This window comes from Saimiri boliviensis, chromosome 4 (assembly GCF_048565385.1).
Source record: "Saimiri boliviensis isolate mSaiBol1 chromosome 4, mSaiBol1.pri, whole genome shotgun sequence".
Lineage (NCBI taxonomy): Eukaryota > Metazoa > Chordata > Mammalia > Primates > Cebidae > Saimiri > Saimiri boliviensis.
The window spans coordinates 117,262,668-117,551,025 of record NC_133452.1 but is presented as its reverse complement, the minus strand read 5'-3'; the positions used below and the strand labels follow the sequence as shown (position 1 = coordinate 117,551,025).

Genomic DNA, 288,358 nt, shown 5'->3' with positions numbered 1-288,358 from the left:
TAGAATTATTCTACAAGTATATAGGTGAGTAATGTGATAAATTTATATCACTCTGATTATAACTAACTTCTCTAAACAGAGGTAAGGAGCTCAATAAAAACCAAATAGGCAAAAAAGCAACCAAAATAGATTTAGATGTCCTCAAATCTATAAACTTTTTGTTGTTATTCTTTTGTTTTTGTTTTTTGAGACAGAGTCTCACTCTGTCGCCCAGGCAGGAGTGCAGTGGTGCGATCTTGGCTCACTGCAACCTCTGCCTCTGGGACTCAAGCAATTCTCTCGCCTCAGCCTCCCAAGTAGCTAGGATTACTGGTGCGTGCCACCACACCTTGCTAATTTTGTATTTTTTTTTTGTAGAGGTGAGGTTTCACTTTGTTGGCCAGGCTGGTCTCCGGGTCCTGTCCTCAAGTGATCTGCCCCCCTTGGCCTCCCAAATTGCCAAGATTACAGGTATGCGCCACTGTGCCCTAAGGAATCTGTGGGTTTAATACAATTAAGTTTAAGAAACGTAAGTTTAAGCATTGACTTAGTCTGACTAGACCAATGAGAAATAAGCAAATGAAGAAAGCTAAGAAAAAAAGTTGTGGTAAGGAACAGCGTAATAGGAATATTGAAAGCAGATAAAGTCAAGAATGCACTCCCTTGTGGTCCTCTTGTGGAGAGGTCAGAACGCAAACTTTTCATAGCTTCTGGCAGGTAGACCTCACATTAATGTAGTACAATAATAAATGTTTATAATGTTAAACCTAAATCATCTAGAAAAGATCAAATTATACTTGGTGTGGTCTGATTAAGATGAAATATTTGTTTCAAAATATTTTATGTAAAATGTTTGATGTTCCATGTAGTTTTATATATAAAATTATATATAATTATACATTTATATAGTATATATACACTTATATTTAGTTATGTATATATATATTTATATTGTTATATACTTAGTTATATAGTTACATAGACTGAAGTCCAGCTGTCTAGGATTCAGTTTCTCAGCCTTTAGGATAAATGAGGTTTAAGTTTCTTATGCCCACGAATTCATTATTTGCCATTCTATTCTTTAAAAAAAATACAATGAACTCTACAGCTAAGAAATTGTACCTATCAAATCATTTAAGTGATTGTTTGAATAAAGAACAGCTGTCACAATGGCATCAATTTACCTGCTCTTTCATTCTTGCATCCATAAAATTATTTTATTTTACACAGAAATGTACTGAGAAATAATTTTTTTAATTTGAAGGTATAAAAGGTTGTTTCAAAATGCTAATTATTATTACTATTATAATAGCCAAGAGGAAATAAAAACAACAGTGATCCTAATTGGTAACTTTAATAATAAAGAACATATCCTTAACTATGAAAGAGATAAAGAAGAAAACACACACCCCCTCTGGGCTCAACAGTAGTAGTAAGAAGCAAATGCAAAATTGATGAAGGCTAAAAACTTTGCATTGGAGAATGCTACTTGAATTCTTTTTACCAGACAGAGCATCATCTTCAAAACCTATTTAGCCTCCTGTCTTCAAATGTACTCTGATATCTCCACAAATCTCTGTTTAACTGAAATTTGACTAAGTACTAATGCCGATTCTAGATAAAAGCTAGAGCTTATATTACCTGAAGCATCAAAGATGGCCAAATTTATGGTAAAATATATTTGATTTTATATCCTGCATATTTCATATCTGCAGAGTAAGTATATGCTGTATTCTGAATGTCTGCATAAATGTTTTCTATACCATCTACATGTCAATAATTTCTACCTATAACTCAGACATTTCCTCTGAACTCACACTTCAAGCAGTTGTTTAACATCTCCAATTGAATATCTTATACGTATTTCAAATTTTGTTTTTCTAAAAAATAGTGCCTATAATTCTCAATCCCCAACTTTTTTCCATTTATTCAGTTGTTCAAATCTGAGAATTGTGTTCAATTCCTCCTTTTTTGCTTATCATTTATATCTAACTCATCTCCAAGTCCTGTCAATTTAACTACAAACATATCTTGATTTCATTCACTTATCTTCATCTTAACTGCCATTGCCATAATGGAATCCATCATTACTTTTTGCCTAAATAATCATATCTATTTTCAATTAGAAAATAATTAAAAATACATATATGGTATAGGAGGCCCAGTGTGATCTGGCCTATTTCACGTCTCACCACTTGTCTCATTAAGCCCCATGTTCCAGACATACTGACTTTCATTAACCTCTGAAACACACTAAGCTTTTTCCTTCCTTAAAACCACAAAAGCTCTTTCTTCTAACTAGAACGTTCTTTTCTCTGAATTCCAACTTTTTTAATTTCACATCTAATCTCAAGTATCACCTCCTCTTAAAAACTTACCGTTCTGTTGAAAGTAGTTTTCTCACCCCCTAACACCCTCATTTCCATGTAGTCTCTTACTGCACACTGCTATTTCCCCTTCATATCATCTAGCACAATTTGTACAGTACTTACCTGTTTACTTACTTTTCTTTTTGTATTCAACCCCAGTTAAACTAGAAGCTCCACATGGACTTTGACCATCACTATTTTGTTCACCATTGTAAACAGAGTACCATGTAGCTGTAGAATGCATGTGTTGAAATGCTGATGAATATGTGGTTTTAAAAAGTACTGGACCCCTTCCTGACACCTTACACTAAAATTAACTCCAAGTGGATTAAAGACTTAAACATAAGACCTGACACCATACCAACCCTAGAAGAAAACCTAGGCAAACCATTCAGAACATAGGCATAGGCAAGGACTTCATGACTAAAACACTACAAGCATTGGCAACAGAAGACAAAATAGACAAATGGGACCTAATTCAACTCCAGAGCTTCTGTACAGCAAAAGAAACAATCATTAGAGTGAACTAGCAACCAATAGAATGGGAAAAAAATTTTGCAGTCTACCCATCTGACAAAGGCCTAATATCCAGAATCTACAAAGAACTAAAACACATTTACAAGAAAAAAACAAACAAACCCATCCAAAAGTGGGAGAAGGATATGAATACTTTTCAAAAGAAGATATATATGAGGCCAAAAAACATATGAAAAAATGCTCATCATCATGATTATTAGAGAAACGGAAATCAAAACCACATTGAGATACCATCTCACGCCAGTTAGAACGGCGATCATTAAGAAATCTGGAGACAACAGATGCTGGAGAAGATGTGGAGAAATAGGAACACCTTTACACTGTTGGTGGGAGTGTAAACTAGTTCAACCATTGTGGAAGACAGTGTGGCACTTCCTCAAGGACCTAGAAATAGAAATTCCATTTGACCCAGCAATCTCATTACTGGGTATATATCCAAAGGATTATAAATCGTTCTATTATAAGGACACATGCATACATACATTCATTGCAGCACTGTTTACAATAGCAAAGATGTGGAACCAACCCAAATGCCCATCAATGATAGACTGGACAAGGAAAATGTGGCACATATACACCATGGAATACTATACAGCCATAAGAAATGATGAGTTCATGTCCTTTGTAGGGACATGGATGAATCTGTAAACCATCATTCTCAGCAAACTGACACAAGAACAGAAAATCAAACACCGCATGTTCTCAATAGGCGGGTGTTGAACAATGAGAACACATGGAACAGGGAAGGGAGCATCACACACTGGTGTCTGTTGGAGGGGGCAAGGGAGGAACAGCGGGGTTGGGTGGGGAGGTCAGGGGGAGAGAGAACATGGGGAGAAATACCAGAAGTGGGTGATGGGGGGGATGGAGGCAGCAAACCACATTGCCATGTGTGTACCTATGCAACAATCCTGCATGTTCTTCACATGTACCCCAGAACCTACAGTACAATTTAAAACAAAAAAAAAAAAAAAAAAAAAAACGAACTATAGACTCTTCAGTTAATTTGCTTTCACTACACTTAAATCAGAGGCCTACCCCAGGTGGGGAAATTAACAATGGGAAGTTAGACAGGGTTGCTGGTATGCTTTCTCATGGTCTGAATGCTCAGTATATGCTAAGTCTCCTTTTTACTTTCTATAGTTCTCTTTTCACTTGGTAAATAATTAGTTCTTCCTCCTTTGTTGCTGCAGAAATTATCTTCCTCCTCAAAAGTTCAGCGGCACTTCATCCTATATTGCCAATCAGTCTGGGTGTCCGGAATGTTACTCTCCCCACCCCGCCTACCAATATCACCTCCATCATTTTTCCCACCTACTTCCAACACATTAATCAAGAAATACCACTTATCTTCCCTCTGCCTCTCTCCTTCTATAGATGTTTTACAGGACAATTTATGCTATTTCAGAAATCCAGAACAAGCTCCCATCTGCCATCTGTTAAACCATCGTTTCTCCTTCATTAAAAATCTCCCTAAATTCAAGCTCATTTCAGAAAAAAACAAAAAAAAAAAAAAAAAAAAAACAAACAAAAAAAAAAAAACAGGAGTTTGTAAAGGAGTGAGATATCTTACATTTAGATTCATGTGTCTGAGACCTACAATGCTCTGTATATCTACCTGGAATTCCTTAATAAGAACACTATGAAAAATAAAGTCCAGAATAGAAAAAGCAAAATCATAGTATTTATATATTTTAAATACGTAAGACTACATAGATGCATGTTCTATTTCTGTCATGCTGCAGTGTGGCAAAGTGATAGATCAAAGGGATATGCTTGCCTTCTACACAATGCCTAACAAACCAAAGATACACAATAAACACACAAATATTTTCCTATCATACAGTAGTGTACAAATTATCTATATATATGTACATAATCTATATATCAAGTTTGAAAAGAATTTCATGCTGGAATTTTTTTTTAACATAGCCACTAGTTTTCTTCTACTTATTGAGAAGGTATCTGTGATGTTTAATTTTAGGTGCCATTTGACTGAATTAAGGTATATGTTCAAAGCTGGTAAAGTGTTATTTCTGGGTACGTCTGTGAGGGTGTTTACAGAGGAGACTGGTGTGTGAGTCGGTGGACTGAGTCACAAAGATCTGCCCTCAACATAGGCAGGCATTATCCAATCAGTTGGGGGTCCAGATAGAAAGAGAAAGTCTCTTTCCTGGGGCTCAGATAACCTTCTTCTCATGCCTTCAGACATCAGAACCCCAAGGCTCTCCAGCCTTTGGACTTGTACCACTGGTCTCTGGGTTCTCAGGCCTTTGGCTTCCGACCTAATGCCATCAGGTTCCCTGGTTCTGAGGCTTTCAGACTTGGACTGAGCATTGCTTCTGGCCTCCCTGGATCTCTAGATTGCAGAGGTCTATTGTGAGACTTAGCCTCTATCACTGTATAAGCCAGTTTCCCTGATAAACTTTATCTTCTCTCTCTCCCCCCACACCCCCACTCCCCATCATAGGTTCTGTCTCTCTGTAGAACTCTGACTAACACAGTATCTCTACACTGTAATATCAAGTGGACTGAAATACACCTTTCCTTTTCCTGAAGTATTTAAACATTTAACATTCTTAATGAGGCCATCTTTACCAAAGTAAAATAAAGAAATTTGACAGTTCTCCAATAGGGGTACAATATATTATTCATGCCAGACTGGAAGAAAAGATTTCTTGCCAGGTACTTCTAATCATTTGTGTCCTAAATCAAACTCAACTCTAATTGTAGAAGACACTAGCTAGACATTGAGACCACATTTATTTAAATTGGGAAATAACAGATCATGAGTTTGTTATGAATTAGTAATAAGTTCTTTTAAAATAAGAGCAGTTGGCTAGATGAGAACCAACAGTAACACCCCTTTACAATCGTGCACCATATAACAATGTTTCAAAGACAATCACATGTACAGTGGTGGTCCCACAGTAATAAAAGACTGTATTTTTACTGTATCTTTTCTATGTTAGATATGTTTAAATATACAAATGCTCTCCATTGTGTTACAATTACCTACAGTATTCAGTACAGTAACATGCTATACAGGTTTCTAGCCTAAGAGCAATAGGCCATATCATATAGCCTACCTGTGTAGTAGGCTGTACTATCTAAATTTGTGTAAATACGCTTATGATGTTTGAACAAAATTGTCAAATGATAAATTTCTGAGAATGTATTTCTGTCATTAAGCAATCCATGACCACATTTGTATGAGTTTAATTTTGATTTCCATATTTCAGGAGCAATTTGGAGAATGTTTTAAAAGACCCTGAAAAATGCAGGCCAAAATGATGAGTGGTAATAAAACATATTAAGAAAGCATAAAAAAATAAAGTTATTTAATCTTATGAAATTAAGGTTATGAAATAACAAAAGGTAGAAAATTTTTATTATAAGGATATTTTCCAGCTTTTCTTGTACTCTGAGAGCTACATGAGGTGGGAAAATAGGTTTAAGTTGTGATTGAAAAGAGATTTACACTACAGATAAAGGATGTTTGTTTGGAGATTCTAATATTTGAAAAGAGGCTTCTGCAGAGATAAACACAATGTTCACCCTCGGAGAGCCTTAGAATAGGAGGCATGGTAATCTGTCTGAAGTTGCCTTGAGAAAACTGACCAAGCTATTTGCACATAAGGGGTCCCTTAAGAATTAAGATTCTCTAATTCTACTTTCAGTGACCCTGGGAAGCTTTTTTCTTTTCTTTTTTTTTCTTTTTCTTTTTTTTTTTTTTTTTTTTTTTTGAGACGGAGTTTCACTCTTGTAACCCAGGCTGGAGTGCAATGGCGCGATCTCGGCTCACCACAACCTCCGCCCCCTGGGTTCAGGCGATTCTCCTGCCTCAGCCTCCTCAGTAGCTGGGATTACAGGCATGTGCCACCATGCCCAGCTAATTTTTTGTATTTTTAGTAGAGACGGGGTTTCACCATGTTGACCAAGATGGTCTCGATCTCTTGACCTTGTGATCCGCCCGCCTCGGCCTCCCAAAGTGCTGGGATTACAGGCTTGAGCCACTGCGCCCGGCCAGCTTTTTTCTTAATAATAACAACTTCATATTTCAACAGTGTATGGAATATTGGCTATTTTAAGAAACAAGTGTTTATTATTTAAAAACTCTATGATGTGAATACAGAGCAAAATGTGAAGCCAAAGTGTTGATAAAAGTAAGTAACTTTTCTATGTGTACAGGTTAATTTCAAAACAGCACATCTCTTTCTCATTCTTTCCTCTGTAATTCTGAAGATGACTTCTGATACAATACTCAATCTCGAGTGACTAGTAAGGACCAGCTATCACTAAATTTAAACTCTGGAAAAACTTAAAGATGGAGACCTTTGTAAATTGAATATGTCACAAATATTGTATGCTGAGAAATTGGCATTCATTATCCACAGAGGTGCCCTCATTACCAATCTGTAGTATCATTTGAGAGTGATGGTGTCACCCCTATATAACGGATATAAATTACACTATTCTTTGTCTGGTTCTGACATTTTTCCTCCACATAAAGTGCGTGATGACTCAGTTTCATTTTGACCTTTGTCTTTCCTATAATGGAAAACACAAAATTATATCTGTAATAGCAACAGAATGTTCCTGAGCTTGACCTTAACCTATCACAGGAAGGAGATTATAAGAGTACTATTTGCAAAAATGTTGATAAACCTCTCATTGTGAGTTCTGAGTTGATAAACCTCTCATACACACACACACACACACACAAACACACACACACACACACACACACACACACACACGCAATGTTTTTTCAGGCTAAATCACTAAGGATAAATTTCATATAAAATCTAACTGAGGCCGGGCGCGGTGGCTCAAGTCTGTAATCCCAGCACTTTGGGAGGCCGAGGCGGGTGGATCACGAGGTCAAGAGATCGAGACCATCCTGGTCAACATGATGAAACCCCGTCTCTACTAAACACAAACAAAAAAAAGTTAGCTAGGCATGGTGGCGCGTGCCTGTAATCCCAGCTACTCAGGAGGCAGACGCAGGAGAATTGCCTGAACCCAGGAGGCAGAGGTTGCAGTGAGCCGAGATCGCGCCATTGCACTCCAGCCTGGGTAACAAGAGCGAAACTCCGCCTCAAAAAAAAAAAAAAAAAATCTAAATAAGGGCTCTGTCATCAGTAAACATATACAATTAGGCTGTTTCCAAAAATTTTACCCTATTTATAATAGGTATTTTATAATTATAATCAGATGGATAAAATAAAAGAAATCCATTTATCTGGTTAAGCTTTTCAACTTTGTTTATCTTCAGTTTTTCCAAGTGGGAATTTATATTAGAGCTGATTTCTGAGACCTTCCAATTAAAAGATTAAAAAGCTCAATTCAGTGATTTCCAGTGAGCCCAAAGACCACAAAATGGCTTCTTTGTTAATGCTTCTTAGTGTTTTTTCTGCTTCCTTTTAGCCAGAAAAGTTCACTAAGGAAACTGACCTGCAGGTCAAACATTGTAACAGTCCAAGAAGCTAATGCCACACGCATCCTCATCATCATACCTTCTCTCAAAATTCGAGTCCTCATTCTGGACAAAAAAGAAGGTAAGAAAGGGAAGGTAAAGCAACAAAAAAATGTATCTCATCTGGCTTAAGATTTGTAGCAATGATAGGAGGGGTTAAAGAATGATTGAGAAGGAGAGTGTTTGAAAAATATACTTATGTACACTATGTGTATATATATCTGAATTTTTAAAAATTAGACTTATTTACAAATTTTTAGTCATATAATATTGTTTCTGAAAAAGTACAAATAACTCACTGAATTAAGTTGTCTTTAATGGAAAAGATGAGGTCAGTAGTTTAAAGATCATCTGTGTTTTTGCTATTTTAATTATTTTGCAATAACTAAACATACTCCTGTCTCTTTTATAAGGAATTTCATAAAGTTGCAATTTAAAAGATAAAGCTTGAATAATGATCACCTAGATTGCTGTTTAAAATATCCTAAAGGAAATAAAACCAAATACAAAAGAACATCCTGTTAATATACCTTCTATTTCATGCCAAATCAACATTCAAATGTTTCCAGATAACATATTAACTCACCTTCAAAACAAAGTTTATGATTTTTTTAACATAGATTTTCATAAAGAACTGCGGGTGCCTGGAGTTAGTGTTGCAAACAAGTCAGAGACAAAGAGAAAGGGGCCTGGGAAATGGAGATAAGGCTCTGCATTACTTAGAACTCTTGGTGCCAGCTAACAGAAACCAACTCAAACTAGCCACATTGCAAAAGTTATATTTTGGCAAAAATAACTAAGAAATCTTGACCAATTTTAGACATGGCTGAATCCATGTGCAGTATCTTCATATATCTGAAGTTGTACCTACTTCTACACTCTGATTTCCTGTGTTTGTTTTATTTCAGGAAGACCTCAATTAGATAAAAGCAAAGATGATCCTCAGCAGCTCCAGAGTTACAGCTAAGAAATTCAGAGAAAAGAATGAGACACACTCTCTCCCCTAGTATTCTTATCAATCTTATCATGATGTGTTCATGATTGAGCCAATCATGATTGAGCCAATTACTTTGTCTAGATCATAAGATACATTGGTTAGCATATGGCATATGCTTCCTCTGTTTCAATGAAGGTGGGAGTGGATGTTGAACTCTCTTACCATAATCACAAGAATTGGGGAATTGGTAGTTCCTAAAAGGAAAAAAATTTCAGAATAGACCACCCCTTCTCTTCTACCCATACACTCTCAACACACACACACAAATAGCTGATACTACAGGTCTAAAGTACGTATCACTGTATTATTTTCTTAGAGCTAGCTTGCTTTTTCCTTTCTTTCTTCCTTCCTTTCCCTTGCCCTTTGCCTTCTCCTTCCTGCCCTCTTTCCCTCATTCTCACTCCTTCCTTTCTTCCTTTCCTTCCTGCCTGCCTTTTCCTTTATTTTTTCTTGTTTATTTTCTTTCTCTTTTTTATCTTCCTTTCTTCCCTTTTCCTTCCGTCTTTACTTTTTGTTTCAAAATAGTAAATGTATATAGTTTAAAGTCCAAATAATAATAAGACTTACAGCAAAACAAAACAAAACAAAACAAACAGTGTTAAAGTTAAGAAGAAAGTATCATCAGACATAATGACCATTATTGGCCATGAAGAGCAAGGCTTAAAGAAATACTTTAAATATCTTTAAATTATCTAGGTAGCTGGCAAGATGGCAGAATAGAAATGGCTCTGATCTGCAGCTCTCAGCAACATCAACACAGAAAGCAAGTGATTTCTGCATTTCCAACTGAGGTACCTGGCTCACCTCATTAGGACCGGTTAGACTACGGGTGCAGCCCATTGAGGATGAGCCAAAGGAGGGTGGGGTGTTGCCTCAACAGGGAAGCACAAGGGGTCAGGAAACTCCCTCCCTAGCCAAGGGAAGCCATGAGGGACTGTGCCATGAGTAACGGTACGTTCCAGCCCAGATACTACACTTTTCCCCCACAGTTTTTTCAGTCCACAGACCAGGAGGTTCCCTCAGGTGACTATACCACTGGGGCCCTGGGTTTTACACACAAAATTGGACATCTGTTTGGGCAGACCCTGAGCTAGCTGCAGGAGTTTTTCTTTTTTCATACCCCAGGGGTGCCTGGAATGCCAGCAAGACAAACGTCCACTCTTCTGGAAAGAAGGCTGAAGCCAGGGAGCCAAGTGGTCTAACTTAGCTGATCCCACCCCCCATGAGCCAAGCAAGCTATGATCCACTGGCTTGAAAGTCTTGCCGCCAGCACAGCAGTCTGAAGTCAACCTAGGATGCTTGTACTTGGGCAGGGAGAGGAGTACACCATTACTGACATTTGAGTAGGTGGTTTTCCCCCTTACAATGTAAACAAAGCCCAAGTAGTTCAAACTGGGCAGAGTCCACCACAGCTACGCAAAGACACTGTAGCAAGACAGCTGCTCTAGATTCCTTCTTTCTGGACAGGGCATCTCTAAAAGAAAGACACCAACCCCAGTCAGGGGCCTAGAGATCAAACTACCATCTCCCTGGGACAGAGCATCTGGGGGAAGGGGCAGCTCTGGGCACAGTTTCAGCAGACTTGCATGTTTCTGCCTGCTGTCTCTGAAGAGATCAGTAGATCTCCATTTCCCAGCACAGTGTTTGAGCTCTGCTAAGGGGCAAACTGCCTCTTCAAGTGGGTCCCTGATCCCCGTGCCTCCTGACTGGGAGACACCTCCCAGCAGGGGACGACAGACAGTTCATAGAGGAGAGATCCAGCTGGCATCTGGCGGGTGCCCCTCTGGGATAAAGCTTCCAGAGGAGGAAACAGCCAGAAATCTTTGCTGTTCTGCAACCTCTGCTGGTGACATCCAGGCAAACAGGGTCTGGAGTGAACCTCCAGAAAACTCCAGCAGACCTGCAGCAGAGGGGCCCAAATGTTAGAAGGAAAACTAACAAACAGAAAGGAATAGCATCAACATCAACAAAAAGTATGTCCACACAAAAACCCCAACCAAAGGTCACCAATACAAAGTCCAAAGGTACACAAATCCACAAAGACGAGGAAAGACCAGTGCAAAAAGTCTGAAAATTCCAAAATTTGAATGCTGTTTCTCCTTGAAAGGATCACAACTCTGTACCAGCAAGAGAACAAAACTGGACAGAGAATGAGTTTGACGAAGTGACAGCAGTAGGCTTCAGAAGGTGGGTAATGACATACTCCTCTGAACTAAAGGAGCATGTTCTAACCCAATGCAAGGAAGCTGAGAACCTTGAAAAAAGGTTAGAGGATTTGCTAACTAGAATAACCAGTTTCAAGAATAACACAAATAACAGAATAGAGCTGAAAAACACAGCACAAGAACTTCGTGAAGCATATAAAAGTATCAATAGCTGAGCTGATCAAGTGAAAGAAAAGATACCAGAAACTGAAGATCAACTTAATGAAATAAAGTGAGAAGACAAGATTAGAGAAAAAAGAATGAAAAGGAACAAACAAAGCCTCCAAGACATATGGGACTAAGAAAAGACCAAACCTATGTTTGATTGGTGTATGAAAAGAGTAGAACCAAGTTGGAAAACACTCTTCAGGATACTATCCAGGAGAACTTCCTCAACCTGGCAAGACAGGCCAACACTCAAATTCAGGAAATAAAGAGAACACCAATGATATACTCCTCAAGAAGAGCAACCCCAAGACACGTAATTGTCAAATTAGCCAAAGTTGAAATGAAGGAAAAATGCTTGAGACAGCAAGAAAGAAAGGTCGAGTTACCCACAAAGGGAAGTCCATCAGACTAACAGTAAATCTCACTGCAGAAATCCTACAAGCCAGAACAGAGCGGGGGCCAATATTCAACATTCTTAAAGAAAATAACTTTCAACCCAGAATTTCATATTCAGCCAAACTAAGCTTCATAAGAGAAAAAGAAATAAAATCCTTTACATGCAAGCAAATGTTGAGAGATTTTGTCACCACCAGGCCTGCCTTAAGAGCTCCTGAAGAAAGCACTAAACATGGAAAGGAAAAACGAGTACCAGCCACTGCAAAAACATTTCAAAATTGTAAAGACCATCAACACTATGAAGAAACTGCATCAACTAATGTGCAAAATAACCAGCTAGCATTATAATAACAGGATCAAATTCACACATAACAATACAACCTTAAATGTAAACAGGCTAAATTTCCCAATTAAAAGACACAAACTGGCAAATTGGATACAGAGTCAAGACCCAACAGTGTAGTGTATTCAGGAGACGCATCTCACATGCAAAGACACACATAGGCTCAACATACAAGGATGGAGGAAGATTTACCAAGCAAATGGAAAGCAAACGAAAGCAGGGGTTGCAATCCTAGTCTCTGATAAAACAGTATTTAAACCACAAAAGATCTGAAAAGACAAAGAAGGACATTACATAATGATAAAGGGATCAATGCAACAAGAAAAGCTAACTATTCTAAATATATATGCACCCAATACAGAAGTACCCAGATTCATAAAGCAAGCTCTTGGAGACCTACAAAGAGACTTCAACACCCACACAATAGTGGCAGTCTTTAACACCCCACTGTAAGCATTAAACAGATCAACAAAACAGAAAATTAACAAGGATATTCAAGACTTGAACTCTGCTCTGGACCAAGTAGACCTAATAGACGTCTACAGAATGTTCCCCCTCAAATAAACAGAATGTATACTCTTCTCAGAACCACAAATCATTTATTCTACAATTGACCAAATAATTGGAAGTAAACACTCCTCAGCAAATGCAAAAGAACAGAAATCATAATAAACCGTCTCTCATACCATAGTGCAATCAAAAGAGAACTCAGGATTAAGAAATTCACTCAAAACCATACGACTACATGGAAACTGAACAATCTGCTCCTGAATGACTGCTGGGTAAATAACAAAATTAAGGCAGAAATAAATAAGTTCTTCGAAACCAATGAAAATGAATGCACATGTACCAGACACAGCTAAAGAAGTATTTAGAAGGAAATTTATATTAATAAATGCCCACAGGAGAAAGTGGGCAATGAATAGAATGAAAACAACTAGGGAAGCAAGAACAAACAAATTCAAAAGCTAGCAGAAGACAAGAAGTAAGATCAGAGCAGAACTGAAGGAGATAGAGATACAAAAAACCTTCAAAAAAAAAATCAATGAATCCAGGAGCTGGATTTTTGAAAAGATCAACAAAATATATAGACTGTTAGCCAGAAGAAAATAATAATAAAAATTATATAGAAGAAAAGAGAGAAGAATCAAATAGACACAATAAAAAATTATAAAGGGGATATCACCACTGATCTCACAGAAATGCAAACTACCATCAGAGAATACTCTAAACACCTCTGTGCAAATAAACTAGAAAATCTAGGAGAACTTGATCAATTCCTGAACACACACGCTCCCAAAACTAAACTGGGAAGAAGTCAAATCCCTGAATAGATCAATATGAAATTGAGGCAGTAATTAATAGCCTACAAATCAAAAAAAAAGTCCAGGACCAAATGGACTCACAGCCAAATTCTACCAGAGATACAAAGAAGAGCTGGTACCATTCCTTCTGAAACTGTTCCAAACAATAGAAAAAGAGGGACTCCTCCCTAAATCATTTTATGAGGCCAGCATCATCCTGATATGAAAACCTTGCAGATATACAACTAAAAAGAAAATTTCAGGCCAATACCCTTGATGAACATCAATGAGAAAATGCTCAATAAAATACTGGCAAACCAACTCCAGCAGCACATCTAAAAGCTTCTCCATCACAATCACAATAGCTTCACCCCTAGGATGCAAGGCTGGATCAACATATGCAAACCAATAAATGTAAGCCACCACATAAACAGAACCAATAACAAAACCACATGATTATCTCAATAGATGCATAAAAGGCCTTTGATAAAATTCAACACCCCTTCATGCTAAAAACTCAATAAACTAGGTATTGATGGAATATCTCAAAATAATAAGAGTTACCTATGACAAGCCCAAAGCCACTATCAAACTAAATGGAAAAAATCTGGAAGCATTCCCTTTGAAAACAAGGATGCCCTATCTCACCACTCCTATTCAACATAGTATCAGAAGTTCTGGCGAGCACAATCAGGCAAGAGTAAGCAATCCCATTACTGGGTATATATCCAGAGAATTATAAATCATTCTGCTACCAAGACACATGCATACATATGTTTATTGCAGCACTGTTCACAATAGCAATAAACAGTATTGAAATAGGAAGAGAAGAAGTTGAATTGTCTGTTTATAGATGACATGAATTTATATTTAGAAAACTCCATCATCTCAGCCAAAAATCTCCATAAGCTGATAAGCAACGTCAGCAAAGTCTCAGGATAGAAACTCAACGTGCAGAAATGACAAGCATTCCTATACACCAATAATAGACAAACAGAGATTCAAATCATGAGTGAATGCCCATTCACAATTTCTACAAAGAGTAAAATACCTAGGAATACAACTTACAGGGGATGTGAAGGAACTTTTCAAGGAGAACTACAAACCACTGCTCAAGGAAATAAGAGAGGACACAAACAAATGGAGAAACATTGCATGCTCATGGATAGGAAGAATTAATATCATGGAAATGGCCATACATACGAAACCCAAAGCAATTTATAGATTCAGTGCTATTCCCCATCAAGCTACCATTGACTTTCTTCACAGAATTGGAAAAATCTACTTAAAAATTTATATGAGGCCAGGCGCAGTGGCTCACATCTGTAATCCCAGCACTTTGGGAGGCCGAGGCGGGTGGATCATGAGGTCAAGAGATCGAGACCATCCTGGTCAACATGGTGAAACCCTGTCTCTACTGAAAATGCAAAAATTACCTAGGCATGGTGGCGCACACCTGTAATCCCAGCTACTCGGGAGGCTGAGGCAGGAGAATTGCTTGAACCCAGAAGGCGGAGGTTGCGGTGAGCCGAGACTGGGCCATTGCACTCCAGCCTGGGTAACAAGAGCGAAACTCCGTCTCAAAAAAAAAAAGTTTATATGGAACCAAAAAGAGCCCTTATAGCCAACACAATTCTAAGCAAAAAGAACAAAGCTGGAGGCATCACTCTACCTGACTTCAAATTACAATATAAGGCTGCAGTAACCAAAGCAGCATGGTGCCGGAACCAAAACAGAGATACAGACCAATAGAACACAACGGAGGCCTCAGAAGCAACGCCACATGTCTACAACCATCTGATCTTTGACAAACCTGACAAGAGCAATGGGGAAAGGATTCCCTATTTAATAAACGGTGCCAGGAAAACCGGCTAGCCATATGCAGAATATTTACTGGACCCCTTCCTTACACATTATACAAAAATTAACTCAGAGTGGATTAAAACCTTAAATGTAAGACCTAAAACCATAAAAACCCTAGAAGAAAACCTAGCCAATATTATTCAGGACACAGGCATGAACAAACACTTCCTGACTAAACACCAAAAGCAATGACAACAAAAGCCAAAACTGACAAATGGGATCTCATTAAACCAAATAACTCGTGCAAAGCAAAAGAAACTATCAGCAGAGTGAAAAGTCAACCTACAGAATGGGAGAACATTTTTGCAATCTATCTATCTGAGAAAGAGCTAATATCTAGAATCTATAAGGAACTTAAATTTACAAGAAAAAAATCCCATCAAAAAGTGGGTGAAGGATATAAACAGACGCTTCTCAAAAGAAGATATTTATGTAGCCAACAAACATGAAAAAAAGCTCATCATCACTGGTCATTAGAGAAATGCAAATTAACACCACAATGAGATACCATCTCACGCCAGTTAGAATGGCAGTCATTAAAAAGTCAGGAAATAACAGATCCTAGAGAGTATGTGGAGAAATAGGAATGCTTTTACACTATTGGTGGGAGTGTCAATTAGTTCAACCATTGTGGAAGACTGTGGCAATTCCTCAAGAATCCAGAAATACCATTTGACCCAAGAATCCTATTACTGGGTATGTACCCAAAGGATTAGAAATAATTCTACTAAAAAGACACATGCACACATGTTTATTGCAGCACTGTTCATAATAGAAAAGACTCGGAACCAACCCAAATGCCCATCAATGATAGACTGGATAGAGAAAATGTGGCACATATGTACTATGGAATACTATGCAGCCATAAAAAAGGATGAGTTTATGTTCTTTGCAGGGACATGGATGAATCTGGAAACCATCATTCTCAGAAAACTAACACAGGAACAGAAAACCAAACACCACATGTTCTCACTCATTAGTGGGAGTTGAACAATAAGAACATATGGACTCAGGAAGGGGGACATCACACACAGGGCCTGTTGGTGGGAGGGGAGCTGGGGAAGGAAAGCATTAGGAGAAACACCCAATGTAGATAACGTGTTGATGGGTACAGCAAACCCTCATGGCACGTGTATACCTATGTAACAAACCCACATGTTCTGTACATATATCCCAAAATTTAAAATATGATTTTTTAAGAATTACCTATTGTGAACTTCACTCTAGTCTTGTGTGAACTTTGTCATTTCAATGGGGGAACCCAGATATAATTAGGTATTTTCTCTGCTGGTCACAGTTACTCGTGCCTGTAATCCCAGCACTTTGGGAGGCTGAGGTGGGTGGATCATGAGATCAAAAGATCGAGACCATCCTTGCCAACATTGTGAAACCCTGTGTCTACTAAAAGTACAAAAATTAGCTGGACATGGTGATGTACACCTATAGTCCCAAATACTCTGGAGGCTGAGGCAGGAGAGTCATGTGAACCTGGGAGGCAGAGACTGCAGTGACCCAAGAGCATACCACCACACTCCAGCCTGGCAACAGAGCAAGACTCCATCGAGAGAGAGAGAGAGAAAAAGAGAGAAAAAGAAAAAGAGAGAAAGAGAGAAAGGAGGGAGGGAGGGAGGGAGGAAGGAAGGAAGGAAGGGAGGGAGGCAGGGAGGGAGGGAAGGGAGGGAAGGAAGGAAAAAAAAAGATATTTTCTTGGAACAAAGAGATTCCAAAGACAGTCTCTTGCTTGGAAGGAGATGGATGGATACAAAAAGCCTGGTATTCTTGTTGCTGAGAAAGGGAAGAATTGTGTTGTGGATTGTGCTGTCTCACCATTCAACAAACATACTTTCACTGACACTGCAAATTTTCCGTTCAGTCTCTCTTCTTTCCTCTCAGTTGTGCTTTCTGTCCCTTAGTCTAGAGCTTCTCTGGGTCAACTGCTCAGAGATCAAGTGGTCTGTCTTTAGCTGGGATAGTTGCACATCTATGTGAGTGGTAGAGGTGGCCTGGTGAGTCTAATAGCTTTTTTTTTTTATTATTGTACTTTAGGTTGTGGGGTACATGTGCAGATCATTGCACGTACATACACAGCAATGTGGTTTGCTGCCTCCATCCCCTGTATCTGGCATTTCTCCTCATGTTATCCCTCCCCTAGCCTCTCCCAACAGTCTCCAGTGTGTGATGCTCCCCTCCCTGTGTCCACGTGTTCTTACTGTTCAACACCCGCCTACAAGTGAGAACGTGCAGTGCTTGGTTTTCTGTTCTTGCATCAGTTTGCTGAGAATGCTGGTTTCCAGATTCATCCACGTCCCTACAAAGGACACGAACTCATTGTTTTTATGTTTGCATGGTATTCTATGGTGTATATGTGCCACATTTTCCTTGTCCAGTCTATCATCGATGGGCATTTGGGTTGGTTCCAGGTCTTTGCTATTGTAAACATGCACACATATGTTCATTGTGGCACTATGTCTTTATAATAGAATGATTTATAATCCTTTGGATATATGCCCAGTAATGAGATTGCTGGGTCAAATGGAATTTCTATTTCTAGGTCCTTGAAGAATTGCCACACTGCTTTTTGTACAGATTTTTCAAACTAAGTGCCTATTTTCTACTCCACCTTTCTCCCCTACCTTCAAATGTACAAAGTATCTTCAATTGTCAAAAACTGAAAGTTCCCGGTTGGTGATGCCTTTGTTACATGTTGTTAATACTTTAGAGAGGAATTGCTTTCCCATGTGTATTGGTTAGCTAGGGCTGACTTAAGAATGTACTGTGAATTGAGTGGTTCAAGCTCTGAAACTAGAAGGCAGAGATGAAGGTGTCACCAGGAATTTTTTTTTTTCTGAGATCTGTAAGGGAGACTTGGTTCCAGGCTTCTTTCCTAGTTTCTAGCGGTTTTCTCGTGGTCTTTGGTGTTCACTGGGTTGCAGAAACATCATCACAACCTCTGCCTTAATCTTTACACCTCATTCTCCCTGTGTCCAAATTTCTCCTCTTTTTAAGGACACAGTCATTGAATTAAAGCCCATCCTGTCAGCCTTATCTTAATTTGATAATCTCCAATGACCTTATTTCCAAAAAAGCTCACATTCTTAGGCATTGGGTTTTATGAGGTCCACATATGAATTAGAGGTTACACAATTCAGCCCATATCGCCCAGTATGTCATCATAATGAGAAAGAAGAAAGCTTGGTTGTTTCATAAAGGAAGCAGAGCAGACTCATTCTAGAAACTTCTTGTAAATGACAATCTGAAGGTAAGCATTCCAATGAGGAATTCTAGCATCTTGGGTCATAGAAGAAGGAACCTTCACTAGAAATAAAGAGAATAACCAAGAAGGGGGAAAAGCTGATGTCTAACTGTAAATATGACGAGATTTTATTTGGGATGAAACGTACCATTATATATATTTTGTCTCTTATTTCAGGCTTGACTGTTTCCTTATTTTCTTTTTCCATAATTGACTAAATAACATCTCCTCCCCACACAGAAGCGATTTCTCTTTCACACAGAGTGGGAAAAAAAAGAACTCAAATGTTACCCATTTCTTTCAACTACCTCCTGACCCCTGGGTTAATAAGTACTGTTCTATAGCAAAGAAGCTGTCACTGTCACTAAATTCCTAGTCCCCAACCTGCATTAGAATAGAAGCGTCAATTTCACCTAAGAATTTGCCATCCTATTCTTCCCTAAAGAAATCATTAGATTTAACAATTACCTTCCTTGGATGGAAGGGTAATAGTTTATTACCATTTTGGTCACAGTACAGAATCGATATTAACAGCAAAAACTTACGTAGTCATTGGAGTCTTTGTCATGTCCAACTCTTGACTTCTTTCCAATATATTAAAGAGGCCACATTATCATCTCTACACTATATTTAAATTTTCCTTTTATCAGAATTCTAGTATTCATCTAGCTGGTTCTACTCTTAATACTTCTGCTAGTGTTGTAAGTTAATAGTTACATAGGTACAAATAACAATAACACAAGTAATAATAATAGCAATAGCTCAAAAGTTAAAATAGTAGTTTTAGCTTTATAGCAGAGTAGCAAATTATTAATTACTGTTACTACTGATAAGGAAGAAACACAATAAAAAGACAGCTATCCATAACAGTGAGAACCAAGAAGGTCTATAATCCACATTATTCAAATGCATTTTATTTATGCCATGCCTTTCATTGCTGTTCCACATATTGCTTCCTTTTTTCTGAGTTTACAAATCTTAACCTGTGAGTCAAACTTCTACTTTCCTGAGAAAAAAAAATGAAGCCAACCAATTTGACTTCTCTTTTCTCATCCCTTTTAATCACTGAACAGGAGTGGCCTAGCATGGTAATGTGGCTAAACAGGAGCACTAAGGGCCAAGTCTTGAATCTGCCTTTGCAAGCAAATACATCGGTTTCAATTACATCGTATTATTTTGGATCTATAATCATAGAACTTTATAAAAGTCTATTTTACATAATACAAAATTTTAGATAATATTAACAAAATTACTCATTTTAAAGATTTGTTATTATTGTTTATGTTGGTTTTGGTGATAATTTTGGGGTTAGGAGATGAGGTTAAAACTCCTCCAACCCACCGTTACCATCATCCTAACATTTTTGTAGACTTCTCTCTTTCTCTTATTTCTCTCCCAATGAGCTATGCTGTGCTTTCCAAAGTTGTGTTCTTAATACCCTATCCTATCTATACAAAGAATTTGACCCATAAATCGTCCCCTCTTTTATACTTTAAATATATAAATTTAAACACGGTCCATTAAACTCCTCTGGTAAATCTACAAATAATTGTCTTCTTGAAGTTTCTGTAGAGGAAAAGGCAATTAAATGTGTCAGAAGGTGACAGAAAGGGTTCCATCTAACCCCTCATCCATCAACACTCCTCACAACAGTAGACAGGATTTACACGTCTTGCGTTTGGAGTTTTTAGTACTTTTTTTCTGAAAAGAAATTTTCACTGTTAGAAAGGATGTTAAACTCCTGGTTTATATAAAACCTGGTTTATACTAACAGGTTCACATCTTCCATCTATTCTTCTCTACTTGAGCTTTTGCCCATTAGGAGCTATCCTTCGCCTTGCATTTGCCTCCAAATCATCAGCAGTCACTGATCACCCTCTACTACCGCTATTGCTTGCTTTCTTCTTTTCTCCTTATTCTCTCTTCCTCTTCTTTTTGTCTGACCATCTTCTTTTTTCCTCCTCCTCCTCCTCCTTTTCTTCCCTACTTTTCTTTTGTTCTGTCTTCCCACAAGCTCCATGAGGACAGGGATTTTGCTCTGTTTTGGTTACGGCATAGTACCCAATGCTTAGAATATAAACTGGCACAAAGTCAATACTTACTTGCTGAACAAATTTTTTAGAAATTAGAAAAAGAATAGAAAATTAGATAAGCAGAAACAAAAAGAATTTTTTAAAGGATCACAAATAACCTCACTATTAAAAGTGATCATTGTGAACATTTTAGTGAGACCCTTTTCTGAGTTACAAATATAAATTATAAAACAACACAGTAAGTGCTATGACTAAACTAAGTGTTATGGTGCAGGAAGGAAAACTAACTTTGCCTGACAGAGTTAGGAAGTATAATAAAAGCTGAAATTAAAATATAAGTAGAATTTACCAAATTGCTATATAAAATTTTAAAGAAAATTTCAAACTTCCTGTCACCCTGTTGAGTTTTTTAGTCTTATTAGAGTAAAAGTAATAAATAGATGACCATCATTCCAAAGCAGGGCATGACAAAGATTACTTCACCCTTTATTTTCTGAGAGGTATTTGCATGCTTGCACGAAAGAAGGAAGACTAATACATGTAAATTTCTCTGCCTAAGGTTTCTGTTTCCAGAAACTTGGTGGTGTCAAGCTCCCCTCTAGCAGTTTAAGGATTCACTTAAATCTTTGCCTCTTCATAGGAATTAATGCGATTAACCCTCAAAGAGGATGCAAATAATTTCAATGGCAGCCATACATCTGCCTTTTTATCCCGTAAAAAAATTTAAAAAAAAAAAAAGGAGAGAGAGAACAGGGACATCACATTCATTTGCTGGAGTTGAGGGCCTGTAACTCCTTATGCGATAGTTAATATTGACTGTTAACTTGACTGGATCGAAGGACACAAAGTATTGTTCCTGAGTATGTCTGAGGTGTTGCCAAGGGCATTAACCTTTGAGTCAGTAAACTGGGAGAGGCAGACCCATGCTCAATCTGATTGGGCACCACCTACTTAGCTGCCAGTGCAGCTAGGATAAAAGAGGCAGAACTCGGAAGGACCGGAAGGACTAGACTTGCTGAGTCTTCCAGACTTCATCATTCTCCCATGCTGGATGTCTCCCGCCCTCGAACATCAGACTCCAAGTTTTTCAGCTTTTGGACTCAGACTTAACACCAGTGGTTTTTCAGGGGCTCTTGGGCCTTTGGCCACAGACTAAAGGCTGCACTGTCAGCTTCCCTACTTTTGAGGTTTTTGGGATTTAGACCGATCCACCACTGGCTTCCTTGCTTCTCAACTTCCAGATGGCCTGTCCCAAGGCTTTACCTTTCAATCATGTGAGTCAATTCTTCTTAATAACTTTCTTTCATATATACATCTATCCTATTAGTTTTTCCCTCTAAAGAACCCTAATATACTCTGCTTCACTATATATACTGAAGCAACAACAGATATAGACCCAGGAGGGTTTCATTTTCTACTAGACAGAAGACCAAGAACATGAGAGTAATGTCTAAGCATGGTGTAGGCATTTAAAGAAAAACAAATGGAAAATAAACATTAGTGAAAAAATAATGGACAATGGGCATTAATGAAAAATAAATGTACAAACGGTCAAAACTCGTTGACCTTAAAGAATTTCTGATCTTGAACATCTAAAATTTTCATAACAGTGAAAATAAATTAATTAAAGTGATATGTAATCTGGGCCATAGAGAGCTGTCAGCTCAAATTTGGAACAGATAAAAATTAGATATTGATAATGGTGAGCAGGCAGTTCCAGGTAGAACAAATGTATAAAAATTAGACAGAGCCAGTTGGGGAAGAGTGTGAGGATTGCTGTGGCAGAAAACGACACAAACAGCAGAGGGTTGAAAAATGGCGTAAGATGGGTAGGTTGGGGCAACATTATGAAAGGCACTGTATGCTAATATAAGGAATATGAAACGTGTATTACACGTCACAATGCTGTTTAGTATTGCTGGACAACAAGTTGGCATTTCAAGTGGCTTTTATCAGATAGTAATGTGACCCAGTAAAAGAGTGAAAGGTACTGATATATACTGAAGAGTACATTTACTGGGACCAGTCTCCTTCCGATTCTTCCTTCATATTTGATTAAAGTCTGAATGTAGCCTCAATGGTTTTTGAAACAAATATAGACAGAAATAGGAATAATGGGCACATCTTGATAAAGTTAAGACAAAACTGAAAAAAACTGCAGAGCAAATATATGCAGATTAATAATTTGGAGGAAAAACTCTAGCTGAACGAGAAGAGAGCAAGTTGACAATCCGTAATTTATTTTTCTAAATTAAGAACATTATAATTTAAACAATTATTACTGTGACTTAAGGGTCAGCAAACTTTACTGTAAATAGCCATATAGGATATGTTTTAGACTTTGAGATACATTCGGTCTCTCTTTCAATTACACAGCTCTGCCACTGTGGCAGAAAAGCAGCCGTAGACCACACGTAAATCCAATATGACTTGATTTATGGGCATTGCGATTTGAATTTCATATAATTTTACATGCCATCAAGTATTGTTCTTCTTTTGTTTTTTAGCCACTTAAAAAGGTAAAAAATTATTAGCTCCTGTGCAATTTTTAATTTGACTGTTGGGGGTGGCCTACGACAGAGAACAAGAGATGAGGAAACTTCAACAATCTTTTTTCTGCTCTGCCCCCAGCCCTTTTTCTTTGTCCTTAAAGATCTTTTTTTCTTCTCAACCTGAGACAAATATAAATAGAAATTTTAAACAATAAGAAAAATACATAATTTGTATTGTATATCTGTTTGCTTAGCATTGTATAAGTCGAAAGGGATCTTTCAGAAAAATTAAAGGGAAGGTTTTTAACTTTTTTTTTTTTTTTTTTTTTTTTGAGACGGAGTTTCGCTCTTGTTACCCAGGCTGGAGTGCAATGGCGCGATCTCGGCTCACCGCAACCTCCGCCTCCTGGGTTCAGGCAATTCTCCTGCCTCAGCCTCCTGAGTAGCTGGGATTACAGGCACGCACCACCACGCCCAGCTAATTTTTTTGTATTTTTGGTAGAGACGGGGTTTCACCATGTTGACCAGGATGGTCTCGATCTCTTGACCTCATGATCCACCCGCCTCGGCCTCCCAAAGTGCTGGGATTATAGGGGTGAGCCACCGCGCCCGGCCCAGTTTTTAACTTCAAAAAAGTAAATCTTCAATCATATCTTTTAAAAAATCGTAACAATCTAATATCTTTTTAAAGGAAATACATCTACATATACTCATATGGACATACATGTGCAATTGTGTATGTATATATATCTGCAATCTTAGCAATTGTTTAGATTTTATTCCTTGTTATTGTGTAGCCCTTATCACAGGAACACTCAAACGCCAGACTGCAAATGGGATTGGCTGAACATACTCTATTTTAGTTCAGCAGAAAGAAGCAGAAATGTCCCAGTTTAGTTAATCCCAGTTTCTACTGTGCAGGTCACACACAAGCCCTGCAGTTCATGAAGTTTCTCTCCGTTTCTGAAATAAAAGCTTCCACTGCCTGTAGAGTGTACTTCAACCATGTCAACTCTGTAAGGAAAGGGCTGATGGGAATGACTTCTCTGCTGACGTTGTGAGTAAGACAGTATAAAACTCCAAGCTTCAGGATTCAAAAGAAATATTCCAGCCAATTAAAGTACAGTGGAAATGCAAAGACCAGTACCACTAGCTACATATATATACCAAGAAAAAAGAAAATGGCCTAAATGGGATTAATGTCACACAAAACAACAATTTCATGAATGAGGAAAAAACTTCAAATGAATTTTCAGGCAAAAATAATAATAATAATAATAAGGACCATATAGACAATGGGATGGTCATAAGAGGTAACATAACCCTGCCATCGACACAATGCACTCCACTAATGAAACAGAGCATTGCAGTATTTAGGGTGAAATAATTTCCAATGAGGGCAAGAGATAAAGAAAAACTTCCTGGCCGGGCGCGGTGGCTCAAGCCTGTAAGCCCAGCACTTTGGGAGGCCGAGGCGGGTGAATCACGAGGTCAAGAGATCGAGACCATCCTGGTCAACATGGTGAAACCCCGTCTCTATTAAAAATACAAAAAAGTAGCTGGGCATGGTGGCACATGCCTGTAATCCGAGCTACTCAGGAGGCTGAGACAGGAGAATTGCCTGAACCCAGGAGGCGGAGGTTGCGGTGAGCCGAGATCGCGCCATTGCACTCCAGCCTGGGTAACATTACCTGATTTTTCTCAAAGCAGTATTTACATTTTCCTAAACTCATCAAGAGCCTTTCCATTTCAGTATTTTGTGCCTCAAATGAACACAGCTTCTCTCTCTTTCTCTCCCCACCCACTGCCCTTGCTCTCTTTCTTCTTTCGATGGGCCTATTTGTCCTTTTTAATTACTTGCAAGAATATGAGAAGACACCAGTAAATAAACCTGATTTAACAATGTAGAGATCAGAGTATGATAAATACCTCATAGAAAGATCCAGAAAAGGCAGCCATGGTGAACAAAGCCAGTAGTACTAGGAAGATGTACAGGAATAAAGGATGCTATAAGTCCAAAGTCACAAAATGGTCAAAATGGGCTGTATTCAGTGTACAAATATTTCATCTTTGGACTGCATTTTGTTGACTCACGCAATATATAAAATGTATTTGAATTAGATGTTAACATTAACAAATCTAGAGATTTTATGTAAAAATATAATTTGCTGATTCACTTGGGGCTCTGAAGGTCTAATTCAGCCTCCTCTACCTGAATGACCTTGGGCAAGTTGTTCTCTCCATGTCTAAATTCCCTTACATACAATATAAAACAAGGTTAACAGTATGTTATTAGATCCTATTAAATATGGTATTAATTATATTATAGTACAGACAATATAAAATAGAAGTATATTATTAGATTGTATTATATGTGAAATTTAATTATAATTGTTAGATATGTAATTATATACATAATTTATATGATTTATATTGTGATTAAATATCATATATAAAACTGTCAATACAACTTCACAAAATTTTTATATTATATATGTGATATACTACAATTTATATATTTCATGTATAATATAAAACTGTTAAAATATAACATTGTACAGAATTTTTATGAGGATTAAATGACAATATACTGGAATGAATTACAACAATACCTGGCACATTGTAACTACATAACACACAGTGGATGTTCAGACTAACAGTATTTGCTGTTGCATTTGACAAACAGACCTTTGGAACCATGAGGCAAGTAACAAAAAGAGCAGAGTATCCAAGATGGCTGAATAGGAACAGCTCTGGATTGCAGTTCCCAGTGAAAACGCAGAAGGACATCCACTCAGAGACCCCATCTCAAAGTCACCAAATACAAAGACCACAGGGAGATAAATCCACAAAGACAGGAACAAACCAGCACAAAAAGGATGAAAACACCCAACAACAGAACGCTTCTCCTCCAAGGAATCACAGCTCTTCACCAACAAGGGAACACAACTAGATGGAGAATGACTGATGAATTGACAGAAACAGGCTTCAGAAGGTGGATAATAAAAATTTCTCTGAGCTAAAAGAAAATGTTCTAACCCAATGCAAAAAAACTAATAAACTTGAAAAAAGGTTTGACGAGATGCTAACGATAATAAACAGCTTAGAGAGGAATATAAATGAATTCATGGAGCTGAAAAACACAAGAACTTTGCAAAGCCTACCCAAGTTTCAATAACAGAATTGACCAAGCAAAAGAAAGGATATCAGAGATTGAAGATCAATTCCATGAAATAAAACAAGAAGGCAAGAATAGAGAAAAAAGAATAAGAAATGAACAAAGCTTCCAAGAAATACTGGATTATATGAAAACACCTAATCTATGTTTGATAGGTGTACCTAAATGTGACAGAAAGAATGAATCCAAGCTGGAAAACAGCTGGAAAAAGAGCATTGACCGAACGAAGAAACTGCATCAACTAACATGCAAAACAGCCAGCTAGCATCAAAACGGCAGGATCAAATTCACACATAACAATATTAATCTAAAATGTAAACGGGTTAAATGCCCCAATCAAAAGACACAGACAGGTAAATTGAATAAAAAGTCAAAACCCATCAGTGTGCTGTATCCAGGAAACCCATCTCACATGCAAGGATACACAAAGGCTCAAAATAAAGGGATGGAGGAAGATTTGCCAAGCAAATGGAGAGCAAGAAAAAGCAGGAGTTGCAATCCTAGTCTCTGATAAAATAGACTTTAAACCAACAAAGATCAAAAGAGGCAAAGAAGGACATTACATAATGGTAAAAGGATCAATGCAACAAGAAGAGCTCAATATATATGCACCCATACAGGAGCACCCAGATACATAAAGCAAGTTCTTAATGACTTACAAAGAGACTTAGACTCCAAAACAATAATAGTGGGAGACTTTAACACTCCTCTTTCAATATTAGACAGATCAACGAGACAGAAAATTAAAAAGGATATCCAAGACTTGAACTCAGACCTGAACCAAGCAAACCTAATAGACATTTACAGAACTCCCACCCCAAATCCACAGAATATACATTCTTCTCAGCACCACACCATACCTACTCTAAAACTGACCACATAATTGGAAGTAAATTACTCCTTAGCAAATGCAAAAGAATGGAAATCATAACAAACAGTCTCTCAGACCACAGTGCAATCAAGTTAGAACTCAGAAATCAGAAACTAATTCAGAACCACACAATTTCATGGAAACTGAACAACTGGCTCTTGAATGCTGACTGGATAAACAATGAAATGAAGGCAGAAATAAAGATGATCTTCAAAACAAACAAGAACAAAGACACAACATGCCAGAATCTCTGGGACACATTTAAAGCAGTGTCTAGAGGGAAATTTATAGCAATAAGTGCCCACATAAGAAGCAAGGAAAGATTTAAAATCGACACCCTATGGTCAAAGTTGAAAGAGCTAGAGGAGCAAGGTAAAAAAAAAAACTCAAAAGCTAGCAGAAGACAAGAAATAACTAAGATCAGAGCAGAACTGAAGGAGACAGACACACAAAAAAAACCATAAAAAAAAAATCAGTAAATCCAGGAGCTTGTTTTTTGAAAAGATCAACAAAATAGACCACTAGCCAGATGAATAAAAAAGAAAAGAGAGAAGAATCAAATAGATAACAATATAAAAACGATAAAGGGGATATTACCACTCATTCCACAGAAATACAAACGACTATCAGAGATTACTGTAAAAACTCTATGCACATAAACAAGTAAACCTGGAAGAAATAGATAAATTCCTGGAAACTTGCACCCTCCCAAGCATAAACCAGAAAGAAGTTGAAACCCTGAACAGACCAAATAAAAAGGGCTGAAGTTGAGGTGGCACTTAATAGCCTACAAACCCAAAAAAGCCCAGGTCCAGATGGGTTCACAGCCGAATTCTACCAGACATACAAAGAGGAGCTGGTACCATTCCTTCTGAAACTATTCCAAACAATACAAAAAGAGGGAATCCTTCGCAAATCATTTTATGAGACCGACATCATCCTGATACCAAAACCTAGCAGAGACTCAACAAGAAAAGAAAACTTCAGGCCAATCTCCATGATGAACATAGATGCAAAAATCTCCAATAAAATACTGGCAAACCGACTGCAACAGCACATCAAAAAGCTTATCCATCACGATCAAATAGGCTTCATCTCGGAGAAGCAAGGGTGGTTCAACATACGCAAGTCTGTAAACGTAATTCACCACATAAACAGAACCAAACACAAAAACTACATGATTATCTCAATAGATGCAGAGAAGGCCTTTAACAAAATTCAACAGCCCTTTAAGCTAAATACTCTAAATAAACTAGGTATTGATGGAACATATCTCAAAATAGTAAAAGCTATTTACGACAAGCCCACAGCCAATATCATATTGAGCAAAAATTCGAAGTATTCTCTTTGAAATCTGGCACTAAACAAGGATGCCCTCTCTTACCACTCCTATTCAATATAGTATTGGAAGTTCTAGCCAGAGTAATCAGGCAAGAAAAAGGAATAAAGGAATTCAATTAGGAAAAGAGGAAATCAAATTGTCTATTTGCAGATGTCATGATTGCATATTTACAAGAATGCATCATCTCAGCCCAAAATCTCCTTAAACTGATATAGGCAACTTCAGCAAAGTCTCAGGATACAAAATCTATATGCAACAATCACAAGCATTCCTATACACCAATAACAGACTTAAAGAGAGCCAAATCAAGAATGAACTGCCATTCACAATTGCTACAAAGAGAATAAAATACCTAGGAATACAACTAACAAAAGATGTAAAGGACCTCTTCAAAAACTACAAAGCACTGCTCAACTAAATAAGAGAGGACACAAACCGATGGAAAAATATTCCATGCTCATTGTTAGGAACAATCAATATCTTGAAAATGGCCATATTGCCCAAGGTAATTTGCAGATTCAACCCTATCCCCATCAAGCTACCAATGACCTTCTTCACAGATCTGGAAAAAACCACCTTAAACTTCATATGGGACCAGAAGAGAGCCGACATAGCCAAGTCAATTCTAAGCAAAAAGAACAAAGCTGGAGGCATCACCCTACCTGACTTTAAACTATACTGCAAGCTTACAGTAATCAAAACAACATGGTACTGGAACCAAAACAGAGATATAGATCAATGGAATAGAACAGAGGCCTCAGAGTCAATGCCACACATCTACAACCATCTGATCTTTGACAAACCTGACAAAAACAAGCAATGGGAAAAGAATTCCCTGTTTATTAAATAGTTGGAAAACTGGCTAGCCATGTGCAGAAAGCAGAATCTGGACCCCTTCCTGACACCTTACACTGAAATTAACTCCAGATGGATTAAAGGCTGAAACATAAGACCTAACACCATAAAAACCCTAGAAGAAAACCTAGGCAAAACCATTCTGGACATAGGCGTAGGCAAGGACTTCATGACCAAAACACCAAAAGCATTGGCAACAAAAGCCAAAATAGACAAATGGGAATTAATCAAACTCCACAGCTTCTGCACAGCAAAAGAAACAGTCATTAGAGTGAATCGGCAACCAACAGAATGGGAAAAAGTTTTTGCAATCTACCTATCTGACAAAGTGTTAATATCCAGAATCTACAAAGAACTAAAACAGATTTTTTTTTTTTGAGACGGAGTTTCACTCTTGTTACCCAGGCTGGAGTGCAATGGCACGATCTCGGCTCACTGCAACCTCTGCCTCCTGAGTTCAGGCAATTCTCCTGCCTCAGCCTCCTGAGTAGCTGGGATTATAGGCACGCACCACCATGCCCAGCTAATTTTTTGTATTTTTAGTAGAGACGGGGTTTCACCATGTTGACCGGGATGGTCTCGATCTCTTGACCTCGTGATCCACCCGCCTTGGCCTCCCAAAGTGCTGGGATTACAGGCTTGAGCCACCGCGCCCAGCCCAGATTTACAAGAAAAAAACAACCAACCCTTTCAGAAGTGGGCAAAGGATATGAACACTTTTCAAAAGAAGACATATATGAAGCCAGCAAACATGAAAAAATGCTCATCATCACTGGTCATTAGGGAAATGCAAATCAAAAACCACATTGAGATATCATCTCATGCCAATTAGAATGGCGATCATTAAAAAATCTGGAGACAACAGATGCTGGAGAGGATGTGGAGAAACAGGAACACTTTTACACTGTTGGTGGGAGTATAAATTAGTTCAACCGTTGTGGAAGACAGTGTGGCAATTCCTCAAGGACCAAGAAATAGAAATTCCATTTGGCCCATCAATCCTAGGTATATATCTGAAGGATTATAAACCATTCTAAGAACACATGCACACGAATGTTCATTGCAGCACTGTACACAAAAGCAAAGACTTGGAACCAACTGAAATGCCTATCAATGATAGACTGGACAGGGAAAATGTGGCACATATATACCACGGAATATTATGCAGCCAGAAAAACGATAAGTTAGTGTCCTTTGCAGGGACATGGATGAACCTGGAAACCATCATTCTCAGCAAACTGACAAGAACAGAAAATCAAACACCAAATGTTCTTATTCATAAGCAGGTGTTGAACAATGAGAACACAGACATAGGGAGGGGCGCATCACACACAGAGGTCTGTGAGGGGGGAACTAGGGGAGGGAGAATTGTGGGGGGAAGTTGGGGAAGGATAACATGGGGAGAAATGCCAGATACAGGTGATGGGAAGGAAGGCAGCAAACACATTGCCATGTATGTACCTATGCAACAATCCTGCATGTTCCTCACATGTACCCCAGAACCTAAAAAGCAGTAAAATATATTTTTTTTAAAAGTACTGAAAAGAGCAAAGGAAAGTGACAAAGTTGATCCACAAAGCATATTTTATGAAATAGATAAATACATTATATTAATAAGCTTCCACATAATTTAAGAGAGCATTGTACAGGTATGATTGCATGAAGAATCATCTTTTGAAGCATTTTTCAGTTTCAAAATTGTATGTAAATAGAAGTAATTGTGCACAAGGCAGCAGAATTTCTAAAGAGGCATACTTCAAAATATAGCAGTCTTATTTAAGTGAGTTCATAAAATCATCTGAAGCAACGTTATGGAGATAAAATCTCCTTAATGCTTAATACAAGTTTAATAGCACATCCAAAGCTTACTTTAAAAATTTAACAAAGAGATTTGCAATTATACTATTTTAAAAACGTATTTCAAAAAGTATGCCACAGCCAGGCATGGTGGCTCATGCCTGTCTCAAAAAAATATATATGTTTGTGTGTGTGTATGTCTGTGTGTGTACACAGTCATTCACTGTCCTTAACTATATTGTTATCTAAAATCTCAAATAAAATATATGAATAAAGCATTGACATGTAAGTAAAATGATGTGTGTACATATATATGTAAACATCAAGTACTATATACGTATGTCAGTATATACATATATATAAACAAAATTCAGAAGAATGTTTGGATTATTGACTTCAGTATTCAATATTCTTTTGTATTCAATATTCAATATACTGAATATTGAATATTCAGTATATACAAATATATATACAAAACTCAAAAGAACATTTGGATTATTTATTGAATATTCAGTGCACTACATGACATTTAAAGAATACCCTTTATACACAATGAGCTCTTATAAATCAATAAAAATAATCAGCACAAAATTTTTAATGATTTAAGTGCATATTTGTAAAAGAATATAATAAGCAAAAAATTTTAGCCTCATTAATAACCAATAAATGCAAATTACACCACCAATGGGATCACATATTTCATCTACAAATTGGTAGAGATCTTTAAATGTGAATGCTCAGTGTTAACAAGGGCTCTAGGAAAGAGGATGTCATCTGTTGTTGGTATCAGTTTCCCTAAGTTATGGAGGGCACTATGTGAATAGGTATCAAATGCCTACTCTTCGATCCAAACTTCTTTTAGTAATTTGCCCGAAGAAAATTAGCCATCAAGTGGGGAAAAATTTTATGTACACACATCTTATATGTAAAAACATCTCCAATATTGATTATAAAGCCAAAATCTTGAAAACAATGTAAATAAATAAAGAGACTGGTTAATTAAGTCATCAAAGACCATATGAAGTTATACTATACAAATGTTTAGATGGTACCAGGGGAAATTAGCTAATAATGTATTTCTTTTATTTTTGGAGCTTTTCCTGATTTTTAATTTCCTAAGATTATTTTAAATGAGTTTAACTTTTATTAAGTTGAATGGGTTTTTTTGTAAAATATTGGAGTAAAGAACAAAGGAGTTGGGGACAGAAATATAAGAGAATTTGGGTAAGGAAATAACTTGTTCATAGCTCAATGAAGCAGTTCCAAGAACAGAGTTTCCATTGATTAAAAAACAAACAAAAACACATAGTTCTCACATCAGGTCTACTGGGGTAGAAAAGAGAAATGAGCCTTTTTTTCCTGTATAAAAAATATAAATCTATCTTCTTTGATATACTTGTTCAGTACTGCAGAAAACCCATCCAAATGCTCTGTATTTTCTTTTCCAATATTCTCTCCAGTAAAGTGAGCAATAAACATCACAAGTAGTTTCATGAACACTAATAGTATCAATGCACTAAAAAGACAGTTTTTTTAATAAGCAAAGTGAGAGACATTATCTATTTTTTACTATATCTACAGTGATAAGAAATACAAATATTTTCAATACACACACTCCAAAAAAGACATTGTCACATTTTACTGAAAGTCCCTGAGATGCCACAGCAAACTTAGAAATAAATTTTAATGAAGACCAAAATGGGAGGTTCTATCTAATGGCCTATGGCTTGGGCAGGCCACCAGCAAGCATCCTTGGTCTAGAGAGAAAAGCTCTAAGTTTACCCCCTTGACAGATGTGACAATGATTGCCTTCCTCTGACTCCATTACTTAATCTCCTGGTTAGTTGCCTTAAAATCTAGTATATTGAGATGGATCACAATCAGAACTTGAACATCTTTCTTCTAACCCTCGATTCCCTTAAGCACATTCCTCAATATCACACAAATGATCCAGAGAACAACAGATGTGACCCACTCTTAAGCCCATGATTCAAAAAAGAAATCAGAAGCCAGTAAAAAAATCCAGAATAAATTAAACACATAGCAACTTTACATGGCTCGATCACACAAAAAAATTTATAAAAGGTATAATAGACAAATGAAGAACTGGAGAACATATATTTACCACACGTCTCAAACACCCAATATTCTTAATATCCAAAAAGCTCTTACAAATCAACATGAAAAATATCAAACCCCAATTAAAAATAGGAAAAAGACATTTGTTGACTCTTCAAATCAAAAAGTACAATTTGTAAATCATATCAAAGAAATTGACCTTACTCATAATTAAGTAAATGCACATTAACATCATGAAACACCATTATTCCCATCTTAGACTTACAAAGACAGAGTTTAACAATCTTTTGTGCTATTAATAGTGTGATGATGCAGAATCTATTTCACATCATTGATGGTTGGACAAGATGCTACAGTATCTAGGGAGGTCAAGTGAAAAATGATTTAGCAATTCTACTTCTAGGAATTGATCAACAGATACACAGGTACATAAAGACAAAATTATTCATCACAACATTGTTTGTGGTAGTAAAATATTGGAAACAACCTAAATATTAATTAGCAAGACTTTTAAAATAAACAATAATATATCCATACATTATAAAGTAATTTGGAAAAATAAGAAAGGTTGATATATACTGATATAGAATGAGCTATATCATTAATGTTTTCAAGTGATACAGAAGAATATACACTTTGCTTCCACTTGTTCACATAAAGCACATGTGCTTTTGACTGCATGGACTATCTCTAGAAATATTTACAAGAAACTTTTTCTAGTTAAAGCAATAGGTAAGTTTTACGGCACACTTATGATAGGCTAGGCATTGTTTTAAGTGGTTTACTTAGTTTATTATTGAAACAATTCATCTGTTAGGTATAATTACCATCCCCATCTTCCAGATGGGGAAACTGAGTCATAGAGACTTTAAGTAATTTGCCTAGGGTTCCACAGGTAGCAAATGCAAGCTGTAATTTGAATCCACTCATTCTGTTTCAAGAGCCAGCATTTTTAACCACCAAGTAGTACACCTTTGGGAAAGGAAAACTGGGGATCAGAATTGGGAGAAATATTTACTTTCCACTCTATTTTTTTTTTTTTTTTGCCTTTTCACCATGTACATGCACCACTTTTTTAAAACATGCAAATAAAAATTATTCAAAATATCCCATAAATTCCAAAGTGTATCTGAAAAAACAAAAGGATAAAATGTTCACAATTTTGATAATGACTGAAGAAAAATGATTGCCCCTACCAAATGGTGAAATTGGCTATAAATATAAACAGTGAAGAACTGACAGAAGAACAGAGCAATCAGTGCAACAGAAAAAAAATCACTTAAGATTTAGTCTGAGTAAAATAATATTTGATATTGAAAACACGCAAAAATAAAGGGATTATTCATTAATGCCATTGAGAAAATTGTAAGCTAATTATTTGGAATAACATTTACTAAAGATGTTGTCTGATATCATATGCTAAATATATGACAAAAAAGAGATGTAAAACAGAAGAATACAAATAAAAATAAATATGTGTCTGCCTGCGTGTGTGTCCATGGTGTGGGGATGTGTATGATTGTGTGTTTATCTGGGAGGACCTGATCCCTGGTTAGGGAAGAACTTTCTTCACATAAGGTACAATGGAGGAAATAATCTAGGGAGGATGGAGCAATTCTGTCAACATTAAAATTCTATGTCCACTTTTAAAATATAAGCAAAATGCAAGACCATGAGTTTTGAATAATCATCCACAACCAATAAAAAAAAAAGGAGTTATTAGCATTGCATACAAAACACAATTACAAATCAGTAAGTAAAACATTAAGATGTTAAATGAAAACCAGCAAAGGAAATGTAGTGACCATGGGAAAAAAGTATAAAGCACACATAACTCAATTATATCTTTGATACATATGTAATTATTTTCCCAATTTAGAGATGTGTATCTCTACATAAATATGTAATACAGCAGTAACAGGATGTCATTACCAAAAGTAAAACTGAAGAAAACTCTGGTTTACTCATGTAATTGATGCATTGGTATAGCATTCTTCTGAGTTTTCCTTTCTAGATAGGTCATTATATCTAATTAGTGCAGAGTGTATTTTTACCACTTTTTGCTAGTGAAATAGTTCAATGTTACACATGAGGGTTCATGTTTTGAGAGTCCAAGTGGAAAAACATATGTAAATATTTCAGTGGGAAAGGACTAAATCCGTTATTGCATTTGAATATTGTTTTATCCTATATAGCACAGTTTATCAGGAAGGTAGAAAGCAAGTAGCAGTAACCACCTAAAGAATTTTGAACTTGAGCAGGGCACAGTGGCTCACTCCTATAATCTCAGCACTTTGGGAGGCTAAGGTGAGTGGATCACCTGAGGTCTAAAGTTCCAGACCTGCCTGACCAACATGGTGAAACACCATCTCTACTAAAAATACAAAATTAGCCAGGCATGGTAACACATGCCTATAATCCCGACTACTCAGGAGGCTGAGACAAGAGAATCGCTTGAACCCAGGAGGCAGAGGTTGTGGCGAGCCAACATCGCACCACTGCACTCCAGATTGGGCAATAAGAGCAAAACGCTGACTCAAAATAAATAAATAACAAAAAAAATTCTGAAATCGCAAAAGTACCGCTAGGCATATCAAGAAGAAATTGAAATTATAACACTAGCAATATCTAATAAGAAATTTTAGTTCTTTGCTTTAAAATAATTGTATAACTACATAAAATTTAAAGATGTTTCTATTTAAAAGTTAATATCTATATTCTTAATTAAATCAGATTCCTCATCAAATTGTAGGCCCAAAGTGCTATTACTGATGAAGTTAACTGGAGTCCATCCACTGCTAGAAAAGAAATGATAATGTCACTTTGGTAGGAGAGGTTAACTCTGAAGCTTGTATAAATTCTTGCCAACTCCAAGATCCATTTCAGTTTTAAGACATCTGTTACTCTACAAATGGCCCCTCTCCTCACTTTTCCACCCTCAGTTTTCTAGAGTCACCAGTTTCCTTCAACTGAGAATTTTCATTAATCCTAGTATTAGTGCTTTATGTCTCCTATTGCTTTGTTTTCGAGTCTCATTCCATAATAATACATCTTCTATTCCGAAATTTATAGGCACTGTTGAGAGGGGTAATCATCTTTACTTCAGAGTCTACGTTATCACTATATACAAGAGAGTGTGTGTGTGTGTGTGTGTGTGTGTGAGAGAGAGAGAGAAAGAGAGAGAGAGAGAAAGAGAGAGAGAGAGAAAGAGAGAGAGAGAGAGAGACAGGAATTGAGAGAGGAGAGATGAGTGGAAGAAGATGGTGGTGGACAAAGGAGAGGGGATGGAAGGGAGAAAAACTGGTTGGTTGAACTGTTTAACCCCATCCACTATAGCTCAGGTCCATTTATTTGCGGATTCACGTATAAATGGAAGAGGTGGAGAAGAGGAGGGTGTTAAGTGCCAAATTTCAGCTTCAACAATAACCACGGCTGCCAATTGGCATGACTTCAAATATCCCCTCATCAAACAGATGGCACACAAGTTCTATCAATGGAAAATATGACACTTCTTTAAAGTGCATACAATGAATTAGATGTTATAAGATTGAAACTGAAAGTTTAAACTGGTTTTATCTTATGCCCCCACTAATACAACTCTGCAGAATATAGATTATTAATGCACTTTTTAGACCACTTTAGCTCAAGCTCTTCAAATACGCTGTGAATATTTCTATAGAACAAATATGCTAGTATCATCTAAGTAAGACCTAAAAAAAATAGACAGCCATGTTGTATTTATTATTACTCTGGGTACTAGAAAAGTTTAAAAAATGGAAACATAGAAATTATGGGAAGGATAGGCATTTTAATTATGCATCTAATACATATATATGCATCTCACTAAAAGTTACGTATTTTCTTTTCTCTTAAATTCTTGAAAAGTTGATAGTTCAAGTGTTGTTTGCCTAGCTGTAGGTTACAGTGCCTTTAAAAACTAAGTATATTGCACCAGAATTTTTCATTTTCATAAATATGAAACAATTTTTTTCAACACATATATTCATAGCAATGTCTGTGACAAGAAGTGGAGAGTAGTAGCAACAATTTTGTATTCCCAAATGATATCCTGGATGTCACAAAATGGTCTGTTTCAGAAACACCAAGAAATGATGTCAACAACTTAGTCCTCATCACTGAGGATTTATTTGTGCACTTTATGTTTTAAATACACACTATTTATACAAACACTTACAAATAGTCATACTCTATGCAAAATAATAAAACAGATGTTGCTGCCACTTCACAATATGCCAAAATATACTTGGTCCAAGTAACAAGGGCCAAATTTCACTCTGGAAAGTAACAAGCTATACAGTCTCTACTATTTCAGTAATCATCAAAGCTAATTATTCCACTTCAATTCCACATTCTTCCAAATGGAGAGTTTTGGAGATTATAATTCTCATGTTAAGGTTCAGATAAAAAAAAAAAAAGACAGAAAAGGAAAAGTAAACAGAGCTAAAAGTAAGTAACACTAGATACTCAGGATTAAAGATCATCATGTTAAAAGTTGCCTTTTATTTTAATTTTTAAATATATAATTTAAAATATTCAAAAGGTAATAGAAAAAGATAGCCTCTCCTGTCCCCTAGCATCTTTTCTTTGACAAAGGCATCAGTTTCTTGTGAATCATTCCAGAGACATTTCCATGCATAAGCAAACAAATGCATGCTTCTCTCCTTTTTCTTAAACCAAATGAGGCTCACTAAATGCATCATTCTACACCTTGCTGTTCTCAATTTATCTCAGAGATTGTTTCATGTCAGTACATAAGAAAAATCTTTTTTGTTGCATAATGGTCAATTATAAAGGTATCCAATTAATTGTTTAAATTCCCTATTGATGAATATTTAGATTGCTTTCCATCTTGTACTCTTACAAACCCATATATATGTATATATGACACTTCTAGCCTAGAACTCTGCCTAGATCTTAAACCCTCTTATTATTTAATATATTGGTTAAAATAGCACAGAAGCACATTGTCATACTAGAAACCATTTCATCTGGTGATTTTACCCCTTACAGTCCTTTCTAACTCTAATTGCCAAGCATAACAGTAGGCTGTTGGTGAACAGTAATTAAGGGTGATGTGGCATATTAAATTTCATTAAAATTCTAAATGACATTACCAATATTCAGAATATTGCTTTCATTTGAGGATCTGCTTGACCCTAATTAATGAACTCAACTTGGCTTTGTCTTCTCTAAAGCAAAGAACTGAAAAGGAGTAAACCACATTCATTATAGATGTGTGGCATCAGTTTATGACCTTTCCTGTTACAGAACTCTTGCAACATCAGTATTAGGCAGATTAACACTTAACTTCTCTATATTAGCACACATTTCAGAGATCTTTGCAACTATAATTGTTCAACTATGGTTCACTTAGGCAGCAAAACAATTACTAGAAGGATATTGGGAGCTGATAAAAATGCCTAGGGACTGCCAGGCACAGTGACTCATGCCTCTAATCCCGCCTTTGGGAGGTTGAGGCAGGTAGACTGCGAGGTCAGATCGAGACCATTCTGGCCAACAGGGTGAAACTCTGCCTCTTCTAAAAATATAAAAATTAGGTGGGTATGGTGGCACATACCAGTAATCCCAGCTACTCGGGAGGCTGAGGCAGAAGAATCACTTGAAGCAAGGAGTCAGAGGTTGCAGTGAGCCAAGATCACGCCACTGTACTCCAGCTGGCAACACAGCAAGATACTATTTCAGAGAAAAAAAAAAAATGTCTAGGGACAGGGCTTGGAAAATGGACCAAAACTAATGCAACTCCAAGAGGGGCAAGAAACAGAAGGTCTGAATTAAGATAGCACCTCAGGTCATCCAGAAAAAATATCTGTGGAGCACTATAGCCACTGACACTGAGGATTCTTGCAGTGGCCACCAAGGAATCTCTACCATTCCTCAGCAGTGTTTTTAAATTTTCTTTTCTTTGTCTCACATTAATGTATTTTGCATATTTAGAATATACATACACAAGTTTTACTAAACCAATTTCATTAAAACAAGACTCATTCCTATGTGCAATGCATTGTAACATATGTTCTACTTTTTTTTTTTTTTAATGCTGGCTGCAACCCACTAAATTGATTGCAAGACCCACTAATAAGTCGGGATCTGCAGTTTGAAAAACACTGCTCTAGAGAGATTGATTTATAGCACAGCGTCACAGTTAAAAAGTAAAGTGAATAAGCCTGCAGAGGAGGTGAAGAGTAAAGAGAGTAGAAGACCATTCTGCATTTGGAAGGGACAGGGTAGGAACAATGGAATATGACGCTCACAGACACATCCTTTATCAGCAGAATGAAACCAGCACGACCTCAATTTAATGTCAAAACAAATGGTCAACCCACACACATCACCACTTAGCAGTGAAGCCGTACAAATCATGGCTTTTCTGACAAGGAAGAAAGAAAGGAAGGAAGCAAAGGAGGGAGGGAAGGGAAGGAAGAAACAATGCAAGAAAGGAAGAGAAGGAAGAAGGAAAGGAGAGAGAAAGGAAAGGAGGGAGGAAGAACATTTTAAATGTTCCTTTACTTTGTCATCCAGCAGCTAGAATTCAGTGTAAGTGCTGTGAAAAACACTCATTTGTTTCAGAAGCAATACTTGCTTTCCTGTGTCCTTTTCAGCTTCATTACACTAGTTCCTTTCCCCCACCATTACTTAGGCTGCAGTCTGGTTGCCCGATATGAGCTGTCAACATAGTGAGACTCATAAAATCAAAAAGAGTAATCTTGTAAGATCCAGCTGCTTCCATACACATTCACCTAGACCGTAGACTAAATTCTGGCCACGTTGCATGCTATGAAATAAATCTAGACTCATTGCTGAAGTTATGTGCTGAGACCCATGACATTCCTAATGTTGTGCTCAAGTTTGTGATGTCTGTGGTTATGTGGCATTCTCCTTAGTATCTCCGTCTTGTTCTCATCAAGTGGCAACTACCTCTTTCTGTGAACATTCCACCTTCCTGCAAGGTTTCAGCCTTGGCATTTATTTCCCCTGCAGTCCTAAAGTTGGTAAAGAAGAAATATTTCATTTCCTTGATTATGCCTGAGCTCTTTCAAATCAGTCCCAGGAAATGTCAAAGCCAGAGGAGGTATCTTGGAGACGGTGACTGAACTGAAATTTTGCAGAAGAGTGGCCTTTCTTACTGAAATTACCCAGGACACCCACATTGGCTGGTGAGACTTTTAGCTGAGGAAAAGCATTTCCTCACTGGCTTTTGTGCTCAGGGGATAATATAACCCTCCGTGGCTGTCTGGAAGGCCTCAATAGTCCAAGAAAGGTCAGCTGGAATCTCCAAGCTGATTAACCATGTACTATGTGGCAGGTACTCCTCACTGTGATTTCTTCAGCTGCCAAGTGAAAACCTGGAATTCTACTTCTATTTTTAGTCACGTTTATAATAATGAAATGAGAAATAAGTGACTTCTTGAACTCCTGTTACATATCAGTCAGGGAGAGCAAATATAGCTCACTCTGACAATTACTGAGTTAGAGCTAAAGAATTTCTCAGCAGTTCAGTGGTGTGAATTTGCACATTCATAAAACTGGTTCTTTCCTGGATGCACTGTCTCTACAGATAAAATGTGAAATGTGGTATGGAAGCATATTTGGCATTCACAGGTGACAGATTCTTCTAAACCTAATTATAGCATGAAAGATGATCATCAAAGAGCTGGATTCCTAAATGTGGTGGGTAATGAGGATGTGTCATTACTTCAAGACTTCCCTGTCACTTTTTCTCAGCCCCAGATTCATAAACCTGAAAACCACAATGATGGCTGAAGGGGCGATATGTTGCAAAACACAAAAGTTACCAGAAACTGGGGTCAGAAAGAAAATATGAGACAGACAAGAAGTGTTTTTTAAAAGGCAGAGGAAATAAATACAAATCATTTCTAAATGTTACTTTTGGTTCTTCTTCTAATTCATAGATGTTACAGTTGCTGTTTCCCGATTTGATTTTGTCTATTCTTTCATGTTGACAACATAATCAGATTTTACTAAGTATCAGTTCCCTAATTTAGCAAATTTTGAAAGAAATAACTCAATAGACAGCATTTTAGAAGAATCATTTACAGTTCATAAAAAAGGTATCCGTTTTATATATCAGGGAATACTTAATTTGTAAAGACTATTTTAAGTTACTTCTATTATCCCGGCTTCATGTTCAATGTTCCAGAGTACCTAAAAGATGGTGCTTATACTATATCTTATATACACATAGCTCTGATGACAAGACTAAAGCAAAAGAATTGGTTGTAAGACTATTTAAGAAACAAACCCCAGTTTCCTTCCCGAATTGCAGCCAACCAACTGCTTTTCTCTTACCCAGCAATAAACTAGAGGTTTCCCCACTGGCGAGGGTAAAGCAGAGGATGGGATTGACAGTGCCAGGGACTGTTGTGAATAGGAAGGTAGTACTGAAAACCAGATTAAGAAAAAAAATAATAATGTGCCTACCAAGTTCTCTTTTCTTCAACGTATGTGCCTAGGACAGTTCATTACATTCTCATTAGGCATACTTTGAAAATCCATTAAAACTAAAAAAAAAAAAAAAAAAAAAAAAACTGCTAGAATCCAATAACCAGAGAAAACTTTAAAACGTCAGAGGTTATCCTAAAAGGAAACTAGATCCTTAGAATTCATTAGTACGTTTTATTACACATTAAGGTGACCTTAATGCTCTATAAATAAACTATTCCAAAATGTTGGATTTTTCTTTTTAAGCATGCAGTTTTTTTAGTTTATCTTACCATGCTGGCATAAACTAAATAACAACACCTCTAACATATAAAATTAAAATGAAGCTACAGTTCATTTTTTACTGCAAATATATTTATAAAATTAATCATAAAATACTATTAAATCTAATTCAGCCCTATTTTGAATGATATTCAATGGCAAGTAAGGTTTGTTTTGGGAAAGCAAAAATGGCTTAAAGTAGAGATTAATAAAATATATACTATTAATAGACCAAAAAAACCACCTCAGATTATCAATAAAGTATCTCCTAATTTTCAACAAATATTCCCAATTTTATTAACAAAATCCCTAATAAAATGACAAAATACTTTTTTTTTTTTTTTTTTTTTTGAGATGGAGTCTGGCTCTGTTGCCCAGGCTGGAGTTCAATGGTGCGATCTCAGCTCACTGCAGCCTCTGCCTCCCAGGTTCAAGTGATTCTCCTGCTTCAGCCTCCCAAGTTGCTGGGACTACAGGTGCATGCCACCATGCCCAGCTAAATTTTTTTGTTTAGTAGAAATGGGGTTTCACTGTGTTGACCAGGATGGTCTCTACCTCCTGACTTGTTGTTCCACCTGCCTAAGCCTCCCAAAGTGCTGGGATTACAGGCATGAATCACCGTGCCAGGACAATACTTTTTTAACATAATATAGAAAACATATTTTAACCAAAATCCAACCTATTACTGAGGAAGATTAAGGGAATTATTCTAAAGTGAGGAACAATACAGACATAAAATGCACATAGGTATTGCTATTGCTTGACACCATCTGGAATTTCTGATTGATGCAATAAAAAACTAAACTAAAATTATAGTAATTTGAAAGACCGTCCATGTGAAAACTCAAATGATTCAACTGAGGAATAATTTTAAAGTATTAACAGAATACATACATATGGCTGTTGCAAAAACAATAGTTCGTTTTAAATACCAAGAATATTCAGTTAGAAAATGTAATGAGATGAGAGTTTATTAAGCACAAGGAAATTTGCTATTTCTAGGAATAAACATTTGAAAATATGTGCAGGATCTATACAGTAAATATTTCTCAGAAACATGAAATGAACCTGACTAAATAGGAAGACCATATGGTAAATATTTCAATTTTTCTCAAGCTGATTACTGTTGTAATGACTTTCAATTTAAATATGATTAAGATTTTTAAGACTGTAAAAATTATTCTAAAGTTCATATAGCTGAAAAAATACATGGAATGAAAGAAGTCAAAAAAATTACATGAAATAATGAAGGAATTGTTTTCATCAGTTAAAACTGAGTAACTTATATTACAAAGCTATGGTAACCAAAATAGCATGGTCCCAAAATAGACAAATATGGCAATGTAACAATATAGAGAGCCCAGAAATAAAGCCACACCTTTACAGTCAACTCATTTTCCACAAAGGTGTGAAGAACACACATTGGGAAAAAGTCTCTGTAATGACTTGTGCTGGGAAAACTGGATATCCTCATGAGAAACAATAAAACTAGATCCCTATCTCTTGCCATACACAAAAGTGAAACACAAATGGATTAAAGACTTAAATGTAACACCTGAAATTATGAAACTACTAGAATAAAACAATGGGGTAACACTTTAGGACATTTGGGCAAAGATTTTTTGAGTAAGCCCTCAAAAGCACAGGTAACCAAAGAAATTTAAAAATGGGATTACATTTAGCTTAAAACTCTCTGCAGAGCAAAGAAAACAGTCAACAAAGGGACAGCCCACCGAATGGAAAAAAATATGTGCAAAGTATTCAGCTGATAAGGGATTAATAACCAGGATATATGAGTAACCCAAACAACAACCAAATAGCAAAAAAGAAAGTCTGATTTAAGAATGGTAAAGGATCTGAATAGATATTTTTCAAAGGTAGTTATACAAATGGCCCTCAGGTATTTAAAAATAAGCTTAATTATTAAGATACAAAAATATTCTAAGAAAGGAAAAATATGATCTAGTGTTCAGTAGCACAATCATATGACTGTAGTTAACAATAATTCATTGTATATTTCAAAATAACGAGAAGAGTAGATTTGGAATGTTCCCAACACAAAGAAGTGATAAATGTTTGAAGCACTATCTCATTTAACCAGATTTGGTCATTACACATTGTATGTTTGTATCAAAATTTCACACTTACCCTACAAATATGTACAACTATCATTTATTATAAAAATAAAATTTAAAATTTTCTAAAATACCCATTATGATATAGTGAATAACATGAAAACAGTTGGAATAAGTGAACTATCACAGAAAAGACACTAAATCAGAATTTAGTATAACAGTAGAACTGTGAATCAGCAACAAAAAGATTGTTCCATTCATTATGCTAGAATAATTGCCTAAGTGTCTAGACATTTTAAACTAGGTCTTCACTTTACAATCTTATCCAAAGTATCCTCCAGATGAATTAGAGTTACAAAGTAAATGAATAAACAAATATATAAACTATACAAGAGCCAGGTGAAAAATGTATGTGAATATGCACAAAGCACAAAAGACAGGACTTTGTCAGTAATTGAAGGAAGGAACCCTAAAAGGAAAGATTTGTAGACATCACTACAACATAAATAACTTTATATCATGAACCATTATAAATAATATAATAGACAACTAAAAGACATGTGTCAAGCAAAGTATAAATCTATTTAATTTATAAACAGTCAGCAAACAAAATAGCAAATAAATACATTTTAAAAAGGGACAATGGACACAAAAGCAGAAATGTAAATGGCTAATAAACAAATTTTTTTCAACATTGAAATATTAATTTAGTCTATCAGATCTGTGACCATCTGTATATCTTCCCATCTATCTACATGTCTATCTACATCCAAGATTTATAGGAAAGGAGAGAAATTTGTACTTGTATAATCTATTTAGAAAGAGTAATGTGAATCCTTCCTGTCAAAAGACTAAACAGTAAATATTTCTAGCATTATGAGTCATATGTGTCTCTGCTCCAACTACTAAATTCTGCTGTTGTAGCATAAAAGCAGCCATAGACAAAGGACATGGCTGTGTTCTAATAAAACTTTATATCCAGAAACAATCTGTGGGCCAGATTTGGCCTGTGGGCAATAGCCACATACCCCTAGTTTAGAGGAAAAGTTGCAACAATTTTGTAGAATGATTTGTCCAACACATATTTAAAGCTTTAAAAAATATGCTTATTTGACCAAGCAATTCCCTTTTAGGAATGTGTTCTGTAGAAAGTTTCATGCTTATGAGTGATATTTATCAAATAATTTAATGTCTAATCATAAGGTTTTATATAAACAAATTATGCCATACAATGGATAACCATGCCATATTCCAAAATTATGTCATAGAAAAAAACTTAATGACATCAAGAAACCTTTATAATCAACTGAAAAAAAGCAGGTATTCATGGAGTATATATGAACCTAAATTTCTAACAGATGCATGTACACACTCCTGCATCTGTTAGAAATTTAGGGTCATGTACACTCTATGAATACTACAATAGGGGTTAACAGAACAGAATTGCCAATCAGACTGCCTGAGTTCAAATTCAGGTTTCACAACTTTCTGTGTGAATTTGGTCAAGTCATTTATCCTTTCTAAATCTCATTCTCTTAATATGTGAAATGGAAAGACTAATTGTACTTAGCTCATAGAAGTGTCATGAGAGTTAAATAATACCTATAATACTATCTTTGCTCATTCAGGCTGCTACAACAAAATACCACATTTGACTGGTTTATACACGACAGAAGTTTATTTCTCACAGTCTGAGAGACTGAGAAGTCCAAGATCAAGTTACCTGCAGATTCACCATTGGGCGAGGTTGTGCTTCCTGGTTCACAGACGCCCATTTCCTCACTGCGTTCTCACAGAGCAGAAGGGGCAGGAAAGCTGTCTGGATCTCTTTTAGAAGGGCATTAAGCCCATTCACAAGTGCTCTGCCCTCATGACCTAATTACTTCCCAAAGGCCCACCTCTAAACATCAAAACCTTGGGTATTAGGTTTCAACACATAAATTTTAGTGGGACACAAATTCAGAGTATAGCAAACACTTAGAATGACTCAGTAAATGCCCTATCTATCCATATTCAGCATATTCATAGGTAATTTTATCTTTTTGTGCTTTCATATGTCTTCTAATGTTCACACAACATTTTTAATTATATGAAAGTGATTAAATTTTGCATTTGAGAATTTCATAAGCCACTTTCAATTTCACTGTAAAGTAAAATTATCTATTGGTAATAGCGTTACTATTATTTTCAGACAAGGTCTCACTCTGTCTCCCAGACTGGAGTGCAGTGGCACTATCTTGGCTTACCGCAACCTCTGCCTCCCAGGCTCAAGCAATTCTCCTGCCACACCTCCCAAGTGGCTGGGATTACAGGCATGTGCCACCATGCCTGGCTAATTTTTGTATTTTTAATACAGACGGGGTTTCACCATGTTGGCCAGGCTGATCTCGAACTCCTGACATCAAATGATCCACCCACCTCGGCCTCCTGAAGTGCTAGGATTACAAGCAAGAGCCACTGTGCCCAGCCTGGTAATAGCATTTTAAATAATTCAGTAAATTCTGAGGAGTACTGAACTGGCCCCTAAAGCAAAACCTATGTTTGATCTTAAAGAAGCAATTTCACAGCTTGCTTATACCCTTTTTTCCCCCTCAGAGAAAGAAATTTAGAGATTTTTTTATCTGAGGTGAGACAGACTTGGATTTTAGGCTGGTTGAAAATTCTCTCATTGGTAACTAACAGTCACAGTGAACTGGCCTAAGGCAGGAACGTGAAATGTTTACTCAGTTTCAAGAGCAGGTGCCCCGGAAAGAAATACCCAAGAGAAAATCCATGTGACCTTACTTATTCAAATAAATCAATAGATGCAAACACGTTTCCTCTATGATTTGAGTCCAGAAATGTTCTCCATATATAGAAGACTCATTTTCTGCTCCTAAATACACTCATTTAAAAATCAAGCAATCTCCCTTCCCTATCCTTTTGGGATATCTGAAGAGTAAGCCATTAAAACTGAAGTAAAATTCAAGGGGGAGCAAAAATTTTCTCCCATTCTGTAGGTTGTCTGCTCGCTCTGTTGATAGTATCTTTTGCTGTGCAGAAACATTTTAGTTTAATTAGATTCCATTTGTCAATTTTTTCTTTTTTGCAATTGCTTTTGGCATGTTCATCATGAAATCTTTGTCTGTATCTATGTCCAGAATGGTATTGCCTAGGTTGTCTTCCATGGTTTTTATAGTTGGGGTTTTATATTTAATACATCTTGAGTTAATTTTTGTATATGGTGTAAGAAAGGGATCCAGTTTTAATCTTCTGCATATGGCTAGCCAGAAGACAATGTGATGATTCCTCAAAGACCCAAAGACAAATACTGTTTGACCCAGTAATCCCATTACTGGGCATATATGCCCAAAGGAATATAAATCATTATATTATAAAGACGCATGCACACATATGTTCATTGCAGTACTATTGTCAATAGGAAAAACATTAAATCAAACTTAATGCTCATCAGTGATAGACTGTATAAAGAAAATGTGGTAAATATACACCATGGAATACTATGCAGCCATATTTTTTAAATGAGATCATTTCCTTTTCAGGGACATAGATGGAGCTGAAACACATAGATGTGTTAACTAGTGAGGTGGTGCTTTTATCGTGATGGTTGTTACTTCAGTTGGGTTTTTAATTTTTATTTTTTGTTTTGGTTGGATAGGGAGAAAGGCTTTCATAGCATCTGAAATTGTTTTAAATAGCTGCCTACACCTTTCCTTACTCCCCCTACTTCCACACACAAAAAAAAGCAATTCATGGGAGCTATCTGGTTCCAGAAAAGAGTTCTCAAATCTACTTCTCAGTGTAGCCTTTCCTCCCTCTTACCTCTTCCTCTACACCTCTCTGTCTATTCTTTTTTCTTCTTTCTCTTCCTTCCTTCCTCTCTTTCACTTCTTTTCTTTCCTTCCTTTTGTTTCTTTCTCTTTCTCCTCCTCTCTCTCCTTTCCTCCCTCCCTTCCTTCATTCCTTGGTTCATTTAGACTACTATAACAAACTGCCACTATCTGTGTGGCTTTCAAAAAACCAGAAATTTATTTCTCCCTGTTCTCAATCCTGGAAAGAACAAGATCAAGACTTCAACGTATTAGCTGTCTAGTGAAGACCCACCTCCTGGTTCATAGATGGTGCCTTCTAGTTGTGTCCTCACATATGGTAGAAGGGACAAGCTAGCTCTCTAGGGACTGGGTTATAATGGTTGTCATCATGAGGGCTCCCCCTCATAACCTAATCACTTCCCAAAGTCTGCACCTCCCAACACCAACACCTTGGAGGTTATATTTCTGCATATGAATTGAGAGGTACGTAAATAATCAGTTTATTATTTTCCTAGAGTTTTCTTTGAAGGATAATACTCATCCTAATGTTTCACACAGAACAGCAAAATCCCTGCATATAAACCATTTCTCCTGCATATCATGGCCACCCCACTCCCCTACTCCAGCAAACTGACTTTCTTCCAGCTCTAAAACACTCCAAACTTCCTTCCCAACATGGAATCCAAAAACATAAATTTACTGCAATGGTGCAGGCATGTGACAGATTACACAGTCAGTTCACCTGCATGAGGCTTTGTTTTAGAAGGTAGTTAAATGAGGAGATGAGAAAGCACAGGGCCTCCTTTTTGCTGGTGCGGGTGGAAGGAGAAGCAGTGTGGCTTGAGCCAGTGGCAGCAATGGTAATATGGTGCTCTGGGTGATACCAATGATGGCTTCTTGATCTAGCAATAGCAACTGCTCCCTTTCCAGGTCAGTTCTGTGGTGTGATTTTGGAGATGTTTCCTGAATCCTCAGCATACAGTCTGTTTCTCCAGCCCTTCCAATGATTCAGTTATCTAAGCCTTCCAATTTAAAATAATTAGAATGCATGGTATATGGTCTGCAACAAACATTCTTTTGACTCTCATTAAAAGGGTTTGTTTGTATTTCTTGGACATTATTCCCGAGATTTAGAATACTGAGAAGTTTCCAAAGGTTAAGAGAAGCATAGCAGGAAGAATATGAATAGGCAGGAAGGACCATTAGAAAAGTCCAGTTACTCGCTATGATCTTGTCATTTATCCAACACTAAGCTGCTTTCTTCCAAACCAAGGTGCACTGAGCTAGGTTCTGAAGGTAAATGTGAATAGAAGTGGTCCTTGTAATTATCAGTCATAAAATAAAAGGAAATACTGACACCATAGAAATACTATACATCACATATATTATCTCATTTTGTCTTCAAACAACCATATAAGTGGATCCTATTATCTCCACATTGCAGATAAGGATTAAAGAGATTGAGGAATTTGCCTGTAATCACAAAGCTAGTAAGAGGTCAGAGTAGGGTTTCAATACAAATATGTCTACAGAGCTGGTATGATCTGACTCTGTGTCCACACCCAAATCTCATGCCAAATTGTAGTCCCCACATGTCAGGGGAGGGACCTGGTGGGAAGTAACTAGATCATAGGAGTGGATTTGCTCCATGCCCTTCTAGTGATAATGAGCGAGTTCTCACAAGATCTGGTGGTTGAAAAGTGTGGCACTTCCCTGGCTCACTCACTCTCTCCTGCCACCTTGCCAAGAAGATGCTTGCTTCTCCTTTGCCTTCCACTATGATTGTAAGTTTCCAGAGCCCTTCCCAGCCATGTGGAATGAAGAGTCAATTAAATGTCTTTTCTTTATAAATTACCCAAGTCTCAGGTAGTTCTTTACAGTAGTGGAAAACAGACTAATACAAGAGGCTAAGTTCCTAAACATTGCATAGCAGCAGAATCTGGAGATGTCATTCACTGATTCAGTGAATAGTTATTGACACTGACTCTGGTCTGGCCTGTACTAGGGATCCTGATCATTCAACCCATAAATACAAGAAGTCAGGGAGGTAAAGCCATTACAAGTGACTTCAGGCAGAAGTGAGAACTTGACATGGAGACAGGCACAAGTAAACATTCCACACATTCGAAAGGAATTCAGTGGAACCAAATATGTTTGTTGAGTGCCTGTAAGCACCAGACACTCTGCTTGGAGTTGAGGACAGATGAAAATCCAGTTCTTGCCAGTGTCTGTTATGTTTACTCACTGCTGTGGCCTCAGCACCAAACCTCAAAAGTATTTGTGTGAGAAATAAAGCAAGCAAAATGACGAGTTTTATTTTAGTGTAATGAATAAATTTTGTGCAGGGGCCATCAAAAGGGGAAGGTCAGAAACACTTCAAAGAAAAAGTAACTGAGTCTGGAAAAATAAATAAGATTTTATAATGAGTTTTCTGGCAATGTACCCCAGTTATCCTACTTGAATTTCATGTCACAATCCTGTATTTTAGGGTTTTCCTAAGGCTCTGAATCTATGAATACAATTTTAGAAATGTAAAAGGTGAATGTTGCTAGATTAATCTTTCACAACTGGAATTTTTTTTTTTTCGAGACAGATTGTTGCTCTGTCGCCCAGGCTGGAGTGCACTAGCACCATCTCAGCCCACTACAACCTCCGCCTCCCAGGTTCAAGCGATTCTCCTGCCTCAGCCTCCTGTGTGGCTAGGACTACAGGCACATGTCACTACACCCAGCTAATTTTTGTATGTTTAGTAGAAACGGGGTTTCACCAGGTTGGCCAACCTGGTCTTGACCTCATGATCCACCCACCTAGGCCTCCCAAAGTGCTAAGATTACAGGCGTAAACCACCACACCCAGCCCAAAACTGGAAATTCTAATGTATATCTTCCCCATATTGCTCCAGTCTTTACATCAAGTACTTGTTTATACATGATCTCATTCTATAAAGCTTCAGTGTATTTTTGTGTGTACAAATATGTGCACAGAAATCTATGTATGTGTATATATGTATAAGTATATATAGTGTGCATGCACATATATACACATACATAAAATCATCCTACATGTACAAATCACACATTAAGAATATATGTATATACACATATGTAACTATCATATGCTGTTAACAAAATCTGTCTTCGTACTAAATATACTCTCATAATAGCCAAATTCTCCTCCTATCTGCTTCTAGTCTTGGTGCCTTGATGCAGACCCTACCCATTGCTATTCTAAACCTCCCTAGCTGACATGCCCTTTTCAATTTCCTCCATCTTCAACCAAATCCTAGTAGAAAAGGATGCCAATAAGCTGGTGACTCAGAAACCACAGTGAAAGATGAGCTTTCACACACACATACACAAAAATAGTTTTCATATTTTCTTTGGGAAAAAATGTATATTGAACATATTTTTCAAAGCACTTAAAGAACGTTCACAGACATTGTATCATAATATTCTAGGGAACAATCTATTGGCAACTCATCCACTCCCATTTCCCAGCTAAAGAAGTCAGGCAGAGGAGGGTTATGACAATGGCTGATATGCATCTATAATGTCAAGCAAACAGACATGAAATCCACATTCTCCAAATCTTACATTTTTACTTTTCTCACTGTGGTTAAACACTGACTCTTAAGGTTGCTAAATGCATAGATGAGAAAAGTAACATTTTGTTTTGTAAAATGATGTCCTATTTGAAAGATGCATACTGTTAAACATACCCAACTTTTTTTTACTTTTAATAGATGGAGCTATAAGAACTAATAAGAACTTAGTCCTCAGTATTTTTCCTAATCTATACATTTTTATTGCTGTAAAGGAGTAGTGAATTGATTTTTTTTTAACTCTAGAAAACCCGTTGGCATGCTTTTTTATGAAACTCATGATTCTTTGAGAATATTTCTTTCAGTCTTCCATTTTTTGAACAGCAATAAAACATTACTCAGACATTCGGCCCATCTCATGTTAATGACTCATACTTTTGTACTAGAACCTGTCACTTGATATTTCTCTAAGTGGAGTATCTGGGGCTTTGATAAGTGCATGGTTCTGTAGATAAACTTGACCTGGAAAAGACACAAAGATGACACCAAATTTATAGAACACCTTAATAGTGTCAAAAAATTTTGCAACAAATGCAACATTGTAAGATTGACATGAGGATGCGAGACAGCTTATCCCTATCATTCTTCAGCCGCAATGAGGGCCAGTCTGGGAAAAGTTCCCAACTTGCCTAGTTTGTTATTTTGCTAGGATTGCCGTAACAAAATTCTATGAACTGAGTGGCTCAAACAACAGAAATGCATTATCTCACAGTTCTAGAGGATAGGATAGAAGCCCGAGATCAAGGCTCCTTCTGAAGGCAGTGAGAAAGGGGTCTTTCCAGGCCTTTCTCTCAGCTTCTTGTGCTTTGCAGTCAATCTCTGGTTTTCCTTGACTTCTTTTCTATCACCCCAATCTCTGTCCTCATCTCCACACAACTTTATTCCTGTGTCCAGACTTTATTTTTCTATAAGGACACCAGTCAAACTGGGTTAGAGGCCCACCCTACTCCAGTATGACCCTATTTTAGTTAATTACATCTGCAATAACCCAATTCAAAATATGATCACATTCTGTAATATGGGGGTGGGGTGTGGGTTCAGACTTCAACATATAAATGTTTGTCATTGCTGTTTAAGTATTTAAATTGAATTTTATTAAATACAAACATCACATACTACCACCATCCCAGAAATGACTGCTTCATCTTTATTAAGAAAGTAATTTTATTAAGAAACTAATGATGACTTAAGACTTCATTCTGAGGAATATGTTTAGACAAGTTTAGGCAAACAGCAAAGACTGAGAAGTCCTACCACCAAACCTTCAACATTTTGAAAATGCTTGAAACTTTAAACTTCATTCTCCATCTAGCAGTTCAATGTGAGCTGCCAAAATTTAGACCAATTAGTCAATTCCAAATAATGTATGCTCATTGGGGTCTACAACCTTGGGGCTGTGACAGCTCTGTCTTGACAGTGGACCAGGAAACAAGAGCTTCTCCTTCAGATTCCTTCACGATTCAACCCATAACACCTAGGAATAGAATTCCTGGTCCAGACAAAATGTCTAACAGATAAAGCTGTCAGGGTAGGGGGAGGCGGAGCTGGGGCTACCACCGGGAGAAATGCCTGACATAGGCAACAGGGCGGGGTGGGTGGGGGGTGGTGTGGACGGAGACAGCAAACCACTATGGCATGTATGTACCTATGCAACAATCCTGCAGGATACAGGATATGCACATGTACCCCACAGCCCAAATACAATAAAAATAAAAAAAAAACATGGATACTGACTGTACATTGTTATTATATGAAGGAATCTTTGGCCCACTGTCAGGAAGCCAGCTATAGTCACACAAAGGGAAAAAGAAAATCTGGATTCTAAGGCCACAGAGTTCCTATCATTAGAAATACATGGCTGTGGTCAAAGTGCAGGCAGATGAAACAGTATGTAGACAGTCTGGTAGATACCATTATCATTATTAGAAGTGCCCAAATGCGTGACCTCCCGACGTGGTTCAGACTCCTTTTATTTACAAACAGAGAAATGCTATTGTTGCTCAGAGAATGGTAAAAGTCTCCTGATAAGATGTGAAGAAGCCACTTGGGATGCCCTAGAGCCTTGTGTGTATTTGACAATGATAAATGGAGACTGCTGCCAGTCTCTCATCTCAGAATCCAGGAAAAGGATCTCATGAGTAAGGCCAAGAATGCAATATAAAAGACGACCAAATATTTGTTTGAATTTCATAGACTTCAAATGTACAGACCTGTATTGGTTTTCTGTTGCTGCATAACAAATTATCACAGCCATAGAGACTTAAAACAGGACTAATTTACTGTCTCACAGTTCTGTAGGCCAAAAGTCCAGCACAGCATGCCTGGATTCACTGCTTAGGATCTCACCACACTGTCTTGATCCATTTTGTGTTGCTATAAAGGAATATTTGAGGCTGAGTGATTTATAAAGAAAAGAGGCTTATTTGGCTCCTGGTTCTGCAGGCTCTACAGGAAGCATGGCACCTGCTGGTATCTGCTCAACTTCTGACAATGGCTTTTGTGCTGCATCAAATGACAGCAGAGAAGATCAAAGGGCAAGTAGGCATGTGTGAAGAGGGACCAAACCTGACAGTTGTCCTGAATTTGTAACAACTCACTGATCCATTCCTCCAGAACCAATTCAGTCTCACAAGAGGGAGAACTCACTCAGAACCTTGTGCACAAAACCTTTCAGGAGGGATCCACCCCCATAACCTAAACATTTCTCCCTAGTCTCCACCTCCCTACACCACCACACTGGGGATGAAACGTCAGCATGAGACGTAGTGGGAACAAACAAAGCATATTCAAACTGTACCATGCACCCAATCCAAGGTGTATCATCCAGGGCTACAATTCCCACCTGGGGCTCAGACCCACTGGTTGTGGCAGAATTCCTTCTGACACTTTCCACAGGACCCCCTCCACTTGCAAGCCAGTAACACTGCACTGGAGCCTCACACTTTGAATTCCTCTGGCTTCCTTCTCTACTTCCTTTTTGGCTTTTAAAGAACTCTTGTGATTACACCAGGCCCACCCAGAAAATACAGGATAATTTTCTTATTTTAAAGTCAGCTTATTAGTAACTTTAATTACATTTGCAAAGTCCCTTCACAGCGGTAATTAGTGTTTAATAGAATAACCAAAGAATAGGAATCTGGGGATCATCTTTAGAATTCTGCCTACCGTAAGAACTAAAACTTCAGACTAAAGGCATTAATATGTAGGTGAGTTAGATTCAAACATTATTTTAAGCAACTGGGGAGAAAGCATAAAATATTATCTGAAAAAAACTAAAAATACACTAAACATCTTAAATGGTTTTGCCATGATTCCGGTTTTAAAATTAAAATCTTAATTGATGGAATAAAGATGAGATGAGAAAAGCTTAGGTCTGGGACTCTTAGCTCCAGTTAGTGGGGATGTTGGGGTAGGTAATTCACTCTAAGACTCCATTTTCTCTCCTACCTGTGTCATCACCAGATAAAAAGTGAGTAATATTAATGCTTTATAAGGTTGTTATGAGAATCAAATGAGATAATTTCTAGAAAGTGCTTTGTAAGCTGTAAAGTCAAAAGCAAATATGAAATGTTAAAACTGTCACAAAGTTTAAACCTACTGCAGAAAGAACCAGATAACCCAATCGCTCCTTCCTTCAACAAAATAATTACCCTAGGAGAAAAACGTATTCTGACAAGCAAAAAACCCAAACTTCAGTAGAAGCTTATCCAGCATTCTTGCTAGGGGAAATTTCTGTATATGCGTGTGTTTGAGGAGGATGCACCATGTAAAAAATGTGTCATAACTAATTCAATGGGCTACATCGTAAGGTAAGGTCCCGTTCTGATCTAACACCAAAACCTTAAAGAAAAATCTAAAAAACTCTCCTAGAATCAAGCAACTAATTCAATGGGCTACATCATAAGGTAAGGTCCCGTTCCAATCTAACACCAAAACCTTAAAGAAAAATCTAAAAAACTCTCCTAGAATCAAGCAACAAGAAGTGAGGCACTAACAAAGGAAAGAAAAAGTATTTTCATCACTTAAGACAATAAGCCACCTGTTGTCACACTGCCTGGAAGTTCTTTGCAGAACTGTCCGAGTGGTTTAGGTCAGTAAATGTAAGTAATCTCACTAGCAGGTGTCCCCAAACTTTTTACACAGGGGGCCAGTTCATTGTCCCTCAGACCGTTGGAGGACCGCCACATACTGTGCTCCTCTCACTGACCACCAATGAAAAGAGGTGCCCCTTCCTGAAGTGAGGTGGGGGGCCGGATAAATGGCCTCAGGGGGCCGCATGCGGCCCACAAGCCTTAGTTTGGGGACGCCTTCAGGCACCTACTATATTCCTATTACACCGCTGACCACTATCTCTCTCAGCACATTATCACTAACATTCATTTCTGTAAAATTTATGCACTTAACAAGCACTTATACAACATAAAATATGTGCAAAGTACTGCTCTAAATTCCTTATTAAAATTAACATGAAATGATAACTTACCAAGTACCAGCTCGGCTGGGAGACCCCCGCCCCGGCGGCGCTGAAGGAAATGAGAAACAAACACTCAGATAGAACAGCAAAGTGGGTCTATCCAGGGGCCGGCAGCCTACGGAGCTGAGAGCTCAGAGGTTGATTGCATTCCACGCTGAAAGCCCCAAGCAGCTGCTAATCCACGTGTCTATTCTCTCTGAACAGGTGACTATTATTAACAAACAGGTGTTTTGTACTTTCCCATAACTCAAAAAATACCAAGTAGGCAGCTGTTACCTGCTCACCACTGATTACAGACAAATTAAAAGGTATTCTCCACGAGGGAGCAATGGGGGCAGGGTAAACTTAATATTCCTCAATAACAACTCATCTTTATAACACCCTATAAAGTTGAAACTGTTATTATTCCTAGCTATAGAAAAACCTACTATAGTAATTTGTTTCAAAATATTTTTCTTCTAAAACAAAATAGGGTTTTTTCCTCCCAAAATAGCTTCCTCTTTTTATTTCATCATTCTACAGTTTATATCAAGAAATAACTTGAAATGCAATGTCTAAAGCAGGCGTCCCCAAACTTTTTACACAGGGGGCCAGTTTGCTGTCCCTCAGACCGTTGGAGAGCCACCACATACTGTGCTCCTCTCACTGACCACCAATGAAAGAGGTGCCCCTTCCTGAAGTGCAGCGGGGGGCCGGATAAACGGCCTCAGGGGGCCGCATGCGGCCTGCAGGCCCATAGTTTGGGGACACCTGGTCTAAAGGCTTTATCCTAGTAAAAATGACAAAAGACTGATTTCAGCCAAGTCTTTGAAGCAAATGAATTAGCTCTACACAAAATACTCTGTGATTAGAGATGATCTTGTGATTTTCTAAATAGTGTAAGTTTAAATGAAGGAAAGTTCTCTCACCCCAAACCAAAAGGGGCCGAGATTTTTGTTTTTGATTCACTGCCTCTTGAACAGTGTAGCTCTTTTCTGTGTTTCAAAGTGCAAACAGTTAAAAATACCTTGATTTTATTCATATTGCTTTCTAATAAACATAATGAAAATTTGCCATTCCCTACTCTTAACAGGAAAGACATGCTCTTGATATATTTTCTCACACTTTATTTCTCCAAGGAAATTTTCTAAAATTTCTCATTTATTTTTCTGTTTCAAGGTTAGGCAAAAAAAAAGTCTTGGAAAAAATATTCCCAAGTGGCAAACTGTTCTGCCTTATTCATACCTTGTAAGATACACAATTAGCCCAAGTGTGGAACTGTCTAATAAACTATGCCAGTTTGTTCTGAAAGTTCAACAGAAAGTAAGGACTGAAACCCTGGAAGTCTCCTTCAAGGATTCATATCTTAACCACACAATTGTGATCAAAATCTTATTTCTAACACAGGTAATGAGACCTCCCATCCTTAAAATGGACACCCAAACCTCATCCATGCTGTTTGCAGTTCTTAATAAGCACTTCACCCCTATATATTTATGTCTTAGTCGTGTATTACCAGGTGGCCGTGGCTCAAGTTCTTCTGAAGGCTTGACTGGGGCCGAGGATCTGCTCCTAAGCTGGCTCATTCACACGACCATGGTTCCTTGCCACACATACCTCTTCCTAAGGCTACGAAATCATCTGGCAGCTGATTTCCCCCAGGGCAATTGATCCAAAAAACAGAGCAAGGCAGAGCCCTCTGTCTTTTATGACCTAACTTCAGGAATCACAGACAATTGGTTTTGTTTTATTCTGCTCATTATAAATAAGTCACTAAGTCCAACACAACCTCTGGAAAGAAAATTAGTCTCTATCCTTGAAAAAACTGTCAAAGAATTTTGGACATATTTTAAGACTGCCACAACATTTAATCTAATTCAGCTGGAGGAATTTCTGTTTTTCATTGTCCAATTGTCTATTACCAAATTTTGATTTTATCTTAGAATTGTCAAAACCATCTACTTCCTGACCTCTTATCTTACCCTAAGTATTCTAAATGATTCTAGCTTTGTGTCATCTTTTCTTTCTGTTGTTCTGACTCCATTAAAATGTATCCAAACATGCTGAGTTAATCAGGGCTGGCAACCGATTAGCTTTATTAGGTCTAAATGTCAGAGTCCGAATCCAGCCCATGTTGAAGTCCGAGGGGAGTGAATGGATGGGTAGAAAGAGCACTCGGCAGTGGGGGCCGGGGGGAGCATAGGCAGGTGAAATGTAGTTTTCTCATTAGTAGTTTACTCCCATTAGTTCTTTCACACTGTCCACCTGTATCTCGGCTGTTTGCTCTGACTCTGCGGCGCCTGCGGCCCCCACACCTGTAGCTGCACAGCGGCTCGCTCTCATCTTCAGCGTCAATAGTTTAACTCTTCCTCTTTCTGGGCACCAATGTGATTTGTGTTGTGGCTCACCTCTGTCCATCAGTTTTGGCTTTTCTTCCCCTCTGGGCATTAGTGTCTGTACAAGAGTCATGTTGAGCCCTGTGCACAATGTGAGTAGGGCAGTTATTCCTTTTACAGACAAAAGTGGTTCAGTCAAGTATGAACTTCTACAAACAGGTTCTGTAACAAGTAGAGATGTATGTCTGCGTCTCAAACTTGTTGAGTCATATAGGCCTGGATATAGGTCTCCGCCTATTTTTTGACCAAAGTACATCTGTGTACCTTACAACTATGTTAGTGAATCAAACTTGGATCTGCCTCCCTTGCATAGCAAAACCAAATACTGACATTGGGATTGCAGGCCTCCCTGCAAGGAGAATCAGGCAGCTAATGCTTAAACCCAAACACCCCAATGGCTCACAGTAAAAGCTTTTAGAAGCAGGCAAGCAGAGGTTATAGGCAATGTCATAAATCAATACATGGAGGTTACACATCGGTTTGACTTAACAGGGAGACATCTCAAAGAAAAGGCCCACAAGTCACAGGTAGATGCAAAGATTTCCTGATTTGTGATTGGTTAAAAAGGCAAAGCTGTGTCTAAAAATTTGGGATCAGCAGAAAAGATTGTTAGCTCCAGCCGGTGGGTGTGATTTCCTTCAGGTCTCACAGGAAGAAGTTAGAAGAAAAAACCATGGTCTTCTGTTCCCTCTTATCTGAGGTCTACATGCCAGTGAATCCATTTGGTGGGGGTCCAGGTTTCTGAAGAACAACTCAGGGACTTATGTTAAGATGTTATACATAGTTTCTGCAGGAAACCAGACATCTTGTGACCTTGGCTGCGGTTATTTTAAGCTACTTACCTTATTGCTTATTAAGTTGCTCATTTACTTCTCAGGGCTAGGTGCCTGGAATTTGTCTTGAAGGAACTCAAGATTTTCCTTTATTTTCATGTTTGCACTAGGGGGTCAGCAGGCCCTTAAGACGGGAGCCTGCACTGTCTCAGATTTTCCAAGTAATCATTCATCTCTATGGTGAGGCTCCCCACAAAAATAAACACAAAAATAGTCTCTTGCCTGAGCCCTGCGCTGTTGCCAAGTGATTTCCCAAATATCCCGTTGCTGTTACTTTGACCAAATTGACAAGTAAAGAAAGTTTATTTCAGACTCTGATAGCCAGCACTTCTCCTTAGATCACATGATCTTCCTTCTACCTCTCCTGGCCCACAATTCCCTACTTAGGTGTGCCCAGTCGTCAGCTGGCATCTCGTCTTCTAAGGCTATCTCTTCAAAACATCCCTATCACCTGCAACTAATGGAATACACTGAGTCAATCTAAGCCAGAGTTTGTCTACCTCAGCACTATTGACACTTGCTGTTGGATAATTCCTTGTTAGAGAGGGCCATCCAGTGAGTTGTAGGATGTTTAGCAACTTCTCTGTCCTCTGCACATGAGATACCACTGGAACTTCCCAGCTGTGACAAACGTGTCTCCAGACATTGCCAAATATTCCCTGGGGTGCTAAATTACCCTAAGTTGAGGTCCACTGATCTGAGATATGACTAAAATTGGCTGAGTAAAATACGTGAGCCTTATCAGATAAAACATATGCAGAGATGTTCAATGCTTCATCTAAAAGAGGTAATCAATGATACTTGGAGATGAGCAAGAAAGATTTTTGTAGGATGCAATTCTTTAATTTAGGTGTTCTTCTCTTCTGCTGCCATTTGTCCCTTTTTTGTCCACCAGCTGATATCTGGGAGAGCAGAGGGGCTCTGCACAACAGGTTAAAGTATATTTTCTCAAGGTTACAAATACCTGAAGGATCTGGAACCAAGAGGAGGAAAAAGGAAACAAAGGGAACTAGAATGGGACAGCATAAATAGTAAACATTTGTTATGTTTAAGTTATTTTAGAGTATCTAAGAGATGTCAGTCTTTTTTTTTTTTTTTTTTTTTTTCTTTTTGAGACAGTCTCACTCTGCCACCTAGTCTGGGTGGGGTACAGTGGCCTGATCACTGACTACAACCTCCACCTCCCGAGTTCAAGTGATTCTCCTGCCTCAGCCTCCTACGTAGCTAGGATTACAGGCATATGCCACCATAGCCGGCTAATTTTTTGTCTATTTTTAGTAGAGACGGAGTTTCACCGTGTTGGCCAGGCTGGTCTCAAACTCCTGGCCTCAAGTGATCTGCCTGCCTTGGAATCCCAAAGTCCTGGGATGACAGGTGTGAGCCACCGCGCCCAGCCTAGTCTTTATTTTTTGAGTTAACCTTTACTGAGTGGTAACCGTGCACCAATCACTTTGCTAACATTTTGTCAAATATTAACTTATTTAATCTTGGTTAACAATCCCATGCCACAGATACTACTATACTCCTTTGACACATGAAAAAGCTGAGGCAGAGTGATATCATCTTGCTTAATAACTAGTTTGGGAAAACATGCTTTCAAAGATCTCTCTCCTACTCTGTGTTCCCTCAGGGCTTTGCTTTGTTCCTCAAGTACTTCTCACTTTACACTGATTCATGCTCAGCATTGAAGATTTGAAAAGAATCACAGATTCTCACAGATTCATCTAGCTCTCCATTTTCTGAAGGGAAATAATAGAAGCGAGAATCAGCATGAAAAGTGACCGAAGTGGAGATGCCAGCACTTCAGTGACTGGGAAAGTGGCCCAATCTTCAAGGGGGTTGGGAGGAGACAGAGCCAAGAGAAGCTAGCAGGAGATCAAAACTAGAAGGGATCAAAATTGGAGGATATCATAAGATAAAAAGAGCTATTTCTCCAAGAAAGAGATAGAGATATTTAACACAAAATTTGAATTTGAATAGAAACTTTGCCAAAAGCCTTGAAGAAAAATAGGAATTATCTTAAAAAAAAAAAAAAAAAAAAACTATTGTCAGCATTAAAATGTACCTAAGAATATGTAATTCATTGATTACTCCATGAATAATTAAGTACCTACTTTTTATGTCCAGTCAAACTCTGTGTATCACCCTGCTACCAGCTCACCTCAAAAGCCTTCAGCAGTTCTCTGCTGCCTCCTTAGCCTGGTAACAAAAACCTTCTCTTATCTAACCCCCTCCTGCCTTCTTAGCTTAACCTTTGCTTTTGGTGCACAAAATCAAGCTACTTATGTTTTCCCTGCTTTTCAACTCACAGTTTCCTCTGCTTAAAATGCACTTTTCCCAGTATCCTGCTCTATTAAAATTTTACTGTCCCCCAAAGCTCAGATCAAATATTCTCTTCTCCATGACCCAATCTCTAATTCCAGTTGGAAATAGCCTCTAACCCTGATATTCCACAGTACCCAGTTTTGCCTCTCTGAGGAACTTACCCTAAATTATAATAAGCTGTATATCTGTTTATCCAGCTGTTAAACAAATAAACTCCTTAAGGAGAAAGAAGAAGTTTTACTGATCTTTGTCCTACAAACTTTGAAAATCATATGTGTTCAATAAACATTGGTTAACTCCCATTGAGATTTGAGTGCTTGATATCTTCATTTTTAAAGATGAAGCAAAATCTAAGCCAGCACAAAAATTTCCACTTTTTGATATATTCTGCCAAAATCTTAATAACACTGGCATTCGTAGAACACTTTTTAATTTCTGAAGTGCTTTATAAATATGCTCTAATTAATCCTTCAATAGCCCTGACCTTATGGTATCAGGTAGCAGAGTGATGATTTCATACCTTTTGGAATAATACTATAGAGACTTTCCATGAAGGGGCAAAGGTGGATGCTTTCCAGAGCACAGGGAAAAGTGGGAAACCAGCAGGTTCCAAACCAAATGGCCTGCCAGTCACTACAGGAGGGGCCGAGTTGGAGGAGGTAAACATGATGAAAAGCAAAGACTTTCTTTTCTGTTGTGGGGTTTTGTTTTTTTTTTATTACTATTGATGACATTTTATCCCTGCTTCTAAGTGCTAATTTTTATAAATTCTAGAATATAATTCATGTCTTCTGTAGTGTAGCATCATCGTCTACAAAGTAAATATCCCAAATTCAAAAATATAAATTAGTGTACATCTTCGTATTCAAGAGAGAGAGAAAGAAATAAAAAACAAAACAAAACACCAACCTAGTTAAATGCATTGAAGAACATACTATTGCAGAGGTAGCCAACTTTAAGCCAAACGGTTATGTAAACATTTAGATTTTTGTACAGACATATTAAAAATCTAATTCCTAATTTTAACACAAGGAGTCACTAAGGTTTTTCTCCATATATTACATGTAGTATATAATTTACACAAAAAAATCAGTTTCACATGATTTTTTAGGAACATTACTTACTAAATTTTAGATACATCTGTACATAGGCTGTAAGAAGTGTCCGTGCCTGGACAGAATCCTTCATACATCCACAGCGAGTCTCAAGGCTTGTGTTTGACATAATCCACAGCTCCAGCAGATTCTCTTCCTTGGGAGCCTCTGCTCCTGACTTCAGTTATGCTGTTGCCCTTGTGGAGTTCTTGCAACAGAAGAGCTTCAGGGTCAGATGCTGCATAAAAAGTTCTCTGGTTCTTTCCCCATCAAAACTATTCATTCACTCCTCTAGGATATCATAGAATTGTGTTTAATATAATTTATTTCCATATTAGTTGAACACCTACAGTTTGCTAAACACCATATCTCCATTAAACATCTATGACATTGCCTTGTTTTATAGTTAAACGTGTAAAAAGTTGTTTCTAGAAACTTGTGGGCATTTTGATCCCAGAGATGATATTATTATCAACATATCCCTTAAGGAGTTTCATGCATACTAAACCTTTCGTTTAAATTTGATAACACTTGAACACATTTTCTTAGGGAAGCAACATTGAGCCCAGTGGCTATGCTCTCAGGTCAGAGAATTCGGATGTATTAAGTTGGATAAGAAAGATAATCAAGCTATCCCATCAAAATTGCTTGTGGATTTCTAAATTCCTTTTTGAGAAAGCATCTGAAGGAGAGTAGAATGGTGCTAATCAGAGGCTGAGAAAGTGAGGGAAATGGAGAGACAGTCAAAGGGTAAAAAGCCTCAATTAGACAAAAGGAAAAAAAAGATTTTTATTTCTTTGAGATATATCATGCAACATGGAGAATATAGTAAATAATAATGAATAATGTACTGTGCATTTCAAAATTGCTAAGAGTAAATTTTACATGTTTTCACTACAAAAAATAAATATTTAAGGTAATAGATATGTTAATTTGCTTGATTTAATTATTTCACAACAGCTATAATTTGTCGTTACAATTTTTAAAAATTATAATTAAAAAAAACTAAGCTGGGCATGGTGGTACAATACTGTAGTCCTAGCTACTTGGGAGGCTGAGGTGGGAGGATTGCTTGAACCCCGGAGGCTGAGGCTATAGTGTGCTATTATCACGCCTGTGCATATACACTGTACCTTAGTGTAGGCAACATATCAAGACTCCATCCCTAAAATAAAAACCTATCACCACAACAGCAAACAAACAAAAAGGGTAATTTCATGATATGTACATCATTCCTATAAGATAAATATGCAAATCAGTTTTTGTAATTATATGAGACTAATGTATAATGGTAAAATTAGAAACAATTACATGTCCAATAATAGTGAATTATTTATTAAATGTACCAATAGATTATCTTTTAGTCATCTACTAGGATGCTATTCAACCATTAAAAATTGTGTTGTACATGGACACAGGGCAAGGAACACCACACACCAGGGCTTGTCGGGGGTGTAGAGGGCAAGGCGAGGGAGAGCATTAGGACAAATACCTAATGCATACAGGGCTTAAAACCTAGATGATGGGTTGATGGGTGTAGCAAACCACCATTACACATGCATACCTATGTAACAAATGAACATTCTACACATGTATCCCAGAACTTAAAGTATAATAATTTTTTAAAATTGTGTTGTAAAAACTACTGTATTGTTATGTAAAAATATTGACATATATCATTAAGTGAAAAAAATAAAAAATTTATAAATTTACCTCTCATCCTAAAATACTTGGGTTTCTCTTATGACAATATTTAATAAATAATCACCCCTGTGATCCTAAGACAATTGATCCTAAGTGCTGTGGTCTCGAGACCTGTCTCAGTGTGTATGTGTATGTGTGTGTATGTGTATGTATGTGTATGTGTGTGTATGGCCCAGATTATTCTTTAATGCTTAATTGGGAATTGATTCATTGAGTTTCTGATAATGGGAAATAAGTTATTTGTAGACTTAAATCAAGAAGCTAAACGAACAAACAAAAAGGATGAAGAGAATGACGGAAAAAGCGAAAGACACCCAGAAAGTTAGAAAGGAAAACTTAAAAGAAAAAAGAAGCAGAAATAGGTAAAATATTTTTGTTCTCAGGAGGCTGAGGCAGGAGAATTGCCTGAACCCAGGAGGCGGAGGTTGCGGTGAGCCGAGATTGCGCCATTACACTCCAGCCTGGGTAACAAGAGCGAAATTCCATCTCGAAAAAAAAAAAAAGTATTTTTGTTAATTGAGGATTTAAAAAAATCAAAATTTCTATTTTTGGAAAAGCTAATGAAATTGGTAAACCCCTGGAAAAATTGATCAATACATAAAAAGAGAAAGTGAAGGCATAAATTGCAGATTTTAAAAAATTTTTAAAAAGGATTTCACTAAAGATCCTACAGATATTAAAAGCATAGTAATATTAGATAAACAAATTTCTTCACAAGTCCATTTTACCAAAACTAACACAATAGTGAATAGAAAATCTAAATACTTTTATATTTATTAAAGAACTATAGTCCATAATTTAAAACTTTTTCACAAGGAAAACTCCAGGGCCAGGAGAATTCCTTAGTGAATTCTTCCAAATATTTTAGAAAGAAATAACACCAATGTTAAACAAACTCTTCTAGAGATTTTAAAAAGATTGTATACTTCCTAATTATTTTATGAGGCCATCATAGGCTTGATACCAATACCTGGTTAGAATATGACAAGAAAGGAAAATTGAAGTAAAATTTCCCTTACACGATAGGTGTGAAACATCTAAAAATATTAGTAAATCAAATTCATTAATAAATATGATCAAGTTGGATTATTATAATTACATTTTTAAATATAAAATTAGTATAATTAACCACATCAACAAGATAAGGAGAAAAACTGTGTAGATCATCTAAATAAAAATAGCTAATAAAAATTTTAAATGTTACATACAATTTTATTAAATTAGGAATGGAACAGAAATTACTTAGTTAATACAGTCAATGATTTCTTTCATTAAAAAAGACTAAGTAGCAAACATCTTAAGGTTAAAATATTGTAGCTTTATTCTCTGGTATTAGGAAAAAGATTTATGCTCTTATGACTTTATTCAACAATATAATAGAAGTCCTCTTCTATTATATTGTTGAATGCGTAAGACAAGAAAAACAAAGGGAATGTATAAGGAGTAGAAAGTGAGAATACAAATGCCATTGTTTACAAATGATACAATTGTGTATATAGAAAAATGTAAAGTATATATGAACAATTATTAAAATTAATAGGTAACATTACAATTTAATTAGATATTAGGGTATTATAACAAATTGGTGAGAAATCTGCACCTTCTGCTCAGTTCTGTTGTAAACTTAAAACTACTTTTAAAAATAAAGTCTACTAAAAAATGTTTATGCTTTGTAGTAGCCAAAACCAATTATAAAATTAACTTTTAAAAATGTATGTTAGATCAAAAATATTAACTACCTAGGAACTAATTTATTGAGAGATAAACAAAACAACTACAGAAGAAAACTAAAAAACAAATTAGAGACCAAAATAGGTGAAAGGATATACCATATTCATAGAATATAAGATTTAACATATTTAAGATATTAATTTCCCTAATTTGCTCTATAGATTCAGTACAATTATATTCAAAATTTCACCAGAAATATTTATGAAAATTGACAAACTGAATTTTATATAGAAATTTAAAGGAGCAAGTATAGAGAAGGCAATCTTGATGAAAAATAAAATTAAATAACTTCTATGACTAAATTTGAAGACATTACACTACTAAATATTACGACTTATTATAAAACTTCAGTAATTAAACAATGTGATATTGTTTAAACAAACCATTGGAACAAAATAAAAAGTCTAGAAACAGATTTTAAATAAATCATCACCTAATTTTCAGCAAAGTTGCCATTGCAATGCAATAAGGAAAGGAAGGACTTTTCAATGAATGGTACTAACATCTACATGAAAAATATAATGACTCTTAATGCCACCTGAACCACACACAAAAATCCATCTCAAATAGATCACAGACTAAAACATGAAAGACAAAATAGTAAAGCTGTTAGACAAAAGCACAGAAAAAAAATGGCTTTATATGCTTGGGAAAGTAATGTTTTATTAAGAGAAAAGGAATAACAATAAAGTGAAAAATTGATAATTCAGACTTCATTTAAAAGTACACTAATTCATCAAAAGATATCACTGAGAGAGTAAAAAGTCAAACCAAAGTTCTAACATGTAAAGAACTTGGAAGTCATCATCTTCATCCTTAAACAAGAAAATGGTGAATAAACTGTGTATCACCAAATTTCCTTGAACCCATCAGAGAAATTGAATAGCAGGGCAAATTGCCACTTCAAAATCTGGATAAACTGATCCAGGCAAAGAGATACATCACCTGAGATGAGTTTTTTGAGAGCACACATCACTAGAAAAGTCACTGGAGCCATAAACTTAAACGGTGATTTTGACAAACTGATGGAATGCAGACTGTCACAAAACAATTTAACTGTATTACCCATGTATGAAACAACCTCGCTAAAGGAGTTGCATGCTGAACTAAGTATCTTTGGAAATTAGTGAAGTCTGTAAGAACAAAGGCAAAAGAAATTGTGCTCTATTTGATAAAGTGTATGCCACAAGGGTAACAAGTTAATAACTCTGATACCATTTTACATGTATTGGAATTGAACAATTAAATAAATGGATGGCAGGTGGTGGAGCCTACTTTCTCACTGCTGGAGTAAGAAGTTACTGATAAACCAGTGGAATAGGCTAGAATGAGCAATGTGGTAATGAATTCAAGTGTGAGTATAAAGTTATTTATATGAATGTGAACTCATTGGTATGAAGTCTTTCACCTCACAGATACAAATGTTTACCCATGAAAATATTTATGAATAATTGTGTATACATGGGTGATATGGGTGATATGGTTCCCATCCAAATCTCTTCTTGAATTGTTATCCCCATAATCCCGATGTGTTGAAGGAGGGATCTAGTGGGAAAAGATTGGATCGTGGAGGTGGTATCCCCTATGCTGTTCTCATGAAAGTACAGGGGATATTTCTAAGAAAATGGGAGAGTCTGTCTTGATCTGTGTAGTGATGTGTGTGTGTGTGTGTGTGTGTGTGTGTGTGTGTGTGTGTTTAGAAATATTAGGGGGGTTCTGTACATTAGATTAGATACTTTTCTGTATGCATGTCATACTTCAATAAAATAATTTACAGTAACAACTAGACTGAGATATTGTTTTTCTACTATCGGTTTGTCAAAATTCAAAAGTTTAACAATATACTGTGTTGATGATAAGGCTGTGGAGAAAGAGACCTTCCCAAGCCGTGCTCGTGGGAATGCTATACGTCTCTACCACTTTGGAGGAGAATTTGACACAATCTGTTATGGGCTAAATTGTGCAACACCACCCCCCTCCCCAACCAAATTCATTGGCTAAATCTCTAACCCCTAGTACCCTAGAATGTTTGTATTTAGAGACAGGATCTCTAAAGAAGTGAACAGGGTGGTCCCTAATCCCATCTGGCTGGTGTCCTGCTAAGAGGAGAAAATCTGAAAAACATTAGGGGGATGTGCCCAAAGAGGAAAGTTCTCTATGTGAGAACATAGAAAGAAGGTGGCCATCTGCAAGCCAACAAGAGACCTCAGAAGAAAACAAAGCTGCAGACACCTTGATCCTAGACTTTCACCCTCTAGAACTGTGAGAAGACAAATTTCTATTGTTTAACCCCATCCAATCTATGGTATTTTGTTATGGCATCCCTAGTAAACTGATACACAAACAAAATTACAAAGATGTTCCAGAAGTCTTATGGCATTTAAAGTGTTGTCAATTTCAGTAGTATACATGCAAAAGATTGCAAGATAACTTGAATGTTTATATTTCTTATACAACCACTTAGTCTTGTAAAATTTAAGTAATTTTTATTTTCTTTTTAAGCCCTCTGAATAAGGTGAGCATTGACTTAAAAGGCAAAAATATTTATTTCAAACTCACAAAATTAATTAAACTGGTAAATGGTATGGTTTTATAAATTTTTAACATTTCTATTTCTGACATTAAAGCTTAAAACATACTAAGCTTTGTGGGATGCTTTGTTTATACATTTGCCAATTAACTCAGCAATCCCACTTCAAAATAGTTACCCTAAAGTTGGACTGGCAAAAATCTGAAAAGATAAATCTATAGGCCTTTTTGTGTCAGTGACATTCGTTATAAAGGAAACAGGAATAGAAGCTAGACATCTTTGAATTTAGTTTGTGGGTAAATTTTACTTTGATGCCATGTAAATGTTTCACATATTTAAATGTCCAAATTAAATTTCAAAAAAGCAAACTCTAAAAACTGAAAGTAGCATAAAAACATACTGTGTATCCAGTTGATGTAGTAATCAATGACTTTAGTGCACAGTCGTTTGACTGTATATCCCTTGTATGATATACCTTTTTGAATGAAAAAAAAATTAATCTAACTCTTATGGTAATCATATTTAATTATATTTCCATGGTAATGTTATTGTTTTTACTCTGAGACTATTGTGTTGGATAAAGAAAATGGATAATTATGCTAGTGGCAATGAGAACTGGGAAATGGGGCATGGAAAAAATAAAATGCAGATATAATATCAACAAAGTTAAAATCTTGTCATTCTGAATTTGAATTGGAAATGTCCGTGCCAATTCATTATTTAATTTTAAATGTCCACTGGAAACACTTGTTAGTGTATCTCATGGTTCTGCACATCTTATGAGCAGAGGAACTGACTGCCTTTTTTTCCCAACTATCATTTCAAGGATATTTGTACAGAGAACAGCCTAGGAAGATAGACATGGTCTCCCTTCAGAGCAAAGGGCAGGCAAGCTTATTGCCCCAAAAAAACCATTAAGATTTCCTAAACTCAGACTCCTCTCCTGTCCTGCTCCTACTTCATGTGCAGGTATCACTGGTCCTCTTCATAACACTTTCTGAGAAATGAGGTTTGAGATACTGGTGCAGAAATGCTGACACTCTTGGCTATTTTCAGAGTAATAAACTGTTCATCTTTGACCAGGAGTCTCTTGTCTTCCACTGGTATCTATGAAACTAACTTATTATTATCTATGGAAAGCTAACTTATTATTAATATCTTGCAGATGGGTAAAATCTCAGACCTGTCATAATTTTTAAAAATATCTAGAGACAGTAGCAAAGAATAACTCTAGTGCCCATCTTGTTGTCTATAAATAACACTTCCACTAAAATAAATCAGGGATTCTTGGAGAAATGGTTTGTTTGAAATGTATTAGAATGATATTGGAACATCTTGGTATCCTAGAGGGGAAAAACACAGGTAACCAAAAACAAAAAACTACTAAGATCATCTTAAAAGGACCCCGGAGTCAATTTTGATAGACTCCCACTAGGACACTTAAACATTAATAATGATGCTGACCACAGTGGATTAAAGCACATGACTGATGCTTAAATCTATGGGTACATAATGATAAAGTTGAAAAAACTCATTGATCACCTTTGGAGTATGGCAAAAAATTATTTTGAAAATTGATAAGTATAGTGAAAGAATCTAGCATTTTTATACTTTCCTCTATATGTACTATAGCTCAGTATTAGCAAATGGTTAATGAGAAGCTCCTCTTGATAGAACTATTCTAGCTGTTAAATTAATTTTCATATCACTATTTCACAGCCCTATTTTATACTTACCATGACACAAACATACAGGGTCAGACCTGAGGTTCTTCCTGACAGAAGTACACATCACCTATGAAGTAATTTTGCCGAAATAATTAAGCCTAACTCTGATGAAGCCTCTAGTTCTACCAATTTAGAGAAAATAGGGTACAGAAAAACATGTCAAATGATAATACAGGCATGCAAGCATCAAATGTTATTGGACACATACCCAGTTTAACACAGCAACAACAAAAACTAAGTCTTAAAAGGAAGAAGGAAAGGAAGGATGGGACGGTGACACTGTAACTAACTTCAGCACCCTTGCATATTTGGGACCAGAATTCTAAAGTCACACATTTATGTCCTTACCTTTGCCACAGGCCCCACCCAAACCCCTCAGGGCAACTGGCTATGTCCAATTCACAGGGCTATCCCTGCACCAGAACCCCTGAAGTTTGTATTCCTTTCACTGTGACTTTAGCTTAGGTTAAGGCCTCATACTCTGTTTTGGACCAGTCCCAGTGGGCCCCGCTTCTTGCGTAAGTGGTTTAGGGAACTTGAGCTGGGCAAATGGGGAATGGAAGGATCCCAATATCCTAGGAGGCCTAAAGAAGGTTTGCAATTGCTTTGGAGTGGTAGGACATGGGTACACGTCCATGGGGGCCCGCAACAGCATACAAAATGACTTTATTCTTACCTCACTAGATGACACACAAGTGTTATATTTGACTAATAAGCCTAGACCCTGGGCTTCCTCTGCGTTGACCTCCCAGCCTCTGTTTCCCAAGTAGGAAAGTAAGGAAGGAGCTGCAGTTTATAAGCTGGAAAAAGACTCAGAAGTTAGCATGATATCATCAATGTAGTGGAAAACATTGATTACCCCTCTAGAGCAGTCCATCAACTGAGGTCTGCAGCCTCTAGGCCTTGACAGAGAGTGGGGTTATGTAAACATCCCTAGGAAAAGACAGTAAAGATCCATTGTTCTTTTTCCCAGGTGAATGCAAATTGGTCTTGACTCTCTGTGGCAATGGAGATGTTAAAGAGAGCATTCACTAAATCAGTAACAAAACGGTTTGTGCCAAGCACCTCTCCTACCCTCATCAGAAGGGAGATGATATTGAGAATAGCTACATACATTAAGGAGACCATCTTATTTAATTACTGGTAGTCTACTGTCATTCTCCATGTCCCATCAGGCTTCTGCACGAACCAAACAGGGCTGTTGTAGAGGATATGGTCTTCTACTACCTACCCTGTCTAACTCCTTAACATTGCCATGATTTCATCAGGCACTCCCAGAATTCAGCATTGCTCCAGTGCTGCTATTCACTGTGGGGCTGGCAGCAGTACCAGTGGCCAGGATATTTGGTTTTAAGCCTTAAATTTATTAGGCACTCCCCTGGCAACTCCTATGGATTATATATATATATATATATATATATATATATATATATATATATATATGGGTTAAAAGAACTTGTTAAATATCTCTGGTCTTGATGCCTATGAGTTTCTTTAGGTAATTTATGGAATGCCAGGGTGAATGAAATGGTCAGTTGCACAAAAGCACAAGTCCTGATCCAATTGGACAGTAACAAGTTACAGAGGTTCCCTTTCCAGCAGTACCACCAAACATCTGCTGGGGGTATATGAAGAGCTGAGTAGTTGCCAAAGTTTGGCTTACTGGTGACATTTAGGACACGGGTGCAGATAGAGAGTTCCTCCAAGGGCTAATTCAACCCCATCCCCTGTCTAGAGAGACAAGAAGAGCAATTTATATTCGCAACAGAGAACGAGGACATTGCTCCGGGGATCTGCTTTCCACAAGGCGGGAAAGAGCAGTGACAGACTCTTACAAATTTCATTTCCCCGGGCATTTGTGTTTTGGTATATAGCCAACGGACAGTGCATTCCTTTGGGATTAGTGTTTTATCCAAGGGGAAACGGAACCACCTGTGCCTGAGGCTGATCAGCAGCACGCCCATAACCGTTACTCTTAGTAAGGGTTTGTACTGAAAATTTAGCCCAGGCATTCATATCTCCATATTCTGTTTCAATTTCTACTATTTGTTTTAAATCTTTGACTTTATTTCTATTCTTCTAGGGTTAGCTTTAGGGGCTCCTTGGGTTACTTGTATCCCTCCCATTCACCCCTTTTCCTTCCGTCTGGGAGTTCTTTTACTGGTCTCTTGACCCAAGTATAATGTGTCCACCCTTGTTAAGCTGTTCATACGACTGTTTCAGATCTACAAACCTTCCCAGCTTGGGTGGAGCTTGTCTTCTTTCCAAGTTTTAATTAAGCTGCCAGGCTGGAAGTGGCGAACTGTGAACTCAGTAGGCAGAGTTTGAGTTAGAAGTCCTTTTAACCTAAGGGATGACAGGATGGAGGCTATGGCCAGTATATAATTTATTGGGAATCAATCTTTGATTTCCATAGTAGCAAGGTCAGTAGTCCCGCCTAAATATGAGAATGTTTTGAAATGGCCTTAACCCAGGAGTTTTTCCTCCAGTCGTGTTTTTTTTTTTTTTAAACTACCTTTTTGTTTTTTTCTGGCAGATTACGCAACTCCCACACACTTGTTTAGCAAGGATATAAATAAGTCCCTATACATCCATAATTTGTGAATATTGCATTACATGTAGCCTGGAGACTTCCCTTATGCAGTATGGACATTAGTTCTCTCATTATGGGTTTGCTTGTTATTTCTTTCCCATCAGGAAGCACCCACCTCCCATCCTCAGTTTGAGCGACCCTGATCTCGCCCAGTGTTTCCTCCTCCCCTCTAGAAAATTGGGGTTTTAATACCACTTTAGGAATATCTGGGATTAGGCTAAACAGTTTAACTTCTTCCTCCAGGAAGTCTCGCTTAGCAGCTTTATCCGCAAGCCTGTTCCCTACACCTTCTATAGTGTTTCCTTCCTGATGCCATTTACATAAACTATGGCTATTTTTGCTTGAAGCAGGTTTTTTTAAACTTGTTTGATCAGTTTCCCATGTACCAATTTTTTCCACCTGCTATTTATTAGGCCCCAATTTGTCCAGATTTTTCCAAAGGTGTGTACTACTCCGTAGGCATATTTGGAATTAGTCTATATAGTGCCGTCCTGGCCTTTAGGGGCTTTGGGGCCTGATTAACTGCTATTCTTTAAGCAGCCTGATCCTAAACTCTCCTCCACATCCCTTTCTCACTTGCATCCCCCAGGTCCCGGGCTCTGTCCCTCCCCAGTGGCCACACTGCACCCTTTCCCTGCACCTGCTTGTTGCTTGAGCCTCAGAACCTTCCCCCAGCCCTGCCAGCCTCTCTGCATCCTCCCACTTCTTGTACTCTTTCTTACTTTTTACATTCTCTCTTCCCCAGTTTCACCTTTGTGTTTCTCTTTGATTTTTGTCTTTTCCAGTCAATCTTTTGCTTATTTTTTTCTTCTATTACTCTCTGTCGTCCCCTATGTACCTTCTCCCTTACACCTTACACTCAGTTTCATCCTGTAACAGATGAACCCTCGTCTGTGCTGTGAGTGCAACCTCGGTGACTGCTTGGAGTGCAGCAGGAGTGGCCAGCTAAGTGAGGCTAAAATGGCTCAGGCATCTGACTTTCACTTAGTTAGATCCACCCCCTACAACAACTCTTCCGACCCTTTAGTGTTTTAGGGGCATCCCTGTACTCACATGTTGGCCCCCAGCCATGAAGAATAGCGACTACTGGGCCTCACATAGACATGAATGGCCAGCCCGAGATTTCCTCCCCCTGGATTTCCACTTCCCTAATCCCATCATCTTAGAAGTTTTCTCCAACCTCCTGGCTAGTGTCCCAATTGTTGTACTGGACTTCTGTTGGCTTCCATAGGAATGGCACCATATTTTAGAGGCTAAGGAAGAGATTGGAGCCAGCAAATGAGATACAGGGTTTATTGTGGGAACTTACCCATAGGACAGTCCAGTAGTGGCAGGCTAGACAGGAGGAGTACAACTGCTACAGAAAGCATGCGGTTTATATGGCACTTTCACCCATCATCCTCCTTCTAGCAACATCTACCTGGAAACCCTCATTTAACTCAAAACGAAAGGCTTTATTCCTCTTTTGTATGGACTGACTTTAATGGGATGGGCCAAGGGTTCAAGGGTTCTTATAGATAAGGAATTAATCTCTAGGTTGGCCATCCCCAGATTCCTTAGCCCAGAACCCTGAACATACCTTCTCTTTAGACCATAGGGTCATTTTCAGGGTATGCTTAAGTTATTGCTGTCAGGCACGTCCGTCATACAGAACCTGCACATTAAATGAAACATGTTTTGATACCAATTGAACGAACTCGAAAACAAATTTAATATCTACAGAGTAGAGGAAATATGACCGCTAGATACTTGATATTACAGAGTTTTGTTTTATTTGGCAGAAGGTATAATGAGACCAGTGCCTGTTTTAAAGGGAAACTCTTGTCTTCGGGATTTATTCTGAAATATAAAGAGATGAAATATGATGTTTGGAATTTTTTTCAAAGTAATCCCACATTGGAAGAGGAATAAAAACAGAGAGCCAGCTGTTTTTATTTCTCTTCCAATTACAACTGGTCATGAGTATTTGTGGCTTTATTATGTATTTATCTACTTTTGTGATTGTTTTGTATTTTTCACACTAAAGCATTTTTAAAAACAGGAGTAAATTTTTTCAGTGAAAATAATTATGGTGAAATAAACAGAAAGAAATTCCTAGGGGAAACACACATTGAAGTATGCATTTCTCAATTAAGTATTCAATGCCACCATCTACTACAGATAAAACTTTCCCATTTTTAGATGATGCAAAACATAGTCCACTGAAATGAATCAGTCTCTTTAACAGTTTGCTTGAAGCTTTTAATTTTATATTTTAAGAAAACTGCTGATGCAAAACATTGCTCCGGCATAATTCACTTTACAATTACCCAGGAGCATTTCATAGCCCAACCTAGTCTAAATTCATAGGAATAAGTTACCCAAGGAGTTAATTACCATTCTATTTATTACTCCTCATATCATCTAAACTAGTTACCTGGAAAATTATGTATTTTTTGAATACTTGTCAAATTTAATTTGGTTGAATTGTAAGGCAGAATTAACAAGCATTTCCTATTCTTGTGCATGAAGAGCCACAGGTGTGTCTTCTACAGGACAGTTGATTGTAACATACTGGAGTAATCCTTCCCTCTGCAGCTGTGCAGTCGAGGCTACCAAAATTAAAAATCTCGCAAGACATAGCTGCAAAAATATCTACTGAATTTAGCAGCTGTCAACAGCTAATTGCCTGGTGGCATACCTGGTTTTCTAACATGATAGCAATTGATTTGAGATTTGGGCTGGTGCTTTACTTATTGTATCAAGGGTATATTCATTCTTAAAAGTAAAACCTTTATTAATGCAAAATAGGAATAAATTTGGCTGTCCCAACACACAGAAAGTGATTTCAGAAGTCTCAAAAGTTACCTGTATGTTTTATTTCAAAGGTGATATTTCCATACTATTGAGACACTGTGTTAAGGAACAAAAATACATCTTCCCAAGTCCACAAGGGGCGTGGTTTCAAAGGCAGGAATTTCCCAGTAGGAGGCCTCTATCCACAGCCCCATCCAGGAACCTAGAGTTTTTTGACTTTCCCCTGGGCAGGCTAGGTGGAAAATCCAGGTGTGCTCCTTTGTTTAAAAAGCCTGTCAAAAGCTCTGGGAGTAGGGGGCTCTGTAGCCAATCTCGTATCAAAAGCCAAAGATCAATCACTTTAGAGGAAGTTTAAAAGAACCCCTCTCATTGGGCGAGAACATGAATGGGGCAAGAATAACGTTAGGGTTAAAACCCCACTGCTCCTTACCTATATGGATTCCTCCCCCGGAGCCCCTCCCATAGCAGTGTGGGATCTCTCTCTCTCTCTCTCCCTCTCTGTCTCTCTCTGTCTCTCTCTCTCTCTCTCTCTCTTTCTCTCTCTCTCTTTCTCTGTCTCTCTGTGCCTAATAAATTGCTCTCTTCTAAACTCTTTGGGTCTACAATATTTATTTGAACGGTAAGCTCACTGCACCTCTCCGGCCCTTTTCCCCATTCCTGGGGTAAGAGAAGCCAGGGACCTGGGCACATCTGAGCAGAGGACTGGGAGCATCTTCGGGACCGACGCTCCCCACCACACACTGTCTTCTGATTTCCCATTAATTACGCCTCATCCAAGTTTTGCCCTCCCTATGGCTGCCAGGCTGAGTAAATAAAAATATAGGACACCCAGTAAACTTGAACTTTAGATAAAAAAATGAATGGTTTACCTTTTTTTTGGATTTGGGTGTGTCCTTGGCTATTTAGTTTAAGTAGGTTTCATGCAATAATTTGGAGTGTTCAAGAACCTCCTGACCCACTTATACTTTTAAAATTTTGTTAATTACCTGACATTTGATTTTAATTGGATGTTCTGTATTTTATCTGAACACCCTGGCCCTCCCCAACATCAGCATTAGCCACACTACTTCTGAAGCTTACAAAGGAGCTGAGCCTTTTTACATCAGTTACTTCTATTTTTACCAGATGGAAAATTGCAGTATTCTCGTGCAGTGTCTCAAGGGTATTGTTGTTAAGAGATACTCAGCTACATACATTCTCCAAAATCAAGCTTGAGAACAAATTTTCACCTGAAAAGCAAAATCAACAGAACAGCTTAGTTGATGTTACAAGTAGATATACTTGTGAGGAAAGTCATTGGGAAATTTGACATCCTGTCTCAAAGTGTGTCACTAACTTTTCTCTGTGACTTGGGGCAACCACAATCCTGCTGAAAAAAATCAAAGTAACTTTTACTAGAGAATTGCTTCTCAAACCTTAAACGTATGCCAGTCACTTTAAGATCTTGTTAAAATGCAGATTCTGGTTAAATAGGAATAAATTCTGCATTTCAAACAAGCTCCCAAGTGATTCCAATACTGCTGCTGGTCCATATACCACTCTTTGATAAGGGACTGGAGTAATGCAATCCATAATAGTGAATCTCTGCAAGGTTTGATACCAAGAAAAGTTGTTGAATATCAAGGACTCAAGTCTCAGACGGGCTTTGAGAATCAGGTAAGTGAATTATACTTAAACTGGGAATATAGCCAAAATTTGATTAAATACTGATTAAGAATATACTAAAACCATTTCTAACTGTATATAACCTTTGCCTGAAATAAGTCACACAAATAAGTAATAAAAACCTGGGTCAAAATATTGGTATTTACAGAAAACGGTTTTGAAGCAGCATCATTGTCTGGGGTAAATACCTAAGGTTCATTGTCTCATGCCAAGGAAATTGAGTACATGGACACAAGAAGCGGGTTTAGGAGTGGACGTTTAACAGGCAAAAGAAAGAGAAAAGAGAACATCTCTCTCTTTTGCAAGAGGTAGGGGTGCCCAAATGGGAATTCCATGCCGCAACAGAGTTTACCGGATTTTGTAGACAGGCTTGAGGAGGCAGTGTCTGATTTTTATAGGGCCCAAAGATTGGCTGGACCAGGTATGACATTTACACACTGCACAGGGAAGTTGGCTGCCCCACCCTAATCTTATTATGCAAATTTGGTCTTTGCCTGGCTGGTGCCATGTTGCCTACTCCTTACTGTACATGTGGCTGGCAAAGGGAAGGGAAGAGGGAGCCACCATTTTGAGTATGCCTAGTTCCAGGTAGCCTTTGCCTATTGGCACAACTGCCGGCATTCACCCATGCAAGCTTCGAACTTGCTTGTCTATGTTTGCACCTCAATTTTACAGGCTGCTAGTTGTTAGAAAAGAAAATATTTGGGAGGCTGCTTTTCATTTAAAGGAAAACATTACCAAGGACTCCCAAACCCTCACCATCTGTCCAAATAATTTCTTCTTAATTCCTATATCAGTTTGAAAGTCAAGTCGTCCACACACTTATCTCAGACTATGGATCAGAAGCCCTTGTCTTGAGGCCGATTGTGCCTGAATGGTCCTCAAATAGATTTTTGGTGCAGCTTAAGAATCTCCTGACACTTTACACAAAATTGGGTGATAATAATGAGACAGAATAAGAGTGGAACGTGTCCTTCCTTCACATTTTTTTTCCTTCTCTTCACAAAACTCACACTACTGCCTACCTAACTGACACTATACCTGTTGACCCTGAGGTTTCAGTTATGAAAAGAAAATAGTCACTTTTCTATGCTCTTATAATGTTTAGCTATGCCTTTTACTTAAAGAATTCCAGAAACTGGCCTTAGGAGATCCAAATATTAAAGCAAGTGTCCCACCTCCAGAAGAAATGCTGAATTGATTTTCAGCCTTGTTGCCTCTGGCCAGACCACTAGGTGGCCCATTACTCAAGACAACCATTGCAGCCAAGCTCAGCCGGCCTACCCTACCCTTGGATGACAGTTCCCTCTCGCTGCCTAATGAAAAATTCCTATTGGCTCTTTTGGAGAGCCAGCCAAAAAACATCCTTGTACCTCTGCTGTCTCCCTTGTGCTTCAGCACAAGCCCCACAGTAAAGCCTTGTCTGGGAAATCCACTTAGCTCTGTGTTAATTTCCATTACATGAGGAGCCTAACAGCCTATGGTCTGTAACAATAATGCAAGGTAGATTTTTAAAATATTTAACAACCAGTATGGCTCATATATCATCCAGTCAGAATGTATGCTTGATCAATCTAATCAACTGCCAGCCATTATGCAAACATGATGCATTCCAGCTGAATATCATGAGACTGTTTCCTCCAGAGTTTTTTTAACTTTCATCAGATTCTCAAAGAAGTCAGTGACCCAGAAAATGTCCTGAACCACAGTTATCAATGGATCATAGCAGACAGTGGAAAGCCATGTACTTCAGTAACTAAACATATTTAGTGATTGATAAGTGTTATCATTGTATGGTTATTAGTATGATTTTTTCAAAATTGCTTTCCTTGAGTTAAACTTAAGAGTTAAGATATCAAATGGTACTGAGAATTGACAAGAAAGAGTCTCACAGAATCAGTTATTGGATTTTTCTAAAGACCATAACTATTAAATCTCACTGTTTGGCCTACATGAAACAGCTATAGATCAATTCCCGGAAAGTTAATTCAAGTAATGTCTAATTTGCAAGTTAACTTTTTTAACTGTTTAGCTTTCATCTACCAGGGTTTATTTCATGTTTGTTTACAAAATTATTATAAGAAATGTTTTTATTGTCTTCAGCTTAGCCCCCACTGTTGTAGAAGGTTTGAGGATCAGAGAGCGGAAATGAGGGAGGAAGCCTGAGGAACAAGGAGAGGGGAGAACGTAGGGCGAACAAGTACATCCTTGGAACTGCAAAACTGCTTTAAAAAAACATGGGGGAAAAGCTACATGGCATTGGTCTTAGCGATGACTTTTGGCACAGGTAATAAAAAAATGACCCCAAAAACACAGGTAATAAAAACAAAAATAGACAAATGGGATTATATCAAATTTAAAAGTTTCTGCACAGCAAATGAAACAACCAAGAAAGTGAAGAGACAACATATGGAATGGGAGAAAATATTTGCAAACCATACATCAAATAAGAGGTCATTATGCAAACTATAAAAGAAGCTCAAACACTTTAATAGAAAGAAAACGATGTTATTTAAAAATGAGCAAATTTGAATAGACATTTCTTCAAAGACAAACAAATGGGCAAGAGTTATATGAAAAAATGCTCAACATCAGTAATTATCAGGGAAATGCAAATTAAAACCACAATGAGATATCACCTCACACTTGTTAGAATGACTATCATCAAAAAGACAAAAGATGGCAAATGTTGAGAAAGCAAACTTCCCTTTACTTTACATCTTAGTATAGCCATTATGGAAAACAAACAGTAGGGAGTTTACTAAAAAAAAAAAAAAAGTGAAAATAAAACTGTCATATAATCCAGAACTTCCACTGCTGGATGTATATCCAAAAGAAATGAAACCCATATGCTGAAAAGAAACCTGTATTTTCATGTTTTTTGTATATTTTCATGTTATAACAGCCAAGGCATGGAATCAACCTAAATCTCCAACAATGGATAAATGGATAAAGAAAATGTGGTAGATAGATACAGTGGAATACTATTCAGCCATAAGAAAGAATGAAATCCTGTCATTTGTGACAAGATGGTTAAACCTGGAGGACATGCTAAGTGAAATAAGCCAGGCACAAAAGAGAAATACCATGTAATCTTACTAATACGATGAATCTAAAAAAGTTGAACTCACAAAAGCAAAGAGTAGAATGTTAGTTATCAGGAACTGGAGTTGAGGGGAGGAACTGAGGGGACATTGGGCAAACATACAAAATTTAATTTAGACAAAGAGATATACTGCACAACATGGTGACTATAGTTAGCAGTAATATATTATATACTTGAAAATTGCTGAGAGTACATTTTAAGTATTCTCACCACAAATAAACTATAAAGTATGTAAGGTAAGGCTGTTACTGGGAAGTGTTGGAATCCTCAGTTCTTTGTCTTACTTGGAGAAAGCATTCCACCAAGCAACTGATCTAGCCAAAAAGAGAATTTATTGAAAGCAAAATAAAGAGCAGTGAGTTGCTTAAAGAGACAGTACATTCTGCAAAGATGAAGCAGAGCGGGCAGCTGAAGGGGGTGAGCCAGGAGCAGCTTGAGAATTCTGCCTTGGGTTTTTATTGTGTTGGACTCTCTTGAGTTTCTGCCTCTGTGTCAAGTCTCCACCTCTTTGTCTTGTCTAGTTTTTCTACACCTTCCTTAAGTCCCTGCCTTGTCTCCTCCTAGCTCTTGTCCCAGACTTGTAGGACCCTTTTTTTTTTTTTTATCATTAGTTGGTGTGCATGTGTGTACCTTGTGCCAGAGACAAATCCTGTCCGATGGCAGCCCTGCTCATTACCACCAACTCAGGAAGGCTGTTCGGCAGCCAAGTCTGTATCTATTGTGCCTGCATCTTTCTTTGGAATTTTTTTTCCACCGTAATCTATACTTACGGCACCAGGTTTTTCTTAAGAATGTCCTGTTTGCCTTTCTTATTAGCATTTAGCTAGCAATATTCTAATATTTTAACTACAGAGTGAATGATTATTGGGGCATCTTAGAGGTGTCCCTTTCTGCATAGGTACCTCCTCTCCTTCCTACTCACATTTGACTAAGTGCCCACCCACTTCAGCATTAGAGAAGCTATTAATGTACAAATTTTGAGTGGTCCTCCAGGCATGAGCCTTCCCAGACTTCTCCCTTCTCTGGGGCTCCTTTCCCCTGCTCATGTCTGGATATCTGACTGCTCTAACACACGTGTTAATTAACTTCATTAGCAATTACACAGTGTGCACATATTTCAAAACATCATATTGTATACCATAAATACAATTTTTATTTGTTAATTACAAATAATTTTTTAAAGAATATATTCTTGGAATATATTCTTAAAAATGTTCTCAGAAACATTAACATTTTAAATGTTCTCTAAAAATGTTCTCAGAAAATGTTGCAGAACACTTATTGCTATACCATTTTACTAATTCTTAAGACTACCTCATGGTAAAAAATGCATTTATGACTATATTCGGCTGGGCACGGTGGCTCATGCCTGTAATCCCAGCACTATGGGAAGCCGAGGCTGGTGGATAACCTAAGGTCAGGAGTTCAAAACTAGCCTGGTCAACATGGCAAAACCCCCATTTCTACTAAAAGTACAAAAATTAGCTGGGCGTGGTGGTGGGCACCTATAATCCCAGCTACTCGGGAGGCTGAGGCAGGAGAAACACTTGAACCCAGAAGGCAGAGGTTGCAGTGAGTTGAGATCTTGCCCCTGCACTTCAGCCCAGCTGACAAGAGCAAAAATCCACCCCCGCCCCCAATAAAAAGACTATATACACTAGCCACTTGACAAAGTGACTTCCAATAAATTGGCCTACCTTCCGTGAAAATACATAAGAAATATCCTTCAGAGTTAAATTTTATGGTAACATTTATAGACCAGGTATGTTGTATCCTAATGGGAAATAAGACCTCTATAACAGATTATGTTTACCCTTTTGTTTCTGTCACCCGAAAGTTTAGAGCCAAAGTTGTGAAGCAATTATTGTATTTTATTAGGAGGTATTGGTCTTTATATTCATACTCTATTTCCTTCTTTGGATTACACTTTCGGTGTTACTTCAAAGCACTGTTGTAGTTTAAAACTCTTTGACTGCAAATTATAGAAGACCAATTCAAATTATGAACGTCTCTTCAAGTTGCTTACAATATCAGAAGAGTGAACAGGGACACTCTTACTAGATGAAGATAACGTATTACATAAAATTCAGAAAATGTTACAAAACTTTTCATATTATTTCACTTCCAGACACTTATCCCGAACATACTTCAAAAGAGTGTGTATCACTAATCTTTCTTTTGATTTTTCTCCTACTCCCTTCTTTTCTGTCTCTCTGTCCCCTATCTCCACAATCTGGCGCTACATCTTGGAAGAGATCCACCAAGTCTTCATCATGCTCCAGACCCAGACTGGAAATGCAGCTGATGGAACCTTGATTTTGTCTCTCCTGTCAATCAAAGGGGAACCTTGAATCTCTCCAGGTTTTGAAAAGAAGCATCTACAAGACAAGTCAAATTTATCTTGCTAATGTTGACCTTCTTTTCAATGCATAGCTATTGCATCATTTTGTAAACAAGGTTTTCATCTCTGTTTTCTATCATACTAAAACTATTCTAGAGAGAGATTGGATGAAGAAGGGGGAGAAAGGAAAACCCCATCCTGCCACATGTCAAAAATATAATTTATTAGACATATTCCAAAGTATTCCACATAAACCCAGGCATTGTAGGAACTTGGACCTACAGTCTCTCACTGTGTTTGTACCAGCTTTTCTATACTGGCTCTATATTTGAAATATAGTATATGTTTAATGTGACTACTACTCACCACCTTCTTCATAAGCATCCTAACAGGAGACACCATCATCCGTAGACCAAAAGCCCATGATAGCCTTCTTCCACTGCTCCCTACCCCTCACCCCAGGCCCCCATCCACTTCATGGTCAACTCTCCATAAGAGAAACCAGACTAGTCCTTTTAACATAAATCTGATCACATTTTAAAAGTGCATAAAATTTGTACTTGCACTTCTGGGAAGATGCAGTAAACAATTATTTACCTATTTCCCCACTAAGTACAACTAAAACCCCTGTATGTTATATATATTAAAACTTAAGACTGTGAAAGATGGAGAGAAGAAAGTAGACAGGTTAGGGGCCTTGATTTGAAAAATGACATACTGGTAAGTTCCCTGGATTATCCTTTTGCCTCATATATCCTGGACTTGGTGCCAAAGCTGGTAACTCAGAAATGCCGAAAGTTGCAAACCAGGAAAAAAAAAAAAAAAAAAAAAAAAAAAAAAAAAAAAAAAAAAAAAGCCTACTTCAAAGAGACAGTCTAGGAAGACAGAAAACTTTCAGACAGTAATTGTTCTACTTCAGACAAGCACCACAGGTTAAAAATATGTATATATTTGTACCTCCCTACCTCTATTCATGCATCAAGAACAAAATGGGAGCCTGGACTTTACCCTCAAAAGGCTATTAACAAGTTCTCTCAATACTCCCACTAAGGTTTTGCAGAGAAGGCCTAGTAGGGAGCTAGAACACTTAGCAGCTTGGATTCTACTGCCACCCAGCAGTAATGAGGGTTCATCCCTCCCTTCTGGGAGGTATCCTTGCTGGGGGGTCTCAGAGGAGGCTCATTGGAGAGTCAGGAACTTCAGCACTGCTCACTGATAGCGCAGTCAATGCCAACATGGCATCAGTGGGAACTATGTGGGAGGCTGAAACTCTTACCATTGTCTAGTAGTGATGAGGAGCTCCCGCCTCAGGTGTCAATGGAGACTGAATGGAATACCTGGTCTTGTGATCACATTTGGTGACACCTTTCTCCCCCAGTTACCCACCATCTGCCAAAGCAGTATCAAAGAAAGCCAGCTCAAATGAGATTGAGAGTCTCATAACTTACTATGAAAATGTCCCAGTTTCAATGGAAACTCACTTGTAACGACAAATAGAAAGATCTCTAGAAGACATAAAGAATAACCAAATAGAAATTTTAGAAATGGAAAATATAGTAACCAAGATAAAACTTCAGAGAGTGAGTTCAACAGCAGGATTGGGGAAAGAGAGGAAAGAATCAACAAGCTAGTGGATAGAACAATAGAAATCACTCAATCAGAACAACAAAGGGAAGGCGTAAAAAAATAAGTAAACGCATCTTCAGAGACCTGTGTGACTATTGCACAAATAAAAGATTTAAAGATAAGAGCGCTAACATTTGTGTCATCAGAGTCCTAGAAGAAGTAAAGAAAGAGGGGGCTAAAAAAACCTACTCAAATAAATAATGGCTGAAACCCTCTTAAAGTTGGCAAGGGACATTAACCTACAGATTCAAGCTGAGAAAACTCTCAAAAGAATACGTCCAAAGAAATCCATACTAAGACACATCAAAATTAAACTTCTGAAAACTAAAGATGAAAAAAACATCCTGAAAGAAGCCAGAGAATAATAACACCTTACTTACAGGAGAAAAAAAAAAAGTGAAAAAATGACAGATTTCTCATCAGTAACCATGAAGACCACTCAGAAGTGACACATTTTTCAAGTGCTGAAAAAAAAGACATTTCAACCCAAAATTCTATACTCAGTAAAAATGTCTAGTTAGAAATAGACTCTTGAGTTCTTCCCTGGACTAAGCAGACTTACTGACTGACAGAGAAACATATCTCTGTTAACACAGTTCTTGGCACATAATGAGGCACATCTTTAAATCTGATGATAAATCAATTTTTCTAGGGTATCAGAACTTTTTATCATTTTATCTTTAAAATAACTTTAAAAAGACATATGTTCATTTGTACATTGGTAACGTGTATCTTGCTGGAAGCAGGGTGACATAATACAAATCAAAATTTTGCCAAGATATTTGTTGGTAATTTGTCTTGAAGGGAAAATATTTAAAAGTCCACTGTAGCTCATAATTAAACAGGGTGTTTGGCCCTCTTAGTAAAGAATACAAGCACTATAATAGGTTCAGGTTCTTGATGCAGCAAAATTTTGATGACCAATAGTTGAAGCCAAAATATCTTGGCATAAACACTAAGATAATCAAAAGACATCAGTGTCAACTATAGAATCCAAGGATTCTTTATATTGTATTCAACTTTTGAGAATTCCTTTAATTCCAGGAATATGACAACTCCAACCTATAGATCTGTACTTTGGGACTATCTTCAGGGCTTCCCTTGTGCAAAATTAAATACACAATGTTAAACTAGCTCGTTGCTCACGAACCGGTTTTTTTTTTTTTTCCTTGGGCACTCAGCTAGACTACATTTCCCAGCCTCTCTATCCATTAGGCAGGCCGTGTGACTGGGTTCTAGCCAAAAAAAAAAAATGTGAGAAAATGTGATGTGTGACCCTTCTAGTCTTAAACCATAAAAGTCCTCACACTTGACCCTCCAGGTTCTTGCCCCTCCTCTAGATTCATGGAGCGGTACTTACAGGCCACACATTAAAGGTGGTATAGAGCACACAATTCAAGGAGTCTAGGTTTCTGAATTACAGCTTAGGAAGACAGTTGCTTACCAATTAGAAATACTTGTTCGGACTTCATATGAGCAAGAAATAGGTTTTCTTAGGATTAAGCAACTGAAATGTGTGGATTTATCTGTTGTAGCAACAAGTAGTATGCTAATTAATGCAGTAGGTTTTGTCATCCATACCTGCCTCCCAAAGCCCCACTCCCTACCCACCATCACTTTATTTCCTGTCTTCAATGACTTCCTTCTTCCCTTTATTCACACAAACATTTCACCATATAGTCTCTAGATCCTGGGCCTAGGGCAGGCTTGATGGCAATGCCCCATCAGCCTCTACAGAGAGCTATCCTTTTTCAGCTTTGCACACAAACACTACTTATAAGGAAGAGGACTGATTGAGTCCTTGCTGAGGGAGAATGTAAGCCCAGCCTAAACTCCCGGGAAGCAGAAAGTGGAGCAGAAATGGGAAGGGTGATGACCCAGGTTCTCATTTGCTCACTGAGGGCTGGAGGCTGATCTGCAGACATTTGTGGCTGCAGTACAAGCTCTGCAGGGAGAGGCTTGACAAATTATCCAAGAAAGGAAAAAACCTCACTCCTGTGGCTCAGATCTGCTTCTCAAGGTGAGGTTTTGTAGTTATCTCTGCCCAGGGCTTGTGATTGCTGCAATTTCCTTGTTCTTTTCTTTCCAGGAACCACCTGGCTCACCTCCTTTTTGTAAACCTACAAAAAGAAAAATCACAAAACAAACAAATGAAAAAAACACACCTCTTTGCTACAGGGTAACCTAGTCAACCTTTAAATTAAAAAGCCATGAGTTTCCAATGATCTGCCTCTGACTATTCTGCATGCTGCCTGACTCCCTGCTGATAGCAGTGATTCAGAAACTTTATCTTAAGAAAGAAGGGCCTGGAACAAAAAGCAGCAAGGGATACAGAGAAAATACAGCAGACCATGAAAAGAAGTTGAGATGGAAATAGAGGAAAGATGCAGGCTTGTTTGTGTCGCCCATGCAGACACAGGAAGAGAAACCAGCATTGAAGTGATGTGACTGTTTCTGTTGTTTGTCAGTAAATTGCAGACATCAGCTTGAATGCAGTTATTCAGTCATGTTTTTGATAAAAAGGATGATGTATGCATCTTTAAAGAGTAGCTGTTACATAGGAATTGTTCAACAGATTATCAATGAAGGAACATAAAAAAGAAACCAGGGCAATTTTTTAATAAACAAAAAATGGAATATGGCTACTGATGATATGACTTCAAGATATTCTTTAAATTCTTGGAAGAGGGAGGCCAGTAATATCTTTTTATATAAAGAAATCTCATTAAGCCATATTCAATATAGGCAAATTAATTTTAGTGCCATTTAGTTCATTAATCAGAGGTTGGGCTGGCATAGAACGTGATTCAAAATTCATAATTAAAGCAGGTCTGGCCAGTTACCGTGTAGACTTAATAATCTTCTTTTCCTCATAAAGCTAAAATAGTATCCATTTGGTCTAGTTTGTAACATTTCTCTTTGGTGCTTTGATTTGGACCTAGTATTACTTCTCCCCTTCTGTCTTATAATTTCTTACCTGGTCTCAATCCCTTGGAATATAAACCACTTTCAATCTAAAACAAACAAACAAAAATACAATTTTGCCCAGTCAAGGGACAAGAGCCTTGCTATTGAAGAAACAGCACAAAGTTCTAGTCCATGTTCAATCTACGCCACAGCTGATGCGCTAGTACCAGAATTAGCATTACTAACAAAAGAAAAGACAGGCCTAGGCAAATCCAAAGCAGATGGCTGCTGCCATGTTTGCCAATGGAGAAGGACCACTGAAAGATGAATCATTAGTCCTGGATACCAATGCTGTATCTCATGATAATTAAATAGCTGTGTGGCCTTGGGATAGTTAGGTCTCTGGGCCTCAATTCTTCCCCTGTGAAATTAATAGATTCCTAGGTGTAAAAAGTCCCTTCCAGTGAAAACAGCTGACTCAACCCAATTTGAAGTTTCTGAATCTTCACCTAAAATAGTATTGATTCAAGCACTGACATACGAAGCATTTAATTTGCTTGCTCAGGCTAACCAAAACCAGATTTGGAGATTCTAGAGTATAAGGAGTCATTAAGAGTGATTTTTAAAAAACATACAATGGAGGAGCCAAGCATGCATATTCTCTCTCCATTGTTACTGTTTAAACCAACAACATTGGAAAAGTCATATTAAATATTTTTATGTTAGTTTCTTTAATCAGGTAATATAGCACTCCAGTTTGCTTTCTCCCTTGCCTGTCCATTCTCCCTTATATAATTACTTGTGACTAGATTTTAGGTTACTCACTGTGGAGGAGACCAAAAATGATTTAGATAAGAGCTTGCCTTGGGCTGGGTGCTGCCCCACCTGGGAAGTGCAACTGACCAGAGGATTGGGGATTTTCCCTTCCCCGCACCAGCACTCTCGTTCAGATACTGCGCTTCTCTCATGCCCTCTGCAACCCACAAACCAGGAGATCCCCACTGAAAGTGCCACGAGTTATCAGCACAGATCTGAGAGGCAGCTCTGGCTGGCACCATGAGTTGTCAGCACAGATCTGGATGGGAGATTTGACTAGCAACGAGAGCACCCATGGGACAGAGCTACCCACCCCCAGAAAGAGAAAGAGTTGAAAGCAGGGAGACAGGTGATACAGCTTGGCAGGTCTCATCCCCACAAAGCCCAGCAAACTGAAGCCCTCTCACTTGAGGGTTTTGCAGCCAGCACATCAGTTCAAGCTCAACCCAGGACAATTGAGCTCTGTCAGGGGAAGGAAATCTGTCATTGCAAAGGCAGGTTTAATCACACCTGTGTAAACAAAAGCCAGAGGAAGCCTACATAGCAGCATCCAAGACAGCCTAGCGGCACTTCAGCAGGCAAACAAGACAGACCGTCTCCTCAAGCAGCCCCCTGACCCCTGTATAACCAGAAAAACTCTACATACAGGAAAGCTCAGGCTACAGCAGGTGGGTACCCTTCTGGGATGAAGCTACAAGAGGAAAGATCAGGCAACAATCCTCGCTGCTCCACAGCCCCTGCAGGTGATTCCCAGGCAGCTAAGGCCCAGAGTGGACCTCCAGCAGTCCCACAGCAGAGGGGCTGACTGTTAGAAGGAAACTAAAAAAACAAAATGAAATAGCTTCAACATCAACAGAAAGGATGTCCACTCAGACACCTCATCTGAAATCACCAATGTCAAAGATCAAAGGTGGATAAATCCATGAAAATGGGAAGAAAACAGCACAAAAAGGATGAAATCATCAAAGACCAGAATGCCTGTTCTCCTCCAAGGGATCAAAACTCCTCACCAGCAAGGGAACAAAACAGGATGGAGAATGAGTTTGACGAATTGACAGAAGTAGGCTTCAGAAGGTGGGTAATAACAAACTTCTCTGAGCTGAAGGAACATGTTACAACCCAATACAAAGAAACTAAAAACCTTGAAAAAAGGTTAGACGAATGGTTAAAAGAATAAACAGCTTAGAGAAAAACATAAATGACATGATGGAGCTGAAAAATACAGCATGAGAACTTCATGAAGCATACAAAAGTTTCAATAGCCGATTCAACCAAGCAGAAGAAAGGATATCAGAGATTGAAGATCAACTCAATGAAATAAAATGAGAAGGCAAGATTAGAGAAAAAATGTGAAAAGAAATGAACAAAGCCTCCAAGAAATATGGGATTATGTGAAAAGACCTAATGTATGCTTAAACAGTGTACCTGAATGTGATGGGGAGAATGAATCAAAGCTGGAAAACACTCTTCAGGATATTATTCAGGAGAACTTCCCCAACCTAGCAAGGCAGGCCAACATTCAAAACCAAGAAATCCAAAGAACACTCCAAAGATACACAAGAAGAGCAATGCCAAGGCAGATAATCATCAGATTCACCAGGGTTGAAATGAAGGAATAAATGCTAAAGGCAGCCAGAGAGAAAGGTCAGATTACCAACAAAGGGAAGTCCATCAGACTCACAGTTGATCTCTTGGCAGAAACCCTACATGCTAGAAGAGAATGGGGCCAATATTCAACATCCTTAAAGAAAAGAACCATCAAACCAGAATTTCATATCCAACCAAACTAAGTTTCATCAGCGAAGGAGAAATAAAATCCTTTACAGACAAGCAATTACTGAGAGATTTCATCACTATCAGACCAGCTTTACAAGTTCCTGAAGGAAGCACTAAACATGGAAAGGAACAACCAGTACAAGCCACTGCGAAAACATACCAAATGGTAAAGACCAACTATGCAATGAAGAAACCTCATCAACTAACAGGCAAAACTACCAACCCGTTAGTTGACGCAGGCAGGATCAAATTCACACATAAAAATATTAACATTAAATGTAAACAGCCTAAATGCCCCAATCAAAAGACACAGACTGGCAAACTGGATAAAAAATCAAGACCCAATGGTGTGCTGTATCCAGGAGACCCATCTCACGTGCAAAGACACATATAGACTCAAAATAAAGGGATGGGAGAAGATCTACTAAGCAAACAGCAAAAAAAAAAAAGCAGGGGTTGCAATCCTAGTCTCTGATAAAACAGACTTTAAACCAACAAAGGTCAAAAGAGACAAAGAAGGGCATTACATGATGGTAAAAGGATCAATGCAACAAGAAGAGCTAACTTTCCTACACATATATGCACCCAATATAGGAGCACGCAGATAAATAAAGCAAGCTCTTAATGACCTACAAAGAGACTTAGACTCCTGCACAATAATAGTGGGAGACTAACACTCCACTGTCAATATTAGACAGATCAATTAGACAAAAAATCAACAAGAATATCCAGGACTTGAATGCAGATCTGGACCAAGCAGACCTAATAAACATCTACAGAACCCTCCACCCTGAATCCACAGAATATACATACTTCTCAGCATCACATCACACTTACTGTAAAATTGACCACATAATTGGAAGTAAATCACGCCTCAGCAAATGCAAAAGAATGGAAATCATAACAAACAGTCTCTCAGACCACACTGCAATCAAATTAGAACTCAGGATTAAGAAACTCACTCAAAACCACACAACTACATGGAAACTGAACAACTTGCACCTGAATGATGACTGGATAAACAATGAAATGAAGGCAGAAATAAAGATGTTCTTCAAAACCAATGAGAATAAAGACACAATATACCAGAATCTCTGGGACAAATTTAAAGCAATGTCTAGAGGGAAATTTACAATAATATGCCCACATAAGAAGCAAGGAAATATCTAAAATTGACATCCTATCTTCAAAATTGAAAGAGCTAGAGGAACAAGATAAAAAAACAAAACAAAACAAAACAAAAACCTCAAAAGCTAGCAGAAGACAAGACATAGCTAAGATCAGAGCAGAACTGAAGGAGATAGAGACACAAAAAACCCTTCCTGAAAAATCAATAAATCCAGGAGCTGGTTTTTTGGAAAGATCAACAAAATTGATGAACCACTAGGCAGACTGAAAAAAAAGAAAAGAGAGAAGAATCAAATAGATACAATACAATACAATAAAGGGGATATCACTACCAATTACACAGAAACACAAACTACTATCAGAGATTACTACAATCAACTCTATGCACATAAATCAGTAAATCTGGAAGAAATGGATAAATTCCTAGACACTTGCACCCTCCCAAGCCTAAACCAGGAAGAAGTTGATTCCCTGAATAGATTGATAACAAAGTCTGAAGTCGAGGCAGCAATTAATAGCCTACCAATCAAAAAAAGCACAGGTCCAGATGTGTTTACAGCTGAATTCTACCAGACATACAAAGAGAAGCTGGTACCATTCCTTCTGAAACTATTCCAAACAAAACAAAAAGAGGAAATCCTCCTCCCTAACTCATTTTATGAGACCAACATCATCCTGATACCAAAACCTGGCAGAGACACACCTAAAAGGGAAAACTTCAGGCCAATAGCCATGATTAACATCAATGCAAAAATCTTCAATAAAATACTGGTAAACTGATTGCAACCGCACATCACAAAGCTTATCAATCATGACCAGGTAGGCTTCATCCTGGGGATGCAAGGCTGGTTCAACATACACAAATCCATAAATGTAATCCGTCACATAAACAGAACCAAAGACAAAAACCACAATTATCTCAGTAGATGCAGAGAAGGCCTTTGACAAAATTCAACAGCCCTTTATGCTAAAAAACCTCAATAAATTAGGTATCAATGGAAAATATCTCAAAATAATAAAAGCTATTTACGACAAACCTACAGCCAATATCATATTGAATGTGCAAAAACTGGAAGCATTCCTTTTGAAAACTGGCAGTAGTCAAGGATGCCCTGTCTCACCACTTCTATTCAATATAGTATTGGAAGTTCTAGCCAGAGCAATCAGGCAAGAAAAAGAAATAAAGACTATTCAACTAGGAAAAGAGGAAGTCAAATTGTCTCTTTTTGCTGACAACATGATTGTGTATTTAGAAGACCTCATTGTCTTAACCCAAAATCTCCTTAAGCTGAGTCTCAGGATACAAATCAATATGCAGAAATTACAAGCATTCCTGTACACCAATAACAGACTTAAAGAGAGCCAAATTATGAGCGAACTCCCATTCACAGTTGCTACAAAGAGACCAACTCGCACGATCAATGGAAGCCCAAGTGATGGAGTTTCTCCATGTTGCCCAGGCTGGTCTTGAACTCCTGGCCTCAAGCAATCCACCTACCTCAGCCTCCCAAAGTGCTGGGATTACAGTGCTGGCACAGGGTTGACACTCCAGGTGCCTAGCTGACCTGAAGTTTCCCTTCAGTGGAAGGAAATAGACAACTTCTTCACATCTTCCAACAGCCCGCCCCAGCAGAACACAGAATCCTCTTCCCACCCTCACCCCCACCCCTAATTCAGAGTGGTTTCTCTGTTTATCTGGAACAACAACAACAACAACAAAAGATCAGTGATGACGAGCATTTTAGATACTTGTAGTTAAGCATCTAAAATGTAGATGCCTTTTAGATGCTTGTAGCTAAGAAGATATATATATATATATATATATATACACACACACACATATATCTTCTATATATAAGACCATATGTATTGTGTGAATGTATATACATATCATACATTTATATATGTAAGTTGATGTAGGCATACAACTTACAAAGAATATAAAGGACCTCTTCAAGGAGAATTACAAGTTACTGCTCAAGGAAATAAGAGAGGACACAAACAGATTGAAAAACATTTCATGCTCACGGTTAGGAAGAATAAATATTGTGAAATGGCCATACTGCCCAAAGTAATTTATAGATTCAACACTAACCCCATCAAACTACCATTGACCTTCTTCACAGAACTGGTAAAAAAAACACTTTAACCTTCATACGGAACCAAAAGAAAGCCTGCATAGTCAAGATAATCCTAAGCAAAAGGAACAAAGCTGAAGGCATCACACTACCTGACTTCAAACTATACTACAAGTCTACAGTAAGCAAAAGAGCATGGTACTGGTATCAAAACAGAGATATAGACCAACGGAACAGAACAGAGGCCTCAGAAGCAATGCCACACATCTACAACCATCTGATCATTGACAAACCTGACAAAAATAAGCAATGGGTAAAGGATTCGCTGTTTAATAATTGGTGTTGGGAAAATTGGCTAGCCATGTACAGAAAGCTGAAACTGAACCTCTTCCTTATACCTTATGCTAAGATTAACTCCAGATGGATTAAAGATGTAAACATAAGGCCTAACACCATAAAAACCCTAGAAGAAAACCTAGGCAAAACCATTTAGGACATAGACATAGGCAAGGGCTTCATGACAAAAACACCAAAAGCATTGGCAACAAAAGCCAAAATAGACAAATGGGATCTAATTAAACTTAAGGTTTTCTACACAGCAAAAGAGACAACCAATAGAGTGAACCAGTGACCAAAAGAATGGGAGAAAATGTTCGCAACCTACCTATCTGACAAAGGGCTAATATCTAGAATCTACAAAGAACTAAAGCAGATTTACAAGAAAAAAACAGGCAAACCCACTCAAAAGTAGGCAAAGGATACAAACAGACACTTTACAAAAGAAGACTTACATGAGGCCAACAAACATATGAAAAATGCTCGTCATCACTGGTTATTAGAGAAATGCAAATCAAAACCACACTGAGACACCATTTCATGCCAGTTAGAATGGAATCATTAAAAAAGTTGGAGACAACAGATGCTGGAGAGGATGTGGAGAAATAGGAACACTTTTACACTGTTGGTGGGAGTGTAAATTAGTTCAACCATTGTGGAAGACAGTATGGCGATTCCTCAAAGACCTAGAAATAGAAATACCATTTGACCCTGCAATCCCATTACTGGGTATGCACCCAATGGACTATACATCATTCTGTTATAAAGACACATGCACACATATGATCATTGTGGCACTGTTTACAACAGCAAAGACTTGGAACCAACCCAAATGCCCATCAGTGATAGACTGGACAAAGAAAATGTGGCACATATACACCATGGAATACTATGCAGCCATAAAAAACAATGAGTTTGTATACTTTGTAGGGACATGGATGAATCTGAAAACCATCATTCTCAGCAAACTGACACAAGAACAGAAAACCAAACACTGCATGTTCTCACTCATAGGCAGGTGTTGAACAATGAGAACACATGGACACAGGGAGGGGAACATCACACACTGGAGTATGTTGGGGGGCAGGGGCTAGGGGAGGGACAGCAGGGGGCAAGGAGTTTGGGGAAGGATAACACTGGGAGAAATGGCTAATGTAGGTGACAGGGGGATGGAGACAGCAAACCACCATGGCGTGTCTGCACATGTACCCCTGAATTTAAAGTACAATTTAAAAAAAGCTTGCCTTTTAGATGCTTGTAGTTAAGAAGATACATATATATATATATCTTCTATATATAAGACTGTATTGTGTGAATGTATATACATATCATACATTGATGTAAGTATTTTTCATCTAGTAAATACATATACACACATATGTATATACACATACCAGATACATAATAAAGGTTAGAACAAACCAGCATGTGCCAAGGGTGTGTGTGTGTGTGTGTGTGTGTGTGTGTGTGTGTGTGTATATATGGCATGTATGTGTGTGTGTTTCTAGGTAAAGATAAAGTGCTTGTGGCAGAAGAAAAGAGAGTCAAAGTGGTTTTTATAAAGGAATTGGCTTTTAGTGGGATAATGGGGGATGATTTTTTTAAGCTTGTGGAGATATGGGAGAAACAATATTTATGATGAAGTAATGGGACTTACATTGGCTTTATAAGACCTTGGTTTTGTAGTGAGTGGGGAGCCACAGGTAACTTTTAAACAGGGCAAGTAGCAAGTTTAGGGCCATGTTTTCAGATCTTAATCTAGCAGCACTCCACAGGGTAAGAGTAGGAAGAGATTAGAGACAAGGAAAGCAGGTACGATGTTATTGCCAGGTGAGAGGTGGAAAAGATTGTAGATTAGCCCAGTGACCATAAAATGCAGATGGAAGAGCAGATAGGAGGACAGACTCAACAGCATTAGGCCTCTGTTTAATCCTAGGGGAAAAGTGAATAAACTCAAGAGGATGATGGAGTCACCATTGGCCCTAAGGAGGAAGGTTACATTTAGAAGGCAACATAGTGAGTGAGATCTCATCAGAGCTAGCATGCTTGAGGTGCCTACACAATTGATTGATGGCATAGACAGAGCCACTCAGAGGGAAAGAGAGCTGAGCACTTCCACGCCCCACCTCCCCATTTGCTAGTATATTACAACATGGAAAAACATCAAAACAGAACATACTTTCAGGTTTTGAATTATATATTTGAGTTATACATATCAAAACAGAACATAGTTTAAACTTATATGATAAATTAAAATTTTATGCTTTTCATAAACACAAACACAAAAACACATTGACTATTTGTATACCCTTGGAGATAATGTCAAAAAAGTCTAGATTTGCAGACCTTTTTGAAAAGGAAGCCCTCAGTCGATTCTGTAAGTGGCCAAGAATGAAAGCCAGTATCTGGTAGAGATTAGGGCTACAAGAAGCAAGAAGGAATCAAAGCGAGAGGGAATGTTATCTGATGACTTGGTAAATAAATACTAATATGATACTTTGGTGGTAGTACTTTAAATGTTTCAAATAACTGGGAATAGGCTTAAGATAAATTGATATTATTGTCAAATGTTTTATAACTTATTTTTAAATGTATTTTATCTATAAATTCTTTTATTGCAATATGAATTTTTATACTGTATATAAAACAATTCCTTGAGAAGCATCTTCTAAAGACTTCTCCACAAGATGATAATCCTGCAAATGCATGACATAAAATAAGAAATGCTATTGTCAAATGCAGTAGAGGCATATTACAAATTGTAACATCAGTCTACTGATAAAGTTCATAGTGCACATTGTATATCAAGGTTTCAAGTTGACACTGTGTGGGGCTCATGCTCAGCCTCTTGATGTATCTCATCTGATTCCCAGAACAACCTAAGGCCACAGGCAAAAACTATCTCCATCTTTCAGATTAGGAAATTGAGGCTTAGAGAAGTGAAGCAAATTGCCCAGGTTCCAAGGTCATTAAATTGACATGAAATCCTTTTTCCTCTGAACACCAATTAACTCAAAAGGCAGGCACACTTTGGGAAATGTTGCCTTGAGCAGGTTGATTTTCTTAATCCAAAACCACTCACTCCTACTTCTCCGTGCTGATTCTCATTCCAAATAGGAGGCGGTGGTTTTTCTTCTTCTCTTTTTTCTCCACTTCATCTTCCTCCTCATCCTCTTCCTTCTTCTTTCCTTTCCTTTTCTTTTGGTGGTAGGCATTACAAAGGTCATAATGCAAAGAAGACATTAACTACTGCCTTAAATTTTTAAATGCCCAAATCCTAAAAAGGGGATAGAAATGTTAACTTGAATTTCTTCTCTGATAACACACCCTAGGTTTAGACTATTTCTGACTAATTTTACACAGGCTCACCACTTTTGATGCACCACATTTCAACACTTAGAATAAAAAGACGCATTAAATGGGCCCATGCTTGCATTTTTCTAACAAACTGAACACATAAAAATAATTGCCCCTGCTGGAAATGACCAGATCCTACGTTCAAAGAGGAAAATTAATGAATTCTCACTTTACAGGAAAAGTATAGGAAGTCCAAGCACGACTACCCAAATCCACACTTTAATTTGCAGCCAACTAATTAGATAATAAAATGTGTCCTAAGTCCCAACTCTAAAGCCCAGCTGAAACTACCAGCCAGCAAATGACTCTAATTATTGTCATGTTTGTATGATTGTGTATGCCCTAATAGCAGAATAGAAAATAAGCCCCAAGCAAAAAAGAATTTCTAACAACTCAGAAAAGTGTATAGGATCTCTATGATGAAAAGAAATATAAAGGAAAATGTAGTTTTCTCAAACCCATTGTCAATATCAGAGAGCAGTTGCTTGGCAAATGGTAAGATCTGGGAGGATAAATTATTCGGCTTTTAACATCTATCTTCTTATTTTCTCAGAATCTATCAAAGTAATATATTGTTTCATATTGTAGGAGAGTAGCTTTCTGAAGCCTTAAGAAAAATATTAAAACTTGGGTATCAAACATCTCATTAAAGAGAAACTTTTACTTACTTCCAGACAACAGAATAACTTTTAAAATTAGAACCTGATATTTTTATAAAGTAACTGTCGTCTTACGTTTTAAATCAAAAGTAATAAATCTGTCCTATATAATAAAAATAAATTTTATATTTTGAAAAAGTATTTTACACTAATTATATAGAATTAAATGTACTTAATATTTGTATAATTGTAAATTTTAGGAAGAAAATTGAGTCAAATTGTAGGCTGACATTTTAAAATATGTATTACATACAAATTGCAAGTAGAGTAACATGTACACTTTTGTATTTATTGAACTATGGTCTCTTATTTTGGGGTAGGAAATGTATTCACGTGTCGTTAAAAAAATACCATGTACATTGTCAGTTCTGAAGACATAAATACTGAGCACATTTATACCAAAGTTTCATTTATATTTGACATTTTTGGTTTCCCACGATTTCCTGTTCTCTTCACATTAAATTATGTTTTTCTAATACTTTGGCTAGATAAACATTTGGTTCTATTTTTTCTTTTTTGGAACTCAAGGACTTTCAAATGTTGATGATTAATGATATATGTGGATCATTATCTTGGTTTTGTTCTTACTCTGACTTTAAGAGTTTCCTCTTTGCTCCATCCCACCTTCCATGCCTACCTCAGGTGATCCCACAGCTTGATGAACACATGATTCTTGGCTTCTGTGGCTATTGTCCTTATTGACCCTTTAACCTATAGCCATCAATTATGAAAGACGGCTTCCTGTGCTTATCCAGTGAAAGTACAGTAGTCCCAGTACACAAACAGATTCCTGAAAACCCCTAAATTAGAAGAAAGAGAAGTTTAAGGTATTTATAGGGTTTTCTTGAATTCACTTCCAACATCAGTCTCCTGAACTGATTCTGGAATTGAATTCAATATCTGCAGTCTGACATTTGAAGTGAATGCAAGAAATATTTATTCTAACTTAATATTTATATTAACTAAAAAGGCAAAACAGACCCTTTACACAAATTAAAAATAGGTCTTTACAGCTGACATGCAATTTACCATTCATTGTTAAATTTTAACCTTATTCCAATGTGATGTTAAGTAAAATGGTATTTGGGGCTGGCTGCTGCAGTGTAGATGTATACACACATATCAGATACTGTAGTGTTTTTTAAAAATGAATGCGCTCAAATGCTTTTATTTTATAGTTGAGAAAAATGGATAAAATCTAGGTATGTGTGCATTATTGATCTCTGGAATGGCATTCTACAATGTATGTTACACTGCTGGAAATGTAGTGGATTTAGTGCTGGACCTGATGAGAAGTCATCAGCAAATGTCTAGAATAGAGGCCAAGAAAGGGCAGCTTTCATCTCTCTTAGGGGGAATATGAAAGAATGCTACAACGGATCCTGGAGGACTCTGCTACATTCTAGTTGTTGATGAAAAATGAGATCTTGGACATGAATTCATGGGAATTCTAATTAATTTAGTTGACATCAATGTCCTCATCCGGACCTTGGAAGAGTCTGACCATCCTCTCCTCAAGGCACTGGCCTTCCTGGGATTTGTCCTTTGAAAAATGCCCATCTGTTAAGCCTTGAGGAAAATCCACAGGTCATTAGGGAGTTACAAGAAATGAGTTTCAATTTTGAAAAGATGGAATCCAAGCTATTACTTCAGATAATGAAAGGTATTCCTGGATTCAGGGTTCACAGGAGGTTTGTAAAAAACATTCCAAGAGAGTCAGTTACATTTTTTATTGAATACAATGTTGTACAGTGTAAGATAAGCATTAACAAGGAGGAAATCCCAAATCAGGACCCCAAACTGAAGGATTTGACAAATGTTTAGTTTAAAGTCCTATAGCTAAGCCACCAACCCAGCCCAACAATTTATTACATATCTTGATGCTGGTTCTGAGAGCTTAGGGAATAGACTATGTCAAGACATTGAAGTCAAGAAGCCTCTAACAAAACTGACAGGCATGGTGGTACACACCTATAATCTCAGCTACCCTAGGGGCTGAGCTGGAGGATTGCTTGAGTCCAGGAGTAAGAGGCTGTAGTGAGCTGTGATTGTGCCACTGCACCCAGTCTAGCCTGGGTGTCAGAGCAAGATATTGTCTCTTAAAACAAAAACAAATTAACACTTACTAAAGACTTACTATTTGTCAGGCACTCTTCTAAGCATTTATACATATTAAGTTACTCAAGGTGTTTAATCCTCATAGCAGATCTCCTGATCCCATTTTACCTGTGAGAGAATTAATACATTCAGTTACACAACTAGTTTGTAAAGGAACCAACCTTCAACAGTTGTCCAGCTCCAGTGCCCAGGCTTTTGGTCAGTATATTGTGTTTCTCTAGCTTTTGCCAGGAAAAAAGATGTATCTAATAAGGAAGCCAGATACATTATGAGCACATTAGAGTTCCTGGCATTTACTGACACTTTGAGTGAGGGATGCTGTGCTGGATCTTTTATTAGCTTCTCCAGATCCATTTTATCCTGTTTGATACCTCAGCAGGCTCCCCTGCTGTCCTGAGATCAGGAGGCAAGAAAAGAAGGGTAAGTTATTCTCTCTTCCACCACCTCCACACCCCACTCACCATGTTCCTGAAGGTCAGCTACTTCTCTCCACTGAAGGCCTCAGGTGCTGTGAGGTTTTAATGACCACTTCTTTGTACCTTCATGCCTGAGGTGGTAATAACTGGTGTGGTCCTCAATCTCTGAGATTCTACCACTCCTGCTGTTTCTCTTACATATGGCCCTCTCCTTGGTGAAGAGTTTCCTCTATTTAGCCATTTTCATCAGGTTCCTGCAAGAACCCAGCCAGATGCAGACACCTTTTGATGAATGGAGTGCCAGCAGCCCATTTCTCTTTGTATTCACCACTTGTAAGGCAGCAGTGCAGAGACATAGCATCTAAGTGCTTATCTTTACTAGAGGGTTGTGTTGATGCTCTTTCTTGACTGGATCTCCAGGTTCTCAGGATCATCTGAGTTCTCCAACACATAAGACCTTGCTTTGTATGAGGTGGCACAGCAAGGTGACAACTATCCTCATTTGTTCACTTATTTATTTATTCAGGCAAGAATATTTTCTGAGCGCTTACTATGTGTTGGGCATTGTGGTGTGTGCTGGTGATACAGCCATAAACAAGAGAGATTAGAGCCCTGCTCTCATGAATCTTACAATTTAGTGGGCAGAGACAGAAAATAATCAAAAATCCTAATAATTTTGATAACTGCTATGAAGAATATAAGTCAGGATAGTGGTTACACAAAACAATCCACTGCTGGGTGAGGAAATGCTGCTTTCAATAGGGTGGTAAGGAAAGGCTTCTTTGAAGAGGCGACAACATGGTCAGAAGGATGTAGTCATGTGAAGAGCTGGAAACAGAAAGCAATCCAAGCAAAGGGACAGGAAGTACAAGATCCACAAGGAAAAGTTACGTTTTTGAGGAAAAGAAGACGGCTAATGTGGCCCAAGCAAGATAAGTGATGAGGCGGAGATGCAGGCAGAAGCAAGATCATGTAGGGCTCTTAATTCCATAGCAATGTCAAGTCTTTCACTCTAGGCAAATTTGAGATCCTCTACCATCAGTTTTACATAAGAGGTGTGAAGAAATGCCCCCAGAAAGAACCCAGCTAAAGGGAGTGATCCAAGAGAAAGCCAGGTGACTCTAAGCAGAAAAAATTAGGGTTTTCTTTCCCCAAAGGCAGCAAAGATTTGTTTTTTCTTATGTTATAAACCAGAACTGACCATGGAGATTTGAAAGAATGAGAGCAATGGTTTCCTTCAAGAGTATCATCTCATAGTCTCCAGAGTTCTATATGTGGCTCTGGCCGTCTGGGAGACAGAGAACTATACAACTCATGTCTCCCAAACTTTTTCTTTTTACATTTTCGATCTAAGAAGGTGGAACTTTTAATTTAAAATAAAATGTGTACTGAGAGAGATATTTTTCTGTGTCTGGTTCTACATACAAACTTGCAATTTCTTTCTGATTTGATGTCTCAGTTGTGAACTCACTTTTCCTCTACACAAATTTAGCATCCAAGATAAAGACCAGAAAGAGGAAGAATTTCTGGCTGAAGTTCTGGTGTAAAGGAATAAGGATGTTGCCAAACTGAAAGTAGTTGACCAAAACCTAATGAGCACAGAAACTAGGATGGAAAATTTAAAAGCAAAAGTGGTCATGCGTTGAAAGGGCCTATGGGGATTTTGCTACCTGCATGAATTTTTATTCATTTACTGATATCTTCACGGTTGAGGAGTGCTTGTCCCAATGGTCAAATATAGGTACTACTGGGAAAAATGAACAAACAGTAAGATTATTGGGTTGACATTTTAGATATTCAGGATATTTTAAGAGTTATTTCTTAAGGGTCTTCTATAAATCCCATAGATGTGTAGCTTAGCTGTCTCCATGGAAGTATCCTAGCAGTACTGTTAAATCTTAGTTCTAGGACCTTCAATTTTCTTCATCTTACCAATATTTTGTTACGGGAATATTTTTTCTTCTTGCCATTGCTTTATTTCTAATCCATTTCCTGTTTACAAATTTCCATTCTTTTTTTTCTATTATCGCCAAAGAGTGATGAACAGTAGCCAGTGCTGTTAAGGGGCATGATTTATTAAAGCTGCACAGTGTAATTTTGTATATGGAAACTCACTGCTGTAAGGAAGGTGGTTTATAGCTTCTTATAAATGGTAAACTAAAACATCCTATAAGAAATCTTCTTCCCAATTAATTCTCCATTTAGGAATTCTTCAATTTGTTATACTCTTTCCATCCTATTTAAGCTGTCCCTACCAATATGTGTAAGTACCAAAGGTTTCCCAACTTATTGATATTTGATGTCTTTAATGTGCACATCAATTTCTAGGGGACCCATTTGCTTGGGCCTGGTGTGGTGATTCATAAGGAAAGCTCAGCTGAGGTTGAAATAGGCACAGCCTCTTACAGATATCATTATTAATGAGCACATTATCAATCACTTAACTCCCATTCTGGCCAGGAGCAGTGGCTCCCACCTGTAATCCCAGCACTTTGGGAGGCCAAAGTGGGTGGATCACTTGAGGTCAAGAGTTTGAGATCAGCCTGGCCAACATGGTGAAACCCCATCTCTACTAAAAATACAAAAATAAACTAGGCATAGTAGCTTACACCTGTAGTTCCAGCTACTTGGGAGGCTGAGGCAGGAGAATCGCTTGAACCCAGGAGGCAGAGGTTGCAGCAAGTGGAGATTGCACCACTGCACTCCATACTGGGTGGCAGAGTGAGACTCCATGTCAAAAAACAAACAAACAAACAAACAGAAAACCTCCCATTCTGCGGTTTGTCACTCTCTATTTCTCAGCTCTTCATATCTTTTTTGCTGTTTTGTCTTTATTACTCATCGTATCTGTTCACAATCCCTATAATGCCTGGACAACTAGTTGACATTTTTAGGTGACCTGATTCATGTATTTAGCAGATAATGTAGCTTAATAGATTTAGTGAGCCTGTATTTCATTGTTCCTGGAAGGAAGGAAAGAGTAACCTAAACACCAAAATTTGATCTTGGTTAAAATTTTATTTAAATGAATTATTGAAATGTTTGAAGTCACAAATATAATTAGAAAGGACTTAATAACATTTTAATTACTTTGTTGAAAAGTACTCACCCTAAAATTTCATCCGTTTATTCATCAATGAAGTAAATTCAACAAATTGTAAATGGTAACAGCAAAGATACAGTTTTGAACTATTCTTAACTATTTTTAGCAGAACAGCTTAACAACAGAAGTAAGGTAAGACTAAAGACACCTTCAACACCAAACTGCGTTTGGAAACAATAGACAAATGTTTCCTTTCCTTATAAATCTGGCTAAATTCCTTATATGTGGAATTTATTTTAATAGCAAGAACCACCTGTATAACATAAGATCAGGCCATCAGTTTCATTTCATATAAGTCACTGGACAGGAACATGCAACCCTGATAAATTTAGTTTCTTTGCTCCAAGCTAAATACTTAAAAACAAAGTGGTTTAAATGAACAAATAGAATATCCCTCTGGTTTTATCAGATAAGCTGGAAATTTAATAAAATAAACCCATATACATTTTGAAGAAAAGTCAAGTAAGTGGACATTTTGCAACTACAGAGGAGGTTTTTATTTGTGGTAACTTGAGGACATCGACTGAGAATAATCTAGCTTTCAAAATAAGTCAGACTTCATTATTTAAAGGGTATTTTTTAGAATACAGAATTCAAAAAATGATCATAATAAATGATAATATTAATAGAACTTATTGGAAGTCAAGGATGCTGACTGTCCTGTTGAAAAGTAGCCCTGTCTTAGACGCAGTTGGAAAATTTAAGGGATACACAGCAAAAGAATATTGTTTCTTTAAGGGGAACCATCCTTTTCAAAACATTGAAATGTTAATATAAGGTTGGGGAATTGTCATTTTATGCAGATGTGGATTTCTCAAAAGTAAACGCTCAAAAACTATAGATAGCTATATCTCAGTTCTTGCCTTTAAAAAATGTATATGATTGTGAAATTGTTCAACCAAAGACCATTTTCAACAGAAGCACAAAGCTCCATCAGTTAAATTCAAGGTAGTATGAGTAAACAGAAAAAAAATAATCTGGATCAACAAAAAACTTTTTTTTTTCACTACAGTGTTTTGTTTATACTAAAGCAGAACAAACCTGCAGGAGCTCAGAGATAAGTATAAAAAAAATATATGCTGCAAGAAAATTTTAGAAAAGGTCTAAAATCTATTCTCAAAAAGATAAAAAGGGACAGGACATCTATTAAACAAGAACAGTTCAGGATAAAATAAAAACAAACTAGACCCGATAAAATTGTTGTTTGAAGCATCCAAGGGCTGGTTATTATAGGAATCTTTTAGATGATGGTGCGGGAAGTGTGTGGAAATTGAAGTTTGAAATACTTAGATTAAAACTGATTTGGTTATTTATTCACTATATGATCATGAGAAAATCCATCAACCTCTAGAGTAAAATTTCTTCATATGTAAAATGAAGTTAATGGTACATTCCAGGCTGGTCAGAAATATCCCATTGTACAACCCTGGGAAATATAAAGTAGATGGTGGCCTCGAGTTGAATAACACAAGAGACCAAAGTGCTACCGTGAAAAACAATCTATTATATACCTGTTCCTAGCTACTTCAAGCATGTTAATTTCACTTGAAACCATAAAAATGCAGACTTTATGACAAAACACTGAATCAGCAAATAGAAGATGAAAGTGTCAATCATATTTGGGTCACTGAAGGAATAAATATAAATATTAAAAATTTGCAAAGAATGACAATCAAGGAGGGTAAATCATACAAATGCCTACAAATAACAGCATTCCAAAGAATACAGAATGAACAGATGTTAGGATAATTGACAAAAAGATAAATCAGAAAAAAGTTATAAAATAGCAACTAAGATTAAAAAGAGGCATCACCATGTATCAGGTTTAAAAAAATAATTGGCAACAACTAAAAATGATTTTGCAAACTTACAGTCTGAAATGAGCATTATATTTAAAGGGAGGAAAAATGAACAATCAGAGACATTTTTTTCTCCTATGGATAAATGAAGGGCAGAACAAAGGAGTTTTATCTGAAGCAATCTCTCTTATAAACAGTCAAAAAGAATGAGTCAAAACACTGATTGCATGGAACATCACTTAAATGAAATTCCCAGATCTCCAAAATATCTGAAAATGTATTAACCTTTTCTGAGGAGCCAAGTGAAGAAAGATCTCAGAGTAAAGATTAATTTTTGAATGAAGATGACACCATTGAAAAATTGTAATTGTGATGATATAAATTAAATTTAATGGAGAAAAGTGGGACATATGAAATATAATTATTCAAAAAGATAAAAAAATAATACTGGACCCTGGGGTTCCAGGAAGATAATGTAGCATTTTTCGTCTCCTGTACTAATTCCAATCATTCTGTCCCACTTTAGTCAAATAGCTGCTGGTGCCAACAGGAAACCAAATCCAAGTGAAGCCCTGTGCTCAGCAGACATCCTAGGTAGAAGAAGTGGTATGGAGCTAACCCCTGAAGGCTGAGTTAGATCTGGTAACCAGCATCAGCAAGCCCCAAGGAGACAAGCATAACCAGAGTGGTCTCTGAATGCCCAGTGGAAAGTTCGACGAAACCCTGGATGAGCACGTGATGAATCTCAGGCTACAAAAAGACCAAGGAGGAGCTGCAATGGTGGACTGAGTCCTTCTTGCCCTGAAGCCTGGAAGAGTATTAGGAGACCAGAAAGTAGAGAGGCTTGCTCCAGGTGTCTTGGCTAGAACAACAATTTGCCTGCTTCTGAACAGTTGGATGAGGGAAAGAGACAGCTTGACATGCGCAAATCCCAGTGGGCTGGCAAAGAAAAATAGCACCACATCATATAGGGCTGAGCAATCAGGAAAAGGAATATTAGACAAGATTGGATACTCAGTAAAAAAAAAGGCACAAAACAACATAAATAAAACAATCACGAGCACACTCAGAGACTCAAGAGCACACAGAAGAAAGATGCTGGAGTTTTAAAAAATCACTTTAGTAGGAGACATGAAGAAGAGGCTAACATTTTTGATACTCAAGTTAGAGACATGGGTGATCAGTACATAAAAAAAACTCAAGCCACAATTTAAAAATATAAAAAGATGGTGTATTAATTTCCTATTGCTACTGTAACAAATTACTGCAAACATAGTGGCTTAACAACACACAAATGTGTTTTACAGTTTTAGAAGTCAGAGGTCTAAAATTAGTCTGCAAGACTGTGTTCCTTCTGGAGGCTCTAAGGGGGAATGTGTTTCTTCCCATTTTCGGCTTCTAGAAGCCACCTACACTCCTTGGCTCATGATCCCTTCCTACATCTTCAAAGCAGGTAGCATAGCATCCTCTCTCTCTTCCCTGACAGCCTGCTTCCCTTGTAAAAGGAAATATCCCTATAAAAGAACCTTTGTTATCACCTCAGCCCACCTAGATAATATAAAATAATTCTCCCATCTCAAGATATTTTATTTTATTACATCTGCAAGGTAGCATATTCTCAGATTCCAGGGATTAGGAGATGGACATCTTTGAGAGGAGTGATGGGAAAGATAAGAGAGTTGAATGATAGAGTCAGGAGATACAACATGAAAATAATAAGAGTTTTCAGTAAGAGAATAAAAAGAACACGTGGAGGATAAGAAATTGCTTAAACATGTAATAAGAAAATAATTATCTAAATTGAAGAAATTTTAAACTTGCAAATTCAAATGACTTGATAAGTTCTGGCAGGATGGTGAAAAAAGACACACGTAGGCATATTTTGGTAAGTTTTAGGCTGTTGGGGACAGTAAAAAAAAAAAAACTTTAAACACAATAGTAAGTTACATAGAAGAGAAAAGACTCATGTTAGCATCAGACTTCTCATATATAACCTTGGTAGTTGGAGAAGGCAAAAAAATAAATACTAACTCTGAGAGTCCACATCTTTCCTATCACCAGTGGTGCATATGAGAACTCAACATAAAGTGAGTTTTAAATAGACAATGGGAGATGAATGAGAGAAAAGTATTGCAATCCAAAATTCTATACCCAGCCAAAAAATTATTCATCAGAGAGCCTGAAAGATATTTTAGATGTGCAAAAATTCAGAGAACAGATCACATACCCCAGCTAAAAAAAAAATACCAGAAAATGCTTCACTCAAACTAAAAAATGATGCAAAACAGAGATCTCAAGGTGGGCATCTATGAGAAAGAAGGAAACAGTGGAGAAGACAGGTAAGTCTGAATAGATTTGTCTCTTAGACTTTCTGAGAAAGTGTTGAGAAGTGTTTTCTGAGAAAGTATGTAATGTTATTGTATATTACATTAAATAATGACATTATTGTTAATGTTATTTAAATGTAAAACAAGCACCTAAAACATAGTCATTTCTGGGAATCTCAATGGAAATTCCAATAATGCTCTACAGCTGAAAATCTAAGAATTGATCCAGCAGCTATGGAAAAAGAAAAGTAAAATTTTCCCAACTGTAGTTGAGAGTGAGGTAGACATCTGTCTATAGAATAAGGTAGACAGAAATTAAGTTTCTTAATTTAGAAATTAAAGATATTCTAAAGGTCTCACCTAGCCAAGAATGGGAGCAGGGGAAAACAGAATTACTTGGGGGATAATAGAACATCTAAGTAGACTAAATAATTGCTAATGTAGTCTTAAATAATACCAGAAAAACAGATGACAGATTATGAGTATATAGAAAAGTAAGATAATAATTAATGGAATGGAAAGCTATAGTTGTTTTTCCAAATTAGCAAATGCAAAAAAATGAAGCAAACAGTAAATAATCCAACTATAAAAAAAAAAAAGAAAAAAAAAAACTGAGGGAAAAGCAACAGAAAACATTTCATAAAACAAAACAAATCATCAAATAAAATATATCAATTCTCAGAGAAAAAGTCAACCAAATAAACTGCCTTTAAGAAGAAAGAAATTGTCAGCTTTATTTAAAAAACAAACCCAGACAAAGGATGATTTATAAAAACCACAGTAAAAACAAAATGATAAAGATATACAGCTACATGTCACTTAATGAGAGGGATGCATTCTGAGAAACATGTCATTAGTTGATTTTGTCATTGTGTGAATGTCACAGAATACACACAAACCTAGACGGTGTAGCCTACTACACACCTGGCTGTATAACCTATTGCCCCTAAGCTACAAGCCTATACAGCATGTTACTGTATTGAATCCTGTAGGCCACTGTAACACAATGGTAAGCATTTGTATATCTAAACATACCTATATATAGAAAAAATATGATAAAAATATAGTATTAGAATCTTATGGGATCATCATATGAGATCCATCATTGACCAATGCAGTATATGACTATATTACAAAGAGGCAAGCAAAGAGATCCCCATCATATGCAACAAATTAGCTATGAAATTAATTTCAGACTAGGTATAACTAAAGTTTAAAGGATCAAGCAGAATCAAAGGACACTATAAAAAAGTAAAAGGCACAATTTATAAAGATGATATGATAATCATAAACCTATACATGCCAATTTATATACAGCATTAAAAATCAAGCAGAAGAAAGTCCTTGCATGATGGGGCCCTGCATTCCTTTTCACCCTCATCAGAAACCGCTTCTCCAATTATTCACTGTTCACTTAGTTATTAGAACACTCCCTTTATTAATCATTAGAATACACCAAGTTCCTTTCCATCCCAACCCTTTTTATTTGCTGTACCATCTGTCTGTAATGTGCTTTCACTTACTGTTAAGGGAGGTTAAATGTCATTTTTGAGGTCACTTCTGCTTCTGTTATACTAACAGAAGGGACCAGATTTACCCTTCTATTGAGATGACAAAAAATCAAAATAGACAAAATACTTCCCCTGAAGTTTCTAGGGAAGAATCCCTACTTGTGCTGTCTTAGTTTCGGTGGTTGTCAGCAATTCCAGTGTTGCATAGCTCCTAGCTGCACCATACCAATTTCTGCCTCTATTTTCCTGTGGCTATCTTCCCTCTGTTTGTCTGTCTGTGTGTTTACATGGCCTTTTTATAACGACACCAGTCATCAGATTCAGGACCCACCCTAATGCAGTATGGCCTCATTTTAAATTGATTACAATCAGCAAAGACCTGTTTCCAAATAAGGCTATATTCACAGGTCCTGAAACTTAGGACATCAACAGATCTTTTTGTACCTGCAGAAGTCCTTGGCTTCATACGGCACCTCCTGGACCCCCAGCAGTGGAGGACCCACACTGAGGGCCCTCCTGGCAGCTTGTCATTTATTTCCATAAAAATTTATTGGAACACTGCCATATCTGTTTGTTTATGTAGTGTAGTTGCAAAAAGACCCTATAATCTGGAAAGCCCAAAATATTTACTACCTGGCTATTTACAGAACATTTTTTTTCTAATCCCTGGTTTAAAGAAATATAAATATAATGACTATATCTAGATTTTAAATTTCCAGAGTATGAAGTAAAACAACAGGAACAGACAATGTAACTCCCAATACCAAATAAGAAAATAAAAGACAAAAGGAAAGGGTAGAGGGAGGTAACCCAGTGTTAGTAATTGCAGAAAGCAGTTTCTCTACCACTATCACCACCACTACTACTGCAACTCCATAACCAGGGCTGAAAGAACAGAGAGAAGAGGTTGACATTATCAAAACATAGGAACTTAGGAGTCTTGCAATCCTGAGCCTCAGATCCAGTATGAAGTGAGTTGCGAGGAAGAAAAGTGATTTATAGAGTTTTAGCTATAGCATTTTGAGTGGATTTAGAACTGAAAAAAAAAAAAAATCATTTAATAACCAGCTCAGATAGATTAAATTGACTACATAAAAATGCACTGTATGGCTGAAAAGAACATAAACATAGTCAATAGACAAACAACAGAATTAGAATAAGGATAAAGTCATTATATTCATGGCAATCTATACAACAGAAAAAAAAAAAAACTAAAACAGTGTTTTCTTTAAACAAGGGTATATTTATTGCTGTCTTATTTGTAGTGATGTAACAGTGAAACAGCAAAAGAGCTAACATAACTAACTCCATTTTTGTTTAAGTGGCCTTTACCCATTCCTGCAAATAGGATAAGATAATTTTAAAGCACTGAGATAAAACTCAAAAACAGCAATCATGTCATTTTGAAATGGACTCTGGGATTAAAGGGGAAGGATATAAACAACTGTGTCTTGTTAAAGAGTTACAGGAACATTGTGACCTGACCAGTAACAAAGAAGTTCCCAATCTCCTCAAACCCTCACTGGCACTCAGTTGTCTGTGGTCCTTGGTCACTTTTTGATCCCAACCCCTGAACATAGTTTTCTCATATTTTCTCTCCCATAAAAACTCTCCAGCCAGCCTGAAAAAATTTAGGAAGGTACTTTAGAACACTAGTTCACTATCTTCTTAGTTTTGCTGCCTTTCTGGATAAACCTGCCTTTCCTCCCGCCAACTCTCATCTCTCATGTCTGGCTTTGGAAAGGCAATCAGCCAAATCTAGGTTTGGTTACAGTGGCAGAAGGACAAAGAAAAAAAAAAAAACAAAACAGAATGTCCATCAGTATGGGAATGATTCAGTAAAATATATTTATACAACCATCACATCATGGGCTATCATATGCACTATATAAAAATGAAATTGGTTTAGGTTCTGGTAATAGAGAAGTAACAGATGTACAACTGGCCCTCTGTCAAGGGTTGCAGAGGCTCTGAGCCTTATTCTACCTGTAAGGTAACAAGTTAGCCTGCCATAGTTTCATAAATACTAGCAGAAGAAACAAGACTCTGAGAAAAAAAAACAAAAAAAAACTTTCTTATTCATGGCACAATAGGCCATTTTCTACTCAAACATCCTAGTAAAGGTCTTCTGGGACAAAAGCTATCCTAAGATGTATAGGAACATCATGGAGAATTATGTAATGGCACTCATAAGCTCAAAACATAAGGATGAAGGAAAATCTGCCAAGCAAATAGAAAACAGAAAAAAGCAGGGGGTGCAATCTCAATTTCAGACAAAACAGATTTAAACCCAACAAAGATTAAAAAACAACAACAAAAAAGAAGGGCATTACATAATGGTAAGGGTTCAATTCAATAAGGTCTAACTATCCTAAATATATATGCACCAAACACAGGAGCACCCAGATTCATAAAGCAAGTTCTTAGATACTGTTTTAGTCAGGGTTCTCTAGAGGGACAGAACCAACAGGATAGATATATAAATAAAGGGGAGTTTATTAAGTATTAACTGACACTATAACAAGGTCCCACAATAGGCCATCTGCAAGCTGAGAAGCTAGGAGACTCAGTCCAAGTCTCAAAACTAACCTGGAGTCCAATGTTCAAGGGCAGGAAGACGCTAGCATGGGATAAAGATGTAAGCTGGGAAGGTAGGCCAGTCTCATCTTTTCACATTTTTCTGCCTGTTTTATATTCTAACCAGGCTGGCAGCTAACTAGATGGTGCCCACTCAGATTAAAAGTAGGTCTGCCTTTCCCAGCCCACTGATTGGAATGTTAATCTCCTTTGGTAATACCCTCACAAAGGATCAATACTTTGCATCCTTTAATCCAAGCAAGTTGACACTCAGTATTAAACATCACAGAGACCTACCAAGAGATGTAGACTCCTACACGATAATGGTGGGAGACTTCCACACTGCATTGACACTGTTAGACAGATCATTGAGGCAGAAAATTAACAAAGATATTCAGGACCTAAACTCAACATTGTACCAAATGAATCCGATAGGCCTTTACAGAATTCTCCACCCCCAAAAAACAGAATAAACATTCTTCTAATCACCACAATGCAAATACTCGAAAATCTACCACAAAATTGGACATAAAACAATGCTTAACAAATGTAAAGAACTGAAATCATACCAAACACACTCTTGGACCACAGTACAATAAAAACAGAGGTTAAGACTATGAATGTTGCTCAAAATCATGCAATTACATTGAAATTAAACAACATACTTCTGAATGACTTTTGGGTAAATATTTAAATTAAGACAGAAATCAAGAAGTTCTTTGAAACTAATGAAAACAAAGATACAACATACCAGAATCTCTCATACACAGCTAAGGCAATGTTGAAAATTCATAGCAATAAATGACCACATCAAAAATTTAGAATGATCTCAAATTAACAACCTAACATCACAACTGAAATAATTAGAGAAGCGAGCGAAAATCAGCAGAAGATGGGAAATAACAAAAATTAGAGCTCAGCTGAAGAAAACTGGGACATGAAAAACCATTCAAAATATCAACAAATCCAGGAGTTGGTTTTTTTAAAAAAATTAATAAAATAGGCCATCAGCTAGACTAATAAGAAGAGAAAAAAGCCAAATAAACATGATTAGAAATGACAAAGAGAATGTGACTACTGACCCCACAAAAATAAAAACAACTATAAGAAACTACTATGAACACCTCTATATACACAAACTAGAAAACCTAGTAAAGATGGATTAATTTATGGACACATTCACCCTCCCAAGACTGAGGCAGGAAGAAATTGATTCCCTGAACAAAGTTATTTTTAGCCGCTAAACTGAATCAGTAATAAATAGCCTACTAACCAAAAAAAGCTTGGGACCTGATGGATTCATAGCCAAATTCTACCATATGTACAAAGAAGAGCTAGGACCATTCCTACAGACACTATTCCAAAAATGGACGAGGAGGGATTCCTCCCCAACTTATTCTATGTGGCCAGCATCATCTTGATACCAAAAAACCTGGCAGACACACAACAACATCATCAACAACAACACAACTTCAGGTTAATACCCTTAATGAAGATCAATGCAAAAATCCTCAACAAGACAACTGTAAACCAAAATAAGCAATGGGGAAAAGATTCCCTGACAAAAATAAGCAATAGGGAAAATATTCCCTATTCAATAAATGGTGCTGGGATAAGTGGCTAGCCATAGGCAGAAGATTAAAGCTGGACCCCTTCTTACACCATACACAAAAATAAATTCAAGATGGGTTAAAGACTTAAAACTATAAAAGCCCTGGAAGACAACCTAGACAATACCAGCCTGACATAAAAACAGGCAAAGATTTCATGAGAAAGACATCAAAAGCAAAAATTGACGGGTGGGATCTAATTAAACTTAAGAGCTTCTGCACAGCAAAAGAAACTATTAACAGAGTAAACAACCTACAGAATGAGGGAATATATTTGCAAACTATGCATCTGGCAAAGGTCTAATATCAAGCATCTCTAAGAAACTCAGATTTACAAGAGAAAAACAACCCCATGAAAAAGTGAGCAGAGCACGTGAACAGACACTTAGCAAAAGAAGATATACACATGGCCAACAATCATATGAAGAAAAGCTCAACATCACTGATCATTAGAGAAATGCAAATCAAAACCACAATGATATATCATCTTACACCAGTCAGAATGGCCATTAAGAAGTCAAAAAATTACAGATGCTAGCAAGGTTGTAGAGAAAACGGAACACTAATACTGTACGCTGTTGGTGAGAGGATAAATTAGTTCTAACATTGTAGAAAGCAGTACGCTGATTCTGCAAAGAGCTAAAAGCAGACCTATCATTAGACCAGCAATCCCATTGCTGGGTACATACGCAGAAGAATATAAATCATTCTACCATAAAGACACATGCAGATGAATGTTCATTACAGCACTATTCCCAATAGCAAAGACATATAATCAATCTAAATGCCCATCAGTGACAGACTGGATAAAGAAAATGTGGTACATATACACCATGAAATACTATGCAGCCATAAAAAGAAACTAGATCATGTTTTTTGTGGGAACACGGGTGGAACTGAAGGCAGTAAGTTTAGCAACCTAACACATGAACAGAAAACCAAACACTACATGTTCTCACTTATAAGTCAGAGTTAAAGGATAAGAACTTATGAACACAAAGAAAAAAACAATAGACACTGGCATCTACTTGAAGGAGGAGGGTGGGAGGAGGGAGAGCAGCAGAAAAGATAATTATTGAATATTGGGCTTAATACCTGAGTGAGGAAATAATATATACAAGAAACCCCCATGCCACGTGTTTGCCTATGTAACAAACCTTCACATGTACCCCTAAACCTAAAATAAAAGTTTAAAAAATAAATCATAAGAAGAAATGAGAGCACAAAATAGACATTCTGAAAAAAAGTACTTATAATTTAATTGATTTTAATATATTTACCATATAATCATGTATAACTCATAATTTAATTAAAATTTAAATATATAATATATATGTATAATCAATTAAAATTTCAACAGACAAATTATAAGAGATGATCAAAGCAGAGAACAGTCTTATCAGTCTGGAAAATAGTAAAAAACACAAAACTAAACAAAGAGAGCTGAATAGACTAGAAAGGACAAAGAAAGGGCTGCTCTAAAAACTTGGAAAACATGGAATCACTATACCAACCAACCTTTGCCTTTCTTCCAAAAGTGAGGACACAGTACAAGTCTAACATGAAAGTATTATCTAAGTTCGCAAGATTCCATTACTTTTTAAGTCATCAAAAGCACAAACTGACACTTATATATACCCTAGATGTGTCTGTCTGAACAACTTAAACTTCCCAAAAGTTGTTTACACAGTGCATTTCTAAAAACTAAGGCATATCCCACCCCGGCTTTGTCCCTTTTAACTGTAGATGCTTTCCATTTAAAATTGTTGATTCCAAATCTTAATAAAAATGGAAAAACAAGATTAAACATTCGGGTAAAAAACATGTTTTCAAAAAGTGGATTTGTGTAATAGTTTTAGCATTATTTTTAATAATGTACTAACTACACTATACCCAATTTGTCAAGCCTTACAGCTTGAGGAACATGAGAACAGGGGTGGCAGCTCTGTTAGTAATTTCAGCAGGTAAGCTAATGGAGCAGTGCACTTCTCTCTAGTATGAAGGAATCTATTTACTGCCCATAAATATTTATTTTTAAAATCCTAACATCAGAAGTCAAAGCCCAGTATTAATATTTTCTAATCCTTTACCTTTGACAGTGTTTACCCAGAGTTTTTTGTACTTAGGATTCTTGCTTATTTATATGTAAAAATCCTTACTTCTTTCATGCCTGATTCTCAATGAGGTGGAATAAACAGCCCTACTTGGCATTCTGGTCAGAAAAAATTTAGGAATACTGATTACTTGCTTGTTGGGTACAGCTATGAGTTTAAATAACACTAGATACATATTCCTCACACGGTGGGGTCTAGGATACTTGTGGATGGTTGGGAAACACCATCACAGATCAGATGGCTCACGATGAGATAAAGAGCTTCTTGGAGCGAAGATCACAAATAATTTGCCATGAAGTTGATAAGAGATTATGGAAACAATGTTACCAACCAAAAGTGGACAGGAGGTTTGGCAGTGAGCGTCGTTGGTGTTATTGGCCTCACACTATCATTTAGAGTCATCACATCTGTGCTTTTCTGAGCGCTCTTGAATGAGCCCATTTATGAAATGTGACTTCCTCAAACGTGTGACAGGATTCTGTCTTGTGGTCCTTATTAGTCTATATAATCCCAGCATTGCCCAGAATCTAGCACACAGTAAAAGCTCACCACATGTTTCTGAGCGAAGGAGAGCTCTGTATTTGATAAGTGGCTATAACTCCTTCTAAGAATTGTTCTCAGGCAAATATCATAGGAATGCTGCTGTAAATATAAAGATTTATCCTGAAAGGTTCATATATCATGGCTAGATTACCTCTTCAGTATCTATTAATTGAAGCTCAAACAAGAGACTGCTTAAGGTCTCTACACTCAAAAAATATATGACTCTTGAAACAATTGCCAAAGTTCATTTTCATGGAAAACATCTGCTGTGCCTAAATGCCTAAACATTTCCAAAAGACATAATTTTTATCCAAGGATGTAGGGGAGGGGGAGGCTTATATGAAATAAGTTAGCAAACCATTATTCCAACCACTAAGATAGACAGATGGTTGGGCAGAATTAATTTTGTTTGGAGAAATATTGATGTCTACAATAATAGAACTACCTTTTATTGAATGTCTACTAAAAGCCAAGGCATTACAGGAAGTGCTTTGTATATAGTATTGAGAATTCTCAGAGTGAAGTGCCCCAGATCACAGAGTTAATAGGCAACTTCACTGCATTTAAGCCCAGGGTCATCCAAGCTCCAGTCTCCCAGTTTGGTGGACTTCTCTAAGGGCTGTTCCAGTAAAGCCAAGGTGGAGAGAGGGATCAAGCAAGGTTGCTGAGCAGCAGCAAACAAACGGGGGATGGAGGTAAGGTGCTGAGAATGGGTGGAAATGAGACACAGAGACTGAGATGGAGGAATAAGCAAAAACCAGGCATGGCAAAGGCATATGACAAAGAGAAATGACAAAGGCAAGGTTGCTCATGCTGATTGTTAAAAACTAGTCAAGCTCCTGGGCCAATAGTTCAAATTGCTACTACAGAACTGGAAACCCCTCTTATGGGGCTCCTGAGGTTACAGCCAGGGCATTGCCCCTGGCTTTCTTTTATGGAACCATTAGAAATTTCTATGGCCCCTAATGACTCTCATCTTCTTTGATGGTTCTAAAAGCACTTAATTTTATAAATACATAAATTTTTATATCTCTATTTCAAAAGGACAATCAGAATAGAAAGTGTAACTTTGACTTTGCTGCAATTTTTTTAGGTAGTGAGACTAAATCCCTTTTTTTTTTTTTTTTTTTTTTTTAAGGCAGAGTCTCGCTCTATCACCAGGCTAGAGTGCAATGGCGCAATCCTGGCTCACTGCAACTTCCATTTTCCGGTTTCAAGCAATTCTCCTCTCAGCCTCCCAAGTAGCTGGGACTACAGACACGCACCACCATGCCCAGCTAATATTTTTGTATTTTTTAGTAGAGACGGGGTTTGGCCATTTAGGTCAGGGTGGTCTCGATCTCTTGACCTCATGATCCACCTGCCTTGGCCTCCCAAAGTGCTGGGATTACAGGCGTGAGCCACCACGCCTGGCCTGTTTGGTTGGTTTTTGATTATTTCATTTAAAATTTATGGTAGGGGAACAAATTTTTATACAGATTTAAATATGCTGAGTAGGTAAATATGTTTTTCAATATTGCTTTGATATATATTGAGTAAAAGGTATGGCCCTTTTACACATAAGCAACCTGGATCAAGGCAAAAAAAATTGTGATAGGCGTAAAGAAATCCAATAGAGAGCAAGTTGACTGTGGCTTAGACAAGGTGAGAAACTGCTTTTACTGAGTAAAAAAATAGAGTCATGCTGGAAAATGTGTGACTTCCATAGTTGAAATTTCTTCTTTTTCTGTCAAACCAAAGGGAAGAGAAAGACAGCCTCAAAAGATAGAAGCAAAAAATCCCCCAGGGAAATTACTTTAACAACGAAATTGGGAAAGCTTGAGATAACAGACAGCTACCACGTTGAGAAAGGCTACTCAGGGTTGTTCATCTTTGATTCCTATGAAACCATATTTTTTACACAGAAAATTTACACCTTAAGTAGCATAGATGAAAAAGTAGAGGTTCAGTTTTTACAGCGTTAGGAGAAAAGAAGAAAAATATTAAGACTGAGAAGAATTAAAGATAAGACAGAAAATTAATTCATTACATTTTGTTATTTACATGCCTTTACATTTTACCGTATTTAGTTGCCTTGGCCATAATATAGTATGTAATTTTGCCCTAGCCATAATATACTATGTAAGTTTTAAAATGTATTTTCTTCAGTTTTTTGAAGGTATAATTGGCAGAAATCATATATAAGATGTATGTTTTGATATATGTATCCATTAAGAAATGATTACCACAATCAAGCTAATTAATGTATCTATCACCTCACTGGGTGTTTTTGTATGTTTTATGGCGAGAATACTTAAAAGCTAGAAAATTTTACAGATACATTATTGTTAACTATAGTTACTAGGTCTCCAGAACGTACTCATCTTATAACTGAGTTTTTACCCTTTGATTAATAACTATTTTTCCCACTCCTTCACCCCTGGCAACCACCTTTCTACTTTCTGTTTCTATGAGCTTTATATTACATAATTTTAATTCCAAGTTTCAGAAAAAAAAAAAATTATTGAATGGAAAAAGTTCTTTATTGGGCAGGGCCCATGCTGTATAGGTCTTTGTAGCTGTCCTCTTCTATTCAATCAGCTTGCAGCAAATGCTACATGCGGAAAAATTCTTGGTTTTTATGAGTCTGTGTTTTTGGAATGTTTTTGGTTTAACTACTCCTCTGGGAGGCTTATTCATTTGAATTCGAGGGACAGAACCAAGGGCCCAGGGTTCAATTCAAAAGCCTTCTTGGAGTATGGAGTATGTACTTGCAAATGTGTAACACTACTGGGTGGGGAGAGTGGCCAACTTGAGTTTATATACCCTATCCAAAAGCATTCTAATTCATTTTACCTCCAACTTTGTGCTTTCCATTTTTTTTCCATTTTAGGCCTCCAACTTTGTGTTTGGAATGGTTCTTGGTGATCTTGGTTGAGTGTCTACTAAGTTCTGGGTGCTGTAAATCCTTTTGATAATGCAACAGAGTAGGTAATGTGACTCAGTTTCACAGATGAAGAGATAGACTTACAGAACCAAAATAACTTGCCAAAAATCACCCAGTTATTAAACAACCCACGTTAGATTTTGATATGGTTTGGCTGTGTACCGACACAAAACCTCATCTCGAATTGTAATTCCCAAGTGTTGAAGGAGGGACTTTGTTGGGGGTGACTAGATCATGGGGGCGGCTCCCCCATGCTGTTCTTGTGATAGTTGAGTTCTCAGGAGATCCTATGGCTTTATAAGGGTCTTTTCTCCCCTTCAGTTTGCACTTTTCTCTCCCGCTGCCATGTGAAGGTTAGGTTTGCTTCCCCTTCTACCATAATTTAAGTTTCCTGAGGCCTTCCTAGCTGTGCAGAACTATGAGTCAATTAAACCTCTTTTCTTTATAATTAGCCTGTCTCAGGTATTTCTGCACAGCAGCATGAGGACAGACTAATACAGATTTTGACACAAGTAAGTCTTCTATTTCTACTTTTACCACGCTATTGAGGGCAGTGAGCTTATTGGAGGTGTATGAGGAAACAAATGCTTATGTACTAAATTGCAAATTTTAGCTTGTGAAGTGACAGCAAATGTTTCATTCTATTTTACTTTTTGTACTCTGCAATGATGGTATGTGTACAACTTTTTAATTCATTCCTAAAAAAAAACTATACAAATGTTAGTTGTGAATTCATAATGTTCCCATGAAAAATTGAAGAGAAAGCTTTCATTCTGTATGTTAAACTGAGAAACAAAACTGGTGGATGAAGAATACACTGTAGTCTTTTGAAGGCAGCAATGTGAAAAGGTGGAACACAATAGCTTGTTCTTGGTAATTAAGTGCTCTGACTGCTTCTATGCTGGAAATAACTGTAATGTGTTATTCTTGCATTTCATTATTTGGAGTTTTGAAATGAAGTTTGAAGAAAAGATCATTAATAAAAAAATAGAGATGATTATAACCGTGATTTACATTACAAAACCCTTTTTTTAGTCTCAAAAATATTTACTCTGTAGGGTTTTTAATGCTCTGAGCTCTCATAATACAACTAAGTGCTTGCTTTTTGACTCATAGTTACTTAACCTAGGGGTTAAGGTACAGGAAGACAAGCAATGACAGCAATGTAAAAGGAGGTTAAGATGCATTTCTGAAAGGGTTTGAAGCCCTGATGATTAAAGGGCATAATGAAATAAAGCATCTCAGAAATAGTAACAATAGTAGCTAATAAATATTGAGTTTGCCACTTCACAGGCACTATACTAAGTATTTTTATACTAATTTAGAGTCCTCAATAATCCCACAAACAGGTTAGTGTTATTATTACAATTTTACAGATGAGGAAACTGTGGCAGAGAGAAAAACTCCTTGTACTCAACAATTTTTAACCCTGGAGCCTCACTTATAATTCCCTTTAACCAAAAGAAAGAAATAGGTCACAAATGTCAGAGGTGAAGGTTACTTAGAGATCAGCTTGTCCATCATTTCAACTGGGATCCGTATCAGATGTGAAATGAATGGTCCCCAAATAAATTTGAAAATCAGTACACGGTCTGCTCACTCACTTTCTTGTTTAGCCACAATTTCTGAGTTGTTTGAATTATTTTACAAGTTCCTATCACCTTTAAACTCAGAATAGAAGTTGTTTAGCCTTTAAAAAATTATGGAATGTGCTAAAAGCATTTGAAAAGAGTTCTTTCTTATTAATAATCTCCCTTCTAAGTTTACGTTTGTCTTTAGCCTACTTGTTTTTGTTCCATCAAGCTCCAACTACCTTAAGCAAAGTGATTAATAAAATAATTCAGAATAATTAAGGGGCTGGCATACGACAGCCAGGAGACCAAATCCCAGCATTAAAAAAAAAATTTTTTAAGGGTTATAAAAAGGAAAAAAAAAATGTGACAGGGTTCTTACATGGTCTTGAAAAGCCCATTTACTATCTGGCCCTTCACAGAAAAAGTTTGCCAACCTCTAAAATAATCAAACATTCTGAAATAATAACTTAAGGAGGTTTTACTTTGATAACGTAAATGTGAAAATGTTTTCTCCATTTCACTAGTGATTAATTTACAGAACAATTAAATGACAAGTTAAAATCAGAATATTTACTAGTGATGTAACTAAGAATATTTAGCTTTGGTGTGAACTTTATTTTGCAAATATTAGGCATGCAAGACATAGAATTTATTTCTGTAGTGACTTGTTTCTCATACCACTGAGGGAGCAGAAACTTAGTGTCAGTTGATTTGGGGTTTCCCTCTTTCCCAGGGCTGAGTCTACTTTTGAGGGAGACATCTGGTTCCCGTGTTTCACATGTTTGTACTGCTGACACAGGCCCTACTCTTGTTCCTGGGCTTCCCATCTGTCTTACCTCTTATGCAGCAGCCCTGCTTCCCAGTCACACAGCCCACTAGTTACATAGCCTCTAGCCAAACAGCCCTTTCAGGAGGCTTCCCCACTCACCAAAGCCAGATTCTTTCTGCTTAGACCATTTATTGCCTGTAATTTGGTTAGCATTTGCTTATCTCAAGAATTTTGAGCCTTTCCTGAGCTCAAGAGAGTTATCACTTGTAGCCTCACTGCATTTATAGCATTTGTGAAATTATAATTTTCTATTTATGAGTTTATTTGCCCCCTGGCTTCTAAACACCTTTGAAAATAGGCACCACCACCAGGCGTGGTGGCTCAAGCCTGTAATCCCAGCACTTTGGGAGGCCGAGGCAGGTAGATCACAAGGTCAAGAGATTGAGAACATCCTGGTCAACATGGTGAAACCCCGTCTCTACTAAAAATACAAAAAATTAGCTGGGCATGGTGGCACGTGCCTGTAATCGCAGCTACTCAGGAGGCTGAGGCAGGAGAATTGCCTAAACCCAGGAGGCAGAGATTGCGGTGAGCCGAGATCGTGCCACTGCACTCCAGCCTGGGTAACAAGAGCAAAACTCCATCTAAAAAAAAGAAAATAGGCACCATTTTGTGTTTTCATTTGTTTCTCCATTTTATAGCAGTTTCTGATACATACTAGGCACTCAAGTTTTGGTTCAAGTGAATGAGTCAGTAAATTCATTACAGAAGTCTTTTAAGGCTTGATTATAGTTTTGTCAGCATTTGAGTTATTCTATGCCTCAGGAATAAACTTACATTTTCTTTAAATTACTCTTTTACTGGGAAGACTGGTCTTCCCTTACATCAATGGAGATTTCTGTGTGTGTATAAATATTTACTTATATACATACACTTCAGGTTTTCAAAAAGCTTCAGGTAAATAAGAGTAGAAAGTAGAACTTGAACTGGTAAGGACAGTAGATATCAAGTTTGGTAGTGCTTCTCATCAAATATTAGAATAAGGTTCAGAACAAGGTCCAGAATCTAGTATCTCACAGATGCTCCTGGGGAGCCACTTGATAAACTCTATACAAGTAAAAAAAATAATTTCTTTTAGATACAAATTTTGTTTTGGTCAACAGAAACATCACCTCTTGATGTGGAAATATGGTACTCTGAGTATTGTCCAATTTCCTCAAATGTTGACTTTGTCGTCTGCTTATCTGCTATCAAAAATGTCTTCTAGGGAAACAGAAGACACTGCTTTACATACACACTTGTCAGGGAACTTCACTTAAGCACTATCCAGCAGCTTCAGTGCAGATCTGAAGCAGATAGGAGCCTATGGGAGAACCACACAGAAAACTGTATTACTGACCATAAAAGCTTAGTTCTCCAGAGAAATGCTCTCCTATCCCTAGGTTATAAGTTGATCTTTGTTTATTGGCTTTGTTGTACAAAGAAAATGTTCAAATTCCCTGTGAAATCACAGGTGAAGATTATGAGTGGTATTAGAAGTGTTCTAGTGCTTTTGCCAATGAGAAGAATAAGGTAGTCTCCAATAAAACTTACCATATCAAAATATGCATGGAAAGGGAGAAAGGGCAGAAGAGTGACTTTCCTAAAACCGAGGTATAGCTTAATCTATATGTACAAACCTAATAAAGTACATCAGTTGAGATTTAAACATAGCCAATATATGTGTTTAGGACTGTCCAAGGTAGCACAATTCAATCCAGGCAACTTGGGCCATCTGGTCCCTTAGAGTGGTTTCTGCTGAAGAAGGGTGTATATTTAATCAAGCATCATTACAAAATGCCTGAAATGCCCCTTGCCACCTACCTCACATCACTTCAATCCTACAGTCATCAAGTAACCTTCTGATTATGCTACAAGAAGAGGATGGGTTATGGATTGGAGATATGAAAATTCTGGTAATTGGAATATCTTTGATCATAACTGTAACTTGATAAGGTTTCTTTTATGTATATTTATTCATAATATCAGACACATACAATCTTAGTAGATACTGACCATGTCCAGTTATTGCCAAAGGCCATTCAGCTACACATTCCTAGATCAAGTTCTAAAATGATGGGTCCTGTCTTCTTTAATTGTAGAAACTCAGTAGCCACTAGCCAGTGCCTGAAATAACAAGTTTAGATGTTTGCTGAGTGAATAAATTACATACACACAAAACTAATCCATTTTGAGACTTCTTAATAGCGAACCAGATTTCCCCTGGAGATCTCAAATTCTGTCTCCTTGCGTATGGTCTCTCTATTTAAACTTTAGTAAAGACATTTGTTTGTTAACATTCTTTATATAAGAATTCACAATGTAACTTCCTTCTATATTTTAGTACCAGAAAAAATTATCAGGAGAAAAACTGAGTGCTTTCTTCTATCAGATATAAAATCTTCATTATCCATCAACTTTTCTCTCAGCTGCCAGAAAATTCTAAGACATATTTACATATAATCAAAATGACTATTATCTTCTGATAAAATTTTTCCTTTAAATATTTCTATCTTTAATATATTTAAATATTGTCTACTGACTTCCTATACTAAGAGAATTTCGCTTAAGACATGTTCTTCCTTCCCTTTTATTCCATCTCCTAACATTGTTATACAGATTGAGCAACTCTAATCTGAAAATCTGAAATCTGAAATGCTCCAAAATCTGAAATTTCTTTAGCATCAACATGATGCTTGAAGGAAACATCCATTCAAGCATTACGAATTTCATATTTTTATTAGGAATGCTCAACTGGTATATATTCTGCACATGTTCTAAAATAAAAATCTCAAAATCCAAAACACTTCTGTTTCCAAGCATTTTGGATAAGGGATACTCAACCTGTAATACCATTTTAGATGCTGTATTGATTACCTCCATAACTTTAATCATCTACAGGGGAGGAAAATAATCTTTTATCTGTCCATTTTAGGAGCCCCAGCTGGGGCTCCGTAACAAAAGACAGATAAACAGGAGAAAAGCATACAAATTTATTTAACACAATTTTTCTATGAAACAGAAGATTTCAAAAGGAAATAAAACCTCAAAGGGGCAGTACGAGTTGGATGCTTATATATAAATTGGACAAAGAGTGGTAAATTATGAAAATGTGACAAGACAGAGAGGCTGGGGCTAGGGCAGAAAATGGTGGAACAGTAAGAAGATAAGAGATATATTTTGGATGTTTGTCTCCTCCAAATCTCATGTTAAAATGTGGTCCCCAGTGTTGGAGGAGAGGCCTGGTGGTAGGTGTTTGGGTCATGGGAACAGATCCCTCATGAATGGTTTGGCGCTGTCCTAGTGGTAGTGAGTGAGTTCTGTATCAATTCATGCTAAACGTGGTTCTTTTAAAGAGCCTGGAAACTCCTCCACTCTCCTTTGCTCACTCTCACTATGGCATACATGGACTTCCCCTCCTACTTCTGCCATAATTTTAAGTTTCCTGAGGCCTCACCAGAAGCTGGTACCAGGTTGCTTGTACAGCCTCAAGAACAGTAAGCCAAATAAACCTTTTTCTTTATAAATTATCCAGCCTCAGGTATTACTTTATAGCAAAGCAAATGGACTAATACAATAAGTTAGTTTAACGAGGTTTGTTTGTACAGGTTTTTTTTAGTCCTGGTGACAAAAATGTTACTTTCCCTCTGGTATAGAGAGGACATCTTCCATATGGGAGTTTTATATCCTGGTTTTAGGAAGAAAAAGGAGTAGTCAAAGCATCCTTTTTGCATCTGCTGTTTTAAGCTCAAAATAATTCTTTTGCCAAAATGGCATATTTGGGGTGGCATATTCCACTACCCTTCAACATATATACTCCCTCTACCAGAGACATATTTCTTTGTTTTTGTTTTTGTTTTTCTGAGATGGAGTTTCGCTCTTGTTACCCAGGCTGGAGTGCAATGGCGCGATCTCGGCTCACTGCAACCTCCGCCTCCTGGGTTCAAGCAATTCTCCTGCCTCAGCCTTCTGAGTAGCTGGGATTACAGGCACGTGCCACCATGCCCAGCTAATTTTTTGTATTTTTAGTAGAGACGGGGTTTCACCATGTTCACCAGGATGGTCTTGATCTCTCGACCTCATGATCCACCTGCCTCGGCCTCCCAAAGTGCTGGGATTACAGGCTTGAGCCACCGTGCCCGGCCAGAGATGTATTTCTTAATATCTCTCTTCTCTCCATCATCCCCCTTATAAAATGAGGATATACACATGACTTTTCCTGTTAGGTGTCTTTCTACCCCTCTTCTTCAATCTTCCAGCTTTTAACAACTTTCTTTTTATGTGGTCATAAAAAGATACTTAAATTCTGTGCTATATTCAATGTGTACTGTGGTTTGCTTATGAAATGATTCTAAAACAGTGTATTACTGACCTATGTACATATCTTTCACTAAAGAGCTCAGTAGTGTATTTTTAAAACATCATTTTCTGTATTGCTTTTTGCTTTCCTGAAGCTCCTGTGTTTCCTTTTCTTCTGCAATATGCATTTTTCATTTCCTTTGCTATGGTAGCACTGAGCTAGAAGTCAGTTCCAGGGTCCCCATTCTGCCAGTACCTTGTTACATGGATGAATAATCACTTGTTTGAAGTTCACATGGAACATGACAGCCTTGGCCTTTTAGAAAGTTGTCACTCTAGATAATCTCTGATTTAGGCATTTTTCAGAAGGACTTCAAAGGAAATACGTTCTTCATTAGTGGAATTCGTAACACAAATCAGCTTCATGAAAATACAAAGTTAATAAAGGCATTCCATATGACTAGGAGGAAAAAAATACCTTAGTGTTAGAATAAAAGTAAACTTCTAAATACATAGGAAGTTTATAGAATCTAGGATGAAAACATATACTTAAAAAATACAACCAGCAAAATCAAAAGCTAAGAAGTTGGTCTGACAGAAACCAACCAAACATTCCCAAAAGTAATGAAAAGTATATGTAGTATTCAAGACAAATACAATACTTCTAACCTTTTAGGTTTCAAAAAATTGGTCTCAAAAACAGGCTAAATATGTATTCCTCTTTAATCAAAATAGTTTATTCATGCTTAAATCATGTAGACGAGCTTAAGGCTTCTAACAAATTCACCTGTCAACTGAATGCTTTCCATGTGTAAGAAGCTATTCTAGGCACCAAGAACAAAGTTGAAAAATCAGATATTGTGTTTAAGTACTTGGAGTCTAACGGACATGTCTCTGATTTATTTCAGACATGAAAGCAATAAATCACAATATACTGTACAGGGTGCCATGTGAATAGGGAAGAGTTTATCAGTCTGCTTTGGCTGCCATAACAAAATGCCACAAACTGAGTGGCTTAAACAACAGAAATTTATTTTCTCACAGATATGGAAGCTGGAAGCTCAAGATTAAAAGGTTGGTAAGACTGGATTCTCCTGAGGCCTCTCATGTTGGCCTTCTCATTGAAACCTCACATGGCCTCTTCTTTGTATATATACATTCTAGATGTCTCTTCCCTTTCTTATAAGAACACCAGTCATATTGGATTTGGACTCCACCCAACAGCCTCATTTTACTTTAATTACTTTTAAAAGGTCCTATCTCTATATACAGTCATTCATTCTGTGAAGCACAAGGGGGCAAGACTTCAACATATAAATTGTAAGCAGGCGCAATTCAGCCTATAACATAGAAGGTGGTAGTAAAAATGGAGAAGAAGGGACAAATGGAAAGATAGGAAGTAGAAATTAACATGACTTGATTGTTTGATGAGTTACTTATAAACAAGAGATATGGAGATCTGCCTGACTTTTTGTTTAGGCAATCAAGTCTCTGCTGGTGCATTTGTCAAAAAATAAATGCAGAAGAAGTCTTAGTTTGGCCCCCCAAAAAGTAAGTACTTCAATTTTCAAAATGTTGTGGTTGAAGCAGTAATTTCTAGCTAAAAGATAAGTTAAAGTTCAGAGCTTAGGAAAAAGTAGTATAGACAGAAGCAAGGGTATGTGAGACTGTCCACAAAGAAAATTTAAAATAAGAACAGAAGGGAATGAAATTCTGATGAATAATCCTAAAGGGTAGTTGAAGAAGCAGAAGCCAAATATAAAAGCTGTGAAAGTTTATCAAGAGAGACAAAGAATCAGAACAGAAAAAAATGGCATAAAAATTAAGGAAGGGAAGAATTAACTTGGATATAGTTGTTAATTCCTAAACCTTTTAAAGAAACTTAGCGATATTTTACCTCAAGGATCATAATATATACTTTTTTATGAGTTCTAATGTGCTTATGTTAGTAAACTAGAATACAATATTTGATTATTTCTCGCTATCCAGAATGTGTTCAAAATACCCTACTGATGTCATACAGTTTTCATTATAGCTTTTGCAAATTTCAAATCTTTAGAATGAAAAAGTATCTCTAAAGCCAAAATATGATGCCATATATCTTAAAGTAATATGTAAACTAATTTTTTTCAGTATTAATTATTCTTGACAATACCCCTATTTATATTGCAATACAAATGCTGAGGTCAGATATAAAACAAAAGCTACCTATAACAATATATATGCCTTAAATACTATAGAGGTTGTAAGATATCTAATGGATTAATATTTGAACAATATAACATCTTGGAATGTCCTGCTCTTAGAGCACTAAGTAATTTGAAATCTTTTCATGAAATCTACTTGAGTGGCACTAAAGATTTTATGCAGAAAACTGAAAACAAGTTGCATATGGGAGTAACATTCATCAGCTGTACTGTAAATATTATTTGGAAGCAATCAGATAGAGACATTTTAAAATTCCACATCACTCTGGAGAACCTAAGGCAAAGATACAAATGATTTATTATGTTTTTAAAAAGTGACAAAAGGGAGTATTAATTCTAGAAGATTTTTAATCAATTTAACACTATTATACATTAGAGGAAAAAATTTTGCACAAACATTCCCTCACAAAGCCAGTAGTTTTATATTTACATGGCATTATTATGGTAATTTAAAATGTTAATCTATGATACAATGTTACTTCAGAAAACATATAATAAAATATAGTTGTTTTATAGCCATGCTCCCATTTTTGATGAAAGCTAGTTAGCACATTCTAATGTTAGTTTAAAACTTGAAAAATGCATAACAGATATTCAGTCAGCGTTACACAACCTTTAAGACAGAAGTCTGTCAAACAGAATAGACAGAGGGCTCATCATCACTTATGTCTGAATCTTCATCTACTCCTTCAATAACTGATTTCTTCCCTTTACAACAGGATACAACTAATCCAATCAAGAATACCTGTAAATTCAAATAAGCCATGTGTTATTTTTCAAATTTAAAATCATTTGCAAAGTAATGCTTTAAAATTCAATGACAGTACTATGATACAAATATACTACTAATATACGAAGAGTTTACTTGTTTAACTATAGTTTATAAAGGAAGGTCAAATCATGCCTCAGATATCTGTACTCACCCCAAGAAATGCCCAGTTACCAAAATAGTAAGCAGCACTGAAGAACCAGAACTTGTGAAGGAATAGGTATGTCCGGGTAACAGTACACTGATCTGTAAAAGCAAATAAAAGACTATGGTGAGATAGGTTCTTTCATAAAATTGATGATTAATACTTTCTCTAAAAGCTAATGACCAAGATCATATGGCTATTAAGTGTCAGAGATGGGACTGAAACTTAGGTCTCTCTTCAAAGGCCACTTTTTCAGTCACCTTAGTGTAGTGTTGAAAACTGCAAACTAATATGACATTTTTAAAAAAATGAATGCTGCCAATGCAATCCAGATCTTAGGTATAAAAAACTATTTTGGCTAGTTTGCTTTATTAGAAATAGAAAATCACTTTTACTTGGAGTATCAGACATATCCTAAAACAAAATAAAGTTTTCCTGATGAACATCAAGACAAAAGAACAAAGTAATCAGATGTGGTTAGTATGAAGGTGCACTTGTAGGTGCAGAAAGGTCTAATAACTTTCCTCACCCACTGAAAGTTTCATGGCCAACACTCCTATAACAGAAGACAGGTTAACAAGAGAAAAGCATAACACATTTATTTAATCAGTTTTACATGACACAGGAGGCTTCAGAAATGAAGACTCAAGGACTAAAGGGAAAACTGTATTTTCATGCATAGTCAATGAAAAATGGAGAGCTAAGAGCTAAGAATAGAGAATAATTAGACAAAAGTGTATAACCTAATAGTAACAGACTGAGAGGGGAAAGCCAGCAAGGTCTGTATGTTCAGATTCTTCTTGGTCTTTCTATATAGCATTCCCTTCTTCATGGTATAGGGCAGAACCCTTCTGGAATGAGAGTCTTATGACCTACTATCAGACAAGGTAGGTCACAGAATTTCTTTTTGGCCAGCTCCTACATAAAAAGGTGGGGGAAGTTTAATATTTCTAGGTTTATAGCTGGCTTCAGGGAAGTAGGGTTCTAATTTCTATGACATGGCTGGGGTAAGAGAAATTCTAGTTTCTATGGTCTGCCTTGGGAGAGAAAGGAGAACAAAAGAAAGAAGGGCAAGAGAAGGCTGAAAGGATACTTTGCTTCTGGGGCTCTTTCAATACCCTTCAGTTCAAAGTACTTAGCCTGTCATAGTGTGTGCTATCATTTTCTTATCCCCAACACACTTTTCTAAGAAACAAATTCTCACTGCAGCTCAAACTTGAGAGGTTTCTTTTAGCTTTTTATGACTGCTACTGAATGAATGGTTGCTTCTTCTAAATAAATTAAATTACATAGATGGGTGTTTTTATGTCTTCTACCCCTTTCCTAGAACTGGTACAACTCTTAACTGTGCCAGTCCCCAGTTCACCAACTTTGTATCCAGTTGTCATCTCATTCAAATATGGCTTTACTTGGAGACACTGGCTATAGCTAACTTACTTGGCATTTTTGACTTTTGACAATAATAAAAATGGTTTTGGATTTTATTTCCAAAAAATGTATATAATGTCAGAACTTCACATTTTATATACTAGTATCTGGCTATTAGTATTTTACAGGAACCATAGTTCTTGGTGACTACACACACACACACGCGCGCACGCGTATGTATGACTTTTTTGTAAACTGTCATTTCAATGTTACAATCATTTTAGTTAATGTAATCAATGTGAATACAATATTTTCTTCAAATTTGTTCTAAGCCTATAGTGTTTGCTTTGTGAACATAAGTGTATTGTATATATTCTGTATAGTTATATTGTACTGAAATATTAGCTTGTTTGATATAAGGAAAATACGTATTATCTTTTTGCTAGCCTGATTTTTAAAAAAGGTTTAAACTTGTTTTTTTTTTTTTTTAAATATTTAAACTGGCCTTTATTACATGGTCACAAAGTTGCAGTTAGGAAAGGGATGGGCAGGGGACAACTAGTATTGAGTGTCTTTAAATAGAAATATGAGACTAAAGTTTGGTATTGTTTTCATTTTCTCATTAAAATATCTTATGCTTTATGAAAAAAAGAAAATCATTATTTACTGATATGATTCCTGTTGGAACTTCAGATAGCATTATAGCTGCAATTAAAAATAAATATATTTTTCTCCTTCAAATAAAACTCTTAAAGAGAAAGTAGCAGACTGGTTATTTGATATTTGTGTAAACCCCATACTAGTTTTGTCCAAATACATGATTTCCATTAGGTTACAAAGTCGTTGACCCAACTGACACATATCTAGTAAATGATGTCTCAGGAAATATTTATTCAAGTCATTCAGAAAGGCCTGTGGCAACACAATAGAGTGGACTTCAAACAAAACAGGTTAGAGGTACCCACCACCATGTGCAGACAAAAATCCACATATAACTTTTGACTCCTCCAAAACTTAACTACTAAATAGCCTAGTGTTTTCTGGAAGCCTTACCAATAACACAAATTGTTGATTGACCCATATTTTGTATGTTATGTGTATTACATACTGTGATCTTACAATAAATTAAGCTAGAGAAAAGAAAATGTTATTCAGAAAAATCATAAAAAGTAAAAATATATTTACTATTCATTAAGTGGAAGGAGATTATCATTAAGGTTTTTATCCTCATTGTCTTTACAATTCATTGGCTGAGGGGGAGGGGAAGGAGGGAGAAGAGGAGGGGTTGGTCTTGCTGTTTTGAGGTGGTAGAGGTGGAAGAGGCAAAGGAAGTAGAAGAGGAGGCAGGAGAGGCAACTGCAACTTTCCTAATGTAGATGGCAGGGTGATGGATGCAGCAAACCACTATGGCACATGTATACCTATGTAACAAACCTGTACTTTAAGTTCTGGGGTACATGTGCCAAACATGTTTGGCACATGTACCCCAGAACTTAAAGTACAATTTGAAAAAAAAAAAATCCAGCATAAGTGAACTAATGCAGTTTAAACCCATGTTGTTCAAGGGTCAACTACATTATGTAATTGAGTGAAAAATTATATATGCTGAACCTAATAAAAGATACCAACCTCACAAAGTTCAGAGGGCCCTTATGTCTAACAGAAGAAAATCCGTATCTCACAAAGCAACTTCTTCTCAGTCTGTTAATCACAAAAGAAATTATAACTTCTGCATATTTTTATCCAAATGGATAACGACAAAAAGATGCTACATGCAATTAGGAGACCAATCCCATATCCTATTTCTAATCAAGAAAATACACCTTTTATTTTTCTGAGCTCTCTTCTTAGCTTCAGTAAGTAAGTGCTGTTTTCTCTCAAAAGATAAATGGAGCTGAGAGCTACATATTTCAGCTTATTACATAATGAATCTAATAACACTTTTTCTTGTTCCTATCACATGGTTTTCTGAAAATAGCATTAAGCTATATTTTATCAACATACAAGACTTGCTATATAAAGCTTCAGATATGTTATATAGAGATTTAGATAATCAATTTTATCTACTCTAAACTCTTAAACTGTACTTCAACATTTACTTCTGAATTGCTCAATACCAAACTGAACAAACCTCTTTCTGGTAGAAAAACATGCAATTTAACAGAGAAGCTATCTATTGATCCCAAAGGCACCCTTCATAGTATTTCTTCTCTTTATCAACAGAAAAGTCTACAAGGAATATTCACAGTTTTCTAAGAAAGCCAGAAGGGCTTTAAGCAGCATTAGCTCAACATATTTCTGTCTCCTATAGTTAGCAAAGATGATTAGAGTTTTACACTAGGTGCTGGGAGTTCAGACTCGCAGCAGAGACTCCTAGACAGAAAGTGTCTTTGTCATTTACTTTGTACTCTCACCACACTGTATTGTCACTTTTATTGTAGAACTTACTTCAGAGCGATATAGCTGTTCAATTTGTAATTTTTTTCCAACAGATATACTGAGTATTGTAAAATACCATTGGAGTACTCCAACTGACTAATATTCAATAACTGTTGAAGTAAAATAAATGTAAAAAGGGATATTTCATTTAAAATTCATATTGTTAAATAGCATATTTTCTTTCTTTCTTTCTTTCTTTCTTTCTTTCTTTCTTTCTTTCTTTCTTTTTTTTTGAGACAGAGTCTTGCTCTGTCACCAGGCTGGAGTGCAGTTGCACGATCTGGGCTAACCTCCACCTCCAGGGATCAGGAGATTCCCCTGCCCTCAGCCTCCCAAGTAGCTGGGACTACAGGCATGTGCCACCATGCTGGGCTAATTTTTTGTATTTTAGTAGAGATCGGGTTTCATTGTGTTGGCCAGGATGGTCTTGATCTCCTGACCTTGTAATCCACCCACATCGACTCCAAAGCACTGGGATTACAGGCATGAGCCACTGTAATACAGGCCCATTTTCTAATTTCTAAAGATTAAAATCTGACAAGATTCCAATGGCATAAAAATGAGAAAGTTGAATATATCTTGACATTAAAGCATAACTAAAATGTCCAGCACGGTGAATGAAGAGCCCAGGCTCTGGACTCTGACAGACCTGGAGAGGAATAGCATTTGGTCACTTTTTTGCCGTGTGTACAGGCAGATCTGAACTGTGGAACCTGTGTACTTATCACCATCTTTCCTCACAGTATTGCTATAAAGATCATATGACATATATATCAAAAGCCCCATGCAAAGTGGCACTTAATATTAATTTCCTTCAGTTTTCCTCTGCAAAGTATAGAGAACAATTGTGAAGAGCTGCTCAACTGGTTGCAAGTCTTAAGATTTTAGACATTCATGTCCAATAGTAGGAAAATAATTGGTTAGTCATTAGTATCATGACTACTCTGTGCAAGCCCATTATTTTTCTGCCTCCATAGTTGAAACAAACACAAATGGATTTGGCAAAGTTCAAATTTGTATAATCAGTATCAGGATACACTGCTAAATAGTAATATACCAATTTGAATAACCAATTTGAATGTTTCAAAAATGAAGAGCAGGATGGGCTTGGACCTATGCCAAAAATGCCTATTCATAATTATTTTAAAAACAAGAATGGTATTATTCATGGTTTAAGTATTACTTTAACTTCATTTTACAAGTATAAGCCTGTTTGAAAAACAGAACGTTCTCAATACTGCTAATGCTCTAAACTTAAAAAATAAAAGTTCTATTACTAATTTCCATATTTAAAGGGTTTTTTTGGGAGTAAGAACTTGACTAAATTAGAAATTTCAGGGCCAGAACAGGGCTTACAAAATAGAGGCTGAGCTGGCAGAAGCAAGATAAATCAAATCTTTCTCCTCCAGGCGTCTAATCATTCACTTAGTAACATTTTAAATTGGCTCTCTGACTCTTGCCCACCACCAAAACCGTATCTTAAATATTTTTTGAATCACATTATTTAACATGTTTATCTTTTTTAAAGGTTGTGGACTTTGACACAAGTCTTTTAAAATACAATAAAAAGGTACCATCATTCCGTGGTGTTGAAAAATGATACTAGACTAAAAATCCACATACACAATAAGTAACAGCTCTTTATAGTCATCTTTATACATATATATAATTTTATTTCTATTAACTGGCATATAGCATTAGGAAAATTTTTTGCTAATAAGATTCATGCATATATTTCATCTTCAAATGATGATTCCACACTGAATAAATGGAGGGGAGTGTCATTCTTCACCATCTGCCATCTTCCAGCTGCTCACCTGAATCATACATATCTAGGAGATCTACAGATTTCTTTCTATAGTTATCCAACTAAGAAAATTACAATAAACGTTCTGAATCTGGTTTTAACTTCCAAGTAAATTATAACTGTTGGATATTTCATTTAGGAATTGTGTTCTAAAATCTGAAGTATTCCAGAAACTTCTGTTGTTCCTCAAAAGGACATATAATTGAATTAAAGATTAAACTTCCAATTAGATGTTAATGATGAAAACTAAACATGGGGGAGGCGGATTCAAATAATTATTTTTCTGATAAGAAAGTGGCCATACAGAAATGATTAGAATTAAAAGAGTCAAGAAAGGGCATCTGAAGCATACAAATAAAATCAAAATACTTTTGAATCCTGCTACTACCACCATTCCTTCATCTCGTCTCACATATCATCAAACAGAGAAATAGAAGAAATGCAAGTAAATCACTTTTTTTTTTTAGTAACTTAACAGCAGTGTTTAAGGTTTTGGCTGATAATTTTATATCACATATTTCCTGTTTCCTTTACTTTTTACATCACTTTTTATGTTATCTTGACTGCCACTAAGATAACGTTGGTTAAGTAAAATAAATAATACCTTTTACTTTAAGTACATCTTTTTAAACACACTGAATGTTTAAGCCACGATTGAGTCATCATGTAAGCCTTCATTTGAAATCAATTTATAATTAATTACTATATATTTGCATTTTATAAAACAAAGCCTTATGTTACATATGTATATATAAAGAGAAGGCTTTTGAGAAAACTCAGATGTCATGTAGAATAATTTTAAAACAAGCATTTTATTTGACTACTGACCAATAAAAGTTGGTAGAAGACTGGACTATTTAGAAGTCACTTTATAGCTCATGGTTGCCCATGACTGTGCCAACTGGTTTCTTATGAGGTCTTGCTACTATCGAATATTTATAATGGACATATATATTTTAACTGTATACAGGCTAAGGAGCTTGGACTTTACTGTGATATGATTTGAAATCACTTATCAAATGGTTTTAAGAAAGAATAACATGAATGGAGTACAGATTCGAAGAGGAGATTAAAAGTAGAAAGAGGTTTATCAAGTTAGAAGGCTACACAACTGAAAAAAAAATGGGTTCAGGGATGGGAAAAAAAAAAGTTGGGATCTGAGAGATTTTTAATAGAAACAAAAGTTGTATATTTATATTAAAATATAACAAATGGTATACAGTTAAATCAATGTTTCGTTAAATCTCACTGGGAGATGTAGGTAAAAGGAAAGAGAACTGATAAATGTAAAAAATCATAGAAATTTTGAAGAACATAGTCTTCCTATACTTTAAGAATACACAAACTGTATCAGCCTAATAAAGATGTTTTGTCAGATGTTTTGCACCTAAGAATAAGTTTCAGAGGAACCATTTTTTAAAAACAAGTATAATTTATGTTGAGCTTTGGTTATATTTAAATAAGTTTAAAGCATTTCCAAAGTACTAATATATATATTAATACTAATATATATATATTTATATTTATATTTATATATATTTGCCTTTTAAGAAAAGAATGCTCCTAATTTCATTTTATTACTAATTGGCCACATAACACTCATTAAAACGGAGGACAAGGTCTCAGCATATAAAATGTAATGTAGAAATTGTATAATCACAAGCTGTATGAGAGAACTCTAAATTACTGAGATTTACTATCTGCTGGTTGTAATTGTCCAAGGATAGTAAGATATAAAGCAATTGTTTTCTATTACTTTGTCTTTTGATAAGTTTAAAGAGATATACTAGGAAATATATATTAAAGTTAAAGATAGAAGATTGAGACTTAGTTAAGTCTGACAATAATATGAGACCTTTGAGGTTATTCATTTAACTTCTAAATATTAGTTTCTTTGAAAGTGACATACAGATATGTGTGGTATATGGTGCTATATCAAATTTCTGGGAATTTAGAGAGAAATTTACATTTGAAAGAAAAGATTGATGTTTTCAGAGTTAGCCACTGTAAGCAATAATCTGTGAGTAGCTGAGAAGTTTCACAAAATTATTTAGGTTGGCCTTGATGTAGATTCTGGAGAATTTAGAGAGCATACAGTTGATTAACTTTACTATATCTTAGTTAAACTTCTATCAACACAATTGCAATGTCACCTAGAAAAAGAACCTCAATATCAGGAGACTTTCTAGATCTCCAGCAAAATCAAAGAGAAATGGTGCTCTGATCAATAATCACTTTTCTGGTTTGCATCACAATCTTGCTTGACAATAGATGTCATACATCAGGCCATCTCAGCTAGATACCAGACAATAATATTACTGAGGCTCACTTTCTAACTTCATGTTTACCTAGACATGTGTGACTATAAATTGGATTTTCCATGCAAATTTTTCTCTCTGGTGATAATTCACTAACCTTGAGCAGATATCTAGTTTCTTTAACAGTTAAACTTTCTATGGTAAATTAATAAGCTGCCATTTGGTTGACATTAGACACTTGGGCTATTCTCTGCTCAGTTATATGAAGCTAAATACAGATGCTGGAGACCAAAGTATGGCACTTCTTAGAAATAATTCTATCTCATCACTCTTCTACTGTGCTACACATCTCATGGGTTTACTACAATCAAATCAAATGAGGTTATCAACACAAACTTATTATTTGTCAAAGATTAGAAATGTATAGTATTTAACCATAAAATTTTTTTTTAACCTGTTAAAAACTTAGCTTTCTGGGCAAGAGAACAGACTTAGCATAGTTATTTGTTTCTTATCCTTCTAAGGATCTCATTACCATTCCAGTATAGGAATAAAGCCAGAGCAATCATTTATCAGCAAAGAGAATGGAAGTAGAACCATCAGCTGATGAGGAGTTCCAACAATAATCTGGAAGATGGAAGGCCGCATTTAAAAGGTCTCCAGTAAAACAGATGGTTTCCCTCCCATTTATTTTAAAATATAATATGGGGATCAAGAAGTCCCAGACGCATGTACAGAGTTACCAGCAACGAGACTGGCCAGTTCCTGGTATTTAAATACCAACTGGCATAAATGTGAATGGACCAACAAATATATGTAGAAAACTATCAGCATGAGGGAAAAAGAAAACAACATAAACAGAACTGTACTTGGATAACCAAAATTATAATTTTACTTAAAGGAAACCATTAAGAAAAACGTTTAGTTATATTCAGGTATTAAAGATATTACATCCATAATATAAGGATGCTTGAAAAGAAAATCAGAATAACAAAGTACTAAAGGAAAATAATAATTGATTATATGAAATTAAAATTCATACTATGGTTGACAAACTGAATGCATACCAAAGAACATACAGCAAATGGTAGGCAGAAAATATGAAAATGAGATAATACAAATGATCAAGTGAAGATATTCAGTATATAACAAACAAGAATTCCCAAAGGAGAAAACAGTAAATAGAAAGAAACCATGAAGTAGTTTCAGAAGAAGAAAAGAATTGGCATTAGATTTCTCACCAGTTAAAATGAAAGCAGAAGATAATATAATGCCTCTGAAGTTCTAAGAGGAAATGACTTCTCATGCAGAATTCTAAGCACAACCAAACTATTCATTAATTGTGAGGACAGGAGACTTTTCAGATATATGAGCACTTTTCAGATATGTATTTCATACAAAGAATTTTCTTTTTCACCCAGTAAAACCTTAGTTTTTCCTTGGAGAGAATTCACCAAGAAAGAAGACATGATTTACAATGCATGAGAAGTCTAATGGACAGAAATTGTAGCATTATAATATATAATTATACTTTGTAAAGCTGAGCAGCAGAATCATAAAGGAATTAATCCAAATAAAAACAGGAAGTCAGTAGGTTCCCAGAAGGAAGTCTTCAGGTCAATACAATGGGTTTCATCCAACAGATAAAGTGAGCAAGAAGCTAGTAAATATTAGATGTACTAATATCTTATGTTACTTTAATAATATTATTTAAAAAGAGAAAGGACAAAGAAACAAATTTTAAAATGTGGTTCCATTTTACAAATGTTTAAGAGAGACAAAGATATATTTTCTTATCCTCAAGAAACTTACATTTCTATAAAAAGGTAGAATAAAGATAAGATATACAAATGACTATAAATTGAGAGAGAATAAGGTAATGTTATAAAAACTATAAATGCTATGGAAATTAAAAGGAAAAAAGCACATACATGTTTGGAGATTCAAAAAAGAAGGCTAGTTAGAAATTAACCTTGTAAGAAGATTAGGATTCTGACTGATGAAAATGGGAGGGGTAGGACAAAGACTTACTGTGATATTTCAAAAGCAAATTGTTGAAAAGCAAAGGTAGATAAGAATCTGGCAATGTCCAGAAAATACATTTAAAAAAAGCTAGAGACTTGTAAGGGTTAAATAGTAGTAGTCCTTAAATCCTAGACTGAAACTTATCAGATGACGTAAGGGGAACAATTACAGTTTTTAGTAGAGAAATGGCATTATTAGAGTACTTCAGAAGAGTAGTTTCCACAGTGTGGTTCCCAGACCAGAAGATTCTAGGGTCCCACCTCAGATCTGCTAAATCAGAAACTTTGGGCCAGGCATGGTGGCCCACATCTGTAATCCTAGCACTTTGGGAGGCCGAAGTGAGCAGATCACCTGAGGTCAGGAGTTTGAGACCAGTCTGGCCAACATGGTGAAACCTGTCCCTATTAAAAATACAAAAATTAGCCAGGTGTGGTGGCATGTGCCTGGAATCCCAGCTACCCGGGAGCATGTGGCAGGAGAATCATTGGAACCCGGGAGGCAGAGGCTGCAGTGAGCTGAGACTGTACCACTGCACTCCAGCCTGGTTGACAAAAGAGAGACCACATCTCAAACTAAAAAACAAACAAACAAAAATCCAACTTTGCAATCTGGATTTCACAAATCTTCCAAGTAATTTTGATGCATGCAAAAGTTTGATGACCCTTCCTTTAGAACAATTAAGGTAAAAATCACTCTGTAGTGTGGATTAGATTGAAGCAACAGTTAAAAGGTACAGTAATTTAAGTGAGACATGATGAAAGTGGAATGTGAGGGTCATTATGGCAAACAAAATGAAACAAAAATTCTGCAGCTCTTAGTAACTGATTAGGTGTGGAGAAAAAGTGAGTAACTGCTTTGAAGAATGTGGTAGTATAAGAAATAGTTAAGTCAGTGTGGTCCAAAGTCCTTATCTAGTAGTCTGTACTATTTTCCCCAACAGTTATTCATTATAAACATTTTTATAAATATATCACCAAAATAAAACAAAATTCTTTCTATTAGTTTTACACGATTAATAATCCTCATTCAGAGCTTCCCATATATAGCTAACAGGTTAGCTTCTTGATTTTGTTTTCTTCCTTGACCTTGAGGCAACACCCTAACCTACATACCTAACATCACGGCTACACATATGCTTTCATCCATAAGGGAAACCTAATGAGATAATGTTCAATAACCAGCTGCGGTGCTGAGAACTTAATAGGTCACACTATTAGTTCTCTATGAAGGAATACCCAGAACGAAACAAACAGGCTCAAAGGAATAAAAAGCAATGTATAACCTTAATAGGTACACATAAATTTCAAAGATAATTATTACAGATATTATCAAAATTAGAATGCAAAATATTAAACAAGTACTTTCTAATTAAAACTCTTAAAAACATGGGCATCAACCCTGACTCCCTTCTCTCTATATCTCTGTCAAACTCTCTATCAACCAAATACTATTGGCTCTACCTTCAAAATATATCCAGATTCTGATGACTTTTTGCCACTGCCACTACCACCCATGATAAGCTCTCCCTTGGGTTATTGCAAAAGCCTCCTGTCAACATGCTTTTGCCCTTGGCTTATCATGGTCTGTATCAGGGGTAGGCAAACTATGGCACAGAGGGCAAATCAAGCCTATCATTTGTAATTTTTATTCAGACATAGCTACAGCCAACCCTTAAGTAATGTCTGTGGCAGTTTTCATGCTGCAATGGTAGAGCTGAGTGGACTACTGCATGACCCACAAAGACTGAAATATTCACTATCTGGCTCTTTGCAGAAAAACGTTGCCAAGCCTTGGTCTATATGCAACACAGTAGTCAGAGTGATCCTGTAAGAACCTAAGTCACATCATGCTATTCCTCTGTTCACCATCTTCGAGATAGTTCTCATTTGAAAGTAAAAACTGACATACTTAAAATTACCTGCTTGCGTTCCTCTACCTCAAGCATACTCCTGGCTGTGTACTTGCTGTTAACACTATTTAGAATACTCTTCCCCAGATACTGTGTTTGCTCCTCACTTCTTTAAAGGCTTTTTGTTCAAATGCCACCTTCCCAGTAAGAATTCCCTTTCACCGTACCTAAAAATTCAAACTATTCCTCCTTCTGAACACCACTTTAACTCCTTCGGCACTTTATTGTTCTCCACAATACTTGTCACCTGACATATTTATTTGTCTGTCTCCTTCTATTAAGTAAGCTCTGTGCAGACAAGAATACTAGACTTTTTGTTCATTGCTGTATCCCTAGTAGCCAGAATAGTATCTAGCACACAGCAGACATCAATAAATATTTGTTAAATGAAAGACCACAGAAATAATAGGTAAGTAAAATTAAATGATCTATGTAATACTGGAAATTAAGACATTCATAAATTTATCAGAAATTCACAAGTAAAAGGATTGTGCTTCTCAGTATTACTGAAGAAGGTATGTCAATAGGCTGAATTGCAACATAGTCATTACTTAGTGTTGTATTCTTCAAAGAAAGGGGTAACTTTCTAAATAAAGCTATCAAAATTATCACAGTTCTAGTAGAGTTGAAGACATATTAATCTTATAAAGTAAATTTAACTATCCTTAACTTTCTCATCTTCACTACCAAATTTTCAGACTATAAAACAAAAGGACCACACAGTTTTTTTAAAAGGTCACTGCCCCATGTTCTTCTGTCTAAAGAAGCAGATGACCTACATTCTCCAGAAGAGGGTTATCTTCTTAGTTATATACTATCAGAAAGCTAAAGTGAATTTCCTTCACTTACTATGGGGTAGGAAGTGTGAAACTGATAGTCCATATTCAAACCTGCCTTTTAAATTAAGACAGGAATATTCTAGCACCATTTTCATTTCAAATTCTATTTAGGGACCACCACTAGGCTCAGGGCACCACAGACGATATTAACAAAGATATTAGGAGACTGTCATTACAAAGCATCAGCGTCACTTTTTATTTTCGCTTTTAACACTTAATTTCTAGTGAAATTGTTTGACCAGCTTCATTTTAGCTTGTTAAAATTGGCTGTTCTTAACATGAACATTTTAACTTTAATTGCATAAATCCAACATCAGATATTAACTAGTGTAGTAATTCTTTTAATAACATCAGTTTTAAACAAAAGTAAGCTTCTCTGGCAAAACACATTTTTTATTTATTTGTATTTATTTATTTTGCTCACAGGCCAAAATCTGAAGGGCAGAGAATTTTTTTTAATCACTTGAATCCATTGTTAGTGACAATATAAGTGTTATAAACAGTATTTCTTCAGGAATCTCAGAAGTTCCAGTAGAAAGAAATATTCCATATTCTGGGAGAAGATGGTACCAGGACTTTAAAAATTTAATTTTTTAAAAGTTTCAGTAACTATCTTCCCTACTCATACTTTTCAACAAACTGGAAAAAAAGTCTTGAAAAATCAGCATCTACTTGGCAAATGTATGTCATTATCGTGTCTCTCCTTGTTTTATTCTTAAAAATGTGTAGTACTTTTTAAAAAAATTGTAGAAGTAATAAAATATATTTATTTTAAAAAATGAAGTGATTACTTCTTTCCTGAGGCACAGACTTTTAGATTTTGTTTATGCACAAAAGTATCCAAAAATGAGATAATATATACAGTCTTCCACTTACCATCATAGTGTTTACTTTTCTCTGTCAAAACATACAAAGTTTTATGATTACCTTGTATATATTGCTATTCAAAGTATCTTCATTGGTGGATAAGTACCCAGTTGGTTTCTTTTGTTTTGCTATTTCTTATGTAAACTTTGTGGGATTTGGATACAAGTTACTTAAATGAGATAAATTATGAATCTGGTTTCAAGACTTCTATCAGGGTAAACTACTTTAGGAGACAGAAAAGAAATAGGACAACTCTCCCTACCCCATGACTTGGGGTACGGGTGGATGAGAAAAATAAATGGAGGACAGAAGGACAGAAGTTCAATCTAAGAACAAAGGTTTCAGAACTTGGTCAGACATGTATGTCCATACAGATAAACTAACAGGCAGTTAAAAAATTAGAACAGAAATATAAGATTCTGAATTCTTGATTTCTTCCCCTTAAATTATTCAGCATAACTAGCTTATATACTGTCAACTCTCCAAATACCATTAATAAACCTCATTGATCCAGCAAAGCTAAGTTTAGCAGACCAACTTCAGTGAGGAAGAACAAGAAGAGGGAATACGGAGAAGAATATTTATAAGGTTTGAGGTTTAGGGCGGGCTGGACCTCTTTAATCAATGATTTACAAGGTGAGGACCTGGTTAGAACTGAAAAGATAGTTTTGGATTGGTAAAGATGATGAAATGAGAAGTCCGGAAGCAAGTCTTTTTGGGAAATCAGTCTTGATAAATAAGCTATTTTAGTTGTTTCACCACCATGAGTAAGAATTTCCTAGAGCAAGCATATAATTATGTTTGTCTGTTCTAAGTATTATTTAGCATGGAGGCATGGAAATATTCCTGCCCCAGAATTGTTTACCACAGTAATATTATACTGGTGCCAGCAGACCACATTTTATGGGATTAAAAAAGCTTTTAAAATTTATTGATCAGCTTTAAATGTTTTAGACTTTATTATAAATTGTTAAAATTAAATCTGGTACTCTAGAATAATATGTTGGAGTAGACAGAGTAAATATGAAAAAATAACCAGAGAGAAGTCAGTAAATAGTCCCATAGTGTCCATGGGGGATTGGTTCCAGAAACCACCCTTCCATCGCCACCCTCAGACACCAAAATCCATAGATGCTCAAGCCCCTTATATAGGAGAATAATATTAGCATATAATGTACTGTAAGGGTTTCATTCATTCATTCTTTGAAAAAAAAAAAAAAAAAAAAAAAAAAGCAGTTCTTGCCCTCTGCCAATATTTTGAGCTGATGTTATTCCTTTCATCAGGAATAACATCATTGGTTGGGCCGTAATCTGTGTTGATAATCTCAACACAGATCTTTATACTGTGTTGAAATGAGTCTATTTATACTCATTCTCTTGGTGATCACTCATCCAGTTTCACAACTTTACTTCCCATCTATCCCTGACTAATCCAGTATACATTTTCTTCTCCAGAACTCCAGATACAACTTGTTTGACAATTCAAGATCTCCACTTGATGTTTAATGAATGACTCAAACAAAAATGCTCAAAACTAAAGTCTACGTTCTCCCTCAACACATAAATGTAAACACTAGGTAGATGGAATCAATAATACAATTACTTTGCAAAAAGACTCAGGAGTTAGCCAATGAGAAATCTCCTGAATGCTGTTTAGTAAAATTCCATATGAAATATTAGATTTACAAACAACTTTTGGCAATGAATTTATGCTTTTAGTCCATGTGGCATTCAGCATGTGAGATTTATAAAGGTTATTTTTAAAAATGTGGTACAAATCCCAAATCAATCCTTTTATACTTTTTTAGTTATATAATACAATTAAAGGATTAATGTGTGAGGTGATGGATACCATATTTGCCTTGGTGTGATTATTTATTGCATGCCTGTATCAAAATATCTTGTGTCCCCTATAAATATATTTAACCAATATGTATCTACAAAAATTTAAGAAAGAAATCCCAAACCAAAACCACAGTAAGGGATTCTCCTCAGTTAAAAATTTCCTCACTTAATTCTCTATTTCAGTTCATATAATCCCACTAAAACTACATTTTCTAAAGGTTTAAGATTTGCTAGTTGCTAAATCTCTCTTCAAAGCATCAACACTACTGATCTCTAAACATGATACTTTATTGGATATTATAATGTTACAGTATTCTGTCTATTTCATTTTCCAAACTTCTGTTTCCTCCAATAACCTAGGTTTAGCCTTTTGACTTTTGTTTTTTCTTCATATTGTAATGACTTTCATTCCTTTATGACTTTAAACAACCATTTCCATTATATTTACAAAGCAGTAACATCCTTTTTTTTTTCACAATTTAAAGGACAGATGATGCAATAATGTTTCATTTTCTTGCTCTCAGACAAAACATGAAAATGTTAAGTGTTGAAAAAAAAATGGAATCCAGACACTTGCATTACAAGTCCTAAGTCTTAATATCTGTGCAACTTTTATCTCTTAGTGTCCTAGTTTCTCCATCTGCAAAAAAGAAGATTAAACTAGCTAGATGGTCTTTCTGAAGTTTTTTTTTCCTTTAACATTCTAGTTCATATTTTAAAAACTGTATACAACATATGCAGCTCTTTATGGCCTTTATTCCCATATCTATGATTCTCATACAAAAAATGAGGGGGGTACTTATGAGTTGGTGAAAATAAGTCAATGTGCTCACTTGTTACCTAAAGAAAGCTTGGTAAACAAGTTTTATTTATAGAGACTGTATTTTGAATTATCTCTTGTTTACTCCGGAACCTAAAGTTAAACTACTTTTTACTATATCAATACACATTTTACTTATTCTTTCTTCTTATTATTTGTAATAATTCTCATTTTCCCCCTTTGTACTTCCTATATATATAATTATAAGCCTGTTTTAGCTTTTAATTTTGTCTGCTAATTTGTTTATAATTCATGTAGTTTGGTTTAACACATAGGTTTCCATTTTAGCATTTGCTAAGTTGTCTTTATCATTTGTCCTCGTAATATGGTAGGTATCCTCAAGCTAAAAACTAACCGTATTGGTCATTTGATTATTTCTTAAGGTGATCTCTTTTCTCTCTTTCACACACACACACACACACACACACACACACACACACACACGTGTATGTGTGTCTATGAATAAGAGAATTATATTCAAATATTCCATGGTGTTACCACCATTCATTGTTATTGTAACATACCAAATATATTTATGTCCTTATGCCTTGTTAATGCAGGTTTGTTTCTCTGCTTGAAATATCCTCATGTTATTTTTTCTTTATTCATTTAGATTTAACTTCCTCTTTTGGATCCACAGAAAGGTTATACTGCCCCCCTGGGGCAGAATGAATCATTATCTCCTTTTGCTTTACCACAGCATTTTGCTTATAATTTCATTATAGCTTGCTATTTATTTATTTATTTATTTATTTTTGAGACAGAGTCTCGCTCTGTCACCCAGGCTAGAGTAAGTGGCGCCATCTTGGCTCACTGCAATCTCTGCCTCCCGGGTTCAAGCAATTCTCTTGCCTCCGCCTCCTGAGCAGCTGGGACTACAGATGCACACCACCCATGCCTGGCTAATTTTTGTATTTTTAATAGAGATGGGGTTTCACCATATTGGACAGGCTGGTCTTGAATTCCTGACCTTGTGACCCACCCTTGGCCTCCCAAAGTGCTAGCATTACAGGCGTGAGCCACTGTGTCTGGCCCTGCCATTTATATTTTCTTTTATTATAATTATTTATTTTCCTATCCGAGTCCATTAGGCTACATGCTTTTTGAAGGTAAGTACTGTATATGTGTTTCCTCTAGTATTTTCTCCTTCCCAAAATCAAACCCAGTACTGATAATGTCTTCTATTTTTGTCCATTAAGGTACATTGGTCTTTTGCCTTCATATTTTGACTCAAATATTTATAGTTTCCAAATGTACATGGTCTTTTAAACAATTATTTATTTTAAATATTATATTCACATTTACACATAAATTACCTATGTGTAAATGTCCCTTTAGAGTAATAGCATGTAAAATTTAAAACTTGACTCCTAATTTGCTAAGTTGACTCACTTTGAACATAAGCTATGCATTAACTGTCAGGATGAATTAAGTAACACTGTCATTTTAAGAGAACTTCATAAAAATAATAAGATAGGCATTCCTTATAAGATTACTGCTAAATCATTCTATTCTTTAACAGATTATTTTAAACACAAAGTACTTAAATTATTTTTAGATAAATGACTCTCATTTGAAACCTAACCACTATAAACACAACTAGGATTCCAGCAGAAGTTTCTTTTTCAATTTTTTTTTAAATTAAACTTTTAAGTTCTGGTGTACATGTGTAGAACATGCAGGTTTGTTACACAGGTATACACATGCCTTGGTGGTTTGCTGCACCCTTCAACCCATCAACCCATCATCTATCATTAGGTATTTCTCCTAATGCTATCTCTCCCCTAGACCTTCACTCCCGACGGGCCCCAATGTGTGATGTTCCCCTCCTTGTGTCCATGTGTTCTCACTGTTCAACTCCCAATTATGATTAAGAACATGCAGTGTTTGGTTTTCTGTTCTTGGGTTAGTCTGCTGAGAATGATAGTATCCAACTTCATCCATGTCCCTGCAAAGGACATGAACTCATTCTTTTTATGGCTGTACAGTATTCCATGATGCCACATTTTCTTTGTTGCATCTATTATTGATAGGCATTTGGGTTGATCCCAAGTCTTTGCTATTTTGAACAGTGCTGCAATAAACATATATTTGCATGTGTCTTTACAGTAGAATGATTCATAATCCTTTGGGTATATATCCAGTAATGGGATTCCTGGGTCAAATGGTATTTCTAGTTCTAGATCCTTGAGGAATCACCATACTGTCTTCCACAATGGTTGAATTAATTTACACTACCACCAACACTGTCAGAATATTCCTATTTCTCCACATCCTCTCCAGCATCTGTTGTTTCCTGACTTTTCAAATGGTTGCCTTTCTAACTGTTGTGAGATGGTATCTCCCTGTGGTTTTCATGTGCATTTTTCTAATGACCCGTGATGCTGAGCTTTTGTGTGTGTGTGTGTGTGTTGGCTACATAAATGTTTTCTTTCGAGAAGTGTCTGTTCCTATCCTTGGCCCACTTTTTGATGGAGTTGTTTTTTTCTTGTAAATTTAAGTTCTTTGTAGATTCTAGATATTAGCCCTTTGTCAGATCAGTAGATTGCAAAAATTTCTCCAATTCTATAGGTTGCCTGTTCACTCTGATGATAGTTTCTTCTGCTATGCAGAAGCTCTTTACTTTAATTAGATCCCATTTGTCTATTTTGGCTTTTGTCGCCATTGCTTCTGGTGTTTTAGTCATGAAGTCTTTGCCCGTGCCTATGTCCTGAATGGTATTGCCTAGGTTTTCTTCTACAGTTTTATGGTTTTAGGTCTTATTTTTAAGTCTTTAATCTATCTTGAGTTAATTTTTGTATAAGGCATAAGGAAGGGATCGAGTTTCAGCTTTCTGCATATGGCTAGCCAGTTTTCCCAACAGCATGTATTAAATGGGGAATCCTTTCCCCATTGCTTGTTTTTGTCACGATTGTCAAAGATCAGATGGTTGTAGATGGGTGGTGTTATTTCTGAGTCCTCTGTTCTGTTCCATTGGTCTATATATCTGTTTTGGTTATCAGTACCATGTCCAGCAATATTTTCTATGTTTAATAAATGTCAGATCACCTCAAATATAACCAAAATATTAATTTTAAAAGTCTAAAATGTTTAATATTGATAAGATAGCATTACACGTATTTTTAGAAATTGCTGCTTTAATATCTCTCCAAGGAGATTAACTTTTCTCACAAAGAATTTTAATTATAACATTATAAATTAAAATTTTTGTTTTTAAATCTAAAAATCATTCTCTAAAATGCTGTTACTTGCAATGAACACATGGCAAAGGTGTCATCAAATGTCTTATGGGTTATTTATTATATTATCATGTAGTCTAGCCAAATGTTGCTATCAAATATGTCATAAAAAACAATGTTAATTTTTATTTCTGCATGCTGAGATTTTCTAGTTTCTAGTTAGAAGGGTACTGCTATACAAGTCCCTCACCATCCCTCACCCTAAGGGTAGGGATGCCAACCCATTCCCATACTTACGTGTCTAATCCAGTGTCCTAATCTGCTTATCTTCCTCTATCATTATTTAACATATTCACTTAAAAAACTATCCTGCCGGCCGGACGCGGTGGCTCAAGCCTGTAATCCCAGCACTTTGGGAGGCCGAGGCGGGTGGATCACGAGGTCGAGAGATCGAGACCATCCTGGTCAATATAGTGAAACCCCGTCTCTACTAAAAATACAAAAAACTAGCTGGGCGTGGTGGCGCGTGCCTGTAATCCCAGCTACTTAGGAGGCTGAGGCAGGAGAATTGCCTGAGCCCAGGAGGCAGAGGTTGCGGTGAGCCTAGATAGCGCCATTGCACTCCAGCCTGGGTAACGAGAGCGAAACTCCGTCTCAAAAAAAAAAAAAAAAAAAAACTATCCTGCCATCCCAGATTTAGTTATACAATTTCTACCATCCTCTTCTAAGTACGTACTGGCAAATTCAATGTTTAGAGATGTGCTGTAGAACAACAACAACAACAAAAATTGGGAAAGATAAACCCATAAAACTGAAGGGTATGTTTTTGTACTTCAAAATAACATTTCAAAAAATGAGTCAACTAAAATGTTTAAGAAAAAATATTCAGTGGTTCAAAGGGAGTCCTTTTTAACTACTATAAATTAAACTGAAAAAGAAAAATACTGAATGTTACTCATAAAAAATTTACAGTCAAGTGTATTATTTGACTAAATCTTACTGACCTATAATATAAAAAATTCACTCAGTCCAGCAATATAGGGGCATTCTGAAGCTCTATCAGTCTAACATAATTTTGAAACCATGATTTGTTTTTTTTGTTTTTCTGCTGTTTCAATTCTACTGTAACAATTTGAACAGAATCTATTTCAGACCTTCAAGGTCATTGACTTCTTGGTTAAAAACAAATTACAAATCAATTAAACACGAATTTTTCATTCTATTTTCATCTAGCTAAAAATGGCAACCCAAAGCACTTCAACCATCAACCTTGCTTGTGATGTACGTAAACATTTCAAAGTAAAAAATCTTGAACTAACAACATTAAGAATAACTGGAAAGTTCTGTTGTATTTATTTATACTAACAACATTTTACGATCATTTCTTCAGGCAAAATAAAGTTGTCCCCATCAGATGTTTATCCATATCATCTCTTGATTTTGCCTCTTTCTCTCAGTTTTAGTCTCTTCCCTTATTTCCCTCCGATTTCTGGACTATGTAGTCACCGTTTATTTTCTAATCCTCAACTTGTCCTTTGTTTTTCATCCTTAAATCTGCAATTCTACTTCAGTTCTTCAATCCATACCTTCCCCCAAACAATCTAAGAACTGATGGAGAAAACTTATGCAAGTTGTGTAGATCTGTTCAATAAAAATATAAAACTGATAATCTCACCTCTGTCCCTTGACATATTTACCTATCACTAACTTACCTTCTTCAGTTAGATCCTCTCCTAATCCGATTCATAGGCTATCAAAAGCTTTTCCTATTTCATCAACTGTCTACCCTATAGCCCACTTAATTCTCAGTACATGACCTGAGCTCATACTTTACAGCCAGCTGTGACAATTATACAGAAATGCCATTTCTTGCCTCCGGTCAGATAGTAATAAGTTACTATTGGAGGCCATATCCTTGCTTCCTTCCTTTCAATTTACAGAAAGAAATATCCCTCATTCTATCTAAAGCATTCTGTCCTGGATAATATTGGCCCATCATTCATCCTTTTGCTCAAGTCCCTTATATAAAACGATGTACTTATGCACATCATTCCACATGTTTTAAATTATCCCTAGATTACTTATAACACCTAACACAATGAAAATGCTATGTAAATAGTTGTCATACTGTATTGCTTTTTGTGTTTTTTTAAATTGTTGCTTTGTTATCTTTTATTTTTTTCCAAATTATTTCTGAACCAAAGTTGGCTGAATCCATGTATCTGGAACCCATGAATATGAAGGGCCAACTGTATATCCAACTGCTTAAACTCCACCTGAACATTCTTGAGATATCTCAAGTTAACTAATCATTTTTCACATTTTTCTCTAATCTTATTATTTGTTTCTTTTTTTGTTTTTGAGACGGAGTCTTGCTCTGTTACCTGGGTTGCAGTTCAGTGGCAAGATCTTAGCTCACTGCAACTTCTGCCTCCCAGGTTCAAGCAATTCTCCTGCCTCAGCCTTCCAAGTAGCTGGGATTATAGGGGTGTACCACCACGCTCAGCTAGTTTTTATATTTTTAGTAGAGACAGAGTTTTGCCATGTTGGCCAGGCTGGTCTTGAACTCTTGACCTTAGGTGATCTGCCCACCTTGGCCTCCCAATGCCTTTTTAAGTTCATCAGGCAACACCAAAATTAACCAAAGTACTCAGTAACTAGAGTGTCATTCTAGAATTTTCTGTTTCTCTTACCGTTGCTCTGCATCCAACAATTGGAAATTCTTTGAATTTACTTCTTAATTTTTTTATTTCACACCCTCATGACCACTGTTTAGTTCAGGCTTTTAACTCTCTTGGATTATTTTAGATAGCTCTCACTCCCCTAAATGATTTCCATTCTCTGGTCTCAATTTCTCAAATCCATTATCTATAGAACTGTTATAATTAACTTACTGAAAAGAAATCAGATCATTTCTTTTTACTTGAAACACTTTATTACCTCTTTAGTCACTTTCTAAAACCTTTTATGATATGACTACTAACTCTGCCTTCCTCCCTCCAATCCCTATGCCCCTAATTTAAAAGAGAAAACAAGACCAAACCAATGTTTCAAACTCTCTTGAACACATACCTGTGCAATTTAAGGTAACTGTTTGTACAGTTTATTCTTTTGCCAGAACAGCCTTCCTTTGGTGTGCATACCAGATAACCTTAAAATGGGGCTCTGGTATCTCTTTTCTGAAACCTTTCTTTTATGACGACCATTCCACAGTGATCTCCACAATGTAGAGTTAATTGCTTCTTCCTCTAGCCTATCCCTGTAACCTGTACTTGTTCCTAATACTCTATTATATTACATAGTTGACCTTGCTATAAAAACTCAGAATTTGTGTTTTTATAATGCATGATTCATGCAGAAATACACTACATTTGATACATGACTTTACCATAAAATAAAAGCACATTGAAGGCAAGTATAGAAAACACTTTTACAAATTTTGAAAGAATGAACCAGGAATCCTTAATCAGAAATGAATACTATGCATTCAAAGGAAAAAAAATCACCTAAACAGCTCACATAGAAAAAAAAAAGATACTCTAAAAATGCACAGAGGTTAAGAGGACAGAATTTTTGTCCAAATATACATATGATACTTAACAGAGTGCCTTAAAAACAACTGTATGTTTTTTTAAGTTAACTGCTGTTATAACTAACAATATTATTATTAAATTAAATAACTAGACTTGGATGAATTAAAAATTGTTCTAGGTCATAAGTACTTTTGGTCCTGGTACTAAGAACTGTAGATTCCACCAAACTCTTTCGTGTTTTTAAGGAAAAAAAAAATCACCTAAGAGTGATTTCTTATTACACTAGTAAATGTGATAAATAATAACTACACTTTGTTACTTCCTAAGAAATTTTAATGGTACTTTCGCTAATGCAAATCATTTCATCAACAAGAAATTCTACTGAAGAGATTTACCAACCTCTACTTGCTAGAAGTTTCCTTCTTACCACACAGTAAAACAAATGCATCAGATGATTAACACAGCAAAATGCCAGGAAATTCTTTTCCTACAAATTTATAAGTTCTAAAACAATTGATATAAGCTGCTTTTACCTTCAGGAGCATCTGCATCACATCTCTTTGGCACAAAAAGAGTTGAATTGCCTTTACGGTTATCAGAAGTTACATTAGTCTGAAAGATAAAAATGTAGTTAAAATGTAAAAACCACATTAATAAATACAATTGGAATTAAAAAGTAAGCACACTATGTACTGTATACTGTTTTCTACTAACTACATCTACCTAACATTCTAAAATGTAAATTTTATGCAACATTGCTCTTAGAAGAAAAATGATTATAGTAAATTAAATATTACAGCTTTTTGCAATAATACTTTAGGTACTGTGCTGAACAACAGGACTTCCCAGAACAAACAAATTCCATTTTTAGTACAAGTACAGCATCTGAAAAGAACGCTATTTTCAGACTGTTGAACATGCAAAGAATATCTTTTGTCCAAGCAAAAGCATAATCTTCCTTCAATCCTTCACAGGAGGATGTTTAATAATCATGACCTAGTGAGCTAGGTGAAGGGGATGAGGCAAGAAGAGAAAAAAAAGGTATAAGAAGTGAGAAATATGGTTCATGCGACTTTCCAAACTCAGGTCATTCATGTACCTCCATCATGATCTGTGCTTTACCTGTTTCGCCTACATTATAACTTACTATTTTTCAATGAAATAGCCCTTTAACACTCAACAACATTATGGATGATAGTGATTGAGGGTTGATATGTTTGTTAGATTTTTCTTTCTAACTGCATGTTAAAGTAAAGACAGAATGGAGGACATAGAGGATAAAAAAGAAACGATCTGGGCACACCGATTTTAATAATGAAAGACTCCACTAAAGCAATTCTTGAACAGGCCCTGAAACATAAATATGGTTTGAACAGTTAAGAAGTAGAGCAAGAGGTATTTTAAAAAGGAAACAAACTAAACAAAGCTTGAATCAGATATGGTCAGAATATTTTGAATTGTCAGAAAATCCAAACTTACTGTTCCATTAAAACTAAAAACCACAGTTGGCTTTTGAGAGATCAATAGCATCAGTAAATCAGCAGAACATATATGAGGATATCCATCATGTTAAAATAATGTCTAGTTATCTATAAATAAAATGTTTATAAAGCCTCTTCTAGAGGATTCATAGTGCCAATGAACAGACCTGCTGTGCTCACTAAAACTTTTTTTTGGGAGCCATATTATTAAAATTACTAAAAATGTTATTTTAGAGGAGTATTATGAGTTTTAATAAAGTGCTAAGGTAAAGCTCAGTAGCTTAGCACCACGGGACACATTTAAGGAACTATTATAATGAAATTCTGTGTGTTGTTTCAAAAAAAAAAAAAAAACAGTATGAAACAAATATAAATATGCTAAAAACTATAAATAAAAAACCAGTTTTAGCAATATTAAATTTAATCTGATAAGCTAATACCTTTTGCTAACCACTACAACTAAAATTTGACTTTAAATCTCACTATCTTTAAAATACCAAAATAATCAAGTTTTAAGTATTTCACTTACCTCTATTAAGTAATTTTGGCTTCCATACATAACATATTGGGGAGCAAGACTATAAATCATGTAGCTAGTGTGAAGGACAATAAGCAGAAGTATCATGCAGAGAAACAGGAGTGCTTGGGGCCTGGTTCTACCTCTTCTGATTTTATATAACTGGAAAGAAAAGAATGACAAAATTTCAACAATATATTTCACTGGTAAAGCATTCATTCCTGTTCTTGTATTATGAGAAATCATTTACAAAGTTCAATCAACCATTTTTTTTCTTCCAAAATATATTCTAAAAATTCTTAATCATCCCCCAAAATTTTAAGACTATGCACATGGTCTATTTCCAGAGAAATCTTCTAAACTTATTGTGTAAAAGCATCTGTTACATGTTCATGGAGCTAACTGTGAATTATCTCTAGTACTAGCTGAAGATTAGGAGTATGACTTTAAACTATAAGTATTAGTAATATGCAACAATTTTATATAATTTTTAATATAATGTTGCTTAAGAATAGACAATGTAATGTGTTTGTAAACATCCATTTCTATGAAATACTCATGTCATCCTTATACTTTGCCATAAAAATTAGTTTATGAAACATTCTGATATATTTACTAAAGACATTTTCACATGTATCTATACTCAAGAGAAATGAAAACACATGGTAACTGAAACATACAGAACCAGGCAACTTGCTTCATTTCAAAAGCATAGCATGCTTTTATTTTAGCAACTTAAGTATCACCTCCCTGTTTTATTACTAGATTGTAATACATGACATTGTACACTAATGTAGTACAGACTCCAATTCTAGATGGGAGATGACAATAAGATCACTTATAAATTTACATGTCCCAGGTTCTTTCACAGCAAGTAGTGGCATGTGATATTAAACATGAAAAGGAAAGCAGAAGTCTGCTAAGGATTTCTGTAAAAGTCTTGTTTTATTGATATAGTTGTATACTCCTTTCTCCTAACTACCTTTTTATTTTACAGAATATGAACATGATAAAGGAAACTGCAGCAGTCATACAACAATCATGACAGAGACACTCAAAGAATTACAGAGATATTGGACCTGACTTTTTTGAGCTTCTGAAGCAATACTAGATTCTTTTTTCCCTTAGCAAGAAAACTTTCATTAGTTCAAGCCACTATTCAACTGAGTTCTCTTTTATTCACAGCTGGAAGTAGTGTCTACCTGATATAGCTTCATTTTAAAATTGTTAATTCATCTCAAAATAAGTATAAGAAGAAAATAACCAATGACATGGTAATCTTTAACTATAATAGGCAGGGCTATCTTTTGGGCTTCAGTGTATCTATTGTATTCTAATGTGTTTCTGTTAAGAAATTATATAACTTTTGGACCAGGGTTTCTCAACCATGGAACTACTGACATTTCAGGCTGGGTAAGTCTGTCCTGTGCACTACAGGACTTTTAATAAGAATCTCTGGCCCCTACCCACTACCTGCCAGTAGCACTCCCCAGTTATAACAACTAAAAATATCTCTAGATACTGCCAAATGTTTCCGTGGGGTAAAATCACCCTTGTTTAAGAACCACTGCTCTAGATAAAAAGTACTTTTAGGTCAACATGAAGTGAAAAGGCTAGTATTTCTTTCACTTGTGGTATAAAAATACAGCTTCTATATTCTAAATCTAAGATAATTTGCAATAATGAAGATTACACACAAAATGAAAAAAAAAAACCGTAAAATATACTTACTCTAATCCAAAAGAACCATATGCCAATATTTCGAATTCCTGCCATTGAAGTAAAAATAAAGTACATAATAATAATTGTTATAAGAATATAATCAAGAGGGAAAACCTGAAAAAAAGATGAAATTAAATTTAGCATATAAACTATAAGCACCCTAACAGTCATATAAAATAAACTAAAAACCTCATTATTGTTTACAACATTGACCTTGATTTAGATTAGGCTACTGTGTTTAAAAAAAATCCTCAGAAAACAAACAAGTACCAAACTATTAAAAAAATTTTTAATACCATTATCCTAAGAAAAATCCTAAAGCAAATTAAACTACAACTGCATTTATCTATTAAATAAAAAACAATTAAACATTAATATAAAAAATAATTTAGAGAACGTCACCTTATATTTTATAATATATCTCAAGTCAAATTATGTCTAACATAAAAGTCCAGGGATATATCAATATAATGATATTTAAAGCAACATGTCAATGTATAAATTATAGGCAAATAAAAGTAAAACTATTGAAGAATATAAGCATATGTCAAGCTACTAATAGGTTTTTAGCATAATAATTTTATATGGAACAGAATGTCAGAATGTTTGCTAGACTCTAGCATTTTATATTCTAGCAGCTACAGTATAAAATGATTGGTATTTTACTTACTGTTTGTAACAAAGGCAAAAGCATATTCAGTGGATTACTCAGGTTAGCTCCAAAAATTATGAAACCAGAATCTATTCCAGCTGAATGAAGAGCTTTATCTAAACTAAAAAAAAAAAAATAGAAAGAATGAAATTTCTGTTATACTATCACATTTTTAGCAAATTTAGAAAAAATATCATAATTTAAGCATGAAAATACATCTGAGTCAAATCAAACAATGGATAACAAATTAAACCACATTAAATATCTCATAGATATTGTTCAATTGATGAAGAATAAAGAAATACTCTATTACTGAATGTTTTAGCCATTCTTTAATAGAACACTTCAAGAAAAAAAAGCTACTGAAGATGAATAGCCTACACTAATGGCATTCAGCACCAAAATGTATATTATCACAGAATTTGTATAAGTGCTTTAGAAAATGTGTCTACTGTACTTACTTTGACAAGAAGAGAGAAATTACAAACAGCAATGCAACTAAGATGAAAAATATTCCCCAGATGATCTAAAAGCAAATATATATTCATTAAAATATAGTTATAAAAGTTGATATTAAAAGCACAAACCATTATACTCAATATTAGTTGCTAGAATATGACAATGACATAATAAAAACGATCTAAAATACATTTTAATTTAGTATACAATTCCAGTCACTTATATCTGAATTTTCATTATGAAACTACTTGACTGAGAACATGTACATAAAAGAGACAAACCATTTGGTCTTCATTAATAAGTAAAAAAATGGAACTCTTTGCTAGACCAAATACAAGGATTTATTCTATTACACTGAAATGAGACTTTAATGTTGACTGAAAAGTACATTATGACTAACACACAGACACACAGACACACATACACACACAAATGCACACACACACACATGCACACACACCCCAAAACTGTAAAATGCAGTTTATATTACCCTGTTAAAATAGAAAATTCAGAACATTTTTTCCATTGAAGTAATAATATATATAAATAATATATATAGTGGTTAAATTATAATCCAGAAAAGCCTATACAAATGATATATTCCTGAAACAGTGCTAACAACACTGAAACAACTGGCATGCAAAATAATGTTTCTGTGGAAAAATGTCCTAACCACTGTAAGTAGTAAAACACCTTTCTCCCAATTGTATGAACTTTATTTTAAGATGGTAGAAAAAGAGGAAGAAAAATATTATAACTGAGTCTCTAATGAAAAGTTTCAGAATATAAAAGAGGTGAAATCTTCCCCAAGTTCCAGAGACAACTGTGCTAAAGAGTTGGCAAGGCCAGACCAAAAAAGGGAAGTCTCAGTAAGCACAGTTAAGTGTGTTGGGCTCCTCCTTTAACCGGAATAGATATAAATAGATCAATGAATGTTATGAAATCATGAGTGGTAGGGAGATTTTTTCATCTCATTTCACATGACTATTGAAGTAAATCTTAGAATCCTGATAGAATAGAATAAGTAACACAGGAACCTACCTAGCCTGAAAAGAAGATTTTTTGAAGTAATTTTGGACCTGTGCTCTGGGGAATTCTTCCGTTATGACAAGCTGCCTTTGGGGCTCACTGGGAAGAAGAGAGCTGACAATGAGAGGGGACCAAGAAGGCTACAGTCATCTCTTGAAAACAGAGTTATATTGCATATACTATTTTTCATGCTGGGATTCCACGAAAGAATTCATTATTTAAAAAGGGTTTCATTGCAAAAGATTTTGAAGTGACTCCTTTATAGTAACAAGTGTTCATTGATAGAGGGTATAAAGGAGTTATCCAATTTTTTTTTCTACCAGATTCAGGCATCTATATTTGGTACTGTGGTGAACTAAAAGGCAACAGCCTTATACTTATGATTCTCAAGTGAAACACATTTCTTCCTAACAGTTGTTAACAAAAAACAGTTTGTAACATGAGGCAGTATAACTACCAAGTACCAATTAGTAGTAGAAGAACATGATATAGAAAGCATTTGAAGTTAAGATTCCCTTCCTTTGATGTCCATTTTGGCAAAAAAAAAAAAAAAAAAAAAAAAAGAGGTTAAAAATTAAAAAAAAAAAAACAACTTCTTAGCTATCTTCCCAATTTGTAGAGATGACTGACTCAGAGTTAAACTGCTTATTCAGTGACCTAACAGAACACAGAAAAAATGTAAAATATATAAGCATTTTATAAAGACCAAGAAAACTATACATATTTACTAGAACTTAAATTATTAGTTACAGAATCATATTAGTGATGACTACATTGGATTGACCTAAATGCTATATATTACATTCTAGCTGTAATGCCAATTTGAAAATAAAAACTATAGAGGTAACATCAATAAAAATGGAGTAAGAACTGAACATTTTATCCTCCATAAAAGCAGATTCCAAGAAAAATCAATGGGGAAAGAAGAGCCTTTTTAACAAATAGTTCTGGGGCAAGTAGACACTCACATGCAAAAGCTTATATCCTTACCTCACACCATATAAAAATTAATTCAAAATGGACCAAAGACCCAAATGTAAGAGCTACTAAACTATAAAAACTCTTAATAGAATACAGGTGACCTCTGGATTAGACTAAGATTTTCTAGATAAGATACCTAAAACACAAGCAACAGAAGAAAGATTGGACTTTGTCTAAATTAAAAATTATTTTGCTTCAAAGGATACTATAAGGAAAGTAAAAAGCTAACACAAAGAATAGGAGAAAATATTTGTTTTGTGAATATAAAGAACTCTTACACCTTAATAATAAGAATACAATCCAATTGAAAAAATTGGGCAAAGAATTTGAATATCCATTTCTTATTTTTTTTTTTTGAGACAGAGTTTCGCTCTTGTTACCCAGGCTGGAGTGCAATGGCGCGATCTCGGCTCACCGCAACCTCCGCCTCCTGGGTTCAGGCAATTCTCCCGCCTCAGCCTCCCGAGTAGCTGGGATTACAGGCACGCACCACCATGCCCAGCTAATTTTTTGTATTTTTAGTAGAGACGGGGTTTCACCTTGTTGACCAGGATGGTCTCGATCTCTTGACCTCGTGATCCACCCACCTCAGCCTCCCAAAGTGCTGGGATTACAGGCTTGAGCCACCGTGCCCGGCCGAATATCCATTTCTTTAAAGAAAATATAAAACTGGCCAATAAGCATCTGAAGAGATGCTTAATATCATTCACTAGAGAAATGTAAATTAAATCCACAGTGTGAACTGGAGAAATGTGAACCAAATTGCTTCACGCTCACTAGGATGTCTATAAACAAAAAAAATTAACAAGTGTTTATCAGGCTGTGGAGAAATTGGAACGCTCATATAGTTCTGGTGGGAATGTAAAATGGTGGGAATGTAAAATGGTGCAGATGCTTTAAAAATCAGCCTGACAATTCCTCAAAAAGTTATTACCCAGCAATTCCAGTCTTTGGTATATACCAAACAGAACTGAAAACATCTATCCACACAAAAATTTGTATATAAATGTTCACATTAGCATTTTTTTATAATACTAAAAAATAAAAATCCAAATGTCCATGAGTTAATAAACTGATAAACAAAATGTAGTATATCCATACAATGGAATACTATTCACTACAAAAAGGAATGAAATAATGCCACATGCACATGAACAAATCTTTAAAAACATTTATGCTAAATGAAGATAGAAAATATCACATATTACAGGAAGAGGACGAAAAAAATAACTGTCCGCGACGCCGAGACGAACTGGACCCACAGCCACCATGAGCAGCAAAGGTCAATATCCAACACAGCCAACCTACCCTGTGCAGCCTCCTGGGAATCCAGTATACCCTCAGACCTTGCATCTTCCTCAGGCTCCACCCTATACTGATGCTCCACCTGCCTCCTCAGAGCTCTATCGTCCGAGCTTTGTGCACCCAGGGGCTGCCACAGTCCCCACCATGTCGGCCGCATTTCCTGGAGCCTCTCTGTATCTTCCCATGGCCCAGTCTGTGGCTGTTGGGCCTTTAGGTTCCACAATCCCCATGGCTTATTATCCAGTCGGTCCCATCTATCCACCTGGCTCTACAGTGCTGGTGGAAGGAGGGTACGATGCAGGTGCCAGATTTGGAGCTGGGGCTACTGCTGGCAACATTCCTCCTCCACCTCCTGGATGCCCTCCCAATGCTGCTCAGCTTGCAGTCATGCAGGGAGCCAACGTCCTCGTAACTCAGCGGAAGGGGAACTTCTTCATGGGTGGTTCAGATGGTGGCTACACCATCTGGTGAGGAACCAAGGCCACCTTTGTGCCGGGAAAGACATCATATACCTTCAGCACTTCTCACAATGTAACTGCTTTAGTCATATTAACCTGAAGTTGCAGTTTAGACACATGTTGTTGGGGTGTCTTTCTGGTGCCCAAACTTTCAGGCACTTTTCAAATTTAATAAGGAACCATGTAATGGTAGCAGTACCTCCCTAAAGCATTTTGAGGTAGGGGAGGTATCCATTCATAAAATGAATGTGGGTGAAGCCGCCCTAAGGATCTTCCTTTAATTTCTTTGGAGTAATACTATACCATACTGGTCTTTGCTTTTAGTAATAAAACATCAAATTAGGTTTGGAGGGAACTTTGATCTTCCTAAGAATTGAAGTCGCCAAATTATTCTGACTGGTCTTTAATCTCCTTTAAGTCTTTGATTTATATTACTTGTTATTAAATGGAACGCATTAGTTGTCTGCCATTTCCTTTCCATCCCTTGCCCCACCCATCCCATCTCCAACCTTAGTCTTCCATTTCCTCCCGCCAGTCTCCATTGAATCAATGGTGCAGGACAGAAAGCCAGTCAGACTAATTTCCTTCTTTCCTTGCACTTCTCCCCACTTGTCATCTTTTAACTAGTCTTTTACAAGGATCCTCTGAAACCCCCTCTGTGCCCCAAGCACAGATCCCATTACTTCTGCTTTCATATCTCCTCAGGCGAAAGTGGAGGGTGCCTTTTGGGCCCTCATAGGTTGTCTCTGCATACACGAACCTAACCCAAATTTGTTTTGGTGCCAGAAAAATTGAGCTATATTTGAACAAAGTTACCGTGCAAACTGTACTGTGAACAACAGTTGGTTTAAAACACAAGGGGCAAGGAGGAGGATGCATTTCAAAAGCCTGATTAATGTGTTTAGAGCCAAATTAAGAGGAGTTTTCAGATCAAAAATTGGTTACCATTTTTTGTCAGTGTCTGATGCAGCCACTCATTCGGCCCTAGACTGGGTTAATAGGGTCATATTGTGAATGCCTCACTACAAAATGACTTGAGTCCAGTGAAATCTCATTAGGGTTAAGAATATTTCAGGGATCCTTTAATGTTTTGATTTTTGTTTTCTGAAATTGGATTTTATTTTATTTTATCTTATAATTTCAGTTCATCTAAATTGTGTGTTCTGTACATGTGATGTTTGACTGTACCATTGACTGTTATGGAAGTTCAGCGTTGTATGTCTCTCTCTACACTGGTACACTTAACTTGTGGAATTTTTATACTAAAAATGTAGAATAAAGACTATTTTGAAGATTTGAATAAAGTGATGAAGTTGCATTACAAAAAAAAAAAAAAGAAAAAGAAAATACCACATATTGAAAGATTCCATTTATATGAAATGTCTAGAACAGACAAATTCATAGAGATAGAAAGATTAGTGGTTGCCACAGACAAGGGAGAATGGGGCAGACTGCTCATGGGTATGGGTTTCTTTTTCAAGGGAATAAAATGTTCTGGCATTTGATGGTGATAACTACACAATGGCATTTGATGGTGATAACTGCAGTTACACTTTTAAAAGATGAATTTCATGGTGAGTTATATTTCAAATGGAAAAAAAAAGTTACGTAGGTCTGTAATCACTTATCCATATTTCTGAAATCTAAAATGTTCCAGAAATCAAACTTTTTTTCCTAACTCATTTGTTGATTAAACCTGACTTAAACTAATATGGGTCTTTTAAAAGTAACTCACTGTGAATATTAATTAATATATATTCACTGCAGAACTATTAATGTGCTTGAAAGAAAGTAAGAGGGCTGCTGCTCTGGTTCTTTTAGAGGGTATTATTTAATTAATATATTCATATATTCTAAAAAATGAAAAATTCTAAATTTTACGCTATGTTTGATCCAAGGATTTTGGCTAAGGATTTCTGAACCTATATTATTGTTATGAACTGAATATTTGTACCCACACACACTCTATAAATTTTATATGTTGGAGTCCCAACCCCAATGTGATGGTTTTAGAAGTAGGGTCTTTGGAAGGTAATTCAATTAGATGAGTTTATAAAAATGAGGCCCTGATGATGAAATTAATCTCCTTATAAGAAGAGAAGAGACCAGAACTAGCTTTCTTTCTGCCACAAAAGGACATAGCAAGCATGTGGCCATCTGCAAGCCAGGAAGAGGGAGCTGACCAAGAATCAAATCTGCTAGCAACTTCATCTTGAACTTTCCAGTCTATAGAGAAATAAATGTCTGTTCTTTAAGCCAGGGGTCCCCAGCCCCCAGGCCCTGAAGTACCAGTCCATGGCATAGCCACATAGCAGGAGGTGAGCGGCAGATGAGCAAGCATCACTGCCTGAGCTGTGCCTCCTGTCAGATCAGTGGAAGCATGAGATTCTAATAGGAGCATAAGCCCTTTTGTGAACTGCTCATACGAGGGATCTAGGTTGCAAGCTCCATATGACAATCTAATGATAAATACAATGTGTTTGAATAATATGATCTGTTAAATACATGTGTATACAACAGCAGAGAGGAAAAAAACAACAGTCTACTTGGATCTTAATAATCTAGGTAAGAAAATATATAGCAAGCATACAAATGGAATGGGTAAGGCTAGCTTGAATAAAACAAAGGGAACAAAGGGAATGCAAGGGAGACAGGAAATGTGAGAAGGTGTGATACATGCCTCAATAAAAGAAAGGTCCACTATTAAATGGGGGTAGAAGAGAAAGTTGCCTTTAAAAAAATAACTAGAATTTAAAATCAAGAACAATGCTTCACTGAAAAATTAAAAAGATAAGTCTCACTTGTGCCCACTAGTCTCCAGTTTCACTTTTCAGTGGTAATTACCATTAACAGCTCCGATGAATCACTCCAGAAATGGTATATGCTCACTGACACAACAATAGTAACAAAAAAAGTATCCACCACAATATTAGCAATCTGAACATTAGTTTCAGTAAAAATACAACACATTCTGAACATTTTAAAGGATTGCTAGAGATAGGATTTATTTGTAAAGAAAGACATAGTGTTCTTATTCCTTTCAATGGCTCCACAGTACTTTCTAGTATGGAAATAACAATTAATTAAGCCAGTCTCTTACCGATGAACTATGATTGTTTTCACAATGCAGTTATTAGAAGCAATAGTATAACAAACAAATATGATTTCTAAAAAAATTAATACTTTTATAGATAGATAGATAGATAGATAGATAGATAGATAGATAGATAGATTGCACTTAGGTTTTGGAGTACATGTGCAAAACATGCAGGATTGCTGCATAGGTACATTCAAGGCAATGTGGTTTGCTGCCTCCAAACCCCCGTCACCTGTATCTGGCATTTCTCCCTAAGCTATCCCTCCCCAACCCCCCACAACAGACCCCAGTGTATGATGCTCCCCTCCATGTGTCCATACGTTCTCATTGTTCAACACCCACTTATGAGTGAGAATAAGTGGTGTTTGATTTTTTTGTTCTTCTGTCAGCTTGCTGAGAATGATGGTTTACAGATTCATCAATGTCCCTACAAAGGACAAGAACTCATCATTTTTATGGCTGCATAGTATTCCATTGTGTATATGTGCCACATTTTCCTTGTCCAGTCTAAAGTCGATGGGCATTTGGGTTGGTTCCAGGTGTTTGCTATTGTAAACAGTGCTGCTATGGATATATGTGTGCATGTGTCTTTATAACAGAATGATTTATAATCTTTTGGATATATACCCAGTAATGGGATTGCTGGGTCAAATGGAATTTCTATTTCTGGGTCCTTGAGGAATTGCCACACTGTCTTCCACAATGGTTGAACTAGTTTACACTCCCACCAACAGTATAAAAGTGTTCCTATTACTCCACATCCTTTCCAGCATCTGTTGTCTCCAGATTTTTTAATGATCGCCATTCTAACCGGTATGAGATGGTATCTCCATGTGGTTTTGATTTGCATTTCTGTAATGACCAATGATGATGAGCACTTTTTCATATGTTTGTTGGCCGCATGAATGTCTTCTCTTGAAAAGTTTATATCCTTCACCTACTTTTGAATGGGTTTATTTATATTTTTCTTGTAAATCTGTTTCAGTTCTTTGTAGACTCTGGATATTAGCCCTTTGTTAGATAGGTAGACTGCAAAAATTTTTTCCCATTCTGTTCGTTGCTGCTTCACTATAATGATTGTTTCTTTTGCTGTACAGAAGCTCTGGGGTTTAATTAGAGCCTGCATAGCCCTGGTAATTTGAAGCAAAAAGAACAAAGCTGGAGGCATCACACTACCTGACTTCAAACTATACTATAAGGCTACAAAATCAAAACAGCATGGTACCGGTATCAAAACAGAGGTATAGACAAAGGGAATGGAACAGAGGTGTTGGAGGCAATGCCACACATCTAAAACCATCTGTTCTTTGACAAACCTGACAAAAACAAGCAACAGGGAAAGGAGTCCCTGTCTAACAAATGGTGCTGGGGAAACTGGCTAGCCATGTGCAGAAAGCAGAAACCGGATCCTTTCTGACACCTTACACTAAAATTAACTCCAGATGGATTAAAGACTTAAACATAAGGCTAACACCATGAAAACCCTAGAAGAAAACCTAGACAAAACCATTCAGGACATAGGCATAGGCAAGGACTGCATGAAGTCCTAAAACACCAAAAGCATTGGCAACAAAAGCCAAAATAGACAAATGAGATCCAATGAAACTCCAGAGCTTCTGTACAGCAAAAGAAACAATCATTAGAGTGAACTGGCAACCATATACAGTCTGATGTTCATTAATGTACTTACTGCTATTGAATATACAGCTAACTTATTCAAAATAATAGATTTTGAGACATATATATTTTACCATAATAAAAAAACGAAGATATATATGTCCAAGATAATTACAAACATAAATTTATAATTCTCTGTATAAGCATAAGAAGTATATATGGTAAAATCTCAAGTTACATTTAAAATCTAATGACCTATAAGTAACCCAGGCCAATCAGTGGTATAAGCTCAAAGTATACTCTTCTGTCAGGGAAGAGTTTATTCAAGTATTTAATGAACATCAGACTGTATGCTTAGAAATATGTTCAATATTACATATAAATGCTGTTTTAAAGAGCTATTAACTTATGCTAATTAGGTGCTTATTTTTATAATTGTCTTCAGCAAAAAACTAATCTCCCTTCAGTTCCATGGTAGTATTTAAGAACTTGAAAAATCCTACATATAGAACTGTAACAGCAGCAGCTGCAATTTTCTGAGCTGTTTATATCAAAAGGAACTGCATTGCATACATTATTTCATTTAATTGCTACAACAAAATAAGGTGGGTATATAATTCCACTTTAAGAATGTGAAAAGTGAGATTCAAAAAGCTTAAGTAAGAAGAAGTTACATAGTTGGTGAGGAGCAGTCTGACTTGAATGCTAATGTTTAAGAAACACTAAATGAAAATTTGGCTTTCTATTTCTGAACTACACCAATTGTAGACAAACACAGAGGTGATGAATAAAAACTTTCATGTCTCATTTAAGGAAAAAAAGCAGTGATTATCTCATCACAATACATGTTAAACCCTCAATTACAGAATGATAAGTTTGTACCCCTAGAGATTCTTTTCAGGCATGCCTATTATCCTATTCCTAACGTAGGACCCAACACGGAAAGACAGGTAGAAATTTAGATCAATATTCAGAAATGACACATGTACTAACAAAAAGAATAATTGTTTCAGCCAATGAAATTAGGAAAGTAATAAAAGCAATTACAAATCTTGTAAGGAAGAAGTAAAACTGTCTTTTAGCAGTTGATATGATCATGTACCAAAAAACCTCCTAAGGAATCTACAATCAAGATACTAAAACTAAAACTAATAATTTAACCAGGTTACAGGATATAAAGGTAAGATAAAAAGACAAATTTTTACATACTAACAACAAATATTAAAAACTGAAATTAAACAACATAATTTGAAAGAGTATAAAAAATACTTAGAGGTAAATTTATCAAGATATTTGTAAGACCTCTACATTGAACACTACAAAACATTCCTGAGAGAAATTTAAGATGTAAATAAACAGATTATCATGTTCATAGACTAGAATATATCAATTTTCCCCAAAATTTACCTATAAAATTCAAAGTAATCCCATAGATAGCCAAGTGAATGTTTTGTGGCATCATAAATTGATTCTTAAATTTATATGAAAATGCAAAGGATTTGGCAAAGCCAAACAAATTTGAAAAAGGAAAATAAATCTGAAAAACTTATACTACCTAACTTCATGGCAGATTATAAAGCTCTAGTAATCAAGTATTAGCAAAAGACATGTAGATCAATGGAACAGAAGAGAGATTCCAGAAACAGACCCACAAATATACTACAAACAATCTATTTGACAAAACTTCCAAGGTAAGTCAATGAGCAAAGGATAGTCTTTACAAAAAATTAGGCTGGAACAATTAAAATAAAATAAATCTTAACACTTAAGTCATACCACAGCACAAAAGTAACTTAAGAGGGGCCATGATCCCAAGCATAAGACTTAAATCTACTAAATTTCTAGAAGAAAATGTTTGTTACCTTAGGACAGAAAATATGATACAAAATATGAGGACACAAAAATATGAACCAAAAATAGATATGTAAATTGGAATTCATCAAAATTTAAGAAAAATCTGAATTATAGTGTTAAGAAAATAAAAACAAAGAAAACTTGCCATGAACTAGATGATGTAATATATATATTTGAAAAAGTACTAGATCCAGACTATATAATGAATACTTATATGTTACTTATAATAGAAAACCTAATTTAGAAAAGAGTTAAACACACATTTTACAGAAAACAGCCAATAAGCATACAAAATGATGCTAAATATCATTAGTCACCAACGAAATGCAAAGCAAAACTGTGAGATGTTATTGCACATTCTTAAGAATAACTCTTAGACACTACATAAGAGTTGAAAAGAATGTGAAACAATGGGCAATCTCTTATTGCTGTGGGAATGCAAAATGGTGTAACCCTTTTGGAAAATACTTTGGCAGTTTCTTATAAAGTTAAACATTAGATCCAAAAATTCTACTCTTAAGTATTTACCCAAAAGAAATGAATGAAAGAACATACATACACAAAGATTGGTACAAAAATGTTCATATTAGCATTATTCATTATAGTCTCAAACCAGAAACAATCCAAATTTCCACCAACAGGAGTGAGTAAACGAACAAGTTGTAATATAGACACACATTGTAATACTACTGAACAATAAAACTGAATGAACCACCGGTCAAAAAACATATTAAATATTAACATGGGCAAATCTCAAAAACTGTGCTGTGCTAAAGAAGCCACCAGATAAAAGATTGTATACTCTATGATTCCATTTAAAACTCCAGAACACGTAAAACAACTCTAAAGACAGAAATGACATCAACAGTTACCTAAAGTCTGAGCTCAGGAAAGCAAGAGAGGGCACAAGGTAGATTTTTCAGGTGATGTGGATGTCCTACCTGTCTATACTTGGCAAAACCAATCTTTACACTTAGTAAAGTTGACTTGAAAATCCTTCTAAACATATGTTTGGTGAAATAGAACAAAGCATATTTAAAAGGCGGCAGCTGATTTTAGAAAACAGATTATAAATATTTATAAAAACCTAAAAACAATTTAGAATTAAAACTGGAGAGGGTTTCATCATACTTTCAGTGCTATGAAGACAAATCACCTTGGGGAAAAAAACTAGGGTGAATCTTTAACAAATTTATTCTAACAGAAGATTTTAAAAGTGATTACATAGAAAAACTAACTGATTATAGCATGCTTTTGAAAATCTCTTTCAAGCCAGGGGCTTTTTAGGGCGAGCAGTTAGTGCATTTCTTAGTAATTATAAAAGATGGAGAAAGCAGCAACAGAATTGAACCTGACTGATTCATCTTTGAATGGTTCTTTCAACCATTTCTTAATGTTTAAGTTCACGGGTACAAGTGCAAGTTTGTTACATAGGTAAACTTGTGTCACAGGGGTTTGCTGTACAGATCATTTCATCACCCAGGTACTAAGCAAGATACTCATTAGTTATTTTTCCTGATTCTCTCCATCCATCCACCCTCCACCCTCTGAAAGGCCCCAGTGTGTGTTGTTCCCCTCTATCTGTCCATGTTGAACCACTTCTTTTAAAATTTAGCCCTTTCTAGCTTCATTTTGCCTAACTTCAAGTTAGTGCACTCACTGAATTTTCTGAATTACAACTTGTAGGCTATTGTATACAAAGGTATGGTGTTTGAAATGCTTCCAGATATAGAAAGAGCATATTTGGAAGTCTGTGGCCAGCAGTTTTTGTTACTTTTTAGACAGAGACATATTAAAATTATCTTAATTCAATCAAGGTAGTAAAGTTTAGGTACCCTAGTCCCAAGAATTCAAAGCTGGCAGTAATGGTTTCTAAATAATGAAAATAATAATTTTCCATGTCGAATAATATCTTTTTACAAACTTTCAGAAACATTATCTAACAATGAAGTGAATTCTATTACTGTCAGTCAGGGTTCCTATAGTATTTTTTTTTTTTTAAAGAAAGAAAGAAAGAAAGAAAAGAATAATAAGAAAAAGAATAAAGAAGAGGAAGAAAGAGAAAGAGGAAGAGGGAGAGAGAGTTTTTTTTAATGGATTAAAGAAAGTCATTTTGTTTCTCACAGTTTTCACAACCCAAACAAATAGATAAATTCATAAAGAAAATGTCATACATACATAATTGGAATATTATTCAGCTTTGTTAAAAAAAAGGGGGAGGTGAAATCCTCTCATTTGTGACAATATGAATGCACCGGAAAGATATTATGCTAAGTGAAATAAGTCAGGCACAGAAAGACAAATACTGCACATTTACAGAAAAGTATAAACTTGAAGAATATTCCAGCAGCATATTGCAATACTTATGTACATTTTTATTTTAATTTCGCAACTATTGTAATACATTGCTCAGAAAAATTATGCACCTTGCCCAAACTACCAAAGAGAGCTATGATTTAAAACCATATCAAACCCCCAAATCCATTTTAAGTATCATGCTGTAATACCTCAAAAGGAAAGCTCAATCTCTCCAAGAGGTACTACATAAACTTGAGAAAAGAGTGACAGCATAATTTTTAAAGACTTAATTTACCTTCAGAGGACGCAGAGCGCCACAAAATTTTGTCCACCAGCTGTTTTCAATGAATTCTAAATGCCTCTCTCTCTTCTTAAGTGTTCGTAACCTTTCTTCAAATTGTTTTAAGGCACGTTTATCCCTTGCTGGCAAAGGTCGACCATCTTTGCTCTGCAAATAACAGAACAAAATAAAAGTTTTATCATTAACATCTTATTAAAGTACTTAGCAGATTCAGCAGATCAGGTAACAAAACCTTTTCAGGATGGACATTCCTCAGGCAAATTTACAAACTAAAAAAAACCTGACAACAGCAATATGACAATAAACATAGGATAACCAAGGTCAGCATCAAAATGTGGATGTGTGTACATTTATGCCTACCTTCTTCTTGATCGCAATATATGGTAGAGTTATGCTCCACAAAAGTATTTTTTATAAGAAGAGTTAACTACTATGCACGTTGTTCAATTATTCTCCATCCTCTCTAAACTCACTGTATCACTTATTTTAATATATTTGGCTCTGCCCCTTCCCTCTCTCTAGTCAAGCTGTTGTGTTACCTGAAATGATGCTTCTCAGCCCAATTAAAATACTAACAGAATAAAGCAACACAAGTACAGATAGCATGCAGAGGTTTTTGTAACAATTACTAAGAATTGATGCTTCCTTGTTTTCCAACTATTTTGGCAATTGAGTCAAGTTTTCTTTGGCCAATCTATCTCACAGGTAATTTCCGTCTATTTTTACATGACACTTTCTGTAATCATGAGCAGCACCTTTCTCATCATATCTCACAGACACACTTTCTCAATGAACTCTCCAGCTCCTGTCTTCAATTGGCCACAAAAATAAGACAACTACTAAATATGGAAAAGGTAAACTATAAAATTGTTTTTATTGGAAGGAAAAAGAAAAATATTTGTACAGGATTACATTTTTAAAATGCAAATACATTAGATATTAGAATGTCTTTAATATTTCTGTTAAGGTTGAAATAGGTTCCTAGCAGATACACAACATATTGCTCTCCCGTGTATTCTAATGCAGCCTCAATTTGAAAACATAAATATAATGCAGAGAATACCTATGTAACCTTTAATAAAGAGATTTACAGTTACAACAATCTCTTTACATATCTGCATCATTATGCTCTTCTAAATCCTCTTCCACATCTTATCTTACTGTTTGTCAAACTTCATGCATAAGCAGCACTTAAAAAGTTTGTTAAATACAGACTTCTAGGCTCAATCCCCAGAGGATGTGATTTTGTAGGTCTTGAGTGGGGCCTAGAATTTGAATTTCTACCAAATTTCTAGGAGATGCAGATGCTACTAGTCCAGAGACCACACTTTACATACTCCAGAATATATTTCATTCCTTTAAGTCAAGTACATTGGGTATTATCACTGGATTCCAGAACACAGAAACTAAGAGGAATTTTCTGAAGATCAGAGGAATAAAATGAGCACTCTCTTCTGGAAGACAAATCCAGGTAACAATACTTCAAGTGTGTGGTATGAGAAGGATTTGGCACTTTATATCTTAACCATAACAATATTCCCCAAAATTTCCATCATCTTATCAAAAGAATACTAAAAATGCGGTAATTTTGTCTCACTGCTGGTGTTCAGCATTTCAGAAAAAAAATTAGTAAACTGATTTAAGGATCCACTTGAAACAAACCCGTTATCTGCCTATTTGGTGAATGCTGCAGTGGAATGAGGGATGAATGTCCATTTCGCCTTGCCAATTGACTAAACAAATACATAAGAATAATTTTGGTCAAGGAAACAAATACTAAGATGTACACTCAGCAGTGGACAGCTATCTCATTTGAAAGAAAAAAATGTGGTTATATACGTTAAAATGTAGTTCAAAGGTATGAGAAACTCACTGTTATTTAAAAAAAAAAAAAAAAGGGCAAAACATGAAAGCTTCCCTTCACACTGTCTCACTGTCTCCAGTTACCGTATTACCATTCCTCTTTCCTACAGTTTTCACTGTTAAGCAGTTCAATATCCTTCTGCAAATTTTCTATTTATTTACACACACACACCCACAAATACACACATATTCAGATACATTTAAGATTTCTTGTTATACACAATAGGTAACATTTCTTGAAAACCTTTCTTTTTTAAGTTCAGGGGTACGTGTGCAGGATGTGCAGGTTTGTTACACAGGTAAATGTGTGTCATGGGGTTTGTTATACGGATTATTTCATCCCCCAGGAAGCAAGCCTAGTATCTACTAGTTATTTTTCCTAATCTCCCTCTTTCCACCCTCTGACCTCCAGTAGGCCCTAGTGTGCATTGTTCCCCTCTGTGTGTCCATGTGTTCTCATTATTTAGCTTCTACTTGTGAGAACACGTAGTATTAGATTTTCTGTTCATGTGCTGGTGTGCTAAGGATAATGGCTTCTAGCTCCATCCATGTCCCTACAAAGGACAGGATCTTATTCTTTTTATGACTGCATACTATTCCATAGTGTATATGTATCACATTTTCATTATGCTGTCTACCACTGAAGTGCATTTAGGTTGATTCCATGTCTTTGCTATTGTGAATAGTGCTGCAATGAACATTTGTGTACATATCTTTTTCTCAGAATGCTTTATATTCCTCTGGGTATATATCCAGAAGTGAGATTGCTGGGTTAGATGATAGCTCTGCTTTTAGTTCTTTGAGGAATCACCATACTACTTTCCACAACGGTTGAACTAATTTACACTTCTACCAACAGTGTATAAGAGTTCCCTTTTTTCTGCAACCTCGCTGGCATCTGTTATTTTTTGACTTTTTAATAACAGCCATCTGACTGGTGTGAGATGGCATCTCACCAGTTTTTATTTTTATTTCTCTAATGATCAATGATGTTGAGCTTTTTCATATGATTGTTGGCCACATGTATGTCTTCTTTTGAAAAGTGTCTTGAGCACCTTTCTTGTGCAAAAAACTGGTCTTCTCTTTTTATATTTATTTGCCATAAATCTTCTGAATAACTCTTTGAGGCAGATAATAGTATATTCATTTATTAAATGAGAAAAAAAGGCCTACAGATGTTACGTGCACAATCAGTAGAGCCAGATTTTGAATGGAGATCATCTGATTTTGCAAGACGTACTCTTCAAGCTATATATAGATTTATAAATATATCTCATTCCTTTTCATCACTGCACATTACAACATGGTATCTAGATTTAACAAATAGCTTATTTTGAACATTTGCATTATTTCCTTTTTTCGTTTTTGTTGAGGGCCATTGACAATGTGCCATAAACATCCTTATATACCTGGGTACAAACATGTACGTATAATTCAGTAGGATAATTTCCTAGAGGTAAACTGTTAGATTAAACATTAATTATTAAAAGGTATGTATCTATACGTACAGGCACATGTCAAAATATTCAATTTTTTTAAAAAGTTGTATTTTTTATACACTCAAAGTCTATCCCCAAATTCTGATAAAAAATTGACAGAGATAAAAATTTAAAAGCAGTCCAAATAATTTTTTAAAATATACTGAGTTGTTCTACTTTTCACATCTCTAATCACTAAGGTTACCAACCATCTTGGTTTTAGCTCTGAAAGTCTCATGTTCTGGATATCCCTGGGGTCCCAGATAAACTGAGATGCCTGGTCAACCTACTAATTACTAATTAGCTGAAGCATCATTTCATATTTTTACTGCACAGTATAGTTTCTCCTTTTATGAGCTACCTATTTGGATCCTTTTTTCATTAATTTTGTGTTGCCTGCACTTTTTCTTACTGACTTAAAGATGCTCTTTACATATCACTTGTATTGCAGATTTTCTCCCATGTCATCATTGCCTTTTAGCTTTCTCTTTAATGTCCTTTATCAGTAAATAAAACTTGCAACATAAAAATTTAAAACTCACCAATTGTCTCTTAATTAGCACCAAGGTGTTTAGAAAGATCTTGTCTACAGCAAGAAAAATTTTACCTTCACTTTCTGCTGTTTTATAAATTTTATATTTAAAAATTGATTTTTATTTGATGAGATTTTATGCAAATTTCATTTTTACCTTTTATAGATTATATTATTTTATAGATTATATTTAATTATATTGAACCAAAACTTAAGAAAATTGTTATTGCCACAATATTAAATCTCCCCAACTATGAATTAATGAAATTCTCCATTTGTTCAGGTCTTCTATTACATATTTCAGTAAATTTTATTATTTCTCTTTTTTTTTTAATTTTTTTTTTTGAGATAGAGTTTCGCTCTTGTTACCCAGTCTGGAGTGCAATGGCGCGATCTCGGCTCACTGCAACCTCTGCCTCCTGGGTTCAGGCAATTCTCCTGCCTCAGTCTCCTGAGTAGCTGGGATTACAGGCACATGCCACCATGCCCAGCTAATTTTTTGTATTTTTAGTAGCGATGGGGTTTCACCATGTTGACCAGAATGGTCTCGATCTCTTGAACTCATGAACCACCCGCCTCGGCCTCCCAACATGCTGGGATTACAGGTGTGAGCCACCGCGCTCAGCCAAATTTTATTATTTCTATCAGGAAGATCTTGAATTTATTATTTTATAGTTTGTAGCTATTGTGAATGGGATTATTTTCTATTATATCTTCCAACTAATTAATGATTTTTATCTTTACATCTAGGCACTGTGATAAACTCATTAGGTCTATTAGTGTGTCAACTGATTATTTTAGATTATCTTGGTAGATGATATTTGCCAATAAAAAACATTATTTTCCTTTTTTTCCCCTCCTCTCCCTGCTTATATGTAAATTCTAAATTATTTCTCATCTGACTCAGATTGCCATAAATATGCTAAAAGTAACAATGATACTAACACTACTCTTCTGTATCTGACATTAATGGGAATGTTTCTATTCTTTCACGATTAAGTATGCTCATTAAAGGCTTCCCTTCCGTATTATCCTTATTTTGAAAAGACTCTTTTTTTTTTTGTTTTTTTTGAGACAGAGTTTTGCTCTTGTTACCCAGGCTGTAGTGCAATGGCGCGATCTTGGCTCACCGCAACCTCCGCCTCCCGGGTTCAGGCAATTCTCCTGCCTCAGCCTCCTGAGTAGCTGGGATTACAGGCATGCACCACCATGCTCAGCTAATTTTTGTATTTTTAGTAGAGACGGGGTTTCACCATGTTGACCAGGATGGTCTCGATCTCTTGACCTCATGATCCACCCGCCTCGGCCTCCCAAAGTGCTGGGATTACAGGCTTGAGCCACCGCGCCCGGCCGAAAAGACTCTTTTTGAAAATGTAACTACAAATTGGCTTTTAGCAAATACTCTGACATCTACTAAGATGTTTATATTTCACATTTAATCTCAATATACTAAACTGCTTTAATATATTTTCTAATGTATCATGCTTACATTTCTGAGATAAACCTAATCTGATTATGAAATATTCTCTTATTATAGCATATGTTTTCAATTGCTTTTATTTTTGAAACAGCATCTTGCTCCATCATCCAGGATGGAGTGCAGAGGCACGATCATGGCTCACTGCACCCACAACTTTCTGGACTCAAGTGATCATCCCAACTCAGTCTCCCAAGTAGCTAGGACTATAGGTGCATGCCACAACACCTACCTAAGTTTTTGTATTTTTTTGTAGAGATGGGGTTTCGCCATATTGCCCAGGCTGGTACCAAAACCTGAGCTCAAACAATACACCCACCTATGCCTCCCAAAGTGCTGGGATTACAGGTGTGAGCCACCATACCTGGCCACTTATATTTTATTTATATTAAAATATTTGCTTCTACTTTCATAAGAAAGCTGATATATGGTTTCCTTTTTGTGTGTGCTGTTATTGCCTAGTTTATGATAATCATACCAGCTTAGGAGAAGAATTTTGAGGACTTGTCATTTTTTCCCATCATCTTTGAATAAGATTTATCTGTTACTTGAAGATGATAGAGAAAGAAAAACTTTTGACTGTAATTTTAGAGGTACATTTAATTGGCAGGGGGTTACATGTAATCTTTAGCTCATTCAACTAGTACATAAAACTTGAACATAAATATTATAATAAAATATATTATATATGAAATGATACCTGAGAACTAGTAAGACCCTGATCATACATAAGAAAAACTTTTGCTTTATAAGTGTAGAATAATGATAGAAATTCTCAAGTTGTTAGTGTCCTACATTACACAGAACACAAATTTTTAAAAATACAGACATGGTTCTATAAGGATACTGTATTAGTCCATCCTCAGGCTGCTATAAAGAACTACTGAAGATTGAGTACTTTATAAAGGCAACTGGTTTAATTGACTCACAGTTCCACAAGGCTGGGAAGCCTCAGGAAACTTACAATTATGGCAGATGGGGAAGCAAACATGTCTTTCTTCACATGGTGGCAGGAAGAAGTGCCAAGCAAATTGGGAAATGCTCCTTATAAAGCCATCAGACCTCATGAGAACTCACTCATCATGAGAACAGCATGAGGTTAACTGCCCCCATGACTCAATTACCTCCTACTGGGTCCCTCCCGGGACATAGATTATGGGAACTGAATTCAAGATAAGATTTGGGTGGGGACACAGCCAAATCATACCAGATTATGTCACAAAAAACTCAAACAATGTAAAAAGTTACGTGATTGATAATGTCTAAGTTATATCAGAAAGCAGCTCAAAGACAAAGTAGTTTTATGCTTCCCAATGACACCAAAACACCAACTCACTTTTGATTTAATCGTTTGGATGTGTTGTTCTACTTCTTCAATGTCCTCAGTGTTTTCTAAACGTTCATAAGCAGCGCTTCTAGTGCCTTTTATCAGATTTAAAGGCAACGCAGACATGCCATAGGCCTAAAAGAAACAAAATTGAAATGTTTTAGGAATAATGTTTCAAATATACACAATTTTAGGTTAAAAATGGCTTTTAAAGTCGTAACATAAGAGTCAGCAGTTGTGAAAGATTACAGTTACTGAAAATTGTGGTATATAAGAGTGAACATTATATTGGCTCATAATTCTCCTTATTTCGCATTTACATTTAAACAGAGGCAAACTTATAACACGATTCCTCAGAGGACAAGTTGCAAATTTACTGTGAATTTACTGTACAATACTTTATCAGAGTAATGACTACAACGTCAGACTAATTGAAGGTTAAGATAGTATAAATTAGTAAAAACAATTTTAAAATGATTTTCTGTAAAAAAATTTATTCCAAGTATACTTAGTAAACCTTTAATATATACATGTTATTTGATTAGCATACAAACTTTAACTTATTAATCAATATTAAGAATACACATGTCATTATATATACTACCCAATTCCATATTCCAGTCCCAAATGACAGCTTTTTATTATAACCATTAATAATACTTAATGGCATTTGCCATACAACAATTATTCAGAATCATTACTGATGGTACTTCCTTAGGAGAAATACTGACAACTATAATCTCCTGGTTGCAGCAGCAAACTCAGAAGTGGATACAACATTATGTACTTAAATGTTTTTCATTTTCCTTCTGAGCACACTTTACCCAGTCCCCCATGTAGTTAGGCCATGATATTGAGCTCAGGACAATAAATGCAGGCAGAAGTGAGAAATGTCACTTTTTAGACATAATCCCAAACATCAAAATATCCTGGGTGATCCTGAATGCTTTTTCTCATGCTCTCTGCTACCTAGCTGTCAATTCCAAGAATGACTTAAGATAACTTTAGTGTTAATTTTAATTACTTTAATATTCTAATATTCTTCATTAAGTCTCCTTTATGCAATGATTAAATATTGGTTAAAGTACAATTCAAATAGCAAAGCATAAATTCTAACAAATCAGCTTTTTTTTTAATTAGGGGAGAAGAATAAAAAACACAAATGAAAAATATCCCAGAAATCAACTAGTTCTACATGTAATATCAATTCTACAACATACTGTATTTAGATACTTAGCTAGTTGAAATTATTATCCAATATAGAAATCCTTGTATTTCCAAAGGAGAAACACTTTAAAAAAAAACCTTGCACTTCAAATATTATTAAAACATAAGTTAATATTCTCATTATTTCCCTTTCATCCCAAAAAAGGAAGGGGTGGAGGAAGATTCCGTTACTATTAGATGAAAATGCAATTTGGATACAGTACAGTTTGAGTATCCCTTATCTTAAATGACTGGGACTAGAAGTGTTTTAGATTTCAGAATTTTTTGGTCTTTTAGTATATTTGCATTATTTAGCATCCCTAATCTGAAAATCCAAAATTTGAAATGCTGCAAGGAGAGATGAAACAAGATGGTAGAATAGATGCCTACACCATTCATCTTCCTCACTGGAAAATCACACTGTAACATCTACACACAGAAAAGTACTGCCACAAGAACCAAAAATCAGGTAAGCAATCACAGTACCTGGTTTTAACTTTATATCACTAAAAAAGGCATTGAGGAGGGCAGGAGAGACAGTCTTGAATCACCAATGCCATCCCTCCCTCATCCCTCAGAAGCAGCCATGAGGCAGCATGGAAGGAGAATATTTTCAGTTTCAGAAGGGAGAGAGCACAGTGACTCGGGGGATTTTACATTGAACTCAGTGCTGCCCTGTCACAGTGGACAATAAAGCCATGCTTGGCTCAGCTAGTGCCCATGCATAGAAGGAACATTTGCACCAGCCCTATCCAGAGGGGAATCACCCATCCCATTGGTTGAAACCGGAGTTTCTTGGCAAGGTTTGCCACTGTGAACAAAGTGCTCTGGCGTCCTAGGTGAACTCGAAAGGCAGTCGAGGAAACAAGGACTGCAATTCCTAGACAACTCCTACTGGTAGGCTAGGCTTAGAGTGGACCAGGATGGCATGTGACCTACGAAGACTGCAGCTAAGGGAGTGCTTGCACCATCTCTCTCCCAACCCCAGGCAGTGTAGCTTACCTCAACAAAAGTGGCTCTTTCCTTTGGCTTGAGGAAAGGGGAGGAAAGAGTAAAGAGAACTTTGTTTTGCATCTTGGATACCAGCACGGCCACAGCAGGATACTGTGGCAGAGTCATAAGGCCCCCATTCCAAGGCCTAGCTCACAGATGACATTTCTAAACACACCTTGGGCCAAAAGGGAATCTGCTGCCTTGAAAGGTAGGTAGGATTGATTAGCTGCTGAGTGAAGAGCCCCTGGTCCCTGAATAACCAGCAGTGTTACCTACAGAGTGTGTTATGGACCTTGGGCTCTGAGATACACTGGCTTCAGGGGTGACCCAGCACATTCCCAGCTATGGTGGATATGGTCTGAGAAAAGTAAGGGGGATTTTGTCTTGCACCTTAGGTACCAGCTCAGCCACAGTAAAGCAGAGCCAACAAGTGGGCTCTTGGGGTCCTCAAGTCAAGTTCTAGGCTCTTAGAGGACAGCATCCCTAGACATGCCCTGAACCAGAAGGGAATCCTGCAGGCTGAGTCTCGGGCCTGGCAGCAATCATCACAAGTGATCGGAAAAGCCCTTGGGCTTTAACTGAACTTTGGTGGTGGCCTGGTAGAACCCCATGTAACAGTGCTGGTGGTGGCCACAGGGAGAGACTCCTCTGCCTGTTGAAAGGGTAGGGAAGAACAAGAAGGACTTTGTATTATGGTGATGTGTCAGCTTACCCATAGATCATCAGGTAAACTGCTAAGGTTTTTACTCTAATCCCTGGCTCTCAGACAGCATCTCTGGACACACCCAGGACCTGGTGGAGGAACTTGACACCCTGAAGGGAAAGGCCTTAGGGAAGATCCAGTGCTGTGCTGGCTTCAGGTCTGACTCAGAGCAGTCTCAGTGCTGTTTGCCACAGGAGTGCTTGCATTGTTGTACTGGCCAGAGCATAGAAAGTCAACACCAAGACAAAAGTATGCCAAATCACAGGGTCTTTATTGCTGGTGGCCATGGAGGACTTGCATCTCTTCAACCCATGGCCCCAAAAGGAGGGTGTCAAGACATTTTATACCTGTAAAACCATCTCGGGGGTGAGGGTGAGGGGCTCCAGACATTCTGAGGGCCAGGGGACTTTGGACATTCTGATTGTTACTTAAGTGGTTTACAAAAGTCAAGATAAGCATTTGTTTACACATTGTCTGGGTAGGGTGGAAATCACAGACCTTAATTACTTATTACAAGTTGCAGGGGCCAAGATGGCATGGGTTTGGACTGCTTGCCTGTCACATTAGGGTTACAGAGAGCAGTTTCAATAGAAAGCCGAAGTATGGTTGAGGTATGCAGTTTTATGGGGCTTTTTACCATGTCACAGCTTTACCACACTCTGAAATCCAGGTGGCTCAGTGCAGAGAGACTGTTTGCTTAAGAGAAAATAAGGGAGAAAAAAAACTCAAGAGCTTCTGTGTAGTAATCCAGAGAATTCCTTCAGATCTTATTCTGTGGGTCACGATGGCCAGGGGGAGACCTATGTTAATTCTAGCTAAATAATTATAAGCATGCTTGGCTCAGAGTGTACTGAAGTTTATACACCAAACTAAACTATATTATTGGTGCAGTTAATGAGAAATCAGGCAGCAACAGGAGGCCTAAGGTAAAGACCATGGAGAGCGCAGTAACACCAGGGAACACTGCGGGATGGTTGCGGAGCAGGGAATACTGCTCTGTTCCCACAAATGCCTTCTCAGCATGGAGACTGCAGGAGGGCCTCATAAAGAGGGCTTATGCAAAGATCTCTGAGAAGGGAGGTGACCTCTGTTCACAAGATCCCGGAGGGTCTTTGCAGATGGGAGCTGGCAAGGAGGAGAAAAGCCTTGCAGGGCAGAGATCACCGAACGCCTCAGGCTCTGCCTAGGTTCTGGGAATATGGAGTGATTTTAATTGCTCTATGTCCTCAATGCTCAGGAGATAAAAGCCCCTTGATACATTGGGTGTGGTCAGACCAGGTGGCTCCTCATTTGCTATACTTCTGATGCAGCCGCTAAACTCAGAGTACTAGTTTAGCATGTCTTAGAAAAATCTCAAGTGCTGTTAAATACTCAGATAGCAAGTTTAGTATGACTTAGAAGGATCACAGTGCTCCAACTCCCCAGCTATCTTAACTACCCCTTTACCCTCCCCTTCCATGCCCATAAGATCAATGAGATTACGCATATAATAAAAGGGTTTGGAGCCCAGAACTCCGGCCAATGCAGTTCCCATGCTTGGGTTGGTCCCCTAAAGCCATGCTATAAATTCACTCATGTCTCTGTCTTTATTTTCTTTTCTCAATCCCTCATCACCCCTGGGACTAAGGGCACCCACGTATGGGGTTGGGGCTGGTACCCAATGTTATCCAAGACCACCAAGTTGGTACCTCTATGAGTCTGCAAAAACCACAGTGTTAATGGTCTTGGGGCCCAAGCCCCTTCAAATAGCTGGAAAGCCTTCCTAAGAAGGACAAACACAAACAAGTCCAAAATGTGAAGACTATATTAAATATCTAACTGATCAATGCCCAAACACTGATGGACATCTATAAACATCAACACCTTCCAGGAAAATGTGACCTCACCAAATGAACTAAATAAGATACCAGGAACCAATCCTGGAGAAACAGGGATATATAAACTTTCAGACAGATAATTCAAAACAGCTGTCTTGAAGAAACTCAAAAAAATTCAAGAGAACACAGAGAAGGAATTTGGAATTCTAGCAAATAAATATTTTTTAACAAAGGGATTGAAATAATTAAGAAGAAGCAAACAAGTAGTCTAGAGCTGGAAAAATGCAACTGACATACTGAAGAATGCATCGGTCTCTTAATATTAAAACTGATCAAGCAGAAAAAAAATTAGTGAGTTTGAAGACAAGACTATTTGACAATACATAGAGGAGACAAAAGAAAAATTAAAAAAAAAATGATGTACACCTACAAGATCTAGAAAATAGTCTCAAAAGGAAAAGTCTAAGAGTTACTGGCCTTAAAAAGTGGGAAGAGAAAGAGACAGGGATATAAAGCTTATTCAAAGGGATAATATCAGAAAACTTACCAAACCTAGAGAAAGATATCAACATTCAAGTACAAGAAGGCTGTAAAACATCCAGCAAATTTAACCCAAAGAAGTCCACCTCAAGACATTTAATTATCAAACTCACAAAGGTCAAGGATAAAGAAAGAATTCTAAAAGCAGAAAGAGAAAAGAAACAAGTAATAAACATGGAGTTCCTATATGTCCAGAGCAGACTTCTCAGTGGAAACGTTACAGGCCAGGAGACAACAACATGACATATTTAAAGTGCTGAAGATAGAAAAATTTTACCCTAAAATAGAATATCCAGTGAAAGTATCCTTCAAGTATGAAGGATAAAGATCTTCCCAGAGAAACAAAAGCTAAGAGACTGCATTAACACCACATCTGCCCTAAAAGAAATGGCTAAAGGGAGTTCTTCAATCTGAAACAAAAGGATGTTAAAGAGCAAGAAGCAGTCATGTGAAGGTACAAAATGCACTGGTAATACTACACAGAAAAACACAGAATAGTATAACATTACAATGATGTTGTATAAACTAGTCTTGTCTAAGGTAGAAAACTAAATGATGAGCCAATCAAAAAACTAACAACTTTTCAAGACACAGCACAATGAGACATAAAGAGAAACAACAAAAAGTTTAAAAGCAGGAAGATAAAGTGTAGAGCTTCTATTCATTAACTTTTTGTGTGTTTTTATGGGTTATAAAACAGCAATCACAAGCCTTATGGTAACCTCTGATTGAACAAATAACAAATACTTAAAAACATAAAAGCAAGACATTAAAGTATACCACCAGACAAAATCACCTTCACTAAAAGGAAGACAAGAAAGAAGGAAAGAAAGAGGAGAAGATTATAAAACAACCAGAATATAAATAACAAAATGGCAGAAGTCCTTACTTATCAATAATAACATTAAACATAAGTCAACTGAACTCTCTAATCAAAAGACATAGACTAATTGAATGGATTAAAAAAACCACGACTCACTGATATGTTGCCTACAAGAAATACACTTCACCTATAAAGACCCGCATAGACTGGGAAGGAAAAAGATATTCCATGCCAATAGAAACAAAAAAAAGAGCAGAAGTAATTAGGTTTATATCAGGCAAAATAGATTTCATGACAAAAATTGTAAGAAAAGACAAAGAAGATAATTATATGATGATGAAAGGGTCAATTCAGTGAGAATATATAATAATTATAAATGCACCCAAAACTAGAGCACCCAGATATAAAAAGCAAAAATTATTAAAGAGAGAGAGAGAGAGAGAGAAAATGAGAGAGAGAGAGAGAAAGAAGAGAGAGCATGCGAGCCCAATACATTAACACTGGAGACTTCAACACCCCAGTTTCAGCACTGGACAGATACCCCAGACAGAAAATCAGCAAAGAAACATCAGACTTAACATGTACTATAGAACAAATGGGCCTAATAGATATTTAAAGAATATTTTATCCAATGTCTGTGTAACACAAATTCTTTTCCTCAGCACAAGGATCATTCTCAAGGATAAACCATATGTTAGGTTATAAAACAAGTCTTAACACATGCATAAAAATGGAAATAATATCAAGCATCTCCTCTGACCACAATGGACTAAAACTACAAATCAATAACAAAAGGAATTCAGAGAACTATATAAACATATGGAAATTAAACAATATGCTCCTGAATGACCACTGAGTCAATGATAATGGTAATGAAAACACAACATACCAAAACCTACAGGTTAGAGCAAAAGCAGTACTAAGAGGGAAAATTACAGCTCTAAGTGCCTATATCAAAAAAACAAACAAAAAAACCTCTGAACATATAATGTAATGATGCATTTTAAAGAGATGGAAAAGCAAGATCAAACGAAACCCAAAATTAGGAGAAGGAAAGAAATAAGGATCAGAGCAGAAACAAATGAATAAATAAAATCAAAGATGAAATGGAAACATTACAACTGATACCACAGAAATTCAAAGATCATTGGTCGCTACTATGAACAACTAATTATATGCCAATAAACCGAAAAACATAGAAGAAATCGATAAATTCCTAGACACATACAACCTACCAAACTTGAACCATGAAGAAATCCAAAGCCTGGACAGACTAGTAACAAGTAACGAATAACAAGATCAAAGCTGTAATAAAAAGCCTCCTAATAAAGGGAAGCCCAGGACCTACTGTCAATCCACTGCTGAATTCTATCAAACATTTAATGAATAACTAATACCATTCCTACTCAAACTGTTCCAAAATATGAAGGAGGAGGGAATAATTCTAGTTTCATTCTACAAGACCCTGATACCAAAACCAAAGACTCACTGAAAAAGAAAAAAAAAAAAAAAAAAAAAACCTACAGGGCAGTATCTCTCATGAATATTCATACAAAAACCCTTACCAAATACCAACAAACCAAATTGAACATTAGAAAGATCATTCATTATGACCAAGTGGGATTTATCCCTGGGATGCAAGGAATGGTTCAACAAATACAAATCAATCACTGTAATACATCATATCAACAGAATGAAGGATAAAAGCCATACGATCCTCTAAATTGATGCTGAAAAAGCATGTGATAATGTTCAATATCCTTTCATGATAAATAAAACCCTCAAAAATCTGAAGATACAAGGAATATACCTCAATGTAATAAAAGCCATGTATGTCAGGCCCACAGCTAGTGTCATACTGAATGGTGAAAAATTGAAAGCCTTTCCTCTTAGTTCTGGAGCAAGACAAGGATGCTCACTTTCGACCCTGTTATTTAACACAAAAGTCCTAGCTGCAGCAGGCAGACAAGACAAAGAAAGAAAGGGCATATAAACTGGAAAGGAATAAGTCAAATTATCTTTGTTTGCAGATGATATTATTTTAAATTTGGAAAAACCTAAAGACTCCACCAAAAAACTATTATAACTGACAAGCAAATTCAGTAAAGTTATAACTGTATAAATATTTGTTGAATTATAAAGAATAATTTATTATTCCTTTATTATAGGCAGTCCTTGAGCTAAAGATACCTATTTCTGACATTTAATCTTTACAACACCTCCTTCATATTGATAAAATTCAGGCTCGGATAGGTTAAGTATAAAACATTGTATGTCCCTCAAGGTAGAGTAAAAATAACATCATTATGCATTTTATGACCTTTGATGCAGTATTTAATCTAATTAAGAGCATATTATTGACCTAGAAAAAATATAGCTATTCATAAGCTGTGTTAAATACTATTTTACTGAATTTTCTGTCTGAATACATCATCGAAGTCACTTAAAGGGTGGCTTAGAAAATGTAAAAAAAATCAACATACAAAAATCAGTACATTTCTATATGCCAACAGTTAACAATCTAAAAAATAAATTTAAAAATGTAAGCCCATTTACAATAGCCCCAAATAAAATTAAATAGGAATTAACCTAACTAAAGAAGTGAAAGATCACTACAATGAAAACTATAAAATACTGATGAGTAAAATTGAACAAGATGCCAAAAAAATGAAAAAATACTCCATGTTCATGGATTGGAAGAATCAATATTGTTAAAATGTTCATACTACTAAAAGCAGTCTACAGATTCAATGCTATCCCTATCAAAATAGCAATGACAATGTTCACACACACCAAAAAAAAAAAAAAAAATCCTAAAGTTATATGGAATCATGAAAGACCCAGAATGGCCAAAGCTATACTGAGCAAAAAGAAGAAAACTGGAGGAATCACATTACCTGATTTAAATTCTATTACAGAGCTACAGTAACCAAAACAGCATGGTACTGGCATAAAAACAGACACACAGACCAATGGAACAGAATAGAGAACCCAGAAACAAATCCATACACCTATGGTAAACTAATTTTTGACAAAGGTGCCAAGAACGCGCAAAAAGACTGACTCTTCAATAAATGGTGGCAGGAAAACTGGATATCCATATATAGAACAATGAATCTAGACCCTTATCTCTTGCCACATACAAAAGTCAAATCAAAATCAATTAAAGACCTAAGATCAAAGACCTCATATTATGAAATGACTTCAAGAAAATGTTGGGGAAACTCCAGGACATTGATCTGCACAAAGATTTCTTGAGTAATACCCTACAAGCACAGGCAACCAAAGCAAAAAAAAAAAAAGACAAATGGGATTACATCAAGCTTAAAAGCTTCTGCACAGCAAAGGGAAAAATCAACACAATTGGGAGACAAGGCACAGAATGGAGGAAAATATTTACAAACTACTATGTGACAAGGGATTAATAACCAAAATATATAAGCTCAAAACACTCTAAAGAAAAAAGCCTAATAATTCTATTTAAAAAGTGGGCAAAAGATTTGTATAAACACTTCTCAAAAGAGACATAAGAATGGCAAACAGGCACATGAAAAGGTGCTCAACAGATCATCAGAGAAATGCAAATCAAAACAGATTATCATCTCACCCTGATTAAAAGGGCTGTTATCTGAAGTCAGGTAATAACAAATGCTGGTCAGGATGCGGAGAAAAGGGAACCCTTGTACACTGTTAGTAAGAGTATAAATTAGTACAACCACTATGGAGAACAGTTTGGAGGTTCCTCAAAAAACTAAAAATAGAGCTACTATATGATCTAGCAATCCCACTGTTTGGCATATGCTCAAAAGAAAGGAGATCTGTATATCAGCAAGAAATATCTTCACTCCCATGTTTGTTGCAGCACTATTTACAATAGCCAAGATTTGGAAACAACCTAAGTGTCCATCCACAGATGAATGGATAAAGAAAATATGGTACATATATGCAATGGAGTACTATTCAGCCATAAAAAGAATAAGATTCTCTCATTTGCAACAACATGGATAGATCTGGCAGTCATTATGCTAAGTGAAATAAACTAGGCACAAAGACAAACATCACATGTTCTGACTTATTTGTAGGATCTAAAAATCAAAACAACTGAACTCATGGTCACAGACAGTTGAAGGATGGTTATCAGAGGTTAGGAAGGGTAGTGGGGCAGTGGGAGCTTTCATTGAACATTCACTATTTGGGTGATGGCTACACTAAAAGCCTAGACTTCACCACAATGCAATATATGCGTGTAAGAAATCTCTACTTGTATCCCCTAAATATATTTTTTAAAATTAAAAATATCTAATTTATATCTTTAATATTAAATTATATATCATCAAAACATTGAAAAATATGAAGAATAAAGCCTGTGGGAACCAAAGTACCTGATAATTCCTTTAACATTTCCTTATAGGATTTTCCTATCCTTATTATCATTTTAACCTATTTGATTTGGTTATTCTAGGACTTCCATATTCTTTAAACATTATTGATAAAAAGTAACCTAGTAATTTAAGACTCTGATTAATACACAGCATTATATAATGATTATTTACCAATTCTCATTACCCATTGTATTAGTTTGTTCTCATATTGCTATAAAGAACTACCTGAGACTGTATAATTTATAAAGAAGGGAGGTTTAATTGCCTCACAATTCCACAAACTGTACAGGAAGCATGGTTAAGGAGGCCTCAGGAGACTTATAATCATGGCAGAAGGCAAGGGGGAAGCCAGCACAACATATGTGGATGGAGCAGGAAGAAGAAAGTAAAGTGGGAGGTGCTACAGATGTTTAAATGCCCAGATCTTGTGAGAACTCTATCACCAGACAGCACTAAAAGTATGGTGCTGAACCATTAGACACTACCCCCATGATCCAATCACTTCCCACCAGGCCCCACCTCCAACACTCGGGATCACAATTAAACATGAGATTTGGGTGGGAACAGAGAGCCAAACCATATCACTCATATTATTTTAATAATCCAACAGAACGTTGCGTTTTCCAACAAAATGCCATGGCAACACTTTGCTAAACCCAGTTTATATGCAAATATGTTTCCTTGTCCTCTCAACCACCTTCAATCAGGCCTATTTGACCTCAGTGCTTGTTATTTTGTGTTGGATGGATTAGGTTCCCTGAATGTACGAACTGCGGTACTCAACACTGTTTCCCTAGGAACGTTTTGGTCTACTCAGCATCAACAAGATAACTCTTATTTAGTCTACTGTCAAACACAAGGCCTTCTGAATTATCCTAACTTGTCTGCTGGTCTCGCTTTCTGTAAGTTCATCTTCTATATGTCATTCCTCTAATTAATATCCTTTAAGATTCTACAGGACTAAAAAATGTATTTTTCAAAGCATTCTGACATGAGTTCCTAGGAATCTGGAAAGGTGCCTCTAGGGCCACTACAGAAGATAAAGCAGCTAGCTATGCAGGAATGTGCTGCTATTTTAACCAGAGCAATTCTATTGTTCTCAATCTCTATATGTAGATGAACATACATAATTGTTTTAAAAAGTTGTTGTGCTATTTTTTTATGAAAGGTAGAATTATTGGTTGGTATTGGGGATAGACTCTAATTAATGTAATTCTGCATACAAAGCACTTCATGACCCGATGCCTACCAACTTGTTAACCTTATCTCGTGCTTCTAAATTGTTCATAGTACTTAAAACACTACAATTTTATGCTACTTTAGGCTTTGTCCAACATATACACTTTATTCCACGTAGTATCCTCATCTAGCATGGCCACCTTCCCATCTTACTTCGTTAGCAACTGTTAATGCCCTTCAGGTCTTGGCTTAATTACAGTATGTCTGAGAAACCTTCCCTGACTTGTAAATGTCCCTTGATTATAACTCAATTATAACACATAGGTGTATTAACATAATTCATCTGCACATTTATTTTATCAATAGGTCTGCCAAACTTGGCCCAACAGATTTCTAGGCCAGACTAGTAACAACTACAGTAGACTACTGGTATGTAATCACCAGGTCCTAATTCTATTTCCTCCTACCTTTATTTCAAGAACGAAAATTTATTAAAATAATAAAATAATTTCTCTAAGAAGATAATAATTAAACAAGAAGCTTTTAGGAAGAGACGGCTCTTAATTCACACAAAGTTATTTCCTTAAATGGAATTGATATACTTATTAGAAGAGCTGAACTGAATTTCCAAATAGTTTAATGTAAAATACTTTGGAAAATAAAAACATTCCTGGTAACTTGTGGTAACATAAGACCAGAATACAACACTATTTTTTAATTTTTAGTTGTCCAAAATAACAAGTAGAATAAAGTAGCCAACATTAGTTAACCAAGCTTTTAGCTTGTTTTTGGATTCCATTTTCTATAATTATCAGGAAATTTAACTGTAACATTTAGATTATGATAAGCTTGACACAGATCATATATAAAACATTATAACTCTTAAGGTCTTTAAACAACAATCTTTGAAACTTAACTTCAGACTTTTTTTTAAATGTACAAAAAGACTATCTTTTTTAGAAAAACAAAATTTTTATTGCTTACTACTGCCCTCTAGCGAATTTCCAGAAAAAAAAAATCACAGAACTAAAGAGATACAGTTTTAAAATGCTTCTATTACTAGGTGGGCCATAATTGCCTCCAAATTTACTTATTTTGACTTCCAAGAATAAATCACCAACTCTATTTGAAAACTAAAATGTTTTAAAATAACATATACAAACTACATTCCTAATAACTTCTTTCACTGCTCAGTTTAGAATGGCACCTTTTCTTTACGTATCTCCTTCCTTTATCTAGAATGATGGTTTCCAATTCTGTGAGCCTTAGATTACTGTAAAGGATCAACGCTAAATACTACCTGTAGACTTAATAAATGTCTTCCACATATTTGTAAAACATATTATTCAAAGATGTACCTGCTATTACGATGACTGAAACAATACAGGTACTCAAGACTTTCCTTTTAAATATTCACTGAGTCTAAGACATAAATATTTTCTTACATTTACTATCAGTGAAATTTGGATGCATCCAAAAATTGAAGGCACTTTATAAGTGGAGGCTAGGTAGAAGTCATGACTTAGTTGTCACTACACACACCTTCAGAAATTTGGTCACAGCAAGTTATATATATTACAGTTACTTCAGTTGAGTTACATGCATTCTTGGTACAATTATTGAGTTTAATTGCCACTTATGTCTTATAATATGATTTGACATTAAAACAAAAAATGTGTAAGTAAGGAGAAAGAGAATGAAGAAGCATTAGTAGTAAAGAAAATGTTCATTAGAACAATAGGCATAAATCTGTATTTTCTTACAAAGCAACAGTCAAGTGTTTCATAAGCTTAAGAAAGGGAGATATCCAAAACAGAAGTTATTTTGCATTTTTCTGCTTAAATATATGCAAAAGGATTCCGTTCTATATGGCAAGACAAGAAACAACAACAAAACAACTTAACTATACAGGACAGATATATTAGCAGCTTCAAAGAAAATCCCAGAGATAAGACTAGAACACTCAAGAAAAGTTGCACGTCAATTCTCTTGATAACATAAAAGACAATACACTTTTTTAGCTTCCATGTATGAATGAAAACATGTGAAACTTATCGTTCTGAGCCCAGATCATTTCACCTAATAGAGTAACTAAGACTAATGACTAAGAGAGTAGAGGCCAGTAAGGGTAGGGAGTAGGGAGAGGAGATAAACAGAGGCTTGATTAATGGGTACAAAAGTACAGTTAAACAGACAAAATAAGACCTAGTGTGCAACAGATCAGCAGGGTGACTACAGTCAACGATAATCCATTGCATATTTCCAAATAGCTAGAAGAGAATAATTTGGATGTTCCCAGTATTAAGTTTAAGGTGATGGATATTCCAATTACCCTGATTTGATCATTATACATTATACAAAAGTCTTAGACTATCACATGTACCTAGAAAATGTGTGTATCTATTATACATCTATAAAAATAAAAGACAATACAGTTGGTTCCCATCTTACAATGGTTCAACTTAGGATTTTTAAACTTTGTGTGGTATGAGACCATTCTTTTTCACTTTCGGTACAGTAGTTAATAAATTACATAAGAATATATTTGATATTTTATTATAAAACAGGCTTGCTGTTAGATAATTTTGTGAAACTATAGGCTAATGTAAGTGTTCTGAGCATGTTTAAGAAAGGTTAGGCCGGGCGCAGTGGCTCAAGCCTGTAATCCCAGCACTTTGGGAGGCCGAGACGGGTGGATCACGAGGTCAAGAGATCGAGACCATCCTGGTCAACATGGTGAAACCCCGTCTCTACTAAAAATACAAAAAATCAGCTGGGCATGGTGGTGCGTGCCTGTAATCCCAGCTACTCAGGAGGCTGAGGCACGAGAATTGCCTGAACCCAGGAGGCGGAGGTTGAAGAGAGCCGCGATCACGCCATTGCACTCCAGCCTGGGCAACAAGAGCGAAACTCCGTCTCAAAAAAAAAAAAAAAAAAAAAGAAAGGTTAAACTAAGCTATAGCGTTCAGATAGGCTAAACTAAGCTATGATGTTCAGGAACTTAAGTAAATTAAATGCATTTTCAAATTACAATATATTTCACTTATGATGGATTTAACATAATGTAACTCCACTGTAAGTCAAAAAGCATCTTTGTTGTATGGTAAAACATAAACATAATAATGAATTCAAAAAGTGATTTAGAATTCTCATACTCCAAAGTTTTAGAAATACCTTTCATTTCCCTCATATTTTCCTTTTTATGAATGCAGATAAATCCAAGAAATTTCACTCACTAAATATAAAACAAAGATTACAGATGATTAAGAAAAAATTATCAGATCTTTCCTTATAGTGATACATAAAGTAATGGCGTACCTTACAATCAGTAGCATGTATTCAGAGAAATATGCTTTTACATAGGCTGAAAAAACTGACTTTTGCTGGAATTTCTTTCACAAAATATTATTGAGAACCACTGCTGTGGTTCATAAGGTATTATAATATGAATTAAATTTTTCTCTTTCCCTGAAATTCATATGTTGAAATCTAATCCCCAGTGTGATATTTGTAGGTGGAGCTTTTAAGAGGTAATTAAGTCATCCTTTATGAATAAGATTAATTCCATTTTAAGAAGGGTCACAAGAGAGCTTGCTTCCTTTCTCTTACTGCTCTTTATCTTATGAACATGGAATGAGAAGACAGCCAACTGCAAATCAAGGAAGAGGGCCCTCACCAGACACCAGACGCCTTGATGTTGTACTTCCCAGGCTCTAGAACCATGAGAAATGTGTTTGTTGTTTGAGCCACCCAGTCTATGGTACATCAACCTGAACTAGGACATGGAGGCAAAACAACATTTGATGGGTATGAAAAGAAAATGTTAAATGTTTCATTTCTATATTTAAATCCTTAATTTATCACTTTAATTTTCTTTAACCTTTTTTACATTAAATGTACATAGGTTAGCATAACAATATGTAAATATGTATTTATAAACCATAAATACCCTGGAGAACATATTTAAAGTTTTACTGATAAAGGTATGCAGTAAACAATTTAGCAGTCACTGCTTCTACGGGCACTTCACTGGTACATACAATACATTTTGCATGAAGACATCATTTAACATTTCCCCACTTGGTGGCACCAAAAAATCAGAATATCTACATAGACATCTGTGCTTACAGGTTTTACTTTTTTAAATTTAATAAGTATCAATTTCCTTTCAATGTAAGCTTAAAATAATCAGCAAACTAATATGCTGTTAGACCTTCTTATTCTCCTAAAGCTCACTGACATTTGGCATTTATTAATATATGGTAGAGTACTCAGAATCAGTAAAATTTAAATTATCAACTAGTTTCAAAAATAGTAATATATAAGAAATTCACACTTGATTGACACATTAAAAAAACCTCTCTAGTCTCAATACAAAAAAAATGGAGTTACAAATTCTGTAACAAACATCATTTTTACATTCCATTTTATATTTAGGGCCAAAGTACTCAAGTATTAATTTCCCACTCTGGGTACTTTAAGACTAACTCTCTTCTATACTTCATGAATATTTTCTATACCTTCTTTCAAGCTACCTCAAGAAAAGCCTTTTCAAGATAAGCTAAGAGAAAATTTTGTATCCCAATCACAAGCAAATATAAATATACTATTTAACCACCAATCTATAATAAAAGTACTTATCTATAAATTGTTGATTTTCAACAAATTTTTACTAACATTTCAGTATTACTGGCTCATTCTCCCCCAAGATGGGGAAACTTGGGATCAGGTAATAGATTTTAAACAAACTCACACTCATGAACGGAGCTCAGATATACATACCGTGATGCTCCTCTTGAAGAGGATATAATCTACCTTCCTCTTCCTATACCTCTATGCACCATAGGTATTAAAACGGGCCAAATCATGGCTTGGTAGTAAAACCTGAGCTTTGAGTACTTGTAGTGCTGTTCAAATGATACTGTGTCTCTCTTCACACTCCTCCAACCCCAACTAAACAACATTCAATTATGAATGCCTGTTTTACTTACCTTTGAATAATACACATTCTTGCTCATCATGATACAACTGCTTTTTGCCTTTGGTTTATTTTCACTGAGAGAGGAAGCAGGAGGGAACTATAGTTTGAACCATATAAAACTTTGAATATTCAACTGTTTAAGCTAATAGTGACTATTTATTAAGTGGCCAATAGAGTCTAAGGCTTGGTGGATTATTTAATTAAATCCTCACTACTTTTCATTTAAATGCTATACCACTATAAAGATGAAGAAATTTAGATGGGAAAGTAGGTCAGGAGACCTAAGGATTTGAGATCCACATTTCAGCCTCTCCATACCAATTACGATAATTTTATTGTTTATGCTGCCTAAAGAAAACTAATAATGGCTAGGAAGTTGAATTTTAGTGTGCTGCTACATTGGAATCTCTCCCTTGGTCTTAGGCCTCAAGTGGTCCCTCTTTACCAATTTAGCAACTCTTTTATGTGTTCCTGGTTCCCACCCTCAATCCCATCATAAGGTCCTCTGGTTGTTTTTTTTTTTTTAATAAATATCCTTCAGCCCAGCCCTCTATACCATAAATTCTCACATTATCATCAAAGGATTCTCAGAAACTGTGATTTTAAGTGAAACAATGTGTGACAAAAACCAATTTTTTGTTTGTTTGTTTTCTGAGATGGGAGTCTCACTCTTATTGCCCAAGCTGGAGTGCAATGGTGCAATCTTGGCTCACTGCAACCTCTGCCTCCCAGGTTCAAGCGATTGTTGGATACAATGAGTTCTAAATTTCTCTTCAAAGAATCAGTATGTCAGTATGTTCAGTTCTTTGTCCTCCATTTTAAAGTTTAACTTTCTTGTAGCTTCAGTAAACAACATTTTCCACCAGTTCCAATCAGGAGTTCACATCTGTTCCCCTAGGCACCTGCTCTATACGAACTCATCCTGGTCACCTGCTGTAACCTGAGTCACCCCTGGTCACCTGCTCTGACCAGAGTTACCTGTTCCATAACTGTTTTTCCTGCCAAACCGCTCACCCCACCACTCTGATTCATACCTCTGCTCTCTTTAAAAATAGGCAATTGGAATTAGCCTAGATTGCTCAGTCCAACCCTACCCAATAGGGGAACGACACAGCAGTAGGGGTTACCTGTGTCAGGGATAAGAACCCCTTCCCCTCCCCTGTTCAGGTGTGCATTTGCCATTGTTCCACCCAAGAGATGCACTCTTCTATAGAAGTAAATTGCCTTGCTGAGAAAATTTATATTCAAGTGCTATTTCCTTTGTGGCACCAAAAATTTACATATAACATGATTTTCCTGCCTCAGCCTCCTGAGTGGCAAGGATTACAGGCACCCACCACTATGCCCAGTTAATTTTTGTGTTTTTAGTAGAGACAGGGTTTTACCATGATGGCCAGGCTGGTTTTGAGCTCCTGTCCCCATGTGATCCACCCACCTCAGCCTCCCAAAGTGCTGAAATTACAGGTGTAAACCACCATGCATGGCAACGAAATCAATTTTACCACAGGCTAATTGATAAAAACAAGAGCTAACTTCCTATGGCATATTTCTAGTGACAAGAACATCACCAAACTTCTAAATGAAGACTCAAAACACTTCTAACATTAAATATTGAAATAAATGTAAACTCTACATACATTCAGGAAAGATTAATAAAAAAAAAATCAACTTTTGGTGAATGAGTGAGTGATGATGGTTGTAGTGGTAGTGGGTTAAATTAAGGAATAAACGTTTGCAAAGTGAAAATTGTAAAGAGCACCTCCTACCACCACACAGTTCAAAAACAAACAACAACAATGTTGGACTGAATGTTTTTGTACTGCAATTATTGTTATGTACTTGCATGCAGCACACTTTAAGAATTTTTATTTTACAATAATTTGCATTCATTCATTCATTTTCCAACCCACTTATTCTCAGTTCAGGGTCATGGGTGGCTGGAGCCTATCCTACTAGCTCAGGTTGCAAGGCTGGAACCAACCCTGACCAGGGCACCATTCCAACTGCAGGGTGCACTCACACATACCCAAACTCACTCCTACTGGCAGTTTCAGAGACACCAATTCACCTAATGTGCACACCTTGGGAATGTGAGGGGAATCCCATGCAGACATAAAAACAACATGGAAACTACCAGAGAAAACCCACACAGACATGGAAACAACAAGCAAACTCCACACAGTAGCCCTGGCCAGAAACTGATTTTTTTTCACATCAACATTATAAGAAAACAACATGAAAAAAAAGACATTATTTGAGGAACTGGTATATCCTAGAAAAGTAAAGCTCTTTTAAGGATAGCTTAAGTAATTCAGTATGAATATTACGTTGGTTTAGTTAATGATTTAAATGATAATTTTCAAAGTTTCCATATAAGTTTAAAACATTTATCTTTCCAATAATATAATTCCTACAAAGAAGCTCTCTTTCAAATAGTTGTAATAACAACTTATTTTCTCCACTCCCACTCCCTACTCTCATAGTTTATTTAATTCAGAGCCATCAGAGTAATACTGTTAAAATGTTTGTCAGAGCCCATTACTTTTCCAATTAAATCTTCCAGTGGCTTCTAATCTCAATCAGTATAAAATTCAAAATCCTAACTGTGGACTATAAAGCTCACATGACATGGCCTCTTGCTACCTCTCTGAAACTTTTGCTACTCCCCTTGGTCAACTGAATTCCAGCCACAATGGCTTTGCCTCCTTGCTAGTATCTGAATACGGCATATATATGTCCACCTTAGGATCCTCACCCTTAACTCTTCTGTCATGGCTTACTTTCACTTCATTCAAATCTCTGTTCAGATATTAGAGAAACTATTCCTGATCTTTACAGTGCAGCCTCCACTACTGTCTAGCTTCTTATGTTGCCTTATTTTTCTTCACAGTATTTACCAATTAACCATTGGGAGACAAATCTCCATGCATCTTTCATTTCTGCATATTTTGCAAGCCAGGAGCTGACTGTCCCCCACCCCACCTGCCACTATTTTTTGCTGTACTATCTTTTCAAAGATCTTTGTATAGCAAATAGTCTTGGTAGATACAGAAAATAGCTTTCCCTGGAGCAAAGTACAGGTATGCTTACCATCCATTATAAAAGATTCAACTTCCCTAAGCTCAGAGTTCCTCTTCTACAATGCACTCTGTTATGTGCAGGTCTCATCTAGTTTTCTTCCCATTACCCTAGGGGAACTGGGACACAGGGAACCAACACAAGAAAACGCTGATCCTATGGTTACTGCTATTGCTGTGAGTAGAAGTCTTATATCTTCAGTTGCCATCCATAAAACTGGAAGGCTGTAAGTACATTACATATTGAATTTCTCTCTATTTTTTTCTCCTAACATTCCACTGATTGCTCTATCCTCATTTTCCTATAGTTTTCACAGCACTTTTACAAATAGTATCATTTGACCTTCAAAAATCCTTGTGAAGCATTTTATCTTTCCGTTTAATGGGGAAGACACTGATCCAGAAAGGTTAAAGGATAAACCCAAGATTAGCAATAACAGATCAGTCACAGAATAACAGCAATTAGAATTCAGGTCTAATTCCTCATTTGATACTCATCTGTGACTTCTTAAAAGACAAATAACTAACATGCTGTACATTTTGTGAGATAGAAGGATAATCACCCACTGATATTAAATGGCAAATTCCTTATGTGACATAACATAAAAACACAGAAAATGTCAATGAATAGTAATACTGAGTACCTAAATAAGCACCTGTAAGATATCGCAATGTATGTCTTTTGGGTTTTTTTTAATTATATATTATGGCACATGAATGATCATTTGACCGAACTAGATTCTGCTTGTACAATAACAGCTATTTCCTTTATGTCTAAAGAAAGACATATTAAGAAAATATTCAAAAATGTTTGCTTTAACCAGAATTTTCCATCTTTGCAAGAATTAAGAGTGCTTCAAAATAAACTTCATTAATCTGAAAGGTTCCAGATAATATTAACGCTGCTTATACAACTCTCAGGATAGGTAATAAAGAAGCATTTATTACTAGCTTTTTCTTTAGAATGTGAGCAAAAGACTCAAAGAGAAGTCTGTATACAACTTGGTCAGTCATTTATAATTCACACCTTACCACTTCCAGGAAGACTGAGGGGGAAAAAAAGTCTGAGAGTATAAGAATAGATTCCATATACAAGAGAAGTATCAAGTTATATAAAATACCTGATTTTAAAAGCCCTATATCCTCCAGTAGAGTAAATATGCAAAATCAGTAATAGATCCTAGTCTATGGTTCAGAGTCCTAACAAGCTTATAAATATGCTAATATGTTTATGAACAGATTTATAAGCATACCAGATATTATAAATCTACCACATAGATTTATAAGCATCGATTATTATAACATAGGATATAACCACCTTCAAGGCTCATAAGTTATGAAATTTCTGATTATTAAATTGCACCAATATAGCTAAAATGATGGGTGAGTAGTTAAAATTTTACCCTTAAGAAAACTGAAGAAAAATTGAAAAAGAAAGAACCAAAAAATTATAAAGGTAAACAGAATAAAACGTATTGAGTCACTACAGTAAAAAATTATTTTATAAGACAATTTTAACTCAGTTATCACCAGTTCACTTACTGTGTAAGTTATAGCTGCCAACATTCCGATCAAGGTGAGAGAACTAATAGAAAATGACAATGCAGCTAAACCATCTGCAAAGAAAGAAAAACTGTTTAAAATGTACATATATACTACTCAAATGTTTACATTTAGCAAATTAATGTAAAACGCTGAGCTGCTTATACATTTTGAAGAAATAAAAACCAATATGTACTACCATATTCTTGAAGTCCTAACTTAGAGAAAAGACTCTTTAAAGGGCTCTTTAAAAATTGATTTGTAAAAGATCTTTCAGACTAGCTGAGATTTTCTTTCCCTCACCTCTTAAAATTAACAGGAAAATTACTGGTTAATTATTGGGCCCAAAAAGAGAACAGTAAAATATCAGATGCTCAAAAAGTGAATAAAAAGATCACATGGGCTTTCTCAATGGTAGACCCTAAAAGATAATATTACATAGGAAAGCTACCGACCTTGACTCTTTCTCCCTTCTCAACACAGTCTTAATACTTCTAGTTACTTCGTTCTTGATTTTCAAATCAGTTTTTAATGTACAGTCAAAAACTAAAATCTTAATTAAAGAGTTTATTTCACTTTTTAACTTGAAAGGACAAGCTTGCCCACTTGGTAGAAAAATAAAAGCAAACACAACTAGAAAACAGATTCAAAAACGCACACACACACACACACACACACACACACATATACAACTATGCTAACAAGTTGGATTTAGGAAATTATCTAAAGGAAGGTCAAAGAGTGAGGGACAGGAATGATACTTTCACATAAATATATCAAATTATGTAATAAAATACTGGGCAACCTTGAATACTCTTAGGTAGGAACAATACTTTCTCCAGTTTTAATACAAGTCCTATCAGGCCTGTATTGATCAAGTTTAAATGCAGGTCTTATAGAACCAAATACAACATTTTGATTAATTTAATGTGTTGACATTAATCTTTTATGAGTACTAATAAAATTACAATGATCTATCATCTTAAAACTCATGTCTCAGTTTTGTAAAACACATAAAGAGAGCATATTATTAACAAATTCGTAAATCATATAAAGCAAATTTTTGTCTTAATTTTTTAAAACTGTATTTTATCAAATCAAAGACATTTTGATGCCATAACTTTATTGATTGTACCAGAAGCATCAACAGAAGGTGTTGATACAACTAGAAGAGGTCTGCTATCTGGCTGATAACAATTATAAGGTACTATCACTTGTAAAATATATCTCCAAAACAGAGATAAAAATCTGAAAAAGTATGTGTCTTAGGAATGATAAAACCGAGTATTATGCTAACATATTTGGCCATCAAAATGTTAATATTACTAACAGTCATCATCATCTGAACCAAATAACTCAAGATTGATCATTATTTATTATTCCCATTTGGGTACAGGATGAATAAACATATACTGAAGATACTTGAAGATGCATTCTCTCTATATGTTAGGGGGTCTATGATCTGGACACATACATCTTTATGATGTAATAAATAAATCCTATTGTAAACAAGTGTGGTACAGTCATAAAATGCATTACTCTGCTGAAATAAAAAGAAACTACTTATACAAATGAATTTTGAAGTATTATTTCATGAAAGAAGCCAGACATACACAAAAAAGAATCATTAATAAATGGAATCAGAATTTCACTCACAATATTCAAAAAAAGCAAAACTAACATATAGTGACAGAAATTATAATCATAGTATCTCTCATGGGAGATGATATTAACTGAATGGCATATTGCGAAAAAATTGCTGGAGTGGTAGATGTGTTCTACACCTTGACTGTAATCAGTTACAATGACGGTATACATGTATTGTAAGATCCATGCATTAAGATGCCTAAAAAATGAAAGGAGATGGGATGAGAAATAAAAGGACTAAAAATTAAGAATACTTGGGTAACTGTTTTCGACTTAGACAGCTGATCTAGACTGATAAGCAACATATATTTTAGATGGTGTTAACACTGGAGACAAAAAAAATGGAAGACTAAATTGAATGGAATTACAAAACAAAACAAAACAAAACAAAACAAAACAAAACAAAACAGAATAATGCTACCTATCTAATCACCAGTTCAAGTTATACTAATACTCAAAGTATAACTTATGAAATAATATTTAGGGCAGAAGAGTAGTCACTCAAGAGACCTAAAGGAGTTAACTCCAAGAAAAGAAGCTATTAATTTATCAGCAACAGAATCAAGGTGCACAAATCTGACAATTCAGTATTAGTAGATGCCAGGCCTGCTACCCTTATTCTTGCTGGTATCAGCAAGATATTAATGAATCACAATTTACAACATGAGATCTTAAGTGGAAAGCAAGAAAATTACGAACTCATACAGCAGACTGCAAGACTTAATTTAATCATTATTTAGTATTGTAACTGGGTAAAAAAGAACTGCGGATCAAAGAATGTACAGTACCTATTAGAACAGTCATAAAAGCAATACAGTTTTCCTGCATAATATTTATAGAAATAAGTACACTAGGTATCTTTGAAAATAAATTACTATATTCAAATGCACAAGAAATTTTGAGTAATATAATACACTTATTTTAATATCACTTTCTAATTCCAAAGTTATTTTTTTCAATGATTAAGCAACTTTCTTTAACCTAACCCAAGCCCTTTTTTTTTTTTTCTTTTTTTTTTCTGTAAAAACCTAGGTCACACAGAGTAAGTTAAAAAAACTTCTAGAAGAACAATTCCAAAATATTTTGATGAGGTAAATTTATAATAAAACACTACTTAATTCATATAAAACCTCTGTAATTTATATTTGACATAAAAGATAATTTAGTCCCAAACAAAAAGATAAGGTTCTCTCTTACTAATTAAAAATAAAACCCAATATATCCAGTAGATTTCTTTAACATATTATTCAATATTATCCTAAGTGAATTAAAAATCACATAGAAATTATAAGACCCACAATGCTAAAATAATTTGAAGAAAGGATTAAATTTCCTGTCAACCGGGTAATTTTATGAAGTCAAGAAAACAGTTACATAATAGCTAGATGGCTAAGTGAGCCTTAAGAATGCAATACTTCTAATGTGTCTAGCATTAGGTTCAAGGACAGTTAGAAAAACTGCAGAGTTAACTTTTTTTTTTTTAGACCAAATCTCGCTCTGTCTCCCAGGCTGGAGTGCAATGATTCAATCTCAGCTCACTGCAACCTCCACCTCCCAGATTCAAGTGATTCTCCTGCCTCAGCCTCCTAAGTAGCTGGAATTACAGGCACCTGCCACCATGCTGAGCTAATTTTTGTATTTTTAATAGAGACGGGATTTCACCATGTTGACCAGGCTGGTCTCAAACTCTTGACCTCAGATGACCCACCCACCTGAGCCTCCCAAAGTGCTGGGATTACAATGTAAGCCACCACTTCTGACCAGGGTTAAATTCTTAATGAAATACAAATAGACTATCCCAAGTATCAGGAAATATAAATTACTACATTTTTCTATAAAAAAAACAATACTTACGACTACTTCCAAGTTCTTCAAACAGGAACTTCACTTTTTCCCACTCTGTGGAATTTTTGTTATTAGGAACATTCAATGGAACAAAGGCACTACAAAGAAGAAAATAATTGTTTTAATTGCTTTAAAAATAAAAAGTTAAATGGTTTGAAACTTGCATTATTTTTCTCTGAAACAATAAAAAAAACAAATCTGTACTATGCAGAGAGGGGAGTGAAGAGTTTCTTATCTATGCATTTATTTCTCTGCAAATTTGTTTTAATAGTTATATTAAGGCATTCAGTAAAATTAGTTTCCTTTGTAATCCCATATGTCTTTTGCACTGAAAGTACTGATTTGTCAGTTATACTTTAATAAAGCTGAGGAAAAAAATACAAAAAATAAATATATAATATTTTGACAATGACCGTAGGTTTAAAATGATCAAAACAAACCACAAAAAAGGTTAAGAATATCTGTACTAAATCGATAGAGCAGAATATAAATATATGCAATTATTTTAATATAGTTATATAGATAAGAAGAAACAAAAGAAATGCATTAGAATAAACAGTGAACATCTCATTGTGGAATCGGAAGTGATTATTACTTTATTAGTATTTTCCTATTAATATGTCTTTCAAGATTCTATCCAACAGACAAAATGAAAGTAGTTTCTATTTATTTTTCAGCCCACAGGTGAAGAACTGTAGAAATAAGAGACAGACAGCATCCTAGGAGCTGCTCTAGGACCTTAAACTGGGAAAAAATAGAATAAATAAATGTTCACTTTACTATCTAGCCCATATCAATAAACAAGAAGATAATCAAGAGATTAAGGTAAAGAGCTGGGTATCCCTTAGGCAATATAAGTGTAGGAACAAACAGAAGTAGGAGGTAACTCTATTACCATATCCTTCCCAACTTAATTTTAAGCATAAACAAAGTGGTAAGATTTATTCTCTGTTGTAAAGAGGATAATTTCCCAAGAAAATTAACCCTTCCTCTTGGTGATACATGTTCAACTCCTCAGCAGAATTATCTAGCAGTTTAAATATTCAAAAAAGAGTAACACCAGAGGAAACCTTATATAATCAAAAAAACTAAAAAGACTAAGTGGCCCACACCAGAATGACTTCACAAAAATTCTTTGAAAGCATTTATCAGAGAGTTAACATGTGAGCACTTAGCATTTTAGGTATAAATGAAAGCAAAAATCCAAAGCAGATTCCTAAATTACCACCAGGATTTTACAATCTAAAAAACAGATCTAAAATATTTTCACTTAAACTAAGAAAACATCCATAAGTAGAACTCAAAATATGCCAAAGGAACTAATTAATCAACACAGACCCTGGCCTTATTACTGTAGGACCTTGATAAGCCAGGCTTTCCTCTTTCAATGGAGCTGACGTAGGGTAAGAAGACTCAAAAGGCAGAGCAGCACCTGACTGGTATAAAAGCATGTCAACCTTTTAACCACAAGAAGGAACAAACCACTGCTCATCAGCCAAATATCAGCGCCATAGACAAAGAGCTATAAAGAAAAAGGAATACCTCCCAACAGATGAGAAGACAATTGAAGTCATGAAGTTATAATACAGATATATCAGTTCCAAGGAAAGAGAAAGCGGTTAAGATTATCAGGTATTTAGTATACTAAATGAAATCGTGATGACACTAAAGAAACCAAGAGTTAGAATACAATGGAATTTGTGTGGTAAAAGGGTGCATATACTTTTAAAATCTCAGCCCTTCTAAAAAGAAACTCAATACAGGGCACCTCAGCTTCCTAAAACACGAAGTACTAGATTAACCCATTTCTTCCTGGTGTTCCATTATTGGAATACTAAGTTTGTGGGAATTATTTAATATTTTACTACTCAAGGTCATCACCAAGGTCTGATTTTTCACCCCCCAAAAAATCTGCAAACTTTAGCATAAATGGGTTAAAATATAAACTACAGCCTAGTCTGATTAGACTTTTCCCTCTTGAACTTGAAAATAATAAAACTAAAAAACTGCTTAGCAAAAATATTTTCTACCCAATCTGAGTCACTGAATTCGCTTAACACGCATTATCTCTTCAGAAAGAGACAAAGGAAAAGCTAATGAATTGCAGTAGATATGAAATAGAAATGATGAATTCAGCAGAACTGAAAATAAGATGTTCACTTCCTATACTCCACCACCAAGTCAATTCATATTTATCTTCCAAACAGTTTATGTTTCTTCCTCTCTGTTCTCTTTGTAACCACTGTAGTTCCAATGCTCACCTGAATTTATCTGAACTTATATAATGGCTACTTAACTGATCTTCCTACCTACTATTTACATACCACTTCTCCTACCCAACATCCAAAATCCTCTTTCAATACATCCTTCACAGTGCTGTAAGTAACTCTTAAAGCAAAGTCATATATATTTATTTTCATGCATTCATATACACGAATATACACAAAATCTTCACTGTCTTTTAATTACTTGGTAGGACAAAATTAAAAATTTCTTAAACATAGCATGTAAGACCCAGAGTCTACTTACCTGGCTAATGTCATATCCTGTCACTTGACCACAGGAACCCTTGAAACCTCCCACTACACTTTTTTTTTGAGGGGAGGGGAAGTCTAAATTCACATCATATATTTTATATCATTCTTCACATATTCCATGTTAACCCCAGCTTCCAAGTTAATATATTTTATAGACTGAATTATGTTCCCTAAAAATTCGTATGTTGCTGGCTCTCTGCTCCCCCATTCTACAGATAGTCTCATCTCAGCAGCACCAGCCACATCACTGAGACAACACGATGAAAGTGAAGGCCAGAGTAAATGGATTTAGCCACAGTGGGTGCCCGGTGACCAGTGCTGCTTTTAACTCTGGCAAAGTGAATACTGTTGCCATGAGCGGCCCTTCAGTGACCTTAACTACATGGTCTACATGTTCCAGCATGATTCCACCCATGGCAAGTTCTAGGGTACTGTCAAGGTTAAGAATTGGAAGTTTGTCATCAATGGAAATCCCATCACCCTCTTACAGGTGCAAGATTTTGCCAAAATTAAATGGGTGATTTTTGCACTGATTATGTTATGGACTCTACCAGCATCTTCACTACCATGAAGAAGGCTGAGGTTGACTTAGAACAGGAGAAAAAAGGATCCTCATCTCTGCCCCTTCTGCTGATACCCCCATGTGATGGCATGAACCATGAGAAGTACAAAAATGGCATTGAGATGGTCAGCAATGCCTCTTGCACCATCACTGCTTAGCACTGGCCAAGGTCATCCATGACAACTTTGGCATCATGGTGGGACTCAAGACCACAGTTCATGCCATCACTGGCACTCAGAAGACTACGAATGGTCCCTCTGGGAAACTCTGGTGTGACAGCTGTGGGGCTTTCCAGATCACCATCCCTGCCTCTACTGGTGTTGCCAAGGCTGTGGGCAAGGTCATCCCTGAACTATAGGAAGCTTACTGGCATAACTTTCCATGTCCCCTCTGCCAGTGTTTTGATCATAGACCTGACTTGCCATCTGGAGAAACCTGCCAAATATGATGACATAAAGAAGATGGTGAAGTAGGCTTTGGAGGGTCCCCTCAAGGGCATCCTGGACTACACAGAGCAACAGGTTGTCTCTCCTCCAACTTTACTAGTGATGCTCATTCTTTCACCTTTGATGCTGGGGCTGGCATTCCCTTCAACAACCACTTTTTCAAGCTCATTTTCTGGAATGACAATGAATTTGGGTACAGCAACAGGGTGGTGGAACTCATGTTACGCCTGGCCTCCAAGAAGTAATAGAGCCCCTAGATCACTAGCCCCAGCAAGAGCACAACAGGGAGAGAGAGGTCCTCACCTGCCAGGGAGTTCATGCCACACTCAGTCCCCCACCACAGTGAGAATCTCCCCTGGACATAGTTTCCGTGCTAGATTCCCTGAAGAAGAAGAGACCTAGGGAGTTCCACTATGCTATGTACCATCAATAAAGTCCCCTGTACTCAACTCTCCTAAAAAAAATCCAAGGCTGGGCATGGTGGCTCACGCCTATAATCGCAGCACTTTGGGAGGCTGACATGGGTGGATCACCTGAGGTCAAAAGTTGGAGACCAGCCTGACCAACAAAGAGAAACCCTGTCTCTACTAAATATACAAAAATTCGAGGGGTGTGGTGGTGCATGCCTGTAATCCCAGCTACTCAAGTAGCCAAGGCAGAAGAATTGCTTTAAACCAGGAGATGGAGGTTGTGATGAGCCGAGATCGCGCCATTGCAGTCTGGGCAACAAGAGCAAAACTTTGTCTCCAAAAAAAAAAAAAAGGGAGAAAGGAAAAAGGAAAAAAAGGAAAGAGGAAAAAAGAAAAAAGAAAAGAAAACTAGCAGGGCATGGTGACAGGTGCCTGTAAACCTAGCTACTAGGGAGGCTGTGGAAGGAGAATTGTTTGAACTCGGGAGGTGAAGGTTGCAGTAAGTCAAGATAGCATCATTGCATTCCAGCCAGGGCAACAATGCAAGACTCTATCTCCAAAAAAATCCAAATGTTGAAGCTCTAAACCCCAATGTAATGGTATTTGGACATAGGTCCTTTAGCAAGGGAATTAAGGTTAAATGAAGCCGTAAGGGTGGAGCCCTAATCATCCCATGGCATTGGTGTCCTCAAAAGTAAAGGAAGAAACACGAGAGTGCTCCTTCTCTCTCTCTCTCCTCCCCACCCCATCCTCCTCTTCCCCTCCCCTTCTCCCTCTGCAAGCACAAAGGAAAGGCCATAGGAAGACAGTGCAAGAAGGTGGCCTTCTATAAGCCAGGAAGAAAACTCTCAACAGAAACCAAATTTGCCAGCATCTTTAACATAGACTTCTAGCCTCCAGAACCATGATAAAATAAATGACTGTTATTTAAGCCACCCAGTCTATGACACTTTGTTATGGCAGCCAAAGGAGACTAATACATGTTATTCATCTTTTTTATTTGTCAAGTCAGCTGACCAATTCCCATTCCTTTAAATCTCAACTGAAATATTACATCCTCTTAGATGTCCTGATTCTGCAATGCAGTGTTAGAACCTCCTCCTCCATCATCAACATCTGGTATGTATCTCCTACCAGAGCACTTAAATACTGTAATTCAAGGTCTGTATCTGCATGCCTCCACAATGCAAATCTAAAGGACAGAGACCATGATCCTCCACCATTACCCCTCAAGATCTAGCACAGTATCTAACACATACGTGTTCCAAAAACATATGAGCTACATGAATTAGTTAAATCTAGATCACAGCTTTGCCATAAAATTATCTAGTTCTATTAGCAAAAGCACACACTTAAAAGAAACTCTGAATATGCCACCTTCAAAAATATTTCAAGACCTTTTGTCAATCACTTAACCTAAATGCACACCTCATTCAAATATGTACATATGGTAATGAGAAGAACACTGTCCTGGATGACTGAAACACTAATAGTCTTTAACTCACTATTCTTTTATTTTGGCTGTTAAAAGATTTGTAGTTTTATTGATGATTCTCACTCATGATATAAATTGGGAGTTGGCAAACTACCGGCTGCCTGTGTTTAGAAATAAAGTTTTCCTAGAACATAGTTGTGTTCTTTATTTGTTTACTGTCTATGATTACTTCTGAGCTATAGGAGAGCCACAGAGACCATATAGGCTGTAAATGTAAAATACTTACTATCTATGCTTTAAGAAAAGTTTGCCTATTCCTGCCTTAGATAATTCAGGCTTACAGACAAGGGACCTCATTGTTAACAAGGGAAATTAACATTAAGTAGATCTGGCTTTCTAAAAAAGCCAAAAGAAAAACACTTTAAAAATATACTTGGTAGCTAAAAAAATAGAAAACCCACTAAAGAAAGTGTTTACAAAAAGTACTCCTTTTCATGACACATCAAGGCAGGTGAAAAGAATTGGAAGTATGACTTGACTATAAAACATGCACATTCTAAGAACTCCCAGAACTACAAAAAGTTACTCAACAATTTTATTTCGATTACAAGTTACATGTAATAAGTAATTTTTTTATTTATGGAAAGTTATTTATTAGAAATTGTGGGACTAAATTATAAAAGAAACTTTAAAAAACTTATTAACACTTAATATATTTCCTAACATAAAATATGAGAGACTAATAACCTATTTATAACACAGATAAATGTCTTCCAGTAACAAGCATAAACATTAGCTGTTCTAATAAATATGTAAAATGTTATTGATATTACTTTAAAAAACAAGAAAAATTAAGAAAAGAAATCTGTTGACAAAGATTTGAAGACTGATAGGGTCAAATCTGAAAGACGCACAGACAAGGATTTTTATCCAAGCGTTATTTATAAAAATGGGGAAACATCATAAATGTCTAAGCAGTCATCACTAGAAGATCAGTTAAATATATTTTTGTATCCTTAGAAGGAAATGCAATGTAGTCAAAATTGATGGATCTACACTTACTATCCTGAAGAGATGCCCACAATATGTTAACAAGTAGATTACCAAGGATTATATAAAATATAATCACATTTGTATAAAATTAAAACATGTAGGGTGCATGCAAGAAGGGAGGTGTACTCTGCATGCATTCAAGCACATAAAAATGTATAGATGAAACAACACAGACAAAACTCTTAAATTGTGGCTACTATTCCTTGGAGACACAGAAAGTGAACTGTTCCTTTTTTTACATTTTTTTTCCCTAAATTTTTCTGAATGATCATTTTGTTATTTTTTTTCAAATACTTGTATTTCCATGTCATGGTTTAAAAAAAAAAAAAAAATCAAGACTTACCCAACTAAAAGAAGCAGTGCACAAATCACAGCAAATCCCAAAGTATACTTGAGTGCTGTTTTAATTTGCTAGACACCAGGAAGAAAAAAGTATACCACTTAGCAAGCCTTTTGAAATATAAAATATTCTTGCAATAGTTTAACAGTTCCTTCACATCAGATACACACTTGTAGTCAACAGTGTAAAGTTTCACTTGTTGAAAAACAACCTTAAAATTTAAAGAAAACGGGTATACTACATCTTAAGTATCTTGACAAAATATGAGATTTTGAAAATCTTTTCAATAGTTAGGGCCTTGTAAAAACCAATCCACCTAAAGCATAGTTAATTCTCCAGCAGGCACCTTCAGTAAAATTATCAGAATACGTAATAAAAGATTCCCCCAAACAGCAATCAGAATCTACAACACCCCAACCCAATTCATCAAATGGTTTATAACAATAAACACAATATACACATATGTTTGTGTTTCAGTATATATATATGAGTATATAAAGTATATTTGTATATATGCATACTCACATATACATATATATAAGTATATATGCACACATAAATATATGTGCATATATAATTATATATATTAATATATATTTTACACATATATAATGTTTATCATGCCAGGCACTGATCTAAGAACTTCACATATGTTAACTCATTTAATTCTCATAACAATTCTAAGATAGGTTGTTCTCATATCTACTTTAGATGTAAGGAAGCTGAAGTCCAGAGAAGTTAATAATCTGTCCTAAGGCACATAGGTCATAAGTGATTAAACAAGTGCTTAAAATCAGGAACTTGGGAATTTAAAACCTATGCTTTGCTTGGTGCCTATAATGTACTCACTCTAAAGGCTAAGAAAAGCAAAAAAGGCAAAGTTGGACATTCTGAATACGAATAAAAAAGTTAATAGTAATCTCATTTAAATCAGTCAGAAATAACATTTGTCCTCTCAGACTAACGACGCCTCTAAAAATCATCTTTTAAAATTTGAATAGATGTTTCACATAGTAAGTTCTTGTTCACAAAGGGGGTAAGATATTCTTCAGGAAAAAAAACTAAAGAAAAGGTAAAGAAGATCCTAAGATCAACCAAACGGTAGAAGAATGTGCACTTTGGAAGAAGTGAAAGAGACAACATGAATCTCATGGAGATTTTATTAAATGTGTAACTAGCTACCTTTCTTTATACACCTTGGTTTTTCCAACTATAGAGTATCTGCAAATAACAATTTTGACTCTCTTTATAAATATTTAAATGTCTAACTTTTTCTTCTCTAATACTGCATTGATTATCACTCTAAGAGTCATTTAAAATATTGTGAATTTACTTGCTCCTAATCTTAATGCAAAGGCTCTTAAGGTTTTAAGCATGATTAAGCATGATGCTGGCTTTTGACTGAATACATTTATTTCTGTATTTAAACACAAATGAAAACAAGGTTTAAAACAAAATCCTGTAACTCAAAAAGATAAGACATTAGTCTTATTTTTCAACTGTTCCCCTAAAATAAAACGTGTTCAACTTTGACAAATACCTTTTAATATACATTTTTTTCTTTGACCTATTAATTACTATATATCAATAGATTTCCTGATTTTCAGTCATCCATGCAATTGAGAGGCCCAACTCGGTTATATATTAATATAAATATATTTGTAAGATGCTCCTGAATTATATTTACTATTATTTTAGTTAAGATGTTTATACCAATACTTAAGTGGTATTAGTATGCAGTTTTGAACACGTTTGCTGTATTTGTCAGGTTTTAAAAAAGTCAGTCTTAACCTGGATTAGTAACGACAACCTACAAGTGTTCTTTCTTTATGCCTCTGAACAGGGGCCAGCAAACTACATTCTGTGTAGCACATCTGATTCATCTTCTGTTTTAGCGGATCATATAGTGTTCATTGTCTCTGGATACTTTTAACATTACAATGGTAAACTTGAGTAGCTGAGACAGAGACCATATAGCTCACAAATCCTAAATTATTTACTACCTGGCCTTCTACAGAAAAAATTCTGTATGCCTGATCTAGAATTGCTTTGTCTAAAACAATAGTCACAAGCCACATGCAGCTAGAAAGCAACTGAAATGTGGCTAGCTTGAATAAGTGTAAAATACACCCAAATTTCAAAGACTTAGTTTGAATAGTATGTTTAGCTGTATTTGAAATATTTGGAATATATTATGTAAAATTCAATGTGTAATTAAAATTAATTTCAACTGTTTCTTTTCATTTTAATGTAGCTAACATTATATTTCTATTAAACAACACTGCTCTAGAAAAAATTCAGTCATGTCATTATCTGAAAAAGCAGGAATATTTTTCTTTCCTAAACTGAGACCTCTAAAATAAAGATACTTACAGTACATTTGCTAGTATCATCATCATCCTTTTCTTCATAATAGAAGTAGACAAAAGGAATCCAGAAGAACACACAGAACAATATTACAGAATACAAAGCTGTGGAAATAAATAATAAGCTGAGTTTTACTAAATACATATATACTTAATCACAGTTATCTATCTGTGTGTGTATATGTATATATGTATATATATTCACTTACCAAGTTCACTCCCCTATCTGATTCCTTGTTCTCATAATTCTCTATACATGGTATATGATGCCCAAATAGTCTTCCCTGTCCTATGTCCCAAGAAACTACCAGTACTCCAAAACCATAATTCAAGTTAACTCTGGGGAAATTTCTAACAATAGTAACAACTGGGTAAAGAACAATTGTGGCAGCTAATATATGAGCTCTTACTATGTATTAACTACAATACTAAGAACTTCCTATCAACTATCTCATTTAAATGAACTTTAACTTTTGCCTTCATTCCAATTTGAATTTGAGTACACTTACACAACATTTGCTATTCTGGCAAGTTAAAGAAACAGCTATAAATAATACTGTCTTTTTGATATAAATAATTTTCTCACCTTAAGTTTTAAAAATATGCAATATTATATAACTGATCTTACCCAAATGAAAATAGAGAAAAGTTAAAAAGAATAGTAAAACAGTAAAAGTAGATTCTCTGTTTTCCTGCCAGTGGACACTGGGGTTGCTTACACATTTTGGAATTTGTGAATAATACAGCTATGAACACAGAAGGACAAATAACTCTTCATGACCCTGTTATCGATTCTTAGCTTAGATTCAAAATTAGATTCAACATCAACTGATATGAACTACTATTTATCTGCTTAAAAAAAAAACATTAATTTGAAATACTTTTAACCAGTAGTCAGTCAAAATGTTAATTTAAATTCAACATAGAGCTTAAGTTAAGCCAAAGGTATAGTACCTTTAACTATAAAAACAGAATAAACATTTTGAGACTTAAGCCAAAGAAACCTGTTTTTAAAATTTGTATATTCACATTCATTTGCTTTTACATACATTCATGAAAAACAGTAGTACCAGTATAACTGCATAAAGCAATTACTGAATTATAATCATTGTATTCCTTTACAAAAAAAAGCAACTGTTACCACCCCAGACCCATTAAGATGGCTACTAACAAAAAACAGTAATAATGACAAGTGTTGAAAAGGATGTGGAGAAATTGGAACCCTGTGTGCTGCTAGTAGGAATGTAAAATGGTATAGCAGCTGGAGAAGATGGTATGATGTTTCCTAAAATAATTAAAAATGGCATTACATATGATCCAGCAATTCCACTTCTGGGTACATGCACAAAAGAGTTGAAAACAGGGTCTCCAAGAGTTATTTGTACAACCATGTTCACAACTGCATTGTTCACAATAACTAAAACATGAAAGCCACCCAAATGCCCACTGATGGATGGACAGAGAAGCAAAATGTGGTATGCACAAAACAGAGTATTATTGATTCTTAAAAAGGAAGGAAATGATATATGCTACAACACATGTGAACTTAGCATAATTAGGGGGACACTATGCTAAGTGAAATTAGCCAGTTACAAAAAGACAAATACTGTATGACTCCACTTACAGGAGGTACTCAGAGTAGTCAAAATCATGAAGACAGAAAGTAGGACAGTAGTCGTCAGGAGAGGGGAAGGGCAGAATAGAGAGTTACTGTTTAATAGGTATAGTTTCAATTTTACAAGATGGAAAGTGTTATGAAAATGGGTGGCAGCAATGGCTACATATTTTGAATATATGTAATACCACTGAATAGTGCATTTGAAATGGTTAAGATGTTAAAAAAATGTAAAAAATGCATGTTAGTAATGTATAATAAAAATCTAAATTACTTGTTGTCTTGGAAGAAGTAATTTTAGAGTTAAAGAGTTTTCTTGACATTTAATAGCACTATCTCATTTATCTGGAGGATATTAATGATATAGCCCTACTACATGCAATACAGATAAAAGAAACTCAAATCAAACAGGACCCTAAATAATCGATAAAAGGGCAGAGTTAATTTATATGAAGCAATCACAAAATTACTGTCAACATAATGAATTTGGCACTATAGACACAGGTTTTTAATATTATGAGCAACTAATAGTGACAAATCTTCTAGGGCAATGAAAATTGGTGTTTGTACTACAAACTAAAGAGTAGTAGTAAGTTTTAACATTTCTATTGCAAAACTAAGAGCCAACAGAAATAAACATTTATTTAGAAGGAACTTAAATTTACAAGATATAAACAAACAACCTCATCAAAAAGTGGGTGAAGGATATGAACAGACGCTTCTCAAAAGAAGATGTTCATGCAGCTAACAAACATATGAAAAAAAAGCTCATTATCACTGGTCATTAAAGAAATGCAAATCAAAACCACAATGAGATACCATCTCATGCCAGTTAGAATGATGATTATTAAAAAGTCAGGAAATGATAGATGCTGGCAAGACTGTGGACAAACAGGAACGCTTTTACACTGTTGGTGGGAGTGTAAATTTTACATCAACCATTGTGAAGACAGTGTGGCAATTCCTCAGGGATCTAGAACCAGAAATGCCATTTGACCCAGTAATCCCATTTTCGGGTATATACCCAAAGGATTAGAAATAATTCTACTATAAAGACCCATGCACACATATGTTTATTGCAGCACTATTTACAATAGCAAAGACTTGGAACCAACCCAAATGCTCATCAATGAAAGACTGGAAAAAGAAAATGTGGCACCTATATACCATGGAATACTATCCAGCCATTAAAAAGAGTAAGTTCATGTCCTTTGCAGGGACATGGATGAAGCTGGAAGCCATCATTCTCAGTAAACTAACACAGGAACAGAAAACCAAACATCAAATATTCTCACTCATAAGTAAAGTTGAACAATGAGAACACGTAGACACAGGGAGGAGAACATCACACAGGGGGACCTGTTGGCGGCAAGGGATTGGGGGGAGGGCGGGGGAGGAGGGCAAGAGGAGAGAGAACATTAGGACAAATACCTAATGCATGCAGGGTTTAAAACCTAGATGATAAGTTGATAGATGCAGCAAACCACCATGGTACATGTCTACCTATACAACAAACCTGCACATTCTGCACATGTATCCCAAAACTTAAAGTGAAAACAAAAACAAACAAACAAAAACTGTAACAAGTATTCCAAAGCTTTAAAAGCTTAAATACAAAATGCCATTTGTAAATCTCCCTAAATACCATGCCAATATTACAATTAAAATAATCAAGTAATTTATGTAAAAATGGAAAAAAAAAAACTGAATTAGCACAATAGATTTGAGTAGGCTTACAGCCTTACACCAAAATCTTTGATAAACTGATAGGTGGAGTAAAGTTTAGCTTCAGCCTGAGTATGCCATTTGTGTCTGTTACTAGGTGGGCTTGGCCTTTAGATACCAAAACAGCCTGATGATTATTTGTATACACATTTCTTGTTCTCCTAATCTTGTATGATGAACAATTTTTTGAAAACCTAAGTTACCATTATATTTAATTAGTATAGCAAAGTATAAGACAAATTCCTGTAACTCAATTAAAAAGACAACCCTTTTAAAAAACAAAAAAAAGGGCAAAGACTTTGATACTTCACATTAGAAAATATATACAATGGCCAGGTGCAGTGGCTCACGCCTGTAATCTCAGCACTTTGGGAGGCCAAGGCTGGCATATCACCTGAGTTCAGGAGCCTGAGGCCAACATGGCCAACATGGCGAGACCCCATCTTTACGAAAAATACAAAAAAAAAAAAAAAAATAGCAAGGCATGGTAGCAGGCACCTGTAATCTCAGCTACTCAGGAGGCAGAGGTTGCAGTGAGCCGAGACTGTGCCACTGCACTCCAGCCTAGGCAACAGAGTGAGACTTCATCTCAATAAAAAAAGAAAATATACACAATGGCCAATAAGCACATTTTAAAAGACGCTCATCACCATAAGTAATCAGGAAAATGCAAGGTAAATCTAAATGACTAAAATTAAACTGGCAATACCAAGTATTGACAAGAATGCAGAACAACTAACATTATCATACTACTTATGGGAATCAGATACAACACTGTAAAAAACTGTTCAGTAGCTTCTTAACAAGTTAAAAATATACCTATCATGCGAGCCAACAATTTTCTTACTCTAGCAATAAAGTACAACTTATGCAAAAGGGCTTTTGCCCAGAGAAGCTTGCTTGATTTGCAGAGTCCAGGGGCATTTATTGGAGACTTGCAATACAAGCACATTTGCCTAAGTGACCAGCTTTGATTACCAAAACTACAGACTCCAAAAAGGAAAGCAAGAATTCACCAAAAATCATGTTTTGCACAATCTAAACAAGCTGGTACAGCATGGTTCCACACCCAACTGTACAAAATCACTTTTCAATTAGTAACATAGGGAATACACAAGGGCTAAATTCCTAGGAGTTAGTCAAAGGTAAGCCACACAAGCAGGACCTCCCTGAAAACATTCAGGCATTCAGCAATATTAGGTCTGCTGAATTAACTCTTTCACAAGAATGATGTTCACAGAAACATACAGTGATCAAAAACTGGAAATGATCCAAATGATCATCAGCAAGCGGATGGATAAGCAAACTCAATGATATATTCACAAAAAAGACAATCACATAGCAATAAAAAAAAGAAACATGAGACACAGATGAATCTCATAGACCTTGTGATGAATAAAACAAGCCCAGACACAAGAGGACCTTTCTATGAGTGAACATAAGGAAGTGCTGGAATTGGCAAAACTAATCTGAGAAGTCAAAAAAATGGGGCAGCTATTGACTGTAAAAGATGCATGGCAACCAAAATTCTCATGTTGCTGGTAAGAGTACCTACAAAAACTTTTCAGCAATCAACATCTGGAGAAATGAAGTGGACAACAGATGTAATTCTCAAGAGACTATAATATCCCTCTAGTAGTCTATGATTCAAAATAGGTTTAAAATTGCTCTAAATAGTTCTTTCCCTGATACAACCATCTAAGCTATCTTCTAATAATGACTGTTCTTTCACAGTGTCTTTATAAAGATCTCTTCTTTTAGCCCATAAATGTTGAACTGTAAAGAGAGAATTAAATTAACATTTACCTTGTACGATATTTGCCATATGATCAGTTCTAATGTCAAGTTGAGTTTATATATCTGTAAATGGGGGAAAAAATATTGCTGCCTCCACTATCATGAAACAGAAAAAATTACTTTTTTGAAAGTTCTACATCAAACTCATAGCCATTTTCAAAGGCAAATTTTTCTTGACTCTTAACAGTTATGATACTCTCATATCCTAACATCTCTATAAAACATGCTTTTACTTGTAAACGTTTTTGTTAAAAGACTGCTACTAGCAAATAAAAGATAAACAGATTTTTGGTTTAGCAGACCCACTAACATCAAAGAACACATTAAGAAAATTGTAAGCCTCATGTTCACAGAAATTCAACTGATAAAACAAGTTAGCTTTTTAAAACAACTTATCAAAAACCAGCAAAACCAAGTGAATAGAGAGCCATTCTTAAAAGGTCATGGACAAAAACTGTACCAAAGAATACATAATAATTCCTAAGATTTTTAAACATGTACAAAGCAACAATCCATCTTTTAAAAGCCGTGTATCATTAAAGTGTAACTCACATGAAAATTAACTTGTATAGACTTATAAATTGTTAAATTTTTTTTTTAAAGTATCCTTCCCAACTACAAATGAAAACAGCTAACATTACATCAAAACACGACAAACTTAGTAAATATTGTGAAAGAATAGCCACTACAAAGTTTTTTTGTTTTAGAAGTCAAAGTATAAACATATTCTGGGAACTCTAAAAGCATTCTAAAATTATTTACCCAGCTGAAAAAATTGTAAGTCAAGACTGATAGTTGCATATCTATAACCATTTCCTTTCAGCTGGCATTCCAGCTGACCTTCCCCTTCCTGCTGCAGCCTTGAAACTGATACATGATGGCTGAAACTCTAGCACCATTTAAAAATCTGTAGTGGCCTTAAAATGGAAATCATATCCTAAAGATGGAGAGCAGAGAAGGAAAGAACTTAGTACTCTCATGATGTTATAGCACTGCCATACCAGCCTTGGACAGCCTATCTCCATACTTATTTTAAGTGAGACTGAAATACTATATGGCTATTTAAACCAGGTACTTCTGAACTGCTAATAGCAGCCACATGTAATTCCTAAAATAGAATTTGGTACTAGAAATAGGCAAACTCAAATATTTATTCCTGAGCTATCCCAAGCCCTTGGTCGTCTTGTCTGGGAAGGGTAAGTACAGTAGATCTCAACTAACTTGTACCACTGAACATGGTAATACCATGAGGTGTCACAGCATCCCATGAGTTCAAGATATACTTCTCCTTGCATTAACTGTGTAGCAGCAACCCTACTTCCCTTAATAGGGGGTCAATCACTGCATCTGATATGGTAACTATTCACTGGAATAAGATCAAAGTGGCCCAGAAGAAATCATACCTTCTAAATCAAGGGAACCATTATTTAATTCTACAGAAGTACTCACAGATGGCTAGTAAGAATTATAAACCAGTATGCAAGATAAGAAGCAAACATTCTGTGAGTAACCACTCAAAATCACTAATAAATGAACTAATCATTATTAAATTAGGAAGAGTAGTATAAACTTCCATGCTCACTTCTATTTCTCAGTTACCAGTAACAAGTATATAGATTACGGGAGAAAGAGAAACGTAAGTACTCAATGGTCCCCAGCATTCTCTAAAATAAGGACAGACTTTTCAACTCATTTTACAAAGCTAGCAGTTTTAATACTCACACCTAACAAGAATAATAAGGCAAAGAAAAATTATAGACCAGTCTCACCTGCAAATTGATTTTTTTAAAAGACTCTCAATTGAGAGGGCAGCAAATCAAATCCAACAACACATTTAAAAACAAACAACAACAAAAAAACCCCACCAAGATGGCCAATTTTGGGTTTAAGCTAGGAATGCAAAATTAGTTTCAGTATAATCTAGCCACATAATACATTATATACCACTTGAAAGAATAAACCAAAACAAAAAAAGCTTTATATGATCATCTTATAGATACTTCTGTTTCTTCATAGATACAAAAAAGGTCCCTTATAAAATGCATTCATTTAACAAATACCTACTGAGTATGTTTCAGCCATCATTCTAAGGAGATGTACACAGCTAAATAAAAACACAAAAGCCTCTCGTGAGACTTAATTCTAGTGAGGAAAAGACACAATATTTAAAATCATAGTATGTACTACTCGAATTATCTTCAAAACATTTCTTAAATCAATAAGAACACAAACAACCCAACTGAAAGTTACTTTAAGCAGAAAACTGAAAAAGCCAACACATTTTTTAAAACATACAACTTCATTTCCAAATAAATTAAACACAGACTAGTGAACTTTCATTTCACACTCACCAAACTAGCAAAAACTAAAAATATATGGCAATATCAAAATTTAGAATATAGAGCAACTAGAAGGCTTATATGCATCTAATGAGAATTACATTAGTACAAACAGCAAAATAACTTGTCATTATCTACAATGCTGAAGATGCATATAAATTACGACCTATCAGTTCTATTCCTATGTATGTACTCTGCACATATACAACAGAAAACTTGTACAAGAATGTTCACTGCACAATTTTAACAGCAAAAAACTAAATATTCACACTGATTAGTACGTGGCATAGTCATACACAATGAAATTATACTTTCTTCAATAATATATATAAATGTCTAGAACATGAAGATGAATGAAAGCAAGCAAGCCATTTCATATAAAGTTCAGAAGATATAAAACTAAGTAAGAATACAACATGGTAAAACTGTAAGGCAAAGCAAGGGAGTAACACAAACAAAATTTAGAATAGTAGTTATTTCTAAGGGGGAAACAGAAGAAATGGCATCAAGAAAAACACGGGGGACTTCAAAATGACTACCTCAAACTTCACACTTTCTACGATCAATAGTTAGCTAAGCATAAAAGTGTATCAAGTAAACATCAAAGTTGTTGACATTTGGAAGACTGCTGAGATAGGCAGCTCTAAAGTGGCTCCTTAAAGACCCCACTTCTGCATTCATAACCTGGGCAATATTAGCTTGAGTGTGGGCTGGCACTAGTGACTCACTGCTAAGAAACAGAATATGAACAAAAGTATTGGGATGTCACTTTTCAGATAAGATGACAAAAAGACTGGCTTCCATCTTATCATAATTGTGTCTTTTGAAAGACAAAGATTTAATATTGATAAAGTACAACTTATTAAGGTTTATCCTATGAATCATGCTTTTGATGCCGTATTTAAGAACTCTTTTTCTAACTTAAAGTCACCAAGATTATATCCTTTAATTTCTCTTTTTAAAACTTGAGACAGAGTCTTGCTCTTGTCACCCAGACTGGAGTGCAGTGGTGTGATCTTGGCTTACTGCAACCTCTACTTCCTGGATTCAAGAGATTCTCCTGCCTTGGCCTCCCCAAGGCTGGGATCACAGCAGTCTGCCACCACCCCAGTTAATTACTGTATTTTTAGTACAGACAGGGTTTTATCATGTTGGCCAGGCTGGTCTTACATTCCTGACCTCAAGTGATCTGCCTGCCTCAGCCTCTCAAAGTGCTGTGATTATAAGTGTGAGCCACCACATCCAGCTTCCCTTCATTTCTTCTAAAAGTATTACACTTTTATAGTTTAGATTTATGATTGATTTTTGGATATAGTGTAAAGTAAGACTCAAAAAAATCATTTTTTCCATATAATAATCCAACTTTCCCAGCAAAATTTTTTTTAATTGAATGGAATTAAACTGAATTAGCACAACTGTTGAAAATCAACTGACATAAATATAAAGGTTTCTTTTAGGACTCTGAATTTTATTCCGGTGCTCTATATGCCTGATCAACTGCAATACTACACAGTCGTTTACTGAGTTTTATTGTATGCTTTGAGATCTGAGGATGTAATTCTCTAATGTCATTTTTCTAGTTCAAAATGTTTTTGGCTACTGTAGATCCTGTTGACAGCCACATAAATTTTAGGATTGGCTTATCAGTTTCCCAAAAATATTTTTAATGTCTGTGTGATTTTAATGGAGACTGTGTTCAACTTATAGGTCAGTTTGAGAGAAAAGTGATATAACTGCATCTTTACAGCACTGTGTTTTCAACGTAATAATATGAAATTGTTTATTTAGGATCTTCTTTAATTTTTAACAGTAATTTTCCGTAGTTTTCAGTGTAGAAATCTTACACTTTTTTGTTCAACGTGTTGTGGAGTACTTTTTCCCCCGTTTTTGATGGTTTCTTTCTTTTTTTCTTTTTTTTTTTTTTTTTTTTGAGATGGAGTTTTGCTCTTGTTACCCAGGCTGGAGTGCAATGGCGTGATCTCGGCTCACCGCAACCTCTGCCTCCTGGGTGGTCCAGGCAATTCTCCTGTCTCAGCCTCCTGAGTAGCTGGGATTACAGGCACACGCTACCATGCCCAGCTAATATTTTGTACTTTTAGTAGAGACGGGGTTTCACCATGTTCACCAGGATGGTCTCGATCTCTTGACCTCGTGATCCACCCGCCTCGGCCTCCCAAAGTGCTGGGATTACAGGCTTGAGCCACCGCACCTGGCCTTGATGGTTTCTGATTGGAATTGTTTTCATTTCATTTAAATTGTCTGTTTCTAGTTTTCATATGAATCATACTTGTGATCCTGCTAACCTTACTTACTGTTTGTATTTGTCCATATACAGGTTCTTTGAAATTTTCTACCTATAGAATCTTATGTCAGCTGTGAAAGTAAGACAGTAATAATTCTTATTTTTCAGTTTGGATGTATTTACTTCAGTATATATTTAAATAACTAAAAAATAAAAATAAATATTTCAGTAAATTTATTTATTTAATTATGTATATTTATTTAGACTTATTAAGTAAACTTATTCATTTACTTATGTATATTTATTTATTTATTTAGACTTTTTTTTTAATGGTTTTAAAGTGTTTTATTTTTTACAAATATACTGGAGAATCATGCAATGCTGCCAGCATTGGATGCAATCTGGGGCCACAGGTCTGCACACTCCTTTGCTACTGGTCCTGTAATGGCAGAACCTTTTATTGCACTGGCTAGATTCACCAGTACAATGTTAAATAGCAGTGCTGAGAGCAGACATGCTTGTCTTGCACCTAATCTTACAAGAGAATTATTCAGTCTTTCACCACTAAGTATATAATGTAGCTATAGGTTTTTCACAGATGTCCTTTGTCAGGTTGAGGAAGATCCTCTCTATAACTACTTTGCTGATAATTTTTAATCGATGATAGATACTGGAATTTTTTTGTATCTATTGAGATCATCATTATTTCTGTCCTATGTATATTAACATATATGTTAAGTAAATTAATTTCTGGTTATTAAAGCAACCTTACTTTTCTGAGATGAATTCACTTTTGTCATAGCATATAATTCTTTTTATATGATGTGGGATTCAGTTTCCTAAAATTTTAAGAATTCTATGTCTACATTCATGAGGGATATTCGTTCATAGTTTCCTTTTCTTGTGATGTCTCAACATAATGTTGGTATGAAGGAAATAATGGACTCAATTGAGTTGAGAAGTGTTCCTTCATCCTCTATTTCCTAAAAAGGTTTATGAAGGATTGGTATAATTTCTATTTATAATACATAAATAGAAATTGGTACAATTTCTTACTTTAATACATAATTGGTATAATTTCTTAAATACATAATATGTGAAATTCTTCACATATTTCTTATGTAAAGAAATCTAGGTATGGGGTTCTCTTTGTGGGAATATTTTAAATAACTAATTCAACTTCTATATTTGCTGTAGTGCTATTTCTTCTTAAATCAGTTATAATTTATTCAACTAGAAAATTGTCTAGGAATGTATCTACTTCATCTAATTTGTTGGTATAAAGTTACTCATAATATTCCTTTGTAACCCTTTTAATTTCAACAAAGTTGGTAATGCCACTTCTTTCATTCCTTATTTTGATAATTTATATCCGTTTTCTCTTTCTCTCCCCTTCCCTGATGTCCTAAGTCTAGCTAAAGATTTGCTGATTTTTATTTTTTTCAAATAACTTACTTTAGTTTGAATTTTTGCTATTGTTTTTCTGTTTTCTATTTCACTAGTGTCTCCTCTGACCTTTATTTTTCTTTTGCTTGTTTAAAGTTCAGTTTGCTCTTCTTTCTCTGTTTACCTAAGGTAAAAGTTTAGGCACTTGAGAATTCTTTAACAGAGGAGTTTAAACCTGCAAATTACCCTCTAATCTCTGCTTGAGCTATATCCCATAAATTTTGATATGGTACATTTTTATTTTCATTCTGTTCAAAACCTTCTTCAATCTACCTTGTGATTTCATCTTGATCCATGGGTTATTTAGAAGTATGTAGTTTAAATGCCAATTCCTTGTGGATTGCCAAGATTTCTTTCCATTTCTGGTTTCTAATTTAATTATATTATATTGGAAAATGCATTCTGTATGATTTTAATACTTTTAAATTGACTGATAATTATTTTATAACCGCTGATATAGTCTACACTGAAGAACATTCCATATGTACTTAAAGTGAATTGTGTTCTGCATCCATTGGGATACAATTTTCTATATTTGTAAGTTCATCAATATTGTTGTTTACATCTTCTTAACCCTCACTGATTTTTTTAATTGTCCTATCAACAAACAATTATTTCCTAACCAATAAAGAGTTGGTTACTCAAATTTCCAACTAATGTTGTTGAGTTACCTCTCTGATCAACTCTGTCCATTTTGAATTTGTGTATTTTAAAGCTGTTAATAGGTGCATATACAATTATAATATTTGTCATTTTAATTATTAACCATTGTATGATTATAAAATGTTCCTGTTTGTGTTAAAGTTGATTTTGATTTTTTTTTTTTTTTTGAGACGGAGTCTCGCTCTTGTTACCCAGGCTGGAGTGCAATGGCGCGATCTCGGCTCACCGCAACCTCCGCCTCCTGGGTTCAGGCAATTCTCCCGCCTCAGCCTCCTGAGTAGCTGGGATTACAGGCACGCACCACCATGCCCAGCTATTTTTTTTGTATTTTTAGTAGAGACGGGGTTTCACCATGTTGACCAAGATGGTCTCGATCTCTTGACCTTGTGATCCACCCGCCTCGGCCTCCCAAAGTGCTGGGATTACAGGCTTGAGCCACCGCGCCCGGCCGATTTTGATATTAATATAGTCATTTCAGCTGTCAAAGAGTTACTAATTACATGACATCTTTTTCTAACCTTTTCTTTAGTCTTTTACTATTTGTGTCCCTGAATCTAAGGTGTTTCTCTTATAGATAACACATTGATGAATCTTCATTTTTGATACACTGTGACAACCTCATTTGGTTGTGGGTATTTAGACCATTTACATATAAATTGTTGATATGGCTGTAATTACATTTGCCATTTTAAATTTTATTATGTCTTTTTTGTTGTTCCAAGCTTTTGCTTTATTACTTTATTTTGTATTAAAAGTTATTTTCTAGATTACTCATTTCTGTCTTATTTTATAGATATTTGTTTACAGATATATAAAATAAGTGTATTTGGAGTCATTTTTTTAGTGGTTGTTATAGGGATTATACTACACACCTTAATTTATCAAAGTTACCTTCAATTAATATTCACACAATACAGGCAAAATATATCTTTTTAAAAACTTGCTCCAGCCGGGCGCGGTGGCTCAAGCCTGTAATCCCAGCACTTTGGGAGGCCGAGGCGGGTGGATCACGAGGTCGAGAGATCGAGACCATCCTGGTCAACATGGTGAAACCCCGTCTCTACTAAAGGTGCAAAAAATTAGCTGGGCATGGTGGCGCGCGCCTGTAATCCCAGCTACTCCGGAGGCTGAGGCAGGAGAATTGCCTGAACCCGGGAGGCGGAGGTTGCGGTGAGCCGAGATCGCGCCATTGCACTCCAGCCTGGGTAACAAGAGCGAAACTCCGTCTCAAAAAAAAAATAAAAAATAAAAATAAAAATAAAAAAATAAAAAATAAAAAAATAAAAACTTGCTCCAAAATAGCTCTAATTCCTTCTCTTTTTTTCTTTGTGCCATTCTCATAAATATGCGTTATATCTATATAGTATAAACCCTAAACCCATCATTTACAGTATTATAATTATTGTTTTATACAATCTTTTCCAAAGGTAAGAAAAGGAGAAAAAAATAGTGTCTTTATATTAAACATTAACCATTTATATTAAAATAATTTCTGATTTCTTTCTTCCTATGAATTTCATTTACTGCCTAGTGTCATTTCCTTTCCTCCTTTCACATTCTTGTAAGATAGGTCTTCTTGCAGCGAATTTTCTCAGGTTTTATCTTGGAATAACCTATTCCACCTTCATTTTTAGAGGATTTTAGAAGATACAGAAATCTTTATTTATTTTTTTTCTTTTCATTTTAGTGCTCTCTGGTGTCTACTATTTCACATCAGAAGTTAGTCATTAATCATAAAGATGGTATCATGTAATATTTTGGCTGCTTTTAAAATTTTCTCTTTGTCTTCGGCTTTTAATAACTTGACAATGATTTGTCCAGGTCTGTATCTCTGTTTCTCCTACTTGGGCTTCACTGAGCTTCTTGGATAGGGAGATTTGTGTTTGGTCATAATTTCTTCAAATTTCTTTTCCTGTCCACTTCTTTATCATTTCATTCTGGGATTTCCATCACACATACATAGGTAAACTTGATGGTGATCCACAGATCTCTGTGGCTCTGTTGATTTCTCTTTAATTTTCTTTCCTCTCTGATCTTGAGATTAGATTATTTACTTTGAAATTCACTGATTCTTTCTTCTGTCATGTCAAACCTATGGTAAGACCCTCTAGTAAATTTTTCACATCAGTTACTATATTCTTCAATCTCAGAATTTTCATTGTGTTGTTTTTAAAATGATTTTCATCTCATTTTTTAATATCTCTACTTGTCACACTTCCTTCTCATTCTTAGCTTACTTTGCTGCTTTCAACTGATTTACAATAGTTGTTTTGAAGTCTTAGTCTGCTAAATCTAACATCTAGAAATACTGCTTCTACTATCTGCTGTTTTCCTTACTATTGTTCACATTTTCCTATTTCTTTGCATATTTCATAATTTTATTGAAACTGGACATGTTAGACAATATGTTGTAGCAACTCTGTATTGTGCTTTTTGTCCCTGAACATTGGCTTTTATTTCTTTGTTCACTTATTTGGCAGGGTTAAGTCTGTAAAACATGTTTTCCACACAGTGTGCAACTGTTGATGTCTCTACTCATTTTAAACTATTTTTTTAGGTTTTTTAAAAAAATTTTATCCCAAATCAAAAAAAATATTTATTTAAATTCCTGTTTTTAAGCCTGACTGCCTAGGGATTGCCCCTGTGTCTATATAGTTTAATAATCAGACAATAACCAGGAATAAACTTTGCTCAAACAACTCAAGCCAGTAAGACTTCCAGCCTTTGCAAATGACTCTGTATGTTGGTAGGAGAATTAAAAGTTCAGGCCAATTGGCCCTGGCTTTTCCTTTCTGGTTTCCTACACACATGTAAAGAGCCTCTGGGGCAGCCAGGAGTACATGACTAGATTGGGCCTGCTCCAGTCACCAATACACATTTATGCAGCTTCAGCCAGACATATGCTTGTCCCAATCATGACCACAATCCCATGCTAATAGAATCCTGGGTCCTCTCCACTAACAAGACTCCAAGATTGTCACTTCCATAAACAATGGCGCTAGAAGTGAGCACCACCCAATTGAGTGAGTCCCCTTCTACTAGAGCAGGACAGCTGTAGGTCTTCTCTGGATCCAACCTGTCCTGGCAGATCTTCTGCAATAACCACACTGGAAGTTGGGGGTGGGGAAACACAACATCCCCTAGGCTAAAATACAAGAAACTACCTCTGTCCCTTAGCAGTTTATTTATTTATTTATTTATTTTGAGACGGAGTTTCACTCTTGTTACCCAGGCTGGAGTGCAATGGCGCGATCTCGGCTCACCGCAACCTCTGCCTCCTGGGTTCAGGCAATTCTCCTGCCTCAGCCTCCTGAGTAGCTGGGATTACAGTCATGCGCTACCATGCCCAGCTAATTTTTTGTATTTTTAGTAGAGACGGGGTTTCACCATGTTGACCAGGGTGGTCTCGATCTCTTGACCTCGTGATCCACCCGCCTCGGCCTCCCTAAGTGCTGGGATTACAGGCTTGAGCCACCGCGCCTGGCTCCTTAGCAGTTTTTAAGCATAAACACTTCTCAGACTGTTGCATGTTTTTCATTGATTGTTAAAGAACTGAAGTTGTTGCTTTCTGTTCGGTTTTGTCCAACTTCATATTTGTTTTCTGGTGAAAAAAATCTGCCAGCTTTAATACTTGGCCATGGCTGAAATCCCACCCCACTCTCTCAATCTTAACAACATGGAAGTATACATTATTCTCTCTCATTAACAAAGTAAGAAATTCAAGTGAGTTGCCCTAAGTTACATAGAAATTTAAAAACTCATTAATTTCACAAATATTTGAGCACTTACTCTGCACCAATATCTGTTCTATGTGCTTAAAATACATCAAGGACCAAGAGAGATAAAGATTCTTGCCCTAGCACAGTATAAATTCTATCAGAGGGATATAAACAATAAACATAAATAAATTATATAGTGCATCAGAATGTGACTAAAGGCTGTAAAGAAAAAAAAACAGACTAGGATAAAATGAGTCAGAGATTGTAGGTAGACCTTATTCACAGGTAACATGTGAGCAATGATTTGAAGGCTAAAGGAGTTTAATTAGTCAAGCAAATAACCAAAGGAAAACCATTCTAGCCAAAGGGAACATAAAGCAAAGACTCTGAGGTAGAAGTGAAACTGAAAGGATAAAAGAACATTAATAACAACATTAATACAACAGTGATGGAGAGATGTACTATTTATCTACTATCATGTAATAGACTACTACTCAAAACTAAGTGGTTTAAAAAACACATTTATTATCACAGATTCTGAGTTAAGAATATGAGCACAGTTTAGCTGGATCACCAAGCTAAGAATTTCTCCCAAGGCTGCAATCAAAATGTTAGCCAATACAGCAGTTATCCCTAGGTTTGGTTGGGGAAGAACCTGCTTCCAGGTTCACTCACATACCTTTTGGCAGGATTCAGTTCCTCACTAGCTGTTGGCTGGAGGTCGCTATCAGTTCCTAGCTATGTGGGTCTCTCCATAACGCAGTACAAAAATGACAGCTTGCTTAGTATGAGCAAGAAAGAGAAAAAGAACCAAGGAAAGAGTACAAGCAAGACAAAGTCACTGTCATCTACCTCATCTCAGAAGCGATATTCCTTCAGCGTCATTTTTGCCACATTCTTGTTGGCAGATGCAAATTTCTAGGTCCAGCACATACTTTCAAGAGGAGGGGATTACATAAGGGCATGAGGTGGACAACATTGTGAGCTATCATGAGAGTTTGCCTAGCATAGCAAAATAGTAGATAAGGACAAAGAAGTTTGTGGGGTGGGGAAGAATGTCATATCATATAAGGCCCTGCAGGCCCCAGTAATGACTTCATCTTTTTCTGTGAATTAAATGGGAAGTTACTTCAGGGTTTTGAGCAGATAAGAAACAGAAGTGTCCTGTTTTTACAGAATCTCTCTGACTGCTATATTGTGAATAAAACAAGGGTAGAAAAGACAGGCTCCTGTAATAACCTCAAAAGAGACAACGGTGGCTTAAACAGGATTATAGCAAGAAAAAAAAGTTAGTGAGAAATGGTCAGATTCTAGACAAATTGTGAAAATCAAACACAAGGGAATTTCCTACCATATTTGACACAAAATATGAAAGATTAAGATTCAAGGATGACTCCAAGGTTATCAGCCTGAGCAACTCTATCCTTCCAGTTGCTATCTACTATAGGAAAAAATCTACTGTATGACAGATTAAATGTCGGTTGCTTTAGAAACATTAAATTTGAGATGTCTTTGATTTTTTGGCAGAAAGTTCTGTAACAGTTGGACATAGGATTGTGAAGTTCCAGAAAAGTCTGTACAAAGATTCAAAACTGGGATATGGTGGTATAGGTGATATTTAGAAGGAAGCAATGGTATAAAATCAGCCAAGGATTAACTGAAACAGTTAATCTTAATCAAAGATTAACCCCTGGGGCATACAAGTGTTTTTAAATGTCAGAAAAAAGAGAAAGAACCAGCAAAGGAAACTCAAAAGGTACAACCAAGAATATACAAAGAAAAACCAAGAGCTTATGTCTCAATCTCCGAAATTTGGAGTGTGAAGGAAGGTTTATGATATCAATGTAACAAATCAGCAGTTCATTTAGAGATAAAAAGTACAAACTAGTTTTAAGTCCAAGAGATCACTTGCTTTCTTAATATTTCCATTTGGAAACAAATTTTTAGGCTACTAGGTCTCTAGAGATTATCTAGATAATCTCTTGGGCAAACTTAACAAGAAACCACTTAGAAAACATCCCCTATGATTAACAATATTTTCTTTTATAAAGGAGAAAAAGGAGCAGGAGACAGGATATATCAAACAAGATTTTATAAAAAGGATTTTGAATCAAACAAATCTCAAAATTAGTCTCAGTCCTTCCATGTTGTCTTGAAAAGCATTTTATTAGAGATGTTTTCAAAATAATATCGTTAAGAAAATTGAAATTTGATGAGATGCTAGTCAGTTCTTTCTATATTAACTTTCTTATATCATTACACTAACATAGAAAATTTCTCTTGTTCTCTTATCTGATTTGAACAAACAGCAGTGAATAACACTTATTTAACACTAACCACATGTCTCACACTCCTAACATCATGAATGTTACTACTTTATCACCATTTCACAGGTGGAGAAATCACAGAGAAGTCAAATGACTTCAAAAGTCTCATGTACTCTTCTCAAGTTAGATTCTAGGGATTGTAAACCCTGCTACAATTTGAATGTGTTCCTCAAAGTTCATGATCACTACCAAATATAGTAGGTTTGGGAGGTAGGACCTAACGGGAGGTGTCTGGGTAATGAGAGTGACCACTCATGAGTGGATTAATGTCATTATCATCTGAGTGGGTTCATTATAAAAGGATATGTGTGCCCTCCTCCACTGCCCTTTTGTCATGGGATGACAACAAGAAGGCCCTTACCAGATGCCAGTTTCTTCATCTTGAACTTCCCAGCCTCCAAAACTATGAGCCAATAAATTTCTGTTCCTGACAAATTACCAAATTTCAAGTATTCTATTTTAATAGCACAAAAGACACTAAAATAAACCCAAGTTCAAAATACACAAACAAGGCTTCAGATACAAATTATCAGCACCTAATCAATAGAGAATGAAGAGAAACTTCCCAAAAAACTCTCATAGGTGCTCTAAAAGTCTGGCATAGAAACTAGAACTTACAAGCTTCCCAGTCCATCTTATTCTCCCTTAGTTCCATAACTTAATTCATCTAAATATGTGTACACTTTGGGTCACTCCTATTTTTACTACAAAATTGTTTTAACAGCAAAAAAATAATTTATTAAACACCTAATAAACTGGGATTTTTTACTATGAACGTCCATACAACAACAAAAAAAATGCAGTAAAGATGTTTTAAATGTACGTATGTAATATCTTCTAAAAGCTGCATATGATACACCCAAATACTGTCAACAACCCCACTGATCATCAACACTAGCATAGATAAATAAACTATGGTATATTAATATAGCAATAAGAATCAACAGAGTACTGTTGCCTGCATGAATATAGATGTTTCAAATATAATGTTACGCACTAAAGAAGCCAAACACAAAACATTATGAACAATATGATTCAATTTACATCTATACACAAAAATGATACCCTGAAAACCAGTGTCAAGAGAAGAAAGTCTATGTGGGTGATATGGTATGGCTCTGTGTCCCCACCTAAATCTCATCTTGAATTGTAATAAACCCCATGTGTCATGGGAGGGACCCCGTGGAAGGTAATGAAATCATGGGGATGGGTATTTCCAAAGCAGTTCTCATGATAGTTAGTCTCAAGAGATCTGATGGTTTTATGTAAAGGGGAGGTTCCCCTGCACATGGTCTTGTCTGCCACAACGTTAAGATGTGACTTTGCTCCTCCTCACCTTCCACCATGATTATGAAGCCTCCCCAGCCATGTGGCACTGGAGTCCATTAAACCTCTTTTTCTTTATAAATTACTCAGTCTTGGGTATATCTTTATTAGCAGCAGGAAAACAGGTTAATACCATGGGGAATTAATAGGCCAACTACAGATGAGCTGAACAAAAACAGCCTCAAGTAACTCCTGCTTAGGTTTTGGGATAGTTTTATTTTACCCTCTACCTTCCATTAATTTCTTTTAAATAAATTTCGTTTTACTTAATATTTTTTCTCCCTTCTTATTTTTGTATGCCTGCAGGGGTTGTAGAAATAGAGCCCAAATATAAAGATAAAAATAAATTTGAAATAAAAACAATTTAGTTAGATAAAAGGCTAAAACATAGACAACATCAGGGATAAAAGGACTGCATTGCAGGCTTAAATATGAAATTAAACAGAACTCAGGACTAAAAGTCACACAGGAGCAGTTTTATGAAAGAAAATAGTAGGCTAGGTGTGGTGGCTTATATCTGTAATCCCAACACTTCAAGAGGCTGAGATAGAAAGATTTCTGGAGCCCAGACACCACTGTGCTCTAGCCCAGGAAACAGTGAGACCCTGAGAAAAGAGAAAGAGAGAAAAAAGGAAAGAAAGAAAGAGAGAGAAAGAGAGAGAGAGAGAGAGAGACAGGAAGGAAAGAAGGAAGGAAGGAAGGAAGGAAGGAAGGAAGGAGAAAAGAAAGAAAGGAAAGGAAAGGAAAAGAGAAAAGAAAGAAAGAGGTAAAGAAGATTGAAGATAAAGAATGAGAACTTAAAACATTCAAAAGAAATAAAAGGTACAAATCCTTAAAGATTCTGGGGTGGGCATAACCTCACCAGATGAGAAAGTGTCCTGATCACAGAGTCCTTAGGTATATAGAGAATAGGGCAGAAATGACCAACTTTACCCTCTCATGCTCCAACAAGCTCCAGAAAACTGTATCTACTTTGTAAGTAGCTTCATTTAACTGAGGATTGTTAATAACTAATCAGCAGGTAGGAAGTGTTCATAAGAAGCAGCAGCAGACAGTCTGACTTCTGTCAACTTGTCAGGACAAAACACCCAAAATTCCATAAATAAAACATAATATTCTTAAAAAATGTGGTTTCCTAGGATTTGCAGAGATCCTTTCAGGGTATTCATAACATCAATGCTATTTGCATAATGATACTAAGATATTATTTACCTTTCTACTATGTTTACAGTTAAACTGATGGTGCAAAGACAACAATGGATAAAACTGCTGCCCCTTTACAGGAATCAAGACAGTAGACTCACATTATGCTGGCAGTCATTGTATTCTTCAGGAAGGACAGAGATTTGAGACTTTTATTCACAGAAGTCCCTTTGGAGCTGTAAAAATTCTAGTGTCCATATTTGCATATATATCCTGTCAATATTCTGTGTGACAGGAAATACACATAAACCATGCTGTACTTGAGTATCAAAACATCTCAATTTCGTTAATGCTCTTTCAGTTGTGAGCTACACTAGCTACTTTTTTTCAAAGAACACATTTTAACTTGAAAGAACAACTGACAGATAAGCAATGGTTATCCAGACTTAAGGATTAGACAGGCTTTCTCAAAAATGAACAGTAAGACTATCACTCAAAGGGAAATAAATGACAGTATTTGTTACCAATGATAAAACTGAAGCATTCAAGAGAAAATTAGAATGTTGGAACACTTGAATCTATCTGTGAGCTTAACAGCTTCTTAATACATACTTTTCTGAAAAGAATAATGGTGATATTGGGAGGTCAATCCAAAATGGCCAAATAGGAACAGCTCTGGAGTGGGGTTCCCAGAGGAAACAATGCAAAGGGTGAGTGATCACCACATTTCCAAATGAGTTTTTACCACCCACAGACCAGGAGATTCCCAGGTTGAAAAGCACAAGTTTCCAGCACAGCTGTTCAGTTGGTGCCTCAGGTCTGTGCACAAAACTCACACAAATCTGGGCAGCCTTTTCAACTGGTGCCTGGAATGCCTGGGAGACAGAGCCACCCATTTAAAAGAAAACAAAAAAAGGGAGCTGAAACAGGAAGCCAGGTGATCTGGCTCAGCAGGTCCCACCCCAACAAAGACCAGCAATCTGAAATGCTCCGGATTGACAGTTTCAGAGCAAGCACAGCTGGACCCAGGCAGTCCAGCTCAGCGGGGGGAAGGGCATCCACCGTTATCTAGGCAGTCCACCATCACTGAGGCAGTCTGCCATTACTGAGGCAGACCAGCATTACCGAGGCAGTTCTAACTATACCCCTATAAACAAAACTGCAAGGAAGTTCATACAGCAGCTGGGCAGAGCTCATGGCAGCTCAGCAATGCCTCTGCTGGCAGACTGAGACTAGACTACCTCCTTGCTGGGCAAGGCAGCTCTGAAAAAAGGCAAGAGCATGTCAGGAACTTATAAATAAAATCCCACCTTCCCAGGACAGAACACCTGGGAAAAAGGTGGTTATGAGTTCCACTGCAGCAGACTTAAACGTACCTGCCCAGCAGCTCTAAACAGAAGAATGGAGCTCCCAGCTCAGCACCTGAGCTCCTATAAGGGACAGATTGTCTCCTCAAGAAGCTCCCCGGCCCCCATATATCCAAAGAGACACTTCATTAAGGAGAGCTCAGGCTGACATCTGGCAGGTACCCTTCTGGGACTAAGATAATATAAGAAGAAACTGGCAGCAACCCTTACTGTTCTGCAGCCACCACAGGTGACCCCAGGCAAGCAGGGTCTGGAGTGGACCTCCAGCAGTCCTACAGCAGAAGGGCCTGACTGTTAGAAGGAAAACTAAAAAACAGAAAGAAATAACTTCATCATCAACAAAAAGAATGTCCACTCAGAGACCTCATTGGAAAGTCACCAATTACAAAGACCACAGGTAGATAAATCCAAAAAGATAGGGAAAAAACAGAGCAAAAAGGATGAAAACACCAAAAACCAGAACGCCTTTCTTCCTCCAAGGGATCACAACTCTACACCAGCAAGGGAACAAAGCTGGATGGAGAATGAGTCTGATGAATTGACAGAAACAGGCTTCAGAAGGTGGGTAATAACAAATTTCTCTGAGCTAAAAGAACATGTTCTAACCCAATGCAAAGAAACTAAGAACCTTGAAAAAAGGCTAGGCGACATGCTAATGAGAATAAACAGCTTAGAGAAGAATATACATGACTTGATGGAGCTGAAAAAGAACATGAGAACTTTGAAAAACATATACAAGTTTCAATAGCCAAATTGACTAAGCAAAAGAAAGGATATCAGAGAGTGAAGATCAACTCAATGAAATAAAACGAGAGGGCAAGATTAGAGAAAAAAGAGTGAAAAGAAATGAACAAAGCCTCCAAGAAATACAGGATTATGTGAAAAGACCTAATCTATGTTTGATAGGTGTACCTGAATGTGACAGAGAGAAATAATCCAAGCTGGAAAACACTCTTCAGGATATTAACCAGGAGAGCTTCCCTAACCTAGCAAGGCAGGCCAACATTCAAGTTCAGGAATTACAGAGAACACCACAAAGATATTCCTCAAGAAGAGCAACCCCAAGGCACATAATCATCAGATTCACCAGGGTTTAAATGAAGGAAAAAATGCTAAGGGCAGCCAGAGAGAAAGGTCAGGTTACCTACAAAGGGAAGTCCATCAGACTTACAGCGGATCTCTAGGCAGAAACCCTACAAGCCAGAAGAGAGTGGGGGCCAATATTCAACACCCTTAAAGAAAAGAACTTTCAACCTAGAATTTCATATCCAGCCACACTAAGCTTCATAAGCAAAGGAGAAATAAAATCCTTTATGAACAAGCAACTACTGAGACTTTGTCACCACCAGGCCTGCCTCACAAGAGCTCCTAAAAGAAGCACGAAACATAGACAAAACAACCAGTACCGGCCACTCCAAAAACATACCAAATAGTAAAGACCATTAAAACAATGAAGAAACTGCATCAACTAACGGGCAATACAACCAGCTAGCATCAAAATGGCAGGATCAAATTCACATATAACAACATTAACCTTAAATGCAGATGGGCTGAATGCCCCAGTCAAAGGACACAGACTGGCAAACTGGATAAAAAGTCAAAACCATCGGTGTGCTGTATTCAGGAAACCCATCTCACATGCAAGGAGACACATAGGCTCAAAATAAAGGGATGGAGGAAGATTTACCAAGCAAATGGAGAGTAGAAAAAGGGCAGGAGTTGCAGTACTAGTCTCTGATAAAATAGACTTTAAACCAAAAAAGATCAAAAGAGACAAAGAAGGGCATTACATAATGGTAAAAGGATCACTTCAACAAGAAGAGCAAACTATCCTAAACATATACACACCCAGTACAGGAGCACCCAGATGCCTAAAGCAAGTTCTTAATGACCTACAAGGAGACTTGAACTCCCACACAATAGTAGTGGGAGACTTTAGCACTCCACTGTCAGTTGATCTGTCAGATCAACGAGACAGAAAATTAACAAGGATATTCCAGGATTTGAACTCAGATCTGAACCAAGCAAACCTAATAGACAAAAAAAAAAAAAAAAAGAAGAATGGTGATATTAACAAATGTGTTTTTTTAATGTATAATGGTATGCGTCAACATTTGGAAGACTATATTATTCACTGAACAAATATTTTCCAAATGGATGAGGCATACCGTCAAATGTCTTATTTGGCATGTCTTATTTTGCATTTGACAAATGAATGAAAGATCCATTCAAAGTGCAAATGGGCCAATGGATGTAATGGAGTATGAAAAGGCAGTGAGACTGTAAATTTGAATTAGTAATTTGAAAGTAATTAACACTCCTAAACATTTTTATTGAGGAAGATGACTAAAACTTTTTTAGGAGTTTTACAAGTTTAAACCTTTTGATCAGTTTCTCTTCTATGGAAAACCAACTAGCATCTAAACAAGCACCTACACTGGTACCTAAAAAAACCTGACACATATAGGAAAAACCCTGCCTCAGTAACTCTATTAAGTTATCATGAATTAAGCATCTAAACATTAATCTTAATACTCTAGAAAAGAGATTACCACATGATCTGTTAACAGAAAGCTTGTCTTTTGAAAACACACATGGAACCCTAACATAAATGACAAAGCATAAGTAGGTCTCATGGAATCAATGCTTAGCTTCCTTATCCCCCAAACCTCTCTCTCATTGCACATGCACATGAGACGGCTTATGAAAAGCCAATGACCTAGGCCACTGGTTTCTAAACTTGGCTGTGCTAAAATCAGAAACAATACCATTAGCTTTTTAGTAATAGATTCACAGGCTGCCTATCACACCAAAGTAAATCAGAATCTCTCTGGTTACAATCTAGCATTCCACATTATTTAAAAGGTCCCCAGTGGCCAGGCTCAGTGGCTCATGCCTATAATCCCAGCACTTTGAGGTCAGGAGTTTGAGAGCAGCCTGATCAACATGGCAAAACCTGGTCTCTACTAAAAATGCAAAAATTAGCTGGGTGTGGTGGTGAACACTTATAATCCCAGATACTCAGGAGCCTGAGGCAGGAGAATCACTTGAACCCAGGAAGTGAAGGCAGCAGTGAGCTGTCGCTCAGCCTGGGCAACAGAGGGAGAATCACTTGAGCCCAGGAAGTGAAGGCTGCAGTGAGCTGTCGCTCAGCCTGGGCGACAGAGGGAGAATGCATCTCTAAAAAAATAAAACAGTTTGAGGGCAGACACAGTGGGTGGCTCAAGCTGGTAATCCCAGCACTTTGGGAGGCCAAGGCAGGAAGATTACCTGAGGTCAGGAGTTCGAGACCAGCCTGGCCAACATAGTGAGCCCCATCTCTATTTAAAATACAAAAATTAGCCAGGCGTGATGGCGTGTACCTGTAATTCCAGCTACTACAGAGGCTGAGACAGGAGAATCACTTGAACCTGGGAGCGGAGGTTGCAGTGAGCTGAGACTGCATCACTGCATTCCAGCCTATACAACAGAGCAAGAGACTCTCTCTCTCTCTCTCTCTCTCTCTCTCTCTCTCTCTCTCTCACACACACACACACACACACACACACACACACACACACACACAAAGGGCCTTCAGATTTCTGAAGCTGCCCTTGGGAGTTCACATTCTAACAGGTAATATCCCCAGTATCATTTATCAAAACGCAGCTCACTTAACAGTAAGAAGCTCCAGATGTGGAAATGAGAACCACTTTGAGCTATGTCACTCACTAACAAAGTGATCTTCAACATCTCTCCCATCAGTTTCTTCATCTGTGAATGGTAGAAAATACAAAAGAAAGAGGGAGAGGGCATTCATGAAAACTAAGTAAGATGTTGAATGTAAAAGTCTTACGCAGTGCCTGGCAAGGTTACACAATGAAAATGTGTTCATATATTAGGGGGGACAGGAAGGATTAGATGAACTTAGCATCTGACGTAAGAGATGAATTAAAAACTATGTTTTTGATTTGAACCAGAAGACCTATTAGATGTGCCCTATTAGGGCAGTTAGACAGTATCTAGCATTTCAAAAGAAACAGGTGAACTTCAGGATAGTAACTACCTTTGAAACTGTGCAATCCTGTCAGGCTCTTAAGCTGTGGATCACCACTAGGTCAGAGCCAAAGGTATTAGCCATAGCTAAGATGGAGATCACTAATATTATAACAGTAATCATTCATATTCAATTAAAGTTTCTTGTTTTGATTCCACGCCCATAAAACAAATTTTTCAATTCATAATTTGGCTTTTTAAACAATTTTTTCCCCTAGATCAGTGTCTCAACTATCCTGTTCAAAGCAATATTTCTCACTATAACTTAAGTTCTACAGAAAATCAAGCCAAGTCCCAAGACATCTACTGTTTGTAATGATTAACTTATCTCCCAGGCATTTAAAATGATACTAACGGCACATTATCCTGGAGTAAACTGAGGACACACTATCTTTGGGAGGACTGAGAAAAATACTCCCTAAAATTCTTTTCTGTAGGCTTAATTCTCTCCATGGTGAAAATGGCTGCATGAATTAACATTCCAGTTTACAAGGCTTTTGTGAACTTAGTTACAAATTATTAGTCCAATGGTCTCTAAGTTCAATGATAAGACACAGTTGACTTCACTAACATATCTCATCACATGTTCTACAGAATAACTACACTTTAGTGTCACACAGGTGACAGACCTCTGCCCTAAAACTTCATGTATAAGTAATTTATACTTTATTTATACTAAAAAGGCAACAATCTACTTAATATAGTGCCATTTCAAAAATTTTAACTTAATTCAAAATTGTATTTTATATTTAATATTTTATTTTATTAATATTTATTAATTTATTAATTAATTTAATTTATTAATAGTTTATATTTAATATATTCATCGGAAATATTAAATTCTATTTTGAAATCTCATAAAATCTTTCTAAAATCTATCCCAAAGAAATAAAATTTCAAGGGGCTTACAGATTTTAGATCAGGATAAAGGCAAATTTAGAGCAAAGCAGCTGAATTAAAATCCAATCAAAATCTTGAAAAAATACCCCATTAACAGAAACTTCTGTAGATTTTTTTCAGTTTCCAATTTAATATCTTACTAAAATCTTACTGAGCATCTTACTTTATTACTGAAAAAAATGACATCCCTCTCCTAACTCAGCAATTATACTTTTTTAATAAAAGCACGTTTCATGTTTATTCAAAGAGAAAATTTCAGAAACATTTAGCTTTTCTATTATTATAAAGCTTTCATAATCTAATACTGAGATGGATCATTAAGAAAGGGAGAGAGGTGGAGCCACGCAACCATAAGTCCAAGATTAAAATGGCTCTATAGAGAACAATAAAGTTGGTAGTACAAATTCCCCAGAGACTGCAGTCTACTAATGGCAATACTTAAAACAAAATTTTAGAAAATTGAAATTTAAAATCAAGAGAACAAGAGTGTGAAATTGGTAATGATAAAAGGAGAGATGAGATTTAAAGTAACTTGACTAAACCACCACAAAGAAGTCTTACAAGTGAATCTAAATGAAGCAAAGTAGGTTAAAGAAGTTTCAGGATTTTGAGAATAAATACATATTATTTATTCCTGAGGTATAAAACAGAAATCTCATATGTGGTTTCCAAATTAAAAGTTTATACATAGCTTTATATTGTCATAGGAGTTATTAAGAAATTACTGTAGGCAGATAAGAGAGGAAGAGGGGTCCTTGGGAAGTTTGCATTTTTTAAAGCATCTCCAGAAAATTTTCTTGTAAAGCCCCAGCTGTTACAAGAAATAGAAATGCTTTTACACTATGGTGAGAGTGTAAATTAGTTCAGCCATTGTGGAAGACAGTGTGGTGATTCCTCAAGGATCAAAATACCATTTGACCCAGAAATCCCATTACTCAATATATACCCAAAGGATTATAAATCATTCTATTATAAAGACACAAGTACATGTATGTTTATTGCAGCACTGTTCACAATAGCAAAGACTTGGAACCAATCCAAATTCCCATCAATGATGACTGGATAAAGAAAATGTGGCACATATACACCATTGAATACTATGCAATCACAAAATGGATGAGTTCATATCCTTTGCAGGGACATAGATAAAGCTGGAAACCATCATTCTCAGCAAACTGACACCAAGAACAGAAAACCAAACACCGCATGTTCTCACTCATAAGTGGGTGTTGAACAATGAGAACACATGGACACAGAGAGGGGAACATCACACACATGGGCCTATCAGTGGGTGGAGGGCTGGGGGGATAGCATAGCCCTATCCCCCTGTCAGTGGGAGAGGGCAGGGGTTAGGGGAGGGACAGCATTAGGAGAAATACCTAATGCAGATGGCAGGGAAATGGATGCAGCAAACCACCATGGCATATGTATACTTATGTAACAAACCTGCACGTTCTGCACATGTACCCCAGAACTTAAAGTATAATTTAAAAAAATTTTTTTTAAACAACAACAACAGAAAAGAGCCAGGCTGGCAACCTTTGATATGCAAATGCAAGCCATTAGAAACTGGGTCCACCCAAACATGGCGATTCCTGCCCTCTTCTTCTTGCCCTTGCCCCACATACTCCTGGCAACATGGCTGCCCCTACATATCTTCACCTGTTTAGCACATCATGGCACCCTGTATTTGCATATTAAAAGGCTAGGGTGGGAAGGCCAGTTTTTATTTTGGAGGCTATATGAATGACATACCTGGTCAAGCCAATCCCCCGAGCCCTCTGCAAATCAAACCACCTCCTTCTACCCTCTTCATATACCTGGCTGGTATTCATGGCAAGTGGGGCTCCCTCCCTTGGCTTTGGAGTCCCCTCCCTCTATCTCTGTACAGGGGAGCTTCTTCCTTCTTTCTTCCCACTTCTTTCTTGCCTGTTAAACTCCCTGCTCCTTAAAACAACTCCACGTGTATCCGTGTTGTTTTTCCTAATTCAACTGGAGAGGAAGAACCTGGGATTCTCCACTCATCAAGTAGTATTTTGTTTAGAAGCCCAAATGAAAAAAGAAACTGAAAGATACTTACTATAGTATCCATATAATACAGTGTCCTCAATCTGTCTGCTGACATTAGCATTAGCCCAGTCCTAGAATAAAGGAAACAACAGAAATATTAATGAAACATACATCTGCCTAACAATTAGAGTTAGGTTTTAATATGACTGAATATCACTTCCAAAATCTATCCACTCAAATAAAAACAATCTATGTCTTCAACAACTGAGAGACAGACAATAGACAATTTCAACATGTAAATGCTGAGACAAGACAACACAGTTCTCGGAAAACGCAAAGACAAAAGGCACCTAACTCAGACTGAAAATCAGGAAGGGCTTCTCAAAAATGACTAAACTGAGACCTGAAAGGAAGGAGAATGATCTCAGCGAAACAGAGAAAACAGTAGGAAGGAAAGAAGGGAGAAAAGAACATAGACAGAACATTTGAAAAATACTTCAAGAAGCTAAATACAGATTCGATTGAGCTTTTGGAAAGGTTAAGAGAAAGCAGGTGGAGAGAGGGAGGAGAAGGACATATATGACAGAGACTTGTGAGTCATGCTGAGTATTTTGGTCTTTGTCCTAAGAGCAAGGAAAAATAGTGATAAATTTTATGCAGAGAGTAGCAAACCTGATTTGTACTTCAGAAAGAACATATTTGAGCATATTATACATTTTTTTAAAAATCTACATGAAAAATCAGTGTAATCCTTGCATTCATCCCATACAAGTGTTGTTCAAATTACTAAACGTAGAAAATTAATTCAAATTAATCTTTTCCAACAGAAAAAATATCTATACACTACTGTGTCAGAACTGAGGTATGATGTTAAGTATTTTGGCCTATACCCTAAATTCTATGCATGTGAAAAATTATACCTGGAGAGTCTAAAGGACTTATCACTCTATTAAGTAGAAAGGCACAATTTAGAATCCAGGTCAATTTTTTATCAACATTTTAAGAGGTCAAGTCAGTGTCAACATTCTACAAGTGCTCTTAAAAAAGGATATCTTAGATAATTTAGGATTTTTCTTTTCGTTTCTCCTTTTTTGCCCATAAGCACCTCTAGCAATGAGTAGCTATAAAATTCTTGCTGATAAATGCCTACAAGATAAAAAATGTAGAAAATCCAAACTTACTTCTACAAAGGCAAACCCTTGATACCCAAAGCACAATAAAAACAGTAAGTTTCTAATAGTAATTAGGAATAGTAACAAACCCTTAATATGTCAAATAGAAAAAGAGTTCAATACCAGCCTGACAAACATGGTGAAACCCCCTCTTCACTAAAAATACAAAAAATTAGGCGGGCATGGTGGTGCATGCCTGTAATTCCAGCTACTCGGGAGGCTGAGGCAGGAGAATTATTTAAACCTAGGAGGCGAAGGTTGCAGTGAGCTGAGATCACACCGCTGTGCCCCAGCCTGGATGACACAGCAAGATTCCATCTCAAAAAAATAAAAAATAAAATAAAAATAAATCACATAATATTAAAAAAATTTAATAAATAGAAAGTCACCCGTTCCCACATGAAAAGACTGTAAATACCAACTGCCATCCAAATTAATCTTAAAATTAATATATATCATCAATCGACATCCCATTGTGCTAGGAGGTGGAGAATATCAACATATTGATTTTAAAGATTATCTGAAAAAACAGACTAGGGCCAGAAATAAATTTGAAAAAGACTAACAAGGAGGAATTTCCCAATTACTATACCTTACTAATAAAACATGAAAATCTACTATTATTTAACTTTCACTTACCTATTGGCAAAATTTAAAACAGTAACATCCAGTAGTGTCAAAATATGGAGGAAAAGACATTTGCCAAACAGTAAGACAGTCTACCATGTAGACATTCTTTTCACACAAATTAGGATGGATATTAGTACATAGATATTTTATTCATTGGACAATACTACTTGTCCAACAAATTACCTCAGGATCTTTTAGGAAACTATAAGCTAGCCCAAATGGGCCTTTCCTTTCCCACACAGGAGGAGCTGTACCAAATTCCATTACTCATGGGACTAGAGACCCAAAATCTCCAGGTGTTCAGCAATTGGTATGTCCTAGTACTCAGTGAACAACTTGTACCTACTCAGCTCATATTACTTGGCACCCAAGACCAAGGTATTTATTCTACCTGCAAGACCATTCTTCTTGCCATATAAGAAGAGAGAAGAGGCCAGGTGCAGTGGCTCATGTCTATAATCCCAGCACTCTAGGAGACAGGAATTGCTTGAGGTCAGGAGTTTGAGACTATGCGTGGTAGCACACACCTGTAATCCCAGCTTCTTGGGAAGCTGAGGAATGAGAATTGCTTTAACCTGGGAGGCAGAGGCTGCAGCCAGCCAAGATGATGCCACTACAGTCCAGCCTAAGCAACAGAGCAATACTGTGTCTCAAGAAAAAGGAGAAAGAGAGAGAGAGAGAGAATGACTGGGAGGTTATATACCTCCGCTAAAGCACCTGCTTGCACTTTGGGAGAGTTTCTGTCAAATTACATAAGAACCTGAGCACTTATGGACCCTTGTCAGGGCAAATTAGAGCCTGTACCAAGTAGCATTTATTGTTTTTTGCCCAAGAGTCCTTTATCCAACAATATTCAGTGTAGGATTGTTTAAAATATTTTTAAAAGAAAAATGAAACTGGAGACAATCTAAATGCCAGAGTAGAAACAGTAAAATTTACCACTGTACATGCATAACATAGAATAACGTTGACGTTAAAAACAATGGGACCTACAGAAACCAGCATAGAAACTAGATATCCATGAAGTTCTTTTGAGTAGGGGTAAACAAAACAAATCACAACCAAAAGTTTTAACACATAGAATCTTTGTCTTAAAAAAATGTAATGAAAGAAAATACCCAAAGTTATTATAGAAAATAAATGAAAAGAAAATGTAAGTAGTGCTTACCACATAGAATGGAAAAGCACTGGGGAGAAATCTATGCAATGATTGAAAATTTTTTCATCAATGATTCAATTATCCGAATGAATATGTACATAATCAAAGCTTCAATTCCTAAGAGCTGTGCTTCTTCAGTGATTACTTCTGTATCCAAAGAGGAGTTTAAAAGGATTTTTGTAAGCTTTGTTTTGAGATAGGGTCTCACTCTGTCACCTAGGCTGCAAATGCAGTGGCATGATCATGGCTCACTGCAGCCTAGACCTTCCCAGGCTCAGGTGATCCTCCCACATTCAGGCTTCAGAGCAGCTGGAACCATAGGTGTGTGCCACCATGTCCAGCTAATTTTTGTATTTTTTGTAGAGACTAGGTTTCACTACATTGCCCAGGCTGTTCTTGAACTCCTGGGCTCAGGTGATCTCCCTGCCTCAGCCTCCAGGTTTATAGGTGCAAGCCACCATGCCTGGCCTAAAAGGAATTTGAAGATGAGTAAATTAAGAACAATCTATCAATGGGCCAGGGAATAATGATGACTATCTTTTCTTACTTCTTACATGTTATGCAAACTTCCCATCAATTTCCAAAACAGCCCCAGGAGGTAGTAATGTCTCCACTGAGAATCACTTAAAAATTAGTTTAAAATTGGACAAAATTCCAATCTCAAAAAAATATATATTAAAAATAGAAAGTCTGAAGGTTAACTTGAAGCAAAAGAATCATTAAAATTTAGCATCTTTTACTCTATAAGGATCTCTTGCCTAACCAGTTCTTGTGGCAACAAGAGTATTGCTGTTACTATTTTAAAGCTACAAATATGTGTAAAATATACAACATCACTCAAGTACTATTAGTGTATTTGGCTTTTACGTACTTTCTTGCCTCCAAGATACTTGATGTATTGTCAAGAGAGCTTAGTTTGTAAAACTTTCCTTCTAATTTTGGGAACCACTATGACCTTAATACGTTTTATAAACTATTGCCTCTCAAAGTAGAAACTAAAAGGAACTTCAGAGTCATTTAGGACAAAAAGGAATGTGAGACAATCAAGAACTAAATAAAGAATATTAAAGAAGAATATTTCAGAAGACAAGGATATGAATTCCACAGAACAAAAATGTAATTAGTGGCATATGTAAATTCCATTCCCCATTATTCAAGTTGACTTTTGAAACCTGCTGCATAACCCAAAACTCCCACATGATTCTCCTCACTTTTGCCTGATAATGTCATCTTAGAACAGTGGTTCTCATTCAGAAGCCATTTTGAACCGCATGGGGCATTTGACAATGTCCAGAGACATGGTGGGCAGAGTCAGTATCCTACAGGGATCTAGGAGGTAAGAGGTCAAGGACGCCACTAAATACCTACAATTCTCAGGGCAGGCCCCCATAACAAAGAATTATCCAAGGCAAAAATGTCCAGGATTGAGAAATACTGACTTAGAGGTCTCTAAAATAATTTGCATCACCAAGCCAGGAGCTCACTCAACTTATTATTAAATCTAAAACCTGCTTCCATTTGTATCCAAATGCTAGACCTTCTTTCCTCTGAAGTGCCCATACTCCTATTACACCCAAACATCTGTCTTTGAGAACCCTCACCCTTCTGGAGGACACTGCACCTGCAATGATACCTTCTCTTCCCTCAAAAATTTCTTTCACTCTACTAAATTCTAAAGTATACAAAATCTAGTAATTATCAAACACAAAGAGATACACAACCACTATAAATAAAAACACCTCCATTAACTCCTCTTCTCACTTTCATAGTGAATAAAAACTTCTTGAAAAGTTGTCAGCATTCCCTATCACTTCTTCCTTGCTTCTCTGTCCACATCTAACCCACTCAACCTAATCACCCTACTGTTCTGCTGAAATTATCCTTCATGGTCACCACTGATGAAAACCACTAGTCACTTCTCTACCCCACTCACTTCACCTCTCAGCATTACTGGAAAAAGCTATCGATATTCTTTCTTCCTGAAACACATTCTTCTGACTTCCACAAAGCCCCGTCTTGTGTTTTTCTCATCTCTCAGGTTGCAGATTCTCCCTTCATCTGACCTCTACACGATAGAGAACTCCAGTCCTTGGTCCGATGTCAAGGCTTGTCTGACTACTCCATCTTCCCAGCTCCTAGTCAGTCCATAGCTGTAGTTATCATCCATATGCTGCTTCCCAAATACTTCTCTCCAGCCCTAAGCTCTTCCCAGAGCTTCAACTCCCAAGTTAACACCTCCACCTGGATAGACAGTACGGTACACACTTTGAAGGTAGGCTGTCCAAAATGTAACCCTTTTCTCTACACCCCCTCACTTGCCCATGCACATGCATATGACCTCTTATTCCTCCAGGTTTCCCTATTTCTCTAAGGTATACAAAAACCTAGGCATCGGTGCTCCAATTTTCTTTTTGCTTCACCTGCCACCCCATATCTAATCTATAAGCAAATTCCAGCAGCTCTACCTCTAAAATATATACCAATTTTAATAATTTTTCTCCACTAGCACCACTCTAGCCCAAGTCACCTTTATCTTTTACCTCCATTAACTTCATATAGCGGTTATGAGAAAATCTAAACTTGTGAATATGACTTAAAAGTCATAAACAATCTGGCCCCTGCCTTATTTTGGATCTCAGCTTTTACCAAGGCAAAACTCTCAACAATACACTTCAGCCAAATAAGCCAACTTCGTCCTGGCCAAAAGGCCTCTGTATTTGCTGCTGATTCTGCCTAAAGGCTCTATCCCTCTGGCTGTTTACTAACTGATTCCTCATCCAGGTATCATGCAAGTAACCTCAGCAGTTTTGCCTTCCTATTTCTCTCTCCCAGACACTCATAACCTGACTAGACTCTCATATCAATCTGCTATATTTCCTCATAGAATTTTTGCCTATACCTTATTTTATTTATTGACTATTGGTCTGGCCTTGCAGACTAAGCTCCAGGAGAACAGCAACCTCATTTGCTTTAATGATTAATCTCCAGTATATAGAGATTAATGGTCCGCCACTTATTACATATTTAGTAAGTATCAAGTAAATAAATATAGTTAAGGTTCGATAAAGAGCCCAAAGTTCTAAGATACAATTCCCCCCATTTGAAAACAGAAATGAGAAAGCAGTAGAGTTTGGCCCAGAAAGCTAATAATAACAGGCCATAAAGAGATTCATAGTTAGGGACAAGAGCAAGATATGAACAAATACCAAAACACTAAATGTTTTCATGATATATCTTAATATTAACTAATTGTTTTTATTTTTACAGGTTGTATAAAAGAAAGAATATTCAGATTAGTGTCAATTTCTTTTTTTTCCCCCATTGGACCAGTATACTTCATGTATATTACCATGCAATGTTATTTGGCCAACTATCAAAGACTATTAAAGACAGCATATCCAGCTGTGCTTTTAAAGATTCTTTTTTCGTTATCTAAAAAGTTAATTATTTTAGAAAACAGCTAGAAACAAGTAAATTAGCTAAAATTATTAATAATGCCGTATGTTGAAAGAAAGGTCAACAGAAAGAACTTGGGCATTATAACATTCCCGCCATAAGGCAGAGAAAGTCAGAAGCATACCTAAAACAAAAATACAGAACCTAGCATTGACTGCCTGCTCACAGAAAAGCCTGTGCACCTTTTGTTCTTAAGCAAAATGTTAGCAATCATTGATACATGGAATTTCCAAATAATTATACCTTGCAAGCCAAGTCCATGATTAGAAAGAGGCTTCAAAATATTTGAGGTGGAAGTGGAGAAAATAAAAGAATGCATATATTCATTTAGGAATTTAAATGTACATTTAATATAAGGCAATAATATAATGTACATTTAAAATGTACATTATAAATATTAAGATACAATATCATTCATCATGGAAAACAATGTCAACTTGTACATTTATCCTTATAAATAAGGTCGGAATAGATTAAAACCATAGTGGCAAAAATAAAAAAAAATAAAAAAAACCATAGTGGCACCCTTTTTACTCTAACATGACTAAATTTACAATCGTAGCATGAAGTTTGAAGAATTCTTTTTTTTTTTTTTGAGACGGAGTTTCGCCCTTGTTACCCAGGCTGGAGTGCAATGGCGCGATCTCGGCTCACTGCAACCTCCGCCTCCTGGGCTCAGGCAATTCTCCTGCCTCAGCCTCCTGAGTAGCTGGGATTACAGGCACGTGCCACCATGCCCAGCTAATTTTTTGCACTTTTAGTAGAGACGGGGTTTCACCATGTTGACCAGGATGGTCCCGATCTCTCGACCACATGATCCACCCGCCTCGGCCTCCCAAAGTGCTGGGATTACAGGCTTGAGCCACCGCGCCCGGCTGAAGAATTCTTAAATACTTAACCTTATCTTTCACTAGGTACCTGAAGAGAATTCAGCAATAACTTTAGGAAAAACTAGTGTCTACAGTTCATCAGGAAAATGTTTAAAACAAAATTTTTTTCAGTTCTACTTTTGAGACTCAGCAAATAGTCCAGTTTCAAATAAAAACTCATGAATTTCACTAATCCTCACCATGCCCCATAAAATCTGAAGGGAAAATACAAACACACAAAATGTTGCAAGGTATCAAAAAAACTACCAAGAAAAAATTGATACATTATCTAAGCTAAAAGCAAACAGAATTAGAGACAACTTAGTCTCTAGTTGAGACTAAATTGAAAAGTAGGAAAAGGCCAGGTACAGTGACTCATATCTATAATCCCAGCATTTTGGGAGGCCAAGGCAGGTGGATCACCTGAGGTCAGGAGTTTGAGACCAGTCTGGTCAACATGGTAAAACCCTACCTCTGCTAAAAATACAAAAAATCCTACCTCTACTAAAAATACAAAAAAATTAGCCAAGCGTGGTAGTGTGCATCTGTAATTCCAGATACTCAGGAGGCTGAGGAAAGAGAATCGCTTGCCCTCAGGAGGCAGAGAGGTTGCAGTGAGCCAAGGTCGCATCATTGCACTCCAGCCTGGGCAGTAAGAGCAAAACTCCGTCTCAAAAAAATAACAAAAGAGAACCAACAATTGCTGAATAATTAATATCCTAACAATGAAACAAAGTTTTAAAAAGTGAAGGGAAAAACTTTAACAGATATGTTCCCCTTCTAAATATTGGTGTCAAATAGAAAGTGCATTAACTACAGCCATGTATTTGCTTTCTTTTAAGGCATATGTATTAAAACAAGCACCCAAATTATTAGTAATATTTTTGCTTCTTTAGTGAATGGATTCTTAAAATCTTACTCAAAAAAGTAAAATGCAATCTCATAGATTTAAACATCAAAAACGAAGCAAAACAAAGCTATTTTCCAGGGAGTGACCACTAATTTAAGCATGGGCCCAAAACAATACTTAATCTAACAGAAAGTTCATAATTTCATGAAAATACTTCAGAAATTTAAAGATGAAACATTTTCCCACAAAATCTAAATAAACATCCTAAGTTCTAAACTAAAAAAAATCTCCTATTTAAACAATTATACCAGGGATAATTATATGACTTCTATACAGTAAAATACACATAAATACATATATATCCTTATCTATTTAACCTTAACAGCTTTCAGAGAGAAAAATATACTAGAAATTTATAATTATGTACTGTACATTTGGAATTACACTACACTATTTTAAAATAAAAAGAATATTCAAACATTCTGAAAATGTCAAAATCTCTTATCCAAGAAACATAGCTATATACAAAGGCACAGAAATTAATCATTTTTACAGAATTTAATTCTAAAATAACACTTATTTCTCAGAGAAAATGATCTCATAATGTTACAATCAACCATTCGATTATCTATGTCTAACATTATTAAACTGTATTTCTTCTTGCCCAATAATAAAAAGCAGAGAAAACCCAATACCACTAAAATTAGTCATTTTCTCCAGAAGTTATATTTCAACCCAAATGGTTGAAATATTTACTGAGCTGCCTGAAAATACCTCATACTTGTTTAGAAGCCATCTTCCCAAGAAACCTGATAAACAAAGCCCTCTGGAACCAGACTGCAGGGCTTCAAATTCCAGCTTCAGCACTTACAGGCTATGTTACTTCACCTCTCTGAACCTTGATTTTTCACCCACAAAAAACATAGGTAATACTACTTACCTCACAGGATTGTCTGAGAGATCAAAGGAAGTTACTAAATATAAATCACTTAAAATAGAGTCTGATACATAGCAAATATTCAGTAGATGTTAGTTGCTATCTGTAAAACATTATAGTGTTTGGTACACACTAAGTGCTCAATTAACACTAAATAAATGGTGTACAGAAAAAAAATGTAGTTTTCACAGCAATCAGAATATATCTAATTTTCAAAACAACCAGAATAAATTTCAATCTAACTACAAAAATATTTTCAAATTATTTGCCTTATTTAGACCAGGCATGGTGGCTCATGCCTGCAATACCAGCACTATGGGAGGCCGGGTGGGTGGATCACTTGAGGTCAGGAGTTCAAGACCAGCCTGGCAAACATGGTGAAACCCCATCTCTACCAAAGGTACAAAAATAATTATCCAGGTGTGGTGGTTGCATGTCTGTAATCCTAACTACTTGGCAGGCTGGGGGATGAGAATCACTTGTACCCAGGAAGCAGAGGTTGCAGTGAGCCAAGATCACATCACTACACTCCAGCCTAGGCAACAGAGTGAGCCGCCATCTGAATACAATTTTTTACATACATGTAATATAAAATAAAAGTTTAAAAAAATATATATATAAAATAAAAACAATTTACCCAATATAGCCCAATTCAGGAAGTTATTTTGTAATCACACATTATTAAGATAACTGAAATATTATTTCATTCAAATATGTAAGTACTAAAGGTAAATATTGGGGTATAACAACAAAGAGACAGTTCCTGAGTCACAGAACCTTGCGCTAGTAGGAAACTTAAAAGTAATTTGCATAATTTAAAGGAAACTCAGAAACCTTTAGTCCATACCCTTCATTTTTAAAATGAGGACCCTCAAGTCCAGAAAAGTTAAGTGGTTTGGCTAGTAGTAGACAGTTAGCAGTTAAGGGTCAAGACTACAACCCAGGTCTTATGATTCCCACCCTAATTCACTGTACCATACTGACTCAAAGTACTCAATATGAAACAGAGATTAGGATCCTGATCTGCCACTAACAAAGCCCTTCTAAATTATTTATTTATTGCATTAATGCAAATCAAATAAACTTCAAGGGAGTTACAGGCAGCAAAAAATATATAACCTTATAGAGGAATCATTAAGTTTACCCTTCCCCCATGGTTCCCTTGTGAAGAATACCTTTTAGTTTGTAATTAGTGGTAGGTGGGTAACAGCTGCCTACTTGGTATATTTTTGAGTTATGAGTAAATACAGAAAACCTCTTTATTAGTAAGAATCACCTGTTTAAGTGAGAATAAATACACGGAGCAGAATCTGCTTGGGCCTTCAGCCTGGAAGGCTGTTAGCCTCTGAGGATCTCAGCTTGATAGGCTGCTGGCCCCCTGGATAGAACCATTTTGCTATTCTGTCTGGGTGTCTGCCTTTCATTACCTTCAGCACCACCTGGGTGGGGGTCTCCCGACCGAGCTAGAATTCAGTATTACCTATTATGGTTACTTAAAGCATCTGCAGGGTTGCTGAATTAATATAATAGTTCTTACGTCAATTAAAAGCCTGCTTCTAGTCTATCAGGTTAGATGTCACATTCTTAGCCTCTAAGCTATATTTCCATTTTCATTCATTCCCAGATACAAAAATAAAACACAAAGTATACTGCACTGCTAAGTGTGCCAGAAATTTGAAAGGAAAAAAAAAAATCTGCAAAGTAAGATTATATTTACCTTAAATGTACCATTTTGATTTTTCATGTAAGAAACCAAAAATATATCCACTGGTAGAAGTGCTGATGTGATAAGTGCAATTGCTAAAGAAAAAATTGCTGTTATGGTGGAGACAACTTCACTTTCCCGCTGACTTTGGTATTTACGAACATATATCCAGCAGAATGCCAAAATAGCCTGAAATAGAACAAAAAGAGATGTTTGTTATTACCCGATGTATTTATCTGATTTTTGTATGTGTTTGAAAGTTTCTAGCAGGAAACCTTATGTGAAATAACGGTTATTTTAATTGTGTAAGGAAAGCCCAATATCCCTTAAAAACTTGTCCAAGATGTATAATTTTCAAAGCCTAATTCATGAATGCAGTACATCACATAGGCATGCACACACAATACTATTAATAACAGTGCTCACTTAATTTCCTCACCAAACACAGTGTAGCCATTAATGGTTTCACACATTATCGTTACAACTAGCTTTGAATATATTTTTTCCCTGTAGATTTTTCCAGCCTAAAGGAGAAATGAGTAGAAGCTGTTCTATCCTAGCCTTATTACTGAAGCATTACAGAATATAACTTAGATGAAAATTAACTTCTGTTCTGACAGTTCAAGAATAGCATTCAGCTAAAGATTAACTGCCAGTAATCACCATGCAATTATCATATTATATTATAATTTAAATTTTAAAGAGCATTAAACAAAGAAAAGTCAATGCTGAAAATGGATACATGTGCACAGCAAAAAGCTTGCCACTGAAAAAAGTTCACTCAGAGGTAGAGGTTGACATCTCTAGTCAACCAGTTACTCGTAATACTTACCAATGCCATTCTAGTGACTTTCACAGAGTAAAGGACTTAATGATTCTCTAACTTTAGGAGGCATTGGAATCACTTGCAGCAATTGTTAAAGCACAGACTGTTAGGCCCCATCCTCTGAATTTCAGATTCAAGAAGTCTGGAGTGGTGCTAGAAAATCTGTATTTGTAACAGCTTCCCCAGGTAAGGTTGCTGCTGGTCCAGGGCTATAGTTGGAGAACTTCTATTCTACTCAATTACAGGGAGTTGCAGACAGAGACTATGTTATTTCAGCCTCCACTGTGAGTCAGAACCACCTGGGTAACTTTTAAGTACCGTTACACCTTCCCTACATTCCCCAATCAATTCTATCAATGGAAAATAAGGTGCCTCCAGGCATCAGTACTTTAAATGCCTGAGGATTTCAATCTGAGCCAATCTTGAGAACCACTGTTCTAAGTAAGAGCTCTGGTACTTTTAAAAGCCTTGTTTTGTCCTTTCACTTTTCAACAGATTCATCTGTTACTTTCTTTCTGAGCATCCTATAGTTTAGAAGCCTAACTGAAACTAATAAAACTACCAAACTAGTTTTTTTACAGCTTCCAAATTATTCTACCGCAAGCAAGACACAAGAACAATTCCATTATCTCAGAAAATTCCTTTGTCCCTTTTTAGTTAATCCCTCTCTCTGCCCCTAGCCCTTAAGACAGGAATAATGCAGGATGGTCACAAGGGTCAAAAAAATTCCAGGCAGCAGTTTTACATGACTAGAGACTATAGGCTAATAAGACCCTGAAAAACCAGGGTGTGGACCAAGCTGGTTGAGACCCACTGGACCTAACATGACAATGGATCTGACCCAGGTTTCACCTAGGACCGTATTATATGCTCATTAACATGCTCAATCACACACCTACCAGCACTATGGCAGTTCCAAGACCACTCATATTTGATGTAAAAATGGGTGGCACCACAATTTCAAGAAACCTCTATCTTTTTCCAGGAATTTTCATGATTATATACCTTGATTAAAGAAACCCATAAAGCTAGAAACTCCAAACCCACTGTGTGTCTCTCTCTCTTAAGGATGACCACACTCCGCTTTCTTGAGTGGTACTTTTCCCTTTAATAAATCTCCATACTTTCACTATTTTTTGACTTCCCCTTGAAGGTCTTCTCATGACAACGTCAAGAGCCTGAAAACCAGCTGGGGTTGAGATCCCATCTATATTTGGAGATATCCCTCAGCCCTCCAGTATCACCCTGACAACCACTATAGGTTCTCTGTTGGTATAGTTTCTGCCTTTTCCAGAATGTCATAATGCCTTCATATAGTATGTTGTCTTTTCAGTCTGGCTGGTGTCATTTGGCACAGTGCATTTAAAACACATCCAAGTTGCTGCTTGTCATTCCTTCATACTGCTGGCCTTTCAACTGGTGACAGAATAGCAGGAAAAAAATTGAGTGAGAAAGGAGTTAAGACTTTAGAACAAACAAACAAACAAAAGCTAGGCTCAAATTCTTGATTTTTGGGAAACAGTTATTTTTCATAAAATGTTACTTTACATTAAATTTAAATGGGCTTGTTTTTAAAGGAATTCATAAATATTTTTAACATTCCCCCAATTTATTCTGAAGTCTTTGGAAGCTGAGCCTTATCTTTCTATCCTTAGCAGTACTTCACACAAAGTGTTGCAATAAATTTTTTATTGGATTTCAAGAATGAAAGAAAACCTGCATTTTGTTAAGTATTACTACGAACAAAGGATTTTGCCAATATCAGGCAGACAAGCTGGGAAAGGGCAACCAGGCAGAAGAGTTAAGCCAGAGTCTCTCAAACTTTTTGGTCTCAGAATCCCTTTACAATGGTTTTAAAACTGATAATCTTCAAGAGCTTTTTGTTTATATTGTCAATCATTACTGATAATCATTACTGGTAAAATAAAACCAAGTATTCTCATCTATAAGAGTACTTCTTTCATAACAGATTGTAAAAATTAAATGAGATATAAATAGTTTAGCACAGTGGCTGGCCACAGTAACTGCTTAACAAATAGCAGTTGTTATTAGAGCATTTGATAAAAGAAACAGATATATAACTTTGTTAACAGTTATAAGGAAAAGTTTCAAATACTCCCCTCAGCTTCTCCCAAGAGATTCAAAATAAATTGGTCTTAACACTGAGATTTTAAAAACTCCCCAGGTGGTTCTCATGAAAGGCCAAGGTTGAGAGCCACTGGAGCAGAAGAAGAAATGTGTAGAGATGAATCTTTATTAAACTAATCAGAATAGATGATATACTGTCTGGGATCTTGTTAAACTGCAGATTCCGATTCAGTAGGAATGGGGTCACATATTTAGTATTTCTAACAAGTTCCCAAGTGATGCCCACACTTTAAGGAACAAGAATAAATTCACTTTACAAAAATGGAGAGTCTCCTATTGTAGTGGCATACACAATTTAAAAGTGGTGTGAGTCAAATTACAGAGGACACTGGAGCTAGACAGAATAGTTTAGACTTGATACAGTAAAGACAGACATAGTTAGATTACAGGCATGGGGGACCAAATCTAACAATTTCTTATGTGTGAAGAAACTGAAGTCCATTATTTTTGCCCAAGATCACAAAAGTAGGCAGCATTCATGTCCTGATTCTTTTTCTTTCTTTTTTTGAGACAAGGTTTCTGTTGCGCAGGCTGCAATGCAGTTGCACTATCAGAGCTCGCTACAGCCACTTTTGGGAACCGTCTCCCAGGCTCAAGCAATCGTCTTACCTCAGCCTTCGAGTAGCTGGGACCACAGGCATTTGCCATCATGCCCAGCTAATTTTTGTATTTTTAGTAGAGACAGGGTTTCGCCATGTTGCCCAGGCTGGTCTCGAACTCCTGAGCTCAACTGATCCATCTGCCTCAGCCTCCCAAGCTGCTGGGATAACAGGTGTGAGTCACCACACCCTGCCCATGTCCTGATTCTTTAATAGATGATTGGCCAAAGTTCTCCAGGTGTGAAATCCCTAGGCCCTGGTAGTCCCCAGAATCCTTTCTGGATATTCAGAAGTTGAAAACTATTCTCATAATAATTACTAAGATGCTATTTGCCTTTTTCACTGTGCTGATATTTGCACTCATGGTTCATAGCCATGGTAGGTAAAGCTACTGGTGCATTAGCATGAATCAAGACAGTGGCACCACACTGCACCAGTAGTAATTGTATTCTTCACCACAAGCTCAAAAAAGTACAATTTAAATTAAGACTATGCTTCACAAAGAAGTATAAATTAATTTTATTGAACTTCAATCCTTGACAGTCCTTCAGCAGCATACCAAGATGTGACAGCCATCTCCAGGAAAAGTTTAGAATTAAAAGCCAAACCAACCACTCTTCAAGCAACATCATTTTTACTTGAAAGAAGAACTGCCGAACTATGGTTATTCAGACTTTGCTATTTGGCAGATTTTCGTCAAATGAACAAAGGGAACCTATCACTTAAAGACAAACTGACAGTATTTGATACAATTGATAAGAGTCAAACTTCCAAATGAAAATCGGATTTTGAAAGACTTCTATCCACCACTACGAGCTTGACAACCCTTCAATACTTAGAATTTTCAGACATTTCTGACAAGATCAGAAATGAAATGTGATATTTTGAAATTGTGTAATGAAATGTATCCATATTTAAAAGATGTGCATAACTCAGTAAACCAATTATTTTCTAAATGACCAAAGCATCATGTTATAAAACGATGCACGGGTAAAAGATCCATTCAGAGTGCAAGATGGGCTAATGGATTTTAATGTAACAATGAATGAAAAGCTCATTGATAGGGTTTCAGGTTCCATCTTGCAACTGACCTTTAAGAAGATTCCACTTGTTGAGCTTTGGTGTAGTATCAAAGAACATCCACCATAATTACCTGAAAAATACTCCTCTGTTGCTGACTGCCTATCACTGCAGCTGTTATTTTCTTCGTACTTCGACTAAAATAACATACCCCAAAAGACTGAATGTAGAAGCCAACGTAAGAAACCAGTCTTTCTTCTAATAAACCAGGATTTAAAGAGATTTGCAGAAAATTAAACGAGAATCCTTCTTCCTAATGCTTTTTTCAACGCCAACATGCAAGTGTCAAACTCCTAATTCTCTTCTCATTTTAATAGTTCTTGCTGTAATATTGCCAACTTAAATGGCTTCCTTTTTTTCATCGGTCCAAACGCTACCACATCTCTCATTGTTTTCCAATATTTTTGTCTTTTCTCTTAAGTCCTATTTTATTTACAGTCCTACTTTGGATTTCAGTACATAAAATACATGTTTCAAGAATTTCAGTTTTCCTATCTCCAGACCCTCTTTAAAGCCATTTTTTGTTTCATTTACATCGTCTTACAATTCACACCACACAACCATTTCTGTACCTTCAATGTTTATTAATTAATAACTGCCAAGATAGTCTCCCTTAACTTTGACACATTATATGCTTATTTATTTTCTTCTAAACAAACGGAATTGGATAGACTGGAAAAGCCGGGGGGCTCTCCAAATATAGGACTGGGCAGCTGCAGAGACCACAGTCAACCTTTAGGGTTTCATTTCCCCCAAGAAAGGATTAACATGTTCCAAGGTAAAGGCAGTGTTTTTCATCTGTGACAGTGATGGCAGTAATAAGAGGATCCATTCCTTAAATTTTCACACGCCATCCTTTTTTTCTTTCTTCTCTTTTTTTTTTTTTTTGTCTCTACTGCAAAAATTTACTAGGACATACTACGTAGGTACCAGACAACTAATGGAATCTGACAATTAAAGTAAAACCGAACAAGCCTGATTTCCAGAACTGTAGGTTTGCTTTTGTTTTGCAATGCAAAAAGGTCAAAATACATTGGAACACAAAGTAACAACAGGCTCGGAAGATGAGAAAAGAGAAGATTTGAGAAGGTAGAGAGCTTATGAAAGGAAATAAATCGAACTCCCAAATAAAATAAGCCAAAGGGTTTTAATATCAATAGAGAAGTAATAGCCAGGCCACTTTGGGCCATTTCAGTCTACATTTTGCTCACTAAATGTACAGAAATAAGATCGTTGGAAAAGAAAGCACCTGAGGCCAGACAGGTAGTAGTATATACACCGATACTGGTAATAAAAAGGGCTACAGCTCTGCCCTCCACAGGCATCTACTCCCATCAAAAAAAGATTGGAAGAGAATGTGACACCTGGAAGTCAGAACGAGCAACTCACGTCATCAAGGCAGAATCACACAATGGGCACAGAAGGTTGGAGACTCACTGGCCCCAAGGGTAGGGAACATTGGGGAAAAACATACAGAGAAGTCGACAAGTAAACAACGCCAGCGCCTACTTAACTTGCAAAGATCCAGCGCTGCCGCCCTACACCTTATGCCACTGTTTTACAAGGGGACGAAAGGCCACCACATGCTTCTCAATCCCGAGAGTCTCTTTCGCCCCCAAACCCCACCGGCCCCATTGCCCAAGTCAGGGATGAGCGCAAGAGCTTCCAAAAAGGACCCTGGAACCTTAGACGCCATCAGTAAAAAGAAAGCAAAAGCGTCCGGAAATCAGCACCCTCCTGCCCCCGCCGCCCGCCGTAGCCCACAACACTGAGGAGCGTCCCACAGTCCAAGCCAAAAGCGGGCGGAGCGAAGAGGGTCTCCGGGGCCCGGAGAGGCCCCGGCCCCTCCCTCCCTCCGCCACTGCAAACATTGGGAAAACTCCAAGCGCCTCCCCTACCAGTAGTAAGAGGCCGAAAATGCACCAGCCGATCACCAGCTCTGCCGAGGCCGCGCCAGCAGCCGCCATCTTCGCTTCCGGTCCAGACCGAACTGAACGTCAGGGGTGGGGACTGGGAGGGGGAAAGGGGAGAAAGCGTGAGGGACTCTGCACTCGCTCACCCTAAAGGTTAAAGGGGCGAAGGGGGAGGAGCAAGTGGTTGCCTAGGCGATTCGACCCACTAGCGTCCCCTGGCGGCGAGCTGGGCGGCGCGGGGCAGCGAGGACTGCTCAAGGGGCGGGGCGCGTCCGAACGCAGTGACGTCATCAAGCTGTCCGGGCTGGCAGAGATGTGGGAGGCAGGCAGAGCAGGGTGTTGGATCACAGCAGCGCAATCTTACTGGAATACTTGACCCAGCCTAATCTGATAGACTGGAAAAGCAAAGGAAGTCCACAACGGATGGGGTAGGTGGCCCTAGAGATCCAAGTCAATTTCAGAGGTACTTCTTCACCAAAACGAAGTTTGGCCCTTGTGTAGGTGGAATGTAATTAGCAGAACTCCTCACCAGGTTGCAAGAATGGCTGACTCTGCATAAAAGTTGACTAGCCGCCCAAATGACTTTAATTTACTGGCACTGGTGCCCAGCTGGGATAATTGGTTGGCTGGACACAACTTACCACATGATGTTATAGCCTTTCTATTTAGATGTATGCTTGCCTGTGAATGTCTACGATAGCTTTTACGTAAAGGTGTATGCATCAGCAAACAAAACACACTGCCATAGGCCCGAAGTGAAGCGAAGGAGGAAATTCCTGGGATGGCTTAACCTGAGTCCACCGGGAGTGTGGGTGCATGTTTCACCACTCATTTAAACATAGCTTTGCATGTTTCACCACTCATTTAAACATCGCTTGCAATGTAGTCAAGATACTACTTGTGAGAACGAACACCATCATCTTTTTCCAATTTAGTATGTGTTGCTGAGTTATCGTCTACCTAGAATCTACTTCCGGCTAGCAGCCTGCTGTAGAGAAAAAGTAGGATGGTCCTTCCTGCCCAGGCAGAATAAGAAGGGAAGAAGAGAACAGGGGAGAATACAGTTTTAATTGGAACTGATACCATCATAAGCTGGCTTTAAGCCCTCTATACCTGCAAATGTTTGGATTTCACTCTTTCTCCCTCAATAATTCATATCCCTGGGGACTTCTGTCATAGTTTCCTTAAAGTGAGTAGAGATATCGCTTCCAGGTTGATAGCTCTATTACAGGTTGTATAGAGCACCCTTGACATAAATAACTGCATCGCAGAAAAAGACTCCATTTATATTTCAAAAGGAATCGTGCCAAAAGGGACCAAATGTTCACCTAATCAATAGAGACTCCACCCAACCAGATAAGGACATAACCAGGCACAATCTTTACTTTCAGCCATCACCAGAGGACTCTGAGGCTATAAAAAGAGTAGAACTTCACCAGCTCGAGATAGTCATCTTAACAAACACTGTCTTGCTGTCACTCATGATCAGCATCCAGCATCTGCCACCAAAGGCTCTGCTCAAATCAAAAACTCTTCCTTGCAAAGTGTTGATATCCGTCCTGATCAGCCCAGGACACTCTCCTTGTCCATGTTGCTCTCCTTAGATTGGTTCATTAACCCCATTTTCCTAACCCTTCTCTTGACGTTAAATGTTATTTTGGTTTGGAATCTTTAGCCTATAATATTTATGTGTTGATTAAGTATACTGCTATATATGGTTTGCAATATTGACTGACTTGTGGAGTGGCTAGAGCTTTGTGTCCTTGGCTCTGACTACCAAATGAATGGGTAGTACTAAGGAAAATTACCTCCTTCGGACATTCATACAGCTCATGGCTTTTACAATTGAAATAGCATCAATAAAAAAGTCTGTGGAAAGACACAAACTTTCGGGGACTTGGGCCTCTAACAGGTAGTCACTTATATCTCCTCCATAAGTCCTAGAGCATACTGAGGTACGCTTAATTATGCCTTTTCCTGCTGAGGTCTTGTGACCTTCTTCTGGAAGCTCACTTAAATTGGAGGAGAGGTCTAAGAAAACTCCAAGCCAGTCCTTTCCCTTTCTTCAAATAGTCTAAATCCTCTCTGTAGGAATGATGATACATATCCTGCACTAACAACTTTGGGAACACAGGCCAATCCCAATGTAGCTCCATTCTACTAGTTTTACAATCAAAGGAATCAGCCCTTCTTGATTATACCCAAGAAAGTCAGCCCCTGACTCCACAGTTCACTGTAGTGCTCTCTACTGGGTCAGACACTAGCCCTCTGTGTCTCTCAATTTCAGGGGCCATATTTCAAATTCTCCAAGTAGCTCCCTTGAGGCCTCACTTACTAGGCTAAAGGTTAGAAGGTAACACCCCACTACAACCCACCCACTCCTCCACTCCACCCACAAACACACCACTCTTTGGAGTTAAGGATGGAATTCCACAGATCAGCAACAGTTCTCATTAAATAAATCTGTTCATGAACCTTCTCTTGCAGAAATTTGTAGAAATTTTATTTGGCTGAGTGGTCTAAGAGTTATAGAGTAAATTATTGAATCCCTTTTAAATTATGCATATAAGGGAGAATTCAAAATTAGAATGCAGACAAGTAAATATAAAAATCTGGCCCTCCTCCATGGAAGCCCTGAGGCCTCCGTTTTCTCTGGGGATGGAATCCAGGTCTTTTGCCCACCTGGAGGTGAGAAAGAGATCCCAGAATCAGGACACAGTGAAAGGGTGCTGGAGCTGAAAGGAAAAATACTCCCCTAAGAATTTTGAGGAAAGTCAAAATTTCCTGAAATGTCCCATTACTGGCAAACCCTGCCATCTCCATGACTGCAAGCTCTTGTTAGCCTGCTGGAGGATGAGATACCATGGGAGGAGAGCCAAAGTGCTCCAGTTGACAGCCAACCCAAGCCCAGAACCAGAGCTGCCTAGTCAACCAGCAGCTAACCACATATGCCTGAGGGAACCCACCTGAGCCCAGGAGAATGTCCCGGCTGAGCCGTGCCCAAATGGCTGAGCAGCTCCATCATGAGCGAATAAGTCTTGCATGGTTTGTTATGCAATAGTTAACTAATGTATATACCCAGTGTGAATGGGATGGCAGGATTCAATAACAGGTTGATTACTAGTTACCTGCAAATAGAAGGCACCCTACAGGTGGAGATTTTATTTCCCCTTACTTAAAGTTGGATCTCTTGTAAGGTAGTGGTGAGTTATACAGAAATGCATGTAGATGTGTGCATGTGATTGGTGCTTAAATTACATAGTCTTCCACACCACAGGAGGAAACAGCCACGGCCTGACCATTGGAGCCAAGGCCAAATAGCAAATAGCAAGGTGAGAATTTCACCTTTAATCTATTTCCTCCATATGTACACTTTGGAGGTCAAGGCTGTAGACAGATCTGAAGACACTGAGTTTCCTTTTAGAAGGCCCTTATTATCCTTTGTTTACTGTCTGATCTCTGGATGGTAGATGGGCATCAGGTGTGCAGCAGTGGTACCTATGGACACTTTCTTCTTGCAGCCCCCACTTTCTAGGGGCAAAATCTCTTACCCTTGGGCCTGAGGAGAGATTTTGGGAGGCAGAGGCTGTTCCCTCACTTCTGGCAGAAAAGAGTGTTTCAGGCCCTTCACCTTCCTTAGCTCAAGGGAGTCAGAGCCCTCACAGCTGCACTTAAGTGTGGCGGCTGCTGGCCACATGGGACTACTGAGCACATGGAATAGGCTGCTCTGAACTGACATATGCTGAAAACTTAAAACATAGACAGAGTTGCCAAGATTTAGTACCAAAAGATATACTTCATAAACAATTATATATTGATCACATATTAAAATGATAATATTTTGGATATATTGGGTCAAATAAATTATTATGATTAAAAAAATCTTCCCCACTCCTTTAAATTATATGTGAAATTGGAGCTTTTACTGAATCTGGACTAAATATTTTTAACATTTGATGTGCCCTTTATTGAATTAAGTCCATTTAATAAACTGGTTGCCTCTGACTACCAAAGTTGTATTGGGCAGTTGCTTGACTTTTAGGTCAGAAAGCCTTGTATTTCTGTGTTGCTGATAGGAGCTACTAGTTACAAGGGAATAGTAATTTGCATCAGCAAAATGAGTAGAGGGAGAAGAAAAAGTCATTTTGGGTAGGTAGCGGCATGCTTATCAACCTTGTCTTTATTCTTAAGTCTAGTCATTTAACATATAGATCAGCCCAACAAGAACTGAACACATTCTCTTGAATGATGTTTTTTAATCTAAAAAGCCTCTGAATCAGACCAGAATTTTTTTAAAAAATAATACTTTTCTTTGTTTTGTGTAATTACAAAGGGAATACATGCTTATTTACAAATATTTCAACTATGAATAATTTAGAAATAAAAATGGTTCTTACAAATTTTCACAATCTTTCCTACCCTAAAATACTTCTTTTTAAGAGCTTCTGGGGCTTTTTATATGCACATTCTGATGTGTTCAGTGAGAATGTAGAAAACTAATAGCCCTTTCCTGTTCACCTGTGGTTACTGTAGAATGTACTTACTTAATCCCTCACCCAGCAACTCATGGAAACATACCAGAATTTCTGGGGACTCTGTTCCATTTTAAGTTCAAAGAAATGGTCGTAAAAAACTAGTCAACCCCAAGAGGTTTATTAAGAGAAGGTATCTGTCATGCCAGACCCCTATTGACTTCAGTAGGAGTGGCACTATGTTCAAGAGGCTGAAGAAGAGACCTAGAGCCAGGAAGACATAGGGGTTATTGAATTGAGGAACTTACATATAAGGAGAACATAGAGAAGAAACACTACCATTTGTGAAAAGCATGCAGTTGATACAGCATTTTCACTTAGCACTCTCCCCTCAACAACAACCTGGCAACCTTCATTTAACCCAAAACAAAAGGCTTTAATCCCCTATATGGCCTGTGTTCACACAATGGGCCAGAAGTTCAGATATTCCTCATGGATAAGGAATAAATCTTTGGGTTGGCCACTTCTGGACTCCGTAGCTTGGAACTGTGAGCACACATTCTCAGACCATAGAATCTTTCTCAGAGTATGCTCAAGTTAAGTTATTGCTGTCAGGTATGTCTGCCATAGAACATTCCAGAAAAACTTCTATCAAAACCTAAACTCCCTTGGCTATATTAAGAGAGCTAATGGCCTGTGAAGAAAAGCAAAGTTTATGAAAGAGCAACTATTTCTGCCCTCATTCCTCCATCCCTCAACTATTGAATGGTTCCCCTCCTCTAGAGCCAGCTGAGGGAAGACACAGAAAAGAATTACCCATAAAGTTGAAAGGAGGGTGTGACCTGAATTTTGGAAGAGGCTCTGCCTCTTGTAACTGCTGCGGATGGCTTGCACATAGAAATTCCCAGTATCTTGGTGCAGAAAGGGTATGGACTAGCCCCTCCTCATATTCCTTGAAACATGCACAGACACACACACACACACACACACACACACACACACACACACACACAGACACATGCCCATTGAACTCACTGAATGCTTTGGTGGATTGCCCCTGAAAGTCACCCTATTTGTGTGCTTATTCCTGTGGAGAGATACTGAGAGATGCAACATCCTCTGCTGAGGGAGGCATATATGGGAGCGGCCCCAAGGTGGGGAACCAGACCAGGCAATGACAACCTACAGAAAGGTCATTTTCAAGACTAAACCAGACAAAGATAGAACCAAAACAATAAGAGTACCATGAACATAGATGCCAAAACTATTAAGAAAATAGTTCATGAAGTAAGGACAATCCTCTTCTAATCTTTACCCTCCATGGCATTCAGTGAGTACCCCTCCTGGAACTGGTGGATTGGCAGTGGGTTTGAGGACCGGGAGGTATAAGAGTGCTGTCTCATTCCCTTTATGAGGTGCTTTTAGAGAACCAAGGATAGAATTATGATCAAGTGGCATAAACTGGGAGACAAAATTTATAAAAAAATAATCTTATGTAGGAATTGGTGAAAAGAACAAAAAGAATACAGAAAGTATTAACAGAAAAGAAGAACAGCCTGGAGGAAAAATTTATTTCAGTAAGACATAAAAGAATGCTGAGTGCGGTGGCTCATACCTGTAATCCCAGCACTATGGGAGGCTGAGGCAGGCGGATCACCTGAAGTCAGGAGATGGAGACCATCCTGGCTAACACGGTGAAACCCTGTTTCTACTAAAAATACAAAAAATTAGCCAGATGTGGTGTCACACACCTATAGTCCCAGGTACTTGGGGGACTGAAGCAGGAAAATCTCTTGAACCTGAGAGGTGGAGGTTGCAGTGGGCCAAGATCATGCCACTGCCCTCCAGCCCGGTGACAGAGCAAGACTCCATCTCAAAAGAAAAAAAAAAAAAAAGAAAGAAAAAGAAAAAAAAGAAATGAGATAAAAAGAATCAGGAAAGAAACTGTTCTCTTCTCAAAACCAAGAAAGAGGACATAGACTTAACTAGGGCTTGAACTGTAGTTTAGAAGGGTGGATGACTTAAGCCTACTTCAGGGTCTAAAATCTAAGAGACCCGTAGAAATAACTTCACAACTTAGCTTCTGAAAGTGGAGTCAAGCTAACTGCATAATGAGGACTAAACTAGTGGATACAATTTGTAATTTGAAATTTTTTAATGTATTTAGACCACAGTTTAGCTATGCATCTAAATAACTGTGTGTTGTACCATTGGATGTTAACATGTTGATGTTTTTAAAACATAGCTGATTATTATAGACCCAATTTTTAAAATTTATTACCTGCAAACATTGAACTATCCAGGTCCAAGTAAAACTCTTGGAAAGCCTTAAAATTTCTCTTTCCAACTGTCATTTTTTCTGTGCTTTCACTGCTAACCAATAATCCTCCTTCTGATTGACAAATTCCTTCCTTAGGGATTTTAATTCCTTCAGTCGTGCTACAGTTAAGCATTACTGGCCTCAGATCCCAGTGACTTTGTGCAAGTCTGTCATGATCCATAATGTGTTTATTTAGAATTTAGCTTTCTATTGTGTTCTGTGTAGTGCCTATACTTGATCTTCTGTCAAAAGGATTTAGCAATGATCCACGGTAAACATTAATGTGGTGCTGAGGAAGTTTGAGTACACCTGCCTTTTCTTCCCAATACTACATGATCTCCTTTTTCCTCCTAATCCTTCAGTGTCATCTAACTAAACTGGCCATCACAACCCTAAGACATTTCTTCTTTTGTGATAGGTTTTTGTGTTTATAAGACCACGGGAACAAATGTTTGAGAGACCCATTTGGTTCTGCTAGTTGCTCATTTACATATAATCCTGTAGGAAGTCAGAAGTTTTGCACAAGAGCCAATCTATGAAAAATAAAATATTTATGGTCTATATTTTGTCATTCAAAATCAAAATGGCTGTTTTTGAGACCCAACATATAAAGTATATTCAAAAACCTACTTCTGGCTCATGCCTATAATCCCAGAACTTTGGGAGGCTGAGGCAGGTGGATCACCTGTGGTCAGGAGTTCAAGACCAGCCTAGCCAACAGGGTGAAACCTAGTATCTACTAATACAAAAATTAGCCAGGCGTGGTGGCTCATGCCTGTAGTTCCACCTACTCAGGAGGCTGAGGTACAAGAATCTCTTAAATCCAGAGAAAGACGTTGTAGTGAGCTGAGATCATGCCACTGCACTCCAACCTGGGCAACGGTGAGATTCAGTCTCAAAAAAAAAAAAACACCTAGTTTATTTATTTCACTGAATAGAGAAAAAAATGCAAGGAAGAATATCACTGAAATGTTAATATCTAGGTGTTTTTTATTTGTAGACAGAGAGACAACTTTCTAATTTACCAACATAAAATTAAATTGCACACAGTATCATGATGTGAATTGTAAAGTTTACATTTCCATGTTTCTATAATTATAAACTCTCAATGGCTACTGTTTATAAACTTTTCTTCTCCTAATAAAACAAACATTTCCATGTACACTAATAAGAAATGTTCGTTTTTTTCTTAAGATTTTTCTTCTGCATATGAAAAAAATGATTTATTCATAATTTAGACACATTGAATACCTCTAAGTATTTTTTATTGTGTCAATTCCTAAACCTATTGTGTATTTCAAAGTATAAAAATAAATTTGCATATACAACTCAACCATAAGGTGATGTCAAAGTCAGTTTACAATATGAGTAGAAATTATAACAACTGCTTTTTATTTATGACACTTAAAAACGATCTATAGCACACTCAATAGTTTTATCAAAAAAATGCTCTTTTTTTGTAGCATGAGTTGCTCTTTTTTCAAACAATAGGATTTCTCTCCTGACTCAATTATCTATACTTTTTCAAAGCATGATTCTGTTTGCTTTATTTCTAGGCAGAGTTTTTCAGCTTATATTTGAATTCAAAGTGTAACCTTTAGTATTTAATTCCGTATGCTAATGACTTATAGTCATAACATTTTATAAAACCAATTGGTCTTATTAGAATTTATTAGGCTACAGTAACTCATTTCTTAGTAACCATTTGTGTAGCCCAGGCGTCCCCAAACTTTTTACGCAGGGGGCCAGTTCACTGTCCCTCAGACCGTTGGAGGGCTGCCACATACTGTGCTCCTCTCACTGACCACCAGTGAAAGAGGTGCCCCTTCCTGAAGTGCGGCGGGGGGCCGGATAAATGGCCTCAGGGGGCCACATGCGGCCCGCAGGCCGTAGTTTGGGGACACCTGGTGTAGCCCTAGTGAAATAATTTGAAATCGATCTTTAAATTTTTAAACAATTGATGGTGACTAAAGACATTTACCTTTACATTATCGTTTGCTGCCAAATATATTCTGTAATATTTTTCATTGTTTTGTATAATCTTTATTATATTGTTTTTAATGTAATAAAGATATCAAGTAGGGAATGTAAACTGTTACCTAAATCCTGTTGTTAAATTTTTTTTTTTTTTTTTTTTTTTTGTATTTTCAGTAGAGATGGGGTTTCACCATGTTGACCAGGATGGTCTCGATCTCTTGACCTCGCGATCCACCCACCTCAGCCTCCCAACGTGCTGGGATTACAGGCTTGAGCCACCGCGCCCGGCCTTTTCCCAGCTAATTTTTTTTTTTTTTTGTAAAAATATTTTAAATTAAAAATATCGTATTAGTTTGTTTTTATGCTACTGATAAAGACATATATGAGACTGGAAGAAAAAGGAAGTTTAATTTGACTTACAGTTCCACATGGCTTGGGAGGTGTCACAATCATGGCAGAGGGCAAAAGGCACTTCTTACATGGTGGAAGCAAGATAGAACGAAGAAGAAGCAAAAGTGGAAAGCCTTACTAAATCCATCAGATCTTGTGAGACTTATTCATTAACACGAGACTAGCACAGGAAAGACCAGCCACCATGATTCACTTACCTCCCACTGGGTACCTCCTACAGCAAGTGAGAATTCTGGAAGATACAAGTCCAGTTGCGATTTGGGTGGGAACACAGCCAAACCATTTCATTCTTTCCCTGGTCTTTCTCAAATCTTATGTTCTCACATGTCAAAACCAATCTTGCCTTCCCAACAGTCCCCAAAAGTCTTAGCTCATTTCAGCATTAACTCAAAAGTTCACAGTTCAACACCTCATCTGAAACAAGGCAAGTTCATTCTGCCTATGAGCCTAAAAAATCAAAAGCAAATTAGTTACCTCCTAGATACAGGGGGGTACAGGCATTGGGTAAATACAGCCATTCCAAATAGGAGAAATCGGCCAAAATGAAGGGACTACAGGCCCCATGGAAGTCTAAAATCCAGTGGGGCAGTCAAGTCTGAAAGCTCCAAAATAATCTTCTTTGACTCCATGTCTCACATGCAGGTCACTCTGACGTAAGAGGTGGGTCCCCATGGCCTTGGGCAGCTCTGCCCGGGTGGTTTTGCAGGGTACAGCCTTTTGCCCAGCTGCTTTGACAGGCTGGCATTGAGTGTCTGTGGCTTTTCCAGGCACACAATGCAAGTTGCGAGTGAATCTACCATTCTGGGGTCTGGAGGACTGTAGACCCTTCTCACAGCTCCACTATGCAGTGCCCCAGTAGGGCTCTGTGTTGGGGCTCTGATCCCACATTTCCCATCCACACTGCATTAGCAGACATTCTCCGTGACTGTCCCGCCCCTGCAACAAACTTTTGCTTCAACATGCCAGCATTTCCATATATCTTCTGAAATCTAGGTGGAGGTTCCCAAACCTCAATTCTTGACTTCTGTGCACATGTAGGCTCAATACCACCTAGAAGCTACCAAGGCTTGCACCTTGCACCCTCTGAAGCCACTGCCAGAGCTGTACCTTGATCCCTTTTAGTCATGGCTGGAGCAACTGGGACACAGGACAAGTCCCTACAAGGCACATGGCACATGGACCCTGGGCTCAGTCTACAAAACCAGTTTTTCCTCCTATGCCTCTGGCCTGTGATGGGAGAGGCTGAGGTTTCTGACATGCCCTGGAGACATTTTCCTTATTGTTTTGGGAATTAACATTCAGCTTCTAGTTATTTATGGAAATTTCTTCAGCCTGCTTAAATTTCTCCTCAGAAAATGGGATTTCCTTTTCTATTGTACTGCAAATTTTCCAAACTTTTATGCTCTGCTTCCCTTATGAAACTGAATGTCCTAAGCACTCAAGTCACCTCTTGAATGCTTTGCTGCTTAGACATTTATTCCACCAGATACCCTAAATCATATCTCTCAAATTTAAAGTTCCACAAATCAGTAGGACCAGGAAAAATGCCACAACTCTCTGCTAAAACATAGCAAGAGACACCTTTATTCCAGTTCCCAAGTTCCTCATTTCTATCTGAGACCACCTCTCCCTGGACTTTGTTGTCCATATTGCTATCAGTATTTTGGGCAAAGCCATTCAACAAGCCTGTAGGAAGTTCCAAACTTATCCACATTTTCCTTTCTTTTTCTGAGCCCTCCAAACTGTTTCAGCCTCTGCCTGTTACCCAGTTCTAAAGTCGCTTCCATATTTTGGGGTAAATTTTCAGCAGTGCCCCACTCTACTGGTACCATTTTTTTTTTTTTTTTTTTCTTTTTTTTTTTTTGAGACAGAGTCTCACTCTGTCACCCAGGCTGGAGTGCAGTGGCACAAACTAGGGCTCACTGCAACCTCTGCCACCCGGGTTTAAGTTACTCTTCCGCCTCAGCCTCCCGAGTAGCTGGGATTACAGGCACCTGCCACCATACCTGGCTAAATTTTGCATGAGGTTTCTCCATGTTGGCCAGGCTGGTCTAGAACTCTTGACCTCAGGTTATCTGCCCACCTCGGCCTCCCAAAGTGCTGGGATTATAGGCATGAGCCACCACACCCAACCATCATTTTGTAATAACATTTTATTTTCTCTAGTTTGCATTATTGTAAGAATGCAGTATATAAAACATACAACATACAAAATGTGTGTTAATCAACTATTTATATTATTGGTAAGGCTTCCAATCACCAGTAGGGTATTACTAGTTACATTTTTGAGAACCAAAAGTTAGAGGCAGATTTTCAACTGCAAGGGGATTCAGCATCACTAACCCCTAAATTATTCAGGGGTCAACTGTACTTAGTCAACTGATTATAGTTATTTATCATATCTACAAAATACCTTCACAGCAACACATGGCATTTGAATAGTTGAGTATTATAGCCAAGCCAAATCAACATTAGAGATGCCTTTCTGGATTCTGAATTGAGAGATATGGATAATGATGATGCCACTAATTAAGATAGGGAATATATGAAGAAGAGAAGATTAAGGGTGAGGAATGACAAATAAACTGTATTTCTTAGATTCTAAGATGTAATTTTCTCCTTTACATTTTAACATCTCTGATGTTAGGATGAATCTTTAAATTGATGGGATCTTGCCATTATAAGTGGTGTTTTTTTTTTCTTAATAGTTTATAAAATGATGGTGCATCTTACAGTCAATGTCACTTTAGATTGAAGAAAACAAGGTAGTGTATTTGATTTAGTGCCTTGGATTTGAGGTGCCTGAGGAACACAGATAACTCTAGTTCATAGAATGTATAGGCAGGAAATTCAGCCAAGGGACCTGCCACAGAGATGTTTGTCATCTGTACTCAAGTGAAAGCTGAAGCAATGGAAATGCAGAAAATTCCCAGGAAAAACTGGTAGAAGTGAGAATAATAGTCAGCTAAATAGACAACCCTAAAAAACCAGCAAACCTTAAGGAGAGAATATAAGGGAAAAAGTGGTTAGAAATAATAATCAGACTACAGCATAGAAACAAAAAGAGAAGATACTTTTTAAAACTAATGAATAACTGTCAGTACCACATGCAGTGAGAGGACTATTAAGTGCCCAATGAGTGTGGCAACATGAGTGGGGGGTCATTAATAAATTTTCTAGAATAATTCCTTTGGAATGGTTAGGAAGCAGACAGGTTGCACTGGATTGAGGAATGAAGGAGAATTAGGGCAGCAGAGGTTATTAATGTAAAATATTCTTTCAGTAGACTTGACTAAAAGGGATGGAATAATGAAAAAGTTAAATAGGATAAGGTCAACAGTGATTTCTGCAGAAGTGACTCAGATTTGAACTCATTTCGAGGAAACATAGAAAAGGCATGGGCCACTCTTATGTTACTAAACCAAACAGGAGTCCCATTGTTCAGTGCAGTAAGGCCAAATATTCACATCGAGGTTGCTTTGCAGCGGGAGAAAAGAGGGCCTTTATTAGCAGGGTGCCAAGCAAGGAGAATTAGGCAGCTGAGATGTAAGACTTGACCTTCTAGACGGCTTGCAAGCAAGGGTTTTTAAAGGCAGAGGTAAATTTCAGAAAAGCAGAATTTACAGGCAAAATTATAAATCAACGTATAGAGGTGATACATTGGTTTGGCCTATAAAGGTGGATGCTGAGTCAGGTGGGGAAGGGCGCTTCCAGGTCATAACTGAATTCAGAGATTTTTCAACTTGAAATTGGTTAAAGAAGAGAATCTTTGTTTAATAATTTGGGATCAGGGCCAGGTACAGTGGCTCACACCTGTTATCCTAGCACTTTGGGAGGCCAAGAAAGGTGGATCACAAGGTCAAGAGATCACGACCATCCTGGCCAACATGGAGAAACCCCGTCTCTACTAAAAGTAGAAAAGTTAGTTGGGCATGGTGGTGCGTGCCTGTAGTCCCAGCTACTTAGGAGGCTGAGGCAGGAGAATAACTTGAGCCTGGGAAGTAGAGGTTGCAGTGAGCTGAGAGACTCTGTCTCAAAAAAAAAAAAAAAAAAGAAAGAAAGAAAAAATAATTTGGGATCAGAAGAAAGAAATATCAAGCCTGGCCTATGGCCATGACGTTCTCTAGGCCCCTCAGAAGAAATTTAAAGCAAAGAATGGTGGCAAGAGTTCAGTCCTCAATTACCTCTTATCGGAGGTCTACATGTCAGTGGATCCATTTGGTGGGGGTCCCAGTTTCTAAGAAACAACTCAGGGGCCTATATTATGATGATCTCTTTAGTTTCTATAGGGCAAAACTGCCTTTGCAAAATTATAATTCAGGAAATTATGACAATGACAGAAATCAGACCTAAGTTGACTCCATCTGGCTCCTAATCTTTAAACTGTTCTTATTCATTCCTGGGCATAGGCCAAACTAATTTTGAGAAGGAATTCAGTTCATGGTTTGACTCTGAAGGAACACTGATAATAGCCCTTTCCTGAAAAGACCCCCTTCTTGCCTGGGGACCAGTCTGCCTTTGCAGGACTAACAAATTAGCTACAAGTTTAGAAGTTATAGTTTAGGGGCATGCAGCCTCTGGCTCCAAGAGTCTGAACCTCCCCAAATTGCTGAGGATAACATCACTACTATAAAACCTGAGATGAGTGTGTGAGATATTTTGTAAACCCTGCACTGGATGGATCAGCCAACACCACCCAGACCAGTAATCTAGCTCAGCCAGTTCTGCCATCACACCCAGCAAGGGAAGACATTAAGAAAACCTAACTTCAACCCCCAATGCTTCCATCTCCAACATGACCAATAAGTGCTCCCCACTTCCCAAGCCCCTACCCACAAAATTATCTTTAAAAACTCTGATCCTCGAATGCTTGAGGAGACTAATTTGAGTGATAATAAATCTCCAGTCTCCTGTACAGCTGGCTCTGCATGAATTACTCTTTCTTCATTGCTTTTTCCCTCTCTTGATAAATTGGCTCTGCCAAGGCAGTGGGCAAGGTGAACCCATTGAGGGGTTACAAGGAAACCAAACATCTCAAAAGTAATTCCCTTGGAACTACTATTGCCTTCTTGCTTATCAAGTTGCTCAATGACTTCTCAGGAGTAACTAGGTGCCTGGAAATTTCCTTAAAGGAATCCAATAATTTTCTTTATTTCCATGCTCATCAAGGGGAGCGGGCAGCAGCTCGTTAAGAAGGGTTCTTGCTTTGTCTCACTTAACACATGAATTTAAGTCTATCAGATCATGTGTTTTTGACAACTTCAACTCTGAAGAAATAAGATAGTCAGAAAAAAAGGAGTCAATCAGTCAGGGTTCAAGCAAGGAACGGGGGTAGGGCATCTAAAAAGGTGATTCTGAAGAGTTCAGTGACTGGATTATTTACAAAGATGTGAGCAGGAAAAAGGGAGACTAACCCTAAAGTTGTCAAAACAAGAAACCATTACCACCTTTGAAAGGACACTCCCTTTCTCGGAAGGAGAATTTACTGGAATCTGAAAAGACCTATACACTTAGAGAAGAACTTTCTAGTAGCCGTAGTCAACCTACAGTCCCCCAAGAAGCGAGCCAGGGGATTAATACTCTATTACTCTTTTTGAATGTGCTTAACGGGAAACCAGAAGGCAAGGGAGCCTATTTGTCACAAACATAATGATCAGCCTCCTGGGGCACAGAGCAGAGTGGAGAAGGGTGGAATCTGTATCTGAGGAGCAAATGGAAGACACTCAGCAGAAGGGGAAAGACTTGTTTAAATAGAATAGCACCCAGGAAAACAGGACTCCTGGTGAAGACAAAGAGGGCATTTTTCACAGATACTTTGTGTTCTAGCAATAGTGAAAAAACAATGCTATTTCAGTTTTAGAGTAGTTAATGAGAAACTGATATTTCTAAATAAGAAAAGGCCCAACATCCTTGTTTTAATTTAAGTTTACTATTCATTTTGTATTGTGCAAAATGAAGATGGCCAGTGATATCCATAGTTCAAAAAGATTCTAATTATTTGCAGAATAACTAAGTATATAATGTTTCAGCTTTATATTAAAAAACAGCTTTGCTATTAAAAGGATGTTTCTAATTTTTAAAATATGAATAAGTTAATGTTATAAAAAATACTACTGGTTAGGTTTAGCCCTGAAAAAAAAGAAGGAACAATGTTAAAATTTTTATAGGTCTGTAGTATTACCATTTAATTTTGAAATGAAAGGTTTGTTTATTTAAATTTGGGGTTATATTTGATTTTGCTTTGTGATATACTTTATCAAATATTGATAGACCGAATAACTTCAGTAATGTTAATTCTGTATTTATTTCATTTTTTTTAGCATCACATATACGTAACTTTTGCCGAGACGGCTTAAGAATTGTACCAAATGAAAAGCCAATGCTATTTCTATAAATACAAACTTAGTAAAAAACAATCTGGAACCAATAAGATAACAAATTTTGACTTTTAAAATTACTTGTATCAATGCATAAACATATGTCCACATGGATACTTTCTAGATTGTCATCTCAGAGAAGCCTTTTCTCATATTGAAATGGAATGCAGATTTGGTAGTTAAATTTGATAGTGAGAAATAAAAATGAAATTCTAAGCCCTCAGCAGACTGAATGGACCTCTCTCTTGGCCAAGGGGACTCCAGAGTAATCTTGGAAGCTGAATTCACAGTCAGGACAGAATAGATGGTTGAACATGCCTCATTATAACCCCTCCCTTGCTAACCACCATTAGGCTTTCTACTCTAAGGGCTAAACAGAAACCAGACCTTTCAAAAGACTCCATTCTGATAGCTTATCTTCCCAGGTACAGAACAAAGACAAGATGAGATCAATTGTTCTTTTATCCTTGCCTGAGATACCTGCTTCCTCTATTCCCTTTTTCTTCACATGTTCACCTTATCTAATGTAAAATTTAGATTTATTGGGCTCTAACTAAAATCTCACAAGTATGTAATCATTAGTCTCACTGCTACCTCCCCGCCCCTTTTCTTAAAGGAAAATATTTAAATAATAAACTTCCTAAGAATCCCTTTGGAAAATACAGCCACAGAATGTGTCTGTGACTTGCATTTTAACCAGGTGCACCCTCAAGCTAGCTCAATAAACGTCAATAATCTGAGACTTATGTTTCAGTCACTCATTTTGGTCAACAGAAAACTCTCAAGAAATTCCCTTTTCATATCTTTTAAGCAGACTCACACACACACACACACACACACACACACACACACACACACACAGAGAGAGAGCTTTTTCTTAGCTAAGTCAGTATGCCAATTAGCATTTTACCAGTACTAGAATATGCTTAATTTTGAAGGGAAGATGGAGCTTCGTGAAAGATAGTGAGTTGGCCCATCATTTCTGATTATTACAACTCATCTTTCTTCAGGCCAGATTTTTTTTTCCTGACGTGTAAATACAAGTTTTCACAACTTTCTTGAAAACCATTCAGTCTTTACCATAACCATGTACCCAAATCAATCACCTGTTTACTATTATGTTATAATCTTGTAACTTATATGTTTCTGGAGCTTCTTTTAATCCAGTCTCACATTCAAAGAAACACCAATTGGGCATAAAAATATAATTAGAAGCAAGGGAAATTTTATTCATGCCCTTGAGAAATTACCAAAATGCAGTTAGGGTAATTATACTTTTAAGTTCTCTTTAGACCTCATCATATTCTCTCACATGTCTGCAGGGGCAGATTTACCATCACGCTAATGGAACTCTAACATCAATGACCCAGTTGCACAGGTGTTTTCCACAGTCACATGGAAAAAAAGTCCAAGCAATGTGTTCCCATCGACCTACGTGATTTTTTTGCAAATTTTTTGTAAGTAATGTATTTTCACTTCATTCTGTGGCGACCACTGTCTCTTTTCATTTTCACTTTCACATTTTGCCTCAGATGAGTATCATGGGAGTGGCTGCTGTTAAAACTTGTGTTTTGAATGAAGAGATCTCCCAAACAGGCTTTGTGTGAGCAACCTGGCTGTATTTTCACCTGGGTGCGGGTGGGTTGAGGTTGAAAAGGGTGTCAGCGAAGGGTGGTGGGATAGTAGTTGGTTTTATAGGTTTGGGGAGGGGGCAGTAGTGTTATAGAGTAAGATTAGTTACAATGGTGGGGGTAGGGGCAAGGAGTAGCATTACTCTAAGTTCAGTTACAGTGGAGGGTGTGGTAAGGTGTAAGAGTAGTTAAGATGGTAGGGTGGGGCGGGGGGGATATTCACAGAGCAAGAACAGTTAAGATGGCAGGGGGAGGAGTTTTCATGTTATAATAACAGTTAAGATGCAGGGTTAGGAGAGAAGCTTAATGCCTGGGGGAAGCTTCTCTGGGCGATCTAGAATAAAGACAAAGGCAGGAGGAGGAAGGAGGGCGGGGCGAGGTTGGGGGAGAGGGGTGAGGGGAGAGGGTTGGGGAGAAGGGGCAGGGGTGGGGGAAGAAGTGGGTAGGGATGGCAGGGCTGCGATCAGCCGAGTCAGGGAGAACTTCAGACTTTCTGTGTCCAGGCTTGCACATGGAGGCCTGACAGCTGCAAGCATTCTGAGGCTTCAGCCCAGGTTAAGCAGTGTTAGGGATGTATTTAGTTTAGGTTGAGTGGAATGTGTTTATATGGTTCATAGTTACTCTCATATTTATTGTTAGGCATCCACGTGTAGCAGTGGCTTCCAGGAATATTCTTATTGCCTATGATTACAATTTGATGTGTACTATGACACAAAGACAAGACCAGAGATTTGCATATTATGATAGGAATGTGTCTCAAACCAAGAAGTTTGTGGGTAGTGGACAAGACACTATTTTTGAAAGTGTAGAGGCAAAACCAAGGCTATTTTCTAGATTTTGTGCTGCCTCTAGTATTTGGCATCTCTTAAAATTTTCTAGTCTGTTTTTCTCATTCTCAATTAAAATTTACTTTTAAGTCTAACTTTGTATTCATACTTTTCTACTCTTTTTCTTGAGGAGGAGCTCCCACAAAGTCAAAAGTTTCAGTCTCCGCGATCTACCTTGCAGGTAAGAAAAAAATCTCGCTGCCGTCTCTCTGGCTCCTTCCCAGAAAACTTTTCTGACAGCCAGACAGGCTGTGTCTAAGCACCACCTCCTGCCAACAGTGCCCCATCACCACTCCCGTCTCCCTGTTGCGTTCTTACATACACCTCTCTTGCTCGCAAATCTCTTGCTAAGTATCTGTGTCTTCTTTTCCTTTAATAACTGCTTTCTTTTTAAGAAGTAGCTCTGTGTTTTGGAATTAAACGTAAATAAAATCCTCCATCTCTTCCACAATTAGTCATTGTTTCTCAAACTTGAGTAATGCATGAATGAATTTCTTTTAAATAGGAAAACATTTTAGGGGCAATCTAATGACAACTTAAATTATTTTCGTGATGCTATTTAAACAAGTAAAAATGTGAAACAGTGGATGCATGCCTTAATTTTATAGGCCCTATACAACTTTAAAACAAATAAAATTCAAGTGAAACTTAAAAAGAAAATAAAATCATGTTAATAACATTATTTTAATGTGATGCATAATGCCGTTTGGCTGAAAAAAAAAAAAAATCATCCAGTCCTGTATTTAATTGTAGAAAGATGCAGACTCATGTCTGGTTTTATAATTAATCTGTTTTGGGATTTTGATTTCAATAATGTAAATGTAGGAAATGACTGTTCCCATAAGTTGTGGTACAAAATGGTATTAACAGCTTCAAGTCTTTGTTTGCAAATTAAGTACACTCAGGACTTCTGCTTAACTAAGTCTCTGCCAGGAGCAATCCTGGAGTGCCAGTTTTATTGTGGAGTCACTTGATAATTGTTTAAATGTCTGTTTTTTCTTGGAGATAACATGAGTACTGACACTATTGTAATATGTATTAAATGGGTATGCAATCTAATTATTGCTGGAACTGGAAATCGAACTATTTGACATTGCATACTTTCTGCTAATGAAATATTAATTACAAAATGGGGTGTACATTATAGGATTCTTAAAATCATTTTTTCACAATGTGAATACTGTATAGCATTGACTATAGAGAGTCTTGTGAGGTTAGTAACCCTGTATTATCATGTAATCACAGGATCCATCAATTCTACCATGAAATTTTTTTGTTCCAAAAAATGAGAAACCACTTTCACACATTCATTTTGGTTGTTACCTGACCCTTACTAAGTGCAAGAGGGACAGAAAATATAAACTGCAAGATAGTACTCAGTTATCAGGTACTTCAAATGAACCAAATAATTTAATATATACTCGTATTAATTTTGTAAAATTTTTGTGAAAATAAAAATGACAGAATAAAAAATTGATTTAGAGAACTCTCAATTATTATTATTTTACTTTACTAAATAAGATAAATATAAAATGCTTTGTGTAATTTTAGCACTAAAGTTATTACTGTTGATTTAGGCTATTGTAATTGTTATGCTAAAATATTTTTTAGGCTCCCAAAACAATTATTTACATATTTTTAATGTGTTGTATACATATAAAATCAGACACTAGACCAGGCACGGTGGCTCACACCTGTAATCCCAGCACTTTGGGAGGCCGAAGTGGGTGAATCATGAGGTCAGGAGATCAAGACTAGCCTTGCGGCCGGGCGCGGTGGCTCAAGCTTGTAATCCCAGCACTTTGGGAGGCCGAGGCGGGTGGATCACGAGGTCGAGAGATCGAGACCATCCTGGTCAACATGGTGAAACCCCGTCTCTACTAAAAATACAAAAAATTAGCTGGAAAAAACTTGCCGGGCGTGGTGGCTCAAGCCTGTAATCCCAGCACTTTGGGAGGCCGAGGCGGGTGGATCACGAGGTCGAGAGATCGAGACCATCCTGGTCAACGTGGTGAAACCCCGTCTCTACTAAAAATACAAAAAATTAGCTGGGCATGGTGGCGCGTGCCTGTAGTCCCAGCTACTCAGGAGGCTAAGGCAGGAGAATTGCCTGAACCCAGGAGGCGGAGGTTGCGGTGAGCCGAGATCGTGCCATTGCACTCCAGCCTGGGTAACAAGAGCGACACTCTGTCTCAAAAAAAAAAAAAAAAAAAGACTAGCCTTGCCAAGATGGTGAAACCCCATCTCTACTAAAAATACAAAAATTAGCTGGGTGTAGTGGTGGGCACCTGTAATCTCAGCTACTCGGGAGGCTGAGGCAGAGAATCACTTGAGCTCGGGAGGCAGAGGTTGTAGTGAGCCAAGATTACACCACTGTGCTCCAGCCTGGGTGACAGAGTGAGACTATCTTAAAAAAAGAAAAAAAAACAAGACACTAGAAGAAAATAATTGAATAACCAAAAATTATAACACTAGGGCTCACACAAAGCCACTCACATGAAACAATTCATCTGTGCTTCAGAAAGTTAAGGGTTTGTAATCTACAAGATAGAAGCCTAAAGGTGTCTGGGCATCACATTATAACTTATCTTGACAATCTCTATACACATAGGTATTATATTGCAAACAGAATTTTGTGATTGGTAATTTGAATGTTGCTATGAGCATAAACCATTATAAATACTGACATTCATCTTTGTTTTGGGCAGACATAGTGGCCATCTGCCTCCCGTGTCCGCATCCCCTTTGAACCCTGCTCATAACCCTTTGTTGCAGGGAATAGTGGAACACATTAGTGGCCATCTTAAGTCTGGTATGATTCTGGTTTCTTGCCCAGATGATAAAATTGGGGAAGAGGAGCATAACCAGTCTATAGACTGCAAAGTAGGAAACGAGGGGGGCAGGCCCAGGAGTTTTGTCCAAAATGACAGTGAAGAAAAACTGAATGCAAATTCATAAAGTTCTAAATTTTGAAAAAAGAGAGAGAAAAGTAGTTGGCCAGTTAGTAAATAGAGAAGGAGAAGAAAGATGTACAGAAAGAAGATAATAGCAAATATCTGGCAATAGAACTAATGAGGCAGAAGTTGTGAGAAATTTAATCAACGTAGCAAATATGAAAAAGGATGAAAAGTATACTTAGTGGAAGAACTGATAGAATTAATTGGCTCCTGAATGACTTTCTAAAGGCGAGGCTGAAAAGAGCGCGGGTAGCATTGAAGTCCATGAAACTCAGCCCTACAGGAGAAGATTCTATTTATTTTGTGGGGCCTGGTTTGGGGAAATGTCCCGATTCCCAGGAGGCCAAGATGAATTAGCACAATTTCTGTTTTTCTCCTTTCCACATGGAGCTTTGTAATAAGCTCCACATGAGTTAAGATATTCTTAAGGAACTTCTGTCTTTGCAACAACAAAAGAGACTTAATTCATACAACCTTTTAAATAATTGTACAACACTGTTCTCATTAGGTAGCATATGAATTTACTGTGTTGTGTTAAAATGGTCCATTTAACTTATCGATTTCTTCCACTTCAGCTTCTAGGCCTGGGGTTATGCATGTTACCCACATCCTTAGTGTTGAGACACAGGAAATTATCCATAACTTTTTGCCTAATGAATGAATGAAACAGCCACTCTAAGAAACTACAAACAGATGCACTAGTCTTTAATCATTCCTATTTACAGTGCTTCATTTGCATAAAATAGGATGCTTAGTATAGCAAATATATGACACACATACACACACACATATTTTAATAAGGAGCACATATTTAATAAGTGCTCCTTCAGCTAACTCAGAAATGCAAGACAGAAAGTTTCTCTCAAATAGCTATTTTTATCTACGAAGAATTATTCAGGGCCTCTCTCACTTACATAAAAGCAGGGAAAATAGACTCACTGGTTGTGGGCATGGGAAAGGTGCAAGAAAACCTTTTATTTTGGATCAATGCTACCCACACTCTTTTCAGCCTCACCTTTACCCCTTAACTCTTTACCAAACATCTTGGTACACCATAGGTGGTTACCAGAGAGGAGAATCCAAAGCCTTCTGGGAGAAAAAGTGAATAAATCCCCAAACCTTATTCCCTGAGATACAAATTTCAGAAATTCAGCTATGTGAACCATCATAGTGGTTTTAATTAATGGCCTCACAGCTCAAAGAAGAGCAAGAAACCTTTTACATTAAGTCATTTGGGGAAAATTAGCTCCCTATACAAACGTGCCTAAGTTGGTCCTCAAGTTTTATGTGAGGATTTATTCTGACTTGACCTGGAAGGTGTCTCCTGACCCTGCCACAGTGGTTAGGCTTTAGAGAATAAGAACTGAGCAAGGGAAAGTTAATTTAAAAGAAAGACCACCTTGCCTCCCAATGTGGGGCACCATTATGACTTTGTACATGGCCCTGAACCAACAAGAGCTACCCTGCTGCAATGAGCAAGACTCCACCAAACCAGTCTCTCACAACAACTGTGAGTAATAACAGTAAGCAATGAAATTGTGTACTGTACTCACTCTCTGGCCCTGGCTCTCTGTGGCTAGAAGCATATTCAGGCTTTCAGAATGAGATGTCCTTGAGAGTTATTCAACGGCTGATGTGTGGGGTGGATGAGGAATGCCTCAAGAGGGTGATACTAAAATTCTTTATAATAGACACATTGGAGATTTAATAATTCATTTTAACATTGAAAGAGACACAACTACAGTGTACCCCAGTGTTGTGGAGCAGGTTAGGTGTATTTCTTTGAACAATTTTTACCTCTTTATGCATTTATTTGATTTTTTCTTTCTCCTTACAATCTCTTCTGCTTTACTCTTTTCAGTCTGAACTTGTTTGTAACAGGGAATGTTATCTTTCTTGCTTTGGTGTGTTATCCAGCTTGTCACTCCCACATGTCCTGGGCCCAGGCACGCCAGCAGCCTTGCTGCCCATTTCCCAGTGCTCCCTCCTTGATTGCTAAATGCCCATCTGCTCTGTTTGCCTTTTCTGGGGGTGCCTCAGCTGACACTTAAACAACATTCTCAGAAGCATATGCTGCCTCCCAGGCACACTTGCCTGACTTCCCTTCTTTGTCCAGTCGCCATAAAGAACAGATTGGAAGTCTCCAAATTCCAAATTCCAAGGCATTTTAGTCATTGCCTTTTGTTAGGAGCTATGCCTATCTATCCCATTATTCCACTTCAGAGCATGGCATGATGATATTTGTCTCTGTGATTATAATCTCCAAAGGTTAGTGCTCCACACCAAATATCTTGGTTTACCTTAATAATACATCATAGATCCGTGATATACTATAATCTACAGTTCTGTCTTGTGGACAACCTGTTTTTGCTAAAATAAAAGCACTTACTACCTCATAATAGCATAGTCTTTTACCATGGACTCTTAATTATTGATGTGGGTTTGAATTTGTATTATAAGCAAATTTTCTTATGTGTTTCAGTCTATTTCTGTACTTACTTTTCTTTGCATAGGTCTATCTATTCATACCAGCCAGTATCTCACTGGTTTTATGGGATATTGTATTATTTAGAAATGCTGGTTTTCCCTTGTTATGGGTTGAATTACATCTCCCCAAAACATGTAAGTTGAAATCTTAATCCTCACTACATCAGAAAAGTGACCTCATTTGGAGATAGTCTCTTTAGAGTGGAATCATATAAAATGAAGTCAATAGCATGGACTCTAATCCAGTTTAACTGGTTTCCTTACAAAACTGGAATTTGGAAACGGAGACTACATAGAAGGAAGACAATGTAAAGAAACATAGGGAGGGCCAGGCGTGGTGGTGTATGCCTGTAATCCTAGCTCTGTGGGAAGCTGAGGTGGAGGGATCACTTGAGGTCAGGAGTTAAAGACCAGCCTGTCCAACATGGCGAAACCCTGTTTCTACTAAAAATACAAAAATTAGCCAGGCATGGTGGCAGATGCCTGTAATCCTAGCCACTTGGGAGGCTGAGGCAGGAGAATTGCTCGAACCCAGGGGGAGAAAGTTGCAGTGAGTCGAGATGGCACCACTGCACTCCAGCCTGGGCGAAAGAGTGAAACACTGTCTTTATCATTTGCTAGGAAATAAAAAGAAACAGAGAGAGAAAATGGCTATCTACAAGCAAAGGACAGAGGCCTGGAACATCCTTCAGAAAGAACCTAACCCTGCTGATATCTGATTTTGGATCTTTACCCACCAGAACTGTGAGATAATGAATTTCCTTTGTTTAAGCCACCCAATTTGTAGTATTTTGTTATGGCAATTCTAGCAAACTAATACATTCCTACTTCTCTTCTTTTGCAGGATTACTCTAAGTAGTCTTGCTTTTCCTTTCAGTGGATATTTTAAAATTGACTTGACTTAAAGTTAACTCCAGAAAATAAAACTTTTTTGTGATTATATAGACATAAGATGTTTCTATGTACTCAAGTTTCAAGTCCACTTTCACATATTTTAGTAATATTTGAAGCTTTACTCATATAGGGTACTATAGTCTTAGTGCATATGTCCCTTTCAAATTCATATGTTGAAATCGTAACCCCTAAGCTGATGGTATCAGGAGGTGGGACGTTTGGGGATGTAAATAGACCGTGAAGGCAGAGCCTTCATATACAGGATTAGTGCCCTTATACAAGAGGCCCATGGAGGCTCATTAATCCTTCTACCATGAAAGGACACAGCAAGAAGGTGCTATCTGTGAGGAATGGGCTTCACCAGACATCAGATCTACTGGCACCTTAATCTAATACTTCCCAGCCTACAGAACTGTGAGAAATAAATGTTAGTTGTTTTCAAGCTACCCAGTCTATGGTACTTGTTACAACAGCCCAAAGACATAGGGTTTAAAAAATTCTTTTCAGATTATTTCTAAGTGTTTTTATTTTTTCTGTTTTAATTGTAAATAGATTTTTTCTACATTATGTATTCTAACTGAATATTATTTGTACATTTTGGCTGGATGCAGTGGTTCATGCCTATAATATTATATTTTATATTATATATTTTAAAATTTCAGAAATAATATTTGTATATTTTAAGGCTATTTGTTACTTTTAAACCTGCTTAATAAAATAGAAGTTTTCTCTATTTTTCTAAATTTCGAAACATCATTCAATTATTATTTCAAAGATTTTATAGAATTCCCTTATTAAAAATACTTGTAAAATGTTTTGTGGGTGGGTAGTTTTTTAAAATATGTATATAAGAACTTGGTCTTAAAGTATGTATGTCTAATTTTAATAGAGACTGCTAAAAAAAATTCTATATACCATGGGAAATAGTGTGTTGAATTTTCTGTTTTGTGGTTGCTTCTGGCAAATAGTGTTTTCCTAGCAAATTATCCCCTTAATTCATGTTTTAAACATTATTTGCAGAAGTTTGTGAAAGGTAGTTTAATTTTTAAAAGTCCTTTATTCAATGGTTATTTTCTCCTAATCATTTTTATTTTGTGTTCTTGATATTTGCCTATTTTCTTGAGTTTTTAACGACCCAGTATTTTTACTTATTAGTTTTATTATTTTTTCATTTCATTAATTTTTGCTTTTATCTTTCTTTTTATTGACATAGTTTTAAGATTATGATTTTTGCCTCAAATTGCTAATTCAGTTGCATCCCCAAGATTCCCTTATATGGTGTTTTTATTATTATTGTTTCAGAAATGCTGTGATATTATTTACCTTTCCCTTTTCAGCTGAGAACATTTTTTCATTGCTATATAACATCTACAGCACAGTACAAAAATTTTAAGTTTATATCTTGATGAATTTCTGCTTACACATATACTTTGTAACCACATCCAGATGGAGCTATGGAACATATATGGCACCCCAGAAAGCTTCCTTATGACCTTTACAAATTTACAACAGCCCATTTCTCATTACATAATTATTATCATGACTTCTATCATAATAGATTAATTTTGCCTATTTTTTTACCCTAATATTATATAGACCCACATAAGATATATGGCTAATAATTCAGACACTTCAGTAATCAGGGAAATACAAATTAAACCAAAAAATGAAGAACTCTTCTTACCTACATGATGGAAAAACACTTCAAAGTTGACAAATACTTGAAGGAAGGGTCGGCGAGGATGTAGAGTAATGAAAACTATTCTAGCAGCATCTCTGAAAATAATAGAGCATTATTGTGATATAAAGTTGAATACGTGCCTACATCATACTACCTAGCATTTTAACTTATAGAATTATACCTAAGGGAAATTTCTGCACATGTTCACTAGAAGGCATATACATGAATGTTTTGGCAGCTTTTTAAAAAATGATAACAAAAAAGATGGAAATAACCCAAATGCCCATCAAGCGCTTCTCCCATTATATAGGTAAATTTTTAGTAAGAATAAAGGGAGTAACTTCATAATGATACATGTTCAATTTTTATTTTTATTTTTTTGAGATGGAGTCTCATTCGTGTTGCCCAGGCGGAGTGCAATGGTGCAATCTCTGCTCACTGCAACCTCGGTCTTCTGGGTTCAAGGGATTCTCCTGCCTTAGCCTCCCAAGTAGCTGTGATTACAGGCATGTGCTACCATGCCTGGCTAATTTTGTATTTTTAGTAAAGACAGGGTTTCTCCATGTTGGTCAGGCTGGTCTTGAACTCCCAATCTCAGGTGATCCGCCTACCTTGGCCTCCCAAACTGCTCAGATTACAGGCATGACCTACCATGCCTGGCCCAAATGTTCAATTTTTAAATAAGATATCAAATAAAAAATTTGTATGTATTTAATAATAGTTCAAAATTTATAAATCAAAAACTGGCAGAGCCACAAAATATAAATAGTATCTATAATAGTATCTCAAACTGTTATAAAATGCAGGTAAAATAAAAATAAGAATACAGAAGGTTTAAAGAATGCAGTTAGTGCCTAAAGGACATACATGGAACATGACAGAATATGACAACCAATAAGTGCAGAATATACCTTCTTGTAAGCGCATAAAGAACATTTTCAAAGTTCTCTTCTGAGGACTTCTAACTTTTCATTCATCTTGAGAATGTTCAGCTTAACCTCAAGAAGGATGGTTAAAATTGTCAGTGTAAAGTTTTACCTGCTAATTCCAACATCTGGATCATCTTAGAGTTTCCATTTGTTGGTTACTTTTTCTCTTGAAAATTCATGTATTTTTTGTATGCTAAGTCATTTTGCTTGTATCCTGGATATTTTAGGCATTATGTTGTGAAATTCTGGATGCTGTTAAAATCCTTTGGAGAGTGTTGACTTTTTTCTTTGTTTGCACAGGCAAAGTTCTGGCTCATCTCTTGTATGCAATGTTGGTTTAGTAGCAAAGTTTTGCTGTGCTCTTTGTGTCTGCCCCTTGGCTGGGCCACTTAGAAGTTAGTGTAGGTCTTGTACAGTGGGTTATTTCACAATGTTGTTCTCAAAGCCTTTGCTATGCTTTTTTGACTTGTTCAGGGCATGCAGCTAGGGAGTGAGCAGATTTTACACATCAGAGTCAGAGTTGGTGCAACTGAAGAACTGGTGGTTACCACACACTGGGTTCCAGAAATTACCCATTTCTGACAATGACATTTGCTCAAACAGGAGCTTCTACCATTACATGGTCATATAGATGTTTCCTGTTTCTCCATCCTTTACATCTGCAGAACATTGAGGAGAGTTTTATCTGGACCATCAGGCAGAGCGTGTGTAAACTATCTTTGTCTGACCTAAGCAAAGAGATTTGAGTTATTTGTGTACCCTCTACTATTTCTTTTTATGTTTTCCCCTAGTAAGCCCTACTTTATAACTGTTCACATGACATAAGTGGCATGTGCTTTTGACTCATTTGCATAATACAGACTGAAAAGATAATTTTTTCATCTTCTATAGAGACTATATACTTTTTCTAATATTATTTCTAATATTTTTTATTTCTAATGTTATTTTTATGACTTTATAGACTTCATAGTGATATCCATTTCCTCCTGACATATAACCATCATTCTTCTTGCCATACTTTATTTGTCTAATTATTTCTTGAATACCCTAGTGGAAATTTGTACTCATTATCAGAGAATATATGCATATATCCAGAAATAGTAAAATCCCTTGACAGCCTGCTAATATTTCAGGCTAAATTTCAGACACATTTATCAAAGTATTTAAATTTAAATTGTCATTTTTGTGTTACAGAAATCAATGAAAATTAACTTCTATGTGTTGACTTCTTTCAAATACATCTTTTTCTTTGATAACATTGAATTACAGTTGACCTAGTGTGCATGTTAAAAAGCCACTAGTATCATAAATGCCCTGAACTATCAAAATGCCTCTGAAGAGAACTAAAAATAATACTTCTTATAATGGAATTTTGATGTCCATGTCTCATGTTGCACATTCCCTTATGTTAATACCATAGTAAACATCATTAACACTATTAACACTGTAGTATTTAATTAATACTAAATCACAATTTTTTAGAAGGACTAGCAGATTAATTTACAATATAAATCAAGCACATATGACCAAATTATTATGATCAAGGCAGGAAAATCCAGGATGCAAAAGCATAGCAAAAATTTAAATATCTGTCTACCTCCTTTAGCTTCTTACATGACACGCATGTTGCAAAGGACTGCAGAGTACAGATAGCAACAGACATAGTTTGTATTCTTAAGGTCCTTATAGAGTAAAGGTCAAAAGACAAGCATACAAATACATAACATTACACAGATTGTGCTAAGTACCAAAACAGACGTAAAAGCAAGAATCACAATTTGGAAGATGAACATTACTTCGGAGACCATTTAATTTAAAACAGTGTTTTTGACATTGAAGAAATTCTGATCTAGCCAAGCTGAGGAACTTGCCAAGAAAAAAAGTCATTTATTTAGTGGGAACACTTGCAATGGGCCTGGCATGTGGTATGGGTAATTCTTGAAGAAGGCACTGGATTGAAATAAGTAGAGATCGGAAGGAAAAGCACATTCCAGAAAGAGGGAGGAGCATGAATAAAGAGAAAGAGGCAAGAATGTGTAGGCCATATTTGACAATCAGCGAATTGACAACTTTGACTGAATTTTGGATAACGGTTCTACAACTTTAAAAAGTGTGTTAGAAGGTTTTGAACCTGAAAATTCTAAGCCTCCGTGCCTAGAGATTTTGCTTCAGTCAGTAAAAAGTTTACCTTAGGAATAAACATCTTGACAGGCACCCAGGGATTTGGGCACAAATGATGTAAAAACTATCCTCATTTCTGGTTGAAATGTTAGAAAATAAAGTCAAAAAGTAGTATGCAGCTGCTGTCAAGAAGTCAGGTAAGGATTTTATTTTTAATTTGGTAAACCATGGGGAACCTTTTAGGATTATAACCAGGAATGTGACATAATTACTCCTATGTTTTAGGAATAAATGTCACAACAGTGTATAACATGCTGTGGAGGTAGGGAATCCACTGGAAAACTATCATAACAGTAAAAAGCAAAATGGGCCTGAACTAGGGAGTAGTTTTAAAAATGGACAAGAGGCAGAGTAAAATATATTACAGTAGGTGATACAGTCTATGACAATGGATTTTTTTAAAACCTGAATTCATGTTTGATGAATGCAAACATAGTATTAGTGGTACTAGTTACAAAAGCTAACTTTTTAACATTTATTTATTATTTTTGAGATAGGGTCTCACTCTGTCACCCAGGCTGGAGTGCTGCAGTGGCACAATCATGGCTCATTGCAGCCTCTACCTCCTGGGTTCAGGTGATCCTTCTGCTTCAGCCTCCTAAATAGCTGGGACTACAGGCACGTGCTACTACAACCAGCTAATTTTTTTAAATTTGCGGAGACTGTGTTTTGCCATGTTGCCCAGCTGGACTTGAACTGGCTCAAGTAATTCACCTGCCTCAGCCTACTAAAAAGTTGGTATTACAGGTGTGAGCCATGTCATCTGGCCTATTTTATTCTTTAAATTGTAGAAACAAGATTTCTTTCCCTTTTATTTTCTGAGAATTGAGAGTATGGGAATAGGGAATAAGTTTTGAAAACATTGAGTTGAGTGCTCTGTCAAGCTGCACAGGGAGTCCAAACTGTAAATTTGGAGATTAGGAAAGGGATCAGGACTAGAAATGGGGGTAGGGAGTCATTCTCATAGAGGAAATGGTTGGAATCATGAAATTAGATAAGATCATCAAAGTAGATGGTTGATCAGTAAGAACAAAGAAGCCAAAAGATAAGTTCTTGGCGGAAAACCCACCCTTTAGAAGGCTGGAAAACAAGAGTAACAATCTAATAAGCAGAGATTATTCCAGTCATATAAGGAAAATAGAAAAATGGAAACCTAAGAGAAAAGTTACATTTTTAAAGTTGTGTCCACCCTGAGGACCCAGGGTTGCAGAAGACACTGTGTCTCACAATATGTCTCATAGAAACTGATGAAACATAATAGCTTCAGGATGACCACTAGCAGGCACAAGCCTGGGACCTAAACCTAAAATGAGCTGAATCCCTAACTGTAATGCAGTATCTTCTCCAGCTTAATTGCAGTTCAGGCTTCCATCTCACATTCCACGATGAACAGGTGGGCTTCTATTAGAAAGACAAGTGGGGAACTATTAATGACTCATACAATATTTGTGACTTCTACTTCTTTGCATGAACTGTCATTAGCCTAGTAAAAGTTTCAGAATCTCTCAGGCACACGAGATTCTCTATTCTAAGTGTGCTACTCAGGATGAACATCTACAGATCAAAGCAAGAGGAGCAATGGGGTCACACAAACCATTCACCTAAATAGAGAGACTGCCATCAAAGTTCATTCTTATCAGAACTCATGAAATGAAAAAGCAGAATGTTCTCCAGGTGGTCCTGTCTTCAGAGAAGAAATTGCAGGATGTTGGAAAAGGTGTTATCTATTGTAACACATCTAACAAAGAAAACATAAAGGTGCCATGAAATGCAGACCAAAGCAAGATAAAAATCTCAATTCCTTTCAAAGTCTATTAACAGAAGTAACTGTGATGAAAATGTGAAAATTATAAAGAAATGGGACAATATGAAGTTATTTGATGATTATATAATTCTAAATTAATTGCATTATCTCTATCTTGGGCCACTTGGCTTAAGTTAAATTTCTTTAAAAAATTTAAATAACTGATGTCCTTAATATATAAGGAATTTTATAGTCAAAAAAAGTCAGTTTCAACTTCATATTCCGTGTGTAACTTCTTACTAAACAATTTACATTGTTAATATCTATACTACTACTCAGTTAATGTTTTACTATCTTTTTCACAGATTATCAAAAATGGCTTCAGTCAAATATTTTGTAGACTACACATTTGGTTTTTATTTTATCTACCACCAGTCTAGAAACCTTGGTTTTTAAAAGGAAATGCCGCTATTTTGGTATATCTTATCTAAGTGACTCATTAATTCATTTAATGTTTACTACATTATTTCCCTAAAGTCGAAAATTTCTCTGCTTAGTGATCCAAATGGAATTTCTTCAAGAAGCAAAGCCTACCTCTATTTTTTAATCTACTTTTAAATGATTAATCTGTTTTTCTTTTTTCAAAGTAGAAACTACAATGACCATCTCTGGTCTGCAAAACTCTCATTCCCTGTGATCTCTAAACCATGACAGCAATATCTTTTAAATAACCTCTTAGGCAATTTTTCAACCCTTGTCTTGTTTTGTTTTCTTCAGTCAGTGTTGTGCCATCCAAATGGATGCCACAGAATTTTAAAAATCAGTATCAGTCTAGGTCCTGAAGAATCCTAGTGGAAGCAGGAAATTTTGTTATTAGGGACTTTGGAAATGGCCTTGTCTCTGACATTGGGAATCTGTTTGCACTGCACAATTCTCATGCTGACCAAAAACTCCTGTGCTATGGGTTAAGTACCTAAGGTAATGTTAAATCTTTGTATTCTCCACTCATCTTATTATAGGCCTGAGTTAATAGGTTGGATTCCCACCTTCATATGTATATATTAGTCCTTAGTTACCTCAGTTCTTTTTTTAAAATCTTAAAAAATTGAGCCTCCTGAGATATCAACTTAACTGAAAGCCAATTGTTGAGGTCTCATTGACTTAGCGAATTATAATATTTTGAGTCCCTCTTCTCTAGGAAATGTGAAGGGATGGGGATTCTGCCAACTTATGAATTGAACAACTAATCAGATTCCCCTGCTACTAAAACTCTGCATTAGAGATTAAGCTGGTGTCAATGCTTACTTGAGTCTTGTTTGACCCTTCTTTAAACACTTGTTCCTCCCTTGAGGCCAATGTTTGCTGTCAGGTTAGCTTTCTCCTGTATTCAAATCCTATATACTGTTCTCAACTTCCTGCTCACTCCTTGTTCCCAACTTCTCTATTGAACTCTGCATTTTCAAGTCTGAAGCATGCCTTATTCCTTAACCTGCCTAATTAATGACACAATTCACTTATCTTGACATGAGAATTTTAACACAGTTAAGGATTAGATGTTCTTTTATTTCCTTATCTATCTTGGATTCAATTATTTAACAGTATCTCTTTCCAGTGTAGGGGAAATCATTCAAAATTCAA

At 36.5% G+C, this 288,358-nt stretch overlaps 2 protein-coding genes and 1 long non-coding RNA gene across 13 annotated transcripts; 2 read left to right on the top strand and 1 right to left on the bottom strand.

Moving 5' to 3' along the window:
* Window positions 1-85,941: 85,941 nt before the first annotated feature.
* Window positions 85,942-256,052, bottom strand: LMBRD1 (LMBR1 domain containing 1). 10 transcript variants are annotated; one of them, XR_012517317.1, is made up of 19 exons: window positions 255,818-256,052; window positions 249,279-249,455; window positions 238,559-238,619; window positions 209,842-209,939; window positions 207,472-207,539; window positions 200,695-200,783; window positions 197,194-197,267; window positions 175,960-176,085; window positions 169,268-169,420; window positions 156,336-156,400; window positions 155,893-155,995; window positions 155,232-155,336; window positions 153,513-153,662; window positions 152,036-152,114; window positions 128,623-128,714; window positions 128,313-128,444; window positions 98,405-125,952; window positions 96,834-97,028; window positions 85,942-86,830 (listed from the first exon to the last, which is right to left on the bottom strand). XR_012517317.1 is itself a non-coding variant. In XM_003926345.4 (16 exons), the coding sequence occupies exons 1-16, from the start codon at window positions 255,884-255,886 to the stop codon at window positions 128,331-128,333; spliced, it is 1,623 nt and encodes a 540-aa protein (XP_003926394.1). In that variant the 5' UTR covers window positions 255,887-256,051; the 3' UTR covers window positions 127,975-128,330. The 10 variants fall into 10 exon arrangements, 1 of the variants encoding a protein (XP_003926394.1); XR_012517319.1 differs by having other exon boundaries at window positions 96,834-96,949; XR_012517316.1 differs by having other exon boundaries at window positions 96,834-98,567; window positions 99,905-125,952.
* LOC101032180 (DAZ-associated protein 2) lies at window positions 159,550-160,795 on the top strand. 2 transcript variants are annotated; one of them, XM_010337122.3, is made up of 2 exons: window positions 159,556-159,914; window positions 159,992-160,795. In XM_010337122.3, exons 1-2 carry the CDS (start codon window positions 159,613-159,615, stop codon window positions 160,311-160,313), a joined length of 624 nt encoding a protein of 207 aa, XP_010335424.1. In that variant the 5' UTR covers window positions 159,556-159,612; the 3' UTR covers window positions 160,314-160,795. The 2 variants fall into 2 exon arrangements, with proteins under 2 accessions (XP_003926395.1, XP_010335424.1); XM_003926346.4 differs by having other exon boundaries at window positions 159,550-160,213.
* Window positions 256,053-256,150: 98 nt separating the features above from the next.
* Window positions 256,151-280,688, top strand: LOC141584159 (uncharacterized). The gene is made up of 4 exons (XR_012517098.1): window positions 256,151-256,260; window positions 272,712-272,846; window positions 273,978-274,028; window positions 279,913-280,688. It is a non-coding gene; the product is annotated as an uncharacterized LOC141584159 (long non-coding RNA).
* Window positions 280,689-288,358: the final 7,670 nt, after the last annotated feature.

Coding starts and splice junctions, on each gene's coding strand:
- LOC101032180 (XM_010337122.3), top strand. CDS start 159,613: ATGAGCAGCAAAGGTCAATATCCAACACAGCCAACCTACCCTGTGCAG. Junction 159,915..159,991: donor GGTCCCATCTATCCACCTGG/CTCTACAGTGCT, acceptor GCAACATTCCTC/CTCCACCTCCTGGATGCCCT.
- LMBRD1 (XM_003926345.4), bottom strand. CDS start 255,886: ATGGCGGCTGCTGGCGCGGCCTCGGCAGAGCTGGTGATCGGCTGGTGC. Junction 153,663..155,231: donor TATGGTTCTTTTGGATTAGA/GTAAGTATATTT, acceptor TTTTCTTTCCAG/TTATATAAAATCAGAAGAGG. Junction 152,115..153,512: donor GCCAAAATTACTTAATAGAG/GTAAGTGAAATA, acceptor TTTATCTTTCAG/ACTAATGTAACTTCTGATAA.